Below are 288,358 nucleotides of genomic sequence, written 5' to 3' on the forward strand. Positions count from 1 at the left end.
AACTGTTCTTTTAACTGTTCCCTCAACTCGTTTAAGATTAATGGGAGACGGCTTTTTCTTCATTAGCTCCAAAACTTTGGAATTCTCTACCGACTGAGATTAGGCAAGCTAAATCTTTTGGTATTTTTAAATCACAGCTTAATTTTTTTTTTTTATAGGTTAGCTTTTAATTGATTTATTGTCTTTTATGTTTATTTTACAGTGTATTATGTCTCTTTGTGTGCTGTATCTTTGTAGTTTTAATTGTTTCTGTACAGCACTTTGAGATGTACATTTAAAGGCGCTATAAAATAAAGTTATTATTATTATTACAAAACAACAGGTTTATTCCCTGACCCTGTGTTGCAAGGTAAAACTTTCGCAACAGATTCCATGTATGGAGATGATGATGAGAGCTCATTCAGTTATAGGATTTTTACAACTATTGCCTCCCTTGCATTTGCAGTACTTGCAACAACGGATACCAGCTACCCGACAGGGACACCCATTCTTGTGTGCACACTTGCCACACGAGCAGGGATCTGGCAAACCTTCAGGTTTTGAGATTACAATCTCAGGGACTAATAAACTGTCCTTTCTTACAAAACCATAAGCATCTGCATTTAAGATCGAGGTGGCGTCTGTAAATGGTGCTTGGACCCAAAACTGCTGTTGATAATAGGCTTTTTGTATATGTTTTCTTGCATTAGTTGAGGTGCAAGCGGTCCTCTCAAAGTCAATCTTAAAGGCATTACTATCGAACGCAGCAATGCGCAGGTCGTCAAATTGTTTTTTAGCCATTTTCTTTATATCAAATCAGTGCTTACACTCTTCTATGACCTTATAATCATGGTATTTTCAAGACAAAGTGTAATACAAAAAGTGTTTCTCTTAATATGAAGATTAAACTGGTAGAAATGTATGAGGATATCTATAAAGAAAAAAAAGAAGTCCCATTCACCTGTAGTGTGATGATAGTGTCACCGGTTGTGATCATTTTCAGGACTTTCGTCCCGGGTAGAGATTTTGGCACACATCCCACGTTGTTCAGTAGGGTCATATTAGTCTATAATAGTTGAGATATTCTCCGCTAAATGAAGTGCATACAAATCTTACCCAGGACCTAGACTAACAGTCTTTGTGCATATGATTAGCCATAATATACTGCCTATACTGTGGGGAGGGTGGTTTTTTTTTTTTTTTTTGTTATGAAAATAAACATTTCTTATATTTTGAAGAGCCTGATACACCATCGAAGGCTTATTACTCAAATTCGCTTTGCATACTCACTGTAGTGACATTAGTCCCAATACTAGTTCAGCTTTATCAAAGACACACATGACATACTATCAGTTACCATAAAAAGATTTTTGACTTATCCCTCAGTTTGTAGAAAACAATAAGAAAATTGCCTTTACTGTACATCCACTAATAAAAAACAATAAAGTGTATGCAGCAATGCATTGGAACACTAAAATACACACTGTTAAGTGTTATTAGGAGCCTAGAAGAATACATGTAAATTACGTTTAGATGACTAAATGTAAATTACATAAAACCTTGTCACTTACTAATGTGTAAAGTTATTTACAAGATTTCCTGTTATGACCATGTAAAACCAATAAACACTTTTACATCCTACACACAAAGAGACAAATACACCGACAGGTATTATGTTGGTAAACATGATTTGGACAACTTTACAGCTCAAAAAACATTTAGTTTTTACAGAAGAAATATAAGCGTTTCAACAAGAACATTTCTGTTTTTAAAATTGTTTTAAAATTTTACAATTTTAAATGTTTTATCCAAAGCTCTAAGTAAATTGAAATGCCCTCCACAATATTAAAGTCTGCTCCTATTTGTCAGTCAGTTATATGTTTTTGAATCGCTCTCATTGTCTGTACAGTTCATGAAATTGTAATGCTGGATTGTAATGTAATTGCATAGTTAAAATATATTCCCTCCTGTCCTTTTTCTTGTCAGCCAACATTCAATGATCTTAGATATTTAGAGACATTTTTAAACTAACAATTAACACAAACACCCACCTTTAATACTGTCTTTTTTGAGCAGAATACCTTTATACAGTTTGTCAGGGTTAGATGTAAGGCGTGTGTGTGTGGAATGGGGCATCATTGACAGTTTTGTATGATTTTGACAATGAAATGGATGTCAACAGGAACACCACTGCCCTGTAGGATTCCTGGTGAACAAGGAGATCCAGGATTCTCTGGACGTCCCGGGGTGCCAGGTAATTGATTTGTATAAAAGTATATGAACATTGAAAATGGTAGTAGTATTTTAATTTTAAAGAGTTATTTCATAGCCTGGGAAAACCCAGACAAACTTCCGGCAAATTTAGATTTGCTCTGCAAGTAGTCTGGCAAAGAGCCCATTCAAGCCGATTTCTAACTTCGGCACCAAACAGAAACGTTGAGGCGGGCTTTACACGATGACGATCGCTCTGATTGGTTTTAGGTCTATCCAATTGCGCCCAGAGGCATTTGAGCGACGTCCGTTGGTGAATCACACCAACTTTTAAATGCATTATTATATTCAAATTGCAAACACATGAGGACAGTCTCCATGAAAGACCCACTGGCAGATGAACGTGCTACTACATTTCTCTCCGAAACGGTAGGAAATTAAATTAGATTTAATAGAGGATTTTAACTGTGACAAGATGATTGACAGGGCAGTTTAAGTGACAGGATGCACGCGACAGATCCATCCGGTAAAGATGACGAATTCTAGTATGTCCCAGAACAAAGCTTGCCTACTTTTTTGCTACACATTCAAAAGTAAATACCTTTTCTTCACAAAAAGAGTACATACTTTTATGGCGTAGTGTAACTTAGGCGAATTGTGACGCAGCATATGGCTTTACACGATGACGATTGCTCTGATTGGTTTTAGGTCTATCCAATTGCGCCCAGAGGCATTTGAGCGACGTCCGTTGGTGACGCCCCTTTGGAAATGAGTTATTAATGAAGCTTTGGTCTGGTTTTAACCAGGCTAGTTATTTCACATTGTTCTAACATGTTTTAACATGTTCTTTTTCACGTCTGTGTTCATGTATATGTAAGGGCCAAAGGGTCAGCCTGGTTTCCCAGGAGAAAGTGGGCGCCCAGGGTTTGGTGGGTCTAAAGGTGAGAGAGGAGAACCAGGTTCTGGAGGTCAGCCAGGACCTCAGGGTAAGATTACACCCTTAAATGTGAATGGGTGCTTATAGGTGCCATTTAACCACAAATCCTACACATCATAATTAGTCAACTTGCTTAGCTATACATTTAAAGGTATAATTGCATTATAGCTGTCTAACTCTATCTTATGGTTAGGTTTCCCCGGTAGCAGAGGAGATCCAGGTTTACCAGGAACAACAAATGCTGGCTTATCAGGATCTCTAGGAAGAGATGGTTTTCCAGGTGTGCCAGGAGCTAAGGGAGAACCCGGTGTGGTGCTTGGGTCCACCCCTGGAGGTCCAGGTTCTCCAGGGAGACCAGGAGAGCCAGGAGACAAGGGTCCACCTGGGACACCTGGTTCACCTGGGAGGTCTGGTAAGTTTGATGAGATGTTTTAGGTAGTTTTCACAAAGCTACTCTCAACACCATTATCACCAGTCATATGGATATCAAGCATGAGTACTAATGGATTCCTCCTAAGGTAATGATGGATTCAGTGGTATTCCTGGTGTAAAGGGTGAGCGAGGTGTGGATGGAATACCTGGTCCCGTAGGTCCCATAGGTCCACCAGGAGAAATCCCTCCCGGGGGTATCCCTGGTCCCAGAGGGCCAGATGGAGCTAAAGGATTTAATGGACCTCCAGGTAAGAAAATGTCTTCTCATTCTCATGAAACATAAATTTTGGTGTTTTGTCTAATAATATGAGTGAGTATTCGTTCAACCAGAGCTGCTCAGATCCTAGCGTAAACTCTACCTTGAGCTCCATAATGAGCGATTATGTCACTAGGACCTTTCACATTTAAATTTTTGGAAGTTCTACCCAGCTTCTAAGACTTAATCCTGAGGAATCTCTTCTACAATCTATATAATATATATGAACTACTGGAGATTTCAGTTGTGGTAAAATATTTCACCGTTGGCTCGTTCTCTTCTTATCAGTCTATGTCAGGCTGTGTTTACTGATCTTCTTCTAAAAAAAAAATCTGTTTTCATTATTCTTTTCTTTATGGTCATCCTCCACTCTTTCTCTTTTTTCATCACCATCATTTCCACCCTCCCGTCCTTCCATTTGTGGTGTCACACTCTTCTATTTTTGGTGTTGGGTCATCTCACTAGGCTGCCAAGGTGAGAAATAATTGTGCTCCCTGATGCCCTGCAATATAGTGTTGATGTTTATCTAACACACAATTTGCACTCTTGCCTTGCTACCTTTTAACGCACTTATCTTTCCTTGTGTTTCCAGTCCTCCCAATTAAGGCAATGAGTGCAGGGGAGCATGCATTAACTTTTTTTTTTTTTTCAGCCAAAAAAGAAAATTCGATCATTATTCACTCTTTCTCATTTCGTTCCAAACCCATAAGGATTGTATTCATCTCGGAAAGACAAATGGAGATATTTTTAATCGAACCTGAGAGATTTCACCATGTCTCTCCATTTTAAGTCCAATACACTAAAACTTTGAAGAGACAATTTATATGATTTAATTTAGACTTTTATTCAGATATAAACATTGATCAATGAGGTTTGTTATCGCATATCAAAAAAGTATGGTCGAGCTTCCATTTACCATATTTGATGTGCTCTATGTATGTGCCTTGATCATTGTTTATATGCTAATAAAAGCCTAAATGAAATCTGTTCATCATATAAAGTGATCTTGTCTCTTCAGAAGTCTTGGATTAAACTTCTCTATTCAAAGTTAATAGACTTTCAGTAGAGGGACTGAAATCTCTCAGGTTCCATTGAAAATATCTACATTTGTGTTTGAAGATGATTCAAACTAATGAGTTATCTTGATGACTTATGAGTTTGGAACGGCATGAGGGTGAGTATATGAGTATATGACAGAGTTTTAGGGTGAACTATCTATCCCTTTAGGGTTACAGTCAGATCTTTAAGCCTCAATGTCAAGCTAAGAGATTTGTTTGTTTATAGTAATAATGTAGAATTCACTTTCTAATTTCTTAGATTGAACATGTATTAAGAAAGTGTATCCATGGTCTTTTATCAATGGAATGGTTTAAACTGCACTTGTACATCTTTTTGTGTGTTTGTGTACCAGCTGGCATCACATAGTACACTTAAAAGATGGCCTTAAACTTGTGTGTTTTAAGTACTAATCTTCAGGTTCACTGAATTTGAGCAACACTATCTAACAATCTAGCCTCAGAACTTGTTACGCTGCTATAACTCTGATGTGCTTGTGTGCCTTTAACCACAAACTTAAATATAACAACAAACCTCTGTTATAACAACAGCATCTTTAGTTAGTCATGAAAGTAATGTTTTATGTTTCAGCTGTTAGTACTGTCTAGAATTAGCCTTTACTTTGACCTGGCATTTCCAAAATTGTGAAATATGTTATATGTTCAACCAGTACAACAAATACAGAGGGGGAAATAATTATTTGATCCCGTGTCATGGGATTGAAGGAGAGAACCCAAACGCAGACGAGGTGCAGACACTCAAGGTTTATTTGGACACAAAACAGAAAACAAAACCCACGAGGGGGCAAAACAGGAATGAGGAGAGGTCACTTAGACTAAGACAAAGTAATAAACAAAGACTAGACTCTGACTTGACGATGACAGAAAACAAACTCACAATACTGATTAACAGGTCTTTTGACAAAGTACTCACAGGGTATTACAAGCAATGTTTCACACTAAGTTAGACAATGTACCGACACAGGACAGAAAACATGAGGGGATTAAATATGGAGAAACTAATGAGGGAAACGGGTGACACAGGTGAAGCAATAATGACAAAACGAGGATAACAAGGGGGCGGGACTAGGTGACGAGACAACACAAGCACATGGCCCAAACAAATGGCCATGTGCTTGCACATAAAACATGGGCCTGTCATGATCCTGCCTCAAGACCAGGGAAAATCAGAGACAGGAAGGCAGGATCATGACATCCCGTGCTGATTTTGTAAGTTTGCCCACTTACAAAGAAATGAAGGGTCTATAATTTTTATGGAAGGTTTATTTTAACGGATATCAACCAAAAGAAACCCAGAAAAACACATTATATAAAGGTTGTAAATTGATTAGCATTTAATCGAGTGAAATAAGTATTTGATCCCCTACCAACCAGCAAGAATTCTGCCTCCCACAGATTGGTTATGTGCACAATCTGTCACTTTGAGAAAGTACTCCTAATGTCAGCTCGTAATGTGTGTAAAAGAAACCTGTCCACAGAATCTGTATCTTCCATTCCAACCTCTCCAGCACCATGGGCAAGACCAAAGAGCTGTCAAAGGACATCAGGGACCAGATTGTAGACCTGCACAAGGCTGGAATGGGCTACAAGACCATCAGCAACAAGCTTGGTGAGAAGGAGACAACTGTTGGTGCCATTATTAGGAAATGGAAGAAATACAAAATATCAATCAATCCTCAATCAACATCAATCCTCCTCGATCTGGAGCTCCATGCAAGATCTTGCCTCATGGGGTACAGATGATCATGAGAAAGGTGAGGGATCAGCCCAGAACTACATGCGAGGAGCTTGTTAATGATCTCAAGGCAGTTGGGACCACTGTCACCAAGCAAACCATTGGTAAAACACTACGCCACAATGGACTGAAATCCTGCAGCACCCGCAAGGTCCCCCTGCTCAAGAAAGCACATGTACAGGCCTGTCTGAAGTTTGCCAATGAATCTAATGATTCAGGGAAGTCTTGGGAGAAAGTGCTGTGGTCAGATGTGACTGAGGTCAGAGAAATGCTGACTATGACCCCAATAACACCATCCTTACAGTCAAGCACGGAGGTGGAAACATTATGCTATTGGGCTGTTTCTCTGCTAAGGGTACAGGAGGACTTCACTGTTTTGAGGGGCCAATGGACGGGGCCATGTACTGTCAAATCTTGGACAAGAACCTCCCTCCTTCAGCCAGAACACGGAAGATGGGTCGTGGATGGGTCTTCCAGCATGACAATGACCCAAAACATGCCGCCCAGGCAACAAAGGAGTGGCTCAAGAAGAAGCACATTAAGGTCTTGGAGTGGTCTAGCCTGTCTCCAGACCTTAATCCTACTGAAAATCTGTGGAGGGAGCTGAAACTTCGAGTTGCCAAGCAACAGCCAAGAAACCTTAAGGATTTAGAGTATCTGTAAAGAGGAATGGACCAAAATCCCTCCTGAAATGTGTACAAACCTGGTGACCAACTACAAGAAACGTCTTACCTCTGTGCTTGCCAACAAAGGTTTCTCTACCAAGTACTAAGGCATGTTTTGCTTGGGGATCAAATACTTATTTCACTTACTGAAATGCAAATCAATTTATAACCCATATATATGATGTGTTTTTTCTGGATTTATTGGTTGATATTCTGTCTCTATCCGTTAAAATAAACCTACCATAAAAATTTTAGACCCTTCATTTCTTTGTAAGTGGGCGAACTTACAAAATCAGCAGGGGATCAAATAATTATTTCCCCCACTGTATCAATAAATGTTTTTTGTTAAAGGAGTCATAATGTTGTGTTACCTTGGATACCCAAATGCTCTATTATAGTATTTTAGGCACTTCTAAAAAAGAAAAGTGGAAAAAAAATCAACACAGAGCCCCTCAGACCCTTATTTCTAAAGGCATTATTGTCTCGCGAGATCTGATGCGATGTTTTGGCTGTCGTGGACGGTCATTATAATAATGCAAATGAGGGGCGCGTTGATTGGTTGCAGGAATGTATTTTACTACTTCCAAGCGGTACAAAAACATAGACAAAATACTGCAATAGCTCAATAAATGTGACGGTACTTATTGTTAGTGAAATTGTAATCACAACCAAAGAAAAAAGAAAAAATACACCATTGCCATACATTCTTACAGAAGCCCCACTAACTGAAAGCTATTTTCGATATTTTAGGTCAATACTGCCATAGCCCAAAATAATATCTGCATATCTGTTATATGCTCATGGACGTGAGTTGCAAAAACCATAAACAGCTCAGGTAAACCTCTGAGAAATGACGGCTGCTCTGCACACACACGCAAAGGTCTCTCGCTCCCTCTCTCTGCCGCGCGCGCTACGTATGCGCGCTCATGCTCGCTCGCGATTCCGGGAGATTTAAACTAATTTGCGGGCATTAGGGAGCCGGTATCAATACGCGGGAGACTCCCGGAACTTCCGGAAGACTTGGGATGTCTGTGTTTTGAAAATCGCTGTCCGTGGGTCACTCTTAGATATATTTAAATACGTCCACACCGCAGATATGTAATGTTGCTTCAGACAAGCACGTGCAGGTCGCGGTGTCTGCTGTTTGCGTCATCACAACATTTCAGCCGTATTGTTTCGGTGATAAAAGTCTTTCGGCCGAAAACCGAAAATGCACTTTTGGGTCATTTTCGGCCGAAAATTTTCGGTGGCCGAATATTCGGTGCATCCCTAGTGGTATATTGTTTTCATACTTGCATTTAAACAGTTTTAGCCACTGAGCATGGACTCCTGTACCGTCACTACTGTAGCTGCTAGTGTAAAACAAAGTCGAAAGATGTGGCTAGCATTCGTAGAGTCCATTCCCCGTGTTTACCTCGAAGGTAACGTTACATACAATAGCCGCATTAGCAGTTAGCTGCTATTTGTTAACCACAGTAGAGCAATAAAAACACAGTCTTACCTTTTCAATTTCTGGCAAGTCCCTGATGGTTGGGATGGCACCTTTTCCCAAACAGAGCTTCGAGGCCAAGTTCGCCTGATACTGCCCCAAATTTGTAAAAGATTCCGGTGTAAAATGTTTAGCACACACACCTAACGATACGCCACTTGAAAGAGTTGTTGGGACAGCGTCATTAAAAATGAATTTCCTCCACTGTTCCCTGATAGTTTCGTCCGTTTTTGGTAGATAAAACACATTTGCATGTTGTTTGTGGCAGTCACCCACAGAGCATCTCAGGTGTGCACTCGATTTCTCCATCTTTCTCGAGTCAACTAAACTGAATCTGAGGGGGAGAGGGGGAGAGGGGCGGGCTTCCCGCGGCATAGGTTTGCGGTGTCCATATTTGGTATATCCTCCCCCGTCTTGACGTCAAGAAGGGGAAGAAATCAAAATCTCGTTTTTTCGTGCGCGTGCACGTGGCCTATTTTACAAACCCCGAGGTAAACAAACGCTTCACTTTTAAATATCGGCTTCCCGGCCAGTGTACAATCATTATGCAATCATAACATACATTGATTCTCATGAAAAAGTGAAATTTCTACATTATGACTCCTTTAACATTTATTGCATCTTTTACTAAATATTTATTGTACAACATTGCATCCATTAGCGTTTGCTTGTTTTTGGTAATCACATGTTGTTTAAACTAAAGTATACTGTTTTAGCTTTATACTGAGTTAATTTACTATCCCATATAAAAAATTATAAAAAAAAAAAAAAAAGTAATTTTGAGGATCTTTCCAATATTCTTTCCAATATATATATATATATATATATATATATATATATATATATATATATATTTATATACAGACCCTTTCCAAAAAATTAGAATATCATGGAAAAGTTTATTTATTTCCATAATTCCATTCAAAACGTTAAACTTCCATAGATTATAGATTCAGGGCCCACAACTTAAACGATTTCAAGTATTTAGTTGTTTATTTGTACATAATTTGGGCTTCCAGCTCATAAAACCCATGAAAACAGGATTTCAACAAATTAGAATATTACATTAAATCACACAGTAATTACACAGTGATACCATGGTCATTGAACCAGGTTTTGGTTATTTTGGCAGTGTGGGCAGGTGCAAATCCTGCTGGAAAATGAAGGTAGCATGAAGTGCTTTGAAAATGTCCTGGTAGACGGCTGCGTTGACTCTGGATTTAATAAAGCACAGTGGACCAAAGTCCTCTTTTCTGCTGAGAGCAAATTTTGCATCTCATTTTGAAACCAAGGTCCCAGAGTCTGGAGGAAGAATGGAGAGGCACACAATCCAAGATGCTTGAAGTCCAGTGTGAAATTTCCACAGTCTGTGTTGGTTTGGGGAGCCATGTCATCGGCTGGTGTTGGTCCACTGTGCCGTCCACTCAACGCAGCCGTCTACCAGGACATTTTCAGAGCACTTCATGCTTCCTTCAGCAAACAAGCTTTATGGAGATGCTGACTTTATTTTCCAGCAGGATTTGCACCTGCCCACACTGCCAAAATAACCAAAACCTGGTTCAATGACCATGGTATCACTGTGTAATTACTGTGTGATTTCATGTAATATTCTAATTTTTTTGAAATCCTGTTTTCGTGGGTTTTATGAGCTGGAAGCCCAAATTATGTACAAATAAACAACTAAATACTTGAAATCGTTTAAGTTGTGGACCCTGAATCTATAATCTATGGAAGTTTAACGTTTTGAATGGAATTATGGAAATAAATAACTTTTCCATGATATTCAAATTTTTTGGAAAGGCTCTGTATATATATTCCAATATTATGTTTTAACTCATTTCTCCTCCACAGGTTTCCCTGGGCTGAAGGGTATGAGAGGAGATCCGGGGCTTCCAGGGCCTGGTGGAATAAAGGGTACACCAGGGTTTCCTGGTATCCCAGGGCAACAGGGATTTAGGGGACCTCCTGGACCCCCTGGCATTGGAACACGTCCAGGCATACCAGGAAGACCAGGAATAAAGGGTATGAAGATTGCAGAAAGATCTTGTTCTAAATTTATTTGAGTTTTATTGTTGTTTGAAAGTACTCGAGATTCACTTCTGAAGTAATTTTTATCTTGCTTCTACTGTCCCTAAAAACACACTTGGGGAATTTGTTATGCTGTGCATTATTAGAAAGACAACAAGAATCTGAGATTGTTTCAAATGCCCCTTGTCTGATTCTATTGAAAATGTGCCAATTTTACTTTACTATTTTATTGTGCCGTTATCATGTGTGTCTTTACCATAATGTAGATATTTTTTGTCTGTGTTCAAGGGGTGAAGGGGTCTTTTGGGGTGTCGGGGTTCCAAGGATTACCTGGTTCTTCTGGAGTCCCAGGTGGGCCAGGTGTTAAAGGTGTACCTGGTTTCACTGGGCGGGATGGCTTACCTGGGGAAACTGGATCAAAAGGACTCAAAGGTATATTCATGTCATTTGCAGGACATCTTGTGATATAATTTTTTTCTGGTTAAGTGAAACCATAGAAGGCACTCAATAAAGAATTCAATACTTCAGAAAGAAGCCAGATATGAAATTGTTTGTAGTAATTGCATATGTTTTTGTGTTAAAGGGGATCGTGGTGATCCTGGTCTTCCAGGTCCCCCTCCTTCTCCGTTTCGGGTAGAGCAGCTGCAAAATGGTGAAACGGGTGACCCAGGAGCTGGTGGACTGCCTGGTTTTCCAGGACCAAGAGGTACAAAAAGTGGACAGACCTTCCAGTTAGGCCTCATTTCCTGAGTTTATAATAGTCAATTCATGCCATGTGGCATAGACATGTTCATGGACGTGTCATTTATTATACCACAACTTAATTAAATTACTCTTCATAACATCTTAACATCACAAGCAAAGATCTATTTTCAGTTTGTGATGAATGTTTTGGGTGGATGACTCAATGTCATTCAGTCATTAGAATTTCAGTAAAAATAATTGTGTTTCTCTTTTCAACAGGTGATAAGGGTTTTTCGGGGCGACCTGGACGTGAAGGCTTTCCTGGATCACCTGGTGTTGCAAGCCAAGTAAAAGGTTTTATTGGCCAGCCTGGAAACCCAGGTATTCCTGGCTCCTCAGGCTTCCCTGGGTCTAAAGGTTCTCCTGGAGTTAGGGGCTTCCCTGGCCCAACAGGCCTGAGGGTAAGCATTCTGTATTCAGGCACAGGTCTAAGTATGTTAAAGTTTACTAGGGATCCACCAATATTTATATTGGTATCAGCATTTGCTAAAATGTGTTATGTACAGACATATAGTGGCACAATTTAAAAAGGGAAATCTTTTAAACGCAATGCAAATGCAAAAAAAAATCTGTCTTAATTTTTCTTAAAGGTCCCATTGCATGAAAATTTCACTTTATGAGGTTTTTTAAACCTTAGTATGAGTTTCCCTAGCTTGCCTGCGGTCCCCCAGTGGCTAGACGTTTTGATGGGTGTAAACCAAGCCCTGGGTATTTTTGAGAAAATGAAAGCTCAGACGGGCTAATCTAGAAATCTTCCCCTTATGTCGTCATAAGGGGAAAGGTTACCTCCCCTTTCTCTTCTTTGCCCGCAAAAAGAATTTGGCCCGCCCATGAGAAATGAGCTGCGCGAGCGCGATATTGTTTTTTCCTCGAGAGACATCATGGCTTGCAAACGAGCGAAGCATGGCAGTTGCTCAGTGTTTGGATGTACAAATGAACACTAAAGTATTTTTTTAGTTCCTTCATCCGAGCCTCTGAAGAACCAGTGGGTTATGTGTTCAAGTTCAGACAGATAATCTTTCTCTCAAAGTCGTTCAATACTGTTTATGCATCAGTCAGTCAAGCCAGTGACTAAACAATCAACTTCACATCATTTCTCTAAGTAGGATGAAAATAATCTTACTTAAACTGTGATTAATATATATACAGAAAGCGATCGAAGAACAATCCCTTTCCAATCGCCCAAGCTGTCAATCACACAGCGCGAGTTTATCTGCACACTTGCCAAAACTCGTTATGAAATCAATGACACTGTTACACTGCACAACGAAGCTCTTACTGTACTTACCTCATGTTTGCATTGGTGAAAAAGCATTAATTCGAGTACAGAAACTGCGTTGCAATGATAAGATCTTTTTTCACGCGATCAACCGACTGTCATCTGCTCAATGCTCATCACTGCAACCTTTTATGTGATGGGAATAGATCTAAATACTTAAAAAAACTTATCACGATTCGTTAATCCCGATTGCTGTAATAGTAAAAACATATAATAGCAGTAATAGTAAAAGTTTTCGAGAGAGTTCCACATGTAATGCTAGATATTTCATAATGCAAGCGTGTCAGCCAATCACAGCAGTGGGCGTTTACACTGAAGTCTCACAGCAGACACGCCCCTTCAAACAGAGCGTTCAAATCAGAGGCTAAAATCAGGCTAGGAAATATGCCTTTTATTTCTAAATTATAACAACTTTTGATCTAAAAAACATACTAACATTATAAGGGCACCCCAGGAAACATTCTAAAATAATAAAATAATCCATGTAATGGGACCTTTAAAATTTTTTTTTTTTTTTTTTTTTTTTTTCGGGTGAAATGACCTGGACGAGTTCTTCTCAGACTGTGAGATTAACCCAGGAAGTTGTGTCTTACAATTTGTGTTGTTCTCCACTGCAGGGTGATGATGGTGTACCTGGGGTTCAAGGGTTCCCAGGCACTGACGGACAATTTGGTGCCAAAGGTGAGATCTGTGTAATTCTGTCAGTGCCTTTTAGAATAATCATTTAAGATCTTTATTTCCGACCTGCACTACATATTACAAATGCAGGTAGTTGAATAGTAGGCTGAAGGCAGCCATCACTGATGTCCCTAAAAATTATGTTTAAGGTGAGAAAGGGGACTCATATACATCACCTGGACCCTCTGGACCAAAGGGTGCGACTGGAAATCCTGGATTGCCAGGTGAGAAAGACACTTTTTCAGGCTATGGATATAAAATATTTATTTATCAGCTCTTATATATTTTTTGTATTTAATTTGGTATTTTATACTCCAGTCTGGTTTTATAAATAGATTTTTTTGTCTTTACCTTCAGGTGGTCCAGGATTTCCTGGTTTACCAGGTGATTCAGGTTACCCAGGAGGCGTAGGATTTCAAGGCCAGAAAGGATTTTCTGGAGAGCCAGGAGCACCAGGATTTGCTGGTAAGTGGAAATTTGCTGCCACCCTTATAATTCTGGAGTAATGATTCCAGTTTTTACTTCAAAAGCTGTTTTCTTCCCTAATGTCATTTTATTGTTGTATTTATTCATAGGCTCACCAGGCTTCCCAGGCATTAGGGGGCTTCCTGGTTATCCAGGACAGAAGGGGCGTGATGGAGATGCAGCCCGTCCTGGAACTCCAGGCTCACCAGGAGAGAAAGGTTATTGAAGAACTAGTACCATTTTAATGTTAGATATTGCCAAAACCAAATGTATTTTTTTCAGTTGTAGTTTTTCATCTCTCTACAAAGTAAAAGAAAGCAACCTGAATCCATTTCTGAAATACCGCAAATGTTACTTTAGGTTTTCCAGGCTCACCTGGTTTAAATGGACTCGATGGTCTTCCAGGATCCAAGGGGCCACGTGGAGTTCCAGGTAAATGAATCGGACAAACCTTTGATTATAAAATTCTACATTAAGCTGTAAAACTGAACAAACACCCTAGTGACTGCTTATTTATTTACCATATATCCTCAGGCGTGGTTGAAGGTGGCCGGCCTGGAGCTTCTGGTGTGAATGGCCAGAAGGGAGAGAGAGGCTCATCACAACCCGGTGGACCTGGTCGCCCTGGAGAGAAAGGAATCAGAGGAGACACTGGTGAGACTCATCATGTGGATGGACGACTAAACATTTCTGAAAAGGAAAATTAGGGAAAGAAAATGATTAATTTGAATGAAAAGGAAAGTCTGAATAACTGATCTAAAATAAAATAATTTTAAAAATGATGTAAAAATGTATGTACCTAATGGACTGTTTAAATAAAAAATACACCCGTTATGTTCAGGTCAAAAATGACCTGTATAGACTTCAGTGTAGCTTCAGAAAATGTACTGCACTATCCTATTGATTTTGTACATGAAAATTGGTTAATGTGCATATAGTTTTTGTAGAAGCATTTTACCTGTCTATATACAGTCTACCTGCCACTTACAGTGCTATGCATAAGTTTAGACACCCATGCTAAAGTTGACTAAAAAGAGGAATAAAAAATCATCTTTTTGAAATTGAACTTAATGCCTTAATTAAAAAAATTCGGAAAATTCCAACCTTTAAGGACACCAATTTTCTTTGTGAATGAATAATGTATCGTAAATAAATAAATGTTCATCCTTAAAATACAGGGTGCATAAGTCTGGACACCCCTATGTTAAATTTCCATAGAAGCAGGCAGATTTTTATTTTTAAAGGCCAGTTACTTCATGGATCCAGGATACTATGCATTCTGATAAAGTTCCCTTGGCCTTTGGAATTAAAATAGCCCCACATCATCACATAGCCTTCACCACACCTAGAGATTGGCATGGTTTTATTTCCACATTTTTGAGTACTGGAGTACTTTCCATAAGATCATCTCTCAATGATCTTATGGAAAGTACACCATGCCAATCTCTAGGTATGGTGAAGGCTATGTGATGGAAGTATTTATTTACAATAGATTATTCATTCACAAAGAAAATTGGTGTCCTTAAAGGTTGGATTTTTCCTAATTCTTTTAATTAAGGCATTAAGTTCAATTTCCAAAAGATGATTTTTTATTCCTCTTTTTAGTCAACTTTAGCATGGGTGTCTAAACTTATGCATAGCACTGTATGTGTCAGTGGTAGTACTGCACTTTAACAGTAGAAAATACTTACATGGCCGACATAGTGTGTGTGTGAGAGAGAAAGAGTACTCAACAATACTCAAGAATCTCCATTGTCCCCCAGCAAAATTAGGAGTATACAAAAATGTGGACATTCCATAAATACAAACAACTAATATAAACTCTATTATAAAATATAAATAGAAAGAAGATTTGAGACATTTAGCCATTTCTTTGAAGATTGGAGTGGGAATCACATTTTACATTACTTTCCACAAGGCCACTGAGGTGTGTTCTAACAAGAAAACAAGCAATCATGGGGTCATTACTTTGCTGTTTTATTTTCATATATGTATTTGATGATTGTGAAATTTTGGCTTTCAGGTCCTTCTGGTTTTAGAGGCTACCCTGGTAATCCTGGCCCCCCTGGGCCACCTAGTCCTTCTAATATCCCAGGTCCTCCTGGAGACCCTGGACTTCCAGGATTAGATGGACGAGAAGGTACTGGACATCTCTGTTCTTTTTTCTGATTCCTTTTTGTTGCTTCTCTAAGATTAAGCTGAACCTTTCTTAGGCTGTATATATCTAAAACTAAAAGATATTTGATCTAGAGGGCTAACAGTTATATCCACTTTGATCTGTTTCTCTTTTACCGTTAACTTCACCTTTTGTAATGGCGGTTGCCCATAGTGTTTGTGATACTGTGAAATCAGTTGAACTGGATCATTTGTAGGTCCCTTTGGCCCTCCTGGCCTGCCTGGACCACCAGGCCCTGGAACAGTCCAAGGAGACAGAGGAAATGCTGGATATCCAGGGCAACCAGGATTACCAGGAGCACGTGGAGCCCCTGGTGCTTTCGGAGCCCCTGGATTACCAGGCAGCTCTGGTTTTAAAGGTATTCCTTTTGTTATTATTTTGACATGAAGTTTCTACATTCATCTTTCTTAATTTTTTTCCAGCCTCATACTCTGGTATTGTATTTTATTTATAGGAATTCACAGGGCCGGCCCAGGCGCTGTTAGTGCCCTGGTTGAGATTTTTTACTCAAAATGCTCATCTTTCATATGAACTGCAATTTCCTATAGTATAACATGAATAGTGATTAACATTAACATAAATATGAAGTAAATAAATGGTGGTGGTGATAAACAACAACTAACAAATCTGGAAGAAAAAAAGAAGCAAACAAAGAATTAACAAACTACCAACTGGACAAAAGTTTGTCCATTCGCTTAGGAGTATTTTGGTCAAGTAAAAACAAGAAGAAATATACACAGTGTTATATAGAAATAGGCCCACAGTTAGTGTTGCCAGTAAAGAAGTTCTAAAAAAGCTATTTCAGAATAGTACACAAACATCAATGTCATGAAGAGTTGGTAATTTGTGATTTCACTATTTTTTTCCAAAGCATAGATTAAGTGGAGAATGCTAAAGGCAAACCGAAAACCTATGGTAGCTGTGCTAATTAATGCTTTATGGTGATGTATTCTAATCATGCCATGATGTAGGCGGTGTTTAAATTAATCCAACATAACATGTTGTCAACTATTCATTGATGTCAACTTTGTTATTGTAAACATATTGTAATCTAAATACGTGCAGAGAACGCTCCATTTAAAATCACTAAAAAGCGGTCACTCTTCTCAGTTCATTGCAATCTCACAAAGTTTTGTTAAAGTCAATGAAGCTGTCTACACTGCACAATGAAACTCTTACTTGCATCATGTCTACACTTCGTTTGTTATAATGAGAGGATTCACAAGCGTGCAGAACTTGTGAGTCAGCACTGATAAACAAATCTGCAAAAACTCTGGTGTTTGAGCGGTAAGTGTATTCTGACTAAATTAAACAACTCTGATTGGCCACTGCGCTCAAGAAATCAACAGGCATGTATGTGATTGGCTTCATTGCTCAACGCTGCTAAAACACATAAATAGAAACCCTTTGAGCACAAACACAAATACATAATGGTTCAGTTTCGCCAATATGATATTATTACAGTATCAACTGATGGTGTGCTTGCTTTCGTTTAAGGATACTTAGCACCCCCGTAGAACCGGGCCTGCCTCTTGTGCGGTGCCCTCCCTAGGCTTTAGGAATTTGTTTATTTTGTGCTCTCTTTTTCATCTGGATTTACAAGGGCAAAAAGGTGACCCTGGCTTTAGTGGTGTACGTGGACCACCAGGGTTCCCGGGAGAACCAGGATATTATGGCAGGAATGGACCCAAAGGATTAAATGGTCAGTAGATTACAGTGCATTTTATAATATATCTTAAAAATCGTTTTGCATACCAGTAATAATGTAAATCATAAGCATTCTTGAAACATTTGCTTTATCGTCCTCTCAGGCGATCCTGGTCCTAAGGGAGCTCCAGGTCCTGTTTTCTTCCCACCTAATGCAAACCAAATACCATTCGGGGTTTCAGGCCCACCAGGTCGTGATGGGTCTGATGGTCAGGTGGGAATACCAGGCCAGCCAGGCACTCCGGGCAATCCAGGGTTCCCAGGTGAGTGCTTTTTTCTTGTCTTCACATAAGATAAGAAAAAAGCAAAAAATATGAAACTAAAAGTCTGATCAATTATTTAACCTTTTTACTTCAATTTCAATTCCTCTGAAATTCATTTAGGTCCCAAGGGACTCAGAGGGCCAGTGGGTAGACCCGGTCCAGATGGTCCAGCTGGTCCAGAAGGAACTTTGGGTGACGATGGAACTCAAGGAACCCAAGGACCCAGAGGAAACCAAGGTACAAAGAATGTCATTTTACCTTTTACAGTTTTTATATACATTTTGGAACAGTGGTTCACAGGTATGTTTTATTTTTATCATGGACAAAAGGGAAAATAACAAAAACAGATCACAATTGAAATAATAAAAATATAACTAACCATATAGAAAAGGTTGTTTGTCCGTTCAAACTTTATTAAGATTATTCTTTTATGCTTAAATTGATCAATATTGATCAGTAAATTGACAATAAAGACATTTACAATGTTACAAAAGTTTTCCATTTAAAATAAAATTATTTTCTTTTGAACATTCTGTTCATCAAAAAATCCTGAAAATAATGCATGATGGTTTCCAGGAAAATGTTAAGCAGCACAACTGTCTTCAACATTGATAATAATAGTAAATGAGTAAATTGAGCAGCAAATCATCATATTAGAATGATTTCTGAAGAATCATGTGACACTGAAGACTGGAGAAATGATGCTGAAAATGCAGCTTTGCATCACAGGAATACATTACATTTTATAATATATAAAAAATATAAAACCTATTTTAAATTGTAATAATATTTAATAATATTTATTTTTACTGTATTTTTTATCAAATAAATGCAGCCTTGGTGAACATAAGAGACTTATTTCAAAAATATGAAAAAATCTTAGACCCTAAACTTTTGAACGGTAGTGTACTGTATTTATATTTCGATATTTCTTAGCAATAAACATTTTTGTGTTAGATGTTCACTTCATGCAAGTGTAAAATTTGGATTCTGGAGCAAAACCAGATGAGAACCACTGATCCAGTGTATTTCTTTTGACTGGTTACTCTGCACTGAAAAATACTTTTTGTCAGATAACCTAAAATGTTCTTGTGGTAACATCTAAATTAATTTGTTTTATTCCCATCAAGTCATGTTATTTAATATGACTCAATCATAGAACGAAAAAAAAAAAGCAGTTTTAGCGGTCAGATCAGGTAGACATTTCAGTAACTGCATATTTTTAAGGTATACATTTCATTAACAACAGTATATTTTCAAGTGTGTAAGGCAGGGGTTTTCAAAGTCTAAGACAGTGGGCCTCCCTTTTGACACAACTTACCCAATGCCCTGCAGTGTAAACGAGGCCTTATTTTCAGAATAATAACAATTTATCTTTTTAAATGTATTAATTATGTATGTATAATTATATAAATAATATATAATATAATATAAAAAAATGTATTAAAAAACACACTAATTATTAGGCTATAATTTTTACCACTCTCCTCGCCTCCCCTGGCATGCTCTGGCGCCCCCCTGGGGAGGCACGCCCCACACTTTGAAAACCCCTGGTGTAAGGCAACAGTAGATTTCACTATAGCTTTCACCCATTTCTTCTCCTCCCTTCTGTAATTGGCTTTCAAATTCGCTCAATCCACAGGACTCCGTGGCAAGCCAGGGTTGCCAGGTCTTCCTGCTCCACCGGTGCGCAGTAATGGTATTGGTTATACTTTGGTGAAACACAGTCAATCCAGCCAGATGCCCATGTGTCCTCAAGACATGACCAAGCTATGGGAGGGATACAGTTTGCTGTATGTGGAGGGGCAGGAGAAAGCACACAACCAGGACCTGGGTGAGACACTAGGGTTGCTTTTATAAGGGCTTTCAATTGTTTAAAAGGATTATACCACTTTTGAAAATTCTGTTTTGGAATAGATGGATTTGGAATTATATTGTTGTAGATAAGTTCATTGTGCACTGTGTAATACAGACAATTTTACATGTGTGAACTGATGAGTTGATTTGCCTGACGCCCTGAAAGATAATTGAATTCAAATTTTCTCTTCCTCGCAGGATTGCCTGGCTCATGTCTGCCAATTTTCAGCACCATTCCCTTCCTGTACTGCACAGTCGATGAAATATGCCGCTACGCCAGCCGGAATGACAAATCCTATTGGCTGTCCACCTCTGCGCCCATTCCCATGATGCCTGTGGCAGGTCAGCAGATATCTCGGTACATTAGCCGCTGCTCAGTGTGTGAGGCTCCATCTCAAGCAATCGCTGTCCACAGCCAAGATCTCAACATACCGACCTGCCCTCAGGGCTGGAGAAGTCTGTGGATTGGTTACTCCTTCCTTATGGTAAAATTCAGTTATACCTCAGCCCACACGCACAATCACACATCACTGCAGATTCAAATAAACAGAACTTATAGTGTAGTACACATACACATGTGTGTGTAAGATAGTGTTTAAACACTTTACAGTCAACAAAATAAGACATGTTGACAGTTAATACATGTTACAGTTAATAATGTGTTCATATAAGCTGTTTAGTGTAAATAAATTAATACTTTCTTTTTTAAATGTTCATAAATTTGGAATGATGAAATTTAGCTTAATGTTGTGATAAAAAGTGATCATCTGTCCAAAAATATGACTTGTTGACTTTTGTACTTACATTATCCCAAATGTTTCCAACAATGTTGTTTTAAGTCCAGAGAAATCAGCTATTTTAACCAGTGTAATGGCCCGTGTCATTGTGTGACCTGCCAATGACGTCATATCCGCATTACCCTCGATTTCCGGTTTACTTCCATAGAAACACCAAAGACGCTTTAATATATTATTGTGACAACAGATTTCTATTTCAAATAAATGCTGTTCTTTTGAACCTCTGATTCATCAAAGAGCACTGAAAATTCCACAAAAAAATATTTAGCAGCACAACTGTTTTCAATATTGATAATAAGAAATGTTTCTTGAGCATCAAATCAGCATTTTAGATTGATTTCTGAAGGATAACAGGAATAAATAAAATTTTCAAATATATTAAAATATATTCATCAGTTATGTTACATTTTATTATTAATATTTTATTATATTACTGTCTTTACTTTATATTTGATCAAATAAATGGAGCCTTGGTGAGCATAAAGGTCCTTGCACACCGAATCCGAAATTTTCGCACGTTAAAAAATAAATACGACCTCACGTTGTGCCAATCACGTTTACACACTGCCTCCGAAACTTTCGTCCATCATAAAAAAATTCTAATCGGGTTAAATTTTCTGCATTTTTCGCATCTGTAGCAAGCATTTTGAGAGGTGTTTTGACAATTCTGAGCCACCGAATGATGGATACGAAAAAACGCATATGAAAATTTCGGACTCAGTGTGCAATGACCATAAGAGACAAAAAAAAAAAAAAAAAAAAAACTTTTGAACGGTAGTGAATATTTATCTCAATTATTTTTGATCAAGGTCTTACTCAAAGTCTCCTCAAAGATGCAATGAACGTTTTTTACAGTGTCAAACTACCTACATATACTGTAACTTTATCATTTTCGGGTCTGTCCTTCAGCACACAGCCGCAGGTGCAGGAGGAGGTGGTCAGTCATTGGTGTCTCCTGGTTCTTGTCTTGAGGATTTCCGCGCTACTCCCTTCATCGAGTGCAATGGTGCCAGCGGAACCTGCCACTACTTTGTCAACAAGTACAGTTTCTGGTTGACCACGGTAGAGCAAGGCGAACAGTTCGTCCAGGGTCCTGACCAGGAGACGCTGAAGGGAGATATGTACCGGTCACGCATCAGTCGCTGTCAAGTCTGCATGAAGATCTTGTAGCTTGTGTAGATGCACAGCAGGAGACTTTAACTAAAAGAATGAAAGAAAAGATGAGTAGAAGAAGATAAAGGAAACAAACGTCAACTGACTGATTTGATTTCATGCCCTTGACAGTGGTAGTATGAAGGGCTGAGGTGTGCCCTTGGTAAATTTGGAGAATATCGGGGTTGGAATGAAAAGAAGTGGAGAAAGAGATTTTTACTCTTTATCTGTTTATTATCAACAGTGGTGCTATGTTGAAAATATGATGTTGTATTTTTTGTGTTAAAGCTTTTTCCTTAAGTTTTTAGTCATATTCACGGCTACCTCAGAGAGTGCATCCCAGACTCCCAGTGGATGGCACGGAATAATACACCCTTTATTTTTCAGATGAAGCCATGCAACGATGAAAACGATGCAGTCTTTTCATTAACCGGTTCTACTGCATTGTATGGATAACATGTTTTGCCTTCAGTAGTCTATATTGGTGCTTTTATGACAATAATGTTAACCAGATCTTCTTGTTTACCATTCGGCAATAACGGACAAACCAGCACTTTGCAATCTACATGAACAAATAAGATTGTGCCTCATGGTTGTCACTTGAAATGATTGGTCTAACCCCATAAATATCCTATGAATTGCACTGAAGTTAGAAAATATGTTCTTCTTTTACAAGATCGCATGCAGCTGATCTAAATTCATCTAGTTCACCTAGTGCGCTCAATGATTCTTCTATTATTTTATTGATGAGAACATTCAGACATTCCTCAAACATAAATGATGAGGATGATTAATGCCTTGCAGATCATCTCTTGGTCTAATAAGGTATAGGTTTTCATCCTCAATAATTCACACCAAGAATGTGTATAATGTCATTTTTAATTTTAAAATGTCTAATTTACTGTGTGCATTGGAGGCGAAAAATAGACTAATTTTGAGTTACCCAGTCTCTCAGAGAGATTGGTTGAAACATAACCACTATGACCACTTAGCCTTTCAGTCTCTCATTGGTAGCCCTGAGTATACATTTTATTCTTATTCGTATTACATTTCATTATGTGTCTGTAAGTGCTTAGATTATGGTTTATTCTTTTCATCCTCTTGACATATTTAACATTATTTCCACTTTTATGTTTTGTTTTTTTCTGAAATAAAATGATGTACATTTGTGAAGATTGGCCATCACAAGTGGGCAATTAGCTTTATTATATTTTTACTGCTGTGAGACTAAAAAAGAGATGTATCATTTCAGAACCCGCAGTAAACATTTATTTTAATTAATTCAGACGGTAAACATGAGAGGATTACATTTCCCAGTATTTCATATAGTGATGTAAATGTTTGATCTGAATGCTCAAAGTGAGTACAGTATACATATGAAACCTGTCAAATAAAAGTATTCAAACTTCTAAATGTTGTCTTATATGAAGTAAATTTTATTGTGGACAAAATGTAATGTTTATTGTGACTTGACTGGTGAAATTTCCACAACTTTTTTGTGATGTTGCCTCAGAATGGTTCCATGGACATACACAGGAAAATACCTTTTGGAGGAACATCAAGTTATGTGCCTTGATTAAGGGTACAATGGTGATGCTTCTTACAGGGATCAAACCAGCAACTTTCTGGTTACCAAAAGTGATCCATAACCACTGCCACATTTGCACTTCCACTACCTACTAGCAGGTTGGGAAAAGCAGAACTCTGTGAGGAAAGCAGACTTGATTAGTAAACTAAATAAAACCGTTCTGTCCACTGTTACATTGTAACCTACATATTTTTAAATCAATATCGTATCCTTTGTAGGCTATTAACCATTAACTGATAGTTGATAGAAACCCGATTTCTGCTAGCCAAAACTGTAAATGCAGTGGAAATTAAGCCCAAACATATTCTTCAAGTATTAAATATCATTAAAATGGTTCTGTAAAATGTCTGCTTTATTCATGTGTAACGTTAGTTCTTGTTTTGTGAGTTATTAGTCAACGCTGGATAAATTAGGTCAATTAGAAATATTTTTTTTATAATATGCTTAAGTATTAAAATTCCTTTAATTATTAAAAAATGAACCTACATCTACATTAGATCAGTTATAAACCATTAGACTCTTGTTTATGGGTTCACCAGATCCAGATAAAAGCTATTATATTATTTTTCAAACTTAAGTTCGAAACAGGATGACGTTATGAAGCTTCGTTTGCTAAAATCTCGTGAGAGTTGGATACAAGCTCCGAACCACTGATTCAAAAGAAAAGATTCATGTTTCGAAGCATAGACAGTTTCGAAGCGCGGCACTGGCAGCAGCGCCCCACAGCAGTAGAGGGCGCTGTGAGCGTCCCGACTCCCCACTGGTTCAGCCGCTGTAGTAACTCATAAACAACACAGACAGACATAAGGGACGGGACTTCAGCAAACGCAAGACATTTCTCCTTTGAGACTGCTGCACAAAACAGGTACATATAAACGCATAAGAGTGTGTATGAATAAGTTCGCTGCTGTCTCTTTGTTGAGTCTGTTCTTTACCGTCTCTCATGTGCTAGTAGTGCTTTTATAAACGCTGGGAAACATAGTGTATTATACAACTGTTTACAGTGACTTGTTCACTAACAGTTAACGTAAAACCACACTTGACACACTGAAGCTGGTTTGTACTAGCAGATTCCTCTCTGTTGTGACTTTAGAGGAATAAATCTCACTGTTGTGATTAGATGGATGTTTTTACATTAGTCAGCATCATCTAGCAGTGCCTAATGCAGAATCCTCCTCCTCCTCCTCCTCCTCCTCCTCCTCCAGCACTGCAGCTCATGATCAGGTGCTTTGTTAAAGAGTGTTGCAACAGTTAAAAAGCCTTCATGTTGAATTATTACAGTGGAGTATAATCCTTTATGAGTGTGTCCTAATTTTTTTCCCCCAGTCTATGGGTGTGATCTGCACCATCGTCACCCTCATCATTTAGGACTAGGTCATATTTCACCTCATAATCACCTCGTATTCAAACGGGAAAAGTAAGAAATTATATTTTGCTTTAAGAAACGTAAGCCTACTGTATGTTAAAGACCATTAATCATTCAATATGTGTCAGATGTTTTTAGACGTTAATTATTTTAGACTGGGTGGACTTAAAAGGGTCACTTTCCCTAATTACAAACACAGAACATTCCTAAATAAATACAGATCAAATAAATCATACAAGGATGCATTTAATTTATTAATCTTAATTTGAAAATTATTTAATTACTCAGCCATTTTCATCGCAGGTCTTTAGAAAAATGAATGCACATGGTCTTATCAAGGTTACTTCCCCTATTTATATTCATTTTTTTATATATACTATTTCCTTTACTGTAATATAGCACTAGGACCCACTTGATACTAAGTGTCTTTAACTACTATGTACTAATATTTAAAATAATCATTTGATTCACTTATACATGTTTTTACATTGTTCTTGTATTTCTTAAAAAAAAAAATATCTGCATATAATTACAGCTCTGTAATTAATTTCTATAGTTATATCTATAATTACAGTGTTGACCCTTCCCATACACATTAACAAACCCTTATACAGAGGTCAGATAATTAGTTAAACTAAAACAAAATCAAAATTATGTAATCAAAAGTTAAATCTTCTGGATTCTAAATTGAAAGACCTAGAAAAAAGACAATTTCAAAATCAAACTAATGATACAAAAATGTATCAGGAAATGTTATTTCTTAGAGCCCAGTATGAAGAGATGTCCGCCTCTAGAGTGGCCAGCAGTATGATGAAACTGAAACAAAGCTATTATGATCAAGGAGAAAAGCCAGGGAAACTTTTAGCATAGAGAATCAAACAGTTGCAGTCCGAAAGTGCTATTAATTCTATTCAGGAAGAGGGGGGAGATATTACGACGGATCCTGTTAAAATAACTAATGCGTTTAAAGATTTGTTTAGCTCTTTATACAGCCCAGAATACAGAAGATAGGAAACGACAAGAAACTTTTTTTAAATGAGATTAAAATTCCTAAGATCTCTAATGAGGTAAAATGCAATCTTGAAGCAGATTTATCAGAAGAAGAAGTTTTAAGTGCTATTGAGAATCTGAGAGGTGGTCGAACTCCTGGACCAGATGGAATTCCTATAGATTTTTATAAGAAGTTTAAGAAAAAAATTAGCCTCTCCTATCTTAAATATGATTAAAGAATCATACCAACAAGGTGTACTCCCACCATCTTTAAATTATGCTCCTTCTTAAACCCAACAAATTAAAAACAAAGTGTGAATCCTATCGTCCAATTTCATTACTAAACTCTGATACAAAGATACTGGCAAAAAGACTAGAAAATGTCTTACCAAATATAGTGGACCGCGATCAGAATGGATTTGTGAAAGGCCGTCAGGGATTTCACAATGTACGGATGTTGTTTCATATTTTACATCATAAAAGGGTTCTCCAGATACAGCAATTTTATCTTTAGACGCAGAGAAGGCCTTTGATAGGGTGGAGTGGCCTTTCCTCTGGGAGGTTCTACAAAGGTTTGGTTTTGGGGAAATGTTTTGCTCATGGATTAAATGATTGTATACACACCCTACAGCAGAGGTTCCGACCAATGGAATCATTTCAAGGCCTTTCAAAGTAAATAGAGGCACCCGGCAGGGATGTCCTCTGTCACCACTTTTGTTTCTCTTGGTAATTGAACCACTTGCTATTGCAGTACGGGATGAAAGCAACATTAGTGGAATTAGGATCGGCTCAATAAAACACTGCATATCCCTATGTGCAGATGATGTTTTATTATTTCTGACAGAGCTCAGCCAATCTATTCCAGCTTTACTCAATCTCATAAAAAGGTTCGGGAAATTTTCTGGCTAGAAGATAAATCAGTCTAATCCTCTATTTTATTTCTTAATCAAGAGGAAAAGTCAAAATTATCATACTTAACTTCCAGTCTTAACGTTACAGATTCATTTACATACTTAGGACTCCAGATTGTGGCAGATATAGAAAAAATAACCTCATTGAACTGCAATGCCCTAACAAATTCAAGTACTAAGTCTGTAGATAGATGGTCAGGTTTACCAATCTCATTAATCGGTCGCATTAATATATTAAAGATGAATACACTACCCAAAATAATTTATTATTTCCAAAATATCCCTTTGCCCCCCCATGCACTACCTCATTTTTCACCATTCTACGAAGAATGTTTATCCAGTTTATTTGGAATAATAAACACCCAAGAGTCTGGACATCTTTGCTTTACCTACCATACGATAGGGGAGGATTGAAACTCCCAAATATTCAAGCATACTATTGGGCATCCCAGTTAAGAGTGATAATGTTTCATTTTTCGGCAAGTGCTCCTCCTAAATGGCTAGAAATAGAATTTTTTTTTGTGAAATCGAAGATTCCTTTTAACTTGTATCTGTATTCAGCCAATATAAAAATACTACAGAAAAATTTGAGTGGAATATCATTTAATCCAATAGTACTGAACATGATTAATGTCTGGGGGAAAGTACGAATTCACCTAAAGGAAAAAGAGTCTCTACCTGTATTTAGCCCAATATGGGGGAATGATCATTTTATACCGGGTCGAAAGGATTTATGCTTTCGACTCTGGGCTCAGAATGGTGTGTGGAAAGTTAAAGATCTATACAAAGATGGCGTTCTAATGTCATTTACTGATATTACTGACAAGTTCAAAATATTTGCAAATTAGAAATTTTATACGTACTGCCCGGGGACAAGGACTTGCTGAGCCAGAGCTAACTAATCTGGAGAAATGTGCATCTAAACCAAGCCTTGGTAGAGGACACATATCTTGTTTATACAACATGTTATTTAGTGTGGTCCTTATCAAGTTTTTTTTTTTTTTTGTGCAAAATGTTAGTGTCTTAACCTCTTAAACTGTTCCTTTTAACTTCAAAATTGGAAATATGCAAAAATGTTGACAAAAAAAAATATATTTAGAGGTAGCTCAATCATGTGGAAGATTGCCTATGTTAAGCTGTGCGGCGTTATTGTGATATGCAAGTAATATTAAAAGTTGCTGCAAATGATACATTTTATTGAAATCAGAGCAACACTGACATGACAACAATGACAACAATCTCAAAAAAAGCACAAAGTTTTCAACAATCCCTCATTTCTGAAGCTCAGCAGCCAGTGTTGACTTTTTGCAGTCTGGATAGATCCGTCGGTGATCTTCCACCACATGAAGGAGAAACTGCAATTGTTCTTCAGAGTGAGATAGCCATTGTATTCTTGAATCAGAGCCACTCCTCTCTCGGTGTGATCATTGACTACTTTCATTGCATGTATGGTTGCCTGTGCCTCCTGATAATCTGCTTGATTCGGCCAAAGTTCCGGGTCAATTTCAAGGAACGCAATGTAATTTTTTAAACCAAAAAAATGTGCTCTAAACCCAAACAATAACCAAGGTGATCATCAATAGAAATATGTATTGATTCCACCAGGAAAGGTAAATCTGCTAAACCAGGTCATGGATGGATTCATTTGGATTTAGTTTCTACAATAAGTAAACTGAGATATGCATCTAAAATACATATTTAGGAATATATGGAATATGTGGAGATTTTTTGGGAATTTTACTAGCCAGGTACAATACCAATTCAAATGATCGTTTTTTACGAAAATCATCAAAATTTCAGAAAGTTTAAAGCTATTGAGCTACCAGTAATTATTATGTTACTGCCATAAAAATTGGCATGCTGTATTTTCTTATATAAAGGAACAATTTGAAGGGTTAAGAGTGACAATTGGAGACTTTAAAAATAAGGACCACCCTAATGTTATTGTTAGGTTCTCAGGAGTCATCTACATCCAGATTAGCCATGTGGGAACAAGACCTTGGACTGAAGATAGATAAGGAAAAATGGGAGCAAACATGTGCAATAGCTCAAACACAGACAGTTAACAGCAGACCAAAACTGTTACAATACAATTGGCTTATAAAACTAAACAAAATTTATAGCAACATACCAGATACTTGTTTTAAATGTAACAGTGCAAAAGGCACATTAATTCATTGTATGTGGGAATGTGATAAAATAAAAGAGTTTTGGAAAGAAATTAATAATATGATATGGCATATAGTCTCAGTGAGATTGCCACTGGATCCTGGGCTTTTCATTATTGGTATTCATCCAGATAACTGGAAAATTAAAAAGGACACTGATAGACGTGTATTCTACATGCCAAACGGCTCATCGCCATTTATTGGAAAAAGATAGAAAGGCCTGCTAGCCTATAACTCGATGGTTAAGAGAAATATCTTCATGCATTGCAGTGGAAAAGATGACATATATTCTTAAGGGTAAAGAAGACCAATTTAAGAGGATTTGGAGTCCCTTTTTATTATTTATTGAGCAAGGGGATATGAACAATATAATAGAGGAGGAACAAAATGCTTGATTAGGTATTATATTCATTTGAAAATATATTTTAATTTGCACTAACCCTATTTTATTTTATTTCTCTTATCTGTGGCTATTATTGATTGCAGTGTATTGTTAACTCTGACTTCCAAAGTACATACCTTATTATTATCCAGTGTTGGTTTGTGCTATTGCACTTTTCATGTAATATGAGCCCCGGTGTGTTTTTTGTTGTTGTTGTTTTTGTACATAATATGTGATGTACGTTGTTGTGCAAGTGTTTAAGAAAATGCAATAAAAACAGTATCACACAAACAAACCCTTATACTTAATCATACCACCAAACCTGAGCATAACCACCCGTATCCCACTTCAATAGCAGCAAAAGTGTTTTGCATGACAACATGAACACAATAACATAGTCCACAAGTACACAGTAAAGACACCTATAAAGTGGGACATTAGTGTAATACAGAGGTGTGGTGTCATGTGATTAATGTCACAGTGCAATACATCTAAAATCCTAAAAAAAATAGACTTCATCTTTTCAATGCAAAATCTAGTTTAATGAGATCCACTTCATTATTGTGTTTTTCAGTTACGCTGGAATTTTCGGAGACCGACTCGGACATGTCATATGTCTTCATCAGTGACTCGTCGCAGACCAGTGTACCGTTACTGCAGGCTTGTATCGATGGGGACTTGAGTTTCGCTAGGCGTCTGCTGGAGACCGGCTGCGACCCCAACATCCGTGATCACAGGGGCCGCACGGGTCTGCATCTGGCGGCGGCACGAGGTAATGTGGACATCTGCCGCTTCCTGCACAAGTTCGGCGCAGACCTGCTGGCCACCGACTATCAGGGCAACACTGCACTGCACCTGTGTGGACATGTGGACACCATTCAGTTCCTGGTGTCCAATGGTCTCAAAATTGACATTTGGTGAGATAATCCAATAGTTTTATTCATTTAGGTAACTAGACGAATTTTGGTAAGTGCTTGTGACTACTATTGTGTTTATTATGTAGGCAGGGTACTACAACGGGGCTAATACTGTAGCTAGTGCTGGGTAGACTAGTAACGGATTATGTAATCTGGGATTACGTAATCAGAATCTAAAAATTAAATACTTCGGTTACACTTTATTTTAAGGTGTCATTGTTACAGTGTAATTATATATTTAAGTACTGAGTAATATTAAGCAACTATGAGTAGTTACTATAGGTTTAGGGTAGGATTAGGATTTGGTTCAGGGTTAGTTGCATGTAATTATGCATAATTTACTGTTACTACTAAGGACTCAAGTAACAAGGACACTGTAAAATAAAGCGTTACCATTAATAATTTGCAAAATGGCAGTAAATTAATTAGAATTCATTGATTGTCCCTAATTATTCTTTTATATCTTTAAAATTTTCTTTTAAAAACAACAACAACGTATTGCTTATATATGTTCATAAAGTCTTTCAGTTTTTGCAATTTCACACACAGACCGGCCACTAGTCAGGCGACTATAATTACATGGAAAATTGAGAGACCACACAGAATAAACAAATACAATATTTAATCTTTTTGTTCGTTTTTTTTAAATTACTCATTTCTTTGAACATAACATTTTTAAGATTTATTAACAATAATTAAGATTATTTGCTTTTCATTCATTTAAGAACCTCCTGCAGTTACTTCCTAAAACCTAGTTTGGGAAACCCTGACGTAATGTAATTTTTAATCCAATTAATGTTGTTGATAACCATAACAAAACAAAATGGATTAATTCTTCTTTCTCTTTGTATTTTTGGTACATTTTGTATCAAAATGGTGCAAGATTAGATTATTCACGTTATAAACAAGTTAGGTCAAAAGAAATCTAAAAGTAATAAAAAAATAGTCAGAGTATATTGCCTAAATTGTGTAACGTAATAATTACGTTACTAACAACAATTTAAATCATGTAATTTCTGTTCAGTAATGGACTACAAGTTGTAAGTAATCTGCCCAGCTCTGACTGCAGGAACCGTGCATACCTTAAGGAACGTGCTTTTCACTACTCCCACAGTGTATGATTGCAGAGAAAATCTAGCTTTACGTTGAACACTGATGTAGCAGCGCATTTGTGAGAAGAGAAATCATAAAAGTAGTTTGGTATGCTTAAAAATCATATAAATGTATGAGGTGGTGAGAAGGGCTTTTTACCGCACACTCGGAGTAAACGGCACCCATTATTGAAGTTTTGTGTAATATCTTGTATTAAAACAATAACTTTAGCAAAGTTTATTTATTTTGACAAATAAAATAATTGAATTTAGTTTTATTCAATAAGTCATTATCAATCATTGTAAAAGAATAAATGTCTGAATATGTTAATAGAGATAAAAAAATAGAGATTCTGAAAGCTTACACTGTTGAGGGAGATCCTGTAATAATTTATCGTGGCTTTACAGTAACAATAAATTATATTTTATGATTAATATAATATTTTCAAAATATGATGGTTTCATTGGCAATAATTATTATCTCTAGGGTGGTCATTCAACTTAATAAATATTGACCATTTGAAATCTAACCATGTCGTGTCAAAAAATGAAAAAAGTCAGCCAGCTGTTTATTATCATGTTAATTATTGTGTCTTTAGATACTATTTAGGACAGATAGTATGTGAATTGTGACTAGTGCACTTTTAGCCCTTAACAACCATGATCCATGGTCACTAACCAAGTTAGTCACCACTTTCATAAAATAGAAATAAAATGTTTTAAATTAAGACATCATATTAATTTATTATTTTACTGTGGTAGTAGTGCTTGTAATGATGTAATAACTTGGCAGAACACTATTGTAACAATGGTAAGTTTTCATCTGACTCTATGTAACGTTTCTCGATTATGCTCTTGCATTTGAACAGTAACCACAACGGGTCGACCCCCCTGGTGCTGGCTAAGAGGAGAGGGGTAAATAAAGATGCCATTCGGCTGCTGGAAGGCCTGGAAGAGCAAGAGGTCAAGGGCTTCAACAGAGGAGCCCACTCCAAACTAGAAGCCATGCAGATGGCTGAGAGCGAGAGGTTAGATTCGCCTCAGATCCCACCTTTTAGGAACATCTTTTAGTTATTTGACATGTTTCAATTGATACTGACTCAACACTCTTGTTCCTAGTGCGATGGAGAGCCATTCGCTGCTCAATCCAAACCTACAGAACAGCGAGGGTGTGCTGTCCAGCTTCCGCTCCACCTGGCAGGAGTTTGTGGAGGATTTGGGCTTCTGGAGGGTCCTGCTGCTGCTGGTGGTCATCGCTCTTCTGTCTCTGGGCATTGCTTACTATGTTAGTGGCGTACTGCCCTTTTCTGCGAGTCAGCTGGAGTTGGTCCACTGAGGGCCAGATTGTGTTATATCCCGGGACATGACCAGTCAAGCTTTGAAGTAAAGTCAGGTTTGAGTGGACTCTGAAGGTACACTGAAGGTTCCTCATAGTACAAGATTAGGTCTAATGTGAAGTTTAGAAACAATCTTGTCATTCTCACAGGTGAGGTCGAGTGGAGGCGTCCACATGATGATGGCTGCGCTATGAAGGAAGACTGAAAGGTAAAGGTTCAGATGTTAATGGGGGAACATGTTTCTTAAATACACCCCAAGTGATGTAAACCCATTTCTCACAGATTTTCCCATGATCACTGAACACGGCCAGTTGACAGTTGATATATACACTTGTAATATCTCAGTGGTGACGTAGACAACATTAGATTACAGTTGTAGGTTAGATCAGACATGATGTTTTCATCCTAGTATTTGCTTAGCTTTCTTTTCTATCACCTTTATTTTGTTCTGTATATGAAGTCTTTGTTGTGGAAGTATGGCAATAGACCAGACACTACATACATATTATGCTTATTTACATATCTATGATTCATTTGTTTGGTTTACATTGTTATATAGAATATTGTTTTAAGGTAATTGTCTGTAAAATGTTACGTAAACTAATAAATGGCCATCAATCATTTCCTTTCTGTGCACAGATGACAGTTTGTCAAAGGACAGTTAACACTGTTCTGTTAGTGTACAAATGATCTGGTAAGTTAAAAAGGATCTTTCTGTTTGTTCAAATAAACAGAAATACTTTTTTTTCTCATCATAATATGCTTTCGCACTTTGATGGTGTTGTTCTGAGAAACATTTAGCCAGTGTTAAGATAATATGAAGCTAAATATGGCCTAAAGTGAATAAAGCGTTGTGATGATAAGCAGTGGTTTTCAGTGATTTAAGAACAGCTACAGGTAGTAGTTAGGCTTGGTCCTGTTCTAAAATCACTGTAAACCACACATAGCAACAGAAATGTAATAATTCTTCCGCCAAACGTGTATTTCTTCAGCAACATTTAGCTCATTAATACTGATTTAATGAGGTCACAGGTGTGTTTATAGGACACGTCTCAGCCAATCATAATCAAGGACCAGAACAATCAGTTTTATAAATTGTTGTTGGGAGTTAAGCAAATTTGACCAAACAGCATCTTTTAACATTTTAATTTTTGCTATAGTACAAATAAATATGTGCAACCACATGAGTATGCACTTTATTTCAATAGTCCACTTTAGACATTCTACTAACTATAAGTGACTTTTCAACTACATGTCAACTAACTCTCATTAGAGTATTAGTAGACTGTTAGGTTAGGGTTAGTAGGATAAGTTGACATACAGTCACTTATAGTCAGTAGAATGTCTGTTGGGAGATGATCAATATACAGTGTTAGCGAATATTCAGCAGACAAACTACTAATACTCTGACTGGTAGTTGACATGTAGCAAAGTTACTTAGTAGAATGTCTAAAAAAGACTATTCTCTATCGAAATAGAGCTGGCCAACTCTCACGCATTCACCATGAGACACACGCAATTGACACTTTTCACACGCTCTCACGCCACACATCCATTTTCTCACGCACAGAAAAATCGCGAAGCAAAGAGGACACGGAGACCAACAGACTAGACAGAGCAGGTTACTTATGATATAAAAAAATCTCAGCTCTCAGATTCAGTCACTTTTGTTACGAAATTCAAACAATAAATACCGTTTTGGCGCTTGTAAATGTGACGCGACAGATCCCTAGTGGCACGTGACCCGATCATCTCTAGCTAACGTTAATAGTAAATGAACACTGTTGAAAGATACAGTACAACTTACCGAAATGTATATTCTTCATACATGATATCGACCAATCAATCAAACAAAGGGGTCAATAAAACAGCTGGAGAACAATTGTCACATTTACCTCAGGAAAGCCATTGAATGACCATAATATAGGCTATAGAAAAAAAGAGCTATAGAGAGTATTTTGCTAAATAGCCTATGTGTACTATATTACATATTTAAAAAAAATGTACTTATATAATTTAATAAAGTTGTTATTATAATAAAAAAACGCATTATATTTAATATATATATTATTTAATAATATAAATTAGTTATTTTTAACCTTAAATAATACTGCCAGCTGATAGGGCTCTCTGTATGTTTACAGCATTAGGTGAGTTTTTTTCTTGAGAAAAATGAATGCCTATCTTGTGTAGCCTACCTAATATTTATCCAAATGAGTCAATATTAAATCAAATCACAATAATTGAATTGAAATAATAAAAAAGTGTAGCTTACCAGAAATTATACCATGTAAACATTGTAACATGTTGTCACTAAACCTAATAAAAATCAGTTTAGTTACTAAAATGTTTTGACAATACACTTATTGTGATGCAATCATTTTTTTACATCCCCCCCATGCAAAACTCAAAAGTTGGCAGCTATGAGTGACACCCAACATGAACATTTACTATGAATATTTGACAAATGTTGATACATGAAGAATATATAATGTAATGATTCAGTGCATATCTAATTATAGAAGAAATGTCACTAAAGCAGATTATTACTATAAAAGTATTTTCTTGGAAATCCATTTGAAAGTCCTGTGGGAAGCCATCACTGTAATGTTTATGTTCTTTGGGTTTAACAGTCGCAAACTGAACAACAGCTCTATTACGTTAGTGGAATTACACCACACCGCCCCCTGGTGCCTGAACAGGTGGGAAGATAAAACAGATTTATACATTCACATTCTTTTGTATATGTATTTAACTTTTATGAACATTTCATTTTGGTAACACACATACACTCATTGTAGCTATTATAAGTCTACTAACACATGGTCTTACACTCTTTCTCCTTCCTCTCTCCCTTCATGCTATTTTGATGGAAAGAGTGTATTGATGCTGAGTGACTCATCCGGATGTTATAGTATATAGATTGGTCTTAGGAGGGGAAGATGGTGGGGGGCGGTTGTAACCATTTAAAAGGATGCTGGGATTTCAGCAGTGGTGATACCACTCAGGGAGAGAAACCACAACAACCATTTAGCATGCGCTGACCCACAAAATCCAACACAAATATGTGGAAAGAGAAAAGGATGGTGAGAGAGATATACCGTAAGATTAAAAACTCATAAGAAGCTTACATAACAGCATAATCCAAAGCAATAGGTCTGCGTCACAGGCAGAATCCCAAACATCAATATTTTCTCTGTAGGTTTTTCAACTGTAACAAAAGTGATTCGTGATTTACTGGATAAGGATAATAATAATAATAATGAAAAATACAAAAAATACTTATAATTTCCTCCTGATAAAATATTTTGTGGCTTGGCATAGCAAGATTATTGTAGTTGCAAGATTTTATTACTTTACTTCTCCAGAGCACACTTTTATGATGACACTTCCTCATATATTCTGCTCTAAGACTGCATGTGGGAATGCAGTTGTTTTGCTGTCACATGCCTCAACCGCCTCAGCTTCAGTTCTCCTCAGTTCAATGTAAAACCCAATATAACACTAGTGTAACCTTCAACCAATGTAGCAACAACCAAAGACTGTACTACAACATTTAAAGTAATGCTAGAGGACTATACGTTTCTTTCCGTTACATTTAATATATTTAATAAATTAAACATGAAATGTAATGAGCAAGTTTCTTCTTTTGGGGACTTTCTTTCTGGGACCAGCCACAGGCTGAAAACATAATAAATAATGTCCCAAATGGATGGTCCTCACTATGAGAGAAATTAAAGGTGTGTGTGACGTCACAGGGTGATGTGATGTGACTACTGCAGCGGTTTAGAGAGTAGCTGCACGCTAATCTTTGCTGTTATGACCTCTTTCTTTCAGCCTGCTGCTGCTGGCTAGCCTTTATGGTGAACAGTGAAGCAGCTTCTAAGTCTTCCCCTGCCAGTATATAGCCTGTCCATCGCCGAGACCCCCACCAGGCCTCCTTGTGGCCACACACTGAAACTGGGTGCTTTGTTTGCGGCGCCAGGCTAACTTTGGTGTTGGATCTCGGAGTTGCAGTGATCCCCAGAGGTTGTTTGTGGCCAGCCAGTGCCCTGCTGTCTTGCAGGTTAGTCTATTGAGACCAAGCCTATGGGAGCATGCCACTCTTAGAAAAAAAGGTACAAAAGCTGTCACTAGGGCGTGCAAAGAGTGCACACAAAGAGTGCATATTAGTCTCTCAAAAGGTACATGTTGGTACCAAAAGTGTACATATTAGAACCTTTTTGAAGGGTACCGTCCCAGTGACAGCTTTTGTACCTTAATTTGGACCTCTGAGAAAAAAGGCATGTGTTGAAAGCACACATTAGGCGGTCTTCTGACAGTTTGGAGTTCCGGCAGCCTCCTGCAACCATATTGTAGGACTTGTCGTCTTTGGTCACCCTTGCCACCTGGATATCCCACACTATGGTGAAGATGGGGCTACCGGGGGCTATGGCACTCTAAAACCTTTTCTTTGCGCAGGTGTCCACCTCTGACCACGGTGTACAATACTCTGATCTTATATTCGGTTGAAGTCTGGCGGTGATGGGGTATTTGGTGACTGGAGCAGGGAAGAATGGCCTGGAAGCTTGACCCTTCACGGCAGTGGAACGGGGGATATATGGTCGCTGGCAGCTTGGATTGATTGGCTTCTGAATGCTTTCAGCAGACCCCTATTTAGGGGCCGCACTGCTCACCCTACAGGGGAAGGGCCTAACAATTGCCCACTCTATTATCTCCTGGGTAGGTTACCACGACCTACTGGGAATGCCATCTTGTGGGAATTGGGAATTCACCTCTTTCATATTGGCGACGTGGAATGTCAGGACTAGTGAGGGTATAGTGAGGAGGGTAACAGACCTCATAAGAGGACTGCACTGATATTGCACCCCTTAGCGAGACAAGGCTCCTAACTACATGCAACTAACCCTCAACCAAATCCTAATCCTACCCTAACCCTATAGCAAGTACATGTAGTTGCTTAATATTACTGAGTACTTAAATATATAATTACATTGTAACAATGACACCTTAAAATAAAGTGTAACCCTACGGCAATATCCGAAATCCTTGTCCTTGTGGGGACATTTTTTGGTCCTCATGAGGAAAACAGCTTATAAATCATACTAAGTGTTTTTGTTTGTTTGTTTTTGTTTCTTTGAAAATGTAAAAATGCTGAAAGTTTTGTGTGATGGGTAGGGTTAGTGTAAGGAGATAGAGTATACAGTTTGTACTGTCAGTGCCGTCGCAGGTGGGGTGCGAGGCCCTGTGCGAACTTGAAATGCGAGGCCCTGCTCTTTGATGTGGATGCTCAATTGCGCATGACACACGGACGTAGCTGTTCTAGTTCTATTGCACGCATAACCTCGCTGCAATACGTTTTTATCAAGTAAAATAATACAGCATAATCATGCACATAGTCTCAGAGTCAGCTATGACTTTTTGCTATTTATTTCAGAGGGAAAAAAATCAAATGTGCAACGAGCGGCTTTACATCAAGTCAGCTCGAGAATTTTCATGTGAATATATACATAGATCCGCCTATGTTAAAACGTGTATTTTAATGGTCCAGTGGAAGAACTTTCGCCTATCGTGTCAGAGGTTTTCGGTTCTAATCCGCCCTCGGATAGTATTTTTTTTCGTATAGTTTTTTCCCTCATCAAAACCGATTATGTTCATCAGTGATTGTATATCAAGCAGGGACACATTTGTGTGCATTATGTTTGGTGATTTCACCAGAACGAAGACAGTATTCGCAACGGATTGAAGCGCGCGTCCGAGTGAAGTTAGTGCGGTGTGTGCGCGAGCCACACGAGAAAACACTGTATCCGCCCACTGATCGCAGCGGCAACGAGCACTTTGATCACTTGATTTAAAAAAAACATTTCAGCGCTAGATCATCTCTTATTTAAAAAACGAACGAAATGAATGCTCTGCCAGTTAACTGGAGATGTTTTATTTGTAGAATTGTTATATTCGTGCCGCGAGATGTTTTAAAAAGTGGTGGGGACAACAACAAAAAAATATGTAAAAAATAACAAAAAACAAAAAAACAGCAGGATTGCGAGGCCCCCTAGTGGCGCGAGGCCCTGTGCGGTTGCACAGTTCGCACAGTCTATGCGACGGCTCTGTGTACTGTATAGAAACCATTACTTCTCCAGAAAGAGTGTGTGCGTGCGTGTTTGAGAAGAACCATGGTGGATATCCGCATTAAATGCATTTGTATGTTCTCTCTGATGGATGATTGCCATCTGGGAGCAGTAAAATGCTTTAATTTATGAGTACATCTCATTTGCAATATTTGCTCTGTAAAAGCTGAGTGCTTTACTATGATTGTTCTGTAAATCACTTGTTGATAGTAGTGGAAAAGGCTGTCTCGTGTTCTATTGCAGAATTCCTTGTGTCATTGATTTCAGATTAAGTGACAGATGGCATAGAAAGCAAGTTCACATCCATTCAGTGACCAGCACAGCCTGCAGAATAACAACATTGTCAGCTAGACATGTCACCAGTCACTCTTTGTATTGATTGTAGTTGCCATTAGCCTATTTGCAACTTTGCAAACTGAAGGAAGAGACACTTGACCATAGCATAGATCACTGCAGATTCGTAGCTTTACATGTACATGTACACTACTATTCAAACGGTTGGGATCAGTATGGATTTTTTAAAAGTTTTTGAAAGAAGTCTAACCAAGCCTGCATTTATTTGACAAAGAAATGCAGTAAAAACAGGAATACTGTGAATTATTATTATTATTTAATATGAATTCAAATAACCTTTTCATATTTTAATGTATTTTAAATTTGTATTTATTCCTGTGATGACCAAGCTCATCATTACTTCAGTTTTCAGTCACATAGTCCTTCAGAAATCATTTTAATACTGATTTGCTGCTCAAGAAACATTTCTTCTTATTATCAATGTTGAAAACTTTTGAGCTGTTTGAGAAAACTGAAAAATTCAGGATTCTTTAATGACTATAAATTGAAAATCTTTTGTAACATAATAAATGGCTTTATTGTCATTATTGGTCAATTTCATGAATCCTTGCTGAATAAAAGTATTTATTTCATTTATTTTTACATTTGAACTTTATTAACCCTTAAACTGGCAACATGCACCACAATATACATACTCTTTAGTCTCTTGTTGGAGGAATGAGAAAGATTTGTTCACCCAATCCTGCTATTATTATGATAGTTGAGTCTGTTTTGAGTATGTGGGTCATATGACTTCAAATTAAAAAAAAGTATTGTGCTCCTTTTGTCAGCCTGACCTAAAACGGTTCACCAATGGTACTAGACATTCTGACATTGTAGAAAGTAGTTATAATTTATCTTACTTTTATTTTGTGTAAAAAAAACCTGCTAATGAACCTTAATGTTAACCTTAGTTAATGCATTGTGAACTAACACGAATATATTTTTAACTTGCATTAACAAAGATGAATAAGTTCTGTGAAAATATATTGCTCATTGTTATTTCATGTTAGTTAATGCATTAACTAATATTAACAAATGAGACCTTAGTGTAAAGTGTTACCAATAAATCTACAGGTTTGTGTTGTAGAATAAAATGTGAAAGCGTATTATGTTAACCACAGACGTAATATACTCTTAAATCAGAAACCATAAAAGTCCTGAGGGAAAGAACCCTCCCCCCAGTAGATATTTTGAAGAATATTGTATTTTGTTCTGTGTTGGTCAGTGAAAACGGATACAGTGAGGTCAGCCTTTATTTGACAAAAAAAAAAATTGTATAACCGTTGAAAGGGAAGTGTCCAGGAAAGATCTGAGAAAGTACACGGGCTGCTAACAAAATGAACATGATGTCCTCAGTAAACAGGAAGTGAAGGAACAGTTCAAGCAGAAGTAGAGTGTAAGTCAAGAGGGGTTGTATTGTCCGGTATCCCATCTCTGTTGTTCTATTCATGGACATCATAAACACCTGAACTGTAGTGGAACGCTGTACTGAATTTCTAGCAGCTGTAAGGAGGTGTAGAAAGTGCCAAGCGCTCCTCGTCTCATGCTGTTTTTGAGTGACTCCTCTTGTTGCGCATTGCTATTTGTTCAAAGCCTGATTAAAAAAAAAAAAAACTGATTAGCTCAGGAACTTTGAACTCTCATTTCATCATTTCTTCATTTCTCTGCTTGGTCTATTGTGTTATCTGTAAGACAAGTTCCTTAGTTCATTATCTTTCTGATAGATGTCCGTCGTTCTCCCTCATGTGACCTTTGAATTTTTGTTGACAGAACTGACACTTGCCCTATTGGGTCAGTGCTGTTTTGTTACGTTTGATGATCATGTATGTGTTTTTTGTCTTGCAAACATAAATATTCAATTTTCTGTGGTAAACTGAATGTCACCAAGTTTACAAGCGGACTAAGATTGTTTTGTCAAAATTGCAAGAAGGACTTGTGATGGACTTGGAAGCATCAGAATGGCATGAAAATTATAAATAAATTATTTGCCTTAGTAAGATAACTTTTCTTTAAAAAAATAATATTTTCTTAAAATATTGATTTTATTTGTGCCAGGAAACATATTGGCAAGGCCAATGGAAATTTCAACTATAGTTCTCCGACTGGGCCAGCAGGGGAAAAAAACACCTTATTATTGAGCCTATTTTTTTACATGAACCGTGATCCAGAACCAGACTTGATGCTTGGTGAGTCCTAATGTTTGATATCAGTGTGTGTTTGCATTTCAGCAACTTTTAGTGTGTTGTTGTCTGATGATAAACTGGGAAAGAAAGAACTGACTTGTTTGTGAATCAAGGCTTTCTGATCTTTTTTGAATGGGCCTAAAATCCACAATGCATCACTCACAAAAGCTTGTTGAATAGACCATTCAGAACTTGCATGTGGTCATGTACCTCTGCAGGATTCAGACCTGCGTTCCCTTGCATGTCACATGGATCAGCACCCTCCAGGCATCAGGTGACACAAACACACATCTGTTGTTATCTTATGCCTTAGCACTGCATTTATTTAACAATGCATTTGACTGTATCATGTTGTTGGTGTAGTAGTCAGTGTAATTCTGTGAACTGCCATAGGGGGCACTATCCTTTTGGCAGATTAACCCTTTAATGTCCTTCAGGATCTGAGGGAACAATGCACTTCCTATTAAGCCATTTATCTGTTATTAGTGATGTCAATGCAGGATTTAATTTATTAAATCCTTACCATGGCGTAAATTTGTGGAGGTATTTTTTTATAGAAGACACTTACAATCTGTGTTTGTGAGATATGTTGTGCGCACTGTCATGATAAAGCAAATTGGTGAATCTGTCATATTTTAGGTGCAATTATAGGTGATTCTCTACAGAGACAATTTTTGTTATGCTGGTTGAAAGTCTCCTCATATCCTGATAGCAATCATTATGTTAAGCGGTCTAAATGTATTTTTATAAATATATATCGTCTGTGGAAGGTGTAGGACGATAAAATGGTTGTTCAATCATTGCATTCAGTCCGAATGAAATGAAAGCATGCGTTTGCATACCACTGCGCAGCCTGTTCACACAGACATCGTAAAGTATGTCTTCAGCGTGTTCACGTACGCTGTGCAGAGTGCAGACAGAGCGAGAATGGCAGGCAAACAGTCGTTTACATTCGTTATTGTAGTACTGTTACTCACTAAGTAAACGCTTCTCACCAGTGAATGATACGCGATGTAATCCAATAACATTGTCTCTGGTCATCTCGCTTCTGGTCTGTGCGTGTTCATGTGTTTTGGTGGAGGCGTGGCTTTGGAAGGCGATTTGCTGTGAGGGTGCGAATGTATGCTTTCAATGCTAGCAGGCTAAAGTTAGCATTTCCCAGATCACCTATTGCACCTTTAAATGCTCATAATAATGTGACTTGTATGTGAACATGCTTTAAAATTCCTGACAACTTGAGTCTTGCAGATGAAATCCAGTCTCAACTTGTTTGAGGTTTTAGAACGCTGGGGGCTTCGAATTTGATCGTAGGTTTGGTTTGTTCTGTACGGTACTGAATGTGAAGCACATACTCTGCTGAAGGGTGAAGTGTATGGTCTTCATCAGATAGCTATGACGTCACAGCTGATCTTCTTCATTGCTAAACCCTATTCCCTTTTCACCTCCACAGGTGCTCTAATGAATTCATCTTCCATCTCATCTATAAACCAGTATACTTCAGTGCCCACAGCGGCCTTCACTGACTAATCCTCAGGCAGGTGGTCACCAGACACACAGCAGCAGCCAGTCAATCATCCAGCAAAACCAGCCAAAGATAAGCTGCAAAACGAGAAAACAGACACAATTGAAAACATACATGTGGGTTCACACATACATATATTCACACTGTAATAAACGATGATCAATAAGCTATGACAATTTTTTTTTTATATTGCTTTAACTAAGCAAAAATAAGTTAAGCAAGTTATACAAGATTCAACAAATTTTTTCAAGTCAGTTTAATGTCATTTAAGTTGAAATGACTTAAACATCCAAGTTGATTGTACTTAAGTGTCAGACAGCACCTTTTTTTTACAGTGCATAATAAATGGCATACAATTATATAATTTCTATGATAATGCTCCCAAAATGGCAATAATCTGCATGTCATGTAGCACAGTGTAGAAAACTTTGGGAATATGCCCACACAGATTATAAACCCAGCTAAACTATTCACATTTAAAGTCACAATGAAATCAAAATTTGGAAAATCTTTTTTTAATGGAATATTGCAGTATTTATTATGTAGTATGCATGCAAAAAATATTTAATTCTTGTTTTCTCATAATATTTATTCACGATAACTTCCTCTCCCTCTTGCAACGACATCTCTTCTCTTCTCTGATGATTTGTTTACTGCATGGCATGAGGGTGGGACAGTTAGTCATGTCACTCACATGAGATCACAGAAATAGCAAACAACGATTCAATCAATGATTGTAAGTGACCACTCTGTCAAATGACAAATACTGTCCGATCACCACATGCTTTACAAAATCCAGTCCGCCAGCTGGCCCAACAGCTGGCCGTTGTAAAAAATTTATATTCTCTAATGATGGCACTATTCTTACAACTCACTGCACATCATAGGGCCACCTGTCATGGTTACAGTGGGACACTATATAGGCTACTACTTACACTATATACACTTTATACTGGATGTGTGCTGTGCATAATTTAGCAGAGCAGCTAACAGGTTAACAGTCTTTGTGCTGTTTGCTGACAGAGTGGTTTCATGTAATGTTGTATTGCCATATGAAGAATTCAAACTACCTAGAAATAATATATGGGTAATAATGTGTATTGGGTGATTCAAAGGGTGTTTTATTGCTTGAAAAAACTGAGTTTGAGTCTCGGCTTAAGATCCTTTCCTGGTCCTGTTCACCTCTTTCCTTTTCCAATACGAATGAACGATTCAAAAAAACAAATAAGTGTCGCCTTCACAGTGCTGTATCATGTAAATCAGGTTGCATTTACACTGTAAAAAAAAAACGTCACATCTTTTTCTCACGTCACATCTGACCGATCAGATGTGTTCCACATAGATTTGATTTTTTTTTTTTTTTGTGCATGTGATCTGAACAACTTTTAATACACAAACAGCAGCTAGAAAGATGTTTTCTGTAGTAGGCCTTCCGCCTATGTGTATTAGAAATTACGACTAAGACTATTTACAGTGTATCATATTAATACAAATTTGAAGTCGGTTAAGCACAGCATTTTCACTGTGTAGTGAACATTTTTTATTATTTTTTTCACATTCTTTAGCATAGCCTATACACCTTAGCTAGCTATATGTTTTTAAACACAAAATGTGGAAAAGTGAATAACAGATGCTCTACCTAAAATAACTGGCTTACTGTAGGCTAATACATACCTATAATATATATCCTACAATAAAAAGCTGCCTGTAAGACAAGAGAAATCAGTCTTGTCAGAAGTTAAATGTCATAGCCTCCGGGAGGTGTTTTGCTTGGCGCATGAGGGAGAAAGATAAGTGTGTGAGAGAGAGAGAGAGAGAGAGAGAGAGAGAGAGAGAGAGAGAGAGAGAGAGAGAGAGAGAGAGAGAGAGAGTGACTGGCTGTGGACCGAGGATCCGTTGTACACTTCTAGAGAATGTAGTATGACCACGGAGCACATCACGTTGGAGTGCAGCGCGGTGGATTTGCTTGAGCTGGCAGCATGGACGCTTTTATCCTGATTAAGTAACGGCCGGGCAAACGACAGACAGCCCTACGTAGCACCTCACAGCCGGCATTGAGCAAGAAGTCAAGGGCAATCTAACGATAAAGGGACAGGACGCCGGCTAACTGTTTATTTAGAAGTGCTGTCGAGCATAAACGAAACATCTCCTTCCTGGAAAAGAGCTCGTGCTGAATCACACAGCACCGCAATGCGAATGTCGAGCGAAGAGCCGCTTAAACCAGCACAACTGCACTTAACATGGGCGAAAATAGAGGAATTAACCGCCACACAGACAGCTGAATCGCGAGAAATGTTTTCTGTTCCCCTTCTGAAGTAAAGCACCGCCGTGAGACAGCGCGATATGGCTGTTTTCGAGACCATCTAGTAATATACATGCGGTGCATCTTTACATGAGACAGCACGCGATAATCTAACCGATGAATTATGTAATGTTACGGCGGAGCATGAATTATAGCGAGTGGTGACGCTCGGTTTCAGAGACCGGCCGGTGCGCGACCGTGTCCCACATGACCTACTTTTCAAAAAGCTTTAATGCAGGAGAGATGCAGCCGCAGTGAGAAACAAACGAGACCGTCAGCACTGAAAAACAAGCTCACTGTTTGCTCACATGTGTGACCGAAGTCGTGTGGACCTCAGGTGACATGAACGCCACGGCCGGATCGCTCACTTGGAAGACTTGATCGAGAGCCATCACCTCAGCTATTGTTGTCTTTTTGTTGTTTTTAAATGATTCTACCACGCTGATAACATTCAAGACTTGAACTAACGGAAAAAAAGGGACCCTGGAGCCATTGACCTTTGCACTTGCAACAGCATCGGATTATTTATTTCTGCTGAGACCACAGTCATTTCAATATTTCAATACTGTTTGGATTTATATTGAGCTTTGGGATTTTTTTCTTAGCCAAGCTAAGATCTGCACATGAACTCGATAAATGCTTCTAAAGGAAGCATTACAATGACAATTGTGTCTCTGTGATGTCATCATACAGTTTGATAACTATAAGCCTTATGTAAGCAATACTAGTTATTTAATGACTACCTGCAATAGTGTAGTGCTAGCTATAGGCTACATGTAAGCTCAGGATATATTGCTATTGTTAATTAGTGAATTTATTTTTCGGTCCAATCATGTGGTCATTGCCCTTAGTACGTCACACTGACGTTCCACAGAGAGTGACTGAGAGCTTCATTTTGTCTGGTTATCGCTTCCCTAACTACAGCCTGCGGCAGTGCCTAGCCTCCGCTTTTTGTCCCACCAATGAGACTGGAAACTTCTGGACACACTTTCTTCCCATCTTTGTGTTCGCCTTCCACTTTTTGGAGGTGTTCACGTGGGAAGGAGCGCCAGAACCTAGCAGTCCATTTTTCTACCCCTTCTGGAACTACTTCCTGGGGGTGTTGTACCTGCTGCTAGCCAGCAGTCTGGCTCATCTTCTCAACTCCATGTCCCTCATCATTCGTGAAATCTGTTTCTTTGTAGACTACGGAACTATCAGTGCGTATACGGTGGGTTCCTCGCTGGCATATTACTACTACATCCATCCTCAAGCAGGAATACCAGAGATTGGATTCGGGGGCCAGAACAATTCCCAAAGGGAGAGACTGAGCACTGATGAAGAGGCTTGGAACTCTGCATCTTCTCCCACTCTGTTCCAGGTATTCTTTGAAAGCCTGTACATCCCATCCACTTGTCTGGTTGCTATCATATGCGTTGTCACCTGCTGCAACACCAGACAGCGCTGGCGGAAGTACCGCTATGCTGTCCGCACCCTCGTCTTCCTCCTTCCGTTTTTCATCTCCTCCGCTCCCGTCTTCTACCGTCTCCTGAGTCCCTCCGCAAACTCCGCGTCATCCTCCTCCCCTCATGTGTGTTCTACCATGGCTGCCTTCTTCTACCGCCACTGCTTTTGGCTGGTGGTATCTGCCATCTTCAATATCAGTAAGATCCCAGAACGTTTGTCTCCGGGGAACTTTGATATCTGGGGTCACAGCCATCAGTGGTTCCATTGCTGCACTTTCCTCTCGATTTTGGATGAGCTGCAGATGATCAAAGTGGAGGTGCGGGCTCTGCTTCTCAACCCAGCGTTGGTACTATCATCTGTAATGCCACCTAGACTCCCTGGCCCAACACTCTGGTCCACCTATGGGGTCATGGTGCTCCTGCAGGGGTGCATAGCGAGCGTCATAGCCTTGTTTGGCTGGCAGGCATATCAGATCTTCGCACCAGAGCAAAAAAAGCTTAAGGGACATTAGGAACCACCATGACGTTCTGGTCAGGTTCAAAGCTCTCTGTAGGCATTTGGACTTTTTTTTTTTAAACAATGTTATTACAATGTTGATTTCTGCTGTGTAAACTGCTGTCATTTCAATCATTTTAAAGGGTTAGTTCACCCAAAAATGGAAATTATGTCGTTAATTACTCACCCTCGTGTCATTCCTAACCCGTAAGACTTTCGTTCATCTTCAGAACACAAATGAAGATCTTTTTAATGAAATCTGTTATAATGAAATCTTAAAATAATGAGCGCTCTCTGTAGCTCCATTGACAGCTACGCAACAACCACTTTCAAGCACCGGAAAGGTAGTAAAGACAGAAGTAATCCAGTGGTTTAACCTCTATTTTATGAAGCCACGCGAGAAAAAAACATAATTTACCACTTTATTTACAAAATATGAATCTCCATCTCGCGTTCACGAGAGCACACTGCGTGTTGTGTTGACGCGAGAGCAGGCATTGATACTTTAATGATGTCTTTACTACCTTTCTGGGGCTTGAAATGCTCTCAGATTTCATTAAAAATATCTTAATTTGTGTTCCAAAGATGAACGAAGGTCTTACGGGTTTGGATCAACATGAGGGTGAGTCGATCCCTTTAAAAGGGATGACCACCCAAACATGAAAATTGTGTCATTAATTGCTCACCCTCACGTTGATCCAAAACTCACATGGTTTTCTTTCCTTTGCAAAGCACAATAAATGTAAACTTTTTATGAACTTTTAAACTGCAAATAGGCCATAAAGTTAGCATGAAATGTATGCATATGATTACTAGTATATTCCAAGTCGTCTTCTCTTTGTATGATGAACAGATCAAATTGTAAGCTTGTAAAATCAAAATACTGAGTCATTGGCCAGTGGTCCAACATATTTTAAAACAGTCAAAGCATTCTTTAAAATATCTGTGTTCAGTAAATGATGGCAGAATTTTCATTTTTGGGCAAACCCCATTCAAGTTTGGTATGGCCATTGAAAAAAAAGTTCTCAACAGGCATTATTTAACAAAAACTGTGACACTTTCAGCAGGTTTCATTGTAAAGACTTTCGAGAGAGGCTGTTTTTTGTTGTCGGGTGGTCAAAGTCCTTGCCGCTCTGTAATCAGCTGACTCTGCCACATTTGCTCCCCAGGGACTGTATTGTTGAAACTATGTTTGGGTTCCAGAATGTTCTCATAAGTCTCACTCAAGAGGGATTTAAAATGACGCATTATTGAGTTTTTACTAGGACAACTTACATTATAACAGTCTCCATTGAAATTCTCTATGTCTGTGTCTGTCTATCTAGCTTTTTCTCTCATCCGCCCACTTACATTTCCTCCCTCTTTTTAACAAACCCTTTAAACAGGAAATGCAGACAAACACAAAGAGCTTCAGCCAAAGTGTTTGAGGCTAAGGGAAATGAGAGGGGTGGGGTTTAGTGCCGCTTTACACCACAAACGACACAACCTTTCACAGTTTTAAATGAACATTGCATTTTGACTTTATCATTACTATCAGTTATAGACCTTAATTAAGATGTGACAGCATAGGTGGTAACACAAGATTTCAGTTGAAATACTGTATACTGTAACTATGCATTGCTATTGATTGTATACACTTCTCAATGACTTGACATTTGGTTGAAGGCCTTGGCAGGAGGACAGAAAGGTGAAAAATTAAGCCATATTGTTGAAAAACATATCAGCAAGTACTGTTTTTACTGGAGGCCAGTTTTGAGGACACAAAAATGTCTGTGGTAGATATTATCGTTATTAACTTCAGTTATACAGCCTTGAGTTGTCACTGGTTGAATTTCCCTTCAACCAATCAGACGCTTCGAGCAAGTGGTGCTCTTATGAGAGCGTGTGAAACGTGCAGGTTATTTAGTCCGAGAGTATGGTGTGGTCTTACAAATTTGTGAATTTCCGTGTGAACGTGTCTTTCTGTGTCTGTGAATGACAAATTGAGGTCATTGATGAATCAGATGTTGTAGCTGTCAAAAACGTTTTAATGTCTCTTATTTTCAAAGTCAGGCAGGCCGAATAGTTGCAATAGGTGTGACGACATATTCATGTATTTTGTCATTCATTATTCATTAATAACTTTGTAAAGCCTCATACTTCATACTATTTGTATTCTTTGATGAGATTGTTGCACAAGCGTAGAATTAAAATCTAGACAGATTATATGATTTGCACAAACGTTTCTGCGCTAATCTGTGATCTTGAAAGGGAACCGATGTACATTTTTATCATGTTTTAACATTGTCTACAAAATTGGACAACTTTTTCAAATCGGAAAGTTACAGCATTGTTGGACCGTCCCTATCATGCAGCTCTGACATGTTGCTGTCCTTTTGCGAACACCTCACATCTGTAATAAAGTATATGCAGTTATACTCTACAGATCAAATGTACAGACTAGACCTTATCAAATATATGCGCTCTGGAGAAAACACCAAAATATGAATATTTAATAAGCGTGTTTAAAACAGGTTGTGTAGAAATTCTAGTTCTAGAAGAGTTTGTCTGGAACAGTTGTAGTTCTCAGGGGAGAAGATAGATTATATTATTAATGCACTGGAAACTTTGCTGTATGCCCACTGCTGGAGTGTGAATATAATCATGGTTTACTTCTGTAGATCATGCTAATATAGGCTTGAACACGAAACTTGAGAATATAACATATGATGTAATGTATATTAATATATATGGGTTTTTGTTCTGTTTCAACTGTATCAAGAGATGAAAACTAGAGATCAATAAATTGAAATGGTAAATCACCTCTGTAAATGTTTTTTTTCCATCATTATTTTATTCAAATGTGACCCTGGTTTTTCCCCTCATTAGTTTATTCATATGTCACATGGGCCATTTTTATGAAATTGAGATTTATACATCATCTGAAAGCTGTCCATTTATGTTCGCGCTTGTGCTGCATATATTTACTAAAATTATATATTTACGGTAGGAAATTTACAAAATATCTTCATGGAACATGATCTTTACGTAATATCCTAATGATTTTTGGCATAAAAGAAAAATCTATCATTTTGACCCATACAATGTATTGTTGGCTATTGCCACAAATATACCCGTGCGACTTGTGACTGGTTTGAGTTCAACATTAAGCTGAGAAGTCCTTTGAGAGCAGGATGTAATGTCAACATTTCCAGGTTTGCAGGTGTATTTGCCTGTATTTGCATATCCGTGTGTGTGTGTGTGATTGACGAATGCTAAGTAACAGGAGCGGCTGGGACTCTTATGTCACAAACCCCCCCCCCACCCCCACCCTGTACCTGTGTCTGTCTGCTTCTATTGTATATACATGCTTTACAAAATGAAACATCAAAACACAAGCATTTATCCAGGATATGCAGCAGTGACCTCAGACAATAGTGGTAGACAATAGTGTGGGGCAGATACCTCGAATGTAAAAGTGAAAGGAACTGAGGAATACATTTTCCGTTGCTCTCTGTTTTGGCTCTTTTCCAGCTCACTGCAGACACTAAACACAGCACCTCGTTCGAGAAGTGTCCACTTGATGGAGACATACAGCTGTTTGTTTTCTCTTGGCCTGGAACACTTAGTTCAAGGAGGAAATCCTTTGTGGCTTTTTGCACCTTGTTGTCAAAACATACATGCCATGACATGCTTGTTTTTACAGATGCTGTAAGTAGTCAACAGTGGTGTGATAAGAAAAATTACATACACTACCCTTCAAAAGTTTTTTGTTCACTCAGTTTTTTTTTAAATAATTTTTATTCAGCATGGACACATTAAATTGATCAAAAAGAGACGACACTTATAGTTTTCTATTCCAAATAAATGCTGTTCTTTTGAACTTTCTATTCATCAAATAATCCTGATTAAAAAAAGTATCATTGCTTCCACAAATATATTAAAATGCAACTGTGTTCAGCATTGATAATGATAAGAAAAAATGTATTGAGCAGCAAATCATCATATCAGAAGGATTTCTGAAGGATCATGTGACACTGAAGACATTAAAATAGAAAAAAGTAATTTTCTGTATTTTTATCAAATAATGCTGAGAATAAGAGACTAACCACAAACTTTTGAAATATAGTGTAGTTATGAATAACATTTATTGTTTAGTATTATTCTGCAAATAATACACTTATCAAAGACTATACAAGAAGAAAAAAGTTATTTATGATTAAAACTCAAAATTTTGATTCAAAACATAATTCAGATATGTTTTACCATCTTTAATTAAAGGAGCATTATAATTTATAGTGAATACATTGCCATATCAAAATGTTTGCATAGTACATTTAACAGACCTAATAAAACAAACACAATAATCATAAACTGTCAAATTTCACCCTGTACTTTATACCCTGAATATGACTGAAAGATTCTGTTATGACGCATAAAATACCACATATTTCTGAATCTTCGGTTCTCTTGGCATTAGAATATTGACTCTAACTCGTATATTGCGCCTCCAGTTATATAAAAAGATGCTAAATCCATATAAGGATTTAGTTTATTCAATTTGGCTTTTGCCTGCCTGACTTTGATGTTATGATTAAAATAAACCAGAGTGGGATTGTAGTCAGTGTTTGTGAGGTCAGCATGTTTTCTTTGCGAGGTTGGCCAGTGCTTTGTCATGCACTGTCTTATGCTGAAGGGCAAAGCTGGATGGGGTCAGAACGCCAAGGCCTTCGTCATTCACCTGGCCCATCAGCACATAGTTCACTCCTATGAAGTAAATTCATAATGATTATTAAACCATTAAGGTCAGTGAAATGTTCAAAAATACAAACCAGTGACACATTCTTAAATGTCGTACATGTAATAGAAAATGAGTCATGCAAGACTGCTTGTTTGTGTGTGTGTGTGTGTTCATGTTTTTCTATCCCGTTAGGGACTTCAAGCTGAATGTTCACAGACTCATGGAGACTTGTAGCCTAGAAATCTAGACGCACCCTAGAGGCAGCAAAAACTCTCTGTTGACTTTCGAGCTGGAAAAACCAAACTCTTGGTCAGGCCAATCACATCGTGTATAGAGTCGGTGGGCGGGCTTAACATAATGACGTCAGAGTTGTGACGGTTCCGTGTGAATTCCGTTTATGGTGAATTCCCTGCTACTTGAAAACAAAGAATGGCTGATGACGAACAGCGGTCTTTCGAATCGGCTTTGGCCGCGACTCTGGAGGACTTGGGGTTAAACTTTCCTTTGAGAAAAGAACAAAGAACGGCACTTAAGTCATTCTTAAAAAAGGAAGATGTGTTCGTAGTTTTGCCGGCCAGATATGGCAAAAGTTGAATCTATCAACTAACGTTAGCTCCGCTGTTGGGAAAACGCTCTGGTTGGTTGAAGCGCTGTCCTATTGCGTGCAGAGGGAATTTGAAAGACAGCCGTTTATCCCGCCCCTCGGATTGAGCCGTGTCTATGGTGAGTTGCCAGACCTAACATCTTGATGTAGGTCTGGCTTGCCAGGCTAGGAGACTTGTGTCACTGTGGGGACCTAAATTGAGGTCCCCATGACGAAACAAGCTTATAAATTATACAGAATGAGTTTTTCTGGAAAATCTAAAAATGCAGAAAGTTTAGTGTGATGGGTAGGTTTAGAGGTAGGGTTAGTGTAAGGGGACAGAATATACAGTTTGTACAGTTTAAAAACCATTACGTCTATGGAGAGTCCCCACAAAAATAGCGAACCGTGTGTGTGTGTTTCTTTCACCTTTATGCAGTGCTGGACACTTCATGCACGTAGCTGTCAGTGTGGCAGACGTGGTGGGTCCTCTTTTTCTCAGTTGAAGTCTACCTGCCTTATAGACCTTTATGACAGACACCTCAACTTTAGCACTGCCTTGAGATCCTGGGATCACTGATGTCACTTTACCAGTCAACACTGTTGGAGAGACAAACAGAGAAGTTGCTTCTTTTTCCAATTGCATGCTTCTGATTCCAATACAACAACAAAAAATCAACCAAAATTATTTCTTAGTAATAATTCATTATAAATATTTAACATTAAAGGAATGGAACATTAAACGTAATTATTAAAGTAATTAATAATAAAAAGATGAATATTGTTGTTATTATAGTTTTGCATCTTGACAGTTACAGTAGCTTATTTGCTGTAAGCACGGCTCTAAGATTTACTCCATCATTACGATGCGAACAGCCGGCTGCACTAGAAGCCTCACATCTTCCTGTGAGTCTGCAGAAAAGCCCCAGGGGCCCGTGTCTGTGACAGGCAATTAGGGGAGAATGAAGTAGACAGAAATAGCAGGATAAAAGAGACAGAAATGAAGCAACTCACCAAAATGACTGGGGCAGAAGCGGGTCAGGAGAGTGCCTATTCTCTTGCATGGTAGGGAACACAGTGGGTTACCCACTGGGACTTGAAAGAAACCGATAAAATCATAAACATAAACATGTAGTCTAGCACACGCAAGGGAAAACGAAATGTTGCTCTGTCACACATATAAGCATTTGTACCTGCTTTTGTTGTTTTGTTCCCAGGTTTTGCGATGGGATTGGTCTTTGGCTTTGGTGTTGGTTTGACGCCAGGCTTTACTTTTGGCTTTGTCGTGGTACTTGTTGGTTTTGGTTGAGGTTTAGTTGCGGGCTTAGGTGTGGGCTTCGTCGCAGGTTTTGGTGAGACTCTAGACCCAGATCTTGTTGCTGGTCTGACTGGTTTGGGCTTGGGTGCGGGCTTTGATCTTGGCTTAGGAGTTGGTCTGGGTGGTACAGGTTTAGGTGGTCTTGAGGGAGCTTTTGGTGTCGGCCTACTAGGCTTAGTTTTAGGTTTAGGTCTGGCTGGTTGAGTGGTGGGTTTAGTAGGTGTAACGTCGACTCTTGGCCCATGTGCTCTTTCCAGGCCAGCTGTGGGTGTGCGGGAGCTTTTGGGAATACTCCTGTAGTGAGCCATGAAGCCTGCAGCCGTCACACTCAGATCCGATACAAAGTGCACCAGCAACTCATTTCCATTGGTCACAACCACACTAGCAGAGATATAAAGAGCATTATTACAATTATTTCAAATAACAATTACAGAGTGCTGCAGGAATGATTCCTAAAACCCGGAAACAAGTTAGCCTTTTTGAACTTCCGGATCCATCGCCCCAAAGTCAATGGGTTTTATTGAATGTGTTTTTGGTTAAATGCCTGAAAAAAGTTCTGTGGTTAACACAAGCTCAAGATATTTTCATGTTTTATTTAATGACATAACATTTTAAGTGTTTACGTATCCTGAAACAAACCTGCTAAATGGGACTTCAAAGGTTGTAGGAGCATTAAACATCATCATACCAAACGGGTGCGTTTCCCAAAAGCATTGTTAGCCAACTATGGTCGCAAGTTCCATGGAACTCTATTGGTAATGTCGGAACTTGCGACCATAGTTGGCTTTGGGAAACGCACCCCAGGTAAACGTATCTACGCACTCGTCCACTTTTATACTCTCGTTGTGATTATACTTGTGCATTTGCAAACTTTTCTAACTCAAATGTTCCAACTTGTAGATTTTAAATAAAGATGGAAAGAGTTGTTGGAAGCTTAGTGGTGGTGATGTTGAAGTTGTGTGACTGTGGCATAGCCACTTTAGCTTGCCGATTGTATTTAAGCTTCAAATACAAGTTGTGTTTATTTTTTTTAATTATCTTAATGAACAGAACGTGTAAGAATCATAAACTTTTGTTGGTCATGGAGCTTACTTTCTGCAATAATCCAAAAGCCAATGGAAAAATCATACTGGCTTTTTGTTAGCCATGGAAACCATGGTGATGCTTCCGGGCTGGCCTACAAAAATATGCCATCACTGCAGAACTCTCTAGATTCAATTATTTCTATTATAGCAGCAGTCTTAGAGGTGCAGTCAGACATTTCTGTTTTTGTTGTTTATATGTTTAGTCATTGCATCCTAACTCATGTGTTTTTTTTAAAACATCTTACACCATTAGTGTTGTGTTTTTAGGGTAGCATGTCCTAACAAAATCTCAAGACATCTTGCTTCATTCCGCTACACTCGGTCCATATGTTTTTGGACACAAGAACATGTTTTATGTGAGCCCTCTCTATAAGAAACACATCTAAATGGGATCTGATGAATCTGAAAAAAGCACAATTACACACGGATTCCTTAATATTGATTATCTGAATATTGAGGCAACCAACAGTCCATTTTTAAGATATGTTGCTTTGCCCTTTATGTTATGTTACGTTATGGCAGTTGTCTTGGATTTATGCTGCCACCTAGTGGCGTGGATGCAGCATCATGCAAAGCAATAGTTTTTGGGTATTGTGCTATTAGCAGTCAACCAAAATTCATTTAATGATTGAAAATGTCCATAAACAGAAGTGATCTCAACATGTTGGCAGCCAGCTCCTTGTAAAATAAAGCAGCTTTTGTTAAGCTATAGGACTGGATCAGTTAGGTGAACATAATCTTAAACATATTTATAAGAACTACCCTAGTGATAAAAACCTATACCAAAATGTATTTAAAATACATTTCTTTCATACTAAGCATACCACAAATCCATTAACATATTTACTGACATATCACTTGAGACTTACTGATATAAATATAATTAAACTTTATTTGGAGTTCTTCTTTATTGCACAATGCACACTTCCTAATATTAAGCCTTAAATGTGTTTAACATCACTATTAGTAAAGGATAGCATGATCTATGTATAATATCAGTTTTTAAATGCAAGATTTAAGATCTGTGAAACCAGGGGAAAGAGTTTAACAGGTTTTAAATAGGCCTATACTTGAAATTGAAACCGTGACAAGTGCAGCTCATACTGTTACCACGTTCAAAACCGTAGCTCCTTCCCTTGACCTTCGAGGACACCTTTACTGATCAGCAGGTTCAGTATGATTAGTGGTAGATGTAGGGCTTTAGGGATAGGGATCAGTAAGGTCCCAATAAGGCAGCTTCCAATTATGATTTAATATGTGATTATTACATACTGTTTTATAATGTACTACAATACTCTTGAGGTGCAAATAGTATTTGCCACATTTTGAGCTAAGTATAAATAGCATCTAACACTATTTACACTTTACAGTGCAATGAAAATACTTAATATCCAACATTATCAGCACTTGAATAAAGGGCTTCATGGACCTTCCCTGTGTCCTAATTGGGAAGCACATTCTTCCACTATAGCTTCCCTTAGGATGACTGACCTTGCAGAAAACAACAACATCCTTTTCCTGTGTAGATAAATTACAAAATACTCTGTCCTTAGAATGAAGTTTGAAGGACTCAGTGTTGTAGTGTATGAATAGAGTTTGTACTCACTCTGGAACCGTATCTCCACAGAATTTGCCAATACGACGAGAGTCATCAGTCTCTCCCCCGTTGAACAGGGCCACGTAGTCATAACGACAGTATGTGTCTAATTCCAAGTCCAGCTTCTCAAACTTAACCTCAATCACCTGGGCACACACACACACACACACGTTGTTTTTTCATGTTTTATGGTGACCTTCCATAGACATAATGTTTTTTTTACTGTACAAACTGTATATTCTCTCCTCTTACACTAACCCGACCCATAAAGCTACCCATCACAGAAAACTTTCTGCATTTTTACATTTTCAAAAAACACCACCATTTTAAAAGCTATTTTCCTCATGCGGACCAACAAATGTCCCCACAAGGACAATGATTTTGGATATTGCCATCTTTGTGGGGATATTTTTTCCTCATAACGTAGGGTTTATAAGGACAAAACGATTTTAATACTGTACAAAGGGTATATTCTATCCCCTAAACCTACCCATCACAGAAAACTTTAGGCACTTTTACATTTAAAAAAACCACACACATCACATACTATGATTTATAAGATCCCTTACAAAAAATAAGTATACTTCAGGTTCATTTAGTAAATCATATTGACCCCTGTGGTCAATAATTGTATCCCTTAAAACGAATCTTTGATCACCAAAATGACATATTTAAACTTTTTTTTTTCATGCCTTAAAATTGCTTGAATGTAACTCTACACCCTTGCTTCATTTAGTATATGCGGTTCTATGAATATGCAAATTAGCCCCGCCTCCATTCACTCGCATCAGCTCAGAGTTTCACTAGTTGAAGATCACACGTTGACATGATTGGTTACAAGGTAGTTTGTGACGTCAGATACACCAGCAACATATAAACGACAATAAAAGCTTGATTTTCACCACAGGGGGACTTTAAGTGAAGTTCAAGGCTGTGTTTAACTCCACATTTAGACATACACTCACAAACTTCCCTTCGGGGGAATCCCTGCCATTTGACATTTTGAATCCCCGCCATTTTGAAGTCTCAAGTGAGAGAGGAAAGTTCATTTGGACAGAACCTCGACACTGAGGGAGCGAGTCTACCCCCACTCCACACAATCTAGTGTATGATATTGGAGTTATTTAGACATTTAACCGCATAATAATTGTAGCTACCTTAAAGGAGAACTCCGGTCAATTTTAACATTGAGCTCATTTTTTTGTACATTTGGAGTGCTGTCAGTACAGAGAACAACGACAAAAATCGGTGTTGCCTACACCGTGTTATCCTCGTTTTAAAATTTGCACCCTGTTGACTTCAATGGGGGAGGTTTTAAACCTGCTTTTAGCCTCTTAACATCCTTGATGTGTCATTACAAGTGCACAGGTCATGTGAGTGATTCCTTCTGAGTGAACGCGGCTGAATCTGACTACAGTAGATGTGAAAGAAATATATAAAAAATGATGTTTATTCAGCCAGCGCACATACCTGTATTTACATCCTGTTTTCGGTCGAAGTCCACAGTAATCGATTGTCGAGTTCACGCGCGTGATCATAGGTACTAAACCTATGCGCGTGAACTCGACAATCGATTACTGTGGACTTCGACCGAAAACAGGATGTAAATACAGGTATGTGCGCTCCAAATGTACAAAAAAATGAGCTCAATGTTAAAATTGACCGGAGTTCTCCTTTAAGCGGACTGTTTTTTTTTAACACATTTATAGTTTATTGTATGATTATCATTTTTGTTTGTGTAATTTTTTTCATTTTCTGCAACTGCCCAAGCATACATGCAGGCCTATAGAATGGAAAGTAAAACAATTTTTTTTAAATAATAAATCAGCTCCATTGCGGATTCCACTGATAAAGGACTCAGCACGTTCCATTTAAACACATTTCAAGTGTCCCGGCAGTAGTGGGCACTAGTGCAACGTAAGCAATGATGTACATTTGAGTGAACCAAAAGTGAGGGAAGTTAGCGAGAGAAGGGCATCCATTTTTTTTACCTAAACCTTAAGTTTTTCGTTTGTACTGCAACTACTACAAGTGAACTTATAGGTATACTGATACTAGTTAAACACTTGTAGCACATTTATTAGTTTATGAAAGTAGACTTTGAAGTATCCACATCTTAATAAACACATTGGTTTGTAGTGCAAACAGTTTTACAGTTTACTGCACTTTGATATATTCTTCTCGTTATTTCACTATAGCGGCTAATACGTCAGAATTCACAGAAAACACCTTACTTCCGTGTTGAAAAATATAGTGGAAACTCTCAGTAAAGTAATAGTTTGGTAGTCTTATACTGCAAGTATACTTGAAAGTTTTCATTAAGTGAACTTAATATCGTACTTATAATTTACCGTTTATGGTCACACTTTAGATTAGGGTCCAATTCGCACTAACTAAATTAACTCACTAACTAAATGCCCCCAGAAAATGTTGTTGTATTAATATCTGAACATGCAATATATCAAAAGAAATAACAGAGGCTCTGCTAAAATAAATAAATAAACAAACATTTTATTCTAGCTTCAAGCTAACTTTATCAACACTTGAATGAAAAAAAACATTAAAAAAAACCTCACTGAACAAAAAGCTGAGAAAATTGTGTTTTTGTCAAAGACTACGGGTGCGTCTTAATCAGCTCCCTAGATTCCCAGGTAATGAATTAGTATATCGTGTACACAAATTCAGGCACTGGTGAGGACAGTAAGGACCCTGGCTCACTACACATTGGGACACTGATGACTCTATTTCCGGCGACGTGACAACGTCCTCATACTGGTATTTATGAACAACAGCAGAACTGATATCTTTCTGACACAATTTGTTAATTTTATTTAAAGGACATTATAATACTTGTTATTTATATGTGCAACATTTCAGCGATAAATAAATGATAAATGTTAGCTAGATTATGTTCATTACCTGTCTAGTGATGTATATGCTGTAATACAATTAAATAATGGTTTGTATTATAAAAATCATCTATCGAGCGTCATTATGTGTAGTGAGTTGGCTCACATGATTTATGTTTCGCGCTTTGATGCTCCCTGGCTTTCACGGTGCATTGTGGGGCTTTTAAGCGAACGTTTCAGTGCACTGGTAGGATTTTGCGATTGAGAGTCCTTAAAATGCCCTGACTACTGAACTAGGGAGCGATGATCAAAACATTGAAGGAGTAGATCGCATCCATCAATACCCCCAAAGCTTGCACAGTCCTACATATCTGTTTTCCTAATAAATCAATATTTTCAAACAATGTAAGTTTTTAAGACAGTAAATCTATGTGAAAAAAGTATTTAATAGGCTACTCAATCAACAGAGTAAACACAACTACAAGCCAAGCATACTTAGAATACTTAATTATATAATCTAAAGATTGACTATAAGTATAGGCCAAATATACTTAGACCTTTCTGTAAAATATAGAATATAGATATAGAAATATAGAAATATATTTCTATAAGTCAAGTATACCTGAATAATTTTTTTTATATATATTTCTGAGAAGTACATAAAGTATATTTCTGAGAAATCAGACTGAAAGTATACATCCTTATTTTTAGTTTAAAATAAGTATACCAATAGCACACTTGAAGAAACTTATTGTTAACTTTTTGTAAGGGCTGTTTTCCTCATGGGGACCAAAAAATGTCCCCACAAGGAGAGAGATTTCAGATATTTCCATCAACGTGGGGACATTTTGTCCCCATAACATAGGGTTTTACACACACACACACAAGAAAAAAAGCTAATTTTCTTATAAAGATATAAAGGCCCTTTCATGCACTTTTCCTGCCCTCTCTCTTTCCAGGTCCCACCTTATGCACTTTCTCTGAATGAGGTCTTTCACATACTCTGCCATATACTGTTTGCTGTCATCATGAACACACACTAGAGTTCAGATTCATCCAAATACACACACATACTCAAAATCTCATAGCAGCACGTCTCTAGTAAACCTAAATATGATTCCTTCTCTGATGACTTAATGGTTGCTAATAACTCAACAGATTGAGAGTAGATGAGACAAATGCAAGAGAAAAGGAGCTGTGAAATGATCTTTGCAGGCTGACCATGTTGGGCTCCACAGATATGTGCCAAGAGCAGCTGATGCCTGCTGGGTAATCAGATTCCGGCCAGTTCGGTGTCTTCACTGAACCCTGAGGCTTCGTCAGTCTGCCACCACAAAACTGATTCTCTGAAGGGAATAGGGAGTGGGACGAGAATTGGAATGAAACAATTCTATTTCAATTCTAGTATGTATTAGATTGATTTTGTTGCTGTTGATAGAAGTATACTTATTCAGCATGGATGCATACATTGATCAAAATGTTACAATAGCTTTCTATTCCAAATTCCAAATGTTCTTTGGAACTTTCTGTTTATCAGAGAATTCAGAAAAAAATTGCAGCACAACTGTTTTTAACATTGATAATATGAAGTGTTTCTAGAGCAGCAAATCAGCATATTAGAATGATTTCTGAAGGATCATGTGACACTACATTTGAATTCAATCAAAAAATTAACAGTTCCACTTATGAATGGTTCCAAATAATGATATAAATAGGAATCACACACACCATTTGGGGATTTTTAGGGATAAAACATATTTGCAAAATGAAACTGTGACCAACATTAAGTCAGATGCTAAAAACTAGGTCTGGATTGTACTATCAGAGATAAAACTGGACCTAGAGTCATCCTACCATCAACATGTGGTTTCCCCCCACTGAAATAAGCCAGGAATCCTCTTCCTCCTGTGCTGGCATCAGACACCATCTCCAACATCATGGTGTTGGAGGTGGAGATGAGGGCTCCGGGTCGGAACGTCCCACAGAACCGGCCCAGTTTCTGCACCGTGTATGAGTGTCCATTATAGACATCCACATAGTCAAAGCGGCAGGTGGGATCCGCCTCTAGATCAAAGATCCTGAACTGGACCATCACAACATGACCTTCTGGGACCTGATGGGAGAGGAGACGTGATCAAAATATATTGTCTGGAATATACTGTTACAGAGACTGAAGGTGATGGACTTACTGTGATGTACCAGGTGCATTTGGAGTTTGGTTTGTAATGAGAGGGGAAACCCTCACTAGCCACAAACCCCGAGTCTGTCACCAAATGGCCACCACACAGGAATATGGGCCTGGAGAGCATGATGGAGGAATAGGAAGGGATACATTTATGTTTAATGCAGTAATATCTTAATAAACAAAATGAATTAATGACTTTACCGTTCAAAAGTTTGGGGTAGGTTTTAAGTTTTTAATGTTTTTGAAAGAAGTCTCTTATCCTCACCAATACTGCATTTATTTGATCCGAAATACAGGAAAAATAGTAACTTTGTGAAATATTATTACAGTTTAAAATGATTGTTTTCTATTTTAATAGATTTTAAATTAATTCCCGTGATGGCAAATCCGAATTTTCAAAACAGCTAAATGTTGAAAACAGTTTAATATTTTTGGAAATGTGACACTTTGATGAATAGAAAGTTGTCACATTTTGAGTTTGTTTTCTACCTGTTTTTCTGTTAATGTCTGAGGGGCTGTTTACACGATACCGCTTTCAACTAAAAACGTAAAACTTTTTATGCGTTTTGGCCGTTCATTTACACGACAGCGGCGTTTTGGGTGGCTGAAAACACAAACTTTTAAAAACGGGTTTCAAAGTGCAAGTTTTTGAAAATGGTTTCAGTGTAAACAACAAAAAACGTGAATCTCTGAAAACGATGACGTAATGCACATGCATATTATGTGTTCGGATAGTGTTGGCAGCAGAATACAGCGTTTTTAGTCGTTTTTGCGGATCCGCCTGAATGGGGATCGTTTTACAGTGGTGTTGTCTGTATGGGGGAAACTCAAAGGAAAAACTAATCCGTTTTAAGCATAATAGCCTAGTTCAGGTGTGTTTCGTTAATTATTTTGTTAGCTCCTTTATTTGCCCATGTATTTAATCCCTCAGTGTCTGTCAGTTCCTGGTCTTGCATTGTTTGATGTCAGTGTGTTTGTGGTTATGTTTTCTGAGTTATTCTCCTGGTTATTATTTTGATACTTGGATTAAAGATTTATTTTGAGTATCTCCTTCGTGGTGCGCTTCATTACAGCCACTGACTGTGACAGAATACAAAGACCTGCCAATACAAATCACAGTGTCTCGAGGTCGAAGGATTACAGCATTGCCAAGACAAATGGTCACAATGCTTACAGTGAGTCATCTTCCCGAGTCAGTTCCAGTGAGTAGGCTAATGTTCCTGAGTCCGTTCTGTCATCCTCATCCCCTGCCTACTGGTTTCCATGGTTACAGATTGATTTGAGTCCTCAGTTCAGGGGTGTTTCGTTAATTATTTTGTTAGCTTCTTTGTTTGCCCATGTATTTAATCCCTCAGTGTCTGTCAGTTACTGGGGCCTCACCATAGGGGCCTCACATATAACCGTTGCGTACGCACAAAACACGCCCTGAAAGAGGCGTAGCCTACGCCACTTCCGACGCATAAGTTGTAATTTATAAAAACAAACTTGACGGGAAAATTTGCGCACCTGCACGCAAACTGACCCATGCGTACAATTTTGGAGATGGAGCAGTTTGGCGACACCGATGGTGAGCTGGAGTCTTTTTGGTCACTTTTAGACACAACATTTTAAGAAAATTATACATATACATAAAGATAAATACAAATATAATTTCCCTCACCAAGCCTATCACTTCAAGCAAACATCCATCCATTCTTAAATGTCCGCGCCAGCGAAGCGCGTTGGGCCGTTTAGTGAAACTGACGCATTATCTAATGGCAGATTGGATAAAGGAAAACTGTAAATCTTAATTATGAGTCCTAATCATTAACACAGTGCAGGCTCACAATAACAGTTTAAATAAATAAAGAATGATTTAAAACTATGTTTTACTTCTGATATAGGCTAAACATTTAGATTAAATATGCCATTCTAATTAATGGAGTTTAACACTTAAATTACATGAAATCATTACTGAGAAGTTGCAAAAAACATTTATATTCAATAAATATAAATATTTGTAGCGGATGCGATACTTTTGAACACTTTTCCTGTGGCATGTTGTGTTTTAATGTTTTAACTACGATCTAACAATCTAATAGCAGATTGTCTGAGAAAATATTTTCGTGCAAATAATGCACAACAAGGCCTATCTGTTTCCATTAAAAATATAAATCCATTAAAAATACAATTTGGCCAGTGGAAAATATTGAGGAAAAACTTACTCTGAAATGTATTTTAGCCTACACTATTTTGATTGATTTATTCGAAAACAAGGCAAGGATAGGCTACTAAATTATTTTTATTAATGTAATGTGACGGCACATCCGTATCTCATATTTTCTTAATGTCTTGTACGGTTAAATGTGGTATCATGTGGATGAATATGCATGCAAATGATATGCAGATGAGGATATGCATAGTAAAACTAGGCGTTGTAAGCTCCATATATGGTTATTTCGGGGAGGAGACGCATGTGCGCACAATCTTCCGCTGACTGGGATTTATAATGGGAATTTTGCGCAGGTTCTGGCGTACGCACGTTTTTATAAGTCTGAATATTTTTTTTGCCATACATTTTGGCTTTCGGGCGCACGTATACTTTTAGTAAGGATCCTACGCACAGTTCTATTAATGAGGCCCCTGGTCTTGCATTGTTTGATGTCAGTGTGTTCATGGTTATGTTTCCTCCGATTCTTGGATTAAAGATTTGAGTATCTCCTTTGTCATGCGCTTCATTACAGCCACCGACCATGGCAAAGGTTCAGGAGAACAGCATTGATTTGCTATAGAAATATTGAGTTTGAGTTTCTTTCAAAAAAACATCCAATATTGACCACAACATTTTTAACAGTAGCCTAATATGTAAATAAACTGACTGTAAATTACATATCAGTTTTGTCATCTCGCTGATTTTGATCTTAAACAGCACCATGTAGTCACAAACATCACTGATTATTAAAATCCTGTATTTGGTTTGTGAATACTTCTTCAGTGGGTTATTTTGGGATCCTGGCCCTATTTATAGTGTGTGTGCCTCTTTTTGCAATATCTTAATACTGCTGGTTCCAACCTGGTTCTGTCATATTAGAAAGAAATGCACACAAATCACAGCCAAATAAACAGCCATGCCCATTGCTCAGATGAAGTTACAGATAGGGCTACAGAAGCACATATTTCAGGTCACATACATAACACACACACACACACACACACACACACACACACACACACACACGTCTTGTTTTCTTGTTTTATGTGGACTTTCCATAGACATAATGATTTTTATACTGTTCAAACTGTATATTTCATCCCCTTACACTAACCCGACCCCTAAAGCTACCCATCACAGAAAACTGTCTGCATTTTTACATAAAAAAAACCAAAACAAACATTACTTAGTATGATTTATAAGCTGTTTTCCTCGTGGTGACCAACAAATGTCCCCACAAGGACAAGGATTTTGGATATTGCCATCTTTGTGGGGACATTTTGTCCTCATAAAGTAGGGTTTACCAGGACCACACACACACCATAACCAGAGTGACTACATAACCAGGACTGCCATGAATGCCGAACTCGATATGCGAAACCATGCATTTATAAATATTTTGACTCAAATGCAGGCAGCATTCAGACGTGTGTCGTGTGCCTGCTCTTTCAACACTGATCAAAGCTATCGCGTAATTAAACTGCGGTTGCTTTTATTGGCTGGCTGCAGAATAATGCATGAATTTAACAATTATTAAGAAACAAATGTGGCTGTTTTTGTGGCATACACACTGTGTTCAGCTCAGGCTGTACATAGTAATACAATTCTTTTTCTTGTATTATAAATAAGATCATTTGATAGCCGTGTGAGGAGCTGTGTGATGGTGCAATTAAAAATCATTTTACCAGTTCATGCATTCCCTGGGAAAGTAAAATATAAAAAGTTTTTTTTGACGTGATGGTTACCAAGAAATTACACACTCTCACTAAACTAATATTTAAACAATAATATTAATAATAAACAAACCTGCATCTTGATGCAAATTCAGGTTTCTTGTAATTGCAAAATTGTGAATAACTGTATAACAAAGATTGACAATGGCAAACAAAATGCATACTCTGAAGAATCTAATGTTCCTTATACTGAAAACAAAAACAAAAAAAAACAACTACATTATCCTGAACTGAACTTATCTTCACTTGAAAAATACAATAATTAAAACTGACCAACACTTTTCAGGACATTAAGTATTTCCTGTCTAAATGAGGGTTGCAGAGAAACATTGCAATCAATGTTTCCTGGAAACTGCGTTTATGTGTTTTATATCCAGATCTTAGATGTTAACGTCTCCCACAGAATGTACACAACAGAAACACACAAACTCACCTTGTGAAGTTGGTCTGGCTTTGTCCATGCACCCATCCTAACCCCAAAAACAGAAGCCCCAAATGCCACACGCACACATCACCCCACATCCTTCTTCTCAAAGAGGCACAGAGAACGAGTCGGTGAGGGAACGGAGGAGAGGGGCGAATTTAAGGGCGTGTAGAACGACAGGAGGAGGACTGAAAGAGGGATTCAAAAAGCAGTGAAAACAAGAGCAAAAAGTGAGTGAAGGGGAAGAGTTATGTGTCCCAGATGCCACTGCTGTGAAATCAAAGAAAGATAGACATTTCAAATTGAATGAAATACTATAAACAACCAAACAAACACACTAACCACTATTCGTCGCCACATCCACTGCTCTTTGTCTGATTTTGTTGAGATATGTCGATTCAGTAAGTTGTATTTTTAGGGTTAATTATGTTTGTTTTCCTTGCCATTGTTAAATGCTCAGGGACAAAAGTGATACAAGAGCAAATGCGTGCAGCTGAACGGCACAATTAGGGCTAGAAATGTTCAGTTTTCTCGCTGTTTATATAGTTCTCTTTCTCTGTAGGCCTGTCGTTACACTGCGGTGCGGGGAAAGAATGCAAGTCAAGCCAAACTTTCTTACCAGGGCACTGGCAAACGCAAACATGTTATTAAATCCTTTTCATTTAAAATTCCTTTTATAACTCTCATATAGCTAACTCTCATATAGCTCTGTACAATAATCATCAGCTTATTTGTGTGCATCACACTTGTTTGAGTGTTTGTTATTTGTTTGTGTGTGTGTGTGTGTGGGGGGGGCAGCTTTTGTCTATGCCTGGAAAAACCTCCATGTGTGTATTTGTTTGCTCCGTGGATATTCTTGTCTACTAAAAGCCTGTGGTTTGGTATGAAAACTGCTTATTTTAATTCCCTCTTCCTTGTCCAAAGCATACAGTGTGCTTTTCAATCATTGTATATTCTTGTAATTCATGGAGTTCTGCAGACCACAAAAGTGAGAACCATATTCTTTTTTATTTTCATATATAAAGAAATACACAAAATACTTACAAACTGTTCCAAGACAACTGGAAGTTCAAATAGCACATGACTGAAACGGACTGGTAAAGGTAAAACAGAATTCATCCGACTGATTGCCAACACAGTATCATTCATACCTTACAGGGACAGTTTATCCAAAAACATCAAATTCTGTCATCAATGAATCACCCTCATGTTGTTTTAAACCTTTATGACTTGCTCTCTTCTGTGGAAAACTATCCCTTTAAAACTCATTCCTCTTTGATGGTACAGTTCAAATATATTTCCATTAAAAGCCTCCGCTCTTTCGACCCAGCAACGTGTGGCAGCTTTTTCTGGCCGTGACCCCTGAAGCTTCCCTTTGCTAAGTGCTACTTTACAAGATGATGCCTTGAGCTACAAATGCTCCTTGAAAAGTTCACAGTCGCCATGATTACTGTAGTGACATCTAAATCTGAAGTAGTGGTGAAGATGAACTGTAACAGACCAAGTCGCAATACATTTCACACAATTCCTCCAAGCTTTAACATTGACAACTTTGCACCAATAATGTATAAAAAAATATACAGAATGATCAAAATAAAAACTGTAAATTTGGTCGAAAAATCCTACTCTGTATATACACCTGTAAAAAAATTGCAATAACATTTCCGTAACGTTTGGGAAATGGAAAAATTCACGAGGTGAGAAACAGTTAGACCGTCCTCAAAGGCAGTGAATCTGTTCTCCTGTCTAAAAACACACCTAAATCAACTTAACACCAGAGTTTAAAGACCCGTTCACACCGAGGATGATAACCATACAAATATGAATAGTCCACATCAACGGACAATAACATACTGTTTATAATAAGTCGTTCATCATCTGGAAAGAATTCGATTATTAAACCGTTATATCATTATAGTCATCATCCTTTGTCTGAACGTCCGTTAACCCATTTGACAACATTTGAAATAGTTGTTTAACATGCCACAAAATGGGTTCTTGCAGGTCACTAGAACTGGAATTAAACAGGTAGTGTCTTGAGGTCAAATCCAGAGTGGTCTAAAGCCAAGTATCCCTTACTTCCTGCCAAATCGTGACCGCTAACAGATCATAACCTCTTTGCATAACCAAAATATCCTTAATTTGAGATATCACAGTCTTTCGTCAAAGCAATTCTGCTTTACATTCATCATCTGTCAGCCTTCCTGGCTAATTAGCATTTCTTGATAGAAATAAATAAAACTGTATAATTTAATGAGTACACAAACGATGTCATCAGTATTGCACTGGCTCAGTGTCTTTAGTGTGTCATCTGTGAAAGTGAGGCACCCGTGTCCTCCTCGATCTGTGAGGTTACTCCTTGTTCTTCTATCATCATTTCTTGGTCGTTGATTTGTGACGTCATAATAGTCCCATCATTCTCAACCTCCTGGTCTTTGCATGACTCCTCTTCTCCCTCAGCCTCGCTCTTCTCCATGGCCGTGTCCGCTTGGGTGTGTTTCTCAGCACTGCACTCTAAAACACTGCAGAACTCCATTTCGTGGATCTCCACATCGAAGGGGGTCGCAGAGGGGACCGAAGGAGAGGACTTGCAGCCCACACATGCCTGAGAAACACAGAGCATAGTAAATAAAACAATCAAGACTCAGCGTTTAGTGGTGTATTGGGTGGCCGCTATTGTCTGAGAGATTTGAACTCACAGAAATGTTGAGAGCACGAGGCAGGCGCCCAGTGCGGATCCAAGGGTGAACTTGACTCAATTCGCTCTTCTGCTCTTCAGTGAAGCGAGGCTGCTGTTTCTGCATGGCTCTCAGAGACGCACGGTCCGCTTTCAACACCGAATCTCTGTCTCTGTTGCGAAACATATTTACTGGGTCATTTACTGGTTGTATCAGCCTTTTACAGTGGGTGTTGCAGTAATAGTAATGCGTGTTTACGGGGTGGTAGCGTGGGCGGTCATAATGAGGTGCGTCAAAATGTATGTTTGATGTAATCACAAATCAGTAATTGTGTTGTATAGGGATGGGAATCGAATTCTGGATATGATTTAACTACAGTTAATCTTTAATGATTATTTTTTGTAATTTTTGCAAAAGAATGAATGTAGAATTTGTAAGGCATGCTATATGCTATATGTAACAAAACTGAAAAAAAAAAAAAAAGCATAAAAAAAAAAAAATCATCAAATGTTCCATTTAAAATATTTTTAAATGTAACTAATCCGGCTCTCAATTCCCAACCCTAGTGATGTACTGAAAACTACTAAGTATTTTATAGTTTACCGGATGGGCAGCTGGTAGGTCATCATAGTCTTTTCATCCGTGTTGGCCATGAGGAGCCAGATGGGATCTTGTAGGACACATTTGATGAACTGTGCCTCTCCATCCCCCTCTGCTGTCTGCTTGCGGGAATGGCTGTTTTCGGATGAGTCCACACTACCAAAGTACTTGCTTGTATTGCTGCTCTGACTGCTTCCTGTTAAGTCAGCACAAAAGAGAAGTTATTTAACTCAAGTAAAAACTGCTGTGCTGAATGACATTCAGACACTCTTATCCATAATGCCTAAACTGATTTATCCATTTACATCGAAATTGAAGATATTATCAAGCACTCACTAGTTCCACTTCCAGAAGAGCTGCAGCCATTGGACCCTGATCCAGAGGACCCTGAGCCGGACCCAGAGGAGCCTGTGCCTGATGACCCAGAGCCTGAGGCGGCTGAGCCAGTGCCTGAGCGAGAGTCCTCCTGTAACAGCAGGTCCAGCAGATCACTGGAGGTGGACATGGCGTCTTGATTGGAATCATTTTGTTCACCCTGCAAAGGACAATAATTTACAATTCAATTCAAGAAATACAGATCAAAATCAAAAAAGTAGATTGAAAAATTAAAAACGGTATTGGCATTGACCACTGAAAAGCATGCTATCTGTTGCATTTTCTTACATTTTCATTTTCTTTTGAATCCAACGCTGAACCTCTCTGATTAGAGGAGTTCTGTCCTCCTGCTCCACCTCCCTGTCCCACCATAGGAGATGTGGTCTGTTGCACCGACGCCAAAGCTGATGCTACCTCAAACCGGTTGCTTGGCGACTCCTCCAGCTGCAGCAGATTTAAGGGTGAGGAGCATCTGGACTGAAAGAGCGGAGACTCTGCTCCTTCTCTCTCAGCGCAGGCCTCTCTTTGGCTGATGGAATGAGGGGTGCTGGAGCGAGAGAGGGCGCGTGGGACTGGAGTCGGAATCTGACAAGGAGCGGGGGATGTCATGTTGGCAGCGGGGAAAGGGAAAGCCGGGTTTGGGCTGTAGAAGGGCTGAGGAATGCCCATGCTGGGCTGAGGAAACATGTAGTTGGGTAATACCAACGCCATCATCGGGGGCACCATAGGAGCCCCCGCCATCTGCATCTGCATCTGCATCTGCGAGTTCTGAAGGGGGAAGCGTAGCCCCGCCTGTATGCTGGGGTCTGTGACGGGATGGGAGAAGGGGGGATAGACAGGAAATAACGGAAGGACGCCGGGTGGGTACGGGACAGAGTGAACGCTGGCTTGTGACCCTGAGGTGGGCCAGGAAGAGGAACTGGCTACAGGTCCCATGGGTATGGAGGAATTAGAGGGCCTGTCCAAAGCTGGAACCCCAGGACGGAGGCCTCTTGTTTGGCCGGCTGGGCTACGAGACCTCGTGTGCTCTGAAGATTCCTGGTGCTTCAGTCTTTTGCCTCCTCGACCGCGTCTACGCCCAGTGCTACCCGCTGCTGGGTAATCCCGAGAGCTGCGCACTCCTAAAAATCAAGAAAATAAGATAAGGGGTAATGTATATCCAGCCAGTTGAACATTAGATGTACGTATGAACATTATCCTACTTGGCTACTTGCCACAGAAGTAAATAAGACGGAATAACTGACTTCAGAGTGTCACGACTGACCAATCAGAATCAAGCATTTCAGAGAGCCATGTAATAAATGAAGAATAATTCTGTGCTTTTGTGTTTTATATTATGCATGTCCTCACCTCTTGCTAAGGGTGCGGTCGCTCGCTGGCGCAAAGCTGAGGCTGGGTCAAACACTCTGAGTTCGCTCAAGTCTCTGAAGCGGTACATGAAGTTATGCTCCTCTTGCTGTGTGTGAGCCGACAGGACTTCTTTCGTGAGACCCAACCTTTCTCCTCCTCCTGCTCCTCCTAGACCTCCTCTTCTTCCTGCATCCCTATCAGGAGCAGGGCTAGGGGTCAGAGAGGGCGTGGCTGTGGGAGGGGCTTGTGGTTGAGTGGCAGCAGCAGCATTTGGAGTGGAAGGGGCTTCCTCCATTACGATATCTGTGGTAATGAGGAAAAAAACAGAAAAACGTGAAGTGTGGATACTATAAAGAAACTCGGTTTCAAGGAACAACCACAAGAAAAAAAAAAAAAAAGAGACGTGTATGACAAAATAAGATACAACAATTAAAAACTGAATTTCTTTCATGTATTCTGACATTTGACACTATGATTACTTTTTGTTACAGACAAACTATAAACACTTACAAAGCCCTAAATAGTTTAGCTCCTCAGTACTTGAGTGAGCTCCTATCGCTTTATAGTCCTTCACATGCACTGCTGTCTCAAAATTCTGGCCAGTTGGTAATACCTAGAATATCAAAATAGACTGCGAGTGGTAGATCCTTTTCCTATTTAGTATCCAAACTCTGCAACAGTCTTCCTAGCGTTGTTTGGGAGGCAGACACACTGTCAGTTTAAATCTAGATAAAAGACCCAACCCTTTTAACCTGACATACACATTACACACTATCACATTTCTATAATTCAAATCTGTTACAGGATTGTTAGGCTGCATAAATTCGGCCAACCAAAACCAGGAACACTTCCTATAACATCCAATGTACTAGTTGCACTGTAAGAGGAATGGCATCTATGCTAATATTGGTCTGTTTGTCTCATTCCTATTCCATAGTCAGCCGGATCCGGTCCGTATCCAGACCACATGGTAGACCTGCACCTAGAGATGACCACAACTCAGCCCTGAATGTCAACGGAGAAAATGACAACTAGACAGGCCCTAGAGACCGATTCCCTGTGAATACCTCGTCGGCTCGACAGCCAACGGCACAGATCCTTAGTAAAGACCACAAGAACCTAAGTCCTTTGCACAGAGCCTAAGGCCAGCTTCAACTCCAATCCAATTGCCCCCCGACTGAGCATGTTTTTTTCTCTTCTTCATTCTGTCACCTTTGGCTTGCTTAGTTAGGGACACTTAATATTCAGCAATATTAATGATTTGACTTGGGGGTGGGCGATATGGCAAAATATTATATCACGATTTTTTTTCAGACAGGATCACGATCCACGATCTTACGATTTTTTGTGTTCATTTTGGTTTTTAAGACTGTTTTGCAAGTTAATTAGCAGTACAGCCAAACTAATTTCCCCATTTTAAAAATGTAGCCTTACAAAGTAACGGCAGAAAAAAGAATGACAGACCATTTAGGCCAAAGTAGCGGCGGGCGATACGACCAAAATTGTATTCGTATTTTTAACTTTGTTATGAAAGATGCAAATTACAAATGATAGGACAAATACAACATAAGATACAAATGAAATAGAAACAGCGCTTTAATATTTTCAGCTACAGTAGGTGCATTTAACAGTAGCATTAAAGTAAGAAATTGAATAAAAAAAACAAATTAGGTAAATTAGGCTGCTGTCACTTTAGGACTGAATGCACAGATCTAATATACTGTCACGCATCCAAACTGTTTTTCACTTTAGATATAAATTATGTAAACTTTGTTTGTATTTGATAGTTTAAGCACAATAATACGTGAAAGAGAACTTAGTTTGGTACTTACGCGCTGTGTGACTGGCTTTAAAACGCATGAAAATAAACTTTTGTGACGGCAAAGAACTGCAATGTCACGTGAGCATAACCGTATCTACCGGTATATACTGTAAACCCACTGCTAAACATGTGAATATACATATGCGTTGAACATTATGTTGGGACGGCGGCACCAGAACTGCGACTGACAGAATGCACTGTTGCACGATAATAAGATCTCTCTCCAAAGGCAGATCATGAAACATTTGAATCGTTCGATATCGCACACCCCTATTTTGACTGCACTGACCCTATTGGATGAAAACTGAACTGAGCTGGATGTTGACATCACTCTTTCCTGCAGAGCTGCTCTGAGCTATATTGAACTCGTTTCATATTTGATGATCTTTACACAGTTATTGAACTGAACTGAATCAACACTGTACTGTCCTCAGCTGAACAATGACACTATTTTCTTTTTAGACCTGCTTTACAGCAATATTGAATTCTGTTTGCATCAATGATCATTATTTTCCCGGTTATCACTGTAAAGCTGCTTTGAAACAATCTGTATTGTATTAAGTGCTAAATAAATAAAGATCACTTGACTTGACTTGACTTGACATTTGCCCACCTGACTCGGGAGGTTTTTTGTCTCCCACATGGACGATGGTGCTGCTGAAACTACACTGGGAGGTGACAGACGCAACACTTTCCGCTTTATTGTGCATGGCCAGTGGGGGTAACAATGCACTCTCCTTTACCAGAGACACAGATGGACCTGCAGGTTAAAGTATCTGTTAATACACAGCATATCTTAAGCTATATACACCACTGTTCAAAAGTTTGGGGTCTGTTTCTGAAAGAAGTGTCTTATACTCAAAATAATGAGAAACTCAATAATATTGTGAAATGTTATTACAATTTAAAAAATCTTATTTTAATATATTTTAAAATGTAATTTATTCCTATGATGGCCAAGCTGAATTTTCAGCATCATTACTCCAGTCTTCAGTGTCACATGATCCTTCAGAAATCATTCTAATATGCTGATTTTCTGCTCAAGAAACATTTCTTATTATTATCAATGTTGAAAACAGTTGTGCTGATTAATATTTTAATTATATAAACAAAAAGTCTGGATTCTTTAATGAATAGAAAGTTCAAAGAAACAATTAATTCATAAAAAAGAAAATCTTACTAACCAAACTTTTGACCAGTAGTGTATAATTAAAAATGTCACGCACATTTAGTGGTATGCTAATGCAAACACTACCATTTTGCATAATCATCTCTGATGTACAGTATATTAACTGCACGTAAAGTTTTTTATTGAATCAGAATTAGAAAATAAATTTGTTTGGATTATGGTGGATTTATGAATCCAGTCAAGCTATGGAGAAGGCCTAGCTCATGAATATTATTTTGTAAAGTTTTCCATTCAATATAATAAATGAGGCCTACTGGCCAAATGATACATTACATAATAAACATTCATGAGTCAAACCATCACCATGGTAGCGTTCATTAGTTTGCCGAATGCTTACAAGCTCAACAAAAAAAAACATGGCAAACACTCAGTGTGTATATACATGCCATTGTTCCCATTTAACCTGTTAATATTTATGCAAACCTTTAAATAAAATAAGTTTGCTCAAAACTGGCATTTCAGTTTTGCTGTGGTAACAGTCAATTTTGAATGGTAGAGGTGTTGCACAATATACTGCATACAACTAAGACATGTAACTACCACTGAAACACATATAATTAGTACTGTTCTGAATTAGTTTATCATTGCGGTACCCACCTTTAGCATTGCGTGGAGCGGCCTGCTGTTTGTCATCATCAGATGTGGAGGAGGCAGTGCAGGAAGAGGAGCCACACTTCCTCTTCACCGTGTTCGGGATGTTACAGCTGTCCAGATACCTGATGAACCAAACAAAACGCTGAGTCCAGGACCTGCCACTGGATTACTATCACAATGCCTATATTTACATGCAGATATGTCACAAGAGATGCTCTCTAAACAATAATATGATTGATTAGTCTGCAATTAATAACACATATTCAGTGATAATGTGTGATAAAGTCAGTGCTTTTAATGATCTGAAAAACAAACCTTATGATGCTGTCCAAGCAGTTGATTTGCTGATAAGAGTAGGTGGAGGGTGGCTCTTTCGGGACGATCAGGGAGGGTGGAGCAGCACTAGGACAGAGACTGCTCCCCGGCTGTGCCGCTTCAACTGCTTTCAGAGCACCTGTTTGCCAGACACAGAGAACAGCTTTAGACAAACAATCTTCAAAAAAAGAAAAGAAATGAAACTATGAATGAAACTATGGCTTCAAAATAAACTTTATGTGTTTGTTTACCTGCGGTGGCGAGTTTTTTAGGAGGAGGTCGGTTGCGGGATTCAATGAAGACTTGTTGTCCGCTGGTCTTCACCATGTGAACATCTTTGCAGATTTGCTGGAAGGTCATCTGTTTAAAAATGCAGTTCATTTCATTTAAACATTTGCTATCTTCCTTTAATTGATAAAAACAGTTACAATAAGAAGTAAAGCTATATGACTGCCTGTTACTGCTTCTAATTCATGCGCAGTCTTCGTTTTAGGCCACATACGGTTTTAAGGCTTGTCTCTCTAAACACTTACTGGTTTGTGGAACTGCGAGGGGTCCTCCAGACCCGGCCCACTGCTTTCTGATGAGGAGGTGGCACTGGGCTGGTGCTCGTGGGATCCGTTGCTGGCCAGGCTGCCGTAGCCCTGAGAGCTGCCGTTGTGGACGGGCTGCACCAGGAGCCTGTGGATCTGCTCACTGAGCTGAGGGATGTCTGGGGACAGGGTCCGCTCCTCCTGACCCCTCGGCGGCGTAAAGACATCCTCATTCAGTGGAGAGCTGGACAGAAAGAATCAAGAGGTAAGTGTGTGGGTGTACATCGTACAGTAAAGAAATACAATGTTTGTTAGTTTGAATCCTTTCTCCAAAAGGCTACAGTTGTACATGTGTACATGTATGTGTGTGTAGCAGCTTGAAGCACTGTGAGTCTCTGCATGCTGGGAGAAAAGAAATGGTACTTGGGACATATTGAGCTCATGAAAAATCTGTCTGTGTCCACATGACAGAGCATGTGCTGATGAGTGTGACTGACTGTGCACATATTACATACTGGTGTGTGTGGGAGGCATGGGATGTGTGTATGTCTGTGTGTTTGGGCTGTGCACGTCTAGAAGTGTGCACAGATGGAAAAATATATAATATATAATGTGAACGGTAGTGTTCATAAATATAAGATAAAAAGATCACTTATCACAAAGTCTGATTTGATTCACTGACGTCACGATAAAAAATAAAATAGCAAGGGTTTCTAACTGTTAATTTGGGGCCTTGTGTGAACTCATATCCATGAATACTTACGTTCTGACTTTGTGGCGTCCAACAATGAAGGCCACTTTCCTGCTCCAGGGGTTAATAAAGGAGGACCAAGAGGTGTCTATGGTCAGATACTCTCCGTTACGTGCACACATCCGCAAGGGTGAGTGTTCAAACGGCTGCCCTGCAAACTGGAGAACTGAGAGAGAAAATGAAAGTTGTGCCTTACCGCTCTCATTAAAGAAAAGAAATGGAGAGAGGTTAGAGAGAGGAAGGGAGAGTGACTCACTCTTCTTATGGATGGCCACCATAATGGGCCTGTCCTCTGGATGGAGGTACAGCAGGACTGGGGTTCCAACCAGGTCCTGAGGCAGGTACCCTAACAGAGGAACTGCCCGCTCATCCACCTCCTGAAAGAGACAGCTGGGGGTGTGACTGGTAGTGAATATCCTCTTATCCGGAGGAATGCGAGGGGCTGAAAGAGGGAATGAGAGAGAGCGAGTTTATTTTTCAATCAAGTTCTTTCAAAACGTGGTGAAGAACTGATGCGTTTTAAACAAAAAAAACATACCCTCATATCCCGAGTGCACTCTCTCTGCGATGAGCAGACAACAGGGTTGAGGGTAAGCCATGTCAGAGTCTCGGAGCGTGAGCAGGTAGGGGGTCAGTCTGAACGGGTAGTACTTCACATCTCCACTGGATGAGACGTCTCCACTGATGCGACAAAACATGGACTTCTCTTGGGTGCAGTCAGCTGGTGGAGAGACTACAGTCAAAGAAAGGGAAAGAGAGAACTGTTTATTGCCTTAAACTTCATTTGTATAGCGTGACCATAACTGATCTCGGTAGTCCTTTTCCAATAGATAACCTACAGTACAACAGCACAAATGATATCGGCATATATCGGAGTGAAAGTCTTGGGTTTGAAATGTCATGAGGGTGAGCAAATGATGATAGAATGTCCATTTTTGGGTGAACTATCCCTTTAAGATCAAAAGCACTGTGACACTTTCTGGTAGTCAAATGTTAGTGTAACCTGCCCTAACACAAACATACCAGAGCCGATGCAGGAGGCCCATGATGGCAGCCTGCAGGGTGCGGTGTTGCTGTAGAAGGTGCTCACATCTTGGGGGGCGAGCAACTCTGAAAACAAAACCCCGTGCAGCTTCTCTGGCTTACTGCGCAGAAGAGATGAGCCCTGCGGTGAGATGTACACAACCTTCCCTGACAGGAAAGACACCGCCATGGAAAATGTGTCCTGCACAACAGAAAAAAAAAAAGGGTAAAAATTATTAGCATCTTTTCTTCATAGCTGTTGGCGGAAATAAAAAGCCATACGTCAACAAGCACTTGTCAGCTAATTTGGTGAAGAGATAAACACTACTTTTCATACAACAATATTCAAATACGGTGTTACTACAGGAGAAAGAAATGGGTTCGTGTGCAAGTCAACGTACTGTATTTTTGAGCGTGAATTCAGAGGTAATATTGTCCAGTTCATCGACAGTGAAGGTGGAGAGGTCGAGACTACAGCCATGACACTCCTCAACATTCCACTGGTGATAATACTCCTGGTTGGCTGCAAGATTCAAAGCAAAAAAAAGAAAAACTTTAAATTAACACATATATCACTGGATGTGCAAATTATATTACCACTGAAGTTGAAGTGTGTAAATCCTGTGCTTCTAGTGGCACCAAACAGAACTGCAAAATATAGTGATCATTTTTAAACGCTTTGCCTAAACATGTCCCTCATCTTCCATCGTTTAGACAAAGAGAGTCCCAAACAAAACTCGTGCCATTGGTTGAGCCAATGTTACTATACTGGGCTCATTTCAGCCGGTTGCCTTTCCTGCAAGACATAGAAACCTACATGTGAAATTCCCGCTCACCTCTGACTTGTCTGACACAGCTGAGGGCGTATTTGAGGGCATTAAGGGTGCTGGAGCGTCCCTTCATCTTCCTCTCCGGTGGCAGACGGATCTTCAGCTCATTCAGGGCTCTCATCAGCTCTTTCTGTGTCTGGACACGAGCGGACTGATCGCTGCTGCAGCCGCTGGTGGACGGCGGGTCCTGTTCGGAGCTGGCGCTCAGCAGGCTGTAAGCCAGAGAGCTGCTGGGTGGAGAAGGGCTGTGAGAGTTTGAGCTGAGGGAGCAGAGATCAAAAACAAGAGTCGCATTTAGAATTCAGATGTTGGTCAAAGCAGTTTACAGATTTTTTTTTAGGTGGAACTCAAAAGTAGACATTTTTGCAGACAAGGGGACGTCATGTTCCGAAAATAACAACAACAAAAAGCCTCATAAATGTATAAGAAAAGTGATTGCTATAGTGCTATCTCTATGTGATGAACAACCCAAAACGTATTGATTTCAGAGAATGGACATTAATATCATCAATCCTTAGATGCCATATTTGATTTGAGAATTGCAGCATAGGAGAGATTATTAGTCAATAAATAACTTAAATTTCAGGCAATTCATCACACAAAGCTATCGTATGTCTTTAGAAGACTTTGAAAATCAATGGGAAAGATTTTCTCTCTCTCTCACCTCTTGTTGCTCTCCGTAGTCTCCAGACACATGGCCGAGTCTTTTCCGTTCTGACTGGAGGAACTCTGATAACTTCGGTTTGACTGTCTCCCTCTGGATCCGCTCCCTCTCTCCATCCCTCCTTCACTTTCCCTCTCCCCAGAGTCATTTCCACTTGATAGTCCATCCGTATCATCGGAATTTGTCCCATGGGTGCCACCCGGGGATCTCTTGGCATCAGATACCCCTCCCGAAGATGATCCTGTCTCGCTATTCACTGGATTCGACGAGGGAGAGCTCTCGCTCATGCTGCAGGATCTGTTTACAAGCCCTGCCTTTTTCTCGACTCTTGCTCCTCTAGCTGAATCATTGCTGGGCGCGGAGTCGGAGTTATCATCGCTCATAATAAAACTGGACGAATAGGCAATTGCCAAGGTGATGAGATTCACCTGATAATAGATTAAAGAGTTTTAAAAAAAAGTTCACTATGTTGGACTGCTTGAACTACAGTGGGAAATCATTTTGATGCAAATATTCTTCACAGATTTGTCCCGCAAACAAGAATCATGGTATATCCAACGTTGCTCATCTCAGAAAAACAGACAGGACTGGTTGTTACGAAACAGACTTGGCTGCTACCACAGAGCCAGATGGAGTGTGACAATGCGAGAGAAAGTGCAAAAAAAAGCCGCTGGGAAATGGGTTTTGTCCATTCGGTCAGTCTTCTTCTCTTTACCCTCTGTGTCACTTTATCTCTTCTCGGAAGACAACTGCCAAAAAAAGGAGCAAAGAAGAAAAGGTAAGTGTGCGTCAGTCTGAAACATTTGGACAAAGAGATATACTGAGCTGGTTAGTCATCTACAATTAGGCAGCCCCATTTATAGCTAATAAATCATATCATTGGTGAACAGCCTGGTCTTTTAACAGGAAGTGCTACTCAGGGGTGTTTTTGTTTTTCAACCAGGTAAATTAGCTATCAGCTATTTTGCTGCACATGAGAACCCAGATATTTCATCTTCCCTGTTGGCCACTACAGAAACCTTTTCTGGTCTCCTTGGTAACCAAAACTACTTTCTAGATCCACACATCCACTCTCCACCTTCAACTACGCAAGCGAGTCTTTTGTGCTTCCTCTCTGGGATTGTTACCGTCACCATCCCTCTAATGTTCTGATTCCATTTCGGGAGCTACTGAGTTCAGACGTACACATTCTATATTTACTGCAAATAGCAAGCAAGGGAATTGACACTAAAAATTGAGCATGTAGCTAGAAACTAATTCTAAGCCAATCAGTTATTCTAAGGCACATTAACTGTGTGGTAAAGTATAAATAGACAATGAAAAGTAGCCGGTGGCACTAAAAGTAGTAATGTTAGGAAATACTGTACTTTGTATGACTATGAAGCTCAAATATATCCCAGTTTGAAGATTTTATTTATACAGTAAACTAGCTACCCATTTGCTTTTATTTGGCTGACTTCAAAACTACCAAAGCCCTGTTTATTAATATCTAATATTATGAGATCTCTATTCAGTTGTTTCCAAAGGGGAATCAAATGTCATTTCTTTGATCAATTCTTTGTTAGAATTTATGGACATACTTTTCTTAAGAGATTCTTTGACGCATAAGAAACTGTTACTGAAGTATTTATAATTCACTTAATTTAAATGGTTTACCAGGCATGGATTAAGAGCAGTTGAACAGCTTTGATCAGCATGAACCTTTCAGCCCACGTCATTACAAAGAGAACAACAAGGCTAAAGGTGTTTAAATGCAAATGCCTTGCATTTAATCCAAGCATTAAGAGAATGTCAAATGTTCAAATCATGAGGCAGCTGAATGGAGAAAGTGAAACGGCCGTTTCTGAAAGTACTAAGCGCACAATCTGTTTTTAAAACTGATCTATATTTTAAGAGAAATGTGTCCTGTTAAAATTGTATTTTTTAAGTAACTTCTACATACAGTGAACAATGGACGCAATAATCACATCAAGATGCCATATCCACATAGACCAAGAAAACAAACTTATCTTCACAGATGTCAAATGGCCACAGATGCTGCTTTTCTTAAGACAGACCATGTGTTTCTTTTTTCTGGGCCAGATCAGGGCTGTTTGTTTGGAATTAATTTGCTTGTGTGGGTGTTCTCCTGCACATGCATACGCACTTACGACACCTAGCCTATTCTGAACCTGTTTATACTTGTTGCCCATGTTCTGCAAAGAAACAAAAAGCTGCATCACGAATATAAACTATAAAACGAACCACCAAGTGGATGTCCAACTAGATCTTAAACCACAAAGCATTATCAAATTCTCTCTTCTGCGTCTTACAATTATATGTGTAATGGAGGCTGGAGATGTTAGAAAAATAGTCCTACATAAAGAGCATTTATAAAACAAACAGTTAAGAATGTTTTCGTTGATTTACAGTAAATGTCTAACAGAAAATAACGGAGAGCAAGAGTTTGTCAAAAAATATATATATATATTTTTTTTATATATATATAGCTAAGTATTACATAATGAGAGCTGTTGGCTCACATGGATCCAGGTTCCTGATCATACACTTACAACTTAATCGAAAAACAGACTAAAAAAAAAACCTGACCGATAAACATCGCATTACAAACGTAATGCGCCCAATCTTCAAAACACGATGCGTCATATTTTTTGTTCTGCGCATGAACAAACTTCCGCTGGGCTGAATGCAGACGTGCACAAATGAAAGTGTTGGAGAGACTGGCAACATTTTAATCAGACGCTCTCAATCCAACGGATATACTAACAGTTCACCCTCTATTCCTTCAGTACTTTCTACTGACACTGAGACAAACACTGCAGCATCTCGCTTCCATTACAGTCGTGAGTGCTCCACTGTGTGTCTGCGCGCGCACTGCCTGTCCCAGTGACTCGTGCACGGCTGCACGCTCCACTCGACAGCTCCAGCGGGGAGGAGCGACATACGAATGAAATCTGGCCCTAATGGGTGGAGCTAGAATGTCCAAACCCTACCATATCCACAACTCTGTCCCTCCACCCCTTTAGAACTCCAGAAAGAAGGAGCTGGACTAAATCCCACCCCATTGGAGCTCCAGAGAGGAGGAGCTGGACTAAATCCCACCCCATTGGAGCTCCAGAGAGGAGGAGCTGGTCGTCATTTGACTCTGCAGTGAGTACCACTTGCTCGACAGTGCTTTCCGGAAAAAACTGCTTCCGGAATAATAACGATTTTAAACAACAGTTCAATAAGTCAACTTGCACTTTGACTATTTTTGCGGCTTTGTATTCAACTATTTATGTTTGACTGATAATGAAAACAACAACAACAACAACAACAACAAAGATCATATTCAATAAAGATTACATATTCAAATTTAGTTGAATATTTTGCTTTGGCACAGAGAACCCCCATGATGTCATTTTAAAGGTAAACACGATTAAAAAAAAAATGGCACACAGTTCACAGAGCGAGCAGCTCTGGAAAAATGTGCGACCCGAGTTATCCAAAGCCTGGGAACGAGGTCACAAGCATATGATTTCATGTGGGATGTCGGGTGCTTTGACTGACCACTCGAGCAGGTAATGTTGAGGTGCTCAAAACAATACTGATACACTCAAATTACAATATAACTTTTGGGGAAAACGACATAGTTGTCACTGCACAATAAACTGGAACAGAAGGAAATTATTCGACATCACTTTTAATTTAAAGAGAAACAGAAAGAAAAAACTATCCAGTAACAGACTCAAATATTACTAAAATGTGAGCCAAAACTACTGCTCATGCGATGCATCACACATATTTCCCCGAACTGTCATCTAGTCTCACATAACACGACTTTCAATCTGGAACCAAACGCCATAGATTTACCTCTTCGTCCAATACAAAGAATACAACCTGAGAAAGTGGAGTACTGCATATTTTGAATGTAATATTACCATTTATTATTTATTCAATACAGAATCCCTAGATTACATCATATCCTGTCACTCTCATTAGTTGAAGGGTCTAAAGAATTTTGCATGTTTAAAATCTAGTGTGACTGATGCCACCTTGAAGCTGAGACTGTCACCATATCTTTTTTTTTTTCTTTTTTTTCCTCCAAGATTTAAAATGAATTTTGAGGGCTTTAGTCTTTGGTATTACTCTAAAGCAGGACAGCTGTTTTTCTGCTGAAACCCCCCTGATCATATTTATCTAATCTTTTCATAAATAATGAATATTAATATATTGTATTTTTGTTTTAATTTTCAAACAATCAAAATATGTATACAATTTATCTAATTTATTTTGGGATTGACATTCCTATCACAATTTCACCAGCAGTTCCTTCATGAACCCCTAGGAGTTTGCGAGCAAGTATTACATTACAAGACGGACAGAAGGACAGACTTTCAGTTGCCTGTGAAACAACAATCTAATTGGCATAAAGGCATAGTATCTATTCGCCTGAACAGACTGAACTCCTCTGGCAATTACAGTAATAAAAAGCAGTCATCATTACTAACATTAACATACACAGCAGATTATTCATTTTTTAGACAATAGTATTGAGCTTCCCTGCTTTGTTAGTATTAAGAGTTCAATTGTAAATGCTTAACCTACTTATCCACAACTACATTCTTTGCATATGATGATGGATTTGAGAGCGGGGCTAGTTGTCACACGAGCTGCTCAAGTGAATATTTCTCTAGGTTTATTTTCAAAAATTATAGTTTCTGTTTAGGCATAAACCTTAAAGTCTGTTCTTGCTCAGGAAAAATAATAGTGGTAAAACCTTTACAATAAGGTTTGATTAGTTAACTACTTTAGTTAACTTGAACAATTCTACAGTGCAGCATTTATTAATTTTAGTTCATGTTTATTTGAACATTTACTAACATATTATTAAAATCAAATGTTGAATTTGTTACCATTAGTTAATGAACTGTAAACTAACATGAACAGCTAGATTTTTTTTTTCTTACTGTAAAGTGCAACCAAAATAGTTTATTGACCACAAGTTGGACTTTGTGACAACATGCCCCCCAACAGCAACATCAACACAGCCTATTATCTGCTTTTCAACGAAATTTAAACAATAAAACAATTATGAAGCATCAAAAAGTCCCAGAAACAACAAAGATTTTGACAATAAAGTGCAAAATGACCAAACCGCTGGTTTGTCCAAAAAATGCTGTAATCAATAAATTAATGACATACAAAACTGGCACAACTTGCCCTGACCCAAGATTTATGAAAAATACATTGTCCTGAAAACAGTTCAACATTTCAGACACAATCCAACTGTTTTATATAGTTGACTAACTAACGTTACTGCACCTTAATGACATTGGAATTTGAAGTGGCATAATAAACCAACATGACAAATAATCCATATTGATACTTTAATCAAGATTACATGACTACAGGAAGTTTGCATCACTTTTTTCACTTTTATATCATTTTACTTAGTAAGGCAACTCTAATTTTTTATTTAACAGAGATTTTCTGAGCCACAGAAGACAGCGGACCGTGAAGAAGGTCAATGCGTGATGCGTCACAGTTTTACTTTACTCATATACAAAAATGTCAACAAAAATGTAAATTAACCTTAAAGCAAAGCACGGACAGATTGAACAGACTGTAAAACACAGTATGATGGCATGATATAATGTATGAGGTTTGCATTTCAACCAGTTTCATTATTTTGGCTTATTGTGGAACGGTCAAGAGCTATTTGCACATTATTCCACCCAAATCAGCACCTTCTGTTGGACAAATCTAATGTTGTAAACAGAATCGGTAAAGTAGTATAAAAGGTTCAATCGAAAAAGAAGAACCATGCCACATTTAACGTTAAGCTCATGGTTAATGTTGGACTTACCTTCTGAGTCTTACTGCTCCGCCGAACGAGAGGACGAATATCCCTATGTCGAAAAGTATTACAATGTTTTCCTGGTGTTATTAAATCGATGAAACATGAAAAGGACGTTTTTACATCTGCAGTCCACTGGCATTCGCTGCAATTGTGTGCTAGAGATTTGTTTCCCCACGACTCCAGACACACACGAGTACACGTGCTTTCCAATCGGTCTAAAACACCGAGGAATTCAATTGGCTGTGCTCGCAGCAAGCCACGAATCCCATTGGTTGACTCCACCCATTCACGGCGAAGCTTTCGTTGATTGGCCGATGCCAAAGGCGCTCGGCTCACGTTCATCAGCTGTCACGTTGCAGCGCGCCTGTTGTTGTTGCAATACATGAGAACGAGAGTGTGTTGTGGGCAGGACTACATATTCCTAATAGACTGCTGTAGATTTAGAGTCAAACCAGAAATACATTAAATATAGTATGTAGGTCCTTATGACCATTTTTAGCTTAGTCGTGGATGCAGCAAACTGAACTAGACCACATGAAATTGCATTCATGTGATAATAAACACCCTTATTATTAATACAAATAAAAAACCCACACAGAATGAAACCTACAGCAATTTGTGCCAGCATATATGTTTTAGAGCGTGGATTTCATGGACCATGCGAAAGCTAAAATAATTGCTGAATCGCTTCTTAGAAATGAACTGTACAATGAATGGGATTTCCCAACACTGTTGTTTTAAAATGTTTTGCACAACAACAAGACTGAAACCTGGTGCTGGTGAATGAGCCATGCACAGTTCCACGTGCCTCAGAGGCAGGCTGCTGGTGACGTCAAGCATCTCCCGCAACGCCCTTCAGACTCACGCGGCTTGCGGTGTGGCTCGCTGTGCTCAGTGTGTGCTGCTGCATGGATGAATTAATCATCGCCGTCAGAGAGGCGTCATAAACAGGCTGACCTGACCTCCATTTAACCGATTTGGTAAAACTGTCCCTACTGCTTGCCAATGTCAGGCAAGTATAGTTTGGAGTCAAATTAAATTTGGACTGCATTAAGGAACCCACGTTTAGCATCGAAGATTCTATGTTTTTCTCTGATTGTTCCGGGCAAAGATTCGAAGCATCAGGACTGTCGAAAACAGCGCCATCTTGTGGTTGGTCAAATTTACAACAGCCATAAACCCGAATGCGCAGCTCCGTTGTTTCATCCACGAAGCACAAAAAGCCTGACAACTTCAAATGTTCAATCGTAAAATTAGCATATTAAAATTCTGCAATAAATTCAATGTAATAATAATAATAATATGACAATCAGAGGCAAGCGATTGGTGCTCTAATTATTTTTGTTTATTATAGCCTATATTGTTTTTAAAGGCTACTGTTTATAAGGCAGAATATATGATAATATTATAGGCTATATATAATGTTAGTGAATGGACTTGAACTTCCATAAACCCTCTGAGTAATGAGTAGTGGTCTGTATTCGAACATTCCGACAAGGAAATGGAATCATTCACGTGACTGGAAAGAAAGTGAGGCATCGTTTTTGATCACGTGCGGAACTTCATGAGAAATTGCGCTGCGTACTCGATACACGCTTTGAAGCTTCAGTGTCACTGTCACATGTAACAATGACACCTCTACAATATAGGACTCAGCAGTCTCTAGATGAGTAAACCTGCCATTTCATTTCATTCTTCAAAGTTGTTATCTATAAGGCTATAATATCATGCATAATATCATTGCAATCATACATTGCAAGCTATTTTGTTAAGATAACAATGAACAGTGAAAAGAGAACAACAGCAATTGTTGTTGTCAGTGTGAAAGAACATTGTGACATGCTTTAAGAGATAAGATAATCTAATACTAGTGCCAAAACGCCTCCTTTTCTTCTACCACTAACCTCTCATACGCACAGATGCCTAATAACAATCATTATTTTAGTGGGTGTGCTCTAACATAGGCCTACACCTTGAGAAATAATAATTCATGTAAAATCCAGTGAATTAGGGATGGACTGTTACATTTTTAATCCCAGCCTATCTGTTTATTATTAGGTTCTGGAGCAGGAGTTGCGTCCTCACACTTCCTGGCAACTTGCAGTAGACTCTGTACCCTGACAAAAAAGGCCAAATTTTCTTTTGAGCCTATAAGGAAATATTCTGCCTTGTTCTACTCCAAAGACATTTTTACTTCATAGTTGTAGGCTACTTTCAGTTTTGTCAACAAATTCTAAACTTCTTGTAAAATGTATATTGAGCTTCTGTTTAGCAGTGCATGATTCTTTGAAAGCTGCTTTTTCATGGACATGTCGGCGCCATCTACTGGTCACGTCCATTTATACATCTCTGGCATTCAATAACAACCAACTGCAGAACCACAGAGCCATACTTCACAGTAGGTTTAGTGGTTGGGTGGGTTTAGGCATTCGTTAAGGTCGAGCTTATAGATAAGCTTAGAGTGAAGGGTAAATTTAGTGATTTGAACGGGATATGCGGTCATCAGTTCCACCCTAACTTCCGGTCTGATGCTGTGACGTATAGCTCTGCGGTTCGGCTGCAGCAGTTCATGTCTCCAAATGGCCAAGAGCCTCTTGCTGCATAGAAAAAAAAAAAAAAAAAACAGTCGGTTACTGTATTATTGCACTATTGACTATTAATGTATTTATATACTTTGCTATGATACTTTCATCGCAAAGCCTAATGATCATTATTATCAGTAAAGAGTCAAATTGCATTTTAATTTACTTCATACACTAACGCTCAAAAGTTCAGTAAGGTGAGGTCAGCAAGATTTCTTTTAAAGAAATTCAAATACTTAAAAAGATATTAATACTTTTATTCACCAAGAATGCAATCAACTGATCAAAAGTGACAGTAAAAGACATGTTACAGAAGATTCCAGTTTTCTATTCATCAAAACATCCTGAAAGAAATGTTTCCACAAAATTATTAATCAGCACAAATGTTTCAAACACTGATATTAATCAGAAATGTTTCTTGAGCAGCAAATCAGCATATTAGAATGATTTCTGAAGGATCATGTGATCGAGACTGGAGTGGTTGCTTTGCCAACACAGGAATAAATTCTATTTTAAAACTGAATAAAATTTAAAAGAGTTATTTTAAATTGTGATATTTCACTGGTTTCCGATCAAATAAATGTAGCCTTTTGTATCATGAACAGGGATGCATTGTATAGTATATAAAAAGCCAAATATATACAGTACTGTGCAAAAGTTTTAGGCAGTTGTGAAAAAATGCTGTAAAGTAAGAACGTTTTCAAAAATAGACATGTTAATAGATTATATTTATCAATTAACTAAATGCAAAGTGAGTGAACAGAAGAAGAATCTACATCAAATCCATATTTGGTGTGACCACCCTTTGCCTTCAAAACAACATCAATTCTTCTAGGTACACTTGCACACAGTCAGGGACTCTGTAGGCATATAGTCAGGTGTATGATTAAACAATTATACCAAACAGGTGCTAATGATCATCAATTCAATATGTAGGTTGAAACACAATCATTAACTGAAACAGAAACAGCTGTGTAGGAGGAATAAAACTGGGTGAGGAACAGCCAAACTCAGCTAACAAGGTGAGGTCGCTGAAAACAGTTTACTGTCAAAAGTCATAGACCATGGCAAGAATCACTGAGGCTTTCCCCACTGTCTTTGGGCTTTCCCCTGACTGTTCCGGGAAAAGATTCAAAGCTTCGAGAGTGTCGAGAACAGCGCCATCTGGTGCTTATTTAAAATAAAGCAGCCAGAAGCCTGTGTTAGAAGCTCTGGCAGATGAATCAACCACAACACACTCCATAGTTTCAATGTTATGTGTACAAATAAAAGCCTTACATGTTTGTGTTTGATTTGTTCATTAAATAAATTCATTTTCCCATTAAAGTGTGACAATAAAATATAATATAAGCTTATATGATTCAATAAGATTTAATGTAGGCCTACTCTCTCTCTCTCTACACACGCACACACACATAATGAATAAGGACATTGTCTGATAGGATCATCTGTTATTAAATGTGCTTATGTAACTGTAGGAATGACAGAAAGGTGATAAAGTTTTTAATTATTTTTATTAAGAAATAAAAGTTGTTTCACAGTGTTGGGGCTGAGTCTATTTCTCCTCTTAGACAGTACTTCCCCAGCCTTAGAGAACACTCTTTCACATGGTACAGAGGAGGCCGGGGTACACAGAAGCTGCAATGCCAATGTATATATAGGTGGGGGTAGACTTGTTTCTGCATTCTCCAGTATTCAAGTGGATCTTCAGCTCTCTGTATGTTTGTCTCTGCAAGTCACCAAAAGTGCAAAGTACAAAAAATAATAGCCTAAGTAGTGAAAAATTAATTTTGGTTATTTAAATGTAATATATTGATTAACTTTCAAAGTACAGCACTCTCCTCACAAACCCATCAACCAGACTGAGGCGACAATGACTCGTTAAATACGATCTGGAGTTCGAGCCTTCTGACCATAGATATCATATATAAACGCTAGATGTCTTATGGCGCAGTCACTTCCGGTATCACCGTTCGGCCATCTTGTCTCAGTGCTCTGTGCAACTATGGTGCATTAAGGTGAATGATCAACATGCACACAAATCCTCATATCTCGCTGAAATATTGACGGATTTACAAACGGTTTGGTTTCTTACAAACGTTATTAACGTGGCTATAATTCCGAATGCTTGAACATGTATGTTATAATTTTTCATATGTATGCAGTGTGAATGTAGTCTCATAACTACATCTCTGACGTTTATAACAAACCAAACCGTTTGAAAATCGGTAGAAAATTGAGAAAGTTATGGTTATTTTAAAGTATTTGCACCATTAAACAGTGAGCGAGCGCACTGTGGCAAGATGGCCGCCACGTGCGGATGTCGACCTCCATTGGCCAGCAGCGCGCACGAGACATCTAGCCTTTATATATGATATCTATGCTTCTGACACCCAAAGCGAAACGCGCACGTGATTGGACAGAAAGTGAGGCTTCGTTTGTCGTCGATCGCGTGACTCTAGTAAACCAATACACACCCCGATATGGTGTGATACGTGCATCGAAGCTTCAGTGTCATACGTAACATCACTACAAGACACAAGGTAGTTATACTGCATAAGCAAGGTTTCTCCCAGGCAGAAATTTCAAGGCAGACAGGGGTTTCCAGATGTGCTGTCCAAGCTCTTTTGAAGAAGCACAAAGAAACGGGCAACGTTGAGGACCGTAGACGCAGTGGTCGGCCAAGGAAACTTACTGCAGCAGATGAAAGACACATCATGCTTACTTCCCTTCGCAATCGGAAGATGTCCAGCAGTGCCATCAGCTCAGAACTGGCAGAAAACAGTGGGACCCTGGTACACCCATCTACTGTCCGGAGAAGTCTGGTCAGAAGTGGCCTTCATGGAAGACTTGCGGCCAAAAAGCCATACCTCCGACGTGGAAACAAGGCCAAAGCGACTCAACTATGCACGAAAACACAGGAACTGGGGTGCAGAAAAATGGCAGCAGGTGCTCTGGACTGATGAGTCAAAATTTGAAATATTTGGCTGTAGCAGAAGGCAGTTTGTTCGCCGAAGGGCCGGAGAGCGGTACACGAATGAGTGTCTGCGGGCAACAGTGAAGCTTGGTGGAGGTGCCTTGCAAGTTTGGGGCTGCATTTCTGCAAATGGGGTTGGGGATTTGGTCAGAATTAATGGTCTCCTCAATGCTGAGAAGTACAGGCAGATACTTATCCATCATGCAATACCATCAGGGAGGCATCTGATTGGCTACAAATGTATTCTGCAGCATGACAACGACCCCAAACATACAGCGAAAGTCATTAAAGGGTTAGTTCACCCAAAAATCGTTAACATAGTCCAAGTGACTACAGTGGCTCAATCTTAAGTATATCAAGCGACGAGAATACTTTTTGTGCGCAAAAAACAACAAAAATAACGACGTAAAAACACTACGTGATCTATCTCGAGGCCCAGATAGAAGGAAATGAATAGTGGAATAAAGTCGATATTTTTGTTGTTTTTTGCGCACAAAAAGTATTCTCGTCGCTTGATATACTTAAGATTGAGCCACTGTAGTCACTTGGACTATATTAACGATCTCTTTAATACATTTTCTGGGCCAGCAAGTTTCGGTCAGCTAGAAGTCTATGAAGGAGTGAGCCAGCGCTCAGATTTCATCAAAAATATCTTAATTTGTGTTCGGAAGATGAACGAAGGTCTTACGGGGTTGGAACAACATGAGGGTGAGTAATTACTGACAGAATTTTCATTTTTGGGTGAACTAACCCTTTAAGAACTATCTTCAGCGTGAAAAAGAACAAGGAGTCCTGGAAGTGATGGTATGGCCCCCACAGAGCCCTGATCTCAACATCATCGAGTCTGTCTGGGATTACATGAAGCAACTGAGGCTGCCTAAATCCACAGAAGAACTGTGGTTAGTTCTCCAAGATGTTTGGGCCAACCTACCTGCCGAGTTCCTTCAAAAACTGTGTGCAAGTGTACCTAGAAGAATTGATGCTGTTTTGAAGGCAAAGGGTGGTCACACCAAATATGGATTTGATGTAGATTCTTCTTCTGGTCACTCACTTTGCATTTAGTTAATTGATAAATATAATCTATTAACATGTCTATTTTTGAAAGCATTCTTACTTCACAGCATTTTTTCACACCTGCCTAAAACTTTTGCACAGTACTGTAATTTCTTACTGTCAACTCACTACTATAATACAACCGCCCACACATTTCTGATGTAATAAAGGCATATTCAGTGTCATCTCGCTTTTCTCTCTATTTTGTAATCTGCAGCTTCCCTGAGCAGTAGCTCTCTGGTAAGGTCAGGCCTCCCTGCGCGGGTCAAGCAGTGGGCCAGCACGGGGCATTTCGGAGATGAGGAAGGAAGGCCCCGCCTCCACGCCGTCAGAATGTGAAAGGCCTGTTTCGAGAGGCTGCGTGGTGCACGGAGTCGAGCGATCTGGACAGCAGAGCGACGGAGATGGAGAGACGTAAAGAGAAGCGCTGCGTCGTCTTCAGTGAGCTCGTCACAAAGCCACGATAACAGCTCATCTGAGAGAGGGTCTGGAAGACAAACACTGTTAGCATGCGTGTGTCCACAGGTGCACAGAACACCTTCACAGCCTTCTCACTTCTTCTGTCATTTTTAAATGATAGAAATCCAGGAGGATGAAAATCTGAGAAAGATCTTAGCAAACCAAAATGGAGGGAAAATAGAAGAGAGAGCTGGAGTGCACAAAATAAACAAATGGTGCAGTAGATTTCACAAACCTGTTTGACTGTGCTGTATTGCTTTCACACTCACAGGCTGACAGACTGTTCTTGCACTCTAAGTAACAAACAATCAACAACAACAACGACTTACAAACCGTTTCAAAAAGTGATTATTTTTTGACTCGTTTGCCAGTACAAATATCAAAAAAATTTGGAGAGAGGGCTTGTTTTCTGACAAATGTATAAAAATTCAGTTTATGCTTAAAAAAAGAACAAATATTGAATTAAGTTTATTTTTCTTTAACAGATAATACTGTATATTTGACAGATATTTACATTTATTTTTTCATTTGCAGATATTTTCTTGTTTTAAGCATAAACTTGTTTCATTTTGATAACTTTTTTTCAGAAAACATGACTTAGGCTAATTTTTTTATTAGTGCTGTCAAATCGATTAATAACATCTAACATGAAAAGTTTGTATATATGTGTGAAAAAGAAAAAGAAATTACTGACCCCAAACTTTTGAACTCTAGTGTATATTGTAACAAAAGATTTATATTTTAAATAAATGCAGGTCTTTTTTAACATCATCTTTTTATTCATCAAAGAATCCTGAAAAAGTATCACAGGTTATAAAAAATATTACGCAGCACAACCGTTTCCAACATTGATAATAAATCAGTGTATCAGAATGATTTCTGAAGGATCATGTGACCCTGAAGACTGGAGTAATGTTAATTATATTAAAGTATATTAAAAAGAAAACTTATTTTAAATTGTTATAATATTTCACAATAATTACTGTTTAAAAAAAAAGAGTAATATTGTGAAATATTTTGTATTTCTGTATTTTTATCAAATAAATGCAGGCTTTAATGAGCATAAGAGACTTTTTTCAAAAACTTTAAAAATAGTAATGTTTCCAAACCTTTGATTGGTACTGCTGGCTGTATGTATATATGTATCTATGTAAATATGTATATGTATGTATATATATATATATATATATATATATATATATACACATACACGCTAGTTTCATTTCTGTCACACATTTCTGACGTACTGTAATCTGATGATTGCCTGCCTTGGTCTGTCTGTGCAGTTGGGCTTAAGAATAAGGCCTTGTCCACACGGACACGGGTATTTTTATAACCGTGACTTTTTTTGCGCGGTTCGTCCATACGAAACGCAGTATCAGGTCACTGAAACCGAATTTTTAAAACCCCTGCCAGGGTGAGGATTTTCAGAAACACAGGTTGCAGTGTTGTCGTGTAGACCATAGATATCATATAAAGGCTAGACGTCTTAAGGCGGAGTCACTTCCGGCATCACCGGCGGCCATCTTACCACAGGGCTCTGTGAATTAAGGTAAGTGAGCAGCACGCACACAAATCCTCTTATCTCGGTGAAATCTTGACGGATTTACAAACGGTTTGGTTTCTTACAAACGTCATTACCGTGGCTATAATTCTTTCATATGGAAGTCCATTTGTATAATTATTCATATGTATGCAGTTTCATAGCTACATCTCTGACGTTAATAACAAACCAAACCGTTTGAAAATCGGTAGAAAATTGAGCAAGTTATGGTTATTTAAAAGTACATGCACCATGTTACGAGTAAGTGAGCACCCTGTGGTAAGATGGCCGCCGTGTGCGGACGTCGACCTCCATTGGCCAGCAGCGCGGACGAGACATCTAGCCTTTATATGATATCTATGGTGTAGACAGTAAAACCGGGGTTTTTGCTTCTGATTCAGGCTTCTGATTGGCCAACGTAGCTTTACGATCGCCGCCTGCTGGTGTGGCATGCTCTTGACAGCGCTTGATAGCGTGTAACAATCATAGCGATAGCGGAGATTTCTTTTAAACCGAGCATGTGTGGACGGGATTTTTTTTATAAACGCAGGAGGAAAAACTCCGGTTATAAAAATACCCGTGTCCGTGTGGACTAGGCCTAAAAGTCTTTACCTTTGGCAGAGTGAGCGTCATCCGGCAGACAGGCTCTTCTAGAGGACAGTCCTTAGACACGGCTGCCCTGTCACCATTCCACACCAGCTGACCTTTGGTGACCTTGAATAAACTGATTACGCCTTTGTAGTGAAGAGAGCTGTAATTGCCGAAGGGGTCCACTTCTTTCAATCTCAAATGCAGCCGGTTTCTTCTTTGGTTGTGGAATGTGATTATGTGTGAATCTGTTTGTTCATTACCTATGGGATCTCCAACAGACACACACAGAAACAAGTACACATATGGTGGATAAGCTAACATTCTAACAAATGTAACAGTGAAAGGCCTGACTCACTCGATGCCTTGGGTGAGATAAAATAAGTGAAATTAATACCTATATACAGCAAAGATGCATTAAAATAATATTTAATATTATAATATTTTTTTAAATGGGCATGATGCATGATGATTCAGATTATGAAAATGGACTGATTAAACAGCCTAATCAGAAATAAATACCTAATTAATATAGAAAGTATGGAATGTGCATGGGTTACTCTGAAATAGCACAAGATTTGTTTAATCTACCATTGCAGGTAATATTCCCACTGAACCGGAGCAGCAGCTGTTCTCCCTCCCTCATGGAGAGTTCAGACGAGGGCTCTGGGGGACCACAGTAACCCAGGGCCTGGAGTTCACACAGCGCAGCACTAACATCTCTGCTGGGCAGGGTGGCCACAACCACGCTGCTGGGGTCCAGACGCTCGTGATGGAGCACAACTGTGACTGAGAAGATCTTTACAGCTTCTTCCAGTTCTTCAACTAAGGAAGTCAGGTAGGAAGATTTTACAGAGGACTGAATGCGAAGGACTATTAACCTGAGGGCAGAGCAAGGTTTTAAAGGTGAGAGGGCAATAGGGTTTTTTTAGTGGTAACACTTTAAGGTCCAATTCTCACTATGAACTAGTTGCTTAGAGTGCAAATTTCTACATATTGACTGTTTATTAGTACTTAAAAAGCACATATTAATGCCTTACTCTGCATGACCATATTCTACATCCTTTAATCCTTAATCCAATACCTAATTATACTAGTATATAAAATAAAAGTTATTACTCTTACTTTTGCATCAATTGCTTGCCTTACTGAATATTTTGACTTGCACAGATCAAAGCCGGTGGTTCCCCCTCCCTAAAATAATTCTTGTGGCATTTAGTCTGGGTTTAAATTCTAGACAAAGCATTACAAACTTAATACAAACTTAAAACAAACTTCATATTATACCTTACTAACTATTAATAAGCAGTAATTAGGAGTTTATCGAGGCAAAATTAATAGTTAATAGTTAGTTAATAGTGAGAATTGGACCCTGAACTAAAGTGTGACCTTTTTTAGTTTGTTTTCTTTTTTAAATATTTGTATATTACATTCGCACAGATTGATTTTGGTCACTCAGTACCTTTCGTAGCTCTCTGGTAGCTCAAAACAGACCAAGCTGTTCTGTAAGTTCTTTACACTGACTTTATCCAGAACCTTCCAACGGTTCTGTATTCTGCCCAGCACTGCCAGCTGCTCTTTACACTCTTTATGAGTCTTTACTGAGGCACCATCAACTCTGAAGCAGAGGGGAAAAACACTTATTTATATTTCTTTACTAATTTAAATATATCTCCACTCTCCACACTGACAAAAAAAATGTGTAGGATTTACTTTTAAGTGAACAATTTTCACTTAGATTTTGCTGGTAAATTTCACAAATGATTACAACGAAACAGCAATTCAATTAAACAATCATTTTTTTTAAGTAGAAAGACTTAAAGCTACACTGTGTAATTTTTTTAAGTTGATTCTTAGCAAAAAACACTTTGTTCAAATGATATGTGCTCATTAATGTGTAATTACTTCTACCAACTAATCAAGTATTCTCGTAAGCGTAGAATCTGCCATTTAGAATACATACGAGCGAGTCGCTTGAATGGCGGCAGCCATGTTGCGCCTCCATCTTGAAAATACATTAGCCAAAGAGGGACATAACTGGAAATTCAAGCTTCGCCTTTCGCGTTTTGACACTCAGTGGCACCGTGACGAATGCGAGGGGGAGATTACTCGCGACTGCCGGCAGATTTGAAATAATACGGCCACCATAGGAGTTAAAAAGACCTCGGAATGGGAGGGGCTAGAAAGTAATATTCAGTTGGTAGTCATAAACAATTTCACCGCTAGATGGGAGAAAATCCTACACAGTGTAGCTTTAAAAATATAATTTTCTTGTCAAACAGACTCCAGTAATCTTTGTTTTACTTGCAACTTTGAAAAAAAGGTTTTACAGTGCAGTTTAGAATGTAACTTTACCTAATCTGCTGTGGTGAGAAAGTGCCTGATATAAGAGTGGGTCTGTCAGTATCTTCTCCAGCTCTTCTCTTCTCAGAGATAGGAGGACATGGCAGGATAAGAGTCAAAGGTCGTCTGAGTTTCAGGGTTGATGGATGGCTTATGTAAAGTAAGGGGGTTGATGTGAGAGCAGTGTGGTAGGAATCATTTTTGGATTTAAGAGAGGATAAAACAAAGGCATCCACTGGCTGTACCTAAGGAGACAAAGAAAAGCTTCTATACACAGTATGCACTTAGGTGAAAATATTAACAATATTTTCCACTAAACATTATTCTTCAGACCCTCTCTCAGTAAATTTTCTGGTTATGAATAATTATGTGCAAAATCTTTGTTTTATAATTATTCAAAAAAAATGTTTTGGGTTGATTAGCCCCAGAAAACCTACTATGCTTTTTATTCAAGCATATTGGCGATAATTTGTTTTGTGTGGATATATTCATCATACATTTATTTTATCATGGTAAATAAGTGGAGAGTCGCTTCATGACGAATTAGAAAGTTCAGTGCAACTGCCACGAAACGTGACATTTGTACGCAAATGTCGGAGACAGTGGAAAGGCGGTCAGAAAGCTCTCGGAATTTCATCAAAAAGATCTTAATTTGTGTTCCGAAGATGAACGAAGGTGTTACGAGTTTGGAACGACATGAGGGTGAGTAATTACTGACAGAATTTAAATTTTTGGGTGAACTAACCCTTTAATATATACATAACTAGAAAAATGAGATAATGTGCTGCTAGTCAGTGTTAACTAATGAACATTACATAATCATTAACAGATCATTATTTAATGAAAACTTTAAATGTCATTAAACTTTCAATTCATATGACCAAGCACTTTTTTTTTTTTTTTTACAAATGATTTCGTCTGATGGTTTACAATTTTTAAAAGCTTCATTACTAAATCATTAACAAACATTATATAATGCTTAACGGATTATTAGTTAATATATATTCAAATAGCTATGAGATAACATGCTTGTTAATGTTTAAAACTTATTATTAACAGATCATTATTTAATATAAAACTTTGATTCATGTATTACCTAATATGTAACCTTACATTTACAAATTTTGTGAAAAAAAGTTTAATTAGTCATTTTAAGCACTATTTATGTTATCATTTTATTAATTAACACATAACCACAGTCTGTAAAATTAATAGGTTTGGTCTTCATTAGTTGTCGTTTTTTTTTGTTTTTTTTTTTAACAAATCATTCATTAATTATTTTTTGCCAGTACCCAATCTATTTGAAACTATTCATTATTTGTAGATGTTTCTAAACGTTTACTAATAATTTAGTATTAAGACACTTTTTCCTAGTCATCTCAATGGCAAAGTGTTCCAAATGACCTGAATTCACCCTATTTAGGCTACACATCTTTACAAATAATTGATTAATTATGTGTTCATGTTTTTGCAGTACCCAATCTAAAGTTGAAACTACTCATCATTTGTAAATGTTTACTATTAATCACATAGTACCTTTATGGGCATTGGACTTTTAGCTACTGTAACAACGTTTGTGTAAAGGGTTAAGTTTCCAAAAAGACCATATAATTGTAATTTGGGTGCAAAACATGTTTATATTGCCTCAACACTTATATTTCCTTAAACATGATAGTCATTGAATCATACATCAGCAAGATACAATTTTATTTTATTTTTTTCAAGAAAGCACTTTTATCAAATTTTCATTTATCAAAACAATGTAATATAAACAGTTTTTATAAACATTATTTTTGACGTAAGTACACAGTTAAAGACACGTAATTTAAAGTGTGACCGGTCATTCTTATATTGTTCAGTTTTCTGTTGAACATCCAGATAACTCATAGCTGCCAAACGCCTTTTTGCATTTGTACTTTTGTAAAAAAAAAAGAAAAAAAGAAGTGTATTAGGTAATATATGACCTGAAATTTAATGACATTTGTAAGCATTTTAATTTACTTTAAATAATGACCTGTTAATCAATCAACATGTAATGTTTAATAAGTAAACATTAACAAGCACATTCTCTCATATTTCTAGCTATGTAAATATATATTAACTAATGATCTGTTAAACGTTATAATGTTTGTTAATGATTTATTAATGAAAGTTATTATAAAGTGTTACCAAAGGTGGCTTTACAAGTAGCTTCTTTGTAGTACATTATACAATTTTCATAACCAGCTATCTTTAAGAGCATTTTATTCTTACAAAACTTTTTTTTTTTTTTTAAATCATCTTACCTAATAGATCTGTTATTTTGTGATTCAGCCTGATTGAAAATAAATTCTGAATGTACCGTCACTTGAGCGACAACTGGTGCGGTGAAGGATCCAGGCAAGTAGTCGAGGCATATTCTGGAGTCCACACTGAGCTTGTGAGACAGTCCTGTCCTAGGGACCGTAAAACTCTCCGCCCTCAAACGGGACAGAACCGCAAACACACCCAGAGAGTACACCCGCACCACTGCAAACCAACCCTGTGGAAAAGACAGTGCCATCATACTTACACAAATATCATAAGCAATAATTGTACACCTAAAAATAAGACCAACCTTGCTGCACAGCAAAAATCTATGAAAATATAATGGTAGTATACTGTATAACGCTTGGATAATGACCTATGTTTTAAGCTTTTTCCAACACAAGTCAAATAAAACAGAAAATGGGCTTTATTACAGACCCTTTGTCCTCCATAGAAGCCTTCAGTAGATGTAGGTGTGATACAGCTAACTCTTTGCTCTGGATCCACCACTTTCACGGTGATCTCTCTGTAGTTCCCACGGTAACTCGCCTGGAACGGCACTGCTATGGTGAGTGGGAAAGGACATTTGACATGGCTGGAGTTTTGTATGCGGAAAACAGTGCTGACTAGCTCCTCTGATCCTGACACCATGAGAGAACTCAGACCATCAACCACCTCACAGGACAAGATGTTCACAACGTCTGATGGGGCGGTTATATAGCAGACTCTGGGAGACTCTGAAGATCTGGCTCTGTCTGCAAGCCTGCATGTTACCAAAACACACTTGTTAATGCTGGATTCAGTATTATTTCCTCATTAATAAATGTACGCATAAGGAAATGAATAGTATTTTTGAAATCATGTTCACACACATCATGTGATCATCCAGTCATATCAGTGGCCTAATAAAAGCTGATTTATTTGATATAGAGCAGGTGGCCTCATGGGAGCCACCATGTTGAGATCACATGACCGTTGTATAGTTCTTGCTTTATCTCAGTAACCAACATGCTATTGGACACTTTTGCTCACAAAATAAATGAATAATGCTTGAATGACCAGCGTATTTCTACAATGACACTGGTAACAGAAAATGATTGCTTTTGCAATTATGCTTTAAACCACGCTGGGTGTCAGTTTAAGTCCAAGATGACTGCAATATAGCATTTTAAAGGGGTCTTAATATTCTTTTTTACTTTTTCAACTTTATGTGTGTATGTGTGTGTAATGTTGCTGTTTCAGCACAAAAAAGATCTGCAAGAAGCTCAAAATCCATTTTTTATTTAACATAATTCACTTTCCAAGAACTACAAGGGAAGGCTCATTTGGATTACATTGAGTTTTTTGGGGCGTTATGAAGTAACAATGTTACTCATTTAAATAATCCCGCCCACAGAATAAACAAAAAAGGGGACAAGGCCTGGCTGACGAATTTAAGAGTGGTTACATTTTTTTTTAACCATCTGTGTGCTGCACATTTTATGGACAACAGCTTCCAGAACCTGTTTGGCTCCACTTGCCTGCTATAGCCAAGTTAGCCAACATTACAGTATTGCTGTAGCCTAGTTCTTACTGTAGCTTTTGTAAGCTCTCTTTTGTAAGATTGTTCACCGCCCCTTAGGAAAATTGACCTTGGTTTTGTGATCGATTACTGTTTGTATTACTATAGTTTTCCGACAAATGTCATGATTAAATAGTGTATAACATTAACATGGTATCTAAAATGTTTAAGAAATTTACAAAAAACAAACAAACATACCACTAAACATAAACGTCCTGTGAAAATCAGAGTTTGCAAAGTCCATGCATGAAAACCGTTCTGGACAATCCTCTTGTTTGCTTACATTAAGTCTGAATCAGGCTTCCAATTGGTTTGAAATTGACGCCATTCTTAATGATAATAGTCAGAGCTCGCAGTTATGAAGGGGCGGGACATTTCCCGAACAAGCGCTAAGCAGTGCCAATCACTAGGCCAGCTAACCAATCACAGCACATTTCCTATTTCAGAAGGAGGGGCTTCATCGAAACCGGAACTACATGCACACCTGTCAACACTCCCGTTTTCCCCGGGAGTCTCCCGTATTTCACACCCATCTCCCGCCCCCTCCCGTTTTGTTATTTCTCCCGTGAAACTCCCGTTATTTGTATGGCTCAAACGTTGTTATATAAATAATCACATCAATATATTATTCCAAGGTTGTCCAGTTGCCAGATCTTGTATGAAACCCATCCTACTCGCGCAACACATCATACAAATTTCAACCCATTTGTGAGCTCAACCTGGCAACCTACAACCCAGTTGTGCCGTCGATATCTGCGCAGGTAACGTTAGTAGACGCGGGAAGTTGAATAAGTGTTACTGGTAGAAATGGGAAAAGAGTGACTCCATGTTAAGTAAATATTTAACGCAATTAACGCAGCATCCGTTTTTTTCTGTCATCCTTTGGCTGCATGGCGTTACATTATAATGATGCGCTTTTATTCTTGCTAATGCTTTTAAACCATTCAAGCCATATCTTAGGCTACTTATTTTATAAAACTTTAAAAGCGGAAAGCGCATCACTCATTCCTGGGAATACATTTGACATCGCAGCCTAACCTTGACGGAAATAAATATCCTACGCCAAAAGTACAAGAGAACAAGTCTCAGCTGTGCTCAGATCTGTAAACCGTAGGCCTACAGTTGCTTTGGTTTTTCAATCCGTACCCATTTCGCCCCGTGGTTTAAAAGGGACACAACAAAAATAGGGACACACGAGAAAGACAAAATAGAATGCAAAATCTATTAACAAAATAGAGAACTATACAGAAAAAAAAAAAACTACGTTAGGTACAACGGTAACAGTGAACAAATTCATAATCCGTGCACGCTTTTGCAATCGTTGTTTTGTAAATCGTTCTTTCGCAGTAGTTGTTTGTAATATTCAGTTCCTGTGAAAAATTGTGAAATACTGTTCCAATAGGTGAAGTTACACAACAATATGCTGATTGATTACATAACAATATTTGGATGTAATATTCAGTTCCAGTGAAAATCTGTCCCAGTTAATGGAGTATACACAGGAGATGAGTAATATTCAGTACCAGTAAACTCCACCCGCTGGAACAGTTTCTTACAGTAACTGAATATTACACATCACCTGTTCAGTTTTGAAAACTGTAGCCTACTCATAGATTTGTGGCCTATACCTTATTTTAGAAATCTGTTTTTCTGTATATTGATTTGTTGTGTATTGTTAAGATGAATACAACTGTCTTAACTGAATTTTTCTATGATTTGGCGATGGGGTGTGTAATGTATCTGATGACATGAAACCGCATGTGGGTGAACTGAAACCCCCCCCAGGTCTCCTGTATTTTGGTACCCAAATGTTGACAGGTATGACTACATGGCACGTTCGTGCCAGTAAAAATGTAAAATATGTAAAAAAGAAAGTGTTTCTTGAACAATCAAGCATGAATGGATATTATAGTGCACCCCAAAAACAAAATCAAGACTTCGTAAAAGGGCATAGTAGCCTACCCCTTTTAAGAAATTCACAAAATTAAAATGAACCAAAATGTTTTTGTTTCGTCCTTTTTTTCCTTTGACAGATTGTACGCCTATAGATTATAAAGAAAGTAGGATTCTCTAGACATTAATTAATTTGTAAGTATTAATTAATTTGTTGTGTGAAATATTATCTCACTAGCACAATACTGTTTTAAAAAGAATAATGGAAAGGATTGTATTATTGTTTGGATGCTGTTGGACCAATCAACAGCACTTGTGAAACATCATTACTCCACACCTGCCCCATATTACTAATATAGACTTACCCAACAGTTACCACTGTACGCTTCAATCTTTCACAGCCTTCTCCACTGCTTTTCTCTTTCTCCTCTTGCTCTTTTTCTTCCTCCACCTCACCATTCATGTTCAGAGAGTTTTTGCAGTCAGTCACCATAGTTTTATAAGGTGAGTGTACTCTTATTTCCTCACGTGAGCTCTTTTCACTCTTGTTTCTGTCATCCATACACACATTACAGCGCTTCACTGAATCTGAAAGCCTTGTTGACTGCACATTTGCAAGCCAGTGGTCTTCAAGATGCTGGTCCACTGGAATACTGATGTCACATGATTCTGGTTTTATGTGGTCTGCAGTATCCAGAGGTCCAGTACCAGTAAGATCACCTCTCTCTTCACTGACTTCAGTAAGATAAGCAATACCAGTGTCAAGTCTCTTGCTCATTACAATGAACTGGTTTACAATGACGTGGACATCTTCCAGGACATTAAGAATGACATCAGTCACGTGGTCTTGGTAAAAGTGGGATCCATAGGAAGCATCTAAAAATACACAATATACTCAGTATTGTCATGATTGTGTTCATATGAAAGATTATTGCACAATTTTTGTCTATTCCTTTACCCTGCATCAAATAGACAAAACAAGTGTACAAATTCAATAAAAGGCCTAGATCAGAAAGTAAAATGGTGCAAGAAATAATATCTAGATATTTTAAAAGAGTGGATATTTAGGGCCATGTCCAAAGGATCAAAGAGGAGGTGTATCTATTGTCCCAAAAGTTCTCCTCTATGAAAAATGATCCTTTAATTACAAATGAACTAAAATTAACAGCTCAAAAGTTTGGGGTCTTTTATTGTTTTTGAAAGAAAACTCTTATGATCAAGTAAAAACAGTAATATTGTGAAATATAATAATGAACTGTTTTCTAATGTAATATATTTTAAAAAGTGATTTATTCCTGTAATGGCAAAATACTTAAGTCTTTAGTGTCACATGATCCATCAGAAATCATTCTAAAATGCTGATTTGCTGATCAAGAAACCTTTCTTACATCAATGTTGACAACAGTTGTGTTGCTTAATATTTTTGTGGAAACAGTGATATATATATTTTTAGGATACTTTAGATTTCAGGATACAAAAGAACATAATTTATTTGAAATAGAAATATGTTAACATTATAAATGTTGTTAACGCATTAATGTTTCCTTGCAGAATAAAAGTAGCCTAATTAAGTTTTTAACAAAAAAAAATCTAATGTAGATTTTCAAGTGAGCCAATTACATTTCAGCTTGTCATATTCCGAGAGCCCTTGCAATATTTGTGGAAACAAAACCATAATTATTACTTGAGGGAACAGCCTTGTATTATACTTTTTGCAATTTTTGAACTTTTTTACATTCTTTTATTTTAGTTAGGCCCTATTTTATATATATTTTTTATTATTAAATGCACTATGAATGCTTCAGCAATGTAGAACTCCATCAGTCATGCCAATAAAGCTTTCCGACAACGCAAGACACACACACACACACACACAGATTCCAAAGTTCCCAAGCCTCTCATAAAGCACTTACCCACATCAGCTGTTTTCTCTTGAGACTCTGTGTCTGGGAGTGTGTGTACCAAATTAGAGCACATCCTATGCCCGGTGAGAGTGCTTGCTGTACCGCAAAGAACCTCTCTCAGTACACACACTCTTTGGGTGTGAACCTCACAAAATGTCCTGAGGACCTGGAAAAGCCTTGTGTGAAGTCTAGCTGAATCTCTATGGCCTGTGTCTTCTCTTGCTTTCGCTGAATGTAAAACTCCACTCAGTTCCTCAGCGGCTTTGTGCAAGAGGTTTAACAGATTGTTCTCTTGTGAGAGTGTTAGCTGACTGGCTGGATCTGCCATATTTTCAAGTGTGTTCGCTGAAAGCCTTGGAGCATAAACTATGAATCTGATTATTAGTAGAGAAGAAGCAGATTATAACACAGTAGGTTTTCCTCTCCGTCTTTCCTTCTCTCACTGGTAAACCCAGGATTTACCACCCCAAGCCTGTAAAATAGGGTCGTCATGGCAAACAGAAGGCATGACTGGACACAAAAGACCCTTAGAGACGGACGACTCTTTAAAAAAAAAAGAAGAAGAAGAGAGTAATGTGAATGGCCCCTGTAGTCTTGTGACCCAAATGAGGCACAGATACTATAAGCAAATACTCTGTATAGTGAAATTGTAACGCTGTGAAATATTATTACAATTTAAAATGACTTGCATATTGTAGCACCCTCCTAATGTTATAATATTCAATCATACCTCACACAACTTACAGCAGGCTTGCAATGTACATGAAAATCATACTTTTTTTAATGAAAGCCACTGCAGCAAATTAAATAATGGCACCACATAATACTGCCAGATAACATGTTTCATGTATGATATTAGAAAAATAATTTAAATAAGCCTGCAGATATTTTAGATGCAATGGAACTTGAAATAGCTTTCACTTCATTAATAAATGATAACACACATGAAGGTTACAGTATAGTTAACCTTTCTGGCATCTTGACATTATTTAATCTCAGGGAAATTAAAACATGTTGGCCTTTAGAACCATCATGTGGTCGAATGAAACTAGACAACCACACACCCCTGGACAATAAGGAATATTGCACACAAAATGACAAAGGGTCTCTTAAGACAACAAGTTCTAAATTGTCTGTCTTTACAATCTAGGACAGAAGCATTAAGTGGAAAGTGGAGAATGTTATATTTCTGTATCATGGACGTCATCCTTTATTAGTATCTGTTTTCTGCAGGTCCACGTGACATGACCAATTCGACCTGACATCACAAAAATATAACATTTAAGAGCACGGTATGGACAGTGTATGAAAAAAACGATAATATATAATGGCATTTTATATTTTATTTGAAAAATATAGAATAAATATTTCAATTTCCTTGTTGTAGGCATACCTTCAACAAATACAGGGAAAATGAAAATGCAGGAATTCAGCGCCATCATGTGGTCACATGATTGAATTGCGCATAAATATAGGCGTTGACAAAGCTGTCACGATTATTTGTCAGGCTTGGCCTTTCATATTTTTACATGCTATCTTTTATATTTTATCGCTGGCATTAGTGTTTCTTCAAATTCAGTTTATTAAAACAAAAACAAAAAGTAAGCTTTTTTATTAGGCTACTATATTTTGAAAGTCACACAAAAAATTTAACAATCGCCTTTTTTTGTCTTTTAAAAGCTACACAAGACAAATGCACAATCTATTTCAATATGTGTCAACGTTTTTGTGTGTCAAAATTACAACGGTCCCTCAGTTGTCTCAACTTAATTATTTCCATCACAACCAACAACGTTTGCCTTTAATAGTCTTTTTTCCTTCAAAAGTATGTGCACTTTTTTAAAACCCAAAGTCAACAGTGTCAGTGTGATGAACAAAAAACAAAACAGAACATTCCAATTTAACACTTTTGAACACAATATTTTGTGCATAATTCCGAAGCATGCTGATAATTTGTTTAAAATGCAGTAGTCATTTACACCACTGTCATAACAGTCACATAAGGCTGTTAACACCGGAAAAAGTAGTTATTAGTAGACAAAAAAAGTGTCCATAGTTGAAGAAACACCCACATACACTAAATGCACACAAAAAAAAAAACATCAAGATAAAAAGGCAATCTACTAGATTTTTAAATGTACACAATCTAACCAAACAGCGGTGGTATAATGGGCTGTGTGGTTAGTTGGGTTAACCTGACAGCAGCAGAATCCGTCGCTGGCGGCGCATCAAGCTGCAACATGCAGAAGACTGTGACTGAGAAAGAGACACTTTCAAACTGATTTAATTACCAACACTATTATTATTGTCATGTTATTTGAATTGTAGTTGAATATAGCCGATGGTGTGGGCATGTGTCTCGCATGTTTGCTGTGGTGCAGCAGTATTCAGGCGCGGTTGGTTGGGCACGAGGCGCGTCAGCGTGGCCTGGCTCAGGTAGGCGTGGAGACCCGCGCGCCTAGACTCGAAATCCGGAACGGCCGCTTGATGGGAAGAAACAAACTCCGCCATGAAGACAAAAGTGTCCAAACTAAGCAGATAATGACGACTTCTCGTCAGAAAAGTTACAGCGCCAGTTTGACAACAAGGAGGCTGGTCACTTTTTGAGGTATGTTTCGAGAAAAGACCTGCTTAATTTCCCCTAACAACATTTCGCTTTCGGCGCTTCACTTTCGTTCATGGCGTTATGAAAATTGCATTTAAATGGTCACATATCCGATTGGTTTGCTGAACTTATTAGCCTTTATAAACTAGGTTACAGTCTTTTGTTTTGTAGTGTGTTTTGCTCATTCACTCGTTGTGTAAACACTCCCTCAACCTGTTGATGTTGCGCTCACTCACTCCGGCCAGCAAAACTAAAAAAGTGCCTAGATGCACTGGATGCACCCACGATACACCAACTGAGTGCAAAGTTCTCACGCTATATTACTGATAACATTTGTCTTATCGGAAATAGATTTTTGCATGTTGTTAAAAAGTTTGAGCTGAAGGTATAGGCTACGTGTTTTTACATAAATCATGGACAGCTGTATGCTAATTCTTATGTGTCATGCTGAAGATTTGATCAAGTTGTGATGGTATTTCAAGATGGATATATTTATTTATGCTGTAAAACATGAGACATTATGTCTTTCTAATAGCTGGACTTTGCTCTTTAGTGTTGGATTTTTATGAGAGAGAAATTCCTGGTATGCATGACTCAGTGTACATGAGAATTGTGGACAACAGAGTAAGCAAGGCAAAAACGTTCCCACGTTCTTAAAGTTGACTAAAAATGAACTTCTTTCATCATTAACTCACTCTCATAATGTTCCAAAACCTGTATGAGTTTCTTCTGAGGAACAGAAAAGGAGATGTCTGGCAGAATCAGTCCCCATTTACTTTCATAGGCACATCATTCTGCCTAACATCCTTTTTTTTGTGTGTTTCACAAAAGTTTGTGGAATGACATGAGGGTGAGTAATGCCAGTGATGTGCTGAATTTTAACTCTTGTCCAAATTATTACCTCCCTCAATAATCTGGGGTAATAATCTGGTGGGGGTTGGAATTTGGCACAGCACCACACTGCATGATTTTAGCCCCAATTTTCACTCGCCAACAGTTTTGAGGAAGTTGCCGACAAATGCCTGAAATTGGTGGCAAATTGGTGCTCGGTCATGTGAGTGACAATCGTGTAGTGTGTATTATCAAAGACGCAATCTGAGAGAAGCGCTGATGCGTCGCCGATGCGACGCCCGTGAGATATTTAGGGCCCTTTCACACCTGCCTTGTTTGGTCCGGTTTTTTGGACTTTTCAGTTTGATCCGAATCAAAATTACAGGTGTGAAACCCCCCCCGGACCACGGTCCGAACCAAACAGACGAAATTTGGTCCGATGAAAAGAGGGAGTCTCGGTCCGGATCAAACTGAACAAAGGTTTGGTTCATTTCTAGTGTGAAAGCATTTTCTGTTTGGTTCGGACTTTCAGACCATTTACAGGAAGTTCCGGTGGTTCTCGCGGGATCGCTTGCAGTCTTCTTCTCCTTTCCTGCCGGCGACGATAAAATGTTCGCACAACGAGGACGTTCATTTGGTTAATTTGAACTAGCCTCGAGTATAGTTGGTGCTGCAGGGAGTAATGCTGTAATAATAACAGTATAGTGGCAAGTTCTGGCAACGATATGCATCTGTTCATTCATTCTTGTCAAAGTTACCCGCCGAATTGACAACACGCTGACGTCAGACGCACATCCGTTTACAAGCCAATCAATTTCAAGATGCAGGCCACATAGATGATGACGACAGGACATGTAAAGTTCTTTAGTGCGCTCGCATAATTGCAATGTGAAACCAAACCAAAACTAACCGAATGTATACAATGTATCAACATGAACTTTGGTTCGGAACTTGGTGCGAACTTTCAGGTGTGAAAATGCCCTAATCTGGACCTGTCTGATTTGGAGTACTGCAGTGTGAAATCGGTTTTGCCTGGAAATTATTTCGGCGACGACCTACAGCCAAATTAGAGCTCAAGGAAAAGTTCAGGGAGAGGAGTCATAGACCTGTGTTGTGCCAAATTTCACAAACCCCCTCACAAATTATTACCCCCCTCATTGAAGTCAGTACCTCATTGCCTAATCCTAACCCCACCCCTAATCATAACCCCTCCCCCACAACTAATCCTAAACCTACCAATGCTGGGACAACAAAACACCTGCAACAAAACATCAGCAAGTGTGGCTTCTGCAAGCAACCATTCTCTTCTTCATATTCATTTTTTTTTTTCTTTTTCTTTGGAACAGACAACTTGTATTGCAAGCATTTTGCGGGCAATTATTTTAACTGGAAGAAATCCAGTCATGAGAAGAATTCCTCTCTCACGTGTGAACTTACATTATTTCCTGTATTGCTTCTCGCGTATGTTTGGTTGTGAAACGTAGTCTGTTGACCAGACAGAATTGTCTGCGATTCTTCTTATTGAAATGATGTGTAATGTGTGACCCCCTGTTGCTCTTCCGTCGTGTAATGTGCACCAGCAACTAAATGGCTCCCCAAACAGTCGTGCAGTGTATGAAGAACAGCGATCCGACGACTGCATTTTTGATAACAGATTTTTGGGTGAACTGTTCCTTTAAGAAAATTCTTTGTGTACATTCTTCTCACTGTAATAACTTTGGTTTGCAGTTAGGCACGGGACTACATGCTTGTGCTTGTTATAAAGTCTAGTATTGCAACATTTTTGCAGGTGAAAGAGGGACATGTCACCATATAAATAAATCCAGTTTTTGGCTGTGTTTAGGAAAAGTCCAGCTGACAGTTTAGCCGCCGCCACCGCCTTTGTTTTTTTGTGCATTTTGGGTGTTCCAGTGCATTCGGATTGATATTCTCTACTCACATGAGCAATTTATTGAACCTGTTTGTACTGGTAGAATGAAGTTATAATGTTCAACGATTTTGTGTTCTTGGTTTTGAGCTTTCAAGAAACATACCTTTTGTTGTCTCTGTTGGTTTTGTTTGCAGCACCCAGTTTTTAAATGGTGCAATCAAGTGGTAACCAAATACCGCTAGAATTGTTTGTCATACAAATGTAGACTGCCTGTAAACTCAAACTAGGAAGGAAATTTATTATTTTGATATAACAATGTAGCACATAGGCCCAACAATATGCAAAATAACATTTCTGAAGAAATTTCTAAATTTGTGAATGCATAAATCAGAGCATGTGCGATTTTACAGATTTTTTTTTTTTTTTTTAAGACAAATATTTATTTTGGAAAAAAGTTTATTTTCAACATTTAGTTTTCATAACATTTGAGTTGTGATTGAATGTTTTTTAAATGTCTATTGAGTGAATTGCTGCATTGGCAGGATGCTACACTACGGTGTAATTCAAGAAATGTATGTGCCCATGTCTGAACTGGTAAAACCCTGATGCATGTCAGGGCAGGTTTAGAGGTTGTGAAAGCATTAGTTTGTGCCAAAGAAGTGATATTGAGCCAGTTACCCCGTTCAGATCTGAAAAAACTGATTTGCTTAAACCAATTTGAACAAAAGTAAGTTTGTATGTTTAGAGAACAATACCTTGGCTGGTAGAATTACTTTAAATAAATTGTCTGGTACAGATTGGTTGTATTTTGTAAAATATATTTAGTAACCTAATCCAATGAATTACTGTATCACAGTAATAGATTCTTATTCTTAATCTTATTACTTTTTGGATTGCTTTTCTTTTTGAGGCCCTTTATATCCAAACAAGGACAAAAAACTTGGAACATTTATTTTTTTATTGACACGGCAGATTGTAGCAAAAATGACAGTGCTCTAACAACATAGCTGAATACATTAATGTAGCAAAGTATGTTGTTGTGGGAAGAAGGAGACGGGAACCGGCAAATGTGTAAAACACTTTAAAGGCACACTGTGGAGAAATTGTGTTTTTTTTATGATTAAGTTTTATGCATACACAAACACAAGACAAACAACCACAATGCCTATCAGAAAAACATCTCTTTACAAAGCAACAATCTATAAATATTTATCACTTATCTTTAAAATAAAAATATAAAATAAAATACATGAATTATACAAATCAGGTGGTACAAATTGTTGTACAGAAGTGAACTGCAGTGTCCACACATCTCAGTCATTGTCATCTGTTAAATCCAAATCTTTGACATAATCAATAAAAGTATTCCAGATATTCTCAAAAAGTCCCTGTTTGCCTTTTAACACATATGTAATCCTCTCTAGTGGCAGAGCAGACAGCATCTGCCGTAACCATAAAGTGCCTCTTGGTCTACATGTTTTTTTTTTCCAAAATAAAGCTACACATCTTTTGGCGTTAGGCAGACTAAGGTCTATAAATGTACGTTCATTTTTTGTATAGTTATGCTTCTCTGGATATAAGCCCAATAAAAACAATTTTGGTTCTAGTATTATTTGTTTGGAAATAATATTTTGAATAATGTCTCTTACCTCTTCCCAAAAGAGTGTAATTTTTGTACAATGCCACATACAGTGAACCAGTGTTCCTCTACATTGTTCACACTTTGAACACACATCAGGAATGTTTCCATTATATTGACAGAGTTCCACTGGTGTCACATATGTTCGCATTAACCATTTAAATTGAATAACTTTAAGACGAGTATTTATTGATGTTGTGTGGGCTAAAGTGCATGCATCCTGCCAGTCTTCCTCTGAAAGTTGCAATGACAAATCATCCTTCCAAGCTCTAAATCTATCATGAGAACTTTCATGAACGTAAGACATAAACAGATTATAAAACTGAGAAATAATGCCTTTCTTTTGACTATCTTTTAACAACAATTCTTCCAAGTCTGAAGTGGTGGGTTTCGTTAATATATTGTTTTGACTTGCTCTTATAAAACTCCTGAGTTGGAGATATTTAAAGAAATGTTTTTTATCTAAATGAAATTTATCTTGTAATTCTTGGAAGGTCATAAGTATGTCAGATTCTGGCAAATACACATCTTGAACCATTCTCAGTCCCTTAGTTTTCCATAACTTAAATGTTGCGTCTGCCCTGCCTGGTGGAAAAAATTGGTTGCCCCATAGAGACAGACAATGTGAATCTTTCAAAAGTGTCTTCACATCACTCCATACTTTTATCATGTTTTTAAGAATTGGATTTTTAATTTCTCCTAATAGTTTTCTTATTGTATTTGAGTATATATATAAGAGGGAAGAGGTAAGTTTAATCCTTGTGATTCCATTTCTATCCAATGTGGTGAGTGATTAGTATAATAAAACATAATAGACCTTAGCTGCGCAGCCCAATAGTACAGCTTAAAATTAGGACATTTCAAACCTCCACGTTCATAAGGCAAGTACAGTAAAGACAAACGAAGTCTTGCCCTTTTATTATTCCAGAGAAAACGTATACATTTTTTTTTCATTTGTGAGAAAAAACCAAACGGGGGTGAAAGGGGAATATTCTGAAACATATATAGTAGCTTTGGAAGAATGTTCATTTTTAAAATATTAATTCTCCCAATTATAGATATTGGCAGCGGCATCCATCTATCAACTGAATTTTGTATTCCTGTTACTAAAAGATTATAATTTACCTCAACTATTTTTTCTAAACTTGGTAAAATCTGTATCCCCAAGTACTCAAATTGTGTCACAACATTAAACTGTATAACGTCTGGGATTGGGTTTGCTCTTTCATGTTCATTTAACAATAAAATAGAAGACTTGGTTTTATTGAGCTTGTAACCTGAAATTTCACTAAATAACTGGATGATTTCCAGAATGATCCGTATTGATGTGTTTAGATTCGAAATAAATAAGATCACATCATCTGCGAACAGAGAAATCCTATGTTCAGTAGGTCCTACTGTAATTCCACTAAGTTGGGGATGTGAGCGTATTGCAATTGCAAATGGTTCTATTGCTAACGTGAATAATAAAGGTGAGAGCGGGCAGCCTTGTCGGCACCCGCGTTTTATTGCTATCGTTTGAGAAATATTTCTGTTAGTGATGATTTCAGCAGTGGGGCTATCATATAATATTATTGTTTCCACATCCAAATTTTTCTAATACCCGGAAAAGGTATGGCCATTCAACCCTATCAAAGGCCTTTTCGGCATCCAATGATAGAAGAGCTGTATTTGGCGCATCCTTTTTACAATAAATAATATTCAATAATCTCCGTACATTATGGAAGCCCTGCCTTCCCGTGACGAATCCATTTTGATCTTGATTTATTATATAAGGGAGAGTTTTTTGTAGTCGTTTTGCTAATAATTTAGAAATGATTTTTAAATCTGAATTCAAAAGACTAATGGGTCTTAGATTCTCACATTTATCTAAAGATTTTCCTGGCTTATGCAGGAGAGTAATCAAGGCTGTATTTAATGAAGGAGGAAGAAAATTCGATAGAAAGATTTCTTCAAGCATGTCCAATATAGGTACCAAAAGTTTATTCTTAAATTTCTTATACAGATCTATAGGAATGCCATCAGGCCCTGCTCTTTTTCCAGATTTCATGCTATCAATGGCTTGTCCAATTTCTTCTATTGTAAATTTTGAATTTAAATTAACTCTATCATCCTCCGAAATAGTGGGAATATCTATTTTATTTAGAAAGGTGCTTATATTGTCAAGTTTAATTGTTGTTTGTGCTTTATACAATTCTTCATAATAGCCCTTAAACGCATTATTAATTTCTATTGGATCCAACAGTGTCTGCCCATTTGATATTATTGATGTAATTGGCGATTTCGTTTCAAGCTGTTTTATTTGCCATGGCAACAGTTTGCCAGCCCTATCACCTTGCTCGTAAAATGTCTGTTTCAAGCGTAGAAGACTTGAGGCAGCTCTAAAAGCAGACTGCTTATCATATTCAGCTCTCAATAATAATAATAATTCTTTCTCTAATTGTGAATTATTAATGTTTTTAGAATTATTTACTTTTGTTTGAAGGACTCTTATCCTATTTTCCAACTTTAATCTAGTTTCCTGTGTCTTTTTTGATTTAGAACCTGTATAACTAATGATATGCCCTCTCAAGAAAGCCTTGAAAGCTTCCCATTTAACGCATGCAGTAGTTTGTGTAGTATTAATTTGAAAGTACTCATCTATCTGTTTTCCTAAATATTTTACCAAGTCTTCATCTTGTAACCATTTATGTTGGAAATGCCATCTGGGTGGATCTCTTAATAATTTATCATCACTATAGGCCAAACAGCATGGTGCATGATCCGAGATCACAATATTATCATAAGAGCAGTCAGAAATTTTAGATTGCAATTCTGAAGAAACAAGAAAGAAATCTATTCTAGAGTATGTCTTAAAGGCACCCGAATGACAAGAGTAAGCTCTAATATTCGGGTTTCTCTCTCTCCATATATCTAATAAATTTAAATCCCTCATAAACCTATGGATTGTAGCCCTACAGTTGTTATGTGAATTATCAACCCCAGTTGATCTGTCTAATTCTGGGTTTAATGTACAATTAAAATCCCCGGCTATCATATGAAGTCCTGAAAGTGTTGAGAGAGTAAGAAATAGGTCATTATAAAAATTGCTATCATCCACATTAGGACCATAAACATTTGTTATATTTAGCATTTCTGATAACAAAGATCCTTGAAGTATTAGAAATCTTCCCCTTTTATCTTTAATAATATTTTTTATTTTAAATGGAACCGACTCATGAATAAGTGTCATAACCCCTCTAGCTTGAGATGTAAACGATGCTGCAAACACAGTGCCCTTCCACCTCCTTCTCACCCTTATACTATCATCAATGAGATGAGTTTCTTGCAACAGTACAATTTTAGCATTCATTTCTTTCAGTTTATTCATAACCTGTTTTATCTTTTGAAGACGTTGCAAACCTCTGCAGTTCCATGAAATAAAATTAAGATTCACTTCTTGAGACAAAACTTAAAAATTTAATTTATCAGGTTGCTTTGCAATGTAAAACTATCCTTGTTTATAGGCATAACAAATTGGGATGTTAGAACAAACATCCAACACTCTGAACAAACATAACCCCCCTCTCCCCTCCCCCACTCAAGAGGGTATCCCCCCCCCTTCTGTTGGTCTCCCGTTATTGCTAAGACCGGTCCACACCAGTGAGGATCAGTCAAACCACTCTCTTGTTCCAACCTACTCCACTTACTACTGCTGCTGCTACACTCTAACAAGTATTAACTTATAACTCCTGCTCACTTCGATTAACACTCGGCTTGTTGAATGACAGTAACATCTTATTTGTCTCATAATAATGTGACCTCTTATGATCACTGTTGAATAGGAAATTGTGTTTTTGTCAAACAGCGACCCCTAGAGTCGCTGTGGAATACTTGCACTGTCGTAAATACCCCTCCACCCCCCTACCTCCCACCCTGTACACCGGTACCTGCGTCGGGCATGGAACAGGCACACATAGACTCCGAAGACAAGATTATTGCAATTTATCATAATAGTTTGCAAATTGTGCTCGTTTATTTACAACCTCTACGTTAGGCTTATTTATGTCCTGATATTTATGTGAGATATTGAAAACTGTTCTCATGATAATCGCAAGAATCAACGTCAACAGCGTCGTCTGATATCCCTCAGGACTACGTGATAAATACACCTCACAACACCTGAGTTCAGCTGGCAAACTAGTTCGTGAGGCAAGCTAGGCGATAAAACATAACGCAAAAAACACGTAAGAGAAATAAGTCTGTTAACAGCTCTGATAATCGAAAGCTAGCTAGACATATGTGGAAATTATTGGACTGGTCTAATTATCAGCAATGGAACAAGTTTACAAATAAGAGATTTATTTAGTGGCCACTTCATGCGTTTTCTCAGATCGGATAGCTATCTGATTTATCAAAACGATTCCATTTACACCTGGTCACATAAATGTGTTTTTGCGAAACAGATTTAAATCCGATCTTCAATTCTCGCGCTATATGCAGATTTAATGGAGTGCACGTCACCGAAAGCAACAGATATGAGCTGCATTTTATTGATCATCAGCTAAAATTTCAAAATCAAAGACCGCAATAAGAGAGAGCAGCCAGCAACAGCCCTGGTAAGATCATTTCGTTTCTTTACTTTTAATGATGATGATTGTGTGTTAAGCGCCTGCGACTTACTTTCACTTTGATATGCGATAGTTTGCACGTTGGCTTGATGAATCGATGCTCGGCTGCGGTGATGCGTGTTCCAGTAGCGTCGTCATATCTGGCAATAACATATAGCCTATAACACGCTCTCACACGTTTTTATATTTATTTTTTTTAGCATTTTTGGGAGCAGTACAATTTACATATGTGGTTTCAACAACCAGATGCATTTACACTTGTCCAGTTTCGTCTGGAATGCGTCTCAGACCTCCTCTGAAGTGGTTTGAGCGATCGGATTCAAATCCGTCTCGAATGCGTTTCTGAGGGCATTTACACCTGCTCTTTTCACGGTCGGATAGCTATCCGATCTGAGAAAACGCATGAAGTGGACAAAAACATACGCACGAAAGCCGAAAACAAACGCTGGTTGGCCTCTCACATCCATAGACAGTATATAACCACTCACGTCCAAATTTGAGGAAGTGGTGGGGGAAGTGACGTATGCCGTAAAGCAGTCAAATTTTGTAGTTCTTTTTGTGCTCGGGTTACTACCGCTCGATGGTGTTTTAAGCCCCCAATGGCTCCTTAGAGGCAGCCAACCCTACCCTCAACCTTAAACCTACCCATCCCCTTGCTGCCTGGAAGGCGCTGTTGGGGGCTTAAAACACCAAACACCGGTTACTACCCGAACCCCGAAGTTACATAGTGCCAGTAAAAGCGATACAGACCCCATCAGGCTATGGCAGACGTGTCATTCAACCTATTGTAAGTCGATGTACCATCACAAGGGTCTTGGAAATATATTATGAAGGTTGAAAAGCTACATAGTGTTCCTTTAATAATCATAAATAAACAAATACAAAACGAAAGTAAAGGTGGCAGCCCCTCACTGACGACGGACAACTGCTGCCATATCAAAACATAACATAAATAGTCCAGACCTTGCCTCTCTCGACCCTCACTGTTGTCGCTCCTCCTTTTATGCTTCCCCTCCTCCGTGAGAAGTACGTCTCGGTGCGTCGCACAGGTGTCGCTCATCGGTAATCTCACCACCGACCTCGCGCCGTTCTCTCACGACCCTCGGCCTCGTCTTGCTTGCCACAATTAATAAATAACATTGAACACGATATAGATGTAATGAAGACCAAGTTCCAGTGAAATATCTTCACAATCCCCTATATGATGTCTTTACGTCCTTCATTATGTGTGTATTCTTAGTGGTAGTTTCTCTCTGCAGATGATAAGGTTATGATACATGTCAGCATCTGAAATACACAATCGAGTTTAGAGTTACATTGTGTCTCTTCCGGTTGATTATGTAAAAACAATTATGTTCATGAAGGCCAACATTAGCAAAAATGGACAGTATGAGCCCTTTACCGTGTTAAAAGAGAAAAGTGATATAAAGTAATGGGATAGCTTTAATGTTTTGTGACTGGGTATGTTCAGGCATAAAGTAATAATAATAAAAAATAAAAAAACAATATGGATCATAAATTCCATATCTCTGTTACTTGTAGAAGAGATAAGTAGGCTATCCTTAACTGAACAGGACTTCCATGTTCAGTTAAACTAAAAAGAGAAAAAGACATGATTGGTAGGAAACCAGTTACAATTTTTAAAGTTATAATTTATAGACATTTTAAGAAAGAAATCATTTACCTGTTGAGAGAATGTTGACAGTCTGTGTATAGTTGTATAGCTGAGGTCCAGAAAATCAGCAATTAGGTGGCTTTGACAGTTACAGATTTGAAAAACAAAAAGGCGGGAGTAAAGAACCCTAAACTCCAACACAAAGAACCATTTCAGCATATAAAGGGTTCTTCAGGACACTATGTATTTACTACTTGTAAAGAACCTTTTAAAGAACCATCTTTTTGAGTGTATGGTAAACTAACAGCTTTCTTACCTGTACGCGATTGGTTCTGGGAGGTGGGCAGAACTGAGAGAATGACAGTTTTTTCCCCTCAGTTTGGCGTAAAATCCAGTTTGAAATGTTGACTACAAACATGGAGTTTTTTCAGATTTTTTACTCTGGTAATTGACTTTTTTTTATTTTTTTTATCAACGGAGGCACAAGTCTCCGGCTATGGAAAAAAATACACATTCTGAGACATGAAATGAATAACTGGAAATTTATAATAATGATTTTCACCTAAAATTTTTGGATAGGCTGTACCTCCCTTGCCTCTCCCCTGACAAGCGGCCAGTGTCAAAGGTCAACAGCAAAGACATTGGTTTATAAAGTGAGATTAAATACATAAATTATGTATTATTCAACATTTTAATTATTGCAGGTTTGCATGTCAGTGTTTTTATTCATTTTGATGATGAATACTGAATCTGTATTTTAGTGCTGGGCCATAAAACGATAACGATATGTATCGCGATAGACACGTGTCACGGCTTTGCCTGGTTCCTCCTCCTGTCTGTGTGCTGCGTCTGTCTCCTACAGGTGAGCTGGGCGCAGGTGTTTGGAGTCGTGCTAATCAGTTCCTGGTCTAGGCCTTTAAAGATGCTTTAGATGAGACCGGGGGAGAGACCCGCCGCCGTTCCATATCTCTCCCGCACCGTTTAGGATTTTGTTTTGCTTATTCACTGCACCGCATTACACTGATTGCTTACACTTTTATTTTTCAAAGCCAACTTCATTACTGACTGTATAAAATCTATTCTGTTAAATTCTATTTATTTAATAAATCTAATATATATCTATATATCGCTATTCCGCGTGTGGTCTTTCCCTACTCTGTTGCTTGCTTTGAGCCAGGCTTGTAACACACGTAATCAATATCAATGAAAAATGCATTCGATAAAACGTTCGATAATTATTATTTTTTTTCGTCTGAAGAAACCAGAGGTTGCGAAGCAAGTTTGGTTGCATGAACAAAGGCACTCACTCTCTAGTAACCTAGCAACGTAGGGGGTGACACGCTAACAGTCGGTCATGAAACAGTTTGGTTGCGCCAGCGCCATATCGTTGTCTCGTGTTGGATTCGTCAGTAACAGAACCGGCGTGGAGTGGAAAATGAGTGCCGCAGCGATTGTTGATAAAACAGGAAAAGTCAGCTCGCCAGTATGGCAGTTTTTTGGATTTTATAAATGTCGTCTGCAAATTATGCAAGACCGTCGTCGGTTTCTCTATGTTTATATTTAACACTTTGCACTATTTTATTACACTTTATTATGCATTTCTTACGTATTCTTTAATTTTGCACCTTAATGTTAAAGGGTGAGTTCACCCAAAAATGAAAATTCTGTCAGTAATTACTCACCCTCATGTTGTTCCAACCCCGTAAGACCTTCGTTCATCTTCGGAACACAAATTAAGATATTTTTGATTAAATCTGAGAGCTGGATCACATTATAACTTGCTGGCCCAGAAAATGCATTAAAGACATTGTTAATATAGTCCAGGCGACTACAGTGGCTCAATCTTAAGTTTATAAAGCGACGAGAATACTTTTTGTGCGCAAAAAACACACAAAAATAACGACTTTATTCCACTATTCATTTCCTTCTCTCTGGGCCTCGGGTTTTTTCACGTAGTATAACTGCGCAGCGCATCTGTGTTGTACGTCACACGTAGGCTCACTATTGGCCGACGCTGGTCATGTGTGTGATGCGTGTGACGTATAACACAGAAGCGCTACGCAGTTACACTACGTGAAAAAACGCGCTTTTTTTTTGTTGTGTACTTACATTATCCCGACTGTTTCCGACAACTTTCAAACCAGGAGAAATAGTAATTTAATTCGAAGACACGTCCCGTTTCTTTATTTCCGTTTTGTCGCCGTCAATGGCGTCATATCCGCGTTGTCCCTGGTTTCCGCTCGTACTGCCATAGCAACCAGAGCCCTCTGACAGTAACCAAGGCGACAGACGTGGACAACTGTGTAGTTCGCAATGTCTATTTGCACGCTGTTGTTGTTTCGTTCAAACATTATGGACCATGGCAAGCAGACTTTGGATAAAAAAAGAGACCTAAAACGAGAATCAATATCAGCGCGGTGTTTTCGAGATGCCTAGAGCTCCCATAGACAGTATATAAACGAGAGCTCCACGTCCGAGACTTCGACCGCTCCTACATGTACTTTATTAAACAATGTTATTATAATCAATGTTATATAGTTCAACAATGATAAAATGTTAGAATATGATCTGTATGTTATTCTAATGTTGATCTAGCTTACTGCTAGTCTCATACAGACAAACTAACACATACATTTCAACACATTCAAATGCAGTTTAGTGTGCTAGTGTAATGTTAGACCAAGTGAAACAGCGCTGCGTTACCTCACAAGTTTAATTTGTCTAATAAACTGACCTGTGAGTTGTAATTCTGCACTTGTGTGTAGTTCGGTGAATGAAATGTCCATATTCCTTTTATATCCGCGGGACTCGCGTCGCGTGTGGAGCTGATAGCTGTCTCTTAGCAATCCCGAACTGCTTCATATCACAGTCATGATAAAAACATCGATGTATTCACTCACCAATAAACATTGTTAGATCGGTCGGCTTGACGTTGACGACAAGATCCATAATTCTTAGCAAATGTTGCGTTATCAAACTACGCCTTTGTTATTGTAAGAGGTTAGCGACCCCTAGCGGCGAAAAATTCCATACTGTACGTTTAATGTTGCCACATATTCCTGGTTAAATAAACATTACATTTAATAAAATAAATAAATAAACCAAATACAATTCTATTTTGTATTTTTACATTAACAATGTTATTAATGTTCTATTTATTAAAACCAAGTATAAATCTCATCAAGTTAGTTGTTTGTAAGCATTTTCAGATTTATTCCAAAATAATAACTAAAGGCAGTAATAATTTAAACAACATATTTTATTTGTGAACTAATGTTCAACTGTTCTTTTTGATATTTAACTTATTTTGCGTTTACAAATAAGCTTAAAGGCAAAATACACAAGAATGTGAAATAAACCACACTTTGTTAAAAAAAAAGAAAAAAGAAAGACTTGTTTAAAATACTTGTAGTGGTTATTTAAAAAAAAAAAGAAGTGATGTGGAGAAAAGGAGAAGCGGAGTACTGAAAGAACGTACTGAAAGAGCTCTTTAAATGCTGTGGAACTAATATTCACATCACTGATTACCGTTACTCAATTTGTTTAAACATCTCTGCAGTGGCTGAAAGAATTGTTTCTGATGCTTGTGAAAACATTAATTTAATTTTAGTATTGAAGAAATGCTGCTTAGAGTTTCACGGGGGAATTTAATTACACAGGGGAGAAATAATGTTATTGTGCAAAATATCTTATTCATTCTGGAATAGGTTTTATTTTCATTATGCATTATATAATTTCTTTTTTCATTTTAATGTTGGTGTTAAATATAATGTCATGTGGATGTTTTTTGACACTTTTATTTTTATTTTTTAAGGCAGCTCTTGACACTGTTGCATCAGTTTGAGTGCTTGTGGAGAAACATCTTCAGGTTCATTACAAACTTTTGTCAACATGTCTCCAATACTATACTTCCTTACAACAATATAATACTTCTCTAGAAAGAGCAAGATGGTGTAATATGTAATTGGTATATCTAGCAGCTAAAAAAAAGAAAATGATTTTTTGCTAATTAATTTTCAGGGAAAACAACTAAAAACCAAAACATAGCTCACACAATCAAAATGTGTACATTCACTGCAGTGAAATATGATTGTCAGTCAAACACAGTTATCTTGTGCATAATTTAGTTATGAAAGAAAATTACAGTCACTTTAAATCACCAAAGGGACTACCTGGAATTTACAGGAGTGAAAACCGAATTTTGAGAGCGAGTTCATTTTGATATTTGCTAAATGAACAGAACTCAGTGGACAGCTAGTCATTTATCATACCTTTGTGTTCCTGTCAGTCTTCATACATGTATACTCTGTTTATACAAAACTATATATACCATGGCAGAAGTGGAAATATTGGACGGCTGGTTATCTTATTATACAGACACCGTATCGGATCTACATCTGTCTGCTGTAGCAAGTACAGAACAATTTGAGAGTGACTTCTGTAACATGATAGTTAGTTACAAAAGCTGATTGTGTAACCAATAAGATTTGAGGATGACATATTGTTTTCATCAACTGGTAACTTAATATATTAAAATTACAATAATAAACCAAAGTATAATATGCTGTTTGTTATATAAATAACCAATACAGATCTATACAGGTGGAGCTGGGGAAGATGGAGGGTTTTAGACAAACTCTGAAAGCACGCTGCAAACTTCTCAAGTCAATGGTAACCAGCCATTTAAAAGTTGAGCAGCAAGCTCATTGGCTGCAGATTTGACATGAACCAATCAGCTTGTATTTATCATCAGCTTTTGTTAAGGACCCATCAGCCTGCTCCATCTAGAGTTTCATGACAGAACTAGGCATAGATTTTGAAGTTTTTTATTCATGTTCTTATTCTCAGTATTTGATTTGCTTCACAATTGTCTTTATTGTTGTTTGTTGTTCAAAAGGTTGCAATAAGAACACATACATGCAAGGGCAGAAATGTGCAACTATCCATTTCTGATGTCACACAGTCTATCAGCATTTACATGTTTTCAAAAGGCTGTTAAATTTTTTTTTTATTCACTATGCTGTTTATCAGAGAACACCAAATACAACCGTACAGAGAAAGAAAGACATGTCCAGATTTTTCTTCTGCGCTTTACTCTTGCTTAGCAAAATAATCTGTTTGTGTGCACCACCAAATTGTAACCGTTTTATGTAACAGCAGCATATCCGGACACATGACCAAAAGTGCAACTCTTATTGGTTGGCCAGTTTTATTCACAGTGCGATGGAAAAGAGATTAGAACGCCTCTCTGTAAAAAAAAAAAAAAAGGTTACATTGATAGTGTCGATCTGACCAGACACAACTGCTGTTTATTCATATTAAAATGTGTATTGCATCGAATTTTCACACCAAACATTTGTCTTGGTGAACTGGCCTTTAGTGTTGATTTAACATGGATGACATGTGGCCATGTTTAAATTTTCTCTGAAGAATAAAACTTTATAAAGAATCTGTTTTTGAAAAGTTCTCAGTTTTCTATAAAAAATAAATAAATAAAAAACAAGACGGGACTGGAATGAGATATAGATAGTGGTTATAAATATATATATATAGAGAGACCTTTCTTGCAAGATTAATTTGTCTTGTTGCTTCACTTGAATGTAAACATCAAAACCTTGAGTATTTTCGATGTTTCTCCTAAAAGGTTGTATTGTATAATTTATGAATCATTGCAAACATTTTCCCAAGTCAATACAGAAACACACTGTTGGAAAGTAGAATTGATTATTTTTGACGGCTCTCCAAAAAAGCAATAAATCATCTGAATCATCTGAATTTTTCAGAACGGTTTCATCACTGCAGAAGCACTGATCCTTAGAAAAAGAGTATTGTAGTATCGCGGATAGATCTAATGGTTATTTTGCTTGCTTTTAAAGGCCCACTGAAGTGCCTTGGAACGTGCAGCTTTGTATGATGCGTTGACGTAATGACGGAGGAGGTTTCTATACAATGCTAAAATGTACAGTCACCAGTTTTGAAAAAAAATACATAAATAACGCTGAACAGTCAACGGAACAACGCAGAGAGTCTGCTGGCAAAAAGAGAACACTCGAGCTTGTGATACGTTAGTGTACGCTGATTGGCCGAACACAAGCGAAACGCCAGCACCCATCATTCTTAAAAAGGTTGTGTAAACACACAGATTATAGCCTATATATTTACTCCAGAAACTAAGTCTATAAACATGGAAAACAGTGATAAATGGGCCTCTTAACCTTTGCGCTGAGGAGAAAATCCAACGCAACTTTGAGGGGACCAAGCCAAACATGCTTATTGTATTTCTGCTCAGCTAGCAACACTGGGCATCAACCACACTGCATACGCTAATAACTTTTCATTACTGTCTACTTTATATGTATAACAGTTCTATTAATAACGTATTAGACAGGACTGTAAGACAGATCGTAAACTAGTGAACACGGAGAATGCAAGCACTGTGTGGCACAAAATAAAGGTCACAACAACAAGCGTGGCTTATGTCACTTCAGAGTTCCTACTGGCGGTGCAAATGCAACCAGGAAAACATTCTTAGGGGAACCATTCATTCTTGGGGAACCACCCTGGTGGCTGGTTCCTAGAACAAAGTTCCTGCAACTACCCGGTACGAAAGCCCCTATAGTGTACTTTTAAAGAAAATATAATTGATGTCATGACCCCATTAACGCGAAGAAAATGATTCATAACCACGTAGGGGTGTGCGATATTATGATTTTAAATTGTGAACAATTAAAATGTCTCCATGATCTGCCTTTGAAGAGAGATTGTATTATCGTGCCACAGTGCATTCTGTCAGTTGCAGTTCTGGCGCCCCCATCCCAGCATATTGTTCTACGTCACGCACATCACATCATGTTTAGCAATGCAGCGGCAGGGTTACGTCACGTGCCCATTGCAGTTTTTCACCATAATGAAAGTTTATTATTTGCATGTGTTTTAAGCCTTGCCAGTCAATTTTCTTTCTTCTGCACGCTGTTCGAACATAAACTTTTCTTAACGCTCACGCCCGAAGCACATGCACGTTAAAAGCCTGTCACACGGCTCATGAGTACCAAACTAAGTTCTCTTTTATGTCTTATTGTGCTTGAACTGTAAAATACACACAAGATTTACATATAAATACAGTTGTTTATATCTTAAGTAAATGGAAACAGTTTGGATGCGTGTAGGTATATTAGATCCGTGCATTCGGTCTTAAAGTGACAGCAGCCTAATTTACCTGCTGCTGTCTGTGTCATTAATGTTAGCCTAATCAAACAACAAAATACAAAAAGGTAAATCACTCATTGCCCTTGATTTGAATATCTTCTGTAGCTTTAAAAAGAATTAGTGGATATTTTATTCATACAGTGAAGTCTATATAGTGCTTTATTTTTAAATGATTTTATACAATTTCTTACTTGAATGATAAATACTGTTAAATACACTTACTGTGGCTAAAAAATATTAAAGCACTGTTTATTTAATTTGTATTTAATGTTGTATTTGTCCTATTATTTGCCTTTTTATATCTTTGTTCGTCATTTTAATAACAAAGATGATAAAATGAAATAAAATAAAGTGAAATAAGATTTTGGTTGTGTCTCCCACCCCTACTTTTACCTAAATGGTCTGTCAATCTTTTGAAAAAGAATTGATGAGATCATGGATCTTTTTTGCCATATCGCCCACCCCTAAACACAATTTTATTTTTCCTAGGGTGTGTTCCCACATCTTTTCAACTTGTCTCAGAGTAACCTTGTCAACCAATGCCATACGGTAGATTTCATGACCACTGAAGACCCCTGTGTCTCATCTACTATGGAGCCTGACCAGGAGATTACTGTGTGGCTGACCAGTCTGCACCTGCCCCAATATGCCTCCAGCTTTGCCCAGGCTGGCTACCGTTGCCTTAAGGACCTCAGGAGCCTAACTGAGGAGGAGCTTCTAGAGGTGGACCATATTCCCACAGGACACCGGCGGAGGATCTTAAGCAGCCTGGAGACCCTGATGGTGGAAGCAGATGGAAATAATAGTCATGTGAAAGTACCAGTGAGGAGAAAGCCGATCCCAAGGCCTAGACAAGTGTTTCCCAAGGATAGGCAGAGAGGAACATCTTGTCAGCATCCCCAGGGCAGTAACATCCAAATGACTAGCCAAACTGTTCCTGCAAGGACTATTGCTGACTCAGAGCAGATGGCTATTGGTTTTCATGCTGTTTCCTCCAGCTCTAGCTCAGCTTCTGAGCATGGCAGCAGCGAATCACTGGAGAACTTTTCAGAAGACCGTAATCCAGATGAGAATGATGACTTTCCTTCGGAAGGAGCTTCTGTATGGTTTCAGGGAGAAATGGTTGAAAATGAAATATACGAGGAGTGCCCCTTCATTGGGGTACCCTCTGAGCCGAGGTCCACCCGCTCCTTTAAGCTACGACACAGGCCTGTACCAGAGATCCCTGAACATCCCTTCAAACCTCCTTATGACTGGTGAGTAAATATACAAATGAATTATGTAATATATATTTTTGATGTTTTTCCCTTTATTTAGATAGTATAGCTGGAGAGCGGACAGGAAACAAAGTGGGAAAGAAAGAGGTTGGGGGTCATCAAAGAACCATGAGTAGGGTCTCGAATTTGAAATCATTTTTACCAAACTTTTTACCCAAGGTTTTCAATTAGCTGAACCACCAAAACCGAAATTAAAGTTTCTGTAATTACTGGAAAATAGTTTTTGGGAAAGCATGCATGTTGTCTGCATGAAAATAGACAATGACAAAACATTAACATGGCGTCAAAAAAGCGCAAATTAAACATACCTGTTTTAGTCAATGATTTCGGCCTTCTAAAACTATTATTACCAAAAATGTATTATTTTTGCTGTTTTGGTTGCTGCAGAACCTGCACTTGTTTGGCAAAACTAGTGGTACTCTGTGAAACAGCGACTTTGTGAACACCAGCATGTGTCATTAGGATCTTACTTACAATGAAACTGAATGTCTGACACACGTTGGGGTGGAAAAATGATACATAATAGTGTTGGTACACAAACAATCAAGGAATTATGTTTATGCAAGGTGTTTTTTTTACTTGTGTTTTGGGTAAATAAACTAAGAAAATAGCCTAAGCAAACCAGCAGTTTTTTTTATAATTTACATCAGCAGCATTTTCACTAATGCTATTGGTTCATGATTTCCAGAAATAACTACCAGAAATGACAGAACTCATTTATCACAGGTATATAAACTGCTGGACATTGCTGGTAGACAAATTAAAGTGTTTTGAGTTTACAAGACCAAAAGCGACCATAGTTGAAGAAACACTTTACTACTACTCCTAAAGGATCCGTATCCGCATGGGAATACGGTGGAGTCCTCATTCGAGTGTCACAGAAAGGGACTGTAAAATGTTTTTTTTTTTTTTTACATTCAGTCAGATATTCAAAAAACATTCACATGTTTATCCTCACAAATGTGTGTGCAGGAATGAGGCAGCACACAACAACACTGACCATCTCACAAGGTCTGAGGGACCCGTCTGCCCCACAAGCAGTCAAGAAGGTACACCATGCTTCACTTTATTCCAGTTTTAGTGGTTTATATCTTTTGTTCTGATTCATGATTAAGTCACTGAGCCATTTTTTAACCTGTTCAAATAAATGGGATTTCAAATATGCACTGGGAAAGAGACAAAGCCAGTACTGCAGTCTCTCAATGGAATTTGCTCTTATCTCCGTATGCATGTATGTGGAGAAGCCTAGTTTGCCAAACCTACATAAACTTGCTTTTGTGTGTGCCTTTGAAACCACCTTTGGCTTTGAAATGTTCCATTGGGTCCTCATTCTGAACATGTCACAGTGTTTGTAATTGCAGCTGGAAAGGTACTTTTAGTGTCCTAAAGGAATAGTTTGGAAATTGTTTGCCGGAGACTGTGTGTGTGTAGTCGAGAATTGGAAGTTAAACTGAAGTCAGAAACCATACTTGGATGTAAAAGTAGTATAATAATGCCTGTATATCTACAACATCTACAACTTAATTCTGTTCTTACTCTCTGGAGACTAAAATGTAATGGAAAGGTAGATGAAGTTTTAGAGGAAAAGTTTAAAGCAAACAAACTAAAAAGTGTAGACTGGGAAAAAGGGAATTAGTTTGCAGCAGAGAAGAACTAGAAACCAAGGTTTAATCAGTGGTTTTAGAATATTTTGGCACCTTCAAATTAAGGATGACAGCATAGAAGGGGGCAAAAAAGGACTGTGCTATCCCACGTTCAATTACAAAATGCTCTGTGAGCAATTTACACAATTTTCCTGAAACAGGTTCTTGTAGAAGACCAATAAAACAGGGCAGAGAGGGAGGAAAAGAGAGCGAGCGTATCATCTGTAGTTAGAAGGTCAACTCTTGATTATGATAAACGATGAAACTGATCTGAAATGACACCTCAGCTACTGGGTTAAGATGTGATACAATACAGTACAGTTCTATCATAGATAACATAGCGGCGTCTAGATCAAGCACCCTACAGTAGGGTCTTATCTTGCGGGGGGCCCTGTCTATTAGGTATATATCTATGTGTGTGTCCGTCCGGAGGGAACAGTCTGGAATTCATGCAGCCCCTTACTGTCTCCGCAGAGATATGGTGGTCATTTGTCACCTTGACAACCAGTCACCCAAGCTGCTCCCTCTTTGGTACATTTTCTAAGCTGGCTGCACTAAAGGACAATGTGTGGGATCTCATTTTATGCTTGTTCTTTTCTTTCTCCTGCCTCGTTCTTTCATTATCTTACTCTTTCACCTTTGCCCTCATACCACAGACTCATACCACCAAAACCACAACCTGTTTTGAAATAATGACTCTATCCTGTTGTGTTAATTACAGCATCTGTTCTAAGGACCTTGTCCCCCATTGCCCCATATGGAGAGCTTTTTCTGTACAATTCAGCAGAAAATGAACTGGTAAGAATATGAACTGAATATTTTGTGATAAAATGAATGACATATCAGTGGTACTGATTTTCTACTTTAGTTGTTTGTTTAGGCATATGTGAATTATGGCAGTCACTCTCGGATTCACATCGAAATAATCAGTCTGATTTCGACTGAACGGTCTGGTCTCGGCCTGATTGAAAACAAACTCTTGATTGGTTTGGTTGTGATGATAAAGCAATCCGACCTAAAGAACCAAGCAACCAAACTGTATCATTCATAATGGGAAATGTTAGGTTAAAAGTAGCATTGTCTAATTCTATTTGAGAGCACATTACTTGCAGTTGAAAACCAAAAAGCACCTCTTCATCTTAAAATGTCACCGCTCTACGAAACAGGTGCATTTTCCCACTCTTACTGATACATTTTATATATATGTATCATTTTGGTATGCTTTGAAATGTTTCCCTGTGAAAGCTAGTAAACAAACAATGGAGAAAACACAACGTAACAATTTAAGTCTCTAATTTGGTCTACCAGTCTGGACATGCCCCAAGACATGCATAAAAAGGGTGAATGATGTTTTAAAACATAATTTCGAAAATAGGCTTGCTTTTACTTACAGTTCATAGAAGTGTCTAGAAGTGTATTATAGAGTTTCATCTTGCTTGTGTTTGTTTTTCAGGATTTGGGCAAAGATGTATTGTCCAATCAAGGAGTAAAAGAGAACCTGGAAGAGCAGACGTTGAGGTAAGCAATGTGGTGAACTTCAGTGTCATTTAGCTTGGACTTTAAAGGACAATTCCGGTATTTAACACTTTGAGTCTATTTTGTAGTTTGTTTTGGATGAACAAGAGTGGTGGACAAAGAAATTTTGACAATGGTTCCTGTCTCGACTTTTTGACTATTTTAGAATTGCCCATGACCGCTTTAGAATGTGAGTCTATGGCCATGCACAAACATGTCCTTAAAACAACCCTTAACGTTCGTTTTCAAAACTGTGCAACTCACCGAGTGGTTAGTGGTGTTCGTTGATGTTCCAAAACAAGTAGCGTAGCGAAATACAGTTTCTTTTGTGTTTTATTTGGCATTTTGTAAAATCCCATTGATTTCCGTTGGAGGACTCATTGCTCGTTGATATTACTGTGCTACCGGAAACGGAAAGGGGGCTGTTTACATTTGGTTGTAGTCTTTTAGGTCTTTTCGCTCGGTTCTCTGTCTCTCAGAAGGCTAGCGTGAGCAGGGCAACGGAAGTTGCGGAAGTTTATACGCGGTTGTGAGGTATCTGAAAAAATAGTTCCACTATAGAAAAATAAACGGATTGAAATCATACATTGCGCCGATATATTTGTTTTTAATCATCAACGAACACCACTAACCACTCGGTGAGTTGAACAGTTTTTGAACGTTAAGGGTTGTTTTAAAGGGCACCTATTATGCAAAATTCACTTTTACATGGTGTTGAACATAAATGTGTGTTGGCAGTGTGTGAGCAAAACCACCCTAGAATGATAAAAATCCACCCAGTGGTTTTTTTACAATCTCAATAAATCATAAGCACTGTCTCAGAATGAGCTGTTCTCAGATTCGGTGCAATGTGACGTAGAATTGCGCAAGGCCCTCCCACAACTCCTTGATTGACACTGCTGTTTGAGCCTAGACCCGCCCTGAGTGAGCTGGACACAGAGTTCGAAGCTGGAGCAGCTGTAGACAAGAATGTCTCCTAAGCGATTGAGGTGTGCTGTTGTTGGATGTAAGAATGAACATAGCAGTCTTCATTTACTCTCGTTTTTACTCGAGGATGGATCTGTACTGTTTGTGATCCAGCTTACAGTCTCCAGAGCGACAGGACTAACGTTACTGACCACGGCAGAAATGAAAGTGAGAGCGCGCACTTTATGACAGCTCATCGAGTCATTTTACGGATATAAGGTTTACCAGTTTATTAAGCACCCACTGAAAAGGTGTGTATATATTTGTTTACTGTTAGTTGTAACGAGTGTTTTGTGTACTTCGCTGTGTATGTTGTTGATAATGAAAGGGAGAGAGAGCGAGAGTTTATGGATAAGACTTTAATACGCACTTCTTATACTGTGTTTATTCAGCTCTTACAGTGATTCTCTGGAGTAAAACTAACGCTCATCTTTTGTGTGATGTACAATAAACTTCACTGAACTCATCAGTATAACGTTATTTTGGTCATCATTCGGACGGGGTTTGCTACAGCAGGCTTGTATTAATAGTGGATAAAAGCAGATGACAAATAAGTTATAACCATAATTAAACTACACTATACCTGTTCTATCTCCATACAGCATATATTCTCTGGCTCTCCATTATTGTCCGACTCCGAGTCGAAATGAACAGCGCAACTGAGAGTTTCTGTTCTGATATTATCAGATGAGATTGTCCTGACTGAAGCGCGAGCTCGTGAGGCTCCGCCCCCTGGGCCGTGCAGCAGCAGTTAATTTGCATTTAAAGGGCACACACTAAAACGGCGTGTTTTTCTGAGCCCCCAAAAAATGACAATTTAAACATGCTGTAAAAAATGATCTGTTGGGTATTTTGAGCTAAAACTTAACATACATACTCTGGGGACATCCGAGATTTATTTTACATCTTGTGAAAAGAGTCACAATAGGTGCCCTTTAAGGACATGTTTGTGCATGGAAAGAATTTCCCATTCTCTAAAGCGGTCATGGGCAAGTCTAAAATAGTCAAAAAGTCGAGACAGGAACCATTGTCAAAATTTCCTTGTCCACCACTCATGTTCATCCAAAACAAACTACAAAATAGACTCAAAGTGTTAAATACCGGAATTGTCCTTTAACAACCTAATTCTAAAATAATAAACTTTTATGTGAAGTCCTCACATTCTTGCTGGTTTCTGTGATTTTAACACACAGTTTGTAGATTTTCCAAACGCCCTACTGTGGTAAATGCCCTATTTTTGGCAACTGGTTTCTGGCATTTTTTCCGTTGTCTTCGGTTTATGGTGTATTATGACCATAGGATAATGACCATAGAAACACCATTATTTTATGGTGTTTATGGTGCAGGTGTAATGGCCAACTTACTTTTAATTTACTTTGGGTGTAAATACATTTTCAGTAATTAATTAATTATAAATTATTCCTTGCATATCCTCATCAAAACTGTCTATTCTTAAAGGGATAGTTCACCCATTAATGAAAATTCACTCACCTTCATGTTGTTCCAAACTTGTATGTTTGGAAGAAGGTTGTTAACCAAACAGTTTTGGTTACCATTGACTTCTATTGTATGGACAAATAAACACTTGTCAAAATAAACATTTCTCAAAATATCTTCTTTTATGTTCAAAAAGAAAGTCAGTCATACAGTACAGGTTTGGAACGACATAAGGGTGCAGGGCCGGCCCGCGGAATAGGCAAATGCTAGGGGCGTCACTCATCCATAGGGGCGCCAAAATGAGTGAACGAGTGATTATTATTTATTTTTTTACTACTACTATTTTAAAACCATAAATTCGAAATACTACCAAATAAAAAAATAAAACAACCTTAACTTAGTCCCCCGACTCCGGTCCGGCGCATCAATCTTCCCCCGCCCAGCGTGTGCGTCAGAAACAGAGCGCGCGCGATCAGTTGTTGGTAATTTGTTGTGTAGCGTCGCCTCTCGCCGCATTGCTTTTGTTTGAGGGTGCCCCTGTAGAAACGGGCCTGGCAGCTCGCGCCAGGTCTAGACACGGTGAAAGTTACTGATTGTGACGGATGGCCGAATTTACATGACACATTATAAATTAGCTATAGTCTGCAATAGATACAGTGGCAAAAATTAGAGAAGAGGATAAAAGGGGATAAAGACAGGTAAAGTGATGGAATGAATGAACAGTTTATCTAATTGCATAGTAGTAATATACTATAATTTAATGGCAGTTATTTTTACCTTAAACTTTATGCTAGCAGTTGTTCTGAGTTCTCCAGAGGCCGCAGACAGTGTGATTTTGTAACAATCATGTCAGTTTTTTTTAGGCGCATTTAGGCCTACTATCACTTTTTTAATTAATGTTTTACTCTTTGTGCAGTTTTGGGGGGGAATATGGCATTATTTTATTTATTTTTTGCCAAAATTAGTAATGATATTTATATACAGGTTTAATAAAATAGCAATTTTTTATGTAAAATTCACATTAAAGAAGACATTTCTCAGTTTCATTCATGGTGAAAACATGAAAAGTGCCATAGTTTAGTGGAAGATTGCTTACATCAACTGGAAAACAAACACTTTTGCTAGTGCTCAATGAATAGTTTGTGCATGAATGACATTTGGACGATGACATCACTGTTTTATCCAGAGTGCTATTTATAAATGAACTAAATTAATAACTTATTTACAACAAAATTAAACCATCACTGAACTTACTTAAGCTGGACTATGACACTATTTTCTTCTAGATCTGCTGTACAGGAGAAGCAAACTTTTTTTGCGTTATTTTCCTGTTATCACTGTAAAGCTGCCTTGAAATAATCTGTATTATAAAAAGCGCCATATAAATAAAGGTGACTTGACTTGAATGCTAGATGTAATGCTCTTGCTATTTGTGTTTAGGCTGTAATGTGTGTGTATATGTGTGTATATATATATATATATATATATATATATATATGCTAAATCATGAACACAATGACAGGGTGAAATGGGCTGTGATGCATGGGGCACCAGGTAAAATCTTGCCTAGGGCAGCAAATTGGTCAGGGCCGGCCCTGTAAGGGTGTCAATGAGATGATTTAAAAAAATTTGGGGGGTAAACTATCCCTCTAGAACTAAATATGGTCATCATTTAAAACAAAGGCAATGAATGAAAAGTCTTCTTTATTAATGGAAATTAAATGAGGGTACTTGTTATTATTTAGCTTTGTTCTTATATCAACTTAACAAATGTATTCTCATTCTTATTTGTTTTTTTTTTTTAGAAAAAAGCAGACACGAACCAAAGAAAAAGCACACAATAACAAGCAAGACCTTTCCAAGCAACATATTGATAATGATGATGGTTACTCCATTGTCCAAGCGTCCACACTTAGTCAGCGATTGGCTAATGAAAGCTCTTCTAATCATCCTACACCTCCGGCTCTTCTCTTGAGCACTGGACCATCAGCTGTGGCCCAGACACAAACAGTTGTGAATGACATATACAGTATGGCACTGGATGACCTACCCCCTCAAATAGAAGTTTCCATTTCTCCCTACGCCTGCTTCTATGGGACCCGTAACTCTGCCGCCAAAGCAGGCTGGCTAGACAAACTCTCCCCTCAAGGGTAAGGACCATACAGGGCTCTGTTTGATGCTTTGCACTCTTTGTTTAAACTTTTCTTTTAGGATTAATCTTGAGAATGCTGTCAGTCGAGTACTAAAACACATATCAAAGTATCAATGTTAAGGAATAATCGCACACAAGTGTCATTCTAACTCCATATGGTGTTATTTCTTCTGTGGAACACAAAATATGCACTTCACGCAGCTTTTTGCCATACAGTGCATAGAGACCATATGACCATAAAAGGCTCATGCATTTCAAGTCCTCTAAAGCCGCACAACAACGGGAAGCTGTACTCTACACCGCTGTGAGCTGACTGTGAAGTGCCCAATGTTCTGCAATGTTCTGAAGCTGTTATATTAAATATATTAATATATAGATGATCTCATTGAGCAGCAGTTTCTGTTTCCATTTAAATGTTACAATACCAAGACCACCTCCTTGTACAAAAGTTTGGGGATAGTAAGAAATTTAAAAAATATATAAATTAATGATTTTATTCAGCACAGATGCTTTAAATTCAAAATCAAAAGTATGTCTAACTTTTACATTATTAGAAATTGTCAAATAACTGTCAATAAGAAGTTTCTTTGGCACCAAATCATCCTATTAGAGTGATTTCTGAAGGATCATGTGACTGATGACTGGAGTAATAATGCTGAAAATTATGCTCTTTTTACTGTATTTTTGATTAAATAAATACAGCTAAAGAAGTCTTTCAAAAACATAAAAAAATCTGACTAACATGTATAAGCAAAATATTTTTGAAAACAAGTGTACAACGCTTTACCAAAGACAGGGCTAAAGCTACAACATATTTCACACTTTATTTTGGTATTAGTTTTTACACATGTTAAACCCACTGTTAAAAACAGCCTTCCTGTTTAGGGTTTTTCTCTTCCTCTTCATTCGACTACTAGTTGACACACCACAATGCCAGTTGAGTGGTTAAACTGGCCAAAATTATTGATTTGGCCCTAATAAACCCTCAATGATATTAATTTTAATCTTGTATCATGACTAATGTTGTGAATCACCCATCACATTAGTTTTGACTTTTGTCAACATGACACTTCATTTTGTACTTGTAGGAATCGCGTCTTTCAGAGAAGATGGGTGAAGCTTGAAGGAGGAAATCTCACTTACTACAACAGCGATAAGGTGACACACCAATATTCACTAATTCTCACACACACACCAGGGCTGTGCCTTGTCATGTTCTTGTTTCAGTTTGAGTGGGGAGCGCTGCGCTATGACAAGTCTAGAAGACTCAGCATGTCAGTTTAAAGGATCTCAGAATGTCCAAACTGCTGCAAATCCCTCTCTTAATTTCCACTTTCAGTGGGATAAAACTAAAATGATTCTCCATTGCTGTCGACTGTCACTCACTCTTTTTGCGGATATAGGTAGTATTATCACAGTAGGACGGAAAAGGCACTGAATGCAGGAACGAGGTGATATCATCAGTGTGAAACAGTGGGTGGTAGAGGACACTCTAATAGAAATGGAGGAGGGTGCTTTGGGTGTATCATGCTCTTGTCTTTCCTTTAGTCCTTTAAGCCTAATCTAAAGAGGATCATCAGCCACACACACATTTTATAGGATATACACAGATGAGCCAAAACATTATGACCACCTGCCTAATATGCTGTTGGTCCTCCGTGTGCTGCCGAAACAATGCTGACCCGCAAAGGCATGTTACTCCTGTGGTGTCTGGCATTGAGACGTTAGCAGCAGATCCTTCAAGTCCTGTAGGTTGCGAGGTGGAGCCGCCGTGGATGCAAACATGTAAATTGCACGTGACATAAGGCAGTTTTTACATTAACGTCTAAATCTAATTATAAAATTGTTTCTACTCCAATTTGTTGTTGAAATATAATTGACACAGTGGTTTTCATAACTTGTTTTCATGACGGATTTATTTAAATTAAATAATTAAAACATACCACTAATAAGTAAAACATAATGAATATATAGGCTGATGTAGTGCAAATATTTACCATTTTGGGTCTGTAAGTGTGATAAATTAAAAAGAACATCATTTATTTGAAATAGAAATATGATCTACATTTTTATATATATGTGTGTATATGTATATATGTGTGTATGTATGTGTATGTATGTATGTATATATATATATATATGCAGGGCATGGATAAGTTGGCCCTCTGAGTGTTTTTTAGTGTGTTTATGTTTGGATGCTGGATGGTTGCTTACTTGCTTCCTTATATGTAATAATAATTGAGGAAAAGTGAAAATTTGTCTTAAAGCGGGGCTCAGTAACTTCGGGATTTCTTCGCTGTATTCTCGCTTTTTGCTCGCAGGTTTCTCTCTAGAGCTCCCCCCACAGCTTCGGAATAGATATTTGACAACACTGTTGTAAAAACTCGTAGGCGATTCTCGGACACCAGAGGCTAGTAGATCAACGACGTCAAAGCAGATGGGACATTCTTTAAAACGTCTTCTTCATTCGGGTTCGGACGAACAGCGTGAGGGAGCGCAATAATGACAGCATTTTAGCAGATTTCTTTTGGCCGTAAAGCAATTGTTTACATCGCGAGACCTGATATCACGCGAGACTTCCTGATGCAAAGTTGCAAGTGTGGATTTTCCGCTCACGGGCACCAGGGGGGTGCGAAACGACCACCATTCAACCCGAAATAAGTAATGTAACCATTCCAATGACTCCGAAGCTGTTCAGTTAAGGTAAAAGAGTTACTTAGTTCACCTTTAAAGGGACTGTGTGTAGGAATTTCTCCCATCTAGTGGTGAAATTGTATTTTGCATTCAAACGAATAATGCTCTCCAGCGCCTCACTTTTTCAAATGCGCGTTGCATCTACGGTAGCCGTTATGTACCAAAAAGCTATGACAGGATGTCTTATAATAGCACTTCGAGTTTTCCTTCGGGTGAACTGGTTTGTTATTTAAAACAAACTGAAACTTGAAACAACGAAAAAAAGATTGTTACAGTATGAATTACTGACTGTGAAAAACATTAACTATGGTAATTAGTAGTAATGCCTTCTTTACTCGTTATATTTTTTTGAAGTACGTGCATTGTTAGATATCATCATCATCATCAGAGCCTTCTCTAACGTTACTTTACTCAATAGCTGCTATTCATCAAAGAGCCTGTTTAACTTTTAACTATAAATGTTCTACTGTCTATATAATAAAGTACACAACCACGCAATGAAAAAAAAGCTTGTAATTAAGACCGTAACATTGACTTACCTGTCGAGAAGAAAGCAGGCAACTTCAGGGGCTCTTTTGAAAGCTTTCTCCTGCATTAGCTATCCCGACATTAACGCTTGTTTTTGTAATCTCCGGTCACGTTTCCTTTTACGGTCTATTTTGGACTTTTTCGACGACGAGGACTCATCCTGTGACTCAGCATATGTATGAATGAACGGTGTATAAATAACCGTGCAGTGCATCCTTTTAAACTTGCCGCGGCAGTGACAAGCGCCTCTCACTGCTCTGCTCCTCCGCTTCTGCTGGCTTCAGTCACGTGACGCTGGCTCTGAACAAAAACGCGCTGTGAAAACGCGTTGGCCTAGTACTTTTTGTCCCTCTCTGCTATTTTAGTTTTTCAAGATGGCGGAACTACATGGAAGCCTCCGTGGACCTACCCGTCCCATGTATATAAAGATAATAAATTCTTCGTTTACAAGGATTACTCTGATCATTGGTATAGGTATTTGTACACCATTGAGGGCATATTTATTAATAAAAATATTGATTTTAGATAATAAAATACCTAAAAAGCTACACACAGTCCCTTTAAAAAGTATTACTAATCAAGAAAACTACGTAAAGTTTCAAAGAAATTGTCCTCCAACTGATTGTCCTCAGAGGACACATTCTCTCCTTAGTCTCTCTTCTCTGATTGAAATGGTTAATCTCAATCACTGCTCACTTCTTGACATCACATAATGATGTCATCAATCAGAGACCTCCTTAAGCGTGGGAGAGAGGCAAGCACCACACTCCCACTGGTTTCCTGTAGGACCCTTGGGGACGGAGCAGCATGGTCTCCCCTCAAACTTACCTGATGTTTCGTCAACCTTGCGACCAGGTCTGCAACGTCAGGGGATCCAAGTAACACTTTCACAGAGTTTTGGCATTTATGTGTGAGTGAAAGAGGTTTAGAGTGTCACCTGTCAGTAGGCAGGGTGTGTGGAGATGTTTGGGTTGAGTACAACTGTGTAGAAAATCCAGAAAAGCTCAAAAGTCCTCTGGGAGTGCCAGTGGAAAGCTTTCTCACCACCCGCCCTTTGTTTTTGATGGTTGTAGTCATCTAGTTTAGGGCAGATGTGAGCTTCCCATGACCTGAAACTATACTACTGGTCAAAAGTTTGGAATAAGATTATTTTATTTTCAAAGATGAAAATGTAGATGTATGTATGTGTGGTTTTTTAAAAACATTTTTGAAAGAAGTCTCTTATGCTTACCAAAGCTGCATTTGATCAAATACACAGTAAAAACAGCAATGTTGTAAAATGCCATTGCAATTTTTGTTTTAATATATTTTAAATTCTAATTTATTCATGTGATGGTAAAGCAGAATTTTCAGCAGCCATTACTTCAGTGTCACGTGATTCCATTATGCTGATTTACTCCTTAAAATGTTAAAAACAGTTTTTTTGCGGCTTAATATTTTGCGGAAACCGTGATACACTACCATTCAAAAGTCTGGAGTAAGTAAAAACATTTTCTAAAAGAGAAATGAATACTTTTATTCTGCATGGACATATTAAATTGATCAAAAATTACAGAAAAGACTTTTCTGTTTCTAATAAATGCTGTTGTTTTCAACTTTCTATCCATCAAAGAATCCTGAAAAATTAATTCCACAAAAAAGCAGCAAAAACTTGAGGACCAGTAATAATTGATAATATTTGAGCATCAAATCATAATTTAATGATCTCCGAATGATCATGTGACACCAAAGACTGGAGTAATGACTGCTGAAAATTCAGCTTTGCCATAACAGGAATAAATTCTATTTTAGAATATATTATAATAGAAAACAGTTATTTTACATTTTAATAATATTTTACAATATCACTCTTTTTTTTTATTTTTATCAAAAACATGCAATCTTTGTGTGCATAAGAGACTTCTTTCAGACACTTGAAAAAAACCTGAATTATTCAACATTTTTGTCACATAGTGTATGACAGCAGATCTTTTAGAATACTACATTCAGCTGTGTGCTTCTGGCTGGTGTTGGACAATGCCAAAAAAAAATGCAAATGCATTTTATTGATTTTTTTTTTTTTACTCCACAAAATATATTTAAGTCAGCTTACACGCTTTACTCACTTGCAGTAGCGCTCCTCTACCAGGTGGTGTCCCCATGGCTCCACTGCAGAACTAACCCAGTGAAAACAAAAGCTAATGGCATCACAGCACTCTCTGGGTCTCTGATCAAATGCAGACTTCATCAGTCAACCTCTTCAACTCTATTGCATATTCAGATGTATATGTTCTTGATCAAAGTGCATGTATAGAACAACCTGCTGTGAGCATGACATGCCATCACAGATGTGCACGAACAATACGAGTACATTCTGCTGCTATAAACTTTTTTGCTCGCCATGCGTCTTTATGTGTGTTTGTATAAGCACACACCTACTTAAAACATCTCTAAACTCTTAATGGATGCGCTTGCGTTTGCACATGTACTCTTTAAGCCCCCTTCATCATTCCGACCCTGAAAATTGTAATTATAATGAATAATTAATGCCAGCTTAGAGAGCGCCTCATTATTGCCACTTAGCTTCCTATAAACATGCACACCTCTTCACTTTTATCCCCCTTTACTCTCTTCCGCTGTTGTCCAGATTTTAGACAGAGGAAGTCTCATTAAAATGCCAGGGAGTTCACGGCCATAACACGGCTGCGGAGGGAAGGATGCAAAATTGGAAAGAAAGAGCGAGTGAGGAGCGAGATCCCGGAGAGGGGTGATGGCTGCCCCCTACCATAATTAGGGTTAGCTGCGCCCATCGTTGTTAACATGCTGCCTTAATTTGAGAAGATGGCGCTCTCTCTGACCCCTACTTTCTCTCTCGCAATCTCACGCTCCCTCTGCTTTGTGAGCTTCTCTTCCTTGATCCCTTGGTTCTTCACTCATTCTCTCTCTATCAAGCAATCCCCAAGCTATCATATCCCTTTCTCTTTCTCATCCTCTCTTTTTTTTTTCGCTTTCTCTCCCTCATTCGTTCTCTTCCTGTCTTTCTTTGGCATTAGCTCTTCCATTTGCGCTATCCGAGGAGGGGGTCCCTCACTAAATCTTCTCTTCTATTTCTGGATGGACGAGTTCTAGAAATAGTGCAAGGTCATCATAATAATTAACAGCCAACTGAAATGGACAAATTAATCTTTCATTTTTTTCCCCTGTCTCATTCTCTTCTCTTGCCTTTTTTGTCTGTGGAGCTCACTGTAGCTCTGTTCCTAAACACAGTAAACTACACTACTTCCTACAGTCTACATAGGCAGCAATCTTCTGAGGCATTTTATATTGTATATAGTACCGTTTAAAAGTTTGGGGTCATTACAATTATTTTAAGAAATTAATACTTTTATTCAGCGAGCATGCATTCATTTGATCAAAAGACAGTAAAGACACTTTCAAAACAAAAAAAAACACAATTTTAAATAAATGCTATTCTTTAATACTTTCTATTCATCAAAGAATTCTGAAATATATCACAGTTTCCACATAAATATTAAGCTGGATAACTGTTTTCAACATTAATGATGATAATAATAAATGTTTCTTGTGCACCAAATCATCTTATTAGTATGAAGTCACTGAAGACTGGAGTAATGATGCTGAAAATTCAGCTTTGCCAACACAGGAATAAATTGCATTTTAAAATATATTACAATAGAAAACAGTTATTTGAAATAATTTCACAATATAACTGTTACTGTATTTTTCATCCAATAAATGCAGCCTTGGTGAGCATAAAAAGACTTCTTTCAAAAACATTAAAACATTTTTACCAAACCCAGATATCTGAACGGTAGTGAGCGTACCTTGAGGTAATTTTTTTTCCGCTGAGCTCATCACAGTGCATACTGGGATTGCCACCTTCACGTAAAGATCTATGCAACGCTACATTAGTATTCGGCTAAAACAAGGTCGCTCAATGAAGATGTCTACCTTTTAGAACAGACTTGTCACCTATGTTGCCTAAAATGCTCCTTGCGTAGGCAGCTCATTGGGTTTTGAAACCGCTCTTGTCTCCCTCTCATTCTCTCACTTCATTTTCAGTTCTCCACAGCATTTGCCCTTTTCTATCCATCACAGTCTGCTGTTTTAGAGCGGCTGGAGTGCTGTGTATGAGTTCTGTAGACTAAAGGAGGTCTCACAGAGCTCTATTGCTGCTTTGGAGGCTTATGTTGGTTTGAAGCACACAGAGAGACCAAACACTCCTTTCTCTAAACAACTAGCTCTGTTTCCCTCATCTCTTCCCACAAAACATCAGACTATAAATACTGGAGTGCCAAGCCTGTTAGCTGGGGACTGGTATTAGGAATCAGGCCTGCTTGAGTGTGTGAGTGTGTGCTTGACTCAATCCATCTTTTCTTTTGTCGTTTATTTCTTTTTATTTTACAGAAAGCAGATGTATTATGGCTAGATTAAGCTTTCTGTTGGAAACAATGTATGAAAGTGATGTTGCAATGTTCGCACACTACCAGCCAAAAGCGTTGAGACATGATGGTTTTCATTCATTATTATTATTATTATTATTATTATTCATTTGCGTTGCATTTTAGAATATTAGTGAACTCGTCAATTATTTAATAACAAAAAAATGATTGAAAAAGTATTTGAATACACCAACCACATTCATGAGGTGTGACTTATGAAATGTTCTTTAAGCAGAAGGGTTTTCCTTCACTATTTGATCCAGTGCATCCAAACATGTTTTTTGTTTTGTTTCGTTTCATTTTTGGTTTGTTTCAGTGTTTTTATTTTTGTTTTCATTTGTTTGATAATCCATTACATAGGTTTTTAAGATCGTGAGGGACAAAAATGTTGTCAAGTGTGTCTAATTATTTGACTGGTAGTTTGTCTGTTCATACGCACTTTGTGCTTTGAATAATTTTTCTGTCTCCCTCATTCTTTGCAGGAGATGTACTCGAAGGGCCTGATACCTATTTCAGCAGTTAAACAAGTTCGCGCTCTGGGTGAAAATAAGTTTGAGGTGGTCACCTCTGTAAGAATCTTTGTGTTTCGGGCAGAGAAAGAAGGTGAGCCTCTTTGCTTTTTTGTCTATCTCACGTTTCGACCCCCTTTCACTAATCCTTTTTAAACCAATTCACTTTTATCATCTCTGCTATAAGATAAGATGCTCTGAGGAGATCTTTCACAGCACACCCAATGAGAGAGAGAGATAGAGATAGAGATAGAGAGAGAGAAGCCAGACTTAAGGAGAAGCTGAAACAACCGAGACAATGATGATAGCTTTAGATTTAATATGTACAGTAAACACCCTGGTGGTGCATATTGTTGCCACACCATTGCCTGCATATTTTATGTGATATTTTCTTAATAACCAGGCGAGGCCTGGTTGCGCTGTGTTAGTCGTGTGTTAATGCGGTTATGGTAATGCACGTGACATTTCCAAAACACGCTTGAAGTAGTGGTGGAACGGATCACAAAAATCACGGTACGGATCATTTACGTTTTTTGAGCCACTGGTCGGATCATTTTTTGGATCAGCAAATATATATATATATTTTTTTGGCCATTTTAAAGTGTCGGCCGACTTAGTTTTCTAGGCAGAAATTGGTCCTTGTCTGCTTTTTTTTCCGGCCGATTCGACATGTTGAATCGGCGTCGGTCCGTCGGTGAAGGAAGGAACTCTGATTGGCTGTTCAGCTTAGTGAACAAGTCAGTGCACGAGATTAAGTATTTTTTTGCACACAGTGCCGCGACCAATTAATCACTCCTTTACGACTGGCTGCGTGCACATTCACGGTCCTCGCGGCTGCTGCAACTTGTGCTCATTCTCGCCTATACGGTATCTTTGTAGAACTTCAAAAAAAGAAACAAAAAGATGCTGCAGCCAATGAGCAGCCGGCGGGGGCTGGACTCAACCTCCACGGACAGTTTTTAATGTTTTATCAGACAATAACTACACAAGATTTTGCTTTAGTATAATTTTCGGGACAATTAGGGCCGGATTCGGGATTCGGGACAACAGCTTAGATTTCGGGACTGTGAAGGGAATTTTTCGGGACGTCTGGTCACCCTATTTGTGTATCTGCAGCCTGCAGCGTCGGTTTCACTTTTTGAAGGACGAATATAGATGAATATATCTTCAGAAGTAGACAGTTGTCTCATTTACACGCAGGCGTAGAACGCGCATTCTAGCTGACAGTCGACAGTAGTTCTCTCGGTGTGTTCAAGTGCAGCTTTTCCCCCTGACGCAGGCAATACGAGGCGACAACACAGTCGGCTTTCATCAGCGCTAGTTCTTTGGCATCAGTTTGGTGTGTCCCGGGCTTAAGACTGACAAACATCCGTTTCTTTCTCAATTCCGTTTCACTTATGACATACATGAGAGAATACTTGCCGAGACGGGTATTTTGACATCATTTTGTGTTTATGTGTCCTTTCAAGGGCAAGGAAAGGCAAAGAGGAATCAATTCGGTGTTCGAGCACTGTCTGAAATGCACCTCTCTCTGCATGTGCGCTGCGAGTTTTCGGAAGAAGGGGCTTCATTGAGACCGGAACTAAACAGAGCGTTTCTTACAGATTATGTGAAAAATAATGTGTTTTTGTAACATTCAGGAATGAAAACCTGTTCTATACCCCAAAAACATTATAATATTGCCTCTTTAAAGGAATTTTCTCCTACAGAGGCCTCAAAATGTAGTTGACCTCTCTTAAATATGTATGTCACTGAATATCTGTAAACCTAAGCATGATACATTTGATTTGTCATTATTTGTAAATGAAGCAACTTGACTTTCTCAAGGCCATTCAGACTGGTGAGATTATTTAACATTTCAGAAACCTTGCAGTAAAAGCAACAGTGCAAGGGTGAGGGGTTCACCATGAGACAGTCAATTACCATGTTATTGACATGGCCTTTTGCTTTCCGCATCTCAATTACTGTGGTAAATCTGTGGCTAATAGCACTGCTGTGTGCCATAGTGTCCTAGAATATCAACAAATAATGGTCTCCTCAGTACCTCCATTCTACCCAACTCTTGTGTAATGACCTTTGACCCATTGTAAGTGAATTACTCTGAGGGAAGTCAGTTTAGGCATGCATTTAACTGTACTTTCCACCATAAGAAGAATTCAGAGACAGAGAGAGAGAGCACTGGTCCGATCTGCTCATGCATCTTTAAACAGCTTTATAGCAGTCTGAAAGAGTCATCAATCTTAAGATAAACACGAGAGGAGGAGAGAGAGAATGAGTGAGTGAATGAAAGAGCTGGAAGTGGGTGGTCATGGGATGAGCACAAAAGATAAGAATGAGAATTAGTGTTAGCGATCGAGCAGCACATTGGGAATCATTTAGATGCACAAGAGTGTGTGAAAACATTCATGACATCCACTCTTTCTGGGGCAGTCTTCAACTGTGCAGGCCTCTTTTTTTCAGAGAGAGTGTAATATTTTGTGAATAACAATGTTTTCATGGAGAAAGGGAAAGAATATCTTTCACAGCCACCAATTTTCGAGGTTTCAGACTTTATAGAGAACCACAAAGTGCAGTTTGTAACTTTCGGTGAGGTTTTATTGAAGCCATGGTCACTCTCAGTGATAACTGGGGCTGTAAAATGAAACCGTTTGTTTTATTAAGAAAGTCTATATAATCTGCAATCTTTTCTCATGGCAACACATGGCTTTTCAGTTCTCCTGTCAAGTTGTTTTTATCCAGTTATCTGAAACCAAATCTGCTTTTCCACCGTTGGGCCGAACAGTTCTTATAACAGTAAGGAACGGTTTGTTATATTTCCACTTGAGCTTGGTTCGGCCGTTCGCGGCCCGGAATTCTCTAACCAGCCGTGCTGAACCGTGCCAGTAGGATGCGTGTAGTGACGTTGCCACTCAGGATTGGTCACTTGTCTGTTGCCTGGCTACCAGTTTCTCTGTAGCTGGCAGAGCGCTATTTGAGCGAATAAACACACGTTAATAATAAAATTAACAGAAAAATCTGATAATCCTCCATAATGCAGTTGCTATTTACATCTCATTCCATCTGTAAAATCTTGCATTGCCAAGGCAATGATTGACGCATTTGTATTACATTCCAAAGAGCTCTGTTATCAGCTCCACATTGGAAAATTAAATCATATCCGTACCTGCTGGGCCGGATCAGCACTGAATGGAAGAGTTAAGCAACGAGAACGATTTGGCCCAACTGTGGAAAAACAGCTTAAACGATTTCGGTCACACTTTAGATTAGGGTCCAATTCTCACTATTAACTAACTATGACTTTTGCCTCAATAAACTCCCAATTACTGCTTATTAATAATTAGTAAGATAGTTGTTAAGTTTATGTATTGGGTAGGATTAAGGGATGTAGAATATGGTCATGCAGAATAAATCATTAATATGTGTTTATAAGTACTAATAAACTAGTAATATGCATGCTAATAAGCAACTAATTCATTGTGAGAATTGGACCCTTAACTAAAGTGTGTCACGATTTCACGATACTCCACTGTTTAAAAAAGTTTTAAGGTTGCATTTATTTTATATTAATTACAGGAATGTTGTGAAATATTATTACAGTTTTATAAATATAAAATTATAAATGTCTTTACTGTCAATTTTAATTAATTTAATGCATCCTTTCTGAATAAAAGTATTAACTTCTTACTGACTTGCTAACCAGCCAAACTTTGACCTTGATACACACACACACACAGCCTTCTAGCTGACGTTTATCAGTAAATGGAGAAATTTTTTGTAATGGATTAAATCATATTCATAAATCAAACCCAGGTGTAATGTTTAACAAAAGTAAAATGATCTGCACTCTTTGGTGTTATTTAATTATCACCTATGAGTAAAACTCTCTGACAGCAGTCTGGCAAAAAATACTTTACACATGTCAGTCCAATAAAGTGTGGGGAAAGCTGTTACTTTTTTTCATTATTACAGGTTTGTATTCCAGTCTTCCTTTTCTTGTGCAATGTGAGGAATACAGAATGAGATATGTGAGCGAGGCAAGTAAAGAGCAATATTGCCAAAATGTACCTCTCTTAGGTGGCTTTAGTTCCTAGCACATATGCACATATGAGTGTCAATACTGAATCAAACATTTGTTTTCATAATCATAAAATAGAACTGAACTTAAGTTAAGTAGTCAAATATGGTTATATATCTGATGCACTAACACTTACATTGCGCCTAAAAACTCTTTTGCTGACTACTAGCAAAATTTTAGTTTTGTCTCAAAGACATTGTACGCAGAAATACTCACCTTTATTGAAATGAGATCCTGCTCTCTCTCTCTCTCTCTCTCTCTCTCTCTCTCTCTCTCTCTCTCTCTCTCTCTCTCTCTCTCTCTCTCTCTCTCTCTTAATGTGGCAGGTGCTGTAGACCTGCAGAGGATAAGAGTATCCAGCTGTTAATGTTTTTTGGCTAGTGTGTGTGCTTGCAACGAATTTGTGCAAGCCCCTGTAGCCCTATTTAAACAGCACAAGAGAACCCTCTCAGGCTTCCTTCCCCCATCTCACAAGCACACACACAAACACAGAGGCAGACGCAATACAATAAGACACAAGGGCTTTTGCATACCTGCTTTGTTTGCAGATTTAAAAGTTTATAAAGTATAACAATAATATTAGACACTTTTTCCTTCCCTTTTATTCCCGTGGCACAGCACGTACCTGCGCGTTCACCAACATACATCAAACAGAATGCAGCGTTCCTCCACAGTTACGCTCACCACTTCTTACCTCCCTCCATCTTCTGTCTTCCCTCTAAGGAGAACGTCAGGATTGGCTAGAGGTTCTCCAGTCTGCAGTGAGCTCCCAGTCCTCCATTTCCCGTCAGCCTCGCAAAAATAACACAAACAAGAGTGGCTACGTTGAGCTGCGCGGCCTCAAAGGAAGAGTCTACCTCAGCCTCATGGGAACCAGCTTCAGACTCTGTAAAACAGACCAGGTAGATCTATATATCCTTTTTGTTGTTGTTTTTTTTTTTGGGGGGGGGGGGGGGGGGGGGGGGGGGGGGGGGGGGGGGATCCCATCCATCCATCCATCCATCCATCCATCCATCCATCCATCCATCCATCCATCCATCCATCCATCCATCCATCCATCCATCCATCCCATCCATCCATCCCATCCATCCATCCCATCCATCCATCCCATCCATCCATCCCATCCATCCATCCATCCCATCCATCCATCCCATCCATCCATCCCATCCATCCATCCCATCCATTCCATCCCATCCATCCCATCCATCCATCCCATCCATCCATCCATCCAATCCATCCAATCCATCCATCCATCCATCCATCCATCCATCCATCCATCCATCCATCCATCCATCCATCCATCCATCCATCCATCCATCCATCCATCCATCCATCCATCCATCCATCCATCCATCCATCCATCCATCCATCCATCCATCCATCCATCCATCCATCCATCCATCCATCCATCCATCCATTTTTTTCTTATTCCCCCTTTGTTTGTGATATAATTAGATACTGTTATGTCATTGTAGTAAGATAACTGAAACTTTCACACATTTAAAAGTATTAGGATGTGTGTTTTGTTCTCTTTCCTATGTGAATGAGCCCATATGCTGAGAGTGTAGTTATTACAATGCACACGCAAGCCATGGCACCTCGCATGCAGATGTATGTGATCTATACCCAATTGGTCTCAGTTTTAAATGAGATTAAGCAGAGAAGGTTATTCTGTGTGAATAGGCGGCACACACACTTTATCATCTCTGTTTGTCTTTCATTATTTTCCTTATTAGCACGAGCAAACATCTTTGTCTTCATTCTGCAAGGAAATTGTTTTTCGTCAGGCGATTTAGCATGCGGAAGGGGGAAAGAGAAAGAGAGCAGTGAAAATGGAAATTGATTGTATTGTTTTTGCATTAAATCCCCTCTGTGGCAACCACTCCGACAAGTGGTGAGATAAACGGGAGGGAGTGGAGGAAAAGGTGGCATGGGGCAAAAGTAAAGGAGTGAGGGAAAGAGGGAATGAATGAGGAACTGGGCAGAGAGACAAGAACGGAGGGATAACAGAGGGAGGTGAAGACAGCAGTGACTGTTGAGGGATGAAGAAAACACAAAGGAGCATCAAGATGGAGAGAAGGAGACATAGAGAGAGAGGAAAAAGGTGCGGTGGTGGGTAGCTCGGTTCATGTTCAGTGAAGTGGAGTATTTAATTTAACAAGATGAACGAGCTGCCCAGGACGCTGGTTTTTTCCCCCCTTCCTGTCTTGGAGAGGATGAAGTGTGCTGCCCTTTTCTCCTCTGAGGTCGGGCCATGATGTTTCCCCAAGGTAATGAAAGCCAACCTAACAGGCAAGCCCAAATCACGTGATGCTACTACAGTTTAGTGCTACATCGATTTTTGATTTTCTTACTTAAACTATTTGCTCCAAAACAAAGAACACAAAAATACGAAGCACGTTGGTGCTGGAATGTCACTTTGCGGGGTCTCTGATGGCTAACGTTTAAGGTTTAAAAGGACAATTAGAAGATGTCTGAGGAAATTCTTGAATTTCAGCCTGAGCTCCCAATGAGACTGTATTATATGGTAGTCTAAAAATATGGTAACACTTTATTTTGATAGTCCCTTTTTAACATTCTGTTAACTATAAGTAAAAAAAATTTAAACAACATGTCAACTAACTCTCATTAGAGTTTTAGTAGACTGTCTGCTTATAATCTGCTAAATCTTTATTGTGATGCTCCCTCAATACTGACTGTAAGTATAACTTTTCCAAGTACGTCAACTTATTCTAACACTAACCCTACCAGTCTACTAATACTCTACGAAAATTCTAATGCGAGTTAATTGACATGTAGGTGCAACGTGACTTAGTTAACAGAATGTGTTAAAGGGGCCATCAAAATGAAGTGAAACCAAAAATATGTTTTGTTGAAAAGTATGTTAGCTTAGGGGTTTACAATTTTCTGTTTTGCTTGTTGTAGAAGGTTTGTCATTATATGTTTATTAGAGATGCATTCATTTTGTCAGGTTTCAGGAAGGGATGAGGCGAGAAAGCAGATGCAGGGAACAATGGGCTTATTATTAAATAAAACAAAACAAACAAAAACTACCCCGTAGGGGAAAAAGAGACAGGCAATGGGCAAGACAGGGCTGGACACGACAAGGCAGGTATGGCAGGACACAGTAGTAGGGGTGTAACGGTTCACAAAATTCACGGTTCGGTTCGGTTCGATACGATACAGTGGTGAGACGGTTCGGTACGTTTTCGATACAGCAAAAAGAAAGAAATGCCAGAGAAATTGCCTTGATTGAATTTTTTTTTTTCATTTATTAAAAACTAACATCATAAAGTATGATCTTTTTTTTTACTTGAACAATGATGGAGCTATAGTTGACCCATCTTCTGGGGTGTCTTCTTAGTAGCATATAAAACAAAAACAAAAACTGCCTGTAGTTATAAACAAAGATTTTTTTTATTCATTTCAGTTTTATTTTAAGTTTGCAAGGCTCCAGATTAACATTTGAGGGCAGCAATTTTATTCATAATGTCGAAATAATAATTCAAAAGTAAAACGATCAAAAAATTTATATTTGGGAGTGGAAATGGCAGCCACCTACTGATTACAATGGTAATTGAATGTCTTTAAGTGTGAGTTTTCCTACATCTTGAAACTTTTAGTTTTATAATGGGGTAATCTTTGAAGGATGAACAAATAATGTTTTGGTCATCACATTAAAAAATAACATTTAAATATGACAATATTTGAGTTTTGAAGTACTGGGAAAAGATGTGTGCCGTAGGCCTACTTGAAAGCATTTTACTATTCCTGCCAAACTTCCATGGTTACAGTTGGTGTTACTATATTAAATCCATGGTGAATGTTGCTGATTTGTGGACTTAAAGCCTATAACTAGTTCATTCACGGCACAATGTTTCTCCTGGTTTCCACGTCAGCACTGTTTGATCTAATAGAGATCTATGGTTAATAACTGAGAAATTTGAATGTTTCTCACTAGATCTCGCAGCGATGTTATGACTTCTGTGGCGAATTCAAATGCTTTCTTTACTGGTTCTCTTTGCGCTGTAACAGTGTCGCTTGATAAAGATCTGCTCACGCTGCACTGACATCGGTCCAAACTGATAAACAGTCTGTTGAAGCAAAGATTTTAGGCGCAGTTTCATTCCGCTTTCATTCCGTTTGCTATTTGATGTTGGGCAGCGTTGTGGTGGTAGCGCCAGTGCGACTGCTAACAACATTTTGGTCGGCAGAAAAAAATGGTCCAACGAATTCAACAGTTCAATTCGAATACGTGTATCGTTTCACCCCTACACGATAGATACATTTGACAAGAACTGGCATAGGACTGAAAACACATTATTAAGAATAAATTAAGGAGGTTAATGAGAGACAGCAGGTGGGGCAAATATAACCAGGTAACTAAAAGGGAGGGGTTAAAGGTGCGTTCATGCCATATTATCGTAATTACCGACATGCACGAGCTCTGATGACGACACAGCTGTTCCACGACTGGCCGAATCCACCGCATGACAACGATCACGTGTGTTTCGTGTTTATTCTCACACCTTCAGTTTTACTAATGCTCACAAATTAGTTTTTTATAACAGAAACATATTTTTTCATGTAGTCGCAATGTTATATTGTGTCATGTTTATCAAAATAAAACTGACAAAAAAACATAGACCCCACTTCATTGATAGTATAGGCTTATGCTGAACTTTATTCTTGTACAAACAGATGCTGTATTAAGCAGTATATAAAGCATTGAATGAAAATGTCTTTGAAAAGTCTGTGTATTTGAGAAATATTGCATTTATTTCACTTTAGCTGTGGTAAAGTATGTAAACGCAGTATGTTAGCCGCAGCCGATTTCCAACAGACCTTACAGCTTGTAAGATGGGAATTGTCTGAGAGCTCTTACTTGTACCACATGACCACTGTATCATCTGATCGCTCAGGATTCATTTAGGAGTTGATAGTGGTGCCATAGAAACGCATAATTCCCAGTCACATCTCCGAATGTAACATCACATGCTGTCATCATGAGACTACGGTAATTACGACATGGTGTGAATGCAGCATAAGACAATCGACAGGAGAGCACATAGAAACAAACATGACAAGCCATGTACTCACACCAAACATGACAAAAATAAGAGCACATGGCCAGTGAACACAATCACAAGCCCTACAAAACCGACTGCGTGTCCACACTAAATATGACAACATGAAATGCGACCAATACAAACACAAGCCATATTCTACACAGAACAAGACAACACAAGAACTCCTGGCCAATGAAAACATAAAGCATGCGCTCTACAAAACACACGAGATGAAAGCGCGTGAGTGAAAGAACGAACACTAACCCGTGCACTCACAACAAGAGACAAAACATGGAGCATGAATGCCTGAACCCCGACAATGAACCGAAACCGAACTAGACAGAAGTGTCGGGATCTAAACACCATGCTCAGCACATACGACGTATCACGCGGATGAAAGAGCGCACGGCCCAAGCGAACTCGGAACTGCACGCTCACAATCTGTCATTTGCATTTAATCTAATTTCATTTTTCTGAAATGGAGAGTACGCTGTGGATGAAAGTTGAAATTTGACAACTGATTTCACACATATCTGTGATCAAATCATTTGTGCTATAAGCACTGAGGTGTCTTTACTAGCTGAGCAAAAAATCCTTTTTTAACAAACAAAAAAAAGATTAAGAAGCTGTTCACATAGGCAATGTTCCGTCTGAGCTGTTTTTTTATTTTTATTGTTTTTATATTTGGTCATTGCATTGAGTCTTGCTGTTTGAGTGTTAACTATTCAGCTCTCGACACAAGTGCTGCAATTTTAATACACCGTATCAAGTTTAAAGTAGTTCAGCTTTGACAATAACATCTCAAGAACCCTGTTCCGTAATGTTATGCTGTTTTTAAACCAGGGCCATGCAACATTAAGAATGCGTGTATACTGGAATAAAGAAAAATTGGAGCACATACACGCATAATGGATTGACCAACAAACTGTCAATCATTTTTTTTTCTTTTTTTTTGAATCTAGGGTGGTAAAACTCTGTTCTGCCCAATGTAACCCCTGTAACCACATGCAATCCACTCTATTTGTGAAAAGTTTTTAGAAAGACCTCATCACATGTATCCTTGATAGAAAAGGCAATCCTGTTGCAATGAGCTCAGTGGAAAAAAATCTATCCAACATAGAAAAAGATGAAATGTCTCATACAAAATAAATATAATATGTCTTAACCAATTTTATCAATACTTTTTGAGTTTCCGTCTATACAGAACTTTCCAAATTGTCATTTATGTCACTTGTCCGATTTGATTTCCTTCTCGCTTCTTGAGAAGGCAGCTGCACGTGAGGCAATGACCAAGGCATCTCACTTGAGCCCCTTTCACACAGAGATTCCGGAAAAAACACGGATAAAGTGACCCGGGATTTGACCCGGGTTCATTTGATTTTGGTTCATTCACACTGCCAGTGATTTTCCGGAATCAGAGAGCGCGTTCACACACAACCCGTGTATGTCCCGGAAAGACACGTGACATCGATGTGACTTGTAATGTCTCAGCAGCGTCTTCAGTTTGCTTATGAGCTGCGAAACCACGCTTGTGCATTTATTTCTCTGATTCGATCATAAAATTGCGCATTTAGTACCGTTTCACAGCTGGCGAACGATCCCGGCTTCAGCGTCATCACTACGACACGGCATTATTACGGCTTTTGTTCACACAGCGCGCGTCCCGGGACTGAACACGGCAATGTTACTAGGTCCCCAACCCGGCATCGATCCCGGCATTAAACCCGGGTCGTGTTTGCGTTCACACAGAAGGCGTTCCGGCAATTTGCCGGCAATTTCCCGGGTTCAATGCGCTGTGTGAAAGGGGCTTTGGTTTATAACGGAGCCTTAGGGTTCTGAAATAAAAGACTGGGGGTTGTTTTTAATGTACAAAAAAAGGCAAGAAATGTCAAAGTTTTTGTGTAAAATAAGTATACAGAAAAGAAAGACTTGTTGTTGAGTGTATTATGAGTAATGTGTCCGTTTAATAGCATTTGTGATATTCTCTGGTCATGACCTCACTGCGGTTGTGTCAGTATCACTCTCTCTCTCTCTCTCTTTACCTCTAACTACTCACACCTGTTCACACCAGACTCTCTATTACTAGATAAGGCATGTGTCACTACTTTTGAGTCTCTCTGAGGGAGTTTTCCTTTTAATTACACGTGACAGAGGTGGTAGACTCTCTCATCAAAGATGACTCAACTCATGATGCAGTCCGAAGTTCATTCATTTCTATAAGACATATTTCAGAAATTCTCAATTCTTATCTAAGAGTCTTAAGGCCACCAAGGACGAGAACTATAACCATAACGTTTTAAATACACATTAACGATGTCAGTGTGATCACTTTCAGAATGTTTTTTTTTTTTTACTGATTATTCATTAAAACATTGGCACTCAGTCAGAATCCATCAACGTTAAAGAGCTTGAAAATTTAAAGCAGCAGTTATTGTGGACTCTAATATAGTTATCATTCTTGGTGTGAAGGGCCTTTACTTTGAAAAAAATCATCCTGTTGAACCCCCTCAGGTTCTTTAGCCAGGTGGATCTTGAATGCAACTTCTATGATGATTCTTTGATGATCAATTTGCATAATTTTTGTGAGTAAAAATGTGTGTCTTTTAAATGCTGTGGAATCACATATTAATGACTACATTTGGTGAGTCCAATCGAGTTCACCTTTCACAGATCATTTGCTTTATAGTGAAAATTGTGTCATCAACTGGCTTTCATGACACTCAAATCACAAATGAAGTCATTATCGAAAATGCCAAATGCTGATCTCTTCCACTCTGCTGTTGTAACGAGGACGCTGAGGCTGAGTGAGAATCCATGTGCGGAAGTTTATTAAAGACAGTTTCCGCAAACAAATACGATAAGGCAGGCAGAGGGTCGAAACCAAGGTAGCAGTCAGATCTTTCAACATACAAAGGGGAATTCCAAAAGGCAAGAGTGAGCAAAAACATCAGTCTGATCAGGCAACCAAAACAAAGGGGATAATCCAGAAAATCCCAAAACAGTGAACCAGGCAGAATCATACACAGTAGACGGCAGGATAAACAGGAAATAACGCTCGGTAAGGCAGGTAAACTGGCAATACTTCGCAATGAGTACAAGAATGGTCTCTGGTTAAATAGCAGTCAAACAGGAAATGAGTGCAGAAGAAGCAGAGGGAGTGGAACACAGTCAGTACTCAGGTGAGGGCTCCCTCTGCTGGTTTGGCATTACAGCTGTCAAGTTGCTATTTTCGATTTTGGCTTGGTTCACTTAAAAGGGTCCCCTGCAAAACCCCAAAGAAAACTAGACAAACATGTCTTAAGGCCCGATCACACCAAGAGCGATAACAATGAAGATAACTAATTATAACTATATTAGCATCCACAACAACGAACGTTGACGCTCTATGCTCGCTGCAGGTTTGTCGTCTGCCGCTTTAAATGCTTGAGGGTCGATACCGTAGCCTTAGACTATTGTCATCTCCTTTCTTCTTGTCCCCTTGAGGTCTTTATATTGCTGTTGTCCTTGAAGTATTCGGTAAAGTCTGTAAATAAAGTTTGTTGTGTATTTTCTGCTTGTTCTTGTGTGAAATAAACTTTGTCATTCATTCAGACGCTGATCAATGAATCAGCAGGTATTCACCCTCCAGTGACTCTGTGTCTGTTCTGTGCTCTCCTTGACCCTTCTCACACAACAGTTTCCTTGCGTTTTATAGGTAGCTTCAGCTTGTGAATATGTTGGATTGTTCAATATGGCAGTTGCTTATCTGCTTCATTTGCTCTAATATGTTTATTTCTTTATTTTTGTTCCTGATCATATATGTGGATATGAAAAATGTAGTGTTTTATAAAGATCTTATTTTGATATTATGCTGGTTGTTCACAGGATTTTAATGCAGGGCTGGCCATCGCTGCAGTGGACCTGACGGCTGCGTGTGTGAAACCGGTTGAGAGGAAAGGATTTGAGATCACTACACCTTTCAAATCCTTCTGGTAAACTACTAAGTTATTATAAACTGTATTAGCATAAGGCCAGAGAGTAAGAACATCTCTTATCAAAATACAATATTAGCATAAATTGAACAGTAGATGGATTTAAACAGATTGCAGATGACCTCCAAACAGAGTTAAGCCTCTACCTGGACTTCCTTAATATCACTTTATGCTTAAAAAAAAATATATATATATACATCAAAGCTTCACTCAAGGTTAGACTTGGAGGATTAAGTGTTCTTAGTGTAATTATACATTTATTTACACAAATGACTTCAGATTATGCGTTCAAAGATGCTCTTAATTTCAAAAACAGTTTCTAATTACATAATCTTTTTCATATTTCATATTCTTTCATAATTTGCAGAATGGTTATTTGGAAAATAAACTACACAAAAACATTGCATTGTTGCATGTGCTGTATCGTACACTTGTGTTTCAATTTTGTGCATATCAATGTTGTTTTTATATAATATTTTTTTTATATTGAGACATAGCCATGTCAGATGATGTTGGAATCAGCTAAGAGCATTAGTTGAGTCTCTTTAGCGTGTTTTGATGAGTAGAGCTATTTTTGAATGAACTTTAACAGAGTTCCCCATGACATTATACAGCAAGGCAACTCACTATTGTTTGAGCATAGTCATATTGTACTAACTGTTTAAAGGTGGTATCAGTGATTTCAGGCCCAAAAATATTTTTATCACATTCATCTAATCTTTCCTAACGATCCGCTAGCTGCCCGCCCCATAAGCATGCCGTCAAAAAACCGCGTCACTGTAGGAAGCCTAGGCTCTGAGATCTGCACACAAAAACAAGTGGTTTAGCCAAACACTCAAAACCAAAACAAATAGTGTTCCAACCAATCACCGACAGGGGGGGGGTTTTGAGCCAGCTTCTTCTTCAGCTCTGACTTCGCGTGCAGCCGTGCACTTGCACAAAACCTCACAACACCCCCCCCCCCCCCCCTGTCGGTGATTGGTTGGAACACTATTTGTTTTGGTTTTGAGTGTTTGGCTAAACCACTTGTTTTTGTGTGCAGATCTCAGAGCCTAGGCTGCCTACAGAGACGCGTTTTTTTGACGGCATGCTTTTGGGGCGGGCAGCTAGCGGATCGTTAGGAAAGATTAGTTGAATGTGATAAAAATATTTTTGGGCGTGAAATCACTGATACCACCTTTAAGTGTGGGATTGACTTATCTTGCCATTTTAAAACTTTTGTTGATCTGCTCCTCACAACTGTTTGTGTTGAAGTGCAGCATGGGTGGATCAAAAGAGATTTCAGAGAAACTTAGAAAATGAGTTGTTGAGAACTTAAGTCTTGGTAGGAATTATGAAAGGATGTTTTGAGTCCCCTGAGTCAGGCAGTTTACTTTTGGACGAAATTCTCACCATCTCTACATTACCTTAGATTGGGCATCCTTCAATCCTAAGTTCAAGAACATGCTGAAGAGTCCTCACACAACATAGAAAGAATATTAATGGCCAGATTTACTAAACAGGGCAAATTAGCGTGATAGCGCAATCCCATAAAATCTCTGATGGGAGACGAAAGTTTTGCGCATGATTTACTGACGACGAGCAAATTAATGAACACTGATGCAGCGGATCATTTCCATAATGACCAACTCTACCAGGAGCAGCACAAATTAGCGTCTGGTTTAACACATGCTTTTTTACACAACTTATAAACCGTTAAATATAGTCCTACTGTGAGCTATGAGGTTGTTAATGGTATTTGCTTCTGTTGAAGCAATCAGCCCACATTATTTAAACTTTTTTTTTATTTATTTTTTATAATTGTTTAACAGTGGAATTTGTGGTAAAAAAAGAAAATAATACATTACCCATGATGCTGTACAAAAGTCGAAACAGGCTAAATGCAAAGAGCTCATTAGCTTGCTCACCCACTCCCATGAAACACCTCAAATAACGTAATTGAGTTTACTTCCCTTCGCTCTCAGAAGGGAAAACTTGTATTCGCTGTTTTTGCAATACAATATATTTGTTATATATAATCAACTTTTTTGAATGAATAGTTTCATATTTGTAGTTATTTCCTCTCACTAAAGCCGTTAAGCACACAGTCTTGTAGCTTTCTATTTTTCAAATCAAAGTTTGTAAGGTTATGATTCACCTTGTAGGTGGTTGGTTTGGTTCTTTTTTAGACTTTTAAAAAAATCCCTATGGGAGAAGTGAATGGAAAAATATTTCTAAAAAAGGGGATGGGCATTAATGCACTCTATAGCAAACCACACTGATCCAATGATCCAATCAATTCTTGATGGACAAAATCAAGTCCCAATCTTCTTTGAAAGAAGCTTTTTTACTTGGATAAATGTCACAATAGGTAAGAAAAGATGATCGCAACTTCTGTTTCATGCCAACTTTAATTTATTGTTAGAATATTTATTTACTGTTCAAATCACATTCATTTTTTTTAAGTGAGAAATATCTATGGCTTATTTTTCAGTTAATCATATCACAAAGATGAAAATACATTTAAATACCTTATAGAAAATACTAGCTATGAAAAATACATTTTCTGAGCAATTCCTGCAGAAATCCTAGAATGCATTCATAGTATTTAAACACAACTGGATCTGGAACTGTATTGTTTTGTTCCTGAATTGTTTTAGCTAAACCCACAAAAACCTTTCTAATTACTATTATAGTTCTCTTACATATCTCCTCCCAATATCTAGTTTGTAAAAAAAAAATTCCATGAGAGGTGAAACTTTTGCCTTGATTCATTAGAGCATTCTTACTTCTTAGTATTAGTGATTGCACCAACCAAAATAAAATATGGATTAAACCGTTGAAGTTCGCAAAAAGATTAGTGTCAAACTGTTGAAACTTTTTTGCCTGTGTGTGTATATATATATATATGGAATTGAATGCTTGCATAGGTGGACAGTGTGAGATTTATTAAAGGCAGAGGAAACTCGATTTCTCCTTTTTGAGCCTTTTTTCAGAGTTTGTTGCCTGCTGTTATTTTCTAGCAGCCATTCTCTCATTATGACTGTCCTGCCACTCTGATACTATTCATCTGAAGCACACTCAGTATTGATCTGTTTTTTCTTCCTCTCTTGTTCTTTTTTTTCTTTATAAACATCAGCTCTGTTATAACAGCTGTACAGTACAGGCATCGCTCACCTGTGACCCCACGCAAGCTGATGTTTCCAACAAAGCAGCCATTTGCGGAGGCCTAATCGATGAGATGTTTTCGTGTTTGTTTTTTAATGATCCTTTTATGGCCGATGCAGTTCCCTGGCTAAAAAAAAAGAAACACAACAAACAATGAAAAGCTATCGCTCTCTTTATTTGGCTGGTGCGCACTGTTAAAGATTTTTGCTCTTTATCTTTTATCTTTGTTTTTGTGGACAGGACAGGATATTGATCTGTTTGTAGTTGCGTTCTAAACGTTGAGCGATGTGAGGCTGGATGACTATTTAGTATTAGTTGTTGGCAAAATAATTGGAATTTTTTCTCAGAAATGACATATCAAGGTCTCTGTGCTCATTTAAAATAATGGGTGCAGAGGGGGCCATAATGGAAATGGAAAGCAGATTCAGAGCTACTGCTGGTTTTTACAATTAGGCTGCACTGCCTCATCACTGCCAATCATAATGCTATAATGAACGTTTAAAAAGGGGTGTTCGTTATTGTTATTTGTCTGCTACTTGACCTGAGTTGGGTTTTTGGTCAGGATGAAATTTAACTAGTATAACTTTGGATATTATTTTTAATAATACAATTAATATACTATGCAATATTTACAATGAAAATAATTATAATTAATACTCTGTATTGTATATATCATAACATATTTTGTTTACACATACACAGACTCCCCATATTTGAGTCAGTCCTTAGAGAGCTGTTTGTTAGGGATTTCAGGCTCCATCTTAAAATTTGACAATACCAGATTAAAAGTATAGTTTACCGAGCAATGTGGATTCTATCATTCATTTACTCATCCAAACCTTTAGTTCTTTCTTGCTTCTGTGGAACAAAAAAGAAGAAATTCTGAGAAATGTGCTAATCTCTCTTTTCCATGCAATCACAGTGAATGGGGACTGAAGCTTTCAAGCTTATAAATGGTCTATTTAAATGGTCTATATAACTTGTGCGCTCTAATCCAACTCTTCTGAAGTCATGATTCCCTTCAGTGAGATGTAAACGTTGCAGAACTGGACCAGTTTGATTTGTGAAGTTTGAATTTATATAGACTATATTTCGACTATAATGTAATTTATACGAAGTTTCGACTATATTTATGATACTTTTATAAAAAGCTTTAGTCTCCATTTAAAAGAGTGGCCAAGAGCCATAGTCTTTAGAATTTCTCCTCTCTTTTCTGTTCCACAGAAGAAAATCAGTCATACAGGTTGCTGTACTTTTATTGTCCATGAAAAAAAGCTCAATTGTCTCTTCCCAGACAGCAACATAGTATTGGCCTGGATCCGACCCACATCTGGTATACGTGGATTTCACACGGCCCAGATGTGGGCCGGATCTGGGCCGACACCATGTTGCTGTCTGGGTTGTCTGACCAAATTAACCCGATTCAAAATCTGTGTAGGGCAATCATTTGCCCTCACTCAGAATTCCTGATTGCATGGATTTCTATTGAAATGACTGGATTATCTCATAACAGCAGTAAATGTGACTACACACTTTTCAGAGCTATATATCAATTGCAAATGATTGCAAAGCTTTAATGGCACTTTTGTGCACACTAAGGCTACGTCCACACTGCAAGCCTTAATGCTCAATTCTGATTTACTGCTCAAGTCTGATTGTTTTGTTCGCCTGTTCACCATTATCTTTTAAATGTGGCCAATATCAGATTCAAGTGTGAACTGGTTACCGTCCTGAACTGACCCTCAAGAACGAATTCAATGACGGCACGCGGCACATTGTCATACGGAAGTAAACACGGAGGTTACTGAAGTCAGTATTTAGGCGTTCATTTATTAGGTTATGTGCCTAGCGGAAGCCAGCCAATTTGTGCGCAGGCAAAAAGGAGAACACAGATGAGGATGAGGAGAAAGAGAGCAACGTTTTTCTCATACAGTTTTTCCTCAAGTTTTATTTTATAAGGCTGTCACCATAATACTTATGAGAATAACAGCTCAGCATCACTCCACTGACTAACTTTGCTGCTGTCTTTTTTATTCAAAGAACTATCGATATGTAGAATATTTGGAGTGATGTGTAAAAAAAGAAAAAAAAGAAAGAAAGAAAGAGGCACATGAATTCCGGTATGATTGTTCAGACTGAGGTTGCATTGCAAAACATTCTGACCTGTATCTGAGGCTATGTTCAGACTGCAGGTAAATGTGGCCCAAATCTGATTATTTTGCTCACATGTGACTCAGATCTTTTTCATGACAGTGTGAACAGCACACAAACCAAATGGAATCTGATCTTTTCAATTCCGATTTGTGCAAGTACCATATGTTGTACTAAATCCGATACAGGTCAGATGTTTTGCAATGCGACCTCAGTCTGAACAGTCATATCGGAATTCATTCAACTTTTACGTAACTCTAGAGCAACGTTTGTCACATTTCTATGCTCATGGGTGTCACTTGAAAGGTTTTACATATCCGACGTTATCAAGACAGTTGCGAAGGGTAGTCAATGGAAGAAGGACAGTGATGTGTCAGAACTCATAAGTACAGTAATAAGTACAGTGTGTCACATACAGTGACAGCTCTATATACAAGCAAAACATGAGGGCTTGTATCTTAAATGTTTAAAAACTCTTTCTTTTTGTTGCATCCTTGTTTTTGTTTTTTATATTGCCTGGCAGATCATACTATAAATAAACGCGTAATCACTTACTTTAATGTCCTCCGTGTTTGCTTCCGTATGACAGCGTGCTGCGTGACGTCTTTTTATTGTTCTTTTGCGCATATAGTAATCTGTTCACACTGGAATCTGATATTGGCTCCATTTAAAAGAACGATGTGAACAGCAATACAAAAAAAAAATCTGATCTGAGCAATAAATCGGAATTGTGGCTCGCAGTGTGAACGTAGCCTAATTTAGGACCACATATGGAAGTGGCCCAAATCAGAATAAAAAGATCAGATTCCATGTGGTTTGAGCTGTTCACATTGTTATAAAAAAAATCAGAGCTTATTCACAAAAATCTGATTTGGGCCACTTTTATCTGCAGTGTGAATGTAGCCATATACTGTATGCATTTTAAAGTCCTCATGTAGCCAGTAATTTCTTCATGCCTTAAAATAGCTTGAATGTAACTCTACACCCTTGCTTCATTTAGTACATGCAGATCCGTGAATATGCATATTAGTTCCCGCCTCCACTCACTCACACCAGCTCAGAATACCTGATCCACTCGGTCAACTTTACTGTAGTAAACTGTACATGATGGCCAATACTGGTTTGATTCAGCCATATGTGTTAAAACCAGAAACTGATTCAGAAGAAGTGGAAGAGTGAATTTATATTATCTACAAGTTGATGTATCAGAATGGTAAATTGTTTTTATGTATTGCTCTCTACGTCAGACACATAATGGTAATTGATATGATTATCATTTGGCCTGACTACATTATCAAAACAGCTAATAACGTGTTAATAATGTTACACAAACTATGTTCCTATTCACCATCTCAGAGTCAGACAGCTGCCTTCTAAAAATACTGAAATACAACGCTTTGAACAACTTAGAACGTCATTGGAAAAAGGCATATCGTTCATCATAACATTGTAATATACATCATATACATAATTCACCCGCTATATTGCTAAATGTACCCGATTTATCAAACCAATAGGAAAATATACCAAGATAACATGGCTTCTCTTGAGAATCCCCTGCGTCGCAGCATAGTAATGGTGATATGCTAAAGCCCACCCACACGTTGACAGGATTGGTTACAACATGTTTGTGGCGATTTCAAACAGTGTTTTTGAGATGGTCTTTGGTAAACTGCAGTTTTAAGGAGAAAATACTCAGCAATGGTGTTGACTGATGAATTTGCACATGGCTTGTCTTAAAGCATATTAAAAACACCACATAGACATATAAAGAACATTAAAAACTTGATTTTCACCACAGGGGGATTTTAAATCATGTACTGTAATACTGAATGTGTAATCAACCTGATTAAGTATATGTGAGAATTTTGTATCATTTGTGTCAGTTTCACAGTGGAGTCGGAGCGTGAGCGAGAGGAATGGATAGAGGCAGTTCAGGAGTCCATCGTAGAAACTTTGTGCAATTATGAGGTGCTGGAGAAGGTTTGGTTCAACAAGTCCAACAGGAAGTGTGCCGATTGCCAGGCCCCTGAGCCGGAATGGGCCTCCGTCAACCTGTGTGTGGTCATCTGCAAGAATTGTGCTGGTGAGAATCAATTATGAACACACAGAAAAGATCAAGAACAAACACAAGAACAATGGAACATGAAACACACAATGCACACGCACGCACACACAGTGTTCTAAAGCATCAAGCAGTAAAAGTTCACTTGGTTTCTACAGTATTGCACTGTGTAGTTCCACCCACTGTGAAAATCTCATTGGTCCAAAATTTCACTCCATGTACACTACCATTCAAATGCTTCTTTTTTTTTTTTGCAAATAAATTAATAGTTTTATTTAGCCAAGACAATAAATTGAACAGTAAAGACTGAAATTGTTACCAAAAATATTTTACAGTTCCCACAAAAAAATATTTATTGCGCGCCAATCAGCATATTAGAATGATTTCTGAAGGATAATGTGACACTGAAGACTGGCGTAATGATGCTGAAAATTCACGTTTGATAACAGGAATAAATGACATTTTATAATATATTAAAAAAGAAGAGTTCTTTTATTTAAAATTGTAATAATATTTCACAATATTACTGTTTTACTCTATTTGTAGCATAAGAGATTTCTTTGAAAGTCTTACTGACCCCAGACTTTTGAACGGTAGTTTAATTGGACAGTAAATATTAAACATCTTCTCACTGGTTGTGACCATACAAATTGCTTGTCAATGTAAACTTGTCACAACACGTGTGATTTAGGAAATAGCGTTACATCATAGAAAATTACTTAAATATTTATATTTGCCCCTTTGTTGTACTTTACAGTCACAGACTAAATGCTCTTCATAGCATTTTTTTTGCACTTTTTTTTGTATAGTAAGGTACCACATACACACGCATATTTATACAGTATGCCACTGCTTCTTGCCTCATCCACTGAATATATTTAATCTCAATCTTACTCCATCTCTCCTCTGTCCCTCAGCTCTTTTTCCTGATATAATTGCCTTTACTTAGATTATTCTGACCACCCTCTGACACCATACATTAACTCATTATTTCAGATATGCAGTCATTTAATGTTGCATTAGGTCACGATATAGGAGGAAACACTGGCTGTGTGCAAATGGCTGCTAAATAAGCCATCGAGTGGGGAGACACTTTCCCTAAATGTGCACCACAGCCTTCATGGAATCTGTGGCACAGACACTTTAATTAGCTGCGCTTCTGCCGCCGACAATTAGGCGAGTGAAAGTGCGATACTGGGAATATAACGAACGGCTAACGATTAAATGAGAGCAAATTGTCTTTGGTCGGAGACAGAGAGTGTGAAAGAGAGAGACAGGTGAAGTGATTTCTCTTTCTCATGATCCATCTTCACATTTGTGATACTTATCTAACGTTCCTGCCACTTTTTTTTCTCCTTTTTTTCCCCTATCCACTTCTGTCTTTTTTTTACCCCGTCTCTCATCCTCTAACACACTCCGATATCAATCAGCATCTCTGGCTGTGTGACATTTATTCAGGTTTGTCTGTTTCTTTACACGTGTAATTGCAATAAGCTCTTTTAAATCGAACTCTGTGATTAGAGACATTCCTCAAGTTAGACTGTGGTTACCATAGAAACACTCGGTATGCACATTTTCCACTCTTCCTTTCTTTTTAATAGTTTCAAATAAAGTAACAGAGAAATTTTTCCACCTTTCTGATGGTTTTTATTTTCTTTTGATGCTTTTAATAAGATTTTGTTGACGCAAACGTTTCATGTCTTGGAAGTTTTCTTAAATGGCACTATAAAACCCTTAGCGAGTGTCCTTAATACACACACACACACACACACGTACACAAAGCATCTTTAGTCCTGTCGGCTCTCTAATGATCTTTGATGGCAAACTGGTACTCTAAAATGTTGCTAATTATGCCGGAAAATCACACACTCCATATTCAAATATGTGTTTCTCCCTGCCATGTTTAATTCATCTGTTTCTTGCATAAACAACATCTACGACAGTGCCTGGAGTTCAGCGAAATATATGCGCAGAGCAGACCAACAAACACAATTAATTACTTATGATTCATTAGCAATTAATGGCTTTTTCGCGCCTTTCATTTGCAATTATAGCTGTGGCAGGCTGGAGAAAAGAGTGCCTGGAACGGATACGATGAAATTTATAATGAGTGTGACTCTGTCTGTATTCGTGTCATACGAGTCGTTGCTTTATACCATTTAGTGTGAAGTCATACTTATTTTTAAGGTTAAGCAGGACAGCTTAAGTTAACAAGAAGTTTTAGCATCTGTACATGTTAGTTTTACATACTGTAATTGACCATTTAATTAAAGGGGCTATGAAATGCACTTTCAGATCTTTATATTGTGTTTCTGGAGGTTAGCTTATGAAGTTGGCTAACAAAAAAAGTTGAAATATTTGTACAAATTTTCACTCTCCCTCACCAACACTTCATTTCAAGGGACGAAACACGAGTTAACGACCACTGCTGCGATTGGCAAACTTAATCACACCATATCCTCACACTCCTCCACAGCATGTGTGACGTGTGTTTTGATGCCTGTATGTTCTTGAGCCCCGAGTCAAATTAAAATGAAACAATGCAGCCACGACGATTGCCTCTGAGGACAAAATGCTTGGCACTGTCATTGCTTTCAATTCAAGATATTTAGAAAAACCAGCAGCATGTTGAACGTAGTTAAGAAAAGTGTCCTTTGTGAAATGAGACAAACAAACAAAAACATTCTCGTTCAATCACTCAGGCAAGTCTTTAAAAATAAACTGCAGCTATGCTTTTCCAATAGTCTGACTCAACAGTAATATTGCTTGTGTGATTGATGAAAAGACATGAGTTGTTCAGAGCACACCCCCTTGATTTACATATGTATGCTGAGGGGCACTTAAAGGAAAATCATGGTGTCACGAATGGGCCGATTATGAATTATGGCATTTCAGAAGCGTGGAAAACAACAACTCATATTTTTAAACGGGAGTATGTGTTAATGTAGCGTAACCTCTTATACAGTACCAGTCAAAAGTTTGGAAACATTACTATTTTTAATGTTTTTGAAAGAAGTCTCTTATGCTCATCAAGCCTGCAGTTAATAAAAAATAAAAAAAAAACTGTAATATTATGAAATATTATTACAATTTAAAATAATGGTTCTCTTTTTTAATATACTTTAAAATGTAATTTATTTTTGTGATGCAAAGCTGAATTTTCATCAGCAAGTACTCCAGTCTTTGGTGTCTTATGATCCTTCAGAAATCATTCTAATATGATGATTTATGATCAATGTTGGAAACAGTTGTGCTGCTTAATATTTTTTTTTATAACCTGAGATACTTTTTTCAGGATTATTTGATGAATAAAAAGTTAAAAAGAACTGTATTTATTTAGAATAGAAATCTTTTGTAACAATATGCACTACCGTTCAAAAGTTTGGGAACAATAACTATTTTTTTTTAAAGATATTAGTACTTTAATTCAACAAGAATGCGTTAAATTGATAAAAGGTGATGGTAACGATTTATATTGTCAGAAATGTTTTTATTTTGAATAAATGCTGTTTTTATGAATAAATGCTGTTAACGTTTTACTCATCAATGAATCCTGAAAAAAGTATTCCAAAAAAATATATTAAACAGCACAACTGTTTCCATCATTGATAATAACCGAGTATCAAATCATCATATTAGAATGATTTCTGAAGGATCATAAGACACCAAAGACTGGAGTACTTGCTGATGAAAATTCAGCTTTGCATCACAAAAATAAATTACATTTTAAAATATATTAAAAAAGAGAACCATTATTTTAAATTGTAATAATATTTCATAATATTACTGTTTTTTTTTTTTTTTTTTTTTTTTTTTTTTTTTTTAACTGCAGGCTTGATGAGCATAAGAGACTTCTTTCAAAAACATTAAAAATAGTAATGTTTCCAAACTTTTGACTGGTACTGTATGTGTAAATATTAAGGAGATTTTGATGTTCCAGTTCACGACCCCTTTAAGATTGTCTGTTTTAGATGTGAATAGTTCAGATCCATGTCTGTTTCCAGGTCAGCATCGATTCCTGGGTCCTGGCATCTCGAAGGTCCGCAGTATGAAGCTAGACAGCAGCATATGGACCAACGAGCTCATTGAGGTGCAGATCTTTCATGGCAGTGTTTTTTTTTTTTTTTTTTTTTTTACTGTGCAATATATTTTCCTGACTTTCTGTTCCTCTTTTTAGCTGTTTTTAGAGGTTGGGAATAAAAATTCAAACAGCTTCTGGGCAGCAAATATTCCCCCAGAGAATGAGCTTTGCAAGCAGTCATCGACGGAGCAGCGCGCATCCTTTATTTGCAGGAAGTACAAAAAGAGGAAATTCAAGAAAGTTCTGGAAGGTCTAAACACTCAGGAGGAACTCAACAAGGTTTGTGTGAGAGCGTTTGTGCGCTAACGTTGGCCCTTTGACTTGGTGTTGTTTTTTTCTACCTCATTAAAAGGCCCATTAGGCCTCGGGGTGTTGGTGGTTTTGTGCGTGTGTGTGTACATCTGTTGTTGCTCTAGCTCACCTGGTAACCCAGGTGTAAATTAAGGTTACCATGGTAACTGGCTCTCACCAATCTTCAGAACAGGTTGCCAGGGATATGTTAACCATGATAAGATTCTACTTTGAATCTTTTCGCTTAGCACAAAATACTGCAAATACAATGCAAGTTCTTTAAAATTACAGCCGGAAAACATTTTTTTTTTGACAACAGGACATTAAAGAAATTGAACAGATGATAATGGATGTGTTATGAGTTAACAGGATTTCCTGTGCATAATTCATCATAATGTTATGTGTGTGTGTGTGTGTTTATTGTTCCTACTGAGTTTGTCCGCATTACTCTTTCCTAAGCCAAAAGATGCTGTTTTTCCTCACCGTCAGCAGTAACACAGATCAAGCCTGCTTTTGTTTTCCGGAGAGGGGGGCAAAAGAGAGGAAACGAGAAGGGGAGAGAGGATTGGAGCTGTGGATTAGGCGTGTGTGAGATGAGAGCAGCACTGGGGAGTTTTCAGGGGTTCTTCTGAAAAAGTTATATGATTGCGTGTGTGTCAGAGAGAGACAAAGAGAGGGAGATAAAGAATATAGTGAAGGTACATACAGAGGTGAGATTAGATTATAAATGGAAGGATACGTCTGGGATAGACACAAACAAAATGTTCCAGAAAAATCCTCCCTGTACTCAAAAGTTTTTGTTTAAGCCCTGATGTGATATATGTCTTTTAAGTTTTTATTTTAGTTCTTTTCTGATACTTTTGTTCAGCCTGAAGTTTCAAGCAGTAGAGTCATCCTGACAGGCAGTGGTTTTGAGTTCATGAGATAAAGCAACAATTCCCAAAAAGTTCTTTGTGGGTTGGGTTTGGCCTACAAAAAAAAAAAAAAAAAAAAACCTGAATCACCACATTGTTGGTACCTGCCAAAGTTAAATGTTTTAATAAGCATACTAATTAATATGATAATAAATATGTTAAAAGGTTTGTGTTTAAACCTTTAGCAGATGGTGTTAAAGATTTAGCAGATGGAAAATATAGTTTATTCAGTATGATAGAAAACTAAAAAATGAATGTTGAAAATCAATGAAAACAGAAAAATGTATGTTTATGTGTGCACACATGCAGCTGTAAGCTTTTATACAGCAGCTGTGTATATGTGTCCTAGAGAACATGTAAGGGACTAAGGGACACCCTTAGGGTTTATGTCATTGGAAGAACATTTTAAGGTCACCCAGATGCTAAATGAAAGGGAACTGGTGATTATATGTTTCTTGAACAATGTTAAACAAATAAATATGAAACAAAAAAGCATAAAATATCCTTTATTAATTCTGTCACAAATCAAGTAAATAAGTGAAGCTGATCATGTGACTATTTGGACATACATCTGTGATCATTCTGGAGAACATGATCATCAGGTTTGACATAAACTTGTGGAGTTTATGCAGCTTGAGTGCTGCTGTTATTGCAAAAAGAGAGACAAATCAAATACTAAGATATTCTGCTTTAAAAAAAAATTCTGTTCATCTTTACACTCAAATTGTTATGCTAATAACATACTCTACTGATGGCAAAGTTGCATTTTCAGCAGCCATTTCTCCAGTATTCAGTATCACATGATCTTTCAGAAATCATTCTAATATGCTGATTTGCTGCTCAAGAAACATTTCTTATGTTCTTATTATTACTGCTGCAGGTATCCACGTTGGAGTGCGTGTGTGTGTGTGTGTGTGTGGTTTACTGTCTCAGTGTCCTTGTTCTCCAGCGGATCTAGCTTGTTTGAGGGGGATCGATAGCTTGGCTAGATCGTACTGTTTTAGATGAAAGCAGTGTTCGACTGAATTACTCCTGCCAACTCTCTCTCTCTCTCTCTCTCCTACTCTCTCAGAGACACACACTATTGTATTTATTGACTCTTTCCCCCTCCATCTCTTTTTAATTGGACTGACTGCATTCTTTCTTTGGATGCCCCGTTTCCTGTCAATGTTATTCCATACCAGGATTATAAAACCGCACGCAACAAATGTTCCTTTCTTATAGCCGCAAAGGAGCGGTACTTTTGACAATGTTGTTAGTTAATTCATCATATGCTGTCAGCTTCAGTGTAGTCTTTGTGTGCCTGAAAGTGCTGCTGTGCTCTTCCTATCACTGATGCTCAGTTGTGATTTGTTCCGCTCCCCTTTGTGTGTGTGTGTGTGTGTGTGTGAAGGCCCTGTGTGCTGCAGTGGTTCACCCTGATGTCCTGCAGACCATGGCCCTTGTTTTCAGTGGGGCGGATGTGATGTGTGCGACGGGCGACCCTGAGCTCTCCACTCCCTATCTACTGGCTCAAAAAGCAAGCCAGAGGCTGCAGATGGAGTTCCTCTACCACAACAAGCACTCAGGTGTGTGTTTGTGTGTCACTTCATCATGATGTGTTCAGAGCACTGTCCTTTGCAAAAATCCTGTAAAATAATTTTTTTTTTTTTTTGGTTTTTTTTTTTAGAAATGAATAGTTTTATTCAGCAAGGAAAGTAAATTGACCAAAAATAACAGTAAAAACCTTTATAATGTTCCAAAAAAAATTCTGTTTCAAACAAATGCAGTTTTTTTTTTTAACCTCTGTTTTTCAACATTGATAATAAGAGATGTTTCTTGAGCAGCAAATCATCATATTAAAATGATTTCTGAAGGATCACGTAATGATGCTGAAAGTTCAGCTTTGCCATCACAGGAATTAATTACATTTTAATATATTAAAATAGAAAATGGTTATTTTAAATTGTAATAAAATTTCACAGTATTAGTCAAACTAGTCAAACACAAATTAGTAAACTGGTCAGTATTTCAAGGTTTTTATGGTGTTGTTTTTTTTTTGTTGTTTTTTTGACTATATAGCATGGACATTATCTCGCAAAGTTAACTGTTAGGGTTTTTTCACAAAGACGTTTAGATGGAAAAGGGGCTGAATATAGAGGCATTGAACATATCAAATATGCATGAAACTTTTGTTTAATGCAGATATTGAGAGGTTTTTTTAAAGATTAAAAAAAAAAAAGCTTTTTATGCTCAAGAAACCTTTCATGTCATTATCAATGTAGAAATTGGTTGTGTTGCTAAATATTTTTGTGGAAACTGTTTTTTTTTTTTTTTTTTTTTTCAGGATTCTTTAATGAATAGAAAGTGAAAAAAAAAAGACCCAGCACTTATTTTTGTATCATTATAAATGTCCTTATTTGTTACTTCAATTCAATGCATCCTTGATGAATACAAATATTAACTGAATTGAATTCAAATCTTACTGACCCGGTACTTTTCAACGGTAGTGTAGATCATTAATAACAATGTACTTTAAAGCCGTTTTATTGGTTTCCTGCTTTGCATTTAAATACACACCGTATGTACTGAATGGTGGTATTAAAAAAATTCTAACTGGTACTCGCAGTCAAATTTTCATCGCAATTGGCATTTCACACAGGCTATTGGAGGACTTTAACACACACACACCCCTACCTCAAGACGACATTGCCCCTGAACGTGTCTATAATTAGCTGTAGATTGTCTGTGTGTGTCGTTACATTGCTCATTTGGGGCTTTTACAGGAAGTGTGCCAACGATCCTAATTAAGCAATCCTCCAATCAGCACAGCCACAAATGTTTTACAGTGTTCTGCCAATGTTTTGTTAAGCTTACTAACATCGTAACAACAGCAGGACAACATTTGTGTAACCTCTAAATCTGTGCGGAGATGTGGCCTCATTAACTTAATGGCTTGTAAATGTGATTCTCTGTCGGATAATTCAAGTCATCATCTTACACACATGCACACACATTCAACTTGCAACAAGTTCTTTTGTTTCTCTCAGACTATTACAGTCCAATGGAAAAATACACATTCACATACATTTGAATATAATACTTACTGTATGCAGGTTTTTATTTTGCATGTCTGAGGCATGTGTGCAGAGACTTTCCTCCATCTCATTACCACTTTTTAATCCTTCTCGTTCGAACAGAGAAGTATCAGTAGCTGAAGGGAAGAGATGGATGGATAGAAAGAGCCCTCAATTAAAAGGCTTTTCAATTAAAGTTATTTGAACTTTTTCCATGTTGGCGACTGGAAGTGCGTGATTAAAATCTTGTCCGTACTGCCGGCCTTCCCGAAGAAAATTGAACCTGAGCATAGTGGCTAATTGAATCAGAACGTGATTAAAGTAGTATGCAGAAAAAGGAGTAAAAGGTGGAGGCGGCAAATAGGGTGAGCAGAGTCGAATCTTCTAACCTTGAGCTTCAATGTTTGGATGGAAGTTTTACAAGTCTTAAACAAATAACCTTGGAAAATGAGACAGAAATATATTAAAATGGATGAAATTTAGCTTTTAAAAGCCATTTCATGAAGACTGACTGGTTATCAAGATGCTTCTGACAGAAATAGTTTTTAAAAACTTTGAATTTCACTTGAAAGAAGCAGAAATAGCGAGCTGGGTTTGCATATAATGCGACTGATCTCCATTTAAACAGCATTTCTCATCCTCACCACATTATAGGATTATTCCTAATCAGCTGTTCTTCTTTTTTCTTTTTAATCTCTCTGTTTTTTCCCCCTCTTTCTCTCTCTGTATAGATTTTCCTAAGCTGGAAGCAGTACTTGACAGCAGTTTTCCGGCTGATGTTCCTTCTTTTATGGATGGATTTCTGTACTGCTCTATGAATGCCGGCAAGGCCACTCTGGACAGGAAAGGAAGACCCGGTGAGTCCGTCTGTCCTTGCTTTCATCTATCAAAATGCCCACCTCCTCATTTATTGATTCATCCAAATAATTAGATATGAATATTCATCTACACTTCCTGTTTATCCTCACCCATTGCTGGAAATATTTGCATCGTATTTGTGCAATAGTATTATTCCCCCTACACTTGAGTACACCATCCCTCTTTTTCTTCGCTAAATCCCCCCCCAAAGATGTTGTTTTTTCAAGTAGGTTTCCCCATCGTCCCACTGGCACCCATTGTGTCACTTTGTTCTCCTCCAAACATCTGGAGAGGGCCACTGGTGGTTAGACAGGAGTTCTCTCTGGGGACGGGGCCGGTAAAAGGGCCCTACATTAAGCTGGACTCTTGCACAAGCATCTGGAGCACGTTCCACTGTAGGAGCTTGTTTTTTCCCCCTCTTCTTTCTTCTTCAGCTCGTCTCTATCTTTTATCCCGAGGGACATCTGTCTCAAGCTGTGGTAGCCCGCTTTGTTCCTCTGCCTGTTTTCCACGATACCAGTGTGTGTGTGTTTATGAGCACTGGAAATTGGTCCTCTGCCTTGGTCCTCTGAAATAAGCAAGCTGTGTTTTAGAATTAGACTCTGATAGTTGAAAATGGTTTAATGCAGTTCTAAGTATCTTAAAAGTAAATGTGATGACTGTTTGAAAGTTTAAAGAACGTCTGTTATGATAATAAACAGATGCCTCATTACTCTTTGCACAAAAGAAACTTTAGTAAAGTGGAGGAGAATCTGAAAACTTTTCTGAACGGCCAGTAGTGCAGTGAAAAATAACACGTTTTTTTGGAGAAACTTCTTATATAAACCACAGTAGCTTAAGATGTATAGATAAAATACATCCCCTTGTGAAAAAAGAATAAAATGTTTTTTTAAATTGTACTTGCAGATAATATAATATTAATGAATTGAAGTTAAAATTGATTCAATTTATTTTACCATAAATTCTTGTCAGTACTTTCAGCAGCAACCATACTTTAACCATATTTAAAAGACATATTTAAAAGACAATAGAAGAAATGAAGAAATTACATGAAAGTCCTACTTAAGAGGGCCAAAAAAGCACTCTAAATTTCAGCCAAATGTAATTGTATTTCTGAGAAGCGCTGTTGAAAATTTAGAACAGCGCCTAAACAAACAATTTTGTGAATATTTGAAAAAAGTGTTTGTACATAGTCCTGGCTGTGTAAATAGGAGAAAAAACAAATTGGATCGAACCGATTCATGGAGCGCCTTTTAATATAAATTGAGTCTATTATACATTTTCAATTAATTGTAGTTGACATGCTGATTGGTCAAAACATTACATACAGTTTGCACTTAAGTATATAATTTCCGTAATAAGTACTCTTTTTAAAAGTGTACTTTTTCACAATGGTGTTTATAGACAAAAAACTGTTTTTGTTAGGCAAGGATCACTACTGTTGCTCAAATTTAGGGTTTAGGATTTGAGCTACTCAAATCTTCTATCCTTTTAGTATTTAACTTTTAGCAAGTACTTTATCTTGCATGTTGAATGACTCCTTAAATCATGCAGCTTGTTGAGCAGAGATGTGATATTACTTTTCAAAGTGATTAAACCTACATTTTCACCTGGTAGTGATAAAGCAAAAATCTTATAGCATTGGAGGAGGGACATGAATCATGCTAGACACCAGAATATCATTGTGATGTGGGACTAGCCAGTAATCTACTGTGCCACTCTAAAAAAAGGACAAAAAACGATGTCACTGAGGTTGCCTTAAAACCTTTCACACTAATGGTCTAAAACGCTCTATATAAAACCTAATGTCAATAATTAATGGTTTCGTCTTGGGGAATTTAATAAAAGCATGGTCTGCTAGATTCGCTGCAGTCCGGTTGTTGCACTGACTTCACTTAAATCGTAGCAACATTTTTGTGTGCACTTTTATGATAACAGAAGCAGACACTACTCGCTACTAACAAAAAGTAGCCAACTACACTGAACCTACATAAGGGGGCAATAACTTTTTAAATAGCTAACTATGCAATGATTTGTATTTCTAATTTAATCTGAGCCGTATTTTTCTGCAACACTGAGAAACTGTGACGCTATAGAATTTTTTTTGTTGAGTTAGTAGCGTCACTGCTTTTAGTTCCCTAAAACTGAATGTAAGGCATGATCAGAAAACACACATATCAGAACATCTGATTTTTGTTTAAAATGTCAATGTTTCAAATGTTGTTTTAATGTCTCCATGCTTCAATGTTTCAATCATTCAGTGTTCACAATTCATTGTGTTCATCTCTCTCCTCTGTTTCTGTTCATAGTAGTGTACTGTTTTTGTTCTTGTGTACTTACAGAGGTATATAAAAATATATAGTTCGTCATTGACCAATCTGAAGGATTTGTGAGATATTGTTAACTTGTAGAGCCTCTTCTGTATTATCAACACAAGGAGGACACAAGTATAATAAAATAAATGTTATTATCAAAAAGATAAACAAGAGTAAATCAACACAACTAATACATGAATTCCATGACTGATAAAGGAATAAAGTGCATACGACGCATACAATACAAGTGATTATTGTTGGCTGTGGCTGTGGCAGTTAGGTTTATCTGTTGTTTCTTTGAAACTAATAAGGTGAAGAACCTTGCTTTGCATCTCCGGTAAGATGTTTGGTTAAGTGGTATTTACTTTTCACGTGGTCGAGTGAGCAGTCCGATGGTGATGACGTCTTCAGCTGGTTGTGCTGGTTGACAATGCAGTGGGGAAAGGAGCTGGAATCCGTTTCAAGAGCCTTGAACATGAAGCTCTGTGGGATGCTGATTTCCTGGAGCACCAAAGGGTCCTAAAATTTGGAACACGCAGATGAGGCCCTAATGTGGGTGCAGAAGGTACTTAACAATCTGGAACACGCAGACGAAAGTACCTTGGAGTGAAACTCGCCAGAGCTTAACCTTGTTGCAAAAGTGTCTGTATGTCTTCTGCTTCTATGGGCCAGAGAACTTGGTCAGTCTGCTTTTGTCTCTCTGGCATGGAGACTCAGGATGTGCTGTTGTTACTGTCTCGCTGGATGAAATAGTGTTTGTTAATGTCTCTTTCCTCACAGACTGGAGACTCAGAACGTGGTGATATCTGTTGCTGCCTTACAAGCTGTAGACTCAGAGCATGGAATCTGTTTCTGTCTCTCCCTTCACAGGCCGGAGACTCAGAACGTTGTATCTGTTACAGTCTCTCTAGATGGGAGACTCAGAACCTGTTGATCTGTTTCTGTCTCTCCCCTTACAGGACTGAGACTCAAAACATTAGTGTATCTGTTAATGTCTCACTGGATGATCCGGAGACTCAGAACAAGGAGTGTCTTTTGAAAGGGTACATTTATCCCTTTCTGAAGAGGAGGAGATTACAATTTGGCGCTTCTCAATCCGAGTGCTGTGATTGGCTGCTGGCATCAGAGGGGGGCGCACAGTGTGGCTCACCATTCTTTCCCCTGTGGAATTTATTTGCAGAAAGCACACAGTTAGAAGTCTTTAAAATGTCTTTACATTTTTGCCAATGCATTGCTCACTTTCCAAACCACCACCAGAATACATTTGGCAATGTTCTAAACAAATAGAGTGCCAACAAGATGGGAAAAGATTGAACTGTCAAGCATGCATTCATTTGTACATTAACAGCTGAATTTTAGTTAGATGTTACACTGCAAAAAGCTGTCACTGAGAATACTTATTTCTCTAATAAGTATGAAATGAATGCGTTACATCACTTTTAAGGTTTCCTAAAATAACTATGCAACCAAAAAGTCCTAATGAATTGTTATGGCAGTTGGCTTAAAACTTAGGGATTAGTCTTAGGTTAGGTGCAGTGAGGTGTCCTGTCCTTCCTGCGCTTGAGGTGACTGTCAGTTGCCCTAGCATCCATATCTAATGGTGTTGGACATTTGTTTGTGCTAGTCCACTCAGATCCACTTGAAATGTAGCAAACTGTTCTCCACTGTTGCAGTAAGAGTGGAGCCCTGCCATAAAACTGGGCCCTGGAATGTGATGTTCCTTACATGCTTTTCATGAAATATCCATAAACATGTTTTTATAAAATCAACATATGTTGTATGTTCAGAAACATTACATTATTCACATAATCAATGTTGTAAATGCTACCTATACATTTTTTTATTTAATGGATATAATTCACTATATTTTCATTAATTAACTTGAATTTTATGGACAATGGGGGAGATTTGTTTTTGCTCTAACTTAAAGTTTTTTTTTCTCTCCTAAAATGGAGCCGAAAAACATGAATTATGCTAGAAACCTTAAACAGAACTCCTGACTTAGCTGTTCTTGTTGTGTTGGATGAAATTAGAATTTCAATTCAGTAAATTCCTCTTCCTTTTATTTCAGTTCCAGTTCCACATCCTATGGGATGTCGCCAATTCAATTCAAATTCACACTCATAAACTTGAAAGCACATTCGTAAATTCAGAATTTTTCCCAACCCTAATGTGTGTGCGCATGTTGTGCGAGAGAGTGTTTTTGTGTGTGTCTTCACTGAGTTTCCGCTGACACCCACAGAGGAAGCGTGCTTTTAGGGGAAGAGGAGAAAACAACCACATCTGCCCCTTTATAAATCATGCAGCGGTATTCCTCTGTGTGTGCGTGTACTTGTGAAACGCCCCATCCTCTGAAGGGTATAATGCATCTAAAACAAGCTCCCATTGCCTGTCACTGCTGGTAGCTGTGTGTCTCAGAGCCGGGGCAACTTCTCAATCGAGGCTTATTCATTTCTTTCATCTGGATCAATGTTGCAACCCTTTCATAGCAAACAATGTCCATCCGCAAATGAAAGAAGTCCCCCGTGAGGTTTCCGCCTGTGTAAATGATAAAACAAGTTTATTTTGAGGCACGTCTATTGATGACTAATCATCTGAACTGTGCTATACTGGGTCCAGACACCAAACTCGCATGAATATGAGTCATTTTACTCACACATTATAAATAAATGATTTGACCTTTTAGATTTTCTTTCTGATACATCTCAACAGTTTTACACAAAGCTTTGTTTCACACCGCACTTGAAAGCAGTGCACAATTATTGTGGCGTATTTTTTTTCTCTTCCTTTTTTTGTCTGAATCTAGCTGATTTAATTTGTGTATAGCTCTAGTTTGGGGTTTAGTGTCGTTCTATGTAGATTAATTACCATCTGGTTGTGAATGTGTTCCCACTTCTTATGTTACATTTCTCATCATGTTAGTAATAAATCTTAATGGCCAACTCCTGATTACAATACAGTAGCACATAAATATCTTTATTTTCAGTATAGAGCAGGTTACGCAACAGAAACACAATGTGAAAGCAGAATATAAACCAGATGTTGTAGTTGGATTGTTTCCCTTATGTGTGTGGTTTGAAATTGGCCTAATTATATATAGTTGGTTAGTTTTGTTTTTTTGTGTGTCTAATTATTCTGTAATTCGACTTAGTTGATATATTGTCACGTTTTGCCTGTGTTCTAATTGGACTTTGAGGGTGTGTTCACACTTGGCATTTTTGGTTCGATTAAAACAAACTCTGGTGCAAGTGCGGTTCATTTGAATAAGTGCCTGAATCACGAACACATAACTAATCTAAACAAACACATATACACAATCACGCAAACATGGGTAAAATGGAAAGTGAAAGTGGATGAAACCGTTTCTTATTTCAAAGCACCTTGTTAACAGCTTATACTACACCTCTTGTTTAGTTTAGTTAAACGTACGATACTTGAAATGTCTTAGCCATTGAACGAGCGGCCTGATGCAGTCTCAGGAGAAAGCCTTGATGGTTTAGTAAGTCGATGGTGTTGAAGTTGCAATCAATTTCTTCCACATTGAACGAAGACATTATGATGAACTTGTGATGTTGGCCTGACTCAGTCATTGTCGAGGAAGTTACAGTTGTTATAACTTGAGGCCCCTCCGGCTGTGCGGCTGCGTACTGGGGAAAGGTCCTGTGGTCGGACTGGATGTCACTCCGACAGTGCCCTTTAACTTCTGTGAAGGTCACACCTCCAGGGGGTCAGGTTGCCAATGGTAACTTAAACTTTCGGAGGGAAAGTTTACGACCCTTTGTCTTTGAGCATGATGTTTTGCATATGTAACTGTATTGGGTGTTGATGGAGAAGCTATTAAAGATTCTTGTAATATTAATATGTTGCATATGTATCAATACATAGATAACAAACATGGTATATGTGAGGTTACATTAACTAGTGGTTATATCATAAAGCATGCATAAGAAAGTATACAATACAAAATACATTATACAAGACAAAAATAATTCTACACACAATGCCCTGGTAATATACATGTTCATTCATAGAAGGTCTGCCTATGAATTAATGGAAATAAGTCATTTTTTATTGGCCTTATGTGTCTTTACTATGGCCTGTGCCTCCCACAATTATTATTTATTTTTTTACATAGTAAACCAGTCTTATCTCGCTGGCATGCCTTTGCTGCCATGGTAACCAGGGGCCTGTTCCCATCTTTTTGGGTGGTTGTCACCGACACCTTGGAACCTTGTTTTGTGGTTGGTTGAGGGGGTTTGCTGGATTATTCATTAAATATAATGAATAATTGTGTGTCTGATTGGTCCAGCTGCTACAGATTACACTACTGAGCCCACCACGGATAAAGAGCTGAAGCACCACTAGGTGATGAAGCCAGAGCTAAGGAAAGCCCAGTCTGACGAGGTGTGAGAGCTGGCCATCAATTCCTTAAAGAGCATATCACCGAGGCCAAATTAATCCAGGAGAGGAGTCTGACCAGGTGTGAGAGCGTGTCCATTCCTGTGGTGGTTCTAGAGTATTAAGGCATGGATTAAAGTCCAGCAGCCCAAAGTATCAGGGCTGATGTCAGTGTGCTGACTCCAAACCCCAATATTAATAATGACGAGTATGACAGATTAGCACTATGCCTGTTTCATCGGCCAATTCCAACGCTCCCTCCCACATCCACCTCCTGTGCCTGTCCCGTGTCGGCCAAGGAGGCTGTTTTTGAGCTCTCTGCCTCTTTTAAAGAACACTGCTGGCAAATGAGCCCAGTTCTTTTATTTCCATCTTGATTTCAACCCCTTGCTGACAATATCATACAATTTATTCACTACTGTTCAAAAGTCTGGGGTTGGTATTTTTTTGTTTTTAAAAGAAGTCTCTTTTGCTCACCAATATTACTGTTTTGACTATTTTCGATCAAAAATAGTCAAAACAGTAATGTTGTGAAAGAGTAATTTTATTTAAATGGATTTAAAATGATTTATTTGAAATTATTTTTGTGCTGAATAAAAGTATACATTTCTAAAAAATAAAAAAAAACTGACTCCATACTATATTGGTGATATTTTTTTCTTATGCACAGACAACACAAAACAAGATGTATTTGAATTATAATGATAATGGCAAGCAATTCTGATGTGCCGTGTTATACATACAGCTTATTTTTTGAAGCTACAGCGTCTGTATCTCTGTCTCTGTATCTCATTCTATTACGTAAAATACTAAAGGTAAAAACAATTGGTAACACTTTCTATGAAGCCTGAATTTATAATGCATTATAAAGGTATTCTTAATGCCCTTATAATGCGACCATGGCAAATGGATGTACACAAATCTGAAGAAAATGAGCTTGACACAACTGGAATAGAGATTTACACACTTTTCATGGGTTCTTCAAGCCTCCTCAAGATTCAAGCACATGTTAAATGTTTGTAGAGTATTTAAATGTGCAACTTGCTTGTGAAAAGCCTATCAAATCTTCTTTTTATCATTTTGAATTGTAAGAGGCTTGACCTCAGCAACCCCACCATAAGCTTGTATTGAAGTGAAATTTTATAAATGGTTTCAGTTCACATAAAGACACTGATGAAGATGAAGCTGACAAAGACCCCTGGCCAACATGCAGTGCAATTCAAATATAATGACAAATGAAAAGGACACCTCTCTCCATGGTTCCTGGGAAGTACTGCTTCATAGATAATATATCCATAGCCTTGTAAACAAGAAAATGAAAAGACAGTGACAAGAGGGTTTTCACACACTTATTGTGGTGGCATTTGAGCTGGAGAGGTTCAAACAGATGAGGTGAAGAGGTTTGAGGGAAATAAATACCAGCAATTTATTGTATACACAACACTCGATACTAAGAGACAGCCGCATTGGATGGTTGTTGATAGTAAATGCCAGCTGCCTGTGAATCCGTGTGCATATATGTACACGCCAATTCATTGTGTTGTGATATTGCCAAACGGTCACCAAATACCATCTCTGTCACCTGAAGTTTGTCACTGATCAACTTTTTGTTTTGTACTTTCTCTTTAAAAGTTGAATATCACACTGCATGTCACATGGATAACCCCTCCTCGCCCATAATTTAGTGTCTCTTACCTGCTGATATTTCCGACACAGTTTGTTCCCCCGCAAACCCTAGCTAACTGGATAAAAGAAGTGCCAGTATTGTAGATGAATCAGGTGAGGCATTGTCATGAACAAAATAATGTGTCCCTGTAACACAAAGTTAAAGTATAAAATACTCTGTTCTGCCTAATAGCAACCCTCCAAAAACATTGCACAACCCTTTCCGCTCAGAAATAGACCATCAGCGGTTTTACAAGACAAGTGACAGTTGTATTACATGTATATGAATATGACTTATGCTGTGAATATTTTAGCGTTAACAAAGCTCCACAGTATTACTTAACTAACGTAATAGTTTGAAAAAGAGTGTAACATCTCAGTTAAATATTTATGATGAATGTAAGCCCTCTCAGATTCATGAGAATCTCTTGGATTTTAGTACTTAGAGGCTTTTCAGTGAACAGATATCACAGTTGATACCCCATTACAGCCTTAACATGCCTTGATGTGTCTTTGATATATTTAAACTGCAGTTTTCTGTGAAACATGGTTTTAAAAGCTTTTTGGTAGCATTCATGTTTTTGTTGAATCTTTAAACACCACTTTAAAGGCATTCTTACACTCACAAAATGAAATCCGTGTTTCTGATATTTCTCATAATGAAATATCAGTTTTCTTTTATTTAATCCTTTTTTTAAATGCATCCTTTGGGAGGAAACTGTTACTTGTTGCTTTGGTTTTAGTAAAAATGATCTTATCAGATTTACTTGGAGTAGTGCTTTGTAACCCAACACACTCTCAATGTTGATTCGTTTTGTATCGTTTTGCCCCACGACATAAATTTACATTTAATCATAATAACATAATAACTTTACATGTCACAACCTGTTTTGCACCCAGCAAGTGGCCTGTGTGAGGTAAAATGGTGTAGTGGGTAATACTTGGGGCTCATAATCAGAAAATTGTTGACTGGATGGACTGAACAAGTACATTGAAAAAAGGTTTAAATACGTCATTTTCGTGATCAAAGATGAGTTTTAAGCAATGCAATTATTGACTACAGGGGGACTTTAAGAACAGTGATACAAATAGCTACTTAAGGAAGTTAGTCCAAACTTGTGTATCTTTTATACTTTATTGCCAGTGGCCATATAGTTTTAAAGGCCTTCCTCAGAAACTTTTTTTTTTTTTTAAGTGGCTCAGTTGTATTATACAAGTGTATTGAGTGAATAGAGAGGCTACTATGAACATGTTCTGGGTGGTTGGTAAGGTGTTGCTACGCAGTTGCTAGGGTGTTCTGGGTGGTTTTTAGGCGCTTGCTTGCTGGTCCAAATCCAAGTGTCTGATTTTCTGGTCTTTAGATATTGATTACAATCCTCCTTTAACCTAAGCAACTGTAAAAGGTGCGGTCACTTTAGCAGAATTTCTGTGAAATTTTGCAAGCATAGTCTCTAGTGTAGCGATGCATGAAGCACTGCAAACACAGAAGTCACTTTCAAAATGAGCAGCTTTCTTTTGGTCAACATACTGAACTTGCATGACAAACATGAACGAAATCTGCCTGGGGATTCTGAAATTCCCAATTGTGTGGTTTCCTATTGAAATGTCTGGATTTCACCCTTGAAATTTCGCCCACTAGACAAACTACATTGTATTTATATAACATGTATTAGTGAATAATACTACAAGTAGTTCTGTCATACCAAATTTCCATTGTACACTGGGTGGACACTTTGAAAGCTGCACAATTTGAGGTATCATTCATGTCTTTAGCACAATAGTTGAAAATGAATGTGCCAAAGTTTGTTAAAATCCCTAAGTATGAGCAATAACAGCAAATAATTATAATACATTTTATTTATAGGCACCTTACATGACACTCAAGGACACCTTACAAACACAATAAAACAATCAACAGTAAACAAATACTGCTAAGAATATGTCATTGAATCTAGTTGTCAGTAGTTAAAGTTCATGTTTATGTACTTGTATCTATGTTTCAGACATGGTCCGTCGTTGGTGTACGTTGGAAGGTGGATTTCTTAGTTACTATGACAACGAGAAGATCGCCACCCCCATAGGTCGGGTTGACGTCAGCAACGTGGTGAGCCTGGCCATCAGCAACATTGAGAACATCACCGAAACAGGGTACAGGTTTCTCTTTCTCTCACACCCTCGTTTGCGCTTGACGTTAGCGCTTAGGTTGCGCTTAGGTTACGGAAAGCGTTTTTGATGTGACCCCACCTCAGACTTTACATACACTAACAAACGTAAAGAAATGAGAGAAAACCAACATGCTGACCGACCTCTAACCAGATTAACCTGACTATCTGGGAAATCCCCATTTTTCTGAGATTGTTTTGCTCTCGCTGCTATGACAAAAATATCCCCGTCCAAAAATATGGGCCACAAGTCAGAGCTGTTAAAGCCATTAAGAGAGTGACCTTTCCCCCTGGATTAATCTCCTGTGTTCAGCTGTTTATTGTAAGAGCAAAAGACTAACAGAGATTAATCACCATCCTTTCTGTTTCACAGCTGTGTGCATGTGTGTGTTTCAGTCATTGTGTGTGTGTGTTAATTGCTGTTTCACACCTCCCTCAGGCCAGTGTTCACCTTTGAGTTGTACCTGCGCTCTCAGAGAGTGCTGGTGTTCGGAGCGGAGACCTCGGACACACACCAAGATTGGACGCATGCCATCGCCAAGGTGACACTCATTCTCTAACACACAAGTCTTTGAAGATTTATCGCAACTTTACCTTGCAGGGATTTAGCATAAGTGTGCCGTTTCTGTGATTAAAAATGAATTGCTGTGTTAGCCGTACTCTATTGTAATGCGTGGACTCTTGAAGGTCATTTGATTGTGTCTTTGTCCCTGTTGTGTCGGAGTGCATTTGTGTTTTTCTTGTGTGAGTGGGTGTATGCTATTACTTCTTCAAACAGATCCATCTCACTTGCCTCTCATCCCTCACTCACACACACACACATTCCCATTTAAGTGAAATGTGGGGGTGCTAGTGTCTAGGCTGAAGTGTTTGCGTAACTCCGAGAGCTCAGCTAGGGAATGTTCAAAGAATGTTTGTGTTTGTACTTCTATCTGTATATGCCGGTTTAATGCAACTCCAGGGTTAGTTGTAGTTTCTGTTTGGCAGAAAACACTAGAAACTTATTTGTGTGATCTGCACAAGCCCCTGACTTTTAAATGTTTTCTCTCTGCCACTCACACGGTTGCTCTGTCTAATGTTTTTCTCTTTCTTTCTAGTGTTTTGTCCCTGCAAGGGCAGATGCTCTGCTGAGGCAGGACAGTGAGCTTATTGGCCGACTGCACTATAAAGAGGGTCATGACCTTTATCATTGGCGAATGGGATGGTTTGCTCTGGTGGGCTCAGAACTCTACTTCTGTTCTGGAGATGAAGATGAAGAGGAGGGAGTTCTTCAACTCAAACGCCTACAGGAACTTAGTGAGGACAAATATGCACACATACCAGTAGAATGAAAGATATTAAAGAAATAGTTCATCCATGTTTTTCCAAACCCAGATGACTTCTGTTGAACACAATAGGCATGTTTTTGAAGTTATCATGGCCTGTTACCGGCACTGTTAATCTCTAAAATGACCAAAAAACCCACCATAGCAGTATAATGAAAGTGGTCCATGAAACGTGTGCACTATATTTAAAGTCTTTTGGATGTATTTGATAGCTCTGTTTGAGGAATAATGTTATTTTATGATTATTTATATACTATCAAAATATTTTATATACTATTATAATATTTAAAATTTGCTTTTCTTTTTCTTTTTTCAGTTTTCATTTTAGTTTAAGTTTTTAACCCTTTTGCAAGTCTTACGTGTGAAAGGGTTAAGTAATTTTGTTATGTGCTTTTGTCATTACTTTTATTTAATTTAGCTTTAATTTTTTATTTCAGTTTTAGTTTTAGTAATTTTAGTACTAGTTGCTTTGGCAGCTAACTGTGAAGTTTTCCATTTAATAGTTATATATATTTTTTTTATTTCAACTTTATAGCAATATCTAAAACGTTTAGTTTTAGTTAACAATAACAACAATGGTGAGGAACAGAAAAAAATGAAATTTAATGAAAGTTAATTTAATTTCAGTTATTCACTGAACAACTTATCTGTCCTTGCTTCTCTTGGCATTCTTCATTATACAAGTTGCAATGTCCAAATCACAAACAAATCGTTTTTGTGAGTCAGACAATCAATTGTTCCTGTTTACAAAACCAGTTTGAATGGTTTGTTCTCAAATCGGTCTGATTCGACATTCAAGGTCAGTTTTGCTGATTCATTGATCTGATTGCAGCAGTTAACAGCTCACTGGAGAGGAAGATTAACAGTGGATAATGAATAACATTTCGTTCTGTTCATCAAACAAAGAGTTCTATGAACCACCTTTATGAGACTCCTATTGTAAAATTCCATCCTTTTTAAAACTTGTAACTGGATCCAGCACATTCTTCTTCTTTTGTGTTCCACAGAAGAAAGAAAGTCATATAGGTTGTTCGTTTTTTGGGTGAACTAATTCTGAAACTGACCTCTGAATGTGTGTTTGTATGTGTGGTTCAATTCGTTCACACTTATTAGGTCCTCCTAATAGGCATTTTTACGATTATCTGTTTGAAAAGATTGTCCATATCTCATATTCTTTCAACAAATTGGATTAGTGCTGTTTGAGGTGAAGTGTCACAGTAATAGCTTGAGACACATTGAGCATCACGATAATTTTCTTGAAATCTCATCTGAAAAATTAGCTCTAGTCTTCTGTGCCACCTCCTCTGTCTCCTGCTATTATTTCCTCATTGGCATTCCCAGTGTGCTAATGTTTGACTCTGTTCCCACGTCTCTAAAAGACTCATCTGGTCACACGTCTCGTCTGTCTCCAAGGGAGACCGCAGTTGCCGATGGCAATCGTGTTTGGGATGGAGGTGGTTGACATAAGCTTGGCACCCATGGACCAGATTTGCAACATTTTCAATCAATTGCGCTAGAACGAGGCGGGAAAAATCAATGAATCTCTTTTTTTCCACTAATCCGTTCAAGGCCAAAAAAGGATCAAATCCAGAAAGCCAACATACTCAGGGCAGGATTAAGAGGGTGATGCCTCAACAGTTTGCGAAGCCTTGAAATGTAGCGTGGCGCGGTAACGAAGCGTCTCCAGTGGTTTAAGATCTCTATAGCGACAGAACATATGGGCCTCAAAGGGCTGCAACTCTGTGAAATTAGATTAGGACACAGACATAGACAGACTAGCATTTCACTGTTTGCCCCAGCTCACCCTCTTTTACACACTTCTGCCACAAACAGAAGAGCAATGTCAAATGCCTCCTTTTATCAATGGAAAAGCATCTGTAGAAATGGCATCTGAAAGTCATACATTATTTTGTCTACAAAGAGGCTTTTTAAAGAGATTCACTTTCAGAGCACCTCAAAATAGTTTCTTTAGGCATCCTGAATGACACTGTGACAATGTTGGGTGGATTCAGGTTGATTTGGACACTTTTTCCTAGTTATTTCATTGGCAAAAAGTGTCCCAATCAAACTGAATTCACCCTATTTGTGAACGACTTTGCTGTCCATGGTCCTGAAATGTGACATGGAAGTGCATGCAAGTCCTCCATTAGGATCTGATACAGTATTAGTACTGTTGTTCTTGAAGATAGCAAAAGTGGGGTCCAAAAGTGTGAGACCATATTACAAATCTGGGATGAAACTCATTTAACTCATTTTCAGATTCTGCACATTTCTATTTCACCACTCACCAAACCAAACTCTTTATACAGACGATCAGATTGAAGCTCAAGATGCTCTTTGAATCATCTCAGATCATGCTGGGGACCTTTTTTAAACAAACATGTTGAGTTCATGCAGCTCAAATGTTGCTGACATTAAACCAAAAGAGAGAGAAAACAAATACTAAGACATTCTGAAAGTCATACCCATCTTTTAGTTCAACATTTGTTGTGCGGTTCTAATCAAGAGTTTTCACTTGTGGTCTAAGACTTTAGGGGCACACTGTCCTTTGGGAACTTTAAGCATAATTACTTTGAAAATTGACTTCCCTTTCATCTGTCAACATCATCTAAACCCTCATTAAATGGAAAGGAAGCTTGCTCGCTACCTTTAATCTAAAGTCATTCCTCCTTTGTAAATGATTTCTATATATGTGTAAACAAGAAAAAGAGAGTGAAGAGAGATGTTATTGGAATCTCAATGATAGCCGCAACACAACAACGCTGTTAGTTTAATTCAGTTTTTTCATTCCTTAAAAAAAGTTAAGGCCGTTAATGTTTAAGGGAGGTTAAAAGGATGAAGTGAGTGCTGTTTGTTTTGATCAAACTGTGATAGTGAATGTTTGCCTCTTTTCAGTAATGGCTTTTAATAAAGCTTGTGTGTCCAATAGCACTCTTTTTCCTTTTTTTTTTTTTTTTTTTTACAATTTTCAATAACATTATTAAACACAATTTGCCAACCTTGATAATAGCTAAAGTGCAACAATTAAAGTGCTTGTTTCTAGCGCTTAAGTTATATGTTTTGGTAGATTTTGTTTGATATGGAGTTGCAAAATAATTGAGCAATTTTGTTCTCACTTGACCTGTTTTGTTTTTATTACTCTGAAATGGATTAATCTCAGAATTAATGCACACGTGATTGAGTTTATAAATTCGATTAATTAATGAAACTTTATACAAAGATTGAAAGACGGCTTTGGTCAGTGAATACGATTTGAAATATTGGTCTGATACTTGAGGGAAAGAGAGAGACAAGAGGGAGGGTGGAAAAATGACAGATGTGAGAAAGATTAGTTAAAGAATCAGTGACTCTGAATGTGTATGTGCAGCTGTGCATGTCTGATGGGTTCGGTAAGGCAGTTTTCTCATGTACGGCTGTAGAAATTAATGACCAGCAGCACTCAGCTTTCTGCTTCACTTACTCCAGCTGGAAAGTTTACAAAACACTAAAGCTCTCATCATTTGTTTCACTTCATGTTTCTCTTAATGCTTTTCATTTTAGTTTATCTAAGTGCTTTTATCTTTATGCCAAGGTTATAGTGTTATGGACAACCTCAGTAAAGGTTTTCCTGTATTTTTTTTCCTCAGCTGTGTCAACTCAAATGGAGGGTGACGAGAAGATTCAGGTCTTACTCATGGTTGAGCGTGGAAGGTACAGTGAACTGGACACCTTACTCAATATCAGCAATCAGTCTTTTATGTTGCATTATGAGGTTTTAGTAAACGTACTACACACTATTAAGATTATTCTTTTTTTTTTTATAAATAAATTTAGATATTAAACTGATCTAAATAGATTGACTGTAATTATATTTATAATGTTACACACATTTCTATTTCAAATTAATGCTGTTCTTTTGAACTTTCTATTCATTAAAGAATCTTGAAATAAAATATGTCACGGTTTCCACAAGATATTAAGCAGCTCAACTGTTTTCAACATCGATGATGAGCACCAAATAATATTAGAATGATTTCTGAAAGATGATCATGTGACACTGAAGACTGGAGTAATGGCTGCTGAAAATCCAGCTTTGCATCACATGAATAAATTAAATTAAAAAAAATATTCAAATAGAAAACAGCTATTTTAAATTATTACTGTTTTTAACTATATGTTTATAAATAAATGCAGCCTTGATGCAGCATAAGAGACTTTTCAAAAACATTTTAAAAATCTTACTGTCCCCAAACTTATATATATAGTACAGTGAATGTCTTTTGAATTAAATAAAAAAATGTTAAATGTGTTTTTCTTTTTTAAATACAGAACTGTGTACATACATGGCATAACCAAGCAGGACTTTGCACTGTGGTACTCTTCCATTCAGTTGGCAGCTAGGACTGACGGTATGGGTCTCGGCAACCAGCAAATGAATAAAAATGATGTTCCTATCATCGTGGATAGCTGCGTTGCTTTTGTCACCCAATATGGTAAGTCGTTTATATTCCTATGAAATCCAATCATTTGTATTTCATTGTCTAATTTATGAAAAAGAATTCATAAGAAATGTTATACTGTAAAGACTCTATAATGTTGTCTCGCAAAGCTCTTACCTTTGACCATTCCCCTCAGGTTTGTGTTATGAGGGAATCTACCAGAAGAACGGTGACCCGGGACGTGTGGCCCAGCTCCTGGAGGGCTTTACCAAGGATGCTCGGGTTGTTAAGCTACGGGCTCAAGACCACCGGCTAGAGGATGTCACAGACACACTCAAGAGCTTCCTGTCTCACAGTGAAGATGCTTTATTGGCTAAAGAGCTATACCCTTTTTGGATCTCTGCCCTTGGTAAGTGCTGCCAACCACTTAATCTGTTCCTGTGAATGAGCATTAATTTGTGTTTAATTATAGATAAAACTACTCTAAAATCCAGTTGGCTGTTATGGAATGTGGATTGAGTAGTTCTTTAGCATTAACTTCGCTATTCTTCATGTACTTTACTGTAAGTACCGATACCACAATGAGAGTTTCATGTAAAATACACTGATACTAGTGAGTTTCAGAACGCGGCCTACACAATAATTAGTTCCCTTACCTGTCCAATAAAAAAAAGAAGGAACTTAGGAATCACTACTTTGTATTTTCTTCATCATCAAATCTTTTCACCTTGTGTATGTCGCACCAATGTTTACACTTGTTTTTTTGTCTTTGTCAGGCGTATATATAGTGATTCTCCCATTGTATCTGCTGGTAAAGTGCACCATTGTGTAATTTCTCTCTTTGCATCACTTAAAAACACTACGCTGCTTGCGTATCTACAGAGGCGGCAGCCAATGAACATGAGGATTCTCCGTCATTTAAACAAACAAACAAAAAATACATAGAGGTGGTGACCCGCATCATACATAATTAAAACAATTATAACTATAGAAAATTCCCTTGAGTGTAGTCTTCATCTCATGTGAGTGTACAACATTCAGATGATTGATCACAAAAACAATTTATTCTTAAACTAGTAATTCTTCAAACAGCACCAAACTACTGAATGCACCTTTAAGGGAATTGTCTAATAGTTTTTCAGCATTTTTCAGGTTCTATCTTGCCATTTGTGTAAAATGCAAACAAAACTTTGTGTGGATACACAGTATATTTCTACATCAAAGGGTTAGAGGTTTAAAGGGTTCTGTCACTAATCATCATGTCGTTCCACATCCGTAAGACTTTCGTTCATCTTCAGAACACAAATGAAGATATTTTTAATGAAATCCCAGAGTTTTCTGTCCCTACATAGATATCCAATGCAATTACCATTTCCAAACCCCAGAAAGGTAGAAAAGACATAGAAGTAATCCAGTGATTTAACCTCAATTTTATGAAACGCGAGTGGTGGTTTGCGCAAATAAAACTTCCTTTGCAGATTAATATTTTCATAAATAAAGTGGTAAATTATGTTTTTTTGTACTAACGAAGCACTTGCGTTGCTTCATAAAATTGAGGTTGAACCACTGGAGTCACATGGATTACTTTAATGATATCTTTATGACTGTTCTGGGGCTTGGAAGTGGTAGTTGCATTGGATCTCTAAGGAGGGACAATATCTTCATTTGTGTTCTGAAAATGAACGAAAGTCTTACGGATATTGAACGATACAAGGTTGAGTAAATGATGACAAAATTGAAATTTTTTGGGTGAACTAACCCTTTAAAGATTGTTTGTTGTCCATGAATGCAGATGAACAGGACGAGAAGGTCAGAGTGCAGAAATATTCATCCTACATTCAGAGTTTACCCAAGGTCAACAGGTCAACTCTTGGTGCCCTGCTGCAGCATTTGTATAGGTATTTTCTTCTCTTCTCAACAACAACAGTCTGCAATAGCACCTCTCAAGCCAGTAACATTTCCATTTGGTAGCTTGTTGATGTTTGAAGTCTGGTTAAATAGCTCACAGTAAACATGGCCACTCCAAACCCTCACTGGGAATGATTCACTGGGAAATATTCCTGTAATGACTGTAATTGTTTGAAGAAGGCTTAATTGGCCCTTTTGGCATATTTGGAGTGTAGCCTAACATTTCCCCCATTATGTACAATAATGTTTTGTTGTCTTCAGGTCTACACAGCATTTGCACCTGCCTGCTTTGTTTTTGTTGCTTATATATGCTTTCATTTAAATCTACTCACGTCCTGTCATAGCTTTAATAAAACTACCTTAAAGTTGTGCAAACAATAACATCATGCCAACAAAAGAGGGCTCATTCAGTGAATTCAGAAGTGTATATATATGAATTTACTTGTATGGACGGTGTGTGTTTACTCATCTATGATTTATGTAGGTCTTTTTTCCACCAGTATTCAAATATGTATGCACATATATTACGTCTGCACAGGATTCAGAGCTGCTCGCACATCAACCAGATGAGCACGCAGAGGCTGGCATGTGTTTTCTCCTCGTGCCTGTTTCAAACGGAGGGACACACGGCTCAGGAGACCGGCGTGGTGGAGGACCTCATCAACAATTACACCCAGCTCTTCTCTGTGAGTTAAACATGTGTCCTCTCTCAGGATTCAGACCTAGTTGATATCTGTCTATTGATTCCCGAGGGCCTGCTAAATGTGAGACTGCTCCAATGTTCACTTCCCTCATATTCATAGCATCATATTCACGGTATGAGAGCCAAAATACATTTTCACAGCGCAGTTCTTATGATTTCACAGGTGTGTGGTGTTAATTAATTATTTATACTGTTATAACCCTTTTGTTAGTACACGTGAGAGTTGATTTAGTTGTTATGGTTCTGCTTCATTAGTAGTCTCTTACAGAAGAATCTGATCCAGATGCAAGAAATAGTATCTTGTCAGTTGTAATTATTGCTCATGAAAATACGTGACTGATGAACAACAGGCCTCTCTGTGTCAAACCTCTCATTTGAAGAGGGCGATATCATACTGGCAAGCTGTGGCTGTTTACCCATTACAGAGTATATGACAAAATCCATGGTGCTATGAACAGTGAAAAGCATTTCCATTCAACACCACGAAATGCGCAGCACTGGTATAAGTGTGTGAAGAAGGGGACGGTGTTCGTGTTGCACTTGGACGCTTGCCTCTGTAATGGGATTTACAGTGCTGCGCTGTGCTAATTCCCCTCTCAGCACGCTCATACTTTCATAGTTCCCCTGGCTTCACACATACACGCACTTGTACTTTTAGAGAGAAGGAAAGAAGGAGAGCGTGTGAAACGTGAAGTTTATTGTGACAAATAGCCATAATCTAGAGAAAAATATGGCAATTCCACTGAAGTAACATGTAGAATTACATGACATGCAGGTGAAAATTAAGTTTACTATACACATTAACGTGTTTTGTTTTTGTTACAAATGAGCCATCTTCTCAGTTTTTTTTTTGTCATTCTGCAAAGTAAGTATCTCAATTTTATCAATCCTTTAATAAAATATAACCTTTTTCTCCACAGTCTTAATGTTCTGATCAATTATGTGTATTTCCACCTAAATAAATAATGTTAAAATGCTATATTATTTTGTTTTCATACACTACCGTTTAAAAAAAGTTTTTTTTAGAAATGAATACGGATTTAAATGAGTTAAATGTATCAAAAGTGGCAGTAAAGTCTTTCTTTAAATCATCTATTTCAAATCAGTTCTGTTCTCTTAACCGTTCTATTCATAAAATAATTCAGAAAAAATGTATCATGGTTTCCACAACTATTAAGCACCACTAATGTTCTCAACATTGATAATAAGAATTGTTTCTTGAGCAGCAAATCAGCATATTAGAATGATTTCTGAAGGATCATGTGACACTGAAGACTGGGAGTAATGATGCGGAAAATTCAGCTTTGCCATTACAGGAGTATATTACATTTTAAAGGTCCCGTTTTTCCTGTGTTTTTGAAGCTTTGATTGTGTTTACAGTGTGCAATATAACATGTGTTCATGTTTCGCGTGTATTTTTCACACAATTTACTTATCTGTATGCCGCTGTTTTCACTGTCCTAAAAACGGGCTGATGACTTCCTTGTTCTATGAAGTCCCTCCTTCAGAAATACGTAACGAGTTCTGATTGTGCCAGCGGTTCCTGTGTTGTGATTCGACAGCAGCTTAGCGCACTTTGCCCGGAAAGGTCACGCCTCTTACCATAACGTGGAGATGCATGCGCTCAGTGTTATTATATGAAAATAACAGCGTCTCGACGACATGGCGACAAACACACTCTACGAACGCAACTGTTCCTCTTCTCCGTGGGAGCGCAACAAGACCACGCCCCCTTTTTGTGTGTATTCCTGTGGGCGGAGGTTAGTCAAAAACTGTTCTAGTGACATCATTATAGCAGGAAGTAGAGGGATGTAGTCCAAACCGGCCGTTCGCTGTAGGCTTTGAAAGGGGACTTCTGTTAAATAAAATATCTCGCTTGGCATTTAACTTTGAGCTTTATAATTTTACAGGTATTATTTATGCTCTAACAGCAACATCACACACTAACTAAAGTTTGGGATCACGAAGAACAGGACCTTTAATATATATTCACATAGAAAACAGTTGTTCTTTTGTAATCATATTTCAAAATATGACTATTTTTACTTGATTTCTGATCAAATAAATGCAGCCTTGATGCAGAATAAGAGACTTTGTTAATGCTTTACTTAAAGCCTTTTTGTTGAATGCATTATAAAGGTATTCATACTGTATGTTATAATGCATTATATTTTCATAAATAATTAACCAAAGTTAAAATGCATTATAATATTCACAGATTCCTTAATGCATTATACGCTCTAGTGGTTTATTATAATGTATTATAACTGTGATTACATGAGACCATTCAATCCATAATAAGGTGCATACAAGCCATAATTAATGCATTAAAAAATACTTCTATAATGCATTATACATAAAGTAAAGCTTTAAGTAAAGTGTTACCAAGACTTCTTTCAAAAACATAAAAACATCTTACTGACCCCAAACTTTTGAACAGTAATTAAATAAAACATTTGCTTTGAGATGACATTTAACAGTGTTAGTAGTGTTTTGAAATATAGCTTTAAGTGAGCATTAGATGATGGCAAAGGTAATCTAAATGTAAAAATGTCTACTTCAACGTTTTCAAAGTTTTCTGATGTGCCATTTTAAACAAGTCATCTTATGGGATGCATTTTGAGTAGTTGAAATGCCCTGACTTTGCTGTTGGGGATGAGAGCAGGTCTGTTTACTGTGCACTGGGGCTTTAATCTCTTTTTATCTGTGTGGGTCCATTAAAACAGGTCAATGAAGAGCAGGTTAGGCAAATGGAGAAAGAAAACAGCTTTATCACCAGGTGGAAGGATACCACAGTAAGTCACCCCTTTTAACCTCTCTGTCAAATAGGTGCTTGTGTGAGAGATTTTTATAGAGCATGATGTTACAGTCCATAAATGTGTGTGTTTAGCTTTTAACCTGTTTGTGTTTGCATATATGCGTGTGTACGTTTTCACAGGTCACATAATCACTTTGACCTGTATTGGTATTGTTTTGAGCAAATTAGAGCAAACGGCAAGCTCTTTGTTCTACCTAACCTTTCCCTCTCCTGCTTTATACCTTTCTGGCACCACAAGGAACAATTTGTTCAGATAAGCTGAAAACAAATTAATCTTCCTTTGTTCGCTGCTGTCCAAGTTTAAAAAGTTTCTGTGTATATGTTCAAGTTGGGGCAAGGACAGCGTTTGAACTGACCCATGCAAAATTCTTGAAGCATTTAGAAATTCGGTAACACTTTACAATAAGGTTTCATTAGTTAACATTAGTTAACTACATTAGTTAATATGAACTGCACTTCTACAGCATTTATGAATCTTAGTTCATGTTAATTTTAACATTTACTAATCCATTATTAAAATCAACAGTTTTAATTGTTACTGTAACATTAGCTAATGCACTAAGTAACATGACCAATGAACGACTATATTTTTTTCAACTATATTAAAGGTGCTGTATGTAACTTTTTTTATAAAATGAATCCTTTTTTTATTGCCCGTCTGTGAATGGGTTGTAATCACACATTACAATGATCCACTTTTCGCGTTTTGCTATTACCTCTGAAGGCCAGTATTCCTATTTTTATGTGAAGTCTCCGGGTCGGATTTTCTGCGAAATCCACCGGATGTGACGTGCATGCGCGCTCCCGAGCCTCTCCGTTTTATATATACAGTCTATTGCGACGGCACTGCAGCTAACGACATGGAGTCTGATAACACCAAAAAACGACCTGCCTCCAGCACAACACAGACTCCAACACAAACTCCCAAAAAATCAATCGGATCGACTCAGGACGAAAACACGGATCAACATTGGCAGAGCGTTTGAATTATGGAGAGACCTCCGCTTTGTTTTAGGTATAAAAACAACCCCTGAGTTGGCTTTCATCCTTTTGGACAGGTAAGCTAATACTTCAAAGCATGTAAAATATATTGTGATTTTGTGCTTTAGTTGGCTCAAGTTAGACATCATTAGTTCGCCAGCTAACGCCGACCATTTGCTAACGTTATCTGATGTGAAAGACTACAGTTGTAACTTTATTGCTTTTCACGAGCACGAGCGCTGTTGTTGCAATCTGAAACATCACCGCTAGAGGCCGCTGGATCCTACATACAGCACCTTTAACAAAGTTGAACAAAAACAGTAACAAATGTGTTGCTCATTGTTAGTTCATGTTAGTTAATACATTAACTAATGTTAACAAATTAAACCATATTTTTGTTTTAAATAGATTTTGTAATGTATTTCCCACAAATTTAATAGAGCTTGAATGTCATGTTATTGTCCCATTAATGTATGAAAAAGTCTTCAAGCATTTTAGCAAAAGCCTTTAGATCAGTGGTTCTCAACCTTTTTGACTCAGTGGCCACCCACTGTCCAACACATTATTCTAATACACATTTAATACACATTATCCCTTCATATTGGCTAAGATGTTTTCTCTAGTATTTACATTTATAATATATTTTTTATTATAGGCCAAGGTTTTTATTATACTGTATATTCAAGGTTCTGATTCTGTATTTTCTCCAGAAACATGTATTCGGCTAGTTGTGTCCAAACATTTGACTGGTACTATACCTTGGGTGCAAAAATAACCATGTTTTGCTGTATGAAACAGAATATCTGAATAAGAGTGTTTCTACACTGTTCTTATAGAATGTTACAGTAGCATATGTGTCATTTACGCTACATTTAAATACATTTTGCCAAAGCAGTTTAGAAAGGAAGCTTTAATCTCTGGTTTACATGAGCTAAGATGTTTGCCAGCTTTTGTTGTGTAATGCGGCTAAATGATGTGTGGGACTCCAGCTGTGTGTCATTTAGTCAGACACACACAGACGCTGGTCTGAACTGAATGGGCTGTTGATTGCTTTTGTGTTATATCCATAAAGACTGCTGTATACTTAGAAAAGCTGTGTTCTTTCTTTCTTTCTTTCTTTCTTTCTTTCTTTCTTTCTTTCTTTCTTTCTTTCTTTCTTTCTTTCTTTCTTTCTGTACATTTATATGAATTAAAGGGATAGTTCACAGAAAAATGAAAATTTTCCCATAATTTACTCACTCTGAAGCCATCCTACTGTAGGTGTATATGACATTCTTTCAGACGAATACAATGAGTTATATTAAAAATGCCCTGGCTCTTCCAAGCCTTATAATGGCTGTGAATGGCTGTTTCTGTTTTGAAGTCCAAAAAAGTGCATCTATCCATCATATACGAACTCCACACGGCTCCGTGGGGTTAATAAAGGCTTTCTGAAGTGAAGCGATGAGTTTGTGTAAAAAATGTTTTTGGCCAAACTAATATATGGATTGCACGCAAGTCTAAAGTGCGACTTATGAGAGTAATGCAACGTGCTGCTGATATTTACGCTACGCCATGATGCACTACGCTACTTCCGACGTCACAAGTTTGGGCGCAAGTAGACTGCGTTTGGCGGGAAGCTTTGTAACGTGTTAAATATGGATATTTTTCTCACACAAACTCATCGCTTTGCTTCAGAAGGCCTTTATTAACCCCCCGGAGCCGTGTGGAGCACTTTCGTGATGGATAGATGCACTATTATGGACTTCAAAAGAGAAACTGCAATTCACTGCCATTATAAAGCTTGACTGAGTAATTCATGGGCTAATTTTCATTTTTGGGTGAACTATCCCTTTAAGTATGTATTTAAATCTTAAGTCTTCTGTGTTTTGTCTCTCTGTGTGTACCTGTGTTTTCAGTTCTCTCCTGCTGGTGACCTGATATTTGAAGTCTACTTGGAAAAAAAGGAGCCAGAGAAGTGCTGTTTAATCAAGGTTTGTTTCCCCCTCTCGCTCTCTGTGGTATGTGTGTGTGTGTGTGACTGTCTGGCTGTCTGTGTGTCTGAACCTAGAGGGTATTCTGCCACAGACTAAATCAAACTGCAGTTAATCAAAGGCATGTTTGATTTAATTGTGAGAGTAATTGTGTTTTATCAGTATTCAAGATAAACCTCAGTTAATAGAGGTTGTTTCCGAGTGGTTTTTTTCCCTCTTGACACTTCTTTGATATCTTTTTTCCTATTTTCCTTTCAATTTTCCTCCGGCAAAAGTAGATAAACCCTTTTGAACAAGGAAATGAAGTCTTGAACATTAAAAAACACTGACAACAGATTGATACTGATGTCTGTCTCTATAAGGTGTCTCCCAGTATGAGGTCAGATGAGCTTGCCGTCTGCACTCTAGAGATGAAGGGGAAGGAGGTCAAAGCTCAAGATCTCTGGACCACTTTTGAGGTCATTGAGAATGGAGAGATGGGTAAGGTTACAATGCTGTTAAATCTTACGAATACACTAGAAACAATTGAAATCAAAACGTAAATTTAACTTTTATGAATGAATTCTTTTTTAGCATATTATTAGAGCATTTGACGATGTTCCTCCTAAAGCCTAAGCACACATTAAAATGCGAATGCGAAAAGTGAATGAGCATGATTAGTACTATTATTATTTCATGGTGGTTATTATGAGAAACTATTAACAGATTGTGATGGCATTGGTGGGAGGGGGAGACAGGTGGTGTAAGAATGATTTTTGCCAATAACGAACATTGTGTTTTCCTTTTTACAAATTACAACTTGATAATGGATCTATTTTGCACTTGAGTGTGTTTTGTAATCATAGTCAGATTGGCTGGCGATAATTACAAATTTGCACTATATAATTATGCTTGTGTGGAGGACAAACCCAAAGCAAAAACAGTTTGTTAGAGGGTGGTGATCATGAGGAGGATTCTTTTTTTTCTCTCTCCACGTTATCTGTATGTGTTATTTTTGTATTTTCAAGTGAAGTGATGTAAATATATACAGTCCTACAGATACATTTTTGAGATTCTAGAGAGATTTTAAACCTTTTTGGCCAGAAACATACTCTACACATGTACACAAATGCCCGTCCACTGCATTTCAACATGCATTTTATTGTACATACTTATATGAATTGTGCCCTGACACTTTTTTTGGAGCACAATGATGTGTGAAATCGAGCTTGCGCAGCTAGAAGCGTTTGTTCACATTTTGCGTAGCGTATGTTTCTGGCCTCGCAGTCGCAGTCAATTATGAAACAAGTCAGATGGAGATTTGCATTCACTTATCCTACCTATCATTTCTCTCTGTGCTCAGAGCGGCCCTTGCACTACAAAGAGAGGATTCTGGAGCAGGTATTGGAGTGGAGCTCTCTGGAGGATCCCAGCTCAGCCTTCCTGCTCATTAAGAAATATTCTGGTTCTAAAATGACAGATTCCAACTCAGGTACCAACATTGAATTTCCTAATGCACCCTAGCAGATCGCTCCAAACTATGATTAACAAATGAAACAACTATATGGATCTATTACATTTACAGTCATTGTTTCAATGGAGCCACATTCAAAGATCAGCTTCTGGTTATGCTTGATTTTATTATATGTCATATTTGTCCAGCCATGACAATATTCAGCATATCTCAGTATATACATATTTTATTCTCTAAATGAACACAAGGAAGAATGATATTGTGTATTCAATACTTTGCATGTTTATGCATCAATAAAACAGTACAGTTCACATATTTTTAGTAAAATACTAAAATGAACGTTTTCAGATGAGGACCAAAACAAAACGCTGAATTAACATTTTAGGACTGATTCCTGGACATTAATCAGAATAGACAACATTAAAGCCTTTTTCGCTAGTGACGTTTAAATAAGCAACGCTATTAAAACTGGAGACATCGGTCTTATGTTTATTTTAATAATGAAACATCCCACATGGAGACTCCCGTGTACATTTTCCAGTGATGACATTAAAATGGATTAACTGGCCATCAAAATCATTGTGAATATTTGATAAATCACCCAGTCTTAGTTACTACCAGGTATAAAGTTTTCTGATATTGGCCTAATTTCATAACTTTTTACAGTCTCAGTACCAATTTCCTGATCAATTTTTCACTCTTGATGATGAATGGCTTACTTGCAGAAAAGCAAAGCAGAGAGTGCATTTACGCTTTTTTTTCGGTTTCCTATTGAAACCATCAGTAACGGACGAAATCATAATTTTGTACCTGCGCTGAGTAATAGCTTCTCTGCATGCCTCACTAAAGATATTAATATATATTAAGCAGTGCTGTTATGCAAAGGTTTATTCATTTGCCAGGATGTGTAATTGCTAGACTCGCAAATGTGTTAAGCTGGGAAATGTGTTTCAGTGGAGATTTCAACTTTAGACATTTTAAAAACTCATGACACTTGGCACAGTAGGGGCCGCACTGGTGCAATGCAACAGTATACCTACAGTTTGTATGTTCTGTGTCTCATAAAGAGTTTATAGTATGACTCAATATGTTTTCTGTGTGTTGTTCTGTGTTTGTGACAGATAAACTGAAAGATTTCATTAAAGGAGAGCAACTCAAATTCAAAGATGGTTCCTCCAAACTGCTATTGGGGAATAAGTTTCAGGACCGATACCTGGTTCTACAAGACAAAAAACTGCTGTTATACAAGGACATAAAAGTATGTGTCTTACATTTTCACTTTTAATTCCCAGTCTCTTTCTTTTAACAAATCAAATTGTTTGTAGGGTCTTTAAGTATCTCTACTCATGGTAATATTTTAATATCTCCATCCCCACTGTTCATCAGGATCAACCTCTACGGAGTATTGCTCTTCGCCAGCAGTCCGTCAGCAGTTGCCCGTTTACCAATTTAGATTTTCCAGCATGGCATTTTATATAATCTTTTTTCTTAGCATGCATTTACAGATGAAATAGTAATTAAAAAACACAGCGGATGTGAAATTACCTGCTTTGGGCCAGTCGCAGGGGCCCACTTGTAATAAGCGTGGAAGAAGAAAAAAAGGAAACAAATAGAGCCATAATGGCTATTTTCATTTAGAATTAAAGTAATGTGGGACTTATACCCCCTGAAATGAGTACAGTGATGTAAACAACTGCAGTCTGTTTGGTTTTTCTTTCTGTAATATCTCCTCATACTTGCTTTATTCACTCCGTGCGCACGCCGATCTGCTCTTCCTCGGGGGCACACGCTCCGTGAGCTAAGACACAGTCTCCTAAAGAGTGCAATATGTGTTAATAACTGATATTTGAGTAAAGTGTGAGGACGTGTGTGTGTGTGTGTGTGTGAGTGAGACCGGGAGGGAAGGCGGAGAGACGAAGACACTCTGAATGAAGGCTGTTCTTTCTTTAATTAGTGTAATTTCTGGCTGCTGCAGAATATTCAGCTAATTATCAAGTGAAGAAGGTGGGAATTGGCTGTGAAGCAGAAATTTAATTGATATTCTGATGCCTTTGTTTTCTGTTTCTTGCAAGTTAGGATCCTCGGTTAGATCTCATTTTGCCGTCGTCGATGTGCTCGCCTATGCCGCTCGTGTTTTGCAGTGCATTACATACGAAGTACATCCCTTCCAGGCAACAACAACAGCGTTGTCGGCACATGCTAGTTTACACAGTGCCCTTGGGCTCCCAACAGCTGTAAACAGGAAATTGCCGTTTTTACCCTTTTGATTCAAGTGAATGAGCTGGGGGAAATAAAGCAGTTTTTTTCTTTCACTCCACTTTTCTGCATATAGTTAACCAGTTTTAGTACCTCGTGACTGTTTGGAAAGGTTTTGAACAGATATATAGCATTGTTAGGTAGCACTTTAACCCTAACCCTATAGTAAGTACATGTAGTTAATTCATTAATATTACTCAGTACTTAAATGTGTTATTACACTGTAACAAGGACACCTCAAAGGTTACACTTTATTTTAAGGTGTCATTGTTACTGTGTAATTACATATTTAAGTACTGAGTAATATTAAGCAACTACATGTACTTACTATAGGGTTAGGGTTGAGGGTTAGTTGCATGTAATTATGCATAATTTACAATTACTACGGTAAGTACATGTAACATATGTAACAAGGACTCTGTAAAATAAAGTGTCACCATTATTACATACATAATATGTGTAGATACAGCATTATTTAAAATTAAAGCACTGTTGATTTTGAAACATGTGCCATTGTTTCCACAGAGTACCAAGCCAGAAAGAGAGACTTCATTAAAGTCAGTTAAATGTTACTTAGGGCTACGAAGGAAGTTGAAACCAACAAGCAGGTAAATGGTCTCAAGTATTTATCTAGTGCTATACCACACAAAAAAAGCAGTTATTCTCTTTTTACATTTAGCAAAAATGTTACCTAATTGCATCTTGCTCAAGTTCATTAGCAAACTGGGGTCTTTTGTAACAATTTTTCCAAACCCTCTTTATAATCCTTATTTTAATCCACGTAGAGCCCACAAACTATTTTACGAAACAAGTTATTCAAAATTAGTGCTGCCACATTGAAAGAGGAGACATTAATATTCCTAAATGTGTAATTAAGATCGATTCATAAATGTTCTGACATTAACTCTAGGTTCATGTTTAAATGAGCTCCTAGTTCACTCTTTATCTTTTGTGCCAAACACGCAGAGCAGCTTGGTCTAGTGCCAAACGCCCCCCTCAGAAACAAGACTATCACAGTCAATCCAAAAGCAGATTTATATCTCACAATTACAAAATTCATTAAACGTAATTTAGCAAATACACTGTACTGTGTTTTTCTCTCTCCTACTGGGAAAATTGTTAACTGTGGATTTGTTTCATTTCAGTAATGTTGCATTTTTGTAATTTATGGCTGTTGTGTAATTTATGGGTTCGCTGAAGTCTTTGTTGCTAATGATCATTTATTCATAATTTTCCTTGTGATTGTATCCACGGCATGTTTTTCACAATAGCATTTTACCATAAATGACTTCCAATCTGTTCTCGCATGTTATTTGTTACATTGAGGTATTGGTATGCAAACTATTTAGCTTTTTTAAGCCTGAGGGTGTTTCTTCAACTATAGCACTTTTGTTCCTGTGGACTTTTAAAAAATAAACTCGCTTAGGCCTTGTCCATACTAATGGTGCCTTCACGTGCTATGGTAATTATGGTAAATACCAAAAGCCGACATGGAAAATGCACATGAACACCCCCTCATGTGGTATTTTCAACTGGGCAACTCGTAGAATATTTTGATGCACGAGTTGCCGAGATGAGATAACCTTTGACCTTTTCAAAATGGCGGAGAGCAACGCAAGAGTCGTGAATACTGTTAGCGGATAGTTTTTGTAGCCTATACAATGTTGTGTCATTAATTGTAATATAATGCGTTAACACTCAATTTTCAACTTCGCCGCAATTTCCTTGGTTCATATTTAATCATTTTATGTCATGTTTTATTTTTTTTTAATTATTAATTATGTTTTAATCATCAGAAAGCACCACACTTAAGGGTTTTTTTTGTTTTTTTTGTTTTTTTTGTAAAGATAAAAAAGATACTCTACTGACACAGACCTTGCAGGTACTACATTACGACAACAAAAGCACTTGAACACAACACACTGGTAAATACCAGTTCACAAGTGGAAAATATCATCTTTTCCATAGCACGTGAAGGCAGCATAAGTGGACACACTCTGTTCACACAGAACTTGTCTTTGCATCTAAAACTGAGAGACACAGCACTCAGGAATGGTTTAAAGCGCAGAACGCGAGGGTCTCGTTATCGATGCAATAACGGAAATAACAGGAATAGATAACTACAACAGAATATATACAGCAGAATATAAAACGTGTTCTGTGTGAACGGCCCTTTGTTTTTAAGTGCCTTTCGTCCACACTGAGACTTTTTTTTTTTTTTTCTCAAAGCCGTTTGAAAATGTTCTCACTAGTGGATACATTTTAAAACTCTGTTTTCGGGTTGTAGTGTGGACTGTGAAAAGATTTTTGAAAACGATGACATGTTTAGTCATGTGACGCATATTGTACCCATAGATCTCTATGGTTATACCGGCATTGTTGTGCCTGCTATGTACTTTCATAGTGTTGCTAAACAGAAATTTTCAACATGAATCTTCATATTACATTCCTGCAAAGATGACAGAAAATGTACTCGTAATTGCAGTCCTGCGGCAAATCGTGATGACAGTTGTGTTTTAATTTAGATCATATGATTTTGAGTGTGACCTGGACACAACAGTGAGTGGTGGGATATTTCGCTAATAAAATGACTCCAGAAGGATAGCGTAATAACTTTATTATGTCTGGTCTCTCTGTATCATCTTGTGAGCTTTTATTACGTTTTACGCATGCATAATAGTAAGGTGATTTAAGCATTTCAAGCGTTTCAGTGTGGATGGGCAGGGCTTGCAAAATTTCTAAATCGCTGGTAGCCCTTCGATTTGTTTGTTTCAAAGCAGCTTTACAGTGATAGTGTGTTAGCACATGGATTCAAACATTCTGGCACGCAAAGTGAAGCATTCATGTGAAAGTGGAGCTTTAATTTTTATTGATCATGTGCATAGGCGTGATTTGCGGGTAGGACGGGTGGGACATGTACCCAGCACTTTTTCTTTTTCACTTTTTCTCAGGATCGATATTGTCCCCCACCACTTTTTGAAACATTATGATGTACCTAATACAAATAAATAAAACATCTCCAGTTAACTAGCAGAGCATTCATTTAGTTTGTTATTAAATTAGAGATGATCTAGCGCTAAAATGTGTTGTTTTTTTAAATCAAGCTGAGCGCTCGTTGCCGCTGTGATCAGTTGCATGGATACAATATATGGATAGTGTTCTCTTGTGGCTCGCGCACAGTCTTCACTCGGACGCGCTCTTCAATCTATCGCCGTTGTGGAGACTCTCTATTCGTTCCGGTGAAATCACAAAACAAATGCACACAAACGTGTCCCTGTTTGATATAGACTGTAACCACTGATGAACATATTCGGTTTTGATTAAAAAAAAAATATATATATATATATATATCTATATATATAGATATATATACGAGTGCGGATTATCTATGCATTTATTCACGTGAAAATTCTCGGCACTAACAATATTAGTAGATTTCATTAAAAGACTAATTAAACCCAATGTAACGTTACTATTGAAATTGATTTCTAGACATCGTAATGTGGTTTTTTTTTTTCCTAAAATTGTTATTGTACATATATCTGATTTAGCATTGTATTAGCAACCTCCAGCCCGACTGGAAAACACAATAGCCCCGGGATGTTGGGCTGGTGATTTTACGAGCCCTGAGCAACTTTTGGAAAACTCTAGTTTTGAAACGAAAATGCCGTTTTCAAGTGTATCCGTATTAATGTAGCCTTAAAACACATCTTCACACAACAGTGGACACACATGCATCACAGGAACCATCATTAACATTCCTACCACAGTGTCTCATGCGGGTAAAAAACCCAAGTTAACATGGGCATTAATTACAGATTTCGTTCCCAGAAATTCCTAATTCGTGGTAAAGAATTTGTTGCCACTATTTAGCTAAATTAAAAGGAGGGAACAAATTAATACAACATGGCCGCAATTTAACCAAAACAATGTGACCATGAGTTAAAAACTTGTGGGAACGAATAATTAATCCAACATGGCCCCGATTTACATAAACCAAGGGAATTAATTAATCAAAGGTTGACACGATTTAACTAAAATAAATGAACATGTGGCCACAAATTAAGTTGTGGGAGCGAAATCTTAATTTGTTTTGTTCATACATTGAATTTTTTGTACTCTATACGCACAATTGGGTAATATTTTGTTTTACACTTATGTTACAATTACTGTACAGCTTGATTGGAAACCAAATAATGTGATATGCACATATCACATGTAAAAAAAAAAAAGAAATCTCTGTATCTCAAGCGAGCTCTTCAGAGACACTGTTGTCTCATTGGTACACAGGCACACTAACTTTTGATGAAACTTTAATAGAAGCAGAAGTGTTTATTGATGTGGAAATTACGTGAAAACAGAAGACAGGAGTAATAATTTATATAAATCATTTGCACATAATAAATATTGATATGGTTTGGTTATCTCATTCTTTCTTGAGATTATTAGTTTTAAATGTATGTTTATAACGGGTTATAATGAGTAAACTAATAAAATCAATACATAAAATAAATTTGAAAAGTAGCAAAAAGAACAAAAAAGTTTAAATGTTTTTTTCATTTATTTATTATTATTCAAAAAGCACCAGGGACAAAGTGGCAGAAGTTGAAGAAACACATTATGTGTGGAAACTTTTGTGGAAATAACAGCTGTTGGTTTTTTTTTTCACAATCTTAAATGCTGTGTGTGAGGTCAGAAAAGATTTTGAACCATTTAGACCATGAACCATGAATTAAATAAATTAACGAGAAGTAGGTCAGCCAAAACGTTACATCTATAAGAGAGTAAAGTATAACAGGGCATGTGGCATTGATATAAATCTCTTACACAAGCAAAATAGGTCATCGTTTCTATTATGCTTGTCTGCTGGCTGCGAAAGTTAAGCTGAATTTAACGGTATCTTAGCACTTTAGAGGTTCTCGAGAGGTCAGACTGTGGCACCATCAGGGAAAAAGCTGAATATAGTTGATGTGGAGAACCTGAATGAAATGCTGTGAAACTAATGTGATACTTTTTGTCGTTTTTCTGACAAATTTTCAACAGTTGGGGATTTACTGTTTATACTGAAAAGCAGCAGTGGTAAGTGCAATTAACTCTGTTCCTAATTGCACATTCAATCACACGCTCCAGCACTGTTTTTAAGAAAAACATTTAGCTGGAACTGGATAATACCTCCCTTTTTTTTAATATACCAGCCTGAAACGTACTAAGGTTTTGTACAGTTTAGCAATTGAAGTACAGAACTGCATGACTGAATTTCAAATAGGACACTTAAGTGCTTCAGTGTTCTGACTGTGTGCATTTTCATCCTCCCTGAAAAAGGTATTTCTGCTGTAAAGGGAATGATTCTCAGCAGGACTGGGTCACCTCCATTATCAGAGTGAAGGTGAGCTTTCTTCGTTCTAAGTGCTGATAATGTACAGTTAACATTGTTCAAAAATGGGCATGTTAAGAGGTTTTCTAATGCAATTTTTAGATGTACTATTATTCCACATCTGGAAATGCTTCATTTTACCAACCCAATGTGAGGCATTTCTTCCTTCATAAAGTACCATGATATTACCTTTCCTTTTTATTCTTTTTTTGGACTTCTGCATTGCACCTTGGAGTACCATAAATACCGTGGTACATGAATATGGTATACATGGTATTAGCATCTGGTGCCATCACTGCACACCCTAGTGAAAATGAGAATGTTAATAACATAAAAGTACTTAGAGAGAACTTTGTGTGCACTTTGTAAATAATGTCAAATTAAAAGTTTTATATTAAAGTACATTTTAAGTCTTTGTTTTAATAATCTTTTTGTTGGTGCTTTAAACAGTCCACTTATTTTTATGAGAAACATTATAAAGCAAATGTGGAATATATTATTATAATTTAAACTGTAATGTGATATTCAATATTAAATTCAAAGTTAATATATTTTTAAATGAACAAAATTGCAACTTCATCCTTACAAATGTGTGATGACAAATATATCTGAATACAATACAGACATGTTTCAATATAAATTGCAATAAGGTTTATTTAGTTTTCCATTAATGCCTGTCAATACATTTGGCAGTAAAACCATATTTCAGAAACAATATAAGTAATTATGAAATTACATATTCAGATGTACACAAGTGGGTCAAAGAACACTATAAAATTCAGCTAATTGTGTTTAATATAAATTTAAACTTTAATACATTTTCATAGAATTGCAATTAACATGCAGTTAAAACCGAAACCGTGTCCGGAAACATTACATTATTTTGCACTTAAAAGTAATGTGTAATATTTCCATATTAAGTACTTTATTTATTTTTTTATTTATATATTTTTTTATATATAATGCGGCATTTCCTTTTTCCAGAGAAAGTTATAAGAAAACTAGCCTTAAGAATTGAGAGAATGTTTTCAAGGTTATCCACGATTATAAATCACATTATCTGGAAAGGTCTTTTAGCTGAAATAAGGTCATGCAGACTGCCACAATAACACTGGTTCCAGCAGACTCTTCTTTAGACAAGCTGGGCACTAGTACATGCTGAGGGCCTGACTCAGTATTAATAACTTAAACCAAAGGCAAGAGATGGCAGAGGAGTAGATGATTTAGCCATTGTTTAGATCTCTCCTCCAATCCACTAACCCTCTCAGAGTTTCCCTGCTCTTCTCTTCAGTCCTAATGCCTCATCCTTATCTACTTCCTACAGGTTCACTATTTTCATTGTTGAGGTTTGTTCTCGCTTTTGTGGTTTTGAACTGATACGAGGGAGAAAAATAAAGCACTTCAGTTCTTAATTTTTTTTTTTCCTATTCCGGGGAGGTGGGGCGCAGAGAGGTTTTCTCAAGTTTTTTCCCCCCCAGGCGGTAGAGTAAACGAGGATTTGAGGGCATGTACCATAATTCACTGTACATATTGTTGTGTCTCATTATTACTCGTGCTAAAAGTGGTCGTGGAGTCTTTGATTAATTGAGACTCCGTGCTCTGAGACTCTTGTAACCTCTCGCTGCTTCCATTTCACCCAGCGTTCTGCTTGGCATGGTTTCCATAGAAACTGGAGAGCAGTGCTGGGTAGGTAAAGGAACAGGCAGATGAGACCTTCTGCTGCTAAAACGAGGATGTAGACGTGAAGAACAACTCAAAGGCCATAAAGTCACAGTGGAAAGTATGAGCTGTCTTAGCGAGTGTTCAGCTCAGGAATAGGTCCAGAATGTTCCGGAACATTTGTGTTCCTACATCATTAAGGTCAGAAAGTTAGTGTTAGTTAGAGCTGCTTGAGAATATATGGAAGTTTTTTGTCTCTGTCTTGCCTGAGACTTAAAGCTTAATAGTAAGGTATACGTTTTCTGTCTGAAACCTTTTTTTACCCTAAGTTCCCACTGTCATGGAAAATATGGAAATATCAGGTAAAATTCGGATTTATAGGCCTAGAAATGTCATGCAAATTAATAAAACTTGGTAGGCAGTACTATAATGATTTTCCTCATACGTTGTTGAGTCTGTTTTACTGAATATTTTCACTCGGTCACTAATATTTTCATACTAAATGATCTATTTGCATACTTGCACACTGTGATTGGCTTTTTGTTGCAGTGATACTAATTCTCAGCTGACAACTTATACTACCGTTAAAAAGTCTGGGTATTTTGAAATAAGTCTTGTATGTTCACCAAGGCTGCATTTTATTTAATCAAAAATCGTGAAATATTATTGCAATTTAGGCCGTGTGTCCACCAAAGCGTTTTTAGCCAGCTGAAAACGCTAGGCGCTCTGCTAAAAACGCTCAGCTGTGGGCGCTTGAGAGCGTTTTGGCAGCGCAGCGTTTTTTTCAGTTGAGACGGTTGAGACCGAGACACTTTGCTTGTTATGATACGGAATATCCGCGAAAGTCTTACTAGTATCTCATTTCACACATATTTTGTTTCTGTGTTGATTCTATATTAAAATGTCAATATAATGTAATGTATTTTCTCTGGCTCTTGATTTTGTTCCGTTATTATGCTTGTTGTTGTCATCTGTTGACGTTGTACAAGCAGAATCATGTGGCGGACGCGGTTGGTCGGTGTGGTACTAGTCCGCCCCTCCTCCACTGTGATTGGACGGTTGGGTAAAAAGTGACAGTGATGAGCGCAGCGTTTTACCCAAAGTTGAACATTCTTCAACTCTCGGCGACCTGTAAAAAGCGCTCAGCGCCTCGCTACGCTCATGGCGTTTTAAAAACGCGGCGCTCCCATTGAAAACAATTGAAAAAACGCGCCAGCCGCGTGAAAAAACGCTTTGGTGGACACACGGCCTTAAAGTAACTGTTTTCTATCTTAATATTTTATCAAATGTATTTTAGTCCTGTGATGGAAAAGCTGAATTTTCAGCATCATTTCTCCAGTCTTCAGTGTCACATGATCCTTCAGAAATCATTCTAATATGCTGATTTGCTCCTCAAGAAACATTTCTTATCATTATAACAGTTATTATATATAACAGTGGTGCTGCTATATATTTTTGTGGAAACAGTGATTAAAAAATTATTATTGGATAAATAGAAAGTTCAAAAGAACAGCATTTATTTAAAATTGACATCTTTTATAACATTATAAATGTCTTTACTGTCATTTTTGATCACTGTAATGCATCCCAACTGATTAAATGTAATCAAAAGAAAACAAGTAATAAAAACTCAGTGAGTGTTTTAGCGCAATTTTCTCACGTCATGGGATCACAACACTAAGAGATAGTAAATGAAAGAGAAAATAAGTTGCTCGAGAATATAACTTTCTCTTGAAATTCAAATGAACTTTCTGAAATCAAATCAGCAATGGATAATAAAAAAGGCACAATCATTTGACTAGTTGAACATCATTTTTTATTAGCTCATTATTTTTTACATCTTGTGTTCACTCAATATCCTCGATTTTCTCTGTATCAGCTTCCTTTTCTGCTTTGTCCTCTTCAGATTCTTCCTTCTTTTCTGCTTGACTATTGGCTTGTGACTTTGTAAACTCTTCTTCTGCTTTCGAGATATTTGCCAAAACATCCTCTGAAAGCCACGAGTCATCGTAGAAATCAGATACGCCTGATGAGGAAGCCGTTGGTGTGGATGTCGCCATCTTTTGTCGCTTTGCTGAACGTTCTTCCATTTATTTTGCAACAACCTCTTGTCGTTTTCTCATATATTCTTGCTCCTTCTCCAAATCTTGATCGATACCTTCATTGATTTCTTGCCGTAATTCAGTGGAATTAATTGTGCTCATGACTCTTGTGAATACCTTCCTTACGTATTTCTGTGGAACAATAGTTTTATAGGTGAAAAGGCAATATTTTTCTTATTTCCCTTCATATAAAGTTTTAATGAATTTTTGAAGCATAAAGGAAATATTTTTGATCAATTCTTTTTTTCTAATATTATTGTAAATTTTAGAAGCTTTAGATAGCTATTATGGTTGCCGAGAAATTTGCAAAAAACTGAATTTTTTCTGGAATTTCCAGGAAATCCAAAATCTTTTCCTGGATTTTTTTTTTGTGCGTTCCCGAGATTAGACCTTCCTTAACATAATGCCGAAAACCCGAAGTCTCTAGGTGGTCTGGTTGAGGAGTAGATAGAAGTGCAAGATTGGTGCGCACAGACAGAACAGAACAGAAATCATGAGTTGTTAATCGCAATTTTGTCCGGTGGAAAATTGCGCTAAAAATGACTAATCTTTTGTACAGTAGTGTAGATGTTATGACAAGTTTATATACTTTTAGCTGCGACACTAATAGATTGCAAATCTATTTTCCTTCTAGTTATGCTCACCTGTAAAATATTTGATGGACCCTTTTCACAGACTGTGGTGATTTGTTTCCACAGTTGTCAACATCGCAAATGTAGTAAAGTTTTTCATATAGAATTTTTTATTTTTTTATTTTTTTATTCATATTTATTTATTACGCTACACTTTGTGTTATATTACCTCAGCAGTGAATTGCAAAAAATGAATGAACACTGCTGTGTGAGTGTTTCTAATACACCGGCTGGGAGTGATGGCAGATTTCTCATCATTCTCTGTTCTGACTGCTGTAATCATTCTCTCGATATTTTGTTACTCTTTTGGAAAGTCTTGGAAACACTATCATGAATTTTTTTTTTTCTTTGCTAGTGGAGCAAATTGGAAAACAAAAATTATATTTGCTGTTGACTCCCATTCACCACTATATAAGTTTACCCAACTTATGATGACTTCCACTTCTGAGAAGCCCGGAAATGTGAAATTTCCATTGGCTGGAAATTGCTCTTTCTATTCCCTTTAGCTCAAACTGTAGAGCATGGCGCTAGCATTGAGCCAAAATCCTGGGTTCAATTCCTGCATAAACTGATAAAATGTAATCCTTGAATTCAGTATTGGATGAAAGCATTTGCTAAATGCATAAATGTAAATGTACTTGCAGCATGAAGGTGACTTATGGCCTAAAGACCTAAAGCAGAGTGCATCATTACCTTATAACCTGAGCAGAGGGAGAACATCCACTTACAGCCCTGCACAGACCAGCACAGCCAAACACCAGAGAGAGGTCAGCATTAATCCTGTTCTACACTCACATAAATGTCATAAATGCTTAACAAACCTTTTCATTTAAAGTTGCTTAATGCATTGTTTGCTTCAGTGAATATTTCTAAAGGCCAGCACAGTTAGCAGTAATCAGACCTGATCTCCATCTTTGTTGACAGTTAAACCTTATCCATATCGTCTTGTCCACAAAATGGTTGTTCAAGTCTATTCCCTGCATACAAAACAGCGTTTGACTCATATAACCACGAATATCCATGTGCTTTCTGCTCTTCTGCAGGTTAAAGGAAAGTCAGTCCTCACTACAAGTATAGAAGGTTCAAATACACAAAACCAAATGACCACAGATGAGGGCAACCAGCCAGACTCGAGGCATAAATTGACAAGCTGTAAGGGAACTCCATGTGTCTCCAGGCATGAAATGGTGATTGATGACACACTCCAGTCTCAGCGAAGAGCATCAATTCAACAAGACACCAGCGCTCTCACCCAGCTATCACAGAGGAAAGCCTCGTTGCCCTTGTTGCCCTCGTTGCCCAGCAGAGGTGTGCAGTTGCCTCAAAACCTCATTAATGAATTAAGTACTGTTCTCAACAAAACAGGACGTTCTCTGAACAAAGACGATTAAGAGAGACAGAAAGACAGGAGTCTTGTCCATTGCACTTTCCTTGTGCATGAGAAAAATAAAACAGCAGTTACATCTCAGTAAGGAAGTTGGACTCTTTGGATCAAGTATTTAACATAATGGGACAGGGAAGAGTAAGTACAGTGAATGTTTAGAGTGACGAGAAGTGGTAGGTGAAACATTGGATGTAAAGACTTTTGTGCACAACTACAACTGCTCTCTATAAGTCACATTAAGTCATATTTCTTTAATTCAGAACAATGTAATACAGTATTATTGGACTTTTTTGATTGCTTTAGGCTTTGCAATGAAACATGCATTTCCCCTTTTCATTTTCACATCTGTTTTTATTCTAGCTTAGGTTGAAAAATACACTACTAGACAAGGATGCTCCAATATCATCTAAAACCTCCATCGCTGCATCCAAAATTGAATACTTCCCTAATTTATAGTATGCAAAAAAAAAACAGAATGCCAACAGAGTAGTGTGTCTCAGTACGTAGTATTAGAAAAACCGTAGGTGAAAAGTACCCGCATGACCTATTACTTCCACCAAGATTCTGAAGTGCACGTTCGATGGACGCTTTACTATCCCATGAGGCCACGGGAGAGGATTTATGAATGGCAGTGAAGTGACTCATCTGACACTGGTAGGTCACATGACAGTAACAACATGGCAAATTTCAGTCATACTACCCATATCCAAACTATATACAACACTTCTTTTTTTTTTTTTTTTTTCACATTCGCAAAGTTCAAATTCAAATGTATTACCTTGTTGAGATGTGAGGAATGGTAGCTTTTTGAAAAAAAAAAAAAAAGGTTAAATTTATTAGCATTAGTTTAAGTCGGCATGGCATGAAAATATACCCTTTTGACTGATTCATCAAAGCATATATTTATTTTCTATTTACCTAATATTGGTAATATTACAGTCTTCTCTCTTGTAAAGTAAGCCCAGACCTCCCACAACTCAAAATCCAAACAATCGATGGATCGAACCAAGACCCTGTCATGCATTTTGCTCTTTGTCGATGATGTGCATCACAATACGGAAGTAAAGATCTATCACTACTTCTGTTCTATCGCACTTTAATGAATCTAGGTTAATGTTAATTTGTACATATTTTAACAAATTTTTACCATTTAATTCATTATCATCAAACATTAAATAGCAATGAACAATTGTATGTTTATAAATCTACACTAATCTAGATTAATAAACGATAGGACATGGGACCTAATGCATTAACAAATGAGTTAATTTTACGTATTTAATTTTAAGTCATTTCAGTTCAGTTCAACTAGATTTAGTTCAATTTGGATCATTTCAGTACTCGTGCTTCAAGATCTACCAAGCTTGTTTCATTTATTTATTTTTTGTCTCAAGAGAATTGTGTGTCCTTTCATAGTTGGATACAAAAATAGCCCTGCTGTTTTCCTACATTCACATTCCTGTTTCCATGCTAGTCGAGGTTCCAGACAATGATGCTTCAATTGCATTGATCTGTTTAGAACTTATCAAACCTCCATGGTTGTGTAGAAGTGAGCTGAATTAGTCATTACAATCTCGCCACATGTTTTTTTCAAGAGAAACTTGTGCCCATTTATAGTTGGATACAAAAACCACCCACCATTCCAAACCCTCCAAAGTTGTTGAATAATGCATAAAAGTATGAGAGCATGCACATTGAATATTGTCACCCAGTTTGATATTAAATATTTATAGTTGACATTTTATGTAGATTATGAATCACTTAACAGCCGCCTGCATCTCGTTTTTAAAATGGTAATCATGCACTCTGCCTGTCGTCAAAACATGTAATATGCAATAGTCTATGTGACATGTAAATAAACATAGTTAAAGTTAAAAGGTTCATACACTACCATTCAAAAGTTTATGGTTGGTAAGATTATTTCATGTTTTTGAAAGAAGTCTCGTATGCTCACCAAAGCTGCATTTACTGTATTTTACCAGAATTCCTCAGTGTCACATGATCCTTCAGAAATCATTATAATATGCTGATTTGCTGCTTTAGAAACCCTTTTTTTTATTAATGATGAAAACAGTTTTTTTTTTTTTTTTTTTTAATTCATTTTTTTTCAATGAATTGAAAGTTCAAGAGAACAGCATTTATTTGAAATAGAAAACTTTTGTAACATTCTAAAAGTTTTACATTTTTTATACATTTATTGCATCCTTGATAAATAAAATCAATTCTTAGCACAAACTTTTGAATGGTAGTGTGTTTACTGTTTGTATACTGTTGATATGTTGGGTCAACAGTTTGCAGTCATTTTACAAATGCTCTCTCAACTTCTGTATAAATATACTGCAGAATCGCCCTTGGTTTATTGTCTGTTTGTAAGAGAATGCTGCTGACATTTTGATTTGAGTGTTTTTTTTATTACTTCTAAGGTGTTAATCAGGTTGTATTCCATGTGTTGTATTGTCTCTGCCTGTAAGTAACACACCTGCGCCGTCTCCCTCATTAAAGGTTTAATGCTTGAATTAATTAGCGTCTTTATAAATGACGACTGTCAGATGCTGACACCTTGAGCAACGCCACATGTTACGGTTTTGATTGGAACATGTAGCTTCTGTGCTATTGTCACTCAAAGCGTGTGTGTGTGTGTGTGTGTGTTTGTTCACACCTGTTTTTGCGGTGCTTCCCTCCTAAGCGTTACTGCTACACCCGTGCTGTCACTTTTCTCTCATCTGAAGGTCACCATATGGCAGGAGTGTTGGGAATGAAGAACCTCAAATAATTGAAAACATTATGCGTGACTTTGACACACAAAGGAAGGGCGCTGTGTAGTGGGGAAATCCAGGCGTTTTGAATGAATTAGTTGGGTTGCATCTGTTACCTGGCAATTATATTGGCTACTGTTTTCTGAAAGTTTTATTAAAAGTTTTGTATTGCTCATTTTGACTGAGCACATTAATAGCCCTGTATTTTTAGTAGCAAATGCTTACCTACACACTCGCCCCATTGACTTTCTTGGACTGGCCAAACTACAATAATAGTCACGCTCCCAAATAACCTCCCCAAAATCCATTTAAAAAAGAGATTAAGCTAATATGACACAAACATTTGCTCATCAAAGATTCAGCATGTCCCTATAGTCTGTTATTTCTCTGAGGCTTTTGTTTTTATCAGTACAAAGTCTATTCACTGTTAAGACTGAAAAGCAAGCATTCACCAAGCTTTCAGATTTCATCACTAATGCATAACCTTCCCCTCATGCTATTAGTCGGTAAACACTGAGCAGTCCAGGGAGATTACAACAGTCAATAAAGCAAGTTAGGTTTTTAATTTACGCAACAAAATGGGAAAGGTGGGACAGTGAGACACCGCAGGCACCGAGTGGCTCTTGTGGGACAATTAATGTTAAACTATTCAAATGATGGACTTAAGAGCTTAATTAAATAAAAGAGAGTGTGCTTTTTGTAGCAAGTGTTAAATAAATGGCGAACCATTACATTGTCGCTTTTTCCTGACCTCTTATTTCTGTGTTTCTGCAGTGCATTAATGAACTATAATATACTTATTTAAACCCTAATTGATTTTTTTTATACTGAATCAGAAGTCTATTTCTGATTCAGAGCATTCAAAATATATAAAGGTAACTGTGACTTTATATCTCACAGTTGTGACATACTTTCTTATAATTATGACTCAATAGCAATAATCTCCCAAAAGCAACTTTATATCTCACAGTGTGACTATCTCAAAAGCACTATTTATTTATTTGCCTATTTATTGTTTTCAGTTGTGACCATATCTCCCGATTGTGACACTGTCTCACAATGTGACGTAATTGTGAATATACAGTGAGGAAAATAAGTATTTGAACACCCTGCTATTTTGCAAGTTCTCCCACTTGGAAATCATGGAGGGGTCTGAAATTGTCACCGTAGGTGCATGTCCACTGTGAGAGACATAATCTAAAAAAGAAAATCCAGAAATCACAATATATGATTTTTTAACTATTTATTTGTATGATACAGCTGCAAATAAGTATTTGAACACCTGTCTATCAGCTAGAATTCTGACCCTCAAAGACCTGTTAGTCTGCCTTTAAAATGTCCACCTCCACTCCATTTATTATCCGAAATTAGATGCACCTGTTTGAGGTCGTTAGCTGCATAAAGACACCTGTCCACCCCATACAATCAGTAAGAATCCAACTACTAACATGGCCAAGACCAAAGAGCTGTCCAAAGACACTAGAGACAAAATTGTACACCTCCACAAGGCTGGAAAGGGCTACGGGGAAATTGCCAAGCAGCTTGGTGAAAAAAGGTCCACTGTTGGAGCAATCATTAGAAAATGGAAGAAGCTAAACATGACTGTCAATCTCCCTCGGACTGGGGCTCCATGCAAGATCTCACCTCGTGGGGTCTCAATGATCCTAAGAAAGGTGAGAAATCAGCCCAGAACTACACGGGAGGAGCTGGTCAATGACCTGAAAAGAGCTTTAAAGGTTACTGTTGGTAATACACTAAGACGTCATGGTTTGAAATCATGCATGGCACGGAAGGTTCCCCTGCTTAAACCAGCACATGTCAAGGCCCGTCTTAAGTTTGCCAATGACCATTTGGATGATCCAGAGGAGTCATGGGAGAAAGTCATGTGGTCAGATGAGACAAAAATAGAACTTTTTGGTCATAATTCCACTAAACGTGCTTGGAGGAAGAAGAATGATGAGTACCATCCCAAGAACACCATCCCTACTGTGAAGCATGGGGGTGGTAGCATCATGCTTTGGGGGTGTTTTTCTGCACATGGGACAGGGCGACTGCACTGTATTAAGGAGAGGATGACCGGGGCCATGTATTGCGAGATTTTGGGGAACAACCTCCTTCCCTCAGTTAGAGCATTGAAGATGGGTCGAGGCTGGGTCTTCCAACATGACAATGACCCGAAGCACACAGCCAGGATAACCAAGGAGTGGCTCTGTAAGAAGCATATCAAGGTTCTGGCGTGGCCTAGCCAGTCTCCAGACCTAAACCCAATAGAGAATCTTTGGAGGGAGCTCAAACTCTGTGTTTCTCAGCGACAGCCCAGAAACCTGACTGATCAAGAGAAGATCTGTGTGGAGGAGTGGGCCAAAATCCCTCCTGCAGTGTGTGCAAATCTGGTGGAAAAACTACAGGAAACGTTTGACCTCTGTAATTGCAAACAAAGGCTACTGTACCAAATATTAACATAGATTTTCTCAGGTGTTCAAATACTTATTTGCAGCTGTATCATACAAATAAATAGTTAAAAAATCATACATTGTGATTTCTGGATTTTTTTTTTTAGATTATGTCTCTCACAGTGGACATGCACCTATGATGACAATTTCAGACCCCTCCATGATTTCTAAGTGGGAGAACTTGCAAAATAGCAGGGTGTTCAAATACTTATTTTCCTCACTGTATGTACATTTAGTATGGGCTTTTTCAGTTTTTTTTTTTTTTTTTTTTAACTTTTCAGCAAGGATGCATTCTTTCTATTGATCAAAAGTGACAGTACAATGATTTCTATTTCAAATAAATGCTGTTCTTTTGAACATTCGATAACACTTTATTTCGATAGTCCACTTTAGACATTCAACTAATAAGTAACTTTGCAACTACATATCAACTACCTCTCATTAGAGTATTAGTAGACTATTAGGTTAGGGTTAGGTGGTTCGGATTAGTAGTTGACATGTAGTTGCAAAGTTACTTATAGTCAGAAAAATGTCTGTAACTTGGGAAAGTATCAAAAAGCATCATAAAGTGTTAGCAGATATTAAGCAGACAGTTGCAAAGTTAGTAGAATATAAAATGTATGCTGGTATTCACAAAAATATTGAGCATCCCAAATGTTTTGAACATTGATAATAATTCAATCAAAAACAATATTTATGCCTAAAAATAAACAAAACTATTAACAAATAATGCATATTTGTCAGTCAGAGAAATGGATATATAAATGTGTGTGTGTATATATATACACACACACACACACACACACACACACACACACACACACACACACACACACACACACACACACAGACACAGACACACACACACACATATATATATTATTATATATGTGTGTGTGTGTATATATATATTTATAATGTATATATAATGTATGTATATGTATATACACTAAGCAATTTGAACAACCATATTTTTTTTTTAATTCAGTGCAATTTGAATACAAATGATTTTTATTCAAATTGCACTGAAAAAAAAAGATTTTTGCTGCTTGTTCAAATTGCTTAGTTAAAATAAGCTTAAGCAACACAATTGCTACACATTTTGTCCTAACTTAATTTGATTGTGTTCAATCTGTTTAAATATATGTAAAATGTAAGTTTACTTAATCCATTTGTGTTGGATTACATGCATGATTTGTGTTGCATTAACTGAAACTGGGCGGTACTTGTTAGTTCCCAGCATGCTTTGCATATGGTTGAATTAAGTGAGAATAAATGTTTAAATGTTTTTTTTGAGAAAATGAGAAAAGGGGAAGACTTGATAGTGTGTAATTGTGTTAAATGTTCAATTACATTGGAATTATTAGAACCATTTACATTACAGTGGGTTACCATTGTGGAGAAGAGAGTTTGTTGGGCTGTGGACTGATTCAGTTACTTTCAACTGCTTTGGCTGAAGGAGCATGTAAATCATAGCATTTAAGATGCTAATATGTGCTACTGCTAACAAATAGCTAGCAATAATCTATCAATTCAATTGTGTGTTACTAAAATAAATGAAATTTTAATGGATGAATGAATATATACATATACATATGAATACCTGAATCATGTCAGGAAGCCTTTAAAAATTCACTTTGAGACTACTTAAATGGGTCGCTTAAAATGACTTAATTCCATGATGTTGAAGTTACATGAACAAATTATGTTTGTTTAACGTAACCCGGTTATGTGGAATGTGTTGACATAAAGTTAATTAAAGCCAACATATCATAGAATCAGCATGAAACTGTTTATTGTGAAACCAATTACATATATTCAATTAAATATGTATGAGGATTGTAAAGAAAAAAAAAGTGGCTAGCTGTGCATTAAGTATTATATATTCAATAGTATAGTATAATCTTCAATTATTTAAAATATTTGATTGAAATATATTGGAATTATTGATGATAAATATGTAAACCTGGTTATTGTGTATTTAAAACTCATTTTGATTACACCAATCATACATGTTCCATTTATGACTGACACATTTGTATCACATTATGTTTATTAGTTAGGTTAAAACTGTAATCCAAACATTTTATATTTGTTTCAAATACATAAATCATCAACAGTTCTTGAGCATCAAATCAGCATAATTTCAAATGATTTCTGAAGGATCATGTGAGACTGCATGGAGTAATGATGCTGAAACTTCAGCCATCACAGGAATAAATAAAAAATTTAAATATATTAACATTGAAATCAGTTACTTTAAATTGCAATAATATTTCACTATTTTTGATCAAATGAATGCAGCCTTGATTATTAACGACCCCAAACTTTTAAACGGTAGTGTACATCTCAGTTCTGACTTTGATCTCACAATGCGATTATTTCTTATTTCAAAGTTTGTCTCATAATTACAGCTTCTAGAGTATTACTCATGCACAGCAATCACAGATTAGATTTATTCAAGTCTGCTGTCCTCCGACTAATATACGACCACTCCGATGAAATCAAACGGAGACAATTGTGCCCACAGCATAAACAAAGACACAGATCTTCATGTGGATATTGCCCACTCCAATTGGTCACACAGCCGTACTGCTGCCTGCCAGCTAAGAGGAGATAGGCCGATATTACAGTCAGTACAGTAAAAACCAGAGAACTCTGTAGACAATGTTTTTAGCGATACAGAGGGCTAGCTGAATAAAAGACCACAATCTTATCTGAAAATGATGAAAATTGCATTCATCACACTCTGTTTGTGCGCTTCCTATACAGACCATTGCGGCAATTTACTGTATTATTCACACGTCGCCGCATCCGTTTCTGTGTTCTCCAGTGCCTTCCGCGGGCCTCAGAGGTTAAACACCCATTGTTGTGTTATAAGCTGCACCTAATCATGAGAGTCACAGCATAATGAAAGCCAGGGAACATATGTGTACTACTAACAGATAATAAACCGATATTCGCTCGAAATTATTCATGGATGAGATTTAGGGGGTTATGAATCATTACAAGTCTTATCTTATCAAAATGAATAACCCTAATGGTATTGCACCAGTTGTTCAGTTGGCACAGGAGCTCAGTTTTGGGATCATAATGTGCATCACCACAATCCATCCCATCCCGTTATGCCTTTTATCTAATAAAGCAACTCCAGTCGGACAGCAAGATCTCTGATTGGCCATAGAACTATAATGGTGGCTAATTAGCAGCTGAAAGACAATGTAGGGCTGATGGGAGATAATATCAGCACCCACACGCTGAAAACATGAATAAAAGCAGATGCCTTCAACACTGCTTGTATAAGTGAGAAAATCACAGAGAGAAAGAGGTAGTCAAAGACAAGAGGCTTATTTAGAGACAAAAAATACCTGTATTATACTTGTTTTTTGAATTGGCCAAAATATATTGGTTTCATTTAATATAGATAAACCAATGCATGTGCGTGAACATCTGACTGTCTAACCTTGCCGATCAGTTATTAGTGGTTTTGTGGCATGCATGACTGAGGGTTGGGTAACTACTACAGCAATAGTAAATGATTTTTATTATGCTAGCATCTGACATCAATTTGTCACTGACTGTATCACCGCAGCCCTTGTACTTGCATTTCGATAACAAACTTTGGCTTCACTCATTCTGTCATATTTATGCTGCCAGTGCTACGTCCAGCGCAAGCCAGACTAATACTTTAACCTAATTTGCCAGAGCATTTATCATCTTTTTATTCCCTCATGCACATCTCTCTCTCTCTCTCTCTCTGTCTCCCTCCCGTCTCCAGTCACACTGTCACAGCAGTTTTTTTTTTTTTTTTTTTTTTGTCAGATATGATTGAAAACCACTCAAAAACATTGCTATATTTAAGATAAAATTGATCTCAGGTCGCAGACACCAAAACTTCTGCCTTATTCAATTGAAACCCTTTTCTCCAAAGTTGCTCTTGGCTGGCGACTTGAACACCCCTCAGTCAGTCTCTGGGGAGTCGGCTATTTTTTCTATAAAAGTACTGGTACTGGCTGACTTTTAGCAAACCTCTCTGTTATGCAGTCACGGTTCTGCTATTTTTTAAAAAACATTATAAAAGGTATAAAAATCATTAAAAGGTTCAATATATTTTAAGTAATATATATTTTAAATAAGTGTGTCTTTAATTTATTTAACATTTCACATATATATTTTTTTGATAGTTGTCTTGTATATTTGAACAAAGTTTATCTTTTATCTAAATATATCTTCTATTTGATCTAAATACATAAATATTGGCAAGAATACCAAATGTTTTAGGAAACTTTTTGAACTTATTTTTATTACATTTTAAATATGTATATGCAACGCATTCTCATCCTATACTGACGCTTTTGACATTTCATCTACATCGAACGCACATGGCACCCTTTAGCGTCAGTATGACACGCACAGATCTTTGTTCGGTTATGGGTAGGTTTAGGTCTGGGGTAGGGTTAGGGTTAGACCGCTAGGAGGCGCCTTCTGGCCCATATCTATCTGCGTCTCATATTGACGCTAAAGGGTGCCATGTGCGTTCGATGTAGACGAAATGTCAAAAGCGTCAGTATATGACGCCTTGGGATGAGACCGGGCTGGTATATATATATATATATATATATATATATATATATATATATATATATATATATATATATATATATATATATATAGAAACAGTATATGTATATTGCATATATATTCATATCAGTCATGGGGAAAAGAAAGGACACCCTTTAGAATTGTATGGTTGTATGTATCAGAACATAATAAAAGCATCTGGCCGTTAGCAGGTCTTAAAATTAGGTAAATACAACCTCAGATGAACAACAACAAATGGCATATTACACAGTGTCATTATTTAACATAAAGCCTAAATGGAAAAGCCATGGGTGACAAACTAAGTACATCCTATGATTCAGTTGGTTGTAGAGCCACTTTTAGCAGCATTAAGTTAAAGGAATCCTTTTCTGTATGACAGTATCAGTCTCTCGCATCATTCTGGAGGAATTTTGGCATGCTCTTCTTTATAACGTTGCTTCAGTTCATTGAGTTTTGTGGGTATTCGTTTAAGCACAGCTCTCTTAAGGTCCCGCCCCAACACTTCAGTCGGGTTGAGGTCTGGACTTTGACTGGGCCAGTGCAACACCTTGATTCTTTTCTTTTCCTGATGTGCTTGGGATCATTGTCATGTTGCATGACCCAATTTCGGCCAAACTTTAGCTGTCGGACAGATGGCCTCACATTTGACTCTAGAATACTTTGGTATACAGAGGAGTTCATGGTCGACTCAATGAATGCAAGGTGTCCTGTGGCTGCAAAACAAGCCAAAAATCATCAATCCTCCATCAGTGTGATGGACAGTTGGTATGAGGTGTTTGCGCTGATATGATGTGTTTGGTTTTTGGCATACACTGGCGCTGTGCTTTATGGCCAAACATCTCCACTTTGGTCTCATCTGTCCAAAAGACATTGTTCCAAAAGTGTTGAGGTTTTTTCAGATGCAACTTTGCAAACCTAAGCCGTGCCGCTGTGTTCTTTTTTTTTTTTTAGAGAGAGAAGAGGCTTTCTCCTGGCAACTCTTCCAAACATGCCATACTTGTCCCGTCTTTTTCTAATTGTACTGCCATTAACCTTAACATTTAAAATGTTAACTGAGGCCTGTTGAGTCTGAAGTGTTAGTTCTTGGATGTTTTGGGATTTCTCTGAGAATTGCACAGTCTGAGCTTGGGGTGAATTTGCTGGGACGTCCACTCCTGGGTAGATTGGCAACTGTCCTGAATGTTTTCCACTTGTGAATAATCTTCCTCACTGTAGAATGATGGACTTCAAATTGTTTGGAATTGGCCGTATAACCATTCTCAGATTAATGGCAGCAACAATTGCTTCTCTAAGGCCACATTTACACATGGCCGGGTATTAAAAGAAACAAATATTTCTCCCCCTCCGGTTTCAAAAATAACATTGTGCACACAACATCGTTTTCAAAAAAGTTGTCGTTTACATCAACCCGCATAAATACGCCGTCGAGCAACATCATAATTATGCCAAACCTATGGGTGGCAGTGTAGGGAGAAGGATAAAGCCATGCAAGCCAATCAGAATCCTCAAAATCGACAACAACGAATAGCACGAGCGACTTCCAGTTCCTTTCAAAACAACAGACATGGCGCGAGATTCGTTTGTGTGGACAGACAGCGAAGCAAATGCAAACAGGCCAAAAACGTTTGCACAAAAGTAAAAATGAGTACCACCTTAACAGCATCAATGATCAAATAGTAGCCAAACAAACTAAACATAGGGCGCTCACATGACGTAAGCATTTTCTGGCGCATAATGTGACGTTTGAGAACCTAAAACCCTGTTTCTCCCAGTTGACACGGCAACACATAACCGGCGTTTTCAGAAATCTCCACTTTGGCCGGAGTTTTTAGAAATAATCGTTTTCTTGGATAAAAACGGCGTTTTCGTGTAAATGACAGGCCAAAACGCAGGGAAATATCTGCGTTTTCCCATTGTGTAAACGGGGCCTAAGATCATCGCTGATGTCTTTCCTCCTTGGCATTGTGTTAACACACGCCTACAGGCTCCAGACCAGCAAACTGCCAAAACTTCAGCTTTTATAGAGGTGATCACACTTGCTGATGATCAGTTAATCAAAGACATTTGATTAGCAGTGCCTGACTGCTATTTACCCTCTTAATTCCTATGGAAGCTGTAAGGGTGTACTTAGTTTGTCACCCATGGCTTTTCCATTTTGCCCTAGTTTTTGTTAAATAAATAATGACACGTGTAATATGTCATATGCTGTTGTTCATTTGAGGTTGTATTTACCTAATTTTAAGACCTGCTAATGACCAGATGATTTTTTATTATGTTCTGAATACAGTATAAATAATCTTTCAGATATTTCGCCGAGTATTGGCTGACGTTTCGAAACCTTCTCTGTTATGCAGTCACAGTTGTGCTATTTTCTAAACTTTTCCTGCTGTAGTTTCACACTAATAAGACTTTCTCTCCCATCTTAATTAGCATCATCCACTAGTGTTTATGCAGACAGGCGATCCAGGTCATAGACAAACTGGGACGGTAGTGGCTCGCCTGATTATTTTCTTGCATATGATTGCAGTCTTGAAGAATAGAAAGCTGGATAAAAACTTCCGCCTGAATTCTGTTTTCATTTTCTACATGGACATGGCACAGACGGATGTCCACTAGAATGGGCTCTAAATAATAAATGAACATAGAAAACCAACCCAATAAGGGTCAACACACTGTTGGTCTACATGACAACAGTGAAAGATACAGTGGCCCAGTAGTGCACAACACAATGAAAAAAATTAATAAAAAAGCATATAAATTAACAACAAGCCACAAAACAACAAAAATGCCCCCATTCCTTTCTCAGCCACTAAAGCTTTATACAGTAGGCTATTAGAGGTAAAGGTCTAACGAAATCAACATTTTGAAAATGATTTACTCTACCAATCCTTTTCTATAAACCCTTTCAAAAAGAATTGTACAGTAAAAGCAGTTTGAATTTTGGATTCTGTTAGACCATTACTTGTAGTATGAAGTAGAGGGCTGCATTGGGATTCAGTCCCGCCGGACCCAACGCAAATCTCGTGGGAGCGGGCGGTTTGAACTTTGCTGCGGGCGGGAATGGGCGGCTAAAAAAAAACACTGCGGGATCGGGAGGTAGCCTAAGAGTTTTAGATGTCCCCGATAGCCCAGCCAGGCTACTATTCATCTTCCTGACCAGTGCGTCAGAATACATGCAGGCCAGGGAAACGAAACAAACAACCCCATGAATCTCTTTAATAATAGCAATACAAATACGTGTTTTTTCCTGCGGGACGGGAGAAGACACAAAATCAATGCATCTCTATTATTGTGGAATAAATTCTCCGAGTTTTGCGGGTGCGGGCGGGAGTGGACGTACATATTGCGGGAGCGGGCGGTAATGGTCAGAAATTTGGCGGGCGGGCGGGAGTGGGATGAAGAAAACAGTCCCGCGCAGGGCTCTAGTATGAAGCCCAAATGTTAGCGAGAAATGGCGCAGTGAAATGACTTGGCTGATTCAACAGTAATAATATGATGTAGGCTACAAAGTTCAAGGGTCCATAAAGCATTATGGTAAAAACTGTTCAAAATTTGGATTTCTTTATTCCATTGCCACTAGTATAAAGCTTGCATGCTAGCTTTAACACTAGCTATATGCGTTACGTCTGTTTCTGGGTTTGAGTTGTGTTTGAGTTGTTAGCCTGTTAGTTTTGCACTGTTTCCCAGTTCAGGGGCTGTTTACAGGACACCATTTTCAACTAAAAACGGAATTCTTTTTCTGCGTTTTGGCTGTTTATTTACACGACAACAGCTTTTTTGGGGACTGAAAACGGAAACATTTAAAAACGGGGTTTCAAAGTGCACGTTTTTGAAAACAATACTGTAATCGTCTCCATGTAAACTACAAAAACACAAATTTGTGTTTAGTCAAAAGTTACGTATTTAGTCAATAGGCGCATAGTTTTTCTTTACAAAGTGACATCGCCAACTACTGACCTGGAAGCATAATACAGCATTTTAATCGTTTCCGTGGATCCGTGTGAACGTGGATCATTTTGACAACGTTGTCTTCTGTTAGCGAAAAACGCAAAGAAAAACTTTTCTGTTTTTAGTACATTGTTGTTGAGTAAATGTACCCTCAGTTTTGTCCCTAGTGTTTCTCAGTGTGTAAATATAGTCCTCATTTTCAGTTGTTCTTTTGTTCTTGTCTAACTGTGGTTGTTCTGTTTCCCCTGTTTTTGTTTTTAGATTTTCTGAAGAAGTGTAATTTTTTGTTTATTCTGAATAAATATATACTTCTTTAAAATAGATCCAGCACTTTTATTTCTGTTTTTGTTTTTCAACCCATTGCTGACACTATGGTGGCTGAGAAATGGGAAATGGGCTGATTTCAGACAAATGGCTCTGTATACATTGGCCTATAGGGAATTCAAGGATTCATACAATTATTGTTACAGTAAAAACTGTAAATAAACAAAATTTGGATTGCATTAGTCCATTGCCAATAGTATAAGTCATGCATGTTAGCCTCTGAGTCTAAAAAAAAATTGCGTGAAATGGGCTGATTGCGCAAATTGACTGCTCTGTATGTATTGAATGTGCATGTATATGAACTTCAAGGGTTCATTAAATATATTGGTACAGTAAAACTGTTCAAAATTTGGACGTGGGAGCATTTCTGTTGTGTTGTGACTTGTTTCTGTTGCATGTGTGGCGATTCCATTGTGTTGTGACGATTCCATTGTGTCGGGGTTATTTTGTTGTGTTTATGGAGATTCTGTTGTTTGTTCTGTTGTGTTGTGCCTTGTTTCTGTTGCATTGGGGTATTTCCGTTGTGTTGTGGCTGGTTTTCTTTGTGTTGTGGCTTGGTTTCGTTGTGTTGTGGCTTGTTTCCGTTGTGTTGTGGCTTGTTTCCATTGTGTTGTGACCAGAGGTGGACAGTAACAAAGTACATTTACTTGAGTACTATACTTAAGTAGACTTTTTGAATATCTGTACTTTACTTGAGTATTATTTTTTCTGGAAACTTTTTACTTTAACTTCACTACATTTTAAAGACAAATATCGTACTTTTTACTCCAATACAATTCTGTCAAGGTCCTTGAGTAGAAAGTAGTAACGTCAGTCAGGGGATGATTTTGGTTGCAGGGGTTGCATTTTGGATGGAAATGAAAGTCAGATTGATGTCAGAAACCGACTGATGTTGGTACTGCAATACAACCACAATACAACGTCGGTCCAATGTTGGAGATTAATGTCAATCTGGCGTTGGATTCTGACATCAACCTGATTTTCATTTTCAACGTTGGGTTTGGTCTTCTAAATGCGAATTTTGTCATTGTTTTGGTGCACACTAGCTTATAGATAACAGTAAGGCTAACATATTCATACTAAAAGCCAAACAACTTTAAATAGGGCACTATTTGAGGGATCAGCCATTTGGGTGTCCGAAACCATTGTGGACGTTATTGAGTGACTTATTCAATCTCACATTCAATCCCACTACTGGAACTGTGATCTAGAAATAAATGTGATATTGATATGAGGGAAGGCAGGCATAGATTCAGAGGCATAAGGTACTGTAAGTATTACACACAACAATGCAACAATAATAAAACAAAGCATTGACATTACTTTTGATACTTAAGTATTTTTAAAAACAAGTACTTCTGTACTTTTACTTAAGTAAAAATCGTTCTTTACAACTTTTACTTGTAACGGAGTAATATTTGACCAGTAGTATCTGTACTTTCACTCAAGTAAGGAAGTTGTGTACTTTGTCCACCTCTGGTTGTGACTTGTTTCCATTGTGTTGTGACTTGTTTCCGCTGTGTTGTTAACTTGTTGTTTAAATTTCATTGTGTTGTACTACTGGGTCGCCATAGAAAGATGACATTAGTTTTCATGGAAAAAAAATCTCAAAATATATTCTTTATGTTCCACAAACAGTCATACAGGTTTAGAACGACGTGAAGGTGAAGGCGGAATTTAAATTTTTTGGGGTGCAGTCTCAAGTCAAAAATAAACAAAGAACTACACAGAAAAAGAAAAGAGGAGGATTTAGAAAACAGGGAGTGCTGCCATGATGAAACATCACTTTCCACGGCCTAGACAAATATCCACAGCCATTTATCTGCTGCATTTATCAGACCTGCCTCCTGCTTTTTATCTTAATAAAGGATTTTGTTTACACATGGCTGCCCATGTCAGTCCAGACCTCACCACAGTTCTCATTTCCTGACAGTAAATACTTTGAATAAATGAAGCTGAAGCAAACAGATACCCGCTACAGAAGGAGATGTGCTGCGACAATTTCTCATATCTGGTAGGGCTTGAGAATGGAAGCCATTGTGAGACTGCCTCTGTAATTTGTCACATCAGCTTAAGTCTGTAGCTTTCATGGGGTTGAAAAACGGAGAGCGGTTCACACCACAAAGACCAATCAACCAGGCTTTGTCCTCTGTTGCCATGCTTTTCCTCATTGTTTGGTGAATGAGGGTGACATGTATCAGTCCGGTTGGAGCAGACACAAAGTTCAGGTTTGTCTCATTCTTCTCCCTAATTCCTAAAGATGTTTTCTTCTGGCATTAATTGCTTTGTTTGTCATGCATCTTCATTGTTGGTGGATAAAAACCAATATGAAAAATCGCTCAGCCTCTATTTTGGACTTTTATCAAATGCAAAAATGCTTTAGGACTATATAAAACAAAACATACAGTTACAAATTACCCCCCCAAAAAAAAAAAAACTATAAAAGGTATAAAAACATTATAATTTTTTGTTTCTGACAACTTCAGAGACCATATGTGATATATTTAATTTTTAATATCTTGATTTTTTTTGTATTATGTGTTTTACAATAGGCCCATTCACCAAAATTGCTAAAATGTGGTAAAATATACAAATATTTTTTCAACATTTTAAAACAAATTATATAAATATTACATAAATGCCAAGTTCTGTCATAATACTCTAGATGGCGCAGGCTGACTATCCACCTATTTTTATGCTCATTTTGGGATACTGCATAAAAAATGCTGGATGGAAATGCAAAGATGCGCATAAATTAAAAAAATGCACATAAAAAAACGTAAACGTAAAAATTTTTATCCGACGAGAAAACATGCACATAAATTACGATGGGAAAACATTTACCGAATAAATTAATCGATGCGCATCAAAAAAGACGGGACTCTTTTGCTTTATGCTTTATATTCCAATTTTGCACATAAGTTAAATTCGCAACTTTGGATGGAAACATAACTAGTGTTAAGTACTTGGCACCTGCTACATCTGCAGCCAATGAGCCTTGCTGCTCAACATTTAAATGACTGGTTAGAGTTTGCTAAAGCAGTTAGCAACATGCTTTCATAGTTCCTCTGAAACCCTCCATCTTCCCCAGCTCCACCTGTATAGATCTGCTATGGATAATTGATATATGCTATATTTGTGCAGCAGCAGTATGTCCTACATGCTAACAGCAGTGTATCAGTGTATGTACTGGCAGTAACAAGTTCCTGTACTTGCTCTGCAGCAGCTTTAATCTACAACAACAGCAATAATCAACAGAAGCAGCAGTTTAGCAGATCTGTTCCACCAATACCAAATACATTAACATTGTCATATCCGTTCTCATGATAGAAATATATATTATTATATATATTTACATTTACATTTACATTTAGTCATTTAGCAGACGCTTTTATCCAAAGCTATCTATATATATATATATATTATAATAATCACTGTTTTTATGGTGGATACTGGACATTTTTTGGAAGCAAATGTGTCAGTACATTGTAATGATTTTGTCACTGGGACACTCACTGTACAATGCACTTACCGCTAAACAAGGGAGCGGATTGCAGCACGTACACTCAGATCTATGTATGTGCAAGAAACAAGTTATTCTTGGCCGAAAAGCGAATATGATAATGATTACAGAGATTAGGTTAGATTAGATAAGGTTAAAGAGAGGGAGAAAATATGCAGAAAGCAGAGGTGATGGACTCTATCGAGAAACTAAGTAAATGAGGATTAATTAGTGAGATTAGCACATACTTGTGTGCTGAGCAAATCTGAGCTCACAAATTGCTGTCTAATTACAATACAAAAAACATTTTCTACATGAAGTAAAGGAAAAAGAGATGTTAAGAGGTTACAGATGAAGAACATGGAACAGGGAGAACTGAAAAAATAGCAGGAAATGAACAAATACACAGACAAGCGTTGTGGAGTTCAACATGCTACTGCTGAAACCATTAAGCACAATGTTACATCAGAGACAAGCCTCACTTTATCTCTCATTCACCCTCCCCTCCCCTTATCAAGAATGAACCACATGCTTGTTTTTCGGGGCCACGAAACAGATTCAATCAACAAAAGCTTCTAAAACCTAATGGCCTCAATACAATGCTAGTCACAGTCTATCATCTCCATTCAACACGTAGCATCTTTTGCTACATGTCCAAATAAGCAGACAGGCTGTCCATATTCACCACAATTATATTACGTTAGGTACAATTGCACATCCTGTCTGTCTCTCTTTAAGGCAGTGAAACACTGTATGTAGCCTCACGCTAACAGGAAATTTAATTAGTGCAGCCGGTATTGATTTGTATTTACTCTAAAGCATCACTCCACAGACTCACTCAGACAGACTACTTTTAGCTTCCTAATTCTTCAATATAGAGGCAAAAGTATGACGGTGGATGTTAATTAGGAGATGGGTGGTAACATGCAAGCATTTGAAGGCAAGGCAGACATGGTACAGAGTGAAAGAAAGTTACACTAGTGAATAACGGAAAAAGGCGAGAAATCAAACTATAATTATTGATAACATGCTAGACATTTCAAAGCTCACAGATAAGTTTACTCATTAAATTGTGTCAGTATTTACTCTCCCTCATGTAGTTCCAAACTTAAAAGATACATTTGTAAAAAAAAAATATATATATATATCTAAAAAAAAAGTGTGAATGGGCCTTTATATAGAAGATTTGTGACCAAAATTATAGTTGTTATTCACTGAAAATTTGGCATATCTCTCCTTGGTGATGTAACGATGGCTGATTAGCTAATGAATCAGATCTTCTCAATGAACCGGTTGATCCAGTTCATATAATTTGGTCTGTATGATTCATTCAAAAAATTGACTGATTTTTGTTGTTGTTGTTGACTCAATCCATTTGCTGGATTTTAACAACTCACAGGGGAAGATTAACACTGAATAATTTTGTCTGTTTCTCACAAAGTTATTGTGTGGCTTGGAACAGGGGCGTCCTTATGGCGATGCGTGGGACGGCCCTGCCTTTGAATGTAGCACATAATTTTACTTTTATGAGTTTTATGGTACTTTTATCTCTGTTTTGAAGCTTGAAAGCTCCAGTCCACAATCATTGTAATGAAAAAAAAATAAAAAATGTTTAGGGGTGGGTTAACTGTTCTTTTAAAACAGATTTAAAGGAATAGTTCACCCAAAAAATGTATCCTGTAATTTACTCACCATTATGTTGTTCCAAACCTGTATGACTTCCTTCTTCTGTGGAACATAAAAGAAGATATTTTGAGAAATGTTTCAGTGATTTCTGTCCATACAAAGGAAGTGAATGGCTACCAACATTCTTCAAAATATCTTTTTTTTGTTTCACAGAAGAAAGATCCCTTGAAAGCTGAAATCTATGTGCTATATATGATATGGTCAGCAGCCATATCACCCTGTAGCCCAAGACTGGTTGCCCACTGAAGCTAAACTGGGTTGAGCATGGTTAGTACCTGGATGGGAGACCTCCTGGGAAAACTAGGTTGCTGCTGGAAGAGGTTTGTGAGGCCAGTAGGGGGCGCTCACCCTGTGTGGGTCCTAACACCCCAGTATAGTGACGGGGACACTGTACTGTCAAAGAGCACCGTCCTTCGGGTGAGACGTTAAACCGAGGTCCTGACTCTCTGTGGTCACAAAAAATCCAAATTTGCCCAGTGGCCTCTGTCCATCATTGCCTCCTAATCATCCCTATATACTCATTGGCTTCATAACTCTGTCTCCTCTCCACCAATAAGCTGGTGTGTGGCAGTATGGCTGCCGTCGCATCATCCATGTGGATGCTGCACATTGGTGGGGGTTGAGGAGACCCCCCCCCCCCCCCCCCCCCCTTATTAAAGTGCTTTGAGTGCAGAGAAAAGCGCTATATAAATGTAACAAATTATTATTATTATTATTATATCATGTCCATGGAGATGTTCACACATTTGACTGAGAAAGTGATCAACATCCAGGGTGAGAGATGTATCAGCTGGAGGTCAATTCCAGGACCGCAGGGCTGTTTTTGACTAGAACATGTTATGAGTTGTGCACTTTTTTCATCCACGCTCTTGGTGCGGCCACACTTTTATGTCCACTGACATCCACTCTCTCACGAACACTCACGTCACATTGAATTATGACACAGGACAGTTATTTTCAGGCTTTTTTCTGACATCACATGCACACACTGCCTCCATCTCCAAAAATCAAACACATCCATTCTCCGGGGTCTGTGTACCATCTCCGCTCTCATTTGCCACATGCTGTGTTTACTTAATTTCCCACAAAAATCTCGATCACACACTCTCTCTCTCTCTTTTACTTGTTCTTTTCCGCTCCTTCCTTTTTCAAATATGAGTTTTGTCACCTCTGCCATTCAGTCATGTGTCAGTTTGCATCAGCCATCTTGAGCTGTGCCAGAACACGAAATGAACCAGGACAGTCTGTTCAAACTGAGAAGCATTTGATTAAAATTTTTGCATTTGTTTGCATTTCTTTTCATGAATCAATGAGTCAATGTTGAGACTTTGGACTATTTTGCTTCCAAACCATGTCTTCTTTCAGACCAGTGGGTTGAAAACATCCCTAATGCACATTTAAGTGTTGATTTTATTACACTTTATCTATTTGCATCTTTAGAATTCAATTACCAATACATATCTTTAAAGGCTGTTTTCCCAAAATGAGTTTTTTTTTCCTCATGCACTGAGCTGGAATTCTGAAGGTTTCTTCAGAGGGATTTGTTATCATTTGCTTGGTTTATATAACATTTTATTCATAAAAAATATGGTGAAATGTATTTTTTAGGCTGCTGACAGTATTTTATGATTTATGAAGTGATAAATCATAAAATGATGACATCTCTTTTACAGAGATGTCCTCTGTAAAAACCTTTAACTGGAATATTTATATATTTAAACATAGCATTTCAGAAAACTAAACAATACAAAACACTTATATTGTACTATGATCAATCAAATGGGAAATATGGCGATATACCTGTGGTGTCTTAATTTTATTGCTGTACATCTGTCTTTCGTATTCATACTTAACAAAATCATTTAAGGAAGGGGTTGTGAGTTAGGTAGTGTTTGTTTGAGAAAGTTAGCATTATGTTTACATGTATAATATTATAAAGTATCATGTAAAAAGTATAATATTCTATAATGCTTATTACGACAATGGAAGCACAAATGTAGGGTCAAGTTATTTATTCAGTTCAAAACAGGCCTTAGAGAGAGTCTCTCTCTCTCTATCTCTATCTCTATCTCTCTCTCTCTCTCTCTCTCTCTCTCTCTCTCTCTCTCTCTCTCTCTCTCTCTCTCTCTCTCTCTCTCTCTCTCTCTCTCTCTCTCTCTCTCTCTCTCTCTCTCTCTCTCTCTCTCTCTCTCTCTCTCTCTCTCTGTGTGTGTTTGAATGTGTGAAAGTGATATAGGCTGAAATTATATCTCTGGAAGCTAAAGAGAGAATGACCCAAATTTCTTTTGACAAGTGTTCACAGCTGCCACTTAAATTCTCAATGCTTTCCTTTAAAAAAGCAAAGTCTCCCTCCCTCTGTCTCGCTCGTTTTTACTGTCCTCTTACAGTCAACAATCGTTGTCTTTAACCCTTTAACTGTGACTACAAGAAATACTGTTTTAAGGGGGAAATATGAGAGTAAAATAATAGATTTGCCCACACTTTATTATTATATGTCCAATTTACAATGTAATTACACAAATAAGTAAATGTCAACATGTACTTATAGGTTTAGGGTTACTTGTAATTATGCAGAATTTACTGCTATAGTAATTATAGTAAATACATGTAACGTTTAAAAAAGATTAAACCAGTGTTGTTGTTTTTTCCCATTCTGACTTTAAAAAAATATTGACCTCAACTAATTATTTAAGATGTCCATAAAACCTATGAAGAAGAAATGCCATCAAGGTGTCTTAAAACATATCTAAGGAACTAACTGAACGTGTTTCTCTTGTTTTATAAAAACTGATTATAAAAAATACAAATACAGTTATCTGTACATTCTGCTTCTATCATAAAGCATGCATAAAACAGTATACAATACAAAAGACATTATACAAGACAGTAATAATCATACACACAATGTCCTGGAGACATGTATGGTCATTCATAGAAGATTTGCCTATGAAGTAATGGAAAGAAGTCCTTTTTTTATGGACCATCCAAGACCTTCCACGTTTTTTTTTTTAGGTCTTATCTCGCTGGCATGCCTTTGCTGCCATGGTAACCAGGGGCCTGTTCTATCCTTTTGGGTGGTTGTTACAGGCAACTTGGAACCTTGTTTTGAAGTTGGATGAGGAGGTTTGCTAGATTATTTATTAAATATAATGAATAATTTTGTGTCTGATTCGTCCAGCCGCTACAGGTATTATGCAGCAAAACACTGCTGCGTATTGTTCAGACACAGAAACATCTCACCTCTCCATCAGTTGTATTTAAAAAATATAGCATCAATTAACTTTACGCATGTGCTAATTTCCTTAGCTTTGATAATCAGCGTGTACTATCTGCAAATGACATTTGGTATGGTTGAGCAGTTTTTTAATAATATTTTATTTAATATTTCTCTTTTTTTTTTGCAAAGACAATAATCCATGCCTACAAAACATCTAGGCCCCTTGAGGAAGGTTGCAGACGCAGCCTGTGAAGAAGATACGCAGTGATTATTGAACGAGTCTCTTTGTAAACACTCTCCTACCCTTAATGGAGGCTTTTTAGTAGCTTCCTTGCTGCGATCAATTTGGTCCCCGCTAACAGTCAGGCAGAATTTGTCAGCGGACGCTAGGCGGTTGGCCTGGTGTGATTGGAGGCCTACATTTCAAGGAGGATTTTGGAAGATGAGGCCAGTTATTGCACAATTAGACAAGCAAATTAAAAGTGGCAGAAACTGTGAACTTGCCCGAGGGGCTCTTCTATCCTTCACTCCTCCAACTTCCCTCCCCTCCACTCGCGCGTTTCTTCCGGAGAATTCCTTTCCTCCATTTGTCGTGCTTCGTTTTGCGCTGGCACATTTTCTCTCTGTGCAGCTGCCATCACTTTATGTCAGTATTTCGTTCTGTTCTCTGGCTTGTGCGGGTAAACTTTTCTTATAGCCCGTAAGTGTGATGTGTGTATGTGTGGGTGTGTGTTCTTGAGGGAGAACGGTATCTTTTTGAAGGCAAGGTGAACTCCGCTGAATTTCATATTTGGTCTGTGATGCGGAAATACCATGAATATATCTCTCTCTCTCTCTCTCTCTCTCTTTCTACATAGTGTATTGCAACAGAGTCAACGTTAAACTTAAGTGAGGTGAGAAGTTTTTTGAATGGAAACTGTGCGATTTGGGAATTAATTCCCAGTTCTCTCAGTCGCTTATTTCTTTGCACCGGTCCCAGTTGAGCGCCTTCCATCTCCACAGCTCCAGCAGTTGGCTGGATGTGTTTATGTACAAAAACAATGTTCTGTTGACATTTCAAGTTGACCTTTATGCTAAAAAAATTGGAGCGAGAAAGCAAAGCACCCCATTAATGGGTGTTTCTGTGCGCTCCGCCGATTTTAAAAAGTCCATTACGTTTGTTAGCCTTCCAGTGCATCAAATCTAGACCATTGTTCTAGCCAGACTAAAAGGCTAATTGCTATTTCGAAGAGGATTCATAGGTATTAAATGTACATTTAGGATGCTGTTTGTCTGGGTTTTGACCATGAACAAGACAAGAGTGTGGAGTAGTTGGCTTTCTCATTGCATCATTGACTGGTTTATTGGATAACAAATGTAAAATATTGAGTACTTCACTTCACCATCTAATTTTATCAAGTACTTGCAAGCATTTGCAAATACAATTTTCAAATTCCATGCAAATTTAAATGCAGATTTCTTAAATGTTTAAAATGTGTGATTGAGAAATTGGCGATTGAATCAAAAAATGCCATACTAATTCAACTAAAATAAGGGATTCCTATACCGAGTTCAGGGTTGGGCTGACATGGCAGCTACTTTACTTTGCTGATTGTGCTCACAACAGCTAAAAGAAATGGGAAGAAATAAGCTGTGTTAAGCCATTTTAAAGAACGCCTCCAGCAGCACAGACAGAGTAATTGAATGAAACTCTATCCGTGGTGCTGAAATTAGAGTATTCGGGCATGAGACTTATGCAGTGCTGCGAGACAGCAGAGACCAGAACAAAAATAACCTTTTGGTGGTTTTATTATTGAATTGAATACACTTTATATTCGATAGACTTGAGGCGTGTTATTATATATGAAGCACCTATGTGATTTCAGCTTTAAATAGAAGGTCATAATAGAGCAAGGACATATCAAATTAATATTGAATATATAAAACGTGTACAGCAACACACAATTTAACATAAAATAATACGAATAACACTTAATTTGATATCAATTCATCCATGCAATGAGCATTTTTAAAGACAACAGAAAACTATGTACTTGTCTGTGTGGCCTATAAGCATTCATTGTTTTGTAAATGTTTTTCCAAAACATTCCCTGACAAATCTCAGTCAATCTCGACGAATTTTTCATTTTTTTGATTGAATGAACATTTCAGCTTAAAAATTGCAGTCATTTTTACTTTTAACTATACTTTAATATATTCAAATTCGTACTGCATCCTGTCTGACTACCTTAAAACAAATTTGATTCAAATTCATGAACTGAGTTGGTATTAAAAGGCATTCTCAGTTCACTTCTGAATGGAGCACAGCTCTGGCCTGTTAAACCTCCTGCCTCATATACACTTGTATTTTGGATTACTCTTTCTGCCGTAGGGTCATGGGGCGTCTATCCCAGCATGTATGCACTGTAAGAAAAGAATCTGTAAAAAATCCCAAAAGGTATTGGTAATTTTCTGCCAGGACATTATCTGCTAGGTTTACAGACATTTCCTTTAACCCTAAAGCCGCGGTCACGCTAGACTTTGAGCATATGCAAAATTTCTTCGGACACTGCAGCGGTCGTGATATGACGTCATGCTCTGCAGCGTCATTTTTATAAATAGGAATTCAACATATAACAAGTAGTAATGCACTCAAAATGTAAGAAAATTACAGTCTACTCGACTTTACTGCAAAAATATTGTCATGCCATGATGTATTGATCTTCTGCTGGTCACACGTCTTCACGTGATGCGAATTCGCTGGACAGAATTCACCAAACTTGAACTTTGGAACGCAGCAAAATGCGAATCTTTTCACCTGAGCTTGCGTTTGCAGTCTGAGCATTCGAATGCGTATGAATGGAAGTCAGTGTGACCGCCCCTTAAAATGCAACACAATGCAATACGTAATTCACAATACGACTAAAACACCTGTGAAAAATCAGTACGGAAAATTCCTTTATATTAACACATTGTATTCTATTTTTACAGATGTTTGCGCAAGTGTGGCCAGTCACATACTCGCATGCATTTCGGGAAACTCTTGGAGAGTCTTTATCACCAAAACACGTCTTAAAGGAGCATCTGAAATATATATTCCTATTGCAGATTAGGCATCATTAAACCACGCCTTGATCACGCGAATTTCCTGCCAAGAATCGGCTGGATATTACTTTTTATATTGATTGAGAGAGAGTATCTCAGCATCATCTGGGATGATGAAGTGGCCTGGCAGCATCTGTACTAGAGTTCAAATGAGCTGCGTAAGTCTGAGCCCGGTGAAACCTTCTGGAATGAGATGATGAGCCCATGGAAATGTAGAGGAAGCCGAGCAGCGGGGAGCAGACAGACGGGAAGATGCTGTGAATCAGAGGCAGGAAACTCTGAAACTCTGAATCTCAGAATCAGGTAATCTCAATAACGGATGACCGCCTGTGTTCAGGAATTCAATTCAGTCTGGAAGCTTCGGTATAAACAAGCGTGGGAAGATCGGGGAGGCTATTCTGTTTTCTCTATAGCTTCCTCTTTTTCACAAGGGGATGAATTGATCTGTATGTGGAGATATTAGGGTCTTCCTGTGGCACACAGATAATTCAGTAGCAGCAGCGGGAAACGAGGAGAGAGAGAATGTGTCAAGATGCCTTTATAGAGAGAGAGAGAGACTGCACTGCAGACTCCTTTGTCTCTCTCTTGAGGGAGAACTACATTATCTTATGATGATTGTGGCTTTATTATGATCTAATTATTCAGTCTAATGCCAGCATTGAATGCGATGTCATGCCGTGACAAGAGATGACCAAAATTATGTTCTCTCAGTACTCTATTACTATGACAAATTAATCTACTTGCTATTAGGGCTGGGCATCGATACACATTTCCCAATTTGGTTAAATTCTCTTGATTCACTTTGATTCAGATTTGCTTCATCGTTATGAAATAAATCTCCATTCTAAATATTAGCTATTGCTGCGAATTATACAGGTAACCTTATATCATTGTACATTGTTGTTCATTTTTAAAATTAAAATGTTCATAGTGAACTAACTATGCAGTTCAGTTGCTATTTATTTAACAGATAAAATTTCCAACAAAACCAAAAATTAAAGTTTAATCTAAGCTTTAAATTGCAAAAGTGCAAAACTGGTATTATTACAATGTGTAAAAATGCTCAACATTTAAAACCTCATGAACTTAAGCTATAAAAAAAAAAAAGCGTGATTATAATAAAATAACCTGCTCAAAACAGTAATTTGTTCATTAATGAAACTACACTGGTTGGGCTGTGTGCTAAATTATGTTTTATTAATAAAGTTCGGTCTATCCAATCAGCACAAGAGGAGGCCCATATACTGTATATACAAAACTCGACAGTTTCCTCCATCCTTCCGACTCCTCACTCTCAATTGGTTCCTATCCCAGCCAGGGATATGGAGGAGTACTCTGGGTTCGGGCCAAATTCAGAGCTCAGAGTCATTCCCTTGGTCAGCATATCTGATTACCTGTAAGTGTGAACTTAAAAAGGTATCAGTTCATAAGATTAATTTATTCGTGAATCAAAATACACTGGTTTCTTTGTTTTGATTCACTAAGTAAAACCAGTTCGTAAGACTCATTTGTTTGTGAATCATAATTTACTTCTTGTGCTGTATATTTTGATTCGCTGAAAAGAACAAATCCATAAGACTACCATTTCACTGGTTGTGTTGTATGTTTTTTGATTCATAAAAAATAACTTGTTCATATATAGTAAGAGCCATTTGTTTGTGAATCGGACACGCCACTTTTTATTTATTCTTTGTTACTCCCTTTTCCCCCAGCTCAAAATCAGGGTTCATTTTCTACTGTGTTTCCAGCGTATTAAAAGTCTTTTAATACACCGTAATTCAAACATTAAAGCCAAGTTTATTAGTCACTTGCATGTATAGTATTAGTGTTTTGTCTTACTGGAAGAGACGGACTGAGCAATGATGGAGAGAGTGAGGTGAGAGTGAGACAATAAGAGAGCGACAGGGGGAGAGGAAAGGAGAAACTCAATAAGATGAAACAAAATCAATGGCTGGATGCTGAGGCTGCATTTTGAGGCTCCGGAGACGATCACATACGCTCATGAGTTTGCCCTCTTTAAAAAAAAGAGAGCTTTGAGAGTGAAACGGTAAAAAAAAGAAGATTTGTTTTCATATTCAGAATGGAAACAAAAAGGAAGACCAACTTAAAACTAAAATCAATAATTCATTTCAGGGAAAGCGTGTGCAAGAAAGAGAGTGAGAGGAAGATGGAACTGCAAACAAATGTCATGCTTTAAAGGAAAGACAATGTTGACAGGCTATTAAATGAGTAAATATTTCATGTGTTTTTAACCTTTAGGGGTGTGTGTGTGTGTGTTTGTGTGTATGTGCTGTTCAGGTAAACCGTACGTTATGGGGACAAAAGGTCCCCACAGAAATCTGTGTCCTTTTTGGTCCCCATGAGGAAAACAGCTTACAAATTATACTAAATTATATTTTTTGTAAATGTAAAAATGCGGAAAGCTTTCAGTGATGGGTAGATTTAGTGTAAGGGGAGAGAATATACAGTTTGTGCAGTATAAAAATCATTATGTCTATGGAATGTCCCCAAAAAACACGAAAACAAGTCAAGTGTTTTGCTCTTTTATATGAGGAGGTCTACAGTTCAGAGTCCAGTGTATTTACAAAATGACTGTAGTTCTAACATATGTTGAGGACTTCTAGGAACCATAACAATTTCATAAACAACTGAGGGTAAACAGGTACATTGGAAGCAGACGAAGAAAGGCTGAGAAAGAGAGCAAGTAAGTACAGTGGAGGAAGGAATGACTCTAAAAAAAGTATTGTCTCCCATATTCTCCCAGTCCTTTAGTTATTTTAGTTAAGATGTCTGTGTTGTTGTTGTTGTTGTTGTTGTTTTTTTCTTCCATACTTTGGAACTTGATGTTAACTCAAACTTTTTGGTTACCAACATCCTTCAAAATATATTATTGTATGTTCCACAGAAGAAGAAAAAAGGCATACAAGTTTGGAATGACTTGAGGATGAGTAAAGCATGACAGATTTTTCATTTTTGTCTAAAATAACCCAAGACAGAAGTATATAACTAAATCATTCACAAAACTTCATCACTGAAAGTAATGATAATTTACTGCTTACAGAAAGCAAATCAGATGTTGATTCAGGAACTGCACTGACTGATTAACTGAGCTTATAAATGAAGTAGACAAGACAAGACAAGACAAGCCGATTCAACTGGTAACAGATTTGATTTAAAGACAAAAACTTTTTGTGAGTTCATGAGTCTTATTAAATGATTCAGTGAAAGAATTGGCTCAAGAGTAATTTGCTCAGAGGTGGACAAAGTACACATCTTCCTTACTTGAGTGAAAGCACAGATACTACTGGTCAAATATTACTCTGTTATAAGTAAAAGTTGTAAAGAACGATTTTTACTTAAGTAAAAGTACAGAAGTACTTGTTTTTAAAAATACTTAAGTATCAAAAGTAATGTCAATGCTTTGTTTTATTATTGTTGCGTTGTTGTGTGTAATACTTACAGTACCTTATGCCTCTGAATCTATGCCTGCCTTCCCTCATATATCAATATCACATTTATTTCTAGAACACAGTTCCAGTAGTGGGATTGAATGTGAGATTGAATGGTTTCGGACACCCAAATGGCTGATCCCTCAAATAGTGCCCTATTTAAAGTTGTTTGGCTTTTAGTATGAATATGTTTGCCTTACTGTTATCTAGTGTGCACCAAAACAATGACAAAATTCGCATTTAGAAGACCAAACCCAACGTTGAAAATGAAAATCAGGTTGATGTCAGAATCCAACGCCAGACTGACATTAATCTCCAACATTGGACCGACGTTGTATTGTGGTTGTATTGTAGTACCAACATCAGTCGGTTTCTGACATCAATCCGACTTTCATTTCCAACCAAAATGCAACCCCTGCAACCAAAATCATCCCCTGACTGACGTTACTACTTTCTACTCAAGGACATTGACAGAATTGTATTGGAGTAAAAAGTATGATATTTGTCTTTAAAATGTAGTGAAGTTAAAGTAAAAAGTTTCCAGAAAAAATAATACTCAAGTAAAGTACAGATATTCAAAAAGTGTACTTAAGTACAGTACTCAAGTAAATGTACTTTGTTACTGTCCACCTCTGCATTTATGAATCCAACTACACTGGCATGAAAGACATGTTTTCGTATCACTATGTTGCAGTACATTGTCTTTTAATTTCCTCATGTAAGAAATTCGTTTCAAGCTTGACACTAATTTCTTACATTTACATTTATGCATTTGGCAGACACCTCTGTCCAAGGACACTTTAATTGCATTCAAGCTACACTTTTTTTTTTTAATCAGTTCATGCATTCCCTGGGAATCAACAAAAATGTCACAGGGCAGTGGTAAATGTGACTGCACCTTAACAGTACATATTCATGACAGTTTTGCAGCAGGATGGTTATCTTCTAGACATGGCCATTATTAAAGACATTAAGTTAGTCAAGAAATTTGATGCAAATTGCGTTTAAGAGTTTGTCACAGTGGAAAAGGTCAGTACGAGGGGAATCTGTGAGACTGTTGTAAGTGGAGGAAATGGTATAAGTATTTGGGACTGAGAGGAATAAAAATGTGCAAGTGTCAGAAGCCAAGTTTAGAATATCACACGAATGCATACTACACACACACACACATACTCGCACTCTTTCAGCGGTAATGATCGCAGAGCTGCAAACAAACACCTTTCCTTTCTGTTTCAGAAGCCGGTAATGTAGGAAGGGCATGGAGGCCTGGTAAGAACGGTATCAATATTTGAAGCAGGGGTTGGGCTTCACTCAATATTCCTGAACCTCCTGCTGAAAGAGAAAGAAAGAAACAAAAGAAGGGCTAATTGAAAAGGACAGGCCTACACAGATCATCGAAGGGTCTGTCTTTGTTATAGGCCCTTCCGTTTTTAATGTTTTGGCATTGCTTGTCTGCTACTCTTCACAGAGACATGGAGTTTTGCTGAAGTTCTGTACTTTGTAAAACACAGAAAGCAGCGGGTCAAATGGCGATTGCTCCAGCACGTATACCTTCAAGAATGTAGCTGAAATATACACCAAACAGCTAGGTCTCCTCTCCCATTTAGCACTCGCTGTTTCTTTAGAAAACCAGACGACTGGAAAATAAGACAACATGGCGGTTCGGTGAAAAAAAGGACGCAGGTTCAAATCCCACTTGGGCCACTTCCTCTGACCCCTGTCATTGTGCCCTTGACTAGGGCACTCATTCTCCGGCTGCCCTGTGGTTGCACTCTCCATCCCCCCTCGCTCGGCGGGTCACATGAGAGTTAGCGATACATAAAGAAATAATCTTATAGCACCTGCTCAACGTTGCAAAGAGCAATGGGTCAGATTCAGGAGAAGAGTGCAGAGGGAGAAATAGATGGTCAAAGTGAGCAAGAGAAAGACAGAAAGTGATATAATATTGACGAGAAGTGCATTGAGAAGAGAGATTGGAATGCAGGAGATGTCAGACGGGGCAGAGACGACTGAAGCTACGAAGGAGAAGAAAAGCGCCAGAAAGAGAAGGAGAGAGAATAAAGACGGGGAGGGATTTACTGGGGTGCAGGGTGCTGTGTAGTCTTTTACAAAGCTTTTTGAAGTTGAGCAGTGGGATTATGGGAATGCTTCCTCAGCACCAGCAAGACGGATCGCTCATTCTGTACAGAGGAGAGCCCAAATCCTGCACACACTTCACGAGCGCTAACCAGACCCCTTGAATCTGTAGCATAGAGGGTCCAAATCCTATATGCACACACATTTTGACTTTCTTTATCTCCTCCTCTCACTGTCCGGACTCTGTAGGACTGAAAATATCCACATAAATGGACACAGGCGGGGTGATATTCCTTCACCTTCCTCTTGTGATTCAATCGGCCCATATTGGCACTGGTTTCTGCATTCTCTGTTGCCAAGTACATTAAGAGGAAAGAAATGTATCTTTTCTATCGTCTCTCTCTCCGTCCGTCCGTCCGTCCGTCTATCTCTCACCCCCTCGGGCCAGATTGCATTGTCATGCTGGCTGTACCTTCGTGAAGCTCTTCTCTCTTTTTCTCTCCTTCAACCCTTCACACACTCGCACATACACAAGATCTTGCCAGACCGCTTGGGTAAGATGTGTGCAGGCAATTTGCCCGAATAGTGTGGCATCAATCAGTGGGACAGAGAAAGAGAGAGAGACAAAAAGAGGGAGAGAGACTAAAGCAGTGAGTGTTGAGAGATTGGACCCATTCATACTGATGCAGGACGTTCCGCCTACGGGCTCAACACAAAACAATGCATGAGGGGAGGAAGTGGCCATCCGTGTCAGGGCGTAACAACGCTGGGGGACTGAGCACCATAACTCACACACACCCTGCAGATGTATTTCTCTGTGTGTGTGTGTGTGTGTGTGTGTGTGTGTGTGTGTGTGTGATAGAATAGGGATGGGCTGATGGACGGGTAGAGTAGATGGCGAGGAAGAGGAGAGCCTGAAGGAAAGAAACAGAATAACCAGATCATGAGGAACAAAAACTTTGAAGCTGTCCAGAGCTGCGATGGGCTACCTTCAGTACCCCCCCCCCCTTTATGTGCCAGTCTTTCTTTAGCCATTGCTTGTAAAAGTTTTAAATAATGTAATAATAAAACATTGCACAAGCTGAACTCTAAAGGTAATGTGTTTTATGCAGATATAATAAAACGGTGTTTAGAGACAGAACTGTCATTTTCTCTGCCCTTGGTGTAGTTCTAATATTGTGAATAAGGACTGTTTAAAAATGAAACTTCTGTCATTATTTACTCATCCTCATGTTGTGCTCTGGGGCTTTCAAGCTCCAAAATGACAACGAAATAAACCATAAAAGTAAAAGTATCATAAAAGTGGGCTCATGCACAATATTCCAAGTCTCCAAGAGAGTTCATGAGAGAAGTAGCAAGTCCGACTCCTAAGAAGAATCTTTTGATCCTGATCTTATAAATTAACTGGTTCGTCCAGTTCACGAAGTGGGTCTAGACTCTAGATGAAAGATATCTAATAGATTCAGAATAGGAATGGAATACATTAAAGTTGGCTTGAAACTGAAGTTGTGGTAGTGATTTCCTCCCTATTGCGACGTATATCTGAGTGTAGATCGGGAATTGATCATATCATTGGATGGTTGTGGTTTGCTATTGCTGTGATCTCATTTGAGTGACAGGTTGTCCTGCCTTCAAGCCAAAAACAGAGAAGAGAAGAGATGTTGTTGCAAGAGAGAAAGTTATTTTGATTAAAGATCATGAGGGCACATGAATAAAAACAATTGTTGTGCACAGATTAATAATTTAAGTACTGCAATAATCCATAAAAAATGTAAATTTTAATTTCATGGTGACTTTAAACGGACATATTTGATAGGCTACTTGTCTAACACATTTTGATACTTTTTATGGTGCTTTTTGGTGGTCATTTTGGACCAATAACAGGGCCAGTTCGCATTCATTTTCAGTATGTGAAAAAGAGCTGCCTTCTGTGTTCCACGGAAGAGAGAAAGTCATATGGGTTTGAAACAGCATGACGGTAAGAAGCCTAAATGATGACAGAATTAGCATTTTTGGGTGTAGGCTACTGTTTCTGTAATAGGAAAATGTTATATGAAGTTATGTTATGGTTTTTATTATAATTCTAAAAGTGAGCATTTATTTGAGAAAAGCAGATACTAGATCAGATAACAGATCTTTCATTGGATGTGTTTATCTCAGATTAGTACCTCAAGTGTCCACCAGAGGGCGATAACAACACACGCTTTCATCTCCGCAAAACCAGCAACGCCAGCGTTTTAATAGCAAAACAATAAACAGTTTATTGATATATGTCCTGTGGAGGAAATGTAATGTCCTATGGCCAATACATTAAATAATATTGTAAACGATTTAATAAGTAGGGCCTACCTTTTTTTTTTATTTTTAAACCCGCATTCATAGAGGATGTTTGTTCTGTAGCATAAAATGACGTGATTGGCTAACAGCCAGCTTATAATGCACGGTGGATGGTGAACATGACAGGAAACTGAATAGAGAGCTCAAACTATGATAAACACCACACACACATACACGCACGCACGCACACACACACACACACACACACACACACACACACACACACACACACACACACACACACACACACCGAGGCACTACATGTCGGCAAGCAGTGGAAGAGTGACATGTTGAGAGGTCCAATAGTGAGACAATGAGATTATGACTGTACAAAGAGAGGAAGCAGTAAAGAGACCATGTGCGTTCCCTTGGAGACGCTGAAGGCACCCAAGACAATCCATAATAATAATATGTAAGTAACAATGCCTTGCAATAAAATGCCTTTAAAAGAAGACTCTTTACTAATCCAACTTTATAATACATTTCTTTTCATGGTGTTTGTGTGTGTGAGAAAAAAACTTCCAGCCAATCAGAATCAAGTATTTGGACAGACCATGGTATAAATTATATTAATTAATATTGCAGCACACTCACAAGATATTGGTTATTTTGAATTCATAATTCTTTACTGGCAAAGCTCTAGGCACCCCAAATGTTTAAAGCTCATGCAACTTCTAAACAATGGGCATCCATAAACACAACTTTAAGTCCAAAACTTTTGGTATTAATATACCTTTATTTTAATATAAACCTGAATGTTTTTGTTTGTTTATTTATTTCCCTATAGCTACATCAGTGACTAGCAAGGGTTCAAAAATAAGATTGAATAAATCCAATTGTTTTCAGAAAAAGTGTGTTAATGAATTCATATTGTCATTGAGTTACATTATAGTTGTACATTTTCCAACTATCACTGCATATCAAATGAAGTCTCAGTAAAGATATATATATACAGTATAAAATTAATAATTCCAACTTAATTCCAATAGGATATGAACTGTGTCCAGAGTAAAAATAAAATATTTATTATATGTGCGCACACCTGTGACCGCATATCACTTGCTTGGCAGCCATTGCAATACACAATATTACTTTCATTGTTTATTGTGATTATTGCTATTAATAAATTGAACAATGGTGTGTTTTAGCCTATAAGCATAAGCAATATAAGTCTTGACATTACAGTGATTTTACCACAGTTTAGGGACTTTTAGGCACTCTTCATTTGCATTAAGAGGATAATGTAAACCTGTAAAATGACTGTAACATGCTTTCTTGCTGTGAAAAGCCTTAAGTGCCTTATTGCTTTATATAAAATCAGATTGCAAAAGAAAACAGCCAGCTGTGCTACAGGCACTGAAGGCGAGTTGAGTCCTTGGATTTATGTTGTTTACTTCCTACCATTTGTGTGTCGCAGGAAAAATCAAGGATTGGCCTAGTCAAGGTTTTTCTAGTCTTCAGCTGTCTAGTTTTGGTGCTCATGTGCCCATCTTCCTGTTAGTAGCTGACAGGTGTGAAACCTGGAGTGATCTTCTGCAGCTGTTGCCCATCCACTTCAACACTCAACACATGCTTGGTAATGGGTGATTTGAGCCACCTCTCTCAAAAACTTGATGTTTTACCCACAGAACTGCTGCTTCGTTTTATCTTCTCTTTTTTTTCTGCATTCTGTTAAAATCTCTAGTTTTCCTTCTTGTGAAAAATCTGGACTATATCTGCATATTCAATATATTTTGATGCTCCCACATGGTTTGATTTCATTAGTATTCATACGTATTTGTCTGTAATGTTTGCATATAATGTATGAATGTAAATAATGTACATTATGACTGCACTGACAGCATTTAAAAGACAAATTTAATTTTTATTATATTATTTGATTATATAGATTTAATTTTAATTCATGTATTTTATACAACTATTCATGAACATTAAACATTTGAAAGTTGTTAATGTACATTACCATTCATTCTGCATTTATTTAATCAAAATACAGTTAAAACTAAAATAAATAACTCTTTTCTTTTCTTTTTTTTTTAAAATATATAATTTATTCATGTGATGGCAAAGCTGAATTTTCATTACGTCAGTCTTCAATGTCACATGATCCTTCAGAAATCATTCTAATATGCTGATTTTGTTATCAATGTTGAAAATAGACGTGCTGGTTAATAGTTTTGTGGAAACCGTAATATATTTTTTCAGGATTAACACTGACTAGAATTTACTGTATTCATTTCTTTAAAAAAATCTTGCACATATTTTTTTGAATGATAGTGTAAAATGCTTGCTTTTAGTATGTTTATAATGCACAGTATATACATAATTTCAGTGTCTATGCAAAATTAGATGCTAGAACTACACTTTGCCAACACATATTTATGATTACTAATTAGATTGTGTAGGGCTTTTTTTTTTTTTTTTTACTTGCATTATTGGGAAAATCTACCAAACTGGCCAGTTATGTTACATATGCATTTTGTAATGCGTAAACAGCCATGATAGTAGACCAGTATGCTTATCAGTGTGTGACAGTGATGATAATCACGGAATAGTGAATTTCAAGAGGCTGAGGCCTGGGGATAAACGTTTTTTGAATCTAGTGCTTCTGATGCGGAAGGAACTTCTCATGCTCAATAGGTTGACCGTGTGACTTCGCTGGTTGAGATCTAGTTTAAGAAAGGTATAGAAATCACTGATGCCTGCACTCTTAACGTGATGCTATTGCTGCTTTGGCATTTTGGGAGCTCAGTCAGATTTACAGAACAGATTTACTGGAACTTTTCTATTGTGCAAACTCTCAAACTTTTAAAATGACTAGCTGTATAGTTTTCAAGATTTCAATGTGGACTTTAAACCTCAGCAGCTGCTCCTTCACTTCACTGTCTGTTCTTTCACACAGAGATTAACATATTGTTCGTTCTTAGAGAAGACTTATGAGACAGGATGGCCTTAGACAGTGGGTCAAGCCATACGGTGAGGTTATTGGAAGAGCAATGGCGTCATTCCAGCATGTTTTGAAGATAGAGAGTTATTCATTTCACCATTTAAATCCTGTCCACTTGACTGCTCTCTTGTAAGTTGTTTTTGCATTGGTTTCATTTAGCTTTGCTAAAACAGTTGCATTGCTCGGGGCTATATGGATCTGTAATTAACTAATATTTGTTAAGCAGAAGAATTTATGAGACACAATGTTGTAATCACCAAAATTATGCTGTGTTTTAGAATGATTAAGTATAATAACGAAGGATAAAATAATGAAGGTTTTAGCACCCGAGGTGTTTTAATCATCGGTGTATTTTCTCTTAAAATAGGCTCTCTCTCTCAGCTCAAGTTTACAATTATTGGCTAATATAATAGATTCATAATTTGTCAGTTTTTTATTGCCTAAAAGTACCAGATTTTGAAGGTTATGATACAGATAGACAGTTTTAAGTGCACCTGAGAAGACATTTTCAAATTTGTACTATAGAGGAAAAACAACTTCTGTGTTATGATGTGATCTGAAGTGACACGCGTGACTTTCTTTGTTGTTTGTGTCAGCAGACAGATGTTGAAGTGAGACGAGGACAAAGCTCCTACAGTTAGCAAACATTTTCAGATGTCACTCACTATGTTGGAGGCGTGACAGACCTTTCACACGCACAGGGAAAAAGTGAAGTCGATTTGGCGTTATCATCCGGCGCTGCCCTCTCCGAGATAAAGCAAGTGAGGTAGAGGACACACACTCACCTACACTGTCTCACTTTACTGCACACATTTTTGCATCAAATTCACGAGGAGGCGGTAAGTAGTTTGGGTGCCTGAAGGGCGTAGAAAGGCAGACGCACACACACACACACACATACGCGTTGAAGTCCACGGGGGTAAACCACATTTGATGAATGAATTGGCAACACACGCTTGTTTGTTCCCCCTGGCGTCCCTCGTCAGAATGTCATGACTCAGTACAGGCAGAAGCAGGAAGGTGTTCGTGTGACTTTGTAATGCTGCAGCCATCTCACAGGTCATTGCCAAGCCACAGGAGGGCTTCCCCTCGGAGTAGGCCACACATACCTGATTTCTTCCTTTTGGTTCGGGTGAAACCCAATGGACCTGTAATACCTTATTGTTCGCACAGCTGGAGAAAATGGGGAAGATATGTTAAAACAGAAGGAGGGTTTGTGAGAATAAGAGGGAGGAAGGTTGTCAGGCTGGGAGATGACATTCATGCCATTATTGAATAAAGAGAAGGGTAAATAAAGTGATGGGAGGTGAAAAAGATAGACAAGTGAAAAGGGCTATCGGAGCCCAGCAGACTGTGCAAAAAATGGAGTTGTGAATTTCTATCACTCTGCACAGATGCCGAACAGGGTGTTGACTTCAATCTCAGAGGGGGGATACACTAAGAATAAATTTTGTGAGTGGAAAGCACTTTTTATGTGCTTACAGCACTTGAATGGAGTTGACTAGTTAACTGAGGTTCGGGAGCGGGGCCGTGCCTCAACCAGTCACCTGACTTCTCAAAACCTTCTTATATCGGGCCGCCCCTTACAGTGCTGTTTGTCTCGTTCTCTCGAACCCTCCCATCCCTCTCTCATCCATTCAACCATCCATATCATCCCCTCTAATCACTCGGCCCCCACTCCGAGTCTCCTGGCCGCCAACACCAGACACCCAGATCAACCTGACCACCATCCATTTTTCCCTTCCATTTCATCCTTTCCCTGTTCATCCTCTCTTCAATAAATCATTTCCAACATTCATGGTTGTCCTTGCTAGTGAATTTGCAAATCAAGTAATGGTGCCAATGTGCCCCAAATATTAGTGCTGAACTAAATTTACATGGCCTTGCAAGTCGATCTGTTGTCCTTAATGAACATATTAAGGAACACTGTTACAATGCTGTGATCCAGACACCCGAATCAGCTCTGTTAAATGCCTGAATAATCTTTTGATCATTTTTTTAGGTATTTTTTTATTACTTTTTCGTACATATCACGGCACAAACAATATTTGCGCTGAGATGCTGTTTAGTGATTTTACCCCAGAGTGTGTCTGAATTCGTTATAAGTGCCATTGTGGTGTATTTAAAGAATGAAAATAAATAAATAGCAGCAGCTAAGGGATGTTGTGCCATGTGCTCTGCTTCCTCATCTTGAGAGCAGCTTGATTTAATGGTGATTTGACAGAAGTGTTTCACTAGTGCCCTACAAATCAACCTGCTTTTTCATAATTTTTCCAAATTAAAATGGAAATACATAATCACTCGTCAAGTCCAGACTCCTGTGAAAAGGCTAAATGCAGTTACTACTTTGTTCAAAGTGAGTTATGAATTCTTCGATTCTAAATTTCACAGCGATGCCATAGAAGAACCATTTGAGTTCTCTAAAGAACCTTTCAGTGAACAGTTCTTAAAATAATTATTTTTTTCTTAGTGTAAAATCAACTATAGTACAAAGTAATCTAAACTTTTCCACTATTAAGAACCTTTTGTTCGATGGAAAGGTTCCACATTTGATAAAGGTTCTTCATGGAACCATTGATGCCAATACGTTACCTTTATTTTTTATGTTTTAAAGAGTGTTGAACTATGGACAATACTCAGATTCAAATACATTGCAGTATGCAAATTGATAGCAAAATCAATCAAAACTTTCTGAAGCCATTTTCCCCTCTATTGCACTGTTGGTGTGCTTCCATACAGTTTTGAGGCTAGTTTCCCTGGTGTCATCCAGTTCTGGTCACCTCGGCAGAGGTACCACCCTTTTTGTAGCCGGGCATGGGACTGTCCTTGGTGGACTTTCAGACCGTGTCGAGGCTGTTTTGACCAGATTTTTGCCATTCAACAGCTGATTGAGGAGAGACGCAAATGTTGAAAAGGATAATTATCTTCACTGCCTTCAAATCAGCATTTGATTGGGTCAACTGACCAGCCCTGTGGAGGACATTGGAAGCCGAACATGTGCCACCAAAAATCGTTCATCTCCTTCAAACATTATACCATGGCTTGACTTGTGTCCGAATCCAGCATGAAATAACTGAAGACTCTCCAGTTCACACTGGAGTGTGGAGGGGAGACGTCATCTCATCTCCCCCTGCTGTTTAACACGGTCATCGTCGTCATAGTGACAAGTGCATTCGAGGGCAGAAGAGGAGTCCAGTATGCTGAAGACAAGTCGTGACAGACCTGATGGTTGGCAACGATAGCGCCATCTTGGCTGACTCAGACACCAAAGCCACTGACACGCTTTACGATATCGCCTGCCTGGCTCAGATGTACAGATTGAAGATCAATCCGAACAAGACCAAAGTACTGACAACGGATGGCTCTTTGGCAATTGTGTTCTTTGACGAAGTCCAAATGCTAGTGCACCTATATAAATACCTTGGATCACTAGTTCAATTGGGGAAGGTTCGCCTCGCTCAAATGGTGCCTGCGGAAAAAAGGCCAATATAGCAGTTATGACCAATATCTATTCCGGACGCTGATCCTTCCCATCCTCTTGTAGTCTGTGTCTGTATGGGATTCAGAATGATGATTAAAACAGATAGTATAGATCGAGTCCATCAACACCCCCAAAGCTTCGCAGTCCTATAACTCGTCTTGAGTTGACATTTCATTCAGTAACATTAGGCAGTTTTGATTTTATATGCTGTTTAATGGTGATGATCGCATTATTTTACATATGCATCTGCTTACATATGCTATGGCTTGTTTCTGCTTCTTCTTCACATGTCTTTTGATCAGGGGATTCAGAACTCTTTCAGAAGATGTCATAGCGCCCCCCACCATATAAAAGCGAAAACACGGAAAGCTGGAAATTTCAATTGCAGGGAAGCATTGTCTCATAAACGAAGGGACTTTCCGCCAATGGCAGGGAAAGAGTTAAGAGTCCTAACTGTCCATGAGCCTTGGAATTCATACACTGATATCTTTGATGAATAGCCTTCTTTTTCAATTGATGACCATTTTGTGCACTCTTAATAAACTTTGCATGCAACATATAAAGATACACTCTTCAGGTATTATAGATCTTCTTGCACTTCTCCCGCAAATGACTGGACAGTGCTATTCCCTATACCACACTTTTACTGGATAGAAATGAATATTTTAACTGCAATTCAACTGCTTTTTCATCTCTCTAACTCCTGAGTAAGTATTTTTTAAATGATGAAAAAACTTTGATATTTTGCTCCCTCTGGTTCTTTTTTTATTCACTCTGATCCTCGCCAAGGCCACCTGAAGCTTCCAACTCCCAGTCTGTTCTTTGGGGTTCTTGGATCCTTTACAGTTTTCCCCCCCATTTTCAATCGCTCTGAGCACACAAACTCTACAAAGACAGAACAAGGCAAACATGGCAGATCTGAAGGAAAGTGTGTTGGAATGTTCTCTGGTCCTATTGAAGTGGTTGTTTTGTTATTTCCACCAGCTGTCAACTGTCCAAAGCCGAGCTTGTTCGACATGCATTTCCCCCTGTTTAGCTTCAGCACAACTTCCCATGAGACTGCAGCTCCACCGTACCAAAGCGACATCACTACATCAAAGTCAGGCAGACTTTGTACGTCCATCAAATGCTTGTGTTTTTCCACCTGTGATTTGGAACGAAGAAACTCCTGAAAACAATGTCCCTGTAGAAAACCTTAAAGTCCCTTAAACTGCTCTGCACAGGTGTCCAGAGTTTGTGTTACTCTAAGTGGGAATTGCACAATACAATTGGCTCAGAAACAAAATTTGGAGGGAGCTGAAGATTTTTACATCCTACTGAATGGTATACCATTTTCTCTGTCTGTTTGGCAGATTTAAATTATGTTAAGAATAAAGTGAAAATATATATGTCAAAGGAAACTTTGACAACATGCTAGAAAAGTTTTCCTTGTCTTAATTAAACTGCAGTGTTGTGTGACGTTTGCTGAGGTGAGAAAGAGTAAAAGACATAAAGATGTGAATAGAACATTTTGGAAATATTTATTCGGCATAAAGTAAAGAGATAAAAAAAAAAATTTGAATTGACATGTTTCCATTACTACATATCTTATTTGATTTTAATTATGTGAAAGTGTAATTCTCCAAGCAACAGTAATGTGGTACCTTTTTCCATGGTGATTTTCAAAACTATTGAAACAAAAAAAAAGAAGCAAATTGAAGTGGTACAACTCATTATGTATACATAATCTCACTAATTAAAATGTGCTTAATTATTGCAATGTTAAATGATTTCCTTGCAAGCATGATTAAAATAGGCATATCAGACTATTATGCATATCAGTAATTACCTTAATAAAGTAAGTTAATTAAATATCATGCATTTTATACATTATTGTTGGTACTTTCTTCAAAGGAGAGATACAGTTGATACATAGTTTTACTCCTTCTATAACTACATATTTTTACATTGCAGTATACATGAATAATTGTTTGTCAAGCTAAACCTAACTTAGCCTTTTGCCTAAATAGGTGAAAAGGAGAATTGCATCTTAAAGAAAATAGGAACCTTATCAACTTTTTTTATTCTCAAAATTTGTGTTATTCTGTGATGTGTTACATGTTGATTGGTATTGAGGGTGGGATTTGGCTTCTGCTGACAGAGCAGTGGGCCCACATGCTAATTGTGTTATCTTAACAGGAGGGCAGCGAGATGTGCAGTTGGTTAATATTTGCATCGGCAGCAGAACTCTCTCAGGAGGACCAGGGCACCGCTGAAGGGCCTGACCGAAACATGCAGGAGGGGGTTGGAGGTCGAGGAGAGTTTGGACATCTTGTCCTACCCCTGGTGTGAGGGCTGTGGATGAGTAGATGTCTGACAGGGGTTTAGGGATGTGAGCCAAAGTAACAGAGTAGAGCTAGAGAGCAAAAGAAAGAACAGAGAGAGAGAGTTCAACACACATTTAAATGCACAAACACACTCTTGCACTCTGCCCATGAATAGTCTCAGGAGTCCTTAACGATTATCTGCTATAAAGATTATATTGTTTTAATTAAGGATAGAGTAATTACAGCAACATTTTGACCAAAGTAAAGTATTCATATTTTGTATCTTAACCCTTTCACACGTAAGTTTAAAATATTCTGGCTGACCCCCCAGCATGAGTTTTTCAAGGCGACCGTTAAGGTGTCACTTTATGATTTCCACAGTGACTTGTCATTGCTTGTCACGTGACACACCGCAGCCAAAACAGTGCTGAATGAGTGATGATCTGCTTTTATGTATTTTTTCCTTTTTTATCCAAAATATTCACACATTTGTTAGCTATAGCATGAAATATCTGATATTCCGATTGTCAAATATATGCGAGTGGATGTGTTTTGTTGTTTAAACACCTTTATAACGATCGCGTTAGTTGAGCTGTATGCGCGATGGGCGCCGCCATGGATCTGTTGGATTTACAACACGTGAATGCATCCACTTCTCCCGAAATACATGAAAGTAAGTGGCCGGTGAACTGGGAGAAGAATAGAGTAAACTTTAAAGTTACTTGTGAATCTGATGTGAATAAAACATATAAATAAATAAAATAAAATAAAAATAATTATAATGGAAAGGATTATTATTGCCGCTTACATAGACATCAGTGTGTATTTTACAAACTCTAAATGTATTATTTTTTTAGTAGCCTATTATGTGAATTTATATGTCTAAAACCTAAAATAAACATTATGTGGTTGAAAACACTGAAAAGTTGTGACATATGACAGCACTGAGCAAGTCCCTCTCTGGCTCAGCGCCAGCCAACGTGCGAAAACACATTTTAATTTAGCAGTTGATCACGTGATGCACTGACTGTTCTTATAAAAAAGCAAAATAATAATTGTAGGAATCCCACAAGGTGGTACATCTGCTATATGAACTGAAAAATGGGAAAACACAGATCGTCTAATTTACTCGATCATTATTTGTGATTAAAGTTTTTTTTTTTCTAAACCTCTTTTTTATTGTTTCTAAATGTAATTCTATAAATTGAGAAATTTACTAGATCAAATTATGCAGGGCAAATGTGAACCAATCAAAAAAAAATATATAGTTATTATCCCAATTGTTGAGATAGTGTTTAATTTTTGATTAGGCTAGGATTTAGAGCTGTTTCATTTACACTGGGTTTACAATTGTGGTAAAGAGTGGCTTTTAGGCTTTGGATTAGTACATAAAGTGAATGCCTTTGCTGATTTACTCAAGAAGCATTTAATACGTAGCATTTAGCATGTTAGTATGTGCTATTGTTTGCTAATGTAGCGTTGCGGTGCGAGAGTAAGAGAATTGAGAAAGGTTTACCACACTTTTAACAGAAATGGCAATATATAATCGACTACGCCACCCCGGAAAACTAATAGCCCTAAGGGCACACAGGTTCGTTTGAGTGGGTGGGTGCGAAGACATGAGACATATAGAAAATAGAAAAGTTTTATTTTGCTCGTCAATGTTGAATAATAAATAGCTAGCTATTTCAAAGTTAAAAACTCACATTGGCATAATAAATGATGAATACCATGTATTTGCATCTACTCATACACACACACACACACTATAAATAAACTCAATTTAAAGAAAACAAATTAACCAAGAACAGAGGTATCTGGAGGTCCGGGCCGGCTGCCAAATTGGAAAACAAACCAGCCCAAATAATCCACTACAAATACCCACACACACGTGAAGGGTTAAATGCCAGAAGACACACAGCACTAGGTGTGAACACACCACACAAATGGCAGCTTCGCCTTCACCCTCCAGAAACCCCCAGCTGAGGGTTGTGAGAAACACACAAAACATGAATACAATCCAAAAGAATAAAACAAGTCAAATAATTCAAAGATCTAAACCACTTGACATAATTAGGACTCAGTACCACATAAAAACAAGTTGACATTGAAATAAACCAAATAATCAAACATATACAACCATACATTACCCACAGTTAAACATACATTCCTACATACAAGATGCTTCAAACCAATGGAATTCAATAGACGGCGGCCAGAGGAGACAACCAGCCAGCTCCAGAGGTGGGTAGAGTACCCAAAAACTGTACTCAAGTAAAAGTACAAGTACTTATAGAAATATTTACTCAAAGTAAAAGTAAAAGTAATAATCTTAATAGTTACTTGAGTAAGAGTAAAAAAGTATCCAATGAAAAAACTACTCAAGTAGTGAGTAACTTACTTCGGATTATATATATATATATATATATATATATATATATATATATATATATATATATATATATATATATGAAGAAGACTTTAGATGCAAAAGCCTCTGAGTGCCATCTGAAACTTTCTTCTAAAAAAGCATTTTTATCAAGCTTGTATATTTAAATTCAGTAATTTCACTTTAATGACAATTAATAGGTACTTTTCATTGCCATTTAAGTGAAATAACTGACCATAAACGTACAAGCTTGATAAAAATGCTCTTTTAGAAGAAAATTTCAGATGGTACTTAGAGGCTTTTGCATCTATATAATAGTAATATAACTTATACAACTATATTTGGATTATTAGACAATGTCGAAATAAAGTGAATCTGCAGAGTGTTGCATTCAAAGGCATGCAATTGACACAGAGAAGAAAGAGTTAAAACTCTTCACATGTGCTCGCGCTCATGACTGCTACTGAATATCTGAACACACACACACAAAAAAAAAAAGTACATCGACGAATCTTCTTCTGTCGGTTCTCCAAAATATAATCAAATGTATATTTCTGCAAGCATGTTTAAACTGGTTAACTGTGTCTACGGCAGGCAATTAAAGGCATTCGTTTTTATGGGTTCGCACGCCACTGCGCAACAATACACACACACTACCGCGGGATGGCGGGTGTTCATAAACTGTGGGCAATGGCAGCTTATTTAATGTATAAATTAATGTATATGTCCAAAAAACGGGTAATGTCATACTTTCTAGTAGTGCTATCATGGCGTAATAATCTGTTTGGTTGTAAAATGTATTACCTGAGTGAAATGAAATCGAATATATCGTCCTGTGGAATCATTCATTCACAGACAGCTTAAGAAGATGTTCAACTAATAAAGGACTTCATCGCTGGCAAATATATGATGCATTTGCAGATTTGCTCTCACTTGACTGTACTGTAGGTCCACGGCGACTTCATCCAACGCTCTTGATGTCCTTAAATCTTCCTGTTACGACTCCGAGTCGAGTGTGAATTGAAATCGCTTCAGACGATTCCGTGCGTGCAGGAACTGAACAGTTCATTCAAACTGATTCGCGAACCGATTTAGACAGATCTGCCAACTTGTTTGATGAAGTCTTTGAACAGAATCGACTCAAAAGAGTGATTCATTTGTGAATTGAGCATTGCTCAAGCCCAGAAAAAAGATACATCGCACTTACGCATTTAACAATATTGCATTAAAATAAAGTAACGAGAGGAACGTCGCCCAATGTAACGAAGTAAAAGTAGGCCTACAGTTTTTTCATTAGAAATGTACTCGAGTAAAAGTAATAAGTACCCACATTCAAATCTACTCTTAAAAGTACAATTTTTCCAAAAAACTACTCAAGTAAATGTAACGAAGTAAATGTACTTCGTTACTACCCACCTCTGGCCAGCTCGCACAGTCAGAGGAATACACAATACTCAATAGCAACGTGCAACAGAGTCACAGCAGTTAATAGTTGCTATTGTGATGAACGTCGAGGCAAAACAGCGACGCAGTCGCAATTATACGCGATCACAGTTCAGCATTGATACTCGATTCTCACGAATAGCCCAAGAGACCGTCAGTTATGCAGGTGGGCCCTGCCGAGCAGAAAGATAATGTTAAAAACAGAAGCAAATTATTAACACACAAAACTATAATCTTACATACCGCGGGATGATCCCGGCACACAAACCGCTTCGCAGTCGCGCACCATATTACAGTACAGCAGCTCAGTCAGGAACACATGCTATCAATACCACCCGAAAACAAACAGTAAATTTCTTCGCGGTCAATTTCTTCTTGTTATATAAAAAACGGCTACTCATTCCTGTGAGGCGTGGGCAGCCAGCATACAGCAGACGAGGAAGCCAGCTTACAGTCTAAGCCTGCGGCAACCACGGATGACGTAAAAAGGGCGATACCAAGACGCATGCCATGTGGCAACCACACATCCCTTATATCAAATAAGAAAGGGGCGGGTGCTTAAACTAAGCACAGGTGAATGAGATCCTCATTAGTGGATTCAGTCACCCTGCTACACTAACAGATTCTACTGGCCTATTTAATTATTTTTTTGTGCTGTTGACGTTAATGAAATTGCTTCACAGCATTCTTTTCATTTGGTTTCAACTCAATATCTAATACAAATGTAAAATAATTTGTATATATATACATATACCGAGATTCAATGAGCTTACACACTCAAGGCATGGGGTAGCTGTCAAACTCCGACACTTCATTTAGCTAACTAAAGTCATTGCAGAATCGGAAGGTGCCATTAGGCTGGGGGACTAGCACAATCGGACTGGACCATGGGCTGGAGGAAGGCTTGTTGACTCCTAGCTGGAGCATTTTTTACACTTCCTCCTCAATGGCTTGCTGATGAGATTGTGGTATTCGATAGGGCCGCTGCCAAACTGTGACACTGTGGGGGGTCTGTGACAGGACGGAGGTTCGCCCCGGACAGTTGGAGAACACATTATGGAAGCTTCAGACCAGGGTTTCCAGTCCTTTCTTTTGGTGTGGATCGAGCTGCAGATTCATGTCTACCACAGGATCCACCTTGTCTGCCGCCAAGGCCACCGCCGGCCACTGTGGGACCCACTGCTTCAATAGGTTAACATGGTAGATCTACTCACCCCTTGGTCTCCCAGGCTCTCACAGCCTATAATTTATAATTCGTTGGCCGATCGTAGAGTCTCTGCTGGGTACGCTGGGATTCAATCAGGTGTTCCTTGACAAGAGGCATCCATTCAGTTCTTTCTCTCATCTCTCGAACATGCTCAACCTCCGAGCGGTGGGGGGAGGGTTATTGCTCCCAGGCCTCCTTGGCAATGTCTAGCAGCCCACAGGGTTGTCGTCCAAACAGCAACTCGAACGCAGTAAATCCAGTGGAACCTTGGGGCACTTATTGAATCTCAAAGAGCACATAGGGGATAATTCGGTCCCTGTCGTGTCCGTCATCAGTCGCCACCCATTTTAACATTCGCTTGAGGGTCTGATTAAAGCGTTCCACCAGGCCATCTGTCTAGGGGTGGTACACTGAGGTGCAGATTATGTTACTTACACAGATCAGCCAATAACCGGGGAAACAAAGGGGGTGCCCTGGTCCGTGAGAATTTCAGATGGAATCCCCATCAGGCACCTCTATTACTGGTAGCGGAATTAGGGGGGCGGGGCAGGTCTCTGAAGAGCTGTTCGTTGGCATACTGCACAGGCCTGGCATAACCGCCGCACTTCAGAATTTCATCCCAGGCCAGTGGAAGCGATCCATTATCCGCTGCAATGTGTTCTCTGCTGCGAGGTAGCCAGCAAGTGGATAGGAGAGTGCCAGGTGGAGGACCATCTCTGTTTTGCTCCTTGGGAGTATGATCAGTTCCTTTAGTTCCCCCTGTCTTTCCGCTACACAGTAAAACAATTCATTCTTTACAATGAAGTGTGGAGAGGGATGTGGGGGTGGCTGGGGTTTGGCGCCATTGACCACCCTGACCTGTGACCAGCAGTGTTTCAAGCGATCGTTCTCTCGTTGTTCTTTTCCCAGGGACCCGCTCCCTGTGATCTGCTGGAAAAGATCAGAGAAGACTTCAAGATTAGTTTGAGAAAACTCACCCGCTTTCTCACTCTCCGAGGTAAGATAAGCCTGGGGATCTGTCGGTTTCTGGGGTCGGGAACCCTCCAACCCTGGCCAATCAGGTCCTTCAACACCCAAACCTCAACCAACCAGGTTTCTGGGGAAACAGAAAATTTGGACCGTTTGGGTCGGCACATACCTTGTGTCACCATGAACACGTGATTGGGAGGAGGAATTGGCCCGGTTTTGTGGTTCCCAGAAGCTGGGGTTGAATGAGGCTGACACTGCTGCCCATGTCCAGAATGGCTCGGACTCCACGACCGTTCACCCGGACTTCCTCCTCTGAGGCTAGCCAGGCTCACCGACTTGTGGGTGCCGTTCATCCCTTGTCGCTCCCCAGTACCCCTACGGGGGAAGGAGGCAGCTCTGTCTCCCGATTTCCCTTGCCACTGCGGCCTCAGACAGCTCCACTGCCTCCACAGCTCTGCTAAAGTGTGTGGATTTTGTAGTCCAGAGGTTCGTCGGTGTGGGCGGGGTAGATCGCATAGCAGTCTACCAACAGTGACCTTCTCTACCATGTGACCAGTGTCATCAGCCACGGTGACATCATCTGTCAAAAACTTACTAGCTTAACAAGTCGGGTCAGTTGGGCCGCTTGCATGCTGATGGGTACCCGGGCATCATACTGTAAGACTGAAAATACTGGTCGAGGCCCGGTCTATGGACCTCCCCCATGCGGCCTCACTTCCTCTCGGAAAACAACTAGGAACTCACACAAGAACATGGTTTAATGTGAATGTTTATCATTGACTGTTATGTTTTTGGTGTCATTTGAAATGTCTCCAAGTGAGTGGTACAGATATTTCATATCCAGATAGATAAAATAAAAGGTAATAAGGTTTATAGAAGTTTAGAGAAAACTGGTTCAGAGCCATTTGAGGGTGGTCTCCCCCATCCCCCATGTCACCTGCATTTGAGGGTGGTCGCCCCCATCCCCCATGTCACCTGGTCAAACAGGATAAAAGAAGGTGTTCGCCCTCTCTCTGGTCTCTTCTTTGCTGGACGTGAATGGAATAGGTAGTCTTTCTCTCTCTCTCTCTCTCTCTCTCTCTCTCTCTCTCTCTCTCTCTCTCTCTCTCTCTCTCTCTCTCTCTCTCTCTCTCTCTCTCTTTCCCTTTCTCTCTCTCTCTCTATCTCAGGTAGGCTACAAGCTGGGTAAGATTATTTGGTGTAACCAATGTATAACCATGTTCTAGATATTTGAATTGATTGTGGAATTGATCTATCTGAAATATTAAATTGTTACATGTGATTATTCTAACTGATTTTGACATTGTTCATTTAATGGTTAAAAGGAATAGTCATACATTCGCTCACTTTTAGTGAGGCACAGATGTTATTAAAACCTTTCATTTATGGAGTCAGATGAAGTAACGAGTAAATACATATGATCAATGTATTACAAATTTAACCAACCAATACTTTGCATGAGTGAGGACAGAACACATGATACCTTCCCCGTGTATTGGCGAACCGGCAATTGGACCAATATAGCGGGCCTTACAATACACCCAATTATGGACCTTCTGAGCAGCAAAAGAATAAAAAAAGAAGGGTAAAAGAAGATTGTAACTGTTGCTCTGCTCTATTTTTCTTGGGAACTCTTCTTTTCTCTGGGATTTTCTTTCTTTCTTTATCTCTTCTTCTTGGGGCCTTTGCTCTTCCATCTGAGCTCTGCCTTCCATCTCTCTTTCTCTCTACACTTATTCACTGTGTCCAGTTAAAGCCCCACTCCACTAGCCTGGTTCTACCAGACTCTCGTACATTTCATTTGTACAGAGAGTCTGGCTTCTCTCCATTGACAAGTGTTAACTTCCTTGAAGGCGGGAACTCTGTTGAAGTTTAAAACTATTGGATCTGCCCAGAGTCACTCTGGATCTGCCATAACCAATCGCTAACCTTTGGTCGTGACGTAACCCTACAACTCAAACTAGCGCACGACCTCAACGTCATCATTCTCAGCCACTCCCTCTGTTTGCTGATTGGACCGCCAAAAAAACTATCGGAGAAAACCAAAGAATACACCACAATCCCAGACGTAGTACTGAAGGGAAATAAAATTGAGCGGAAGTACGCAGGAGGGCGGAGCCAGGCTACCACTCCACATCCATCTCTAACCATATTTATATGCAATTTGGCTTGTTTAATATTTCATCACAAATAAAAACATTGACTCCATGCACAACTACGCAATATGCTTACAAAATCTTTACCAATTTTTTTTTTTTATAACGTTTGAATAAAGGGTGAAGACAGTTTCCCACATCCCTTTTGGCCACTACTGTATACTGTACAGATGATAGATTCACCACACACCCCTATGAACACATGCTTTCTATGGCAAGTCTAAACTGACAAAAGCACATTCACACATTCACAAAGCTACTGCACAAAATGCATCTTAATTCAGTTTATTACAACTGTATATGTTTGTCGCTCTCCTTTTTTTATTTCGTCAGATTTCACATTGATTTGCTGACAAAATGGGGCTTTGCAATCCGTGACAGGGACTCATAGATAAATGTCAGAGGCAGTCATTTAGTCTGTCACCCCTCTTTCATTCTTAATCACAGATTGTGACAGACCTCTGACATTCGGGGGCCAGATTTCAGCTAAAACAATGGGTAAAATTGACATCCCATAGAAAAACTGGGTTTTTCGAGTTGGCTTGTGGAACGTTACAACCAATGGCCACTTACAAAGCACACCAAACGCAGTCTGTGAAATGGTGCTTGATGATCACATTTAACTGTCGTAAGCTGACAGTCCAAACATTTTTTTTACCAATATAATATTCTGTCCAGTTTCAGTGTGATGCATGGCATCTTTTTAGAGTAACTTTATCAGTCAAGGTTTAGAGATAGAGTTGCTATTTCTAAATCAAAAAGAAAAAGCACTGAAGAAAGCTATGGGCTGAAACGTTTGCTCTCTGGTCTGTTTGTAATACACTGCACTTTTTCACATGCAAAAGAAAAAATACACTTTTTTGGTCTGAATAAATTTTTTTCAGTGTGCGGACAACTTCTGCTGGTTTGTTTACAATAAAAAAAAATAAAACCAACTAGTATCTGTGGTCCTGAGATATATTTCCTGGCATAACTTCTACTTAACACAAGTTTTATTTCTTGAATGATGGTAGCCTAAGGAGCTGCCTGGATTGTTTAACTGAACTATATCAGATGGTCCCAGGGGGATGTTCTGGTAATTTGTGCACTTTAAGTCACTGTAAAACCAGAACCCAAAAACCCTGTGTATAGTTTATAAACATTGGGGGTGGGTCATCTTACCCAACGGGTCTAATTTGATATTTTTATTTTAAAATAAAAAATAATCCAAAAACATTGATGTTTCCACAAATCACTCATTAGCAAATAAACACAAAAACTTTGAGATTCAATAGAATACAATGTCATAGAACATTATTTTCCAGAGACACAAAAATAGATCAGTTAACCTCACAACTGTTTTAACTAACTATATCTCACAAATGTTGATATTCAGATGAAATGACAAAATTAAAAAGAGCATAGCCAGTCACCAAAAGTGCTGGGATGAGATTTTGTGCCATCTATGGTCAGAAAAAATAAAATAAAAAAAATAAAATAAATTGTGAATCTTACCCCATGTTATGCTAATATAACAGCAATGACAGCTACCATATTTAGATGCTATTCCTTGACATAAACACTGTCCAAAACTGTAACTCTGTATTACTGCATTCAAACAATACTTTTTGGACAAGGTTTCGTCTGTTAGGCAAACTATCACACAAGCTCCTGCTGTTGCCTTTTCCTCCCGAGCGACGCAATGCGTGCTGGAGAACTTTGATGCAGTTACTCTGGAGGACCTCAAAAAAGCTGTCCATGAGCTGAAGCCTACCACCTGCCCTCTAGACGCTGTTCCTGCCAGGATTTTGAAAGAGGCTATGGACATCGTAGGTCCTTTTCTTGTCTCCTTCATAAACAGCTGTCTTAGTTTGGGGACTGTTCCCACTGCTCTCAAACACGTTATTGTTAGACCACTGCTCAAGAAACCCAACCTAGATCCCACCATACTGTCCAATTTTCGACCAATATCTCACCTGTCACTTCTGTCTAAGTTGATGGAGAAGCTTGTTTTCTCCCAGCTTCAGTCTCACCTACAACTGCACGTCATTAGTGATAAATTTCAGTCCGGTTTCAGGTCTAGACATAGCACTGAATCAGCGTTACTGAGGGTCCATGATGACATTCTTGGAGCTCTGGATAGTAAAAGCTCTGTGGTTTTGGTACTACTGGACCTTACCGCTGCATTTGACACCGTGGATCATGCCATCCTCATCTCACGTCTTCAACATTTTGTTGGTTTGCAGGGCGCAGTGCTAAATTGGTTCTCCTCATATCTCACTAACAGAACTTTTTCAGTAATGCCCGACGACTTTTCCTCCTCATCTGCCCCTGTCATCCGGTGTGCCTCAAGGATCCATTCTTGGTCCTGTTCTGTTCTCTCTCTATATGCTGCCACTTGGACAACTCATCTCCAATCATAACGTTCATTTTCATTTCTATGCAGACGACCTCCAGATCTACCTTCCTGTGATTCTGAACAATCGTTCTGCGCTGGACCCCCTTTATAACTGCCTTAAGGACATCAAGCAGTGGCTTTCTCAGAATTTCCTTCATTTGAATGAAGGAAAGACTGAGTACATCCTGTTCAGCCCTGACTCATCCAACAGTTCTTTCAGTTTTGGTCCTCTAACACCTCAGTTTGCTCCCACTGTGCGTAACTTGGGTGTTATTTTTGACAAAAATTTGCAGTATGACAAACAGATTAGTGCAGTTATTAAGGCGAGCTTTTACCAGCTAAGGCTTCTCAGTAAGGTCAAACCATTCTTGTCCCGAGCTGACCTTGAAAAAGCCATTCATGCCTTTATCAGCTCGAGGATAGACTACTGCAATGCCCTCTACACTGGACTTAATCAATCACTCCTTAATCGGCTTCAACTGGTTCAAAACGCGGCAGCACGTCTCCTCACCAACACCTCCAAACGCTCACACATCACCCCAGTCCTCCGCTCGCTCCACTGGCTCCCGGTGCGGTTTAGGGTGGAGTATAAGGTCCTGCTGTTCGTGTTCAAGGCCATCAATGGTCTGGCTCCGGTCTACCTCGCCGATTTAGTAACGGTCTATCAACCACCAAGAACTCTCCGCTCCTCTGAACACACCTCTCTGGTCATTCCCAAATTCAAATACAAAAAGTTTGGAGGCCGGTCATTTGCCGTCCAGGGCCCTAATCTGTGGAACGCTACCAACACTCCTACGAAGCATTACCGTGTTGAGTGTTTTTAAATCGCAGTTTAAAACACATCTGTTCAGACAAGCTTTTAACACGTAACCTCTGACTGATATTTGTGTTTTATTTTCTGTTGTCTATTGATGCTTTACTGGAAAGCGCCTTGTGCAACTTTTGGCTGTTGGAAGGCGCTATAAAAATAAAATTTGATTGATTGATTGATTATATCATAGGTACTAATGTAAAGTGTGAACAAACAGTTCAGCAACAATGATAATAATAATAATAATAATAATAATAATAATAAGTATAAATCATGGGCCTTCCATCCATTTTTACCAAGTGTCAGTGCTGGTTGTGCTGCTGTAGTGTGATTATGCCATTGCAGGGTTACATGACCTTTCCTGTGAGTGCAATAATTATGAACAAATCCTACTTTCCTACTTTTTTCCGTTTTCTGTCACTGCTTAATGGGTTTTCAATTGCCTTTAAAAGCTCTTTTGCTGGGTTTTTTTTTTTTCACCCCTTCCCTTTTTGTTTTTGCTCTTCCTTCCGGAACAGTTATTTTAGCCTCTTTCCCATTCTTTAGCACTTTTACCTTTCTCTCCTCAGCTGGAATCATTACCTTTATACATTTTTAGTAAATGAAGATCGCAAGGTTTGACAATACATTGGGATATTTTTCAAATTATGAACTGTAGAGGTTTCTTTCTTATTACTGTACTTCATAGTGTTACGATTTCCTGACTGATCTAGGGGAGGAAAGCAACAGCAAAAATGGATGGTGGTGAAATGAATGTGCAACAGCATGAACCCACCCTGTCTCCAGACCCAGAGTTGTTTCACAATAACCACATAATTATCTCATAAAAAAATAAAATAATAATAATAAATAATAATAATAATAATAATAATAATAATAATAATAATAATAATAATAATAATAATAAACAAATTAGGCCAAAAAAAAGAAAAAGAAAAAAAAGAAAAAAAAAGAGGGGTATCAGATTCAGAAGGGGGTATTGCCAAAACAAACAATCTAACTCCTTATTAACCAAACTACCTAAACTAAAAGAAAAGACAGCAAGAGTACAACAAAATAAGTTCCTTACTAACATAAACAGGAGAAAGTCAAATTCAAAATAAATGGCACCCTCCTCCCTACTAACCCCACAAATAAAGAAATAAATGATTAACTAGCAAATTTCATATAAACTAAGAGAAAAACTGATTTTTTAACCATACAATAAATAATCATTAAAGTTAACTCACTTCTGCATTTTAAGTCTCAATCATAGTGTGATCAAAAAGAGACTAATGAGAGAAAACTACTTCAATAAGTAGAACATGAGGTAGAGATACACTATCAACTACTGGCTTCAACAGAACATCAGGTCAGGGGTTGAAGATGAGACTTCAAAGCTGCTGCACACAGTCAAGCCACCACCAACACGGCTCTGATGATGGTTGCGGTTTAAATTCTCTCCTTCCCCTCCCAGCATCCAATCACAGCAGGGCATTGATTATTTGCATCAGGTGGAAACCATTTCTCCTATGAAGAGAGACAGGGATAGATAGAGAAACAGCACAGCTTGGGCACACACAAACAAAACCTTACGGCTCTGGACGTAACACCCCCGCCAGCAAAGACCATAACCGCCCACTGGTTATAAGTCAACGTACTAAGTCACTAATCATCAAAACACTTTAACTGTCTAAGGAATGAGTTCTGGACAGGGCATCGGCAATGTTGTCGATTCCTTTCTTGTGCCGAATGTCAAGATGGTATTCCTGCACAATTAAAGACCACCGCATTAAACGTTGATTAGTGTTAGACATGCGAGTTAAGAATACCAATGGATTATGGTCTGTATAAACCAAAATGGGGCTATCACTTCCACCCAGATAAACTTCAGTAACAGAGCTTCCTTCTCAATTACACTAATTTCGCTGACACTTATATTTCTTTGAGAAAAAAGATACAGGATGGTCAATTCCTGCGCCATCCTCCTGCATCAGGACTGCCCCGGCTCCTGCAGCGCTGGCATCAACCTGTAGTTTGAAAGGCAGTGAGAAATTAGGAGCAGAGAGAACAGGTGCAGTACAGAAGAGATCTTTTGCAGCATTGAATGCATCCATGCACTCTGGAGTCCACACAAACTTCCTGGATGCACTCAAAAGATCAGTGAGAGGAGAAACAATAGCAGCAAAATTCTTGCAAAAGCTGCGATAGTATCCACTCATTCCTAAAAAAAGAAAATGGGACAACTCACGTTTATTAGTGGGCTTGGGAAACTCAACAATGGCAGCTATCTTGGCTTCTACAGGTCTAACTTGTCCTTGGCCAACACATTTACCAAGATAGGTAACTGTTGCTTTGGCAAATTCACATTTAGCTAAATTCAGAGTCAGACTTTGGCACTAGAATTCATGGTGAACTCCATGGACTTTGACTACGAGTTGCAAATCCATGCTCTAACAAATATGTTACCTCAGATTTCATGACGACTCGTTTCTTTGGATTTATTCTATATGGATGTTGCTTAATGGGCTGGCTAACTCCTACATCAATGTCGTGACACAGCAAGGTAGTCTGGGAAGGAACATCAGAGAACAAGCCAGGGGTGTGTTTCCCGAAAGCATCGTTGGCCAACTATGGTCGCAAGTTCCGTCGTTACCAATAGAGTTCAATGGACATTGCGATGAACTTGCGACCATAATTGGCCAACGATGCTTTCGGGACACGCACCCCAGAATAGTTAAGTTACTAACTGCTTTACTCTGTTCTTCTGTTAAGTGGAAGAGATAGGATTGCAGATCACCTAGAATAACTGAATTCTGCAAGCGGGCACACAAAGTTTGAGCATCTTTTGCTATCAGTCCGTCCTCCTCCACACATTCAGTAGGTAGAAAAATTGCTGCAGACACGGTTGAACAAGAACATCTGAGTTTGCATTTCTTGTGATATATGCCTTCAACATGTTTACATGACACACTCTGCTCTTACGTCGCCGCTCAGGAGTGCCAACAACATAATTAGTATCACTAAGTTTTCTCTCATTGATGTACGGACCAGAGAACTTAGCTTGCAAGGCTGTTCCAGGCACAGGAAGTAACATCGATTGAAACATCTCCAAACTTCAGTGACTGAGCTCGTGTTACAGCACAGGCAGGAAATACAGATCTATACTGAGTCGCAAGCTCAGACACTTCAGTAGCAACAGGTTCATGAACAACAATAGGACGAGGAAAGACTTTGCCACCTGCAAATGTCAAAATGTCATTTCTTAGAATGAAACCAACCCCATCTACCGGTAACTGTGAACATACAACCAGCGTCACTAAACCAGTAACCAGTTCCGACTTCAAATACACTTGATGAAGAGGAACATTGACACAAACCATTCCAAAACCATGAACTAGCACATCAGTACCCGTATAAGATTCAGCAGAAAAAGGAAGCATCTCTTCTAAAATAAAAGACTGCGCAGCCCCAGTGTCCCTTAAGCCGAGTTCAGACTGCACGATTTCAAAGTAGTCGGGTCACTGTTCTTTTCACACTGCGTGACTATCTGGGGTAACATTCAGTTGCTGGTGTGTTCACACTGCACGATGCATCGGCGACAAGAGGTTTCACACTGCATGACTTTCAGGAGGAAGAATCGCCGACAACTTCTGTCTGGTCTGCAAACTACGTTTCGCAACCAAACACACGCGAGAAGTGATAAGGAAATAGCGCAAAATCCCTCGTGCGTAAGACCGAGACTGAAATTGTTATTAAAAATGATAGCCTGCAAGAAGCTTGCGATCCAAATTGTCTGTGCACTGATTTGCAGCGAAAAGGAGAAAAAGCAAAACATTATGTATGAGGAAATGGCTGGGAAGACAAGGGGAGCAAGGACTGTGTGTTCTGCAAAGAGAGTAAGGGGTAAATAAATAATTTTGCAATGTGCTGCTGTTGCTGCTGGTCAAGCATATGTTTGTGCTTTGTTTCTGTTTGATATAATTGTAAATATATCTATTAAAATACTGATATTGTGACCTATAACTCCTCCCCGAACTCCCCGCTGCTCTGTATCTTGCTCTCTCATTGGCTGTCGGTCATCGCCGATGTAGTTTTCAGTCAGAACACTTTCACACAGCAGGATTTTGAATCGCCGACAGGTCCAGATATTTAGCATGCCAAATATCTCACGGGCGTCGGCGACTCGTCAGTGATTCTCTCAGATCGCGTCTTTGCTCATTCACACTGCGTGATTGTCACTCGCGTGAACGAGCACCGATTTGCCGATGATTTCGGGCATTTGTCTGCGATTTCTCAAAACCTGTCGGCGAGCCAAAATCGGGGCTAAAATCGTGCAGTCTGAACTCGGCATTAGAATCTCCTCTGTTCCTCTGGACTTGGAAGCAGCATTTTATTTGCTTCCACGCTTTACATTCTGAAATTAAGTGATTGGGGTCGAGGCAAAAAAAAAAAAACATGCTCGCCCGTCACTTGCACGTTTAGGACTCGATTTACGTCGTGAACTATGGTCTTGACCGGTGTTGGTATTACGACTAGGTGGTCGGAAAACTTCACAGCTTCCCCCCATGGAAGGCTGACTTTTGTTCAATCGAGTTCCGGAAAACACATTTCGATGTGTTAAATTCATCGGCTGCAATAGCAGCATCAGCTAGAGCCTGCACTTTTTGTTCGTTAAGATATACAACAACGTTTTCTGGCGCACACGTTTTAAAGTCTTCCAGCAGGACCAACTCCTGAAGCTGCTCAAAAGTTGTGATCCCACTGGAAAGACACCACTTATCAGAGGTGGGACAAAGTCATTGTTATGCAAGTCACAAGTAAGTCTCAAGTCTTTGCCCTCGAGTCCCGAGTCAAGTCGAGTCAAAGATGAGGCAAGTCCCGAGTCGAGTCAAAAGTCAAAGCCAACAAGTCTCAAGTCGAGTCCAAAGTCCTACCATTTTAGTTTCGAGTCATTTCAAGTCCTCTTACCACAGAAATAAAATTTATACAAATCATGTACGTCTGTAAGATTTGTATTTATTTAAACCTCTTTTTATACTTTGATTTATAATCAAATACAGTAAAAAACAGAAAATTTAATTTTCACAAAAAATGCTTGTATTTCAACAGCATATTGCACTAGAACAATGCACAGCATGCAGCTTCAGTCCTGTATTGTATTAACCTCATATTGCAAAACAGTTTAACTTTCAAATAGACATGGGTCGTTTTAGCCTAAACCTTTTTAAACATGTCATCAATAAAATCCTCACTCCTCAAAATTATCACTTCTGAAAAACTGGACCAACCTGATAATATAATTGGAATGTGTGTTGCAGTGCGTATGCGGTGCAAGACCAGCACGCGCAATAGTGCTTTCACATATGCTGCGTTTGCAGTGCGTGATCCGCGGCTGTTCCACAAATACATACTCACTATTTGTATTTCAAATCCAGAAGTTATTAGCATCTTTTATTTAAAAAAAAAATGTTTGTCAGCATTGCAATTCTCTTTGTACACACGTATACACTCTTTAATAGACGTATTCACGTTTAAATACAATTTAAACAACGTATTATTTAATGCATTACTCTTATATAATTATATATTAAGTTGCTCAAACAAGTGGTAAAATATTTAACCATGTACTTATATTAAAATCGCATAGCCTACATTTTAAATTAAAACTTAAAATTGACAAAAACAGCAGACTCATATAGACTACTCTTTCTTTTGCATAATTTAAATCTTTATACAATAAATCTCGCATGTCACAAATAACTTGTTTTTCCACCTCCACGAATGAGACGAGTGTTATGTTGCCTTGTTGAAATATGTTTTCCCTTGATTTAGGCTACCCCGGTCTTACGTCTCAGCATTGCGATTCTCTTTGTACACATATACACTCTTTAATAGACGTATGCACGTTTAAACACAATTTAAACAACGTAGGCCTATTATTCAATGCATTACTTCTACTTATATTAAGTTCCTAAAGCAATTGGTCAAATATTTAACCATGTAGCCTAGGCTACTTATATAAAAAAACAGCCGACTCTCATGCCTTTTATTTTATATTTAAATGAATACAATAAATCTTGCATGTCACAAGGAACATGTTTTTCCACCTCCACGAATGAGACAAGATTTGTTCATTATGTCGCCTTGTTGAGGTAAATTGTAGATTTTTCCTTGCTTTACCCTGGTCTTAAAGTGAAAATAGTATTTAATTAAATACATTTATGGTGAGATTACTACATTTTATTTAATTAATCGCATTTATGGTGAAATTACTACATTTTTAGGTCAATCTGTGTTCATGTTGACCACGAAACATGCGCTGTCACTTTAATTCAGCGCGTGCAGCACATGTGCAGCACAGCAGAAATAGACTCGGTGCGGAAACGATCGCGGCACTGCTGTGTATACGCACCGCACCTGGAACGGATCGACGGACTGCAACCGAGTGCAGTGTGAAAGCTCTAACCTGTTAACATGGGTACGGAAAAAAAATACGCACCCTCTGGCGCATACGCACTGCAAACGGAGTATGTGTGAATGTGAAACGGGCGTTAGATGCTGTCGAATCAAAACAACGTGGGACTACAGTGATTGGATGTCGTGCAGGCAGCGCGCTCGCTCGCTGCATACATACAGGTGGTGCACATTTTTTTCACAGATGCAGATAAACTGAGAGCGGCGCGGCCATGTGGACATTTTTTCCCCAGTTTTCATGGGAAGTAGCAAGTCTTCTCGAGTCAAAAGGCGCAAGTCCAAGTGAAGTCACGAGTCATTGATGTTAAAGTCCAAGTCGAGTTGCAAGTCTTTGTACATTTTGTCGAGTCGAGTCTGAAGTCATCAAATTCATGACTCGAGTCTGACTCGAGTCCAAGTCACATGACTCGAGTCCACACCTCTGCCACTTATCATAGTATTTTCTTCTCTCTGGCAATTTCGACATATGTCTGTCTGGCTGATTTCACATGCGATCGAAATATCTGATGATACACCTCAGGCACTAATTCATATGCTCTCAAAACCGCCGTCTTAACTACATCGTAATCGAGAGCTTGCTCAATTGGCAATGCAGCTGAGACCTCTTGCGCCTTCCCTACAAAGTTACTTTGCAAAAGTAGAACCCACGTCTTTAGGCCATCGCAGCTTAGCAGCTATCCGCTCGAATGCAGTCTCTTGAGTAAAATATGAGTTTCTCTGAACGATGGTACCAAACGAATGAATTTACCTACATCAAAATCAGGAGGGGAGTCAAACGGGGAATCAGAGGAGTTACACCTTGAGTTTTGAGCAGAATCCACTTCTGGCATTTTCACTAATGACACAGAAGGTAATCTGGATTGAGGCAATGGAATGGGCCTACGCAGCTTTAAAGGGATACTCCACTTTTTTTGGAAATAGGCTCATTTTACAACTCCCCCAGAGTTAAACAGTTGAGTTTTACCGTTTTCGAATCCATTCAGCCGATCTCTGGGTCTGGGGGTCCCACTTTTAGCATAGCTTAGCATAATGAATTGAACCAGACAAGACCATTAGCATCTCTCTAAAAAAAATTAACAAAGAGTTTCGATATTTTTCCTATTTAAAACTTGACTCTTCTGTAGTTACATCGTGTACTAAGACCGACAGAAAATGAAAAAGCTTCGATCTCTAACCTACGCAGTTCGATATCACGATCTCCTTTCACTTCTACCATACCCAACTTAATATGCTCTGCCTCACATTCTTCCTATTTTAGCTTCAATTCAATCTCCTTTAACTTAATGGCTAGTAATGGCTCAGAACAAGCTGGGCTCCATATTAGGATTAGAATCAGAAACTGCAGTCTCCACCACAGCATCGGACTCTACCCCAACGATACCCTCCTCATCTGGTGGTACTAGAACGCCAGTTTTAACTAGCTCTCCAAATAACTCCTTGATTACCAGTCTTTTGGAATATTAATATGAAAGAAATCTGCTATTTCAATTAAATCTTTTTTTCGGCAACGATTATATGCTTCCCAAGAAGGATATGTAGCGACAATGACATCCGGCCAGCTGCTTTTCAAATTAAGTGAATCATGAGGGTGTCGAACACATCTTCTTTGTCCTTAGGAAGACGAGCTCTGGTTATTATTACTCCCTACGGGGCAATTCACCAGCGCCGGTGTGACTGGGATCCCCCCAGTTCAGCGTGAACTCCCCGTGACTTTATAGACTCGAGACATTCCAGATACTCCACAAACACACACACAAAGAGACCAACCTTTGGGTGTAACTCAGGATAAGCAATTTCCCTTTTAAACATATGTACAATTCCATTATGCATGTGTGGTTAGGTTACCATTATAATAGAGGTGTGGTTTGCTAGAGTATAGTTTTGAATTCTAAAGGTTCACTGAAAGAAGGTTCCTCAATAGTGTCTTGTAACTCGACCTCGACCTGGTCATAAACTTTATGACTCCAAAGCTGCAGCTCATCCAGTTCCCCTGCAAGCCAACATTCCATGACATTCCAACGCACACACACAAACACACTCTGGACTTTGAAACAGACATTTCCACACATGTGATCCAATAGCAATGTTTTTGATATGTATTTTTATGTGTGTAATGTGTATAATTGGCCAGATAATGTCTGAGGTATCTATGCAACGTTATTATGTTAATCCAAAATCACTATGCTAGTGATTATGAGGAAATTATGTAACCCTGTATTTCTTTCATGCAAAAACGTCATTCAAGGTGTCAATGTAATGGGAAAAACATGTCGGAGTCGAATCTTGACTGCAAAGTACAATAATATGCATTTATTCCAGGAAATACCATATTTCTAAATATGAATGTTATTTTCGATCTCTCACATGACAGTCAAAGTAGTCGTTTCTTCACAAACAAAGAAACCTCTTCCTGCTTCAGATCAGAAGATCCGATTCGCTGTTGTCCCAAAAAGGGGACGTGGGACACTGCTCACGGGACACTGATAAAAGTCCAAACTTTCAGTTTGCTCGCTCTCTCATCTCTCATCTACCTCGCTCGCTCTCACCCCTTCCTCCTCCACGTGCAGCACTTCTCTTCCCAACGCAACCAGCTGGACAGGCCTTGCCTTAGCCTCTGGGACGCATGCTCCGCGTCATGTAGAAGCTGCCGTTCTTTTGCAACTAAGTTCCTACTCGCCTTTCCCCTCCACAAGGGAAATGATCTGAACTTTCTCGGTAAAGTTAAAATTCAAGTGAGCCTTTACATCGTCTTGCGAAACGACCCAGAAGACGAAGCTAGACGCAAACCAGCCGGACACGCGGACACGCGCACACACGCGTTCCCTTTCTCAGCATCACACTGAAAGAGTACAACATCGTGCAAGTATCTCTCTCTAAAAAGCTGATTTTAGGTGTCTAGCTCTTAGGTCTGTGAATTAAGTTACCCTCTATCTCTTCTCTCTATTTCTTTCTTTCATTTCATTTATTCTGACCACGCTATGTTTTATGTTCTTGTTTGGTTAAATGTTTGTTTGTTTTATTGTTTGCATTTTTACGTACGTTTATATTTGTAGCTCATATAATCTCTAGTTTTACATTTATTAAAATCCATTTATACTTTTAACTGTCTCTGTGTTTGAAAACCCACCTTATAAGTCAATGAAATCAAAGATCTAAGCTACAAGCTCGATATTATAGACTACCTTGAGTAGTTTTTTAATTCATAAACTCAGAAAGTTTGATGTTCGTGGCCAGAAGATAAAACTTTCTTGGAGTTTGTAAATACGGTAATACCCTGGCTGAACTGTGATAAGCTATCTTACATACATTTGCTGGACAAGTGCGGATTGATAAAAGAGACCAGGCCAGCCAAGAGGTAAATACCGAAAATTGATAAAGTAAATGTATATGCGATTTATGAATTATGACCATGAGTTATGATTATTGATATTTCCAAAATTGCCTATATCCTTGAGCTAATTCGCATTAACCCAGAGTCGTTTACGTTACAGATATAATGTGAACGAAATTAGATCAAATTCCATATCCTACACCTAGACTACTCCTCCCTCATCAAATGTGAGAAATGGCAAAAGAATGAACCCACTTACCTCAAATAGTTGTCAACCACAAATTAGACAAATTTTCAATACTACAAATCAACAAGGGACGAGCCCCCATTTACTGTTACGATTTCCTGATTGATCTAGGGGAGGAAAGCAACAGCAAAAATGGATGGTGGTGAAATGAATGTGCAACAGCATGAAGACACCCCATCTCCAGACCCAGAGTTGTTTCACAATAACCACAATTATCTCATGAAAGAAAAATAGTTTTTATTTACAAATTAGGCAAAAAAAAAAAAGAGAGGGGTATCAGATTCAGAAGGGGGTATTGCCAAAACAGCAAACATAATCTAACTCCTTATTAACCAAACTACCTAAACTAAACTAAAAGAAAAGAAAAGAAAAGAAAAGAAAAGAAAAGAAAAGAAAAGAAAAGAAAAGAAAAGAAAAGAAAAGAAAAGAAAAGAAAAGAAAAGAAAAGAAAAGAAAAGAAAAGAAGAGAAGAGAAGAGAAGAGAAGAGAAGAGAAGAGAAGAGAAGAGAAGAGAAAAGAAAAGAAAAGAAAAGAAAAGGAAAAGAAAAAGAAAAGAAAAGAAAAAGAAAAGAAAAGAAAAGAGAAGAGAAAAGAAAAGAAAAGAAAAGAAAAGAAAAGAAAAGAAAAAGAAAAGAAAAGAAAAGAAAAGAAAAGAAAAGAAAAGAAAAGAAAAGAAGAGTACAGCAAAATAAGCTAACTCCCTTACTAACATAAACAGGAGAAAGTCAAATTCAAAATAAATGGCACCCTCCTCCCTACTAACCCCACAAATAAAGAAATAAATGATTAACTAGAAAATTTAATATAAACTAAGAGAAAAACAGATTAATTAACCATACAATAAATAATTATTAAAGTTAACTCACTTCTGCATTTTAAGTCTCAATCAAAAAGAGACTAATGAGAGAAAACTACTTCAATAAGTAGAACATGAGGTAGAGATACACTATCAACTACTGGCTTCACCAGAACATCAGGTCAGGGGTTGAAGATGAGACCTCAAAGCTGCTGTACACAGTCAAGCCACCACCAACACGGCTCTGATGATGGTTGCAGTTTAAATTCTCTCCTTCCCCTCCCAGCATCCAATCACAGCAGGGCATTGATTATTTGCATCAGGTGGAAACCATTTCTCCTACGAAGAGAGACAGGGATAGAGAGAGAAACAGCACAGCTTGGGCACACACAAACAAAACCTTACGGCTCTGGACGTAACAATGGCCATTGGTTTATTTTGGGTGCTTGCTATTGTGGTTATCTTTATTTCTAGTAAATGCTAAAAAAAAAAAAAAAACAACAACTAGAACAAACTTAGCTGGAGTCAAGATAGATAGATTTAATTGATTTCTGAGGGTGAATTCTCATGTACAGTCCAGCACTCCACCAGCTGAGCTTTCAAATGCATGTCAATTTAAACAAGCTCCTCTTCGAAGATTTTCCAATACATCAAATGTTTTACAAGGCTAGAGATGAAACCTCTTGGTAACATCTGCCATTTAAACTGTAATTACAATAAATCTATAATGTATTGAATTATTGTTATTTGTAACAACCTACTATTGCTATGCTGTTTACTTGAGACATTTCTTCAGCACTAGACATTTTTAAACACAATGATGTGTATAAAACTGTGGCATGATATGATAGGATAATATGGCCCTATCCATCTCATGTCCCTTGTTGTATTCATGCTATTTTTAACTGTGCAATACTGGGCATAATCGTTGTGGAGTCCACTGATGTCATTATTTCTGCTTGCTTGCTTACTCCCTGTTGACAGCGTTCTCCAACACCTCGGACAGACTGACAAACTCAATTACAAAATGGATTGCTGTGGACTGAAGGCCACTGATGTCTTATGCTGGATAGTATATGCAAATTAAACAAACACTACATTTATTTTTGACAACATGTTTTGTCCTGCAGTTAATAGCTCTGATCTTTAATTTTAGAGCTGCTGTGCAATTGTTTGAAAATTATAGTTTTTTTTTAAAAAATTTAAGAAAAGAGAGAAAAAGGGCAAAGTTTGCTTTACACATTTTTCAAACAAATACAAAATGACCACTTTTAAACATTATTATTACGTGGCTCTCTGGAATACTTCATTTTAATTGGTCACTGGGTTAATGGGAATGGCAGTGCTTTCACGTCTCTCATGTCATTCCGCAGACTCGCTTTCATGTTTCATATAGTCAGCTAGCGGTGATGCACTCCCTGCTATACACAGAGCTACAGTCCCCCTGGATATCATAACTCAGCTAGCGGTGTCTTTAGTCTCAGTTGTAGTGAAAATGACCATGTTCACATTACTAGGTATTAATTCGTTTTCTTGCACTGTAAAAAAAAAAGAAGTTTATTCAATTTATTGAGCTATCTTTTTGTTTCGACACAAAGTTTCGTTGACACAAATAATATTGATCCAACCACTAATTTAAAGTTATGTGAACTTGACACACTTGAAATATATTTATAAAAGTAAGATGAACTTACTTTTTCAAGTTTTCAAAACCAAAATCCAAGTTCGTTTAACCTAATTTGGCTTATTTTCTTAAATAAATGAAATAATTTGTTTCAATTGTTCATTACAACCATATCAAAATGCCCAAAATTATAAACATAAAATAGTAAATATGAACTGTATAAAAATACACACTTCATATAAAACACTTTCTTATTAATTGGCTTACAAAGTAGCAAAATGTAAATGACAGAACAAATCTTATTTTCAGACATTTAATACTTCAATTTCCAGTCTTTGAAATGTACTCTTTTAAACTCTTTTAAGTTGAATGCATTGCATATTGTCAATTTTGAAACAACTAAAAACATTTTAGAGAGTGTGTTTTGTACATTGCAGTAGTCTTTTATTCTTTTTAGATGTATATATTCTGTATTTCAAATATTATTTGGTGAGTATCTGAGTAAAATGTTGGTCGATACTGTACAACTGGCTGACTGTACATTATCCATTACATATCAGTTTCTCTCAATGCCAGCCTATTCTACAGTGCCAACTACTTTTGTTCTAATAAGCCTGGATTGACCATAAACCGATATGTTTTGGACCCACACACCTCTTGGGCTCATGCAAAAAAAGGAGCACAAGAAGGCAGAAAAAAAAAAAAGGCAAAACAATGCACTTTGATCACAGCTGCATTGCATTTCTCTGCCTTTTATCTGTCCAGGGATATTGATTTTATGGCATCCATAACCTTCAATGGCGTTGAACTTTGAAAAGAACCTTGGAGTGATACTGAGGCTGCTGTCAGGAGAAATCTGAAAGGATTTCCTCTGACATTTTTATTCTTTTCTCTACTCTCCCTCTTTTCCTCCATGATTTTTTTTATTTTTTTGCCCATGGGGGCAAAATGCTAATTCTCTCAGAGGAGTATTTGGAATTCTGCTTGCCTCAGTGACTTTGCTTTGCTACCGGAGTTGGATATTGTCCATATATTTACATGGTGTCCATTGTGAATTTGATTTACATAGCTCGTGACTTCATGCTTGTTTGTGTATGTGTGTGCATACTTTAATGCATAAGGACCATGTGTGCATAATGTAGTCAAACAGGTGTCATTCCTGACAGCATGTTTCATGTTCTCTTTCCAATGCAAATGGGCACTTGCCAAGTGAGCTATGAAGGGCAGTGTGAAGCCTTTGGCAAATTGCTTGAGGACAGCCTTCTTACTACCACTGTAACAGGAGAAGCATTGGATGAACCAGTGATAATGAATGTGTGTGTGTGTATGTGTTGGAGTGAATCACGTCTGCCTGTGGTGATCCTCCAGTTGCCTTCCACTTTCCAATTATGCAGGGAAAAAGACGAGAGTGTATGAGGGCATGAAAGTCTGACCCTGATAACTTGGCCATACAAAAGGCCACGTGGCACGATTAGCAGAAGAAGGCCTGGGTGCATTCATTTTATTCTCAAAACACAAGACAGTGTTCAGTGCACATAAAAATGGCAGGTTATTGCACACATTTACATAATATAATTAAGTAAAATCTCAACTTTGCAAGATAATATTGAGTGAGCAAATATAACTTTTTAGGGATTTTTTTTATTTACAAATATATATAATGAGACTCAAAGCATTATATGACATACAGTAGCCTTGAGTAATTCGAGTAACAATTACAGAAGAATAAAATAAAGCTTATTTTGTTACCTTTTGGAGCTTGGAAGGGTTTAGTTTAAGCAGATGTTTTATACCATCATCACCTCATCAGAGCTCATTTCTCAGTACATTCAGCATCTGGCTCATATTCACGATCTCAAAAGTATTCTCAAAACTATCATTATCATTGTCTTCAAAATCAATATTTTGATCGCTGAAAGTTTCTTGACCAGATTCACCATCAAGTGACAGTGACACTAATATTTGATTGCATTCAGTACTTGCTCATGCAGTAAATCGCTGAGCCATTTCAAGTTATGCTGATGATACTTCCTATTCGGTAGTGAATGACTTCCCAGGTCACTTTGTAATTTATTTACATATTACTTTAGAATTAAATTATGTAGAACTTTTATTTCCACAAGCCTGAACTGAGTAGAACAATGGCTTTTGCTCAATATTGCAGTTATTCATTTACAGACTTACAAATGAGGAATACAAAAAGCAATAAATATATTTTCTGCTGTAACTATTGATCAGTGATATTTAATTTCTTCATAATAGCATTATCACTCTTTGGAGTAAAATGCTATTTTTGTTACAGTACATACTGTATGATCTACAAAATCTATGTTTTGCTGTGGCCTGTAGGTCATATTTTGAAATGAAATGTAAGTAAAACAAACATTGACTTCTAAAACCACTTATAGAGATATTGTATTTCACAAGATATTGTGGCCACAAATTAAGACTAAGTTCCCACTATTTATTCAAATAATGGCCATGATGTACTAATTTACTCCTCTAATTTTAGTAAAAACGTGGCCACGTTTTAATGAAATGAATATAAGGGAACAAATTAGTATAACATGGTCATATTAACAAGTTAATATGGTCGTTAATTTTCATAATTATTTGTCACAGAATCTTTTTTTCAAATGTTTTTATCTGTCACAGTAATGTAATATTACAAAAACCCAGAATAAAGATTATTCACAGTAAATATTGATACATCTGATTAATTGCAATTCATTTGATTATCACATATCATATCAAGCAATTTGATAAAAACAAAACAAATCGATTGATAGCAAAATGTTATATATATATATATTAAGGTGGCCCTTATTTTTCAAGTTTTGATTTATAATTGTCTGACCCCCTCAAGTTGTTCCAATACATGAAAAAATAATTCAAGCATTTTAATATTTAGAGGTGGCTCGATGACGTTGAAGTTTTGTATAATCAGTTAATCAGTTATTATGCTCAATTTGTGATAATTACCACTTGCTTAATTTTATCTCAACTATTTAAATTGCATACTTGCTTATTTAATGGCAATTCTGAATTTACACCTATTTTGCACAAAAGATATTCTATGCATTTCTTGCAGAAGAATAAATTGTGTTATTTTGCCACTTTTGTGACTTATTTCAAGTATTTGTCATTACTGGCTGTGATTTGCGGTCGTCGGCACTTCAGCACTTCGCAAGCAGCAGAGCCCAATGCCGACGGGAGGGACAGTTGCTACGCGCTCGCAAGATTATCATGTTAGCCATTGAAGGGACTAAGCTACCCACAGGGACCATCGTTTTTGGCCATTTTTTAGATCCCGCATCATGGAACAGTAGAGATGATTTCAAAGCTGCAGAGGCAATAATCAATAGTCTGGCGGTAGCAAAGGACCACGCAGAACGTGGTGTTGTGCTCATCCAAGATGCGTCACAATCCGGGCGCTTTAGGTGTGAAGAACAGCTGCAGTATGCTCTGCAAATCATTGAGGAAAACCGAATACAATTTCCAGATGCCAAGAAATCAACGCTGCTTGGTGTTAAAAAAACTCTGAACTATTGACTTTAAACTGTGCAAACTGTGAAAAGATGTGTATCATCAGTTATCTTACAATAGTCAAATGTATGTTGTGTAAGATATATTTGATTAAATAATTAATATTGTACTCACATTAAATTGTGATCAAGTAATAGACTACGTGATTTGATGCATTCTGCAAACTGTGTATAGTATTGAATACAATGCTCAATGCTAAACGTTTTAGAATGAAGAATTTTGCTGACTTGTAGAATTGCCTACAATAACAGCTAACTTTGATGTGCTTGAGCTACCTCTAAATATTAATATTTTTGCCCCATTTTTTTTTTCTGGGGTGTTTTTTTTATCATAAATGGAACAACTCTGGCGGGTCAGAAAAACGAAAAAAAAAAATTTCGTACACTTAAGGGCCACCCTAATATATATATATATATATATATATATATAAAATCAACTGGATGGAATTTTGAGATCGCAATAGATGTGAAGGACTATAATGCGTTAAGAGCTCGCTCAAGTACTGGGGAGCTAAACCATTTAGTGCTTTGTAAGTAATATTTAAAAATGTATACGATGTTTAATAGGGAGGCCAAACCGGGCTGATATGGTCATACTTCCTGGTTCTGGTAAGAACTCTAGCTGCTGCATTTTGGACCAGCTGTAGTTTATTTATTAAGCGTGCAGGGCAACCACCCATAATAGCATTACAATAATCTAGCCTTGATGTCATGAACTAATTGTTCCGCATTTGTCATTGAGAGCATATTACTGTACGTAATTTAGATATATTTTTGTAACGAAGTTCGTTATTGTGGAAAGGAGGAGGCGGGAACCGGTGAACATTCAAGAAACTTTAATATCAAAAATAAAACAAATACAAAACGAAAGTAAAAGACAGCAGCCCCTCACGGACTACTGTTGTCACATCAAACAAAACATAAACATCAAATAAAATCCAGGCCTGGCCTCTCTCGATCTCCACTGTCGTCGCTCCCTCCTTTATGCTTCCGCTCCTCCGTGAGAGATATGAGACCGGTGTGTCGCACAGGTGTCGCTCATTATCAATCACGCCACCGGCCTCGCGCCGCTCTCTCAGCCTCAGAGAGACCGACACCCTCAGCCTCATCCTGCTCGCCACAATTTTTAAGATGGAAAAATGTTTTTACAGATACTAGACACGTGACTTTCAAATGAAAGATTGGTATCAAAGAGCACACTCAGGTTCCTAACCGACAACAAAGACTTGACAGAGCAACCATCAAGTGTTAGACAGTATTCTAGGTTATTACGTGAGGACGTTTTTTGTCCAATAATTAGAATCTCTGTTTTTTCAGAATTAAGTAGTATGAAATTACTAGTCATCCAGTTTTTTATATCTGCTATGCATTCTGTTAATTTTGTGAATTGGTAAGTTTCGTCAGGGCGTGAAGAACTATAGAGCTGAGTATCATTAGCATAACAGTGAAAACTAATGCCATGCTTCCTAATGATATCTCCTAAGGGTAGCATGTACAGAGTGAAAAGCAATGGTCCTAGTACTGAGCCTTGTGGTACGCCATACTGAACTTTTGATTGATAAGACATCTCTTCATTTACTGCTACAAACTGATAATGGTCAGATAAGTATGATTTAAACCATGCTAATGAAATTCCACTAATGCCAACATAATTTGAGTCAATTTAAAAGAATGTTGTGGTCAATAGTATTAAATGCAGCACTAAGATCGAGTAATACTAATAGAGAGATACAACCACGATCGGATGATAAGACCAATTCATTTGTGACTCTAATGTGACTGATGTCTCAGTACTATGGTACGGTCTAAATCCTGACTGAAAATCCTCACAGATACCATATCTTTCTAAAAAGGAACATAGTTGTGAGGATACTGCTAGTATCTTTGACAAAAAAGGTAAATTTGAGATCGGCCTGTAATTAACTAATTCTGTAATAATGCTGAGGAGATGAAACTGATCACGAATATTATTAATAAAGAAATCTTTAGTGGCAGAAGTGATAGGTCTAACATATTTGTAACACGGAGTTGGCTTTGCAACCTTGGCTAGATGGAGTATACACAAGACTAAATAATGATCTGAGATGTCATCGCTCTGCTGTAGAATTTCAACGGCATCAACACTGATTTCATGTGATAATATTAGATCTAGAGTATGATTACGACAATGAGTAGGTCCTGACACGTGTTGTCTAACTCCAATAGAGTTCAGAATGTCTTTAAATGGCAATGCCAATGCATATTTTTCGTTATCTACATTTATATTAAAATCACCAGCAATTAGGACTAGCTTTATCTGCAGCCAGTACTAACTCTGATAGAAAATCAGCAAATTCTTTGATAAAGTCTGTATGGTGCCCTGTATACAGTAGCCTGTACAAATCTCATACGTGATTTATCATTTACACTAGATAGTGTTACATTAAGCACCAACACTTGAAAAGAATTATATTTAAAACAAGACTTCTCAGTAATTTTGAAGATATTACTATAAATTACAGCAGCACATCCCCCTTTGCCTTTCAGACGAGGCTCATGTTTATAACAGTAATCTTGGTTGAGTGGACTCATTTAAAGTAATATAATCGTCTGGTTTTAGCCAGGTTTCTGTCAAACACAGCACATCTAGGTAAGGCCTATAATCTGTAATCATATCATTAACAATAAGTGATTTTGAAGTAAGGGATTGAATATTCAGCAACCTGAGCTTTATCATTTGTTCATCTGTATTATACCTGTTTTTTATTTGTTGAACATCAATAAAATTTTTACCCTTAAAGGGGTCATATAATGGTACATGCACTTTTACAAGTTGATTGTACTGAAATGTGTGTTGGCAGTGCCTGTACACAACCATCATAAAATGATAAAAATCCATCCAGTGTTTTTTTTTTTTAATCTCCTTATATGTTTTCCAATCTCTCAAATCAAGCCGTTCGACCTAGTGACGTCACACGGTCGGACGCCCCTCCCACGATTGTTGATTGACAGCAGCGTTTCAACACAGTCCCGCCCTCGCTCGTGAGCGAGCTGTCTGTCATCATAGTCCGCACGTCATTGTTGATACTCACTGGAGCACTGTCTATGAGCAGAATGGCGTCTAAGCGATTGTGGTGTTCTGTTCTTGGGTGTAATAACGAACACAGCAGTCATGTTGAACCGCTGAAGATGCAGTGGCTGAGTTTTGTTTTCGAAGGGAATATTCCCCACGATCAACGTCAATGCTTTCATGTTTGCGTGAATCATTTCACAGACTGCTTTATAAACGAGGGTCAGTATAAAGCTGGTTTTGCTAAGAAGCTGCTCCTGAAAAAAGGATCGGTACCAATTATTCGTGTTCCTGCTGCACCTCCAGAAGAACTGAAGTGAGTGTAACGTTTTATTAACCTTTATATTAATCATTATATTAATCTTTGCAAATCGCTTGCTGCACGCTTCACGATTAATGCGGCTATTTTTACACTCAGGGTACATTACGGCATGTTTTCTATGTACGACGTTATCAATATAATTCATAATCCCACGTTTTTAATGAACGCGTTATGGTTATTGTGTTATTGTGTTACAAACGGTGTACGCACAGAACAGAGGGGCGGGGTGAGCAAAGCTCATTATCATTTAAAGACACATGCACTTAAACGGCGTGCTGAAAACAGAGCTGTTTTTGACCAGGTAAAATTAGTGTTTTCTTACAATACTAATGAGAATTTTTAATTAAAGTATATTACAAACTTTTAATTTAGACCCTAAAGAATCATATTAGCTTGTACAAAAATGGCATTATATGACCCCTTTAAATGGGTTTGGGAGTTTTTTGTATTTCCTAATTCGGGGAACAGACACAGTCTCTATATGATGATATCTAGGTGAAAGAGTCTCTGTGTGATGGGATTTATCTGACCTTGGTAACGTGAGACAGCTAGCAGACGGCCAGTTTAGCCGGTCTGTCTGCTTCCTGACCTGAGCCTCAATTCATGTTTGAGCTCTAAGAATATGTGACATATTACTAGAGAGAAGAGCAGCACCATCCTAGTAGGGATGAATACCATCTCTTTTCAACAGGTCAGGTCTGCCCCAAAAACGTTCCCAATTGTCTATGAATTCTATATTATTTTGCGGACACCACTTAGACAGCCAGCCATTAAGTGAGGACAGTCTAATAAGTATCTCATCACTCCTGTGAACAGGAAGGGGGCCAGAGCAAATTACAGTGTCTGACATCGTACTTGCGAGTTCACACACCTCTTTAACATTAATTTTAGTGATCTCCGACTGGCGAAGTCGAACATCATTTGTGCCGACGTACATAATAATCTTAAAGATTTTACGATTAGCATTAGCCAGCACTTATAAATTGGCTTTGATGTCATGCGCTCTGGCTCCCGGGCAAACATGTGACGATGGTGGCTGGTGTCTCTATTTTCACGTTCCGTGTAATAGAATCGGCAATAACTAGGGCACATTCAACAGGATTCACAGTGGGTCTTTCACTGTGTGGGGAGAATCTATTTGTTACGGTAATCGGAACGGAAGAGAGGTGTTTTGTCCCGCGACTACAGCGTCTCACAGTCACCCAGTTGCCCTGCACGGGCTCTACAGCCGGAACCGAACAATGTACAGAGTTCACTAAGCTAGTCGCATCCAAAGCAGTATCTAAAGCCCTTGCACTCTTACTAAAGATTAAAGTTGAAAGTTTGAGATTAAAGTTTTATACTTTAAAATACTCGATTAAAGTTTGGATGCGTCTCTCTAGTTCTGAAATGTTCTCTATCAGCCTGACTATCTCCCTGCATTTATCACATTTAAATCCCTCATTGCTGACAGAGAAGGCTATACTATACATGTGACACGAAGTGCAAGTGACAATAACAGGAGAAGACATTACTCACCGTGTTTGTTGACTGATTTTACTTACCACAGTTGTTTGATAGACCCGTAAAAGGCGCGAGCGCAACTGGCATTTTAAGGGAATGGGAGATGAGACTCTGATTGGTTTAACGCACGTAAATCCCAAAACACACCCATTCTGCTCTGTACCTCATACAAAACTATTATATACCGCCAGAGAGGACTGCGACTGCTACACATCGTGAACGACTTTTGGTACTGCTTTTGACATTTTCGTAATAAATACATTATTGTGATTACACTTGTCAGTCTGTTATATTTTTCTTCATAACCGTACTAGCTTTAAGAAATGGTTATGCGTAGGTTTAGGTGTAGGAGTAGAATTAGTGGCTCAAAATATATTTTTAATGCTATAATGTTACAAAAATTTTAATTTACCTACACATCTCTGTCCATTACGTCTTCTTTTTATATTCTGTATAAAATGGGTATGTTTAGGTATGGGAGTAGGGTTAAGGGATCTTACATTTGATTTATTTATAAAATGGTAAAAGGGAAATTATATAGATATCTTTATGAAAGGCTCGTAAATATTTAAAGCAGAACTTGGTAACTTTTTTAACTTAATAAAACTGTCTAGAAATCATTTGGATGGTTAAACAACCTGTTCTGGTGATATTGTTGATTTTCCCCGCTCCCCCCAGCGTTCCCAGGCGGAAAACCAACCTTGCAAATTGGGGACTACCGTCCCGGCAAGATAGAAATTGGAAGTCTCGTGAGAAGCGAGAACGAGAACGAGCGCGAAACACTAATTGCTTTACGGCAATTCGACATAAACACACACGCATGTATGATGTATTACCCACCTCGGTAGACATAGCTCCACACGATACAGTTGGCTTGCTCCGATCATAACAAACGCACATGAGCAGCGGTAGAGAGGGGGAGGAGGCCACCGCAAGCGAGTTTTTTATGACAGTGTTGTTGAAATATACGCCCCACAGCTGTAGGGGGAGCTCGTGGGGAAAACATGTGACAACAAAAGGGAAAATCAGCGAAGAAGTGACTAGAGTTCGCTAGAGTTGCCGAGTTCTGCTTTAACGTTTTGTAGCTGTAAAAATGTAATAATGCTACGTTTAAATGTTGCCGATACGTTTATATTTTACGTTTCAGCATCTATCCAAACATTCAAAAAAGTACGTTTTGTGTCTTTGAATGTTACAGTACATATCAATACCTATGTATTAACAATTAGACCAGGCTGCCTATATCCAAGTGAAACTGAATATTGAATAGAGGACAGGGTTTTTAGCCCACCTCCTCTCCATCCCTCGCTCATAGCAGGCTGACGGTTGGAGAGGAGTGGTCAAGGATATTCTACCCAAGCTGTAAAACTGACATCATCAGAGAAGGAATGCCATTCCAGAGTGGAAGTACATTTTCAGATTTTGATTAAAGATTAACTTGCACAGATTAATTGTTCACCACAAGACAAGTAATGTGCGATAACAAAGTAAATAGGGTCAATTTTGATTTCATGACGACTTTAATAATGAAGAAAGTTTCAAAGTTCAAATGGCTCCCATTCTCTTTTAAAAAGGAGTGAGAGAGCGCAATCGAGCAAGGCCAGTGACCACCAGTCCAAATAGAGATGGCATTCTGCTGATAAAACAGAAATACAAGAAAGAACAGAGAGTCAAAGCAAGTAAAAAAGGTAGAGTGCCTGAGAAAAATAGTGTCTTGCATTTATTTCAGGCAAGAAATAGTGTCTTGCAAACACCCCCATGTTTTGTTTAATGAGCCGGTCCACAGAGTGTACAAATATTCTCTGCAACGCTGCTAGAGGAGATTTGAGTCATTTTGGAGTAGCTTTGCTCCATCATATCTAAATGGTCTCTTGTAAACTTTGGTCCCAACAGACCGGGGCCTATTCCATGAAGCCGACTAGGTTGGCTATCAGTATATCAGTATCAGTTTAGTTTGCGCCAACCCTGGGTTTTAGCCACCATAGTAACTTGTGCTCCACAGCTAACCTGCTCCGGGGCAGGCTATGTTCTAGGTAGATCTCAAACCGAAATTGGACCAATCAGCTGTGAGCAAAGTGACACATGTCTGACGCAATAAAGTCACTACACATAGGCCCTAACAGATTTTAAATAATTTCTATATTATGTGTATACTTATTATACCCTTAATCCATTACACCCGAGTTTAGCAATTATTAAGCACTTAGTTTAAATTTTTTATATATATATACAGTATATATTTATGTGTAATATAATACTTTAGAATCAATAGATAAAGCTTTAAAAAATACTTCATGTAAGCTTACATGTTTAAATCTCTCTATATATTATCAACTATAACTAACTTCATAACTTTCATTTGCACTAATATAGCAAGATATTTTCTTCTTGCTGTGTAAATGCATTTATACACTCTCGCGAAAAGTGATTTGCAGTTTCGCTTGTTTCAAGGCATGTTATTGGCTATTTGCTACTGATATCACACTTTGCATACACTCCATGAGCTCAGGGTCAAAGCCTGAGTTGACAGAGAAAGTTGATGATCAGTGTCATGGTACCAACAAAACCTGATTGGGCTGGTTCGGTTTTGTCAATTCAAAACTAATCCCATAACCCTGAGTTTGTACAGCTACATTGTTCGAATCCCAGGACCCTGTTGTTGCCCTTCTCATTTCTCTGCTTTCCTGTTGGGTCTCCCTGTGTATCTGCACCTTGTTTTCCAATACAACATACACAAATAATATCTGAATCCTCTTAGTATGCTCCTCCTTCCACTTCTCTCTCTCTCTCTCTCTCTCTCTCTCTCTCTCTCTCTCTCTCTCTCTCTCTCTCTCTCTCTCTCTCTCTCTCTCTCTCTCTCTCTCTCTCTCTCTCTCTCTCTCTCTCAATGATCCAATTATCATAAATAATATTAATAAATATAATCTCTTTCTAATTAGCACATACACTGATTAAGCCAAGCCTGTAGAGATTCATGCAAAATTTGTGCAGATAATGATGAATTGTTTTATTATTTGCTTTTTTTGCAGATTATAATAAATAGTAAACATATTGGAAAATCAATATTTGTAAAGATTATTATTACTTATCTGCATTTTTTAAACAAGATTTTTTTTTAATTACATTCTTTTAAACAAGTTCATTTTAATACAGTTTCAGTCAGTTTGTCTTTGCCTTATTGACAAGCAAAGCTGCTCTCCTCACTTGGTCCCCTTGGTCTGTGCTTTAGAACATCAAAGATCTCATTAGGAAGGTTAGCTGCTCTAACCCTTAACTTAAAGATTGTATCAACATGCCTTTAACAACACACTCTCAGAAAGAAGCGGCACAATTATCCTGCACCTACAAAACGTCAGTTTTGTTTTGCATTTCAAATGTCACTCTGGATTCCGTGACTTTACCTGAGGATAAACCTTAAAAAGTTCAAATACATGAAAATTCTGTCATCATTTATTTATTTCTGTCGTCATATATATATATATATATATACTGCATATATATACTGTATATATATACTGTATGTGTGACTACAGAAATATATATATATATTTTTTTTACAATTTAAAATAACCAAAAATAACCACTTTAGTTTAGGGTCCAATTCTCACTATTGACTAGTTGCTTATTAGCATGCGTATTACTATGATATTGGCTGTTTAGTACTTATAAATCGCTAATCTAAAGTGTGGTCTAA

General features: G+C 38.0%; 7 protein-coding genes across 8 annotated transcripts in view; 4 read left to right on the forward strand and 3 right to left on the reverse strand.

Annotated features, from left to right (window-relative positions):
- Positions 1–23,336, forward strand: part of col4a6 (collagen, type IV, alpha 6) — a 116,092-nt gene extending 92,756 nt beyond the window's left edge. Inside the window, exons 26-47 of the mRNA XM_084404330.1 lie at positions 2,162–2,233; positions 3,069–3,176; positions 3,321–3,539; positions 3,646–3,807; positions 10,632–10,802; positions 11,097–11,240; positions 11,392–11,514; positions 11,772–11,953; positions 13,449–13,512; positions 13,659–13,733; positions 13,867–13,974; positions 14,085–14,192; positions 14,335–14,406; positions 14,509–14,628; positions 15,998–16,114; positions 16,347–16,508; positions 17,754–17,852; positions 17,962–18,120; positions 18,241–18,357; positions 19,763–19,954; positions 20,176–20,462; positions 21,684–23,336. Of these exons, the coding sequence (XP_084260456.1) occupies positions 2,162–2,233; positions 3,069–3,176; positions 3,321–3,539; positions 3,646–3,807; positions 10,632–10,802; positions 11,097–11,240; positions 11,392–11,514; positions 11,772–11,953; positions 13,449–13,512; positions 13,659–13,733; positions 13,867–13,974; positions 14,085–14,192; positions 14,335–14,406; positions 14,509–14,628; positions 15,998–16,114; positions 16,347–16,508; positions 17,754–17,852; positions 17,962–18,120; positions 18,241–18,357; positions 19,763–19,954; positions 20,176–20,462; positions 21,684–21,944 (3,122 nt within the window). The 3' untranslated portion in view covers positions 21,945–23,336. The remainder of the gene's footprint in view (positions 1–2,161; positions 2,234–3,068; positions 3,177–3,320; positions 3,540–3,645; positions 3,808–10,631; positions 10,803–11,096; positions 11,241–11,391; positions 11,515–11,771; positions 11,954–13,448; positions 13,513–13,658; positions 13,734–13,866; positions 13,975–14,084; positions 14,193–14,334; positions 14,407–14,508; positions 14,629–15,997; positions 16,115–16,346; positions 16,509–17,753; positions 17,853–17,961; positions 18,121–18,240; positions 18,358–19,762; positions 19,955–20,175; positions 20,463–21,683) is intronic.
- An 868-nt stretch (positions 23,337–24,204) lies between these two features.
- ankrd46b (ankyrin repeat domain 46b) lies at positions 24,205–33,301 on the forward strand. 2 transcript variants are annotated; one of them, XR_014626699.1, is made up of 5 exons: positions 24,205–24,379; positions 29,906–30,248; positions 32,209–32,367; positions 32,459–32,751; positions 32,826–33,301. XR_014626699.1 is itself a non-coding variant. In XM_084403830.1 (4 exons), the coding sequence occupies exons 2-4, from the start codon at positions 29,938–29,940 to the stop codon at positions 32,673–32,675; spliced, it is 687 nt and encodes a 228-aa protein (XP_084259956.1). In that variant the 5' UTR covers positions 24,245–24,379; positions 29,906–29,937; the 3' UTR covers positions 32,676–33,301. The 2 variants fall into 2 exon arrangements, 1 of the variants encoding a protein (XP_084259956.1); XM_084403830.1 differs by having other exon boundaries at positions 24,245–24,379; positions 32,459–33,301.
- An 11,448-nt stretch (positions 33,302–44,749) lies between these two features.
- On the forward strand, positions 44,750–48,384 carry paqr9 (progestin and adipoQ receptor family member 9). Its single transcript, XM_084403829.1, has one exon. The coding sequence runs from the start codon at positions 45,980–45,982 to the stop codon at positions 47,102–47,104; it is 1,125 nt and encodes a 374-aa protein (XP_084259955.1). The 5' UTR covers positions 44,750–45,979; the 3' UTR covers positions 47,105–48,384.
- A 2,803-nt stretch (positions 48,385–51,187) lies between these two features.
- On the reverse strand, positions 51,188–65,913 carry pcolceb (procollagen C-endopeptidase enhancer b). Its single transcript, XM_084404949.1, has 9 exons — positions 65,783–65,913; positions 61,430–61,538; positions 61,095–61,353; positions 60,462–60,586; positions 56,401–56,537; positions 53,585–54,090; positions 53,406–53,486; positions 52,821–52,991; positions 51,188–51,834 (listed from the first exon to the last, which is right to left on the reverse strand). The coding sequence occupies exons 1-9, from the start codon at positions 65,869–65,871 to the stop codon at positions 51,704–51,706; spliced, it is 1,608 nt and encodes a 535-aa protein (XP_084261075.1). The 5' UTR covers positions 65,872–65,913; the 3' UTR covers positions 51,188–51,703.
- Positions 65,914–66,762: 849 nt separating this feature from the next.
- per1b (period circadian clock 1b) lies at positions 66,763–84,524 on the reverse strand. Its single transcript, XM_084403828.1, has 19 exons — positions 84,346–84,524; positions 78,498–79,246; positions 77,840–78,093; positions 77,405–77,526; positions 77,004–77,205; positions 76,519–76,713; positions 76,237–76,422; positions 75,993–76,146; positions 75,230–75,473; positions 74,948–75,056; positions 74,697–74,835; positions 74,385–74,503; positions 73,212–73,358; positions 70,777–71,079; positions 69,715–70,547; positions 69,388–69,586; positions 69,055–69,247; positions 68,473–68,623; positions 66,763–68,378 (listed from the first exon to the last, which is right to left on the reverse strand). The coding sequence occupies exons 2-19, from the start codon at positions 78,878–78,880 to the stop codon at positions 68,073–68,075; spliced, it is 4,239 nt and encodes a 1,412-aa protein (XP_084259954.1). The 5' UTR covers positions 78,881–79,246; positions 84,346–84,524; the 3' UTR covers positions 66,763–68,072.
- A 5,940-nt stretch (positions 84,525–90,464) lies between these two features.
- Positions 90,465–103,856, reverse strand: dthd1 (death domain containing 1; the record flags this gene model as incomplete). Its single annotated transcript, XM_084404331.1, has 10 exons — positions 90,465–91,438; positions 91,646–91,703; positions 93,566–93,804; positions 94,133–94,422; positions 95,004–95,159; positions 95,897–96,129; positions 98,226–98,405; positions 98,609–98,933; positions 101,990–102,500; positions 103,538–103,856. 10 exons carry the CDS (start codon positions 103,854–103,856, stop codon positions 91,134–91,136), a joined length of 2,616 nt encoding a protein of 871 aa, XP_084260457.1. The 3' UTR covers positions 90,465–91,133.
- A 1,888-nt stretch (positions 103,857–105,744) lies between these two features.
- Positions 105,745–211,081, forward strand: arap2 (ArfGAP with RhoGAP domain, ankyrin repeat and PH domain 2). Its single transcript, XM_084404133.1, has 33 exons — positions 105,745–106,136; positions 124,394–125,160; positions 126,154–126,230; positions 127,546–127,622; positions 128,278–128,342; positions 132,548–132,892; positions 133,983–134,052; positions 141,041–141,161; positions 145,866–146,044; positions 154,076–154,182; positions 161,367–161,566; positions 165,550–165,635; positions 165,723–165,905; positions 168,225–168,399; positions 170,619–170,744; positions 181,127–181,271; positions 181,725–181,827; positions 182,383–182,581; positions 186,237–186,300; positions 186,919–187,082; positions 187,225–187,437; positions 188,821–188,926; positions 189,475–189,622; positions 192,366–192,434; positions 195,337–195,411; positions 195,774–195,891; positions 196,754–196,882; positions 197,986–198,122; positions 199,646–199,728; positions 204,164–204,199; positions 204,443–204,506; positions 209,532–209,654; positions 209,931–211,081. The coding sequence occupies exons 2-33, from the start codon at positions 124,463–124,465 to the stop codon at positions 210,276–210,278; spliced, it is 4,833 nt and encodes a 1,610-aa protein (XP_084260259.1). The 5' UTR covers positions 105,745–106,136; positions 124,394–124,462; the 3' UTR covers positions 210,279–211,081.
- Positions 211,082–288,358: the final 77,277 nt, after the last annotated feature.

Source organism: Rutilus rutilus (assembly GCF_951802725.1).
Source record: "Rutilus rutilus genome assembly, chromosome: 3".
Lineage (NCBI taxonomy): Eukaryota > Metazoa > Chordata > Actinopteri > Cypriniformes > Leuciscidae > Rutilus > Rutilus rutilus.

Excerpts from the sequence above, each read along its gene's own strand:
- ankrd46b (XM_084403830.1), top strand. The coding sequence starts at position 29,938 with ATGTCATATGTCTTCATCAGTGACTCGTCGCAGACCAGTGTACCGTTA. Across the intron at positions 30,249-32,208 it reads GGTCTCAAAATTGACATTTG|TAACCACAACGGGTCGACCC; the intron begins GTGAGATAATCC and ends GCATTTGAACAG. Across the intron at positions 32,368-32,458 it reads CAGATGGCTGAGAGCGAGAG|TGCGATGGAGAGCCATTCGC; the intron begins GTTAGATTCGCC and ends TCTTGTTCCTAG.
- paqr9 (XM_084403829.1), top strand. The coding sequence starts at position 45,980 with ATGTGGTCATTGCCCTTAGTACGTCACACTGACGTTCCACAGAGAGTG.
- pcolceb (XM_084404949.1), bottom strand. The coding sequence starts at position 65,871 with ATGTGGGGTGATGTGTGCGTGTGGCATTTGGGGCTTCTGTTTTTGGGG. Across the intron at positions 61,539-65,782 it reads AGCCAGACCAACTTCACAAG|GCCCATATTCCTGTGTGGTG; the intron begins GTGAGTTTGTGT and ends CATGCTCTCCAG. Across the intron at positions 54,091-56,400 it reads TGTGGAGATACGGTTCCAGA|TGTGGTTGTGACCAATGGAA; the intron begins GTGAGTACAAAC and ends TATCTCTGCTAG.
- per1b (XM_084403828.1), bottom strand. The coding sequence starts at position 78,880 with ATGAGCGATGATAACTCCGACTCCGCGCCCAGCAATGATTCAGCTAGA. Across the intron at positions 78,094-78,497 it reads ACTACGGAGAGCAACAAGAG|CTCAAACTCTCACAGCCCTT; the intron begins GTGAGAGAGAGA and ends CTGCTCCCTCAG. Across the intron at positions 76,423-76,518 it reads AGTGCACTCGGGATATGAGG|CCCCTCGCATTCCTCCGGAT; the intron begins GTATGTTTTTTT and ends TCCCTCTTTCAG.
- arap2 (XM_084404133.1), top strand. The coding sequence starts at position 124,463 with ATGACCACTGAAGACCCCTGTGTCTCATCTACTATGGAGCCTGACCAG. Across the intron at positions 161,567-165,549 it reads CATCTGCAAGAATTGTGCTG|GTCAGCATCGATTCCTGGGT; the intron begins GTGAGAATCAAT and ends GTCTGTTTCCAG. Across the intron at positions 170,745-181,126 it reads GGACAGGAAAGGAAGACCCG|ACATGGTCCGTCGTTGGTGT; the intron begins GTGAGTCCGTCT and ends TCTATGTTTCAG.